Here is a 237,018-nt window from a genome sequence, read left to right as displayed (position 1 = left end):
GTCTCCCTCTCATCCTCCTTTACTTTTCTGCCCACACTAGTACCAGCTTAAATATTTATTTTCAAATACAGAACTCAAGCTCCCTGAAGGCAGGAATTTATAGTGGTTTGTCCATTGTTATGTCCTTAACAAGATTTGTGGAAGAAATATCGTCAACCTCAGATATATGGATAACACCACTCTAATAGTAGAAATTGAAGAGGAACTGAAGAACCTCTTGATGAGGGTAAAAGAGGGGAGTGAAAAGGCTGGCTTGAAACTCAATATTAAAAAAACTAAGCTTATGGCATCCACTCCCATCACTTCATGGCAAGTAAGTATAAGGGGGAAAAGTGGAAGCAGAGATAGATTTTATTTTCTTGGGCTCTGAAATAACTGTGGATGACGACTGCAGCCATGAATTTAAAAGATGCTTGCTACTTGGAAGGAAAGCTATGACAAACCTAGACAGCTATTAAAAAGCAGAGATATCACTTTGCCAACAGAGTTTTTTAAGGTCATAGCTATGGTTTTTCCAGTAGTCATGTACAGATGTGAGAATTGGACCATAAAGAAGGCTGAGTGCCAAAGAATGGATGCTTTTGAATTGTGGTGCTGGAGAAGACTCTTGAGAGTCTCTTGGACAGCAAGAAGATCCAACCAGTCAACCCTAAAGAAAATCAACCCTGAATATTCTTTGAAAGGACTGATGCCGAAACTGAAGGTCCAATACTTTGGCCTGATAGGAAGAGCCAACTCATTGGAAAAGACCCTGATTCTGGGAAAGATGGAGGGCATGAGGAGAAGGGGAGGACAGAGGATGAGATGGTTGGATGGCATCACTGACTTGATGGACATCAGTTTGAGCAAACTCTGGGAAATAGGGAAGGACAGGGAGACCTGTCATGCTGCAGTCCATGGGGTCTCAAAGAGTCAGACATGCCTGAGCGACTGAACAACAGCAAAGCCAGAACGTCCCATTGGCAGAATAAATGAAAATGTACATGGTACCAACAGATGATTCCTGGCCAAAGGCTCCAAAAAGTAGTTTTTTCACAACGTAGCCTTCTTGAACTATCTTTCCAATGATCCCTGGATAGTCCCAAACTAATCTGCTGAACCCCATTATTCTCAAATAATAAAGGAACATTCTTCAATGATTAAAACTTTTCTGTGATTCTAAGATGGCAGATGGGGAAGAAACTCACCTGCTATCTTCCTTTGATAGGATCAGCTGTGCCTGATGAGGTTTTGTAATGAAAGGCTCTGGGTTTATTTGAGCAGGACAAGTCTAGAGGCCAAGTTCATTGCTAGCATTAATTATTAATATAATAAAGAAAACTAACAATTTTACTCTAGAGGCATGAGGCAGTTAGTGCTTTCTATGGGAGGGTCATTATCCCTGTGAGAAATAGCTTGGGAAAATAAAAAATGTTATTTTGTGTCAGACAGTTCAGTTCAGTTCAGTAACTCAGTCATGTCCAACTCTCTGCAACCCCATAGACTGCAGCATACCAGGCTTCCCTGTCCATCACCAACTCCTGGAGCTTGCTCAAACTCATGTCCATCAAGTCGGTGATGCCATCCAACCATTTCATCCTCTGTCGTCCCCTTCTCCTCCCACCTTCAATCTTTCCCAGCATCAGGGTCTCTTCTAAAATGAGTCAGTTCTTTGCATCAGGTGGCCAAAGTATTGGAGTTTCAGCTTCAGCATCAGTCCTTCCAATGAATATTCAGGACTGATTTCCTTTAGGATGGACTGGTTGGATCTCCTTGCAGTCCAAGTGACTCAAGAGTCTTCTCCAACACCACAGTTCAAGAGCATCAATTCTTCAGTGCTCCGCTTTCTTCATAGTCCAACTCTCACATCCAAACATGACTACTGGAAAATGTAAATTTATTTATTTGACTTTAAAGTTAATTGCTTTTAAAGCTATTTAAGTGATAAAAGGGCTCATCTTTAAAGTTTCTTCCTGCTTTGGTGAAACATTATCAAATAAATCTGGAAGACATAGTAGGCATGGTATAAAAGGAGGCAGAATTAAGATGTGAAAAGATGATTGTATCATGTGTGGTACATTTGCAACATTTAAAAATTGGTTTCTTAATATGGTCTCAGACATACTAATGTTTATGTGCTTATGATATTATTTCTCCAGAAAATGGGCTGAGTGTGGAGTTGTGGAGGCATGGGTAAGGAGACAATATAGTCCACACTCTCCTCTTAGTGGGGAGTCTCTCTGTCACCTGAAATCTCATGTGCAAATATAAAGATATAAAGAGCATGACAATTGTAGTCCGAACAATCCCCACAGTGATGTGTGCTTTCTGTGGTGTTTGGCTTCATTTTAGTTACTATTTAACATTTTCTTAATCTGTACTGCCTTTTATCTGACATCCTGGAACATTTCCCTGTTTCTTCTTTATTATTTCCTTCCCTACTAATGATGTTTCTGGAACTGAAGTATCCTCTTGATATGGGTTCTCTTCATTAACAGAGGGAGCACTGGGTTTGATTTATCTGTAAAAACCCTTGGGATGACTTTTGTGCTTAGATGTCAAAGAAATTCTCCATCTCCTTCTCAACCATTAATTTTATCATTATGGAAATAGCTTCCATAATTGATAAAACATTGTCAACTGAGTTTGACAGACTATTAAAACACTTCTGAAGATTTGTAATCTCCAGCTCCTGTCTCTTGGGGCTTGTTTAAAACGTTCACACCCATATTTATATTCTCTCTTAAATGTCAATGGAAAAAAATCTTTGTGATAAGGTCATTGTAATGCACACAGACAGTGATCAAGAATCATTTTCCCCCAGTCTCAGCCAAGTCATGTTATTATTAATAAAACAGGGTAAGTCATTCATCTTTTCCCACTAACTGAGAAAGTTGAAGCTTGGCCATGAAGAGGAAGAGGACCACCCTGTAAAAGGCATAGTCTGTTGTGAAGTCTGGGGTATCTATTTTTTTTAATTAAACATTTTAATTTGAAGTAACTGTAGATTCACATGAAGTTGTAAGAAATAACAGAGCTCCCATACACCCTGTACCTAGTTGCCCCTAAAAATAACATCTTGCAAAAACTATAGAACAATATTTCAATAAGATTATTGACACTGATATTATTCAGATTTATCAATTCACTTGTACTCATGTGTGTATGCATATTAAGTTCCATGCAATGTTATTGCATGTGCATTTATTTGTGTATCTGTCACCACAGTCAAGTTACAGAATGGTTTCAACACTAGTAGGATCCCCTGTGTTACTCTTTAATCTACTCTTTCCTTCTCCCTTCCCTGTAGGGAATCTATTTTTCTTCGAGCTTTTATGCATAATAAGGAGAAATCAAATTATGAAAATTAGTTTCCTTCAATGAAAGCATTTGAGCTTTTAGAAAAAGGTGTCTCCTTGTGGTGGATACAGCCAGAGCTTGATATCTAAAAACCTGGTTTCAGCCCCCACTCACCTACTTGGATGGGTAGATTTGTAAAGGGCCTACACAAATGTGTGTGTGCTTTGCATTCAAAGCAACAACAGTGATAAGAAATGAGGCGTTATGTATTAGTAAGCTTCATTTTTTGTTGTTGTTGCAAATGCCACTGATAATATTCCACTGAAACGATGAATTTTTAGATAAATCAAGAAATTACTTCCAGTCTCAGAGGTTTCTTGGAAAGTTTTTAGCATCCAAGATGTACAATTAGCTTCTAATTAGGATGAGAATCATATGACATTCTGGAATTTTATACTTAGATGAACATGGGTCATGAGAATTTTCCAAAATTCTTTTTGAAAGGCATGTGGGAAGTCAGCTCCAATTTTTTTCCTTTGTTGTAAGTTGAGATTTTTTTAAAATATGAACTCCCAGGCAGACACTTTCCATCTGCTACTGTAGGCATTTTTGCCCATCTGATATAAAATACCAGCAAGTAAGTCCTCAAAGCTAGCTCAATGGCTCAATAAAATATGGTCTTCTTGTCACCCTTGGTGCTTAAATCATTTGTTGTCAAACTAGGTGGCTTTCAGAGTTGACATTTACTGCTGTTTGCTGCAAAAGAGATTGTAGCCCCAAGGAGAGGGCCAGAACTGTCATTAAGCACTGCCAGCTATGAGAACAAAGTCCTTGGTTAATTTTTTTGTGATTCTGTTGCTGTCCTATGGTTCTTAAGACAGATGGTTTTTCAATGATGAATTTTCAACAAGAGACACTCAAGAAGTGTTTACCCAGTGGTCCCAATGGCCTCATGCATATACAGACACTCAAACCCATACAAGGAAACATTAAAAGAGCCTTTATCTTCCTTCGCTCGACCCCCCACCTCTTGCTCTCTTTCACTCAGTTCTTTTTCCAAAATCTGCACATTAGATCCAACACGAATAGACCACATACATATAAGGAATTCATATTAGTGGTAGGAACGAATTTAAAGGAAGCTTTCAAAGGTTCATAAAAGATGTATCAAATGCCCTATATGTTTATGGCACTATAGTAATTGCTTTGGTGGAAACCAAAATGAGTTTCTTCCCTCAAAATGGAGGAAGCTAGTATTTATCAAGCACTCCTTTGAGCCAAGCATTTTGTCTTTGTCATTTCCTGCCATTTTCATGATGACTCTGTGATACTATGGGGTTATGATTTTTCCACATCAGGAAGCAGGAGCCCAGTCAGCTTCAGGAGTTGGCCCAGGGTCACAGATAGTAAGAGGCAGAAATGAGATTCAAGTCGGGTATATCTGAAGTTCACACTCTTTCCATAGGGTGTCCTTTAATTTGCAAAAAGGGGTATAATACAGGTTCGGAAATGCAAGTATACACAAAACTGTAAAACAGACCAGATTATAGTAAATCATGTAAGAAATATCAAATCAAAGAGTTACAGAGAAATTCAACACACGGTTGATGAGGTGGACATTGTCATGATTCTCTTTCAACAGCAGACTCATTGTCTCAGCTGTTGGGAGCATTGATGACATAAAATCTTCAGCTGTCAGTCCCTTCAGGGACTGTCTCATCTACAGAGAGATACCTTGTCCAAAGTTACATCTTTACTCAAGAAGACAGATCCATTGAATGTTTGATGTGGAAGCAAAAGCTTGGACATCTTGACTCAATTCGGGTAGTGCTTAAGGACAACTACGGCTCCAGAGCTCCCCATGTGTTGGCTGAATCTGTGATTGCACCTTCAAAATAGCTCCTTTCATCCCCTCCCTTCTACAAGGGTTGACCCCAAAGACACTCCTTAATAAAATCCTACATGTTAAGCTCTGGCTCAGAGATTACTTGCCAAAGAAGTCAACCCTGGGCAGTTGGGTAGATTTGAACATTCCTCACAGAAAAATGACCCATGAAATAGGTCTTGGGTGGCAAGTATGATTCCAATAGGACAATGATGTAGTTATTGTTGGAAAGGCAACTGTGACTCTGCTATAGAAAGTCTTGAAAACTAGACAAGGAATTTGCACCCAGTTGAGAAATGGAATGCCATTGAAGGCTTTAGGAGAGATGCGACATGGAGTAGGCTGTAACTTATAAAGTGGTGTGGTCACTTATAAGGACAAATGCTGAAGACAATCACGGAAGTTTGGGGGTTCACAGAGGAGCTGGTGGTCCAGATAACTCTCATCAGCAGAGCATTAGATTGTTTGGCAGAAAACTTAGGTTTGAATCTTGGTTCTACCACTTACTATCTCTGGGACTTTGAGTTTGGAGTCATGTAATCCCTCCAAATTCAATATTTTCTTCTGCCAACTAAGATAATATTTGCAGTGTGGATTGACTGTGAATTTGCAAAGCATTACACACACACACACACACACACACACACACACACACACAAAGCAATCTATAAATCCCTAAACAAATGCAGGTTTTAGCTATGAAGAAAAAGAAAGTTAGCCAGAGCAGGAGCTAGCAAGCTACAACCCACTATATTTAATCAGCACTTTTTTTTTTTTGCAAATCAAGTGTTATTGGAACACAGCCCATGCATTTAGATATTGCTTATGGCTGTGTTCAGGCTACAATGGCAGAGATGAGAGGTTGCTATAGAAACCATATGACCCTGCAAAACCTAAAATATCTACTATCTGTCCCTTTACATTTAAAGTTTGCTACCCCTGATGCTCTGATGACCCACAGCATCAGAAAGAAAAAGGAAGTGACTGATGTAAAAGACAGGACAGAGGTCATATCTGTAAGACCACAGTAAATGCTTGGGCTTAGGGAAATAGAGAAAGAGAAGGCACCAATAACCTCAAGGTTCCTAGGCCGAGTCCCAGCAAGATGATATCATCATGAACTACACTGAAGAAATCAGAACAGTTTCACTTAATTGTTGGTTTCATTCTGGACCTTCTGAGTTTCAAGTGCTGGTAAGAATGTCCAGCAGAAGGATGAAAATGTGGATCTGGTACTCTGGCAAAGGCTCAGAGATGAGGTTTTGGCTTTTGGAACAGTGTGCTTTGACATGAAAAAAAAAATGAAGGAAAATTGGGGATTCTGTAGGCAGTATAATTTTGACTTTAATCTTCCACAGTTCTGTCTTATATTTTAAAAGTTATCCAAAGACCGAGTCCTTAAATTAGATGGTTAAAGCAAGGCTTTGCTGATTATTATCATATTAAGCAGAAAATGAGAAAAGGACAGAAAAGTTTTACTGTTGCTAGAAAGGAAATATTTTAGAACCAGGCAAACATTCCCCTGTGTGGAGGGCATTTGACCCTGTTACTGGCCATTAAGCAACACTTGAAAACCAGTTCTCGTGTCCCAAGTGGTATGGGTTCTGAGAAATATTAAATGGTTTTCTGAAAATAAAAGGATTTCACGGTTAAAAAACTTTGGATAAAACCAGACTAAAGAAAGTTAAAGCTTTCTTTATTAAAGAACTTCTCAGAAACTTTATTGTGTTAAGGAGCATTGGAATCCCCAAGAGGTAGACAAAATAAGTAGATAAGAAAACTGGGGGTTTAAAGCAGTAACTTGCCCAGGATTACAGCACTATTAAGAAGCAGAACTAGGAATCAAACTCGGAAATTACTTCATGCTCATAGCAATTACTCTTTCCTAATAATGATGATGATAAAGGGATGGTGGTGGTGGTGATGGTGGTGAAGAATGTGCCAAGGAGTGCCTGCAGTACTTGCTCTCCCTTGGAAAGCTATGGTAATCCTTAGAACCAGTTTATCAGTCACCCGGTGACAAGGCAATGCTGTATTAACCACTCAAAATTCAGTGACATACAATAGTAAGCATGTATTCTATCACATGCATCTGCAGGTTGACTGGGCAGCTTTGCTGATCTCATTTAGGCTTGGCTCCAGCCTGTGGTTTCAGAACAGGTCCTCCACCGGGAGCTTTCCTCTGTTTGAGATGAGCAGGCTGCCACCAGCAGAATCCTCTCATGGTGGAGGCAGAATGTTTCCCTGTGCATCACCAAGTTACATGCCTGCCCCCTACTCAAGAGGTGGGGATTCTCCCTCCATCTCTAGTGAGAACTGCAAAGTCAAATGGCAAAAATTTGGTTGATATCAGAAAGAATGAAGAAATGGAACCAATTAGTCACTATCCCGTGAGCCATGTGTAAAATTCAGGATTGGACCATACAATAAAAATTTTAATCTGTCTGTTCAAATAATTCACAGACCCCTGGCACCATGAATTCAGTTTCAGTCAATGCAGGATTGTGACAATAAAATTTTATTACTCTTAGCCCTGCTTATTCAGAATCTGCCCAAGTCTGGGCTAAATAAAGGTTACACTCTTGAAACAGCTCTAAGGATTTACTAAATATATTAGCAAATGGTCTAAGAGTCCCCTTGTGCTCCTTTGCCCAGGGCATTAGGACTGTTCAGTTGGACTGTCGGCTGATGCTTCTCTGAGTCTTGCCATACCTGGGGCCTGCTGTCCAACTATTTCTCCTGGGCCAATGAGACTAGAGCCTCAAGCTGAGGCAGAGTTTTGAGAGGAACTGGGTATGTCCAGCTTGAATACTTATCAGTATCACTGAGCCTGAAAGGATTGCCTGGGCCAAGAGTCCCCAGAGGCAGTCAGAGAGAAGGGTGAAGGAAATCACTCTTGGAATGTCATATTGATAATTCTCTGGCTTTGAAAAAAAATGTCATACCCTGAACTCCTGAATATGCAGGAGAAAATATTTAGTTTTCCTGGTATTTGAGTTTTATAAATATGGCATCACATTACTTGTAATCTCCTGTACCTTGTCATTATTATGTCCCTGAAACTCTTCATGGTTTGGAGTCACTAAGATTTATTCAATATTAAGTATATAATATACTTTATTAGAAATATACCACAGTTTGTTTATTCATTCTCCTGTTAATAAACATTTTTGAACTGTTTCATTTTGCTATTATGGACAATTCTGTAATTTGGATGTGTCTCCAGATACACGTGTCCAAGAGTTTCTCTGGGATATGTAATTCAGAGTGGAAATTCTGGTTTAAAAGCTTTTAAACCGTTGTTTGCAATTTTATTCCAAAGTATTTCTTTTAGTTTATAGGCCACTAGCAGGTTATGAGAGTTCTTGTAGAATCATGTTTTCACCAACACTGTGTATTGTCAGATTTCTAAATTTTTGCCAATCGAGCAGGTACAAAACAAATCCCACTGTAGTTTAAATTTGTATTTCTTGATTACTGGTGGAGCATTTATTCATGGTTTAATTTACCATACATGTTTTCCCTTCAGAGAGATTTTTATTTATTTCATTTGCTTATCTTCTTGTTTTATTGATTTATTGTAGTTCATCATAAATACTAGATACTAATCTCTTGCCAATTATACCTAGTGCAAATATATTTTCCCATTGTGTGGCTTGTCTTTCCATTTGTTTTATGGCGTCTTTTGGCAAACAGGTATTTTAAGATATTTGGATATTTAATTATTTGGATATAAACAGGTATTTGAGATAGTCAAACTACCTCAAACTTTTCATTTTGTTTTCTTAAAGAGATACATCCCTGCCCCTAGCTCATAAAGATCTACTCTTCATTTGTCTCCTAAAAGTCTTAAAGTTTTGCTTTGAAAACCTAAGTTTTTGATCTATTTGGGATTTGGGAATGGGGGTGGGGTTAAGCTATGGTGTGAGGTAGGGACCTGAAAGAATTTCTTTAATGTGCATAACCCATTATCTCAACATATTTAATAATAGTGACTCTCCCACCCATCCACCTCTTTAGTCATTTGCAAAGCCACCTCTTCCAAGTAACAAGGCTGCCTCATGTACAGGGGATGTTGCATTGATCAATCAATATGTCTTTTCCTGTATCCAAATTATCACATCTCCATTACTGTGGCTTTATAATAAATCTTGTTATCTGGTGGGCTGTTTTTCAGTTGCTCAGTCATGTCTGACTCTTTGCAACCCCATGGACTGGAACATGCCAGGCTTCCCTGTCCTTCACCATCTCCCAGAGCTTGCTCAAACTCATGTCCATTGAGTCAGTGATGCCATTCAACCATCTCATTCTCTGTCATCCCCTTCTCCTCCTGCCTTCAATCTTTCCCAGCATCAGGGTCTTTTCTAATGAGTCAGCTCTTCGCATCAGGTGGTCAAAGTATTGGAACCTCAGCTTCAGCATCAGTCCTTCTAATGAATATTCAGGATTGATTTCCTTCAGTATTGATTGGTTGGATCTCCTTGCAGTCCAAGGGAGTCTCAAGAGTCTTCTCCAACACCACAGCTCAAAAGCATCAATTCTTCACCATTCAACCTTCTTTATGGTCCAACTCTCACATCCATACATGACTACTGGACCTCCTGGTAATTAGGTAGGGCCTCCTGGTAATTAGGTTACAACTTGGCTTTGGAGCGAAGAATGAGTTTCAAAATTTTAATTAGGAGAATAAGAGAAAAGATGTTAAAGATCTTAGCCCATTGTTTACTTAAAAATAATATCTGTTATTAGCTACTGTTTCTTAAGGCTATACTAAGATTGCTGTCATTAGAAATGGATGTTAGTGATTCTAGCTGATGTACAAAAGTAATTCAGACTTCCCAGTGATTCAGATGAAGATGGTGAAATTTGACTTTAATTTCCTGTTTTTGCTTCAAGGCCTCAGCTGAGATATGTTGCAAAAATGATTAGCCCTTTATGCCCCTTAGAAAATGAGGCCACAGGAAAATGTTACTTTTGTGTTTATTCTCAAGTATCTCTAATGCTGTGGCATGTCTTTGCATTTCTTCAGGGTTATTTATACAGGGCTTCATGTTTATAGAGCTAAGACAAGGTGATTGGATGAACTTGAAATTTCCTCAGCAGGGAGGGGGTCTTAGGGACTCTGCTATAAACTCTCTGCTCTCTATGGACCACACATTTTATAACTCATTCTGTATAAACAGCTCACATCTTTTGAGCATTTTCCATCCAGTGAATGTTGAATAAATTCCTTTTAGTGGTGACATTCTCTTTAGACTGTTTATTTGGACTTCCTCATTGGAGATACAGTCATACAAATTAAAGAATTGTTTAAACATGATGCCCAGGATGTACTGTAAGTCATGTTTATAAATGGGGTTTTATATTCTCTGTGAATGTGCAGAAAGAAAGGCAATATCATGGACACAGTGCTCATGATTCAGTCCAGTACCTGGTAGAGCACATAAAAAGCAGCCCTGGACATGTTAAGTGTGCACCTATATAAATGTGCAGTTTAAAGAAATTTGAAAATTGGTTTACAAAGTAATATAAGAATTGCAAAGAATTGGCAATATACATTTAAGAATCATCTACTAGAGAACCTACTCATGGTTGAAGAGCAGCAATCAATAGCTTAGAAAGAAGAAAGTGGATAAAAATAAGAAAATGAAATAGAGGAAAGAAATACATCTGGGCAAGAAGATAATGTAATGAAAAAAAAGCATAATTGCAATCGGTAATCAAGAAGCCTCTTCCACAACAAATGTAAGTGCTTGAATGATAGGAAGATGATTTTTTCAGTAATTTTGGCTTTGGCAGGTCAAGAGTGTGTCTTCTGTAGAACAACACTTTTAGTGTCCACTGAGGTGGAAAAATAGTCACAAATTAATGAGCTTCAGCTGGAAGAAAGGCAGTAAGAGAAAATTTGGTTTTGCTGTAGTTTCATATTATGAGTAGCCCAAAAACCATTCCCCAAAGTTTGTGTTGGGTGTTGTCTCCCACCATCTCTTTCTACCACTCGGATTCCCAAAGCTCCTATAAACTTGCCTCCCTCCCCTCATGCAAAACTTCCTTTACAACAGTTTTCTCATTGCCCTACAACCCAGGACAATCTCTTCACCCAGCAGCGTATTAGTCACACGGATTGTGCATTTAGAAGCACACTGGCCACAGTAAATTAGAAGGAAATTTAATCGAGAGAGAAATAAGTATTATTTTTAGAAGGTCTATATCTTATTTACATATACTAAAGTGCATGTGAGCACCGCAAGGAATAAATGATGGTGATGCTATGATAGTCTTCCATGGCATTTATAATTCTTATATTAATAGGATTGTAAGATTTAGCAAATAAATATAAAAGATTCCTGGTTAAATAAATTGCATATAAACAACTACTTTTAGTAGGTCTTGTTAAATTAAAATTAAACAAGGAGACCATCAGACAGATATAGCTCTAATGCTATGGTGACCTCTGTAAGGAAACCAAAATCTAAGCCTATAAAAGCCTCAAGGTTGCAAAATTGAAATGCTAAAGGCAACCAATCACAAACAGTCAACTAAATATTAAGTCAAAGTTAGTCAATAGTTTCCTTGCTTTGCTTCTGTCTTTTTCCCATAAAACTCTTTCCCCAACTCCTGGTGGTGAAACACTCCCAGCCAATTTCAGTTCCTCGCTACCCAATTCCAATTGATTTTTTTTCAAAGAAACTCTTAATATTTTTAACATGCCTCACTTTATCCTCTAATGGTCCCATGCAATGTTTAAGATATAATAACCCTAAAAAAGTATTTTTGTTTATGTAAAATTCAAATTTAACTGGGCATCCTATAATTTATTTGACAGCCCTAAATAGAGTACCGTCTGTGGATAGCTGGAATAAAACTGGGCATTTTTGCCCTCCTTCCAAAAAACACTTTTCAGTGTCTTGAAAGGTAAAGTAAAAGAGGTCTTCACTTGAGCTCTCTTTCTAAAACCCCCTTTTATCCCATCTTTCTGCTGCAGATTCCACTCACCTCAGCTGGCTTTCCAAGGTTTCCTTCTCTGTCCTGATGCCAAAGAAAGCCAGCCTTCTGGATTCACTTTTATTGTCCCCTGTACACTCTCTTACTCTCCACTCTCTTACTCTCTTCCAACCACTTGTAACCCTTGTATTCCCTTCACCCACCCGCAGGTCGCAGCATGATTTTTCTTACACATGTTCATTGAGCCCTTTCTGTCTCTTTCAGTTCTCCTCTCATGTTCCATATCAGGCCTGATCTTCCATTGCTCTTCCATTGCAAAGATCTGTCAATATCCTGGTCCACCTCCTGCTTTCCTTGACAGACAAAGAAGCAAACTTCCTGTGGGAGTTCTTAGCTCTTCCAAGGTTTAACGACCATGAACATAAATGGTAACATGGCTGGTGTACCATTGAAAAACATAAAATCCCCAAAGAAGTTAGACCTTGAAGCAGAGATGCTTCTCTGTTGCCTCTGGCTCTTTTTCCTACTTGTACAAGGGAGGTGCCTGCCTAAGAAATGAAACTCTGCCTAAGCATAAAGTTCACAAAAAGCCTTGCCAGAAACTGGAAGGGTTGTGAGATGAGGTGTGATTCTGTGTCATTGAACTCCCACACTGGACTTCCTTTGGGCGTGTCACACATCTGCAGAGGGAGGCCCCACAGGAAAGTTTTATGACCTCTAAGGGAGGAACATGAACTAACCTATCTATACAGTTTGTGAAGTTTATTTTTTTTACTTTTCTCCATATATTCCCTTTCCTTTGTGTTTTTCCCTCCGTTCCTTCCTTCTTTTCTTCCTTCCTATCTTTTTTTCTTGCTCTCATCCTTTCATTTTCAACCCACTCCCCCCCATCCTTGACTTAAATCTCTTTAGTCTTTCAAATCAGTCCCCACCTTGGCTCATGGCATATATAGGATAAACACAATTTTTCCCTTGGACAGTTTTCATATTCTGACACTTCAGAATTTGAACAATCCTCTGGAGTCTATACTCCCTTCTCCAGGCTGGTGTGGTTCTCATTATCTTCTGGCCAGGTGTCTTCCCCCTTTTATTCCTTCTGGGGCAGTTTTCTTCTCCCCTTTGTGTATTCAGAGAACCAAGAAGAATATATTTAGTGTCACCCAGCTGTTTATTTCATTAAGTTCTCACGACTTGCTCCATATTACCTGAAGAAAAACACTTTCTGTGACTAAACTGCAAGCTAATATAAATTAAGAGTATATTGTTTGTAGAAATGAAGTTTACAATGTGAAGAGATTCTAATTGGGGTTTAGAGAGTGATGGAAAATATTTCAACTGTGTCATTGGTATTGTAATTTATTCACTGATCCTTGGTTTGTTACTGATGCATTCATAAGTACCTGCCTGGTCCATAACCATCCCCTCCACTGAGAATCTCATGACAAGAAACTTCAAATTGTCCTCAGAAAAGCACGCACAGCATCAGTTTGAAATAGATGTTCTGCTCAGATTCATTGAGGGATTCATTTTCATTTCATCTTGCTGCTGTGCTCCTTAAAATGCTATCTTTGTTTAAATGATCGAATCTGGGTTATGGGTTTGCCTAACTCTTGGGAAAGGGAAAGAGAGGAAATAGAAGCCTGACAATTTTCTTTCAGATAAGTGAGGTGGAAGTTGTTCACATCACTGAAGCTTAAATTTCTTTGGTGAAAAATAGCCACAGAGCTATTCTGAACTGCAAAGGAGTCTGGGAAATTTAATCTCCAGCTGGGAAGCCATGTTCCCAAGAAGAAAAGGAGGAGGAATTTAATGAGACAAACAGTGATCTGTAATAGGTACTCTGAGGTATCAACTTTGGAACTAGTTCCAATTACCATCAGTTCTTCAAGGCAGCATAGTCTTATGACCAGATGTTCTTGGTCTGGAGGCAGGAAGCCATATGTTCTAGTTTGGGTTCTCCCACTCACTAGTTGTGTGGCCATAAGCAGGTTATTTAATTTCCTTAAAACCTCAGATTCCTCAACTATGAAATGGGAAATATAATAGAACCTGTGTCAAAGATTATACGAAATACACAAGTGTTTACATGATAAAGTGTTGGTCACGCAATCATGTCTGACTCCTTGTGACCCCACGGACTACAGCCCACCAGGCTCCTCTGTCCATGAAATTCTCCAGGCAAGAATACTGGAGTGGGTAGCTGTTCCCTTGTCCACAGGGTTGTCCTGACCCAGGGATCGAACCTAGGTCTTCTGCATTGCAGGCAGATTCTTTATTGTCTGAGCTATCATAAGTGGTCAGTAAATGCTTCCTTGATATAGTTTCTTGAAGGGAGGAATTGACCTCTTGTTCATAAAACTTCCAGGCCAACAAGAGGTCATCCAAAAATATCCTTGTTTCAGCAAAATTTATTTAGTAAGAGTCTACTTTATATAGGGCACTGGGATAGTAGTTATTAATTTATCAGCTACGTACCTGAGTACGTAGCTTGTACCTCAAGCAACGTGGATATAGCAATAGTCCTTTTCTCACTGAATTTAGAGGGATAAACAAGATATGTTTTTTAAGAGCACAACTACCTCTCTGGCATACAGTAAGTAAGCACTGAATATATGTTAACTCTTAATATTACATAAGGTAGATGCTAAATATTGTTACAAGCAGTGCTGTGGGAAAACAATTCTGACTTGGAGGAATAGGGAAAGTTTCAAAAAGGTAATGGCACTTAAGCTGGGTTATTCAGGATGAGTAATATTTCAAGAACTTGAGATTTTAAAGGAATGGTTTCATCAGAGAAAACTACAGGAATGAAGTATGAAGGTGAGCTATTGTGTGGCATGTTCAAGGACAGAATGTCTAGACCACAGATGCATGAAATAAGAATGGGAGAAGTAGAAGGCAATACAATGTGAGATCAGATAGTGAATGCCACACTTGTGAATTTAGACTTCACTCATTAAGCAGTGAAGAGGTTTCTGAGGAGATTTTCATACTCTGAGCTGTGTATGAGGTCGCCCATTTCTGGTAGCAGAAAATAGGGTAGATTAAAGGAGAGACTTGTGTGAAATGAGAGGCTGGGAATCCAGATGGGTGACCACTGCCATAGTTCAGGAAAAGAATGATAGGGTCTGAATCTGGGCATTATCACTGATAATGGAAAGTAAAGGATGCAAGGGTCACTGCAGGAATAGAGATGCAGATTGGCGAGAACAAACTTTTGAACACACGACGTGGGGGAAGGAGAAGGTGGGACAAATTGAGGGGTAGCACTGATATAGATATACTACCATGTGCAAAATAGATAGCTAGTGGGAAGCTGCTGGACCACACAGGGAACTCAGCTTGGTACTCTGTGACAACCTAGAGGGGTGGGATGGGGGTGGGGGTGGGAAGGAGGCTCAGGAGGGAGTGAATACATGTATACTTATGGCTGGTGCATGTTGTTCTACAGCAGAAACTAACAGAACATTGTAAAACAGTTATACTCCCATTAAAAATTTTTAAATAAACAACAAAAAAGTCATTGAAGTGTAGAATCAATCATTGAAAAGGTAGAATCAATAAATCTTTAAGACTGACTAAATAAGACAGGTGAAGAAGTGGAGGTTTCTAATTTGAGTATTATAACCCAGAGAATGTATGATAACTTCAAATAGATCTGCTGAAACTAAAATCTACTTGAACATAGCTATTAAGATTTTCAATATAAATGACCTGAGGCAATGGTATTTCTTGCATGACAGTGTGGTAATAAGAGTTAAAAAAAATGCATAAATCCCCAATGTTGACTACTCAATTGTATTCAAAATTTAGACTAACAGGGTCTTCCAATGTCACCAGAGAATAAGATTCACTTTAAAAAAGATGATATGAAGATGACTTCTGCTTCCAGCTTAATAACACACCTGGTACCAAACTATCCCTCCTGCTGGAAACAACTGTCAAGTTGGATAAGAAACAAAGAAAAAAAAAATAGCTATTTGAAGCTATCAGAGAGTATCCAAAGAAAAGAGGACTTGAGGTGCTCAGATCCTGGAGAAGGAAAATAGGCACTGAGGAGAGCCCAGTACTTTGTACTGGTTGTCCCCCAAGGTGTTTACCAATTCCTAAGATGTATATAAGCAGGGTGAAATTTGTGAAACTAAACCCGAGGTACTTGCTAGGTAGAGACTTTGACAGTTTCACAGTACTAGGGAGACAAAACTAGAGCTTTGAGCCCATAAAAAGAGTCTCCAATGATTTTTTAGTTCAAAGGCCTAAAAGTGCTGCACCTTAACGTAAGAGCTACACAGTCCCCAACTGGATCAAGGTGATTTTTTAATATGCTATATGCTTGCCATAAGAAAGTGAATGTCCAAGTTCAGAAAGATAACTCAACCCAGATTTTCTACACTTTTTCATATTCGGTGTCCATGATCTTTCATAAAAGATCAATAGGCATTTTCATTAAACAGGGAATAAAGCAAGGATGACCACTCTCTTTTCTATTCAACATTGTACCAGAATTATTAGCCAGTGCAATCAGACAAGAGAAATCAACTGTATAAGAAGGAGTAAAATGATTTCTATCTGGAGATGATATAAAGTTATACTAGCAAAGCTGCAAGGAATCAATGATGAAACTAACCTAAACAATAAAACCATTCAGGAATGTAGCAGGATGTAAAATCAACATTAAAAATCAATAACTTTCATATATACAAACAATCTAAAGTTAGAAACTACTGAAAGACTAAACAGTAGATTTGAACAAATGGAAGGATAGCTTCTTTTCTCAGACAGGATAGCTTAACATTACAAAGATGTGAGTTTTCCCTAAGTTACTTTACATGTGCAGTGTAATCTCAATAAAAATACCAACAAGCTATTTTATGAAGTTAAGTTGATACCAAAGTTTATATGGAAAAACAAACATGCATGAATAGCCAGGAAACATCAAAAATAAGTATTTATGAGGGGAAACTAGCAGACACTGAAACATACTATAAAGTCTCTATAATTAAAACAGTGTGGTACTGGCACAAGGCCAGTAGAATAGAATAGAAAATCAAGAAATAAACTCAAAAATGTATCAAAATTTAATATATGATAACAGGGGCATTTGAAATCACTTGAGTAAAGATGGATTTTTAAATAAATGATGCTGGACAACTGAGCAGTCACTTTGGAAAAAGATAAAATTAAACCATATCTCATATCCTATATGAGATTAAATTCCAAATGGTCTGGGGACATAAAGAAAAATAAATGAAACTATAAAGTACTACAAGTTTATATGGGTCAATTCTTCTTTAGCCTTAATGTAGAAAAGTCTTCCTAACTATGACTCAAAATCCAAAGGTATTATGATACAAAAAATAAATTTGACTAATAATAATTAAAAGGTTTTGCATGACAAAAACAAAATACAATTTTAAAAAAGCCAAAAGACAACTGACAAACTGGCAGAAAGTGTTTCTTCAATCTGTAAAAAAGAAAAAAAAACTTAAAATTTATAAAGGTATTGATATTTCACAGTGCAATACAGATTGAATTAATTAATTCTCACAATGTTTTTAAGGTGGGAGGCCAGTATTATATGTGATACTTTCAGATGGAGGAAAAAAAGGGGCAGAAATATTAGAAAATCAGCTTAACTCACACAAAAGACAGAAGTACTTTCTATCAGCAGCCCTACTCCCCAACTAACACTTCCTCTGTGTGCGTATCACTCTCAATGGGCACACACACTCAAACCCCAAGTCTTTGTTTCTCTTTTCCTTATACCAGGAACAACCTCCTTTTTTCTGATTATTTCACTTCAACTCCTGGTCGTTCAACCATGTTCCAGAAATCGCAGCTCAAATCCCACCTCCTTTGGACAGCTCCACAATCTGACTACTTAATCCACCATGGCACATTTTTTAAATGTTGGTTGCAAATTTTGTCTCCTGAGAATCTTCATGTTATGTGGACATGAAGTTTTCATGGCTTTCTTTCGCACCCATGCTCCTCCCTGTGGCAGTTTCTGTGGGGAGAAATCTGTTTGGAATTAAAAAAAACATACATCTTAGTTGAATAAGCAGTGGCCTTAAAAGCCATACTTGATTGAACAAACCAATCATTTATTTTTGCTCGTATTTAAACTATGGCAAGTCAGATAATGACTGAATGCTATACTGCTATCTAAGTTTCTTTTGAGGGCAACCGCACATATTCAGGCTGTGGGGGATAGGGATTGAAGCTTTGCCAGGCTGGGGTTCCCAGATCACCAGCTTCATTTCCTGCCAAGCCCTGCCAGTTCAGAGCTTCCGGACAAGTGGGGTTTAATTTAACTCTCAGGGCCAGCTGCTGCCCCAGTCTCCTCACTGACAGCTCCTGGGATCATAGAACAGGGGTAGGTGGAGAGTAACCAGAAAGACAGCAAGTCCTCCATTAATGATATCTCCTTAGAAAAAGCTGGGAGTTGCTTTCTCTAGTTACTCCTTTTAATTTTACATCACTCTGCCAATTGATCAGAGCATCAATTCACATTCCCTGTGAAAGCAAACAGCAGAGAGAAAAGACATTGAATTAATGCAGCTTTGGATTCTGTTAGATGGTAGAATTTCGAAAACACCCAATAGTGTTAAATAGCTATAAATTCTGTTCTGTTCAACTCAAAATGTCCTTTTGTGTATGTGTTTGTGTCAATTTATTAAGTATTAATAATTTAGTAATTTATTAAGTTAAGTAATTTAAAAATTAATTTCCATTATAAAAATATTTAGGGACTTCCCTGGTGCCACTGGCTGAGACTCTGCATTCCCAATGCAGGGGGGCCAGGTTCGATCCCTGATCGGGGAACTAGATGTCACATGACCCAACTGAGTTAGCGTGCCAAAACTAAAGATCCCGCATGTCACAACAAAGATCAAAGATCCTGCATGCCGCAACTAGACCCAGAGCAGCCAAAATAAATAAATAAATATTTTAAAAAAATATTCTAGCAAATAGAAAAACGTATACAAAGTAACACAAAAAGTTCATCCTACTAACCTTTATAAAAACAGCTTGATGGAAATTTCATAGGAATTAAATTGAATTTTTAGACTTATTTCAGGACAAGATTGCTATTTTTACAAATTATTTTTTCCTGTTCAAGAACATGGTGCATTTTTGTTTATTTAAGTTTTTTTAATGTCTCTGAGTAGAATTTTATTGTATTTTTGTTTTTAAAGTCTTGCATATTTTTGGTTGCACTTGTAGGCACATGGAAGAGAGATTGGGAGTGACTGTAGGTCTTTTTCAATCTCACTATGTTTTTCAGTTTTATCCTCAACAAATAATTATGTTTGTGAATGACATAGACTATATTCCAAAGATGTATTTTACAAATGCATTTTACACAACCTGAAAGGTAGACAATAGCACTGCAAAATGTAATAATTAGACCTCAAATATTCTTTAAACCATGAAATTGAAAACATTCCTGTATACTTTCTGCCTAAATCTTCACCATGCCCCGCATTTGGGCTTCTCTAAAAGACAAATAGAAAGTGTTATAGCCAATATAAGGTTATCTTTTCACATGGAAGTAAGAAAGCCCAAAAAGAAAACTATACTGTTCAACCCTTTAGCAGTCATTACTGAGTACACAGTGATAATACTAAGAATTTCCACTCACTGAGTGTCTCTCAGTTCCAATGTTTTTCAGAGTGTCAGGGAACCAGCCATGAGCAAGACACAAAGGGCTTATAGTCCAGTTTTGGAATCAATCTGCTAATGCAGGTTTGTTGTATTTTTCCTTAGATTCCATTTAATTTATTGGCAGTGCTTGGGTAAGGCCAGATAGCATTTAATTGCAAATAATTCTGGAACTTCTTGGCAATGTAGGACTAATTGAAATGAGAGAAAAGCAAGTATACTTATATGATGAATAATATTAGGATCCAGGGGGTGTTTAGAAGATGGAAAAAAGGAGTGGGTTAATTTTGAACCATTTTCAATTTCCATACCAGTCATTACCCACATTAGTGGATTTATTATGTTCTTTTTCTTTCCCTAATAAGAGCCTTGTAAAATTCAGTACATCATCAGGCAACCTAATAATTACTGTATTTAGGGGCAGATGTGAGACCTTAGTCAGAGACTATTTATTATGCCCCATTCCCTAAAGTTTGACTGAATGGTCATTTTTCTGCTTCCTCATTAATAATCATAATAAGTAAACTGCAAGAAAGAGAAGGAAAGAACTCAGCAAATCAAAACTTCGAAAACTGGAAAGGTCAGAGCAATAAAGCATCTTGCCATTACTCACAGACTGTGTGAGATATGAGAGTTATGATTCTTAATTTTCATGACCAAAATTCTAGAGGGAACAAAAATGGCACCAAATGAATCCATTCAATTAATGTGGAAGCCCAGATTGGAAAAAAAAAAAAAAAGAGCAAAATAAATAATTCCCTGAATCTGCCTTTTATCAACTCCAGTCCAAAATTGTAGGCCTCCCTGGAGCCTAAGAATCACAAAACAAAAGCTTAATGTGACTGGTAATTTAAGTGTTTGCTAACCTTTTGTCCTTTAAGCTCTGTGGAACAACCAGAAAAACATTACGTGATGAAGTTGCGCTGGTTGAATGTGCACTGGGTAATGGCATCAATCTTCCAATAACCCCAGTCCAGGATTTGAAAAGCAGAAACAACTCCACCCCAAAGATTTTTTTTTTTTTTTTTTTTTTTAGAAAGCTCTTTTGTTTCTTTGGATTACACTCAAAGATTTTCTTGCTGATTTTCCAAGAGCACATTATTCATTTAGTGAGCTTACCCCTTGTTTCATCACAAAAGATGTTATAGATACCTAAACTCTAACGCAATGCAATTACACGTCAAGGAAATATTTTGGAGCTACCACATAATTTTTTGGTTACCCGTTCTTTGGCTTTCAATTTAAAAATGCCTTTTGCAACAGACAAACAGAAAAGTCTGTTCTGAAAGATTTTGCATTTTACCCCCTCTTGCCTTTCTGTTTCCTTATCCAAATGTGAAACCAATAGCTTTGTTCCCATTATAGTTTTCTTTCCTCCTCCTAAAATCTGGGCATTTTGAGTGGGTGTTTAAAGACACCTTCTTCAAATATTCCCTAAAGCTAAAGCAACAAGAACTCACTCTCTGTTTTTGAAAAGTTAGAACAGTTGGAAACTTTTGAACAACCACTTAGTGCCAACACTGCCCTTGATCTTCTTTTTACAGTACATGGGGTTTACACTTCATGAGCCAGATTCAATCCCAGTGGACCTCTGCTGGATTTCACAGGAAGAAATCTCCCCGTTTGTCTGCAGGGAGCATTTTCCGGCCAGAATGCATAAACCATTGAGAATATCTCCCATGGAGTCTGCTGAGAGGAAGATAATCCATTACCCTCCAGGCATTTGGCTGGGGGAAGAGGAAAAGAGGGGGGAGCCCCGCCTCCAGTGATACTAATGGGAGTTACATTTGAAAATCTCGCAAAATCCAGATCCTGGAATCCAGTTCTTTCTCCCCACAGGTTTTGCATTTCTCAGAAGGCAACATTAGGAGAGATAGCAAAACAGAATGTAAATCATAATCTTTAAGAAAATATATAAATCAAAAGAACGGATAAATATATTCTATTTGCATAGCCACTCTGAAGAGGTGCATTAGCCAGATCAAGACAAACCTCCGTGCCCCAGTTTCAAAAAGCTTGTTTGACCACATTGGTCAAACAAAACCGGTCTCTCCTAGTGACCCTCAACTTTAACACTTCAAAGTGACGCACTGAATTATTTTTATTGTTACTATGGTATTTGACAGCAATCCAGAGAAGGCCAATGAAAACCAGGACCAGAGAGAGTTAAATGCTTTCATAGAACAAATGCCCTTTGCTGACGCCGAGCACATCATTAAGGGAAAGATAGGAGTGAGGCCTTCTTAAGAGCTGACATTAAAAATTGAAATCCATTCTGCAAAAGACAGGCCTTGTGTATTTTTTAAAGCCCAAAACCATAGCAGCTAAAGGGTAATAAAAACCTCACATAAGAACATTACGGTGGTCAGACCGTTCCCAGGAAATCTTGATCCAGGATTCAGTATGTATTGTATAAATTTGGAGTATATCTATATGAAAACTCCACCCAAAGCTAGTGGGACTTTTCAAATTTCAGACTGGGGAAAACCACCAATCTGACAGAAAAATGGGCGAGTAATCTGAAAGCATGCTCTTCACAGAAAATGAAGTATAAAGTAGAATACAAATAATTGAAAAGATACTTGACCATAATCGTAATGAAAGAAAATCAAATTTTTTTAAAAAGTATGTTTTTCACCAATGAGATAAGCAATGATGAACACAAGTTAAAGATGTAGGGGAATGGCATGTTTATTCTCTGTGAGTTGGCTGTGTATTTGGAGATAGTCTGAGTGGAAATAGACTTAATCAGTTTGGCAATATTTAGCAGAATAAAAATGTATATATCCTTGGCTTAAGCAGCTCTACTTCTAAGAGTTTACAAATAGATAGGCAGCAAGTTTTTAATAATAGGAAACAACCTAAATGTTTAGGCCTGGCTACATTAAATACGATGCATCCATTTGTGAGATACTTACAACATTGCTAGATGTGATGAGCCAGATCAACAAATAAATACTGACTTGGAAAGAACTTCAAAGTACAGTGTAAAGTTTGAATTTGTTTTTTCAAGTGTGATAATTCTCTCCCTCTTGTGTAAAAAAAAAGAAAGAAAAAAAAAGAAACATACATGCAAATGTTTATATACTTGTATATACATAGAAAAATCTGGAAGGATAAACAAGAAATCATTGACAGCATATTAAAAAGCAAAGACATTACTTTGCTGATAAAGGTCCACACAGTCAAGAAGAAAGAAAAAGAAAGAAAGTGAAGTTGCTCAGTCATGTCCGACTCTTTGTGACCTCATGGACTGTAGCCTATCAAGCTCCTCCATTCATGGAATTTTCCAGGCAAGAATACTGGAGTGGGTTGCCATTTTCTTCTCCAGGGGATCTTCCCGACCCAGGGAATGAACCCGGGTCTTCCACATTGCAGGCAGACGCTTTACCATCTGAGCCACCAGGGAAGCCCCATACAGTCAAAGCTATGGTTTTTCCAGTAGCCATGTATGGATGTGAGAGTTGGACCATAAAGAAGACTGAAGGCTGAAGAACTGAAGCTTTGAACCGGAGTGTTGGAGAAAACTCTTGAGAGTCCGTTGGGCAGCAAGAAAATCAAACCAGTCAATCCTAAAGGAAATCAACCCTCGATATACATTAGAAGGACTTAAGCTTAAAGTTCCAATACTTTGGCCACCTGATGCAAAGAGCCAACTCATTGGAAAAGACCCTGATGTTGGGAAAGATTGATGGCAGGAGGAGAAGGGGCAATGGAGCATGAGATGCTTGGATGGCATCCCCGACTCAATGGACATGACTTTGAGCAAACTTCAGGAGATAGTGAAGGACAGAGAAGCCTGGTATGCTGCAGTTCATGGGGTCGCAAAGAGTTGGACACAACTTAGTGACTGAATAACAACAAAATTATGGTTGTTCTAAGAAATCAGATTGTAATATGTGTTTGAGTGTATGTTATATATATTATATATATATATATTTTTTTTTTCAGGAAAAAAATGCAGAGATGCTCAGCTTGGGATGAAGGTGGAATTGTGAACATCGCCCTGGTTCTCTTGTTTATGTGACTGAAAAACAATACAGGACCCCTGATGGACAGCTTAGGTATGGAGGGAGTGCGGTCCTCTAAGAAGTCACCAGAGGGCAAGTTCAATCATGCATATATTGTACTCCTGGGATTCTTTCATAGGAGAAATTGTCCTAAACCTCATTAAAAACATACACTATATCGCCATGCTGTACATTATATCCCCAGGACTTAATTATCTTATAACTGGAAGTTTGCCTCTTTGACTACCTTCACCCGTTTTACCCACCCCCAACCCCTACCTCTGGCAAAACCAATCTTTTCTCTGTATCTATGAGCATGATTTTTTTAATTCCACCTATAAGTGAGATCATATATTTGTCTTTCTGTCTGACCTCAGTTTTAATTGATGCCCTGAGTATAAAGAAATGATTTCCATGTTTAGAACTCTGTTTAAAGTAATAATACATTGATTCAAAGTAAATGTCTTATAGCTTTTGTCTCTCAATGAAAGTATTCATTTCAACAGATATTGTTTTACCAAAAATATGCTTGCTTTATAGGCAGAATATCCATGAGTTTCAACAAATATTTGCAAAGGCTTGCTGTCTTCAATTAATCAACTTAAGTTCTATAAATTTAATGTAAAAGTATAAGATGTAAGTGTTAAAACAGAAAGAGGAATTGAAGACAATTGTGTTACAGATTTTCATTTTTAAGTAAACATTTGATGAAACACTGTACTATCATTTTCTATTGAGAATCTATCATCAGTGTTATTTCAAGTAATAACCTGCTCATCCAAACACCAGTCATCAGCAAACCTGGCCATTTGTCATGCATTAGCTGCATCTGGAATACCATAAAGGAAATAAAAGAGCTGAAAACAGCAGAGCTATCACAAAACTAGGAAAAGGCAAGGTATATCTCATATTTGTTCATAAAATTAATGGAGAAAGGAATGAGAAGTGACAATGAGGGGAAGCGATAGAAGAGCACCAAGAATCTCTTGTAGGGACTTCCCTGGTGGTCCAGTGGTTATGAATCTGCCTTTCAATGCAGGGGACGTGGGTTTGATCCACGGCCAAGGAACTAAGATCCCACGAGCCTCAGGCCAACCAAGCCTATCCATCACAATTCCTGAGCCCATACTCTCTGGAGCCTGTGCACCAGAACTAGGGAGCTCACGCAGCCCGATGAAGAACCCACATGGGTGATCAAGGTTGATTCCACGTCTGTCTTTCCTTCCTCTGAGCTCCCAAATTGGAGGAGGATTATTCTTCCATTGAGGATATAGGTAAGGTGACTCCATGGTCAGGTTTATCAGAGATGGCCTCGGTTCACTCCTGTAGTTTCTAATATCATACTGTCCCCTTTCTCTATCAAAACCATCCTAGTTCAAATGACAAATTATATAGTTACCCTCCTTTATATAGGTGGATTAAAGGGGGGAATGAGAAACAGGGTCCCTTGGATTATGACTACTATGCTGAAAATATTTTTGACCACCTCCTCAAAATCTAGGTAATTGATAGGCAATGAAAAACATTCTTTGGAATTCAACGGGATGCAGATACTACTCGACATGGCTCAAAAAAGAAAAAACAGTTCTTCTCTGTTATTTGCCCAAACTATGTTGTCCATAGGGAGAAAAACACATCGTAGCCTCTTTTATGTCTTACCATTTACTCTGTGGTGTAGGTAACATCTAAGATAGTCTGCAATGTTCCCCACCTCCTGGAATTATACCCTATATAATCCCCATCCCTTGAGCATTTTCATAAATCCTCTCTCTTTGGCTGGACCAAGTGACTTGCTTCTAATCAATTGAATATGAGAAAGGTTATGATAGGCTGGGCTGGCGGGGGGTTGACAGCGGGGGAGGGTCGGGACTTTGTGATTAGGTTACAAAAGGTATGACTTCCTTTTTTTTAGTAGACACACTGTTTTGCTGATTTTGATGAAGAAAACTGCACCTTGAAGAGGCTCATGTGGCAAGAGATTAGGGAAGCTTCCAGCCAACAACCAGTGAGAAACTGAGGTCCTAGTCCAACAACCTCAAGGATCTGGATTCTGCCAACAACTATACAAATGAGCTTGGAAAGGGGACTCTTCCCCACGCAAACTTTCAGATGAGACCCCCACCCTGCTGATACCTTGACTGCAGCCTTCTGAGGAGTCCTTGAAGCAGAGGGTCCAGCTAAACTATGCTAGATGCTAGATGCTAGATGCACAGAAACTTCAAGATAGTAAGCTATTTTAGGCTGCTAAATTTGGGAGTAATTTGTAACCTACTTAGATAACTAATAGATTCTGTGTGATACTGGTAAAACCACTTAATACCTCTATATCTCAGTTTTCTCTTCTTCCTGGTGCAGAGAAGGCTGAATATATAAATATTTGTGGCCTAAATAAACATGACAGAGGTTAATCTCTAAAATTCTCCCTAATGCAAACATTTGACAATGTTTTGTTTAGAAAGGGACAATTCTTGCTGACAGATTTTTAAAATATGTGTACTACTTTTCCTTTGATGCTACATTTTTGGGTATTTTTATATCACCTTAAATTTTATTTTGTTTTTTAAAAAAAACCTCAAAACAGAAGCCTCTGGCTTGAAAGGTTGCATCAACGTTTTTGTTTTAAAAATATTCCAACCTGTGTGTGTCTGCACAGCCTGGCTGAGGATCGCTGCAAAACTTTGATGTAAATGGTCATGTGCCCTGCAACTTTTGAACAGATACGTGTGTTTTATGATCACTGTCTCACCTGGCTCCAGAGCAGCACCTGCCTCTCATTTAGGATGCAGGGCGACTGCAGCCTGGCCAGAGTGTTAGACACATTTCATTTCACCTTCCTCTGAATTCACGGTAGAGCCTTTTTATAAATCTTCCAGATCATTTCCAAGAACCTCTGGTCCTAAAATACCACAGGTCTGTGCTAACCCTGCTTTTCAGAAGATTAAACTTTGCTTCATTGTGGGTAAAAATGGTGTTTTACAGGCTGGAAACAATGTCTTTGATGTTAAAAATCATTCCCATGGTGAACTCCAAAAATCTTTTTGGAGGCAACACTTGAAAATCTTTTCCAATGTCTTTGAACATTTTAAAAAATTATTTTATTTTTTTAGGAAGTTATTTAAACAGCAAAAGAAAAGCGCTACTATCCCAGTGCCATCTTGCACATGGAGTTATATTCAGCAGTAAGAATGTGCTTTCTCCCTGCCACCATATGACTGGATATCAGAAGTGTAACGATGAATGAGAGTCAAACACGAAACAGTACAACTATATGATTTCATTTATAAAAGTACAAAAACAGGCAAAGCTGATCTTTGGAGTTTTGCTGTTGGTCAGTCAGTAAGTCGTGTCCAACTCCTTGTGACCCCATGAACTGTAGCATGCCAGCCTTCTCTGTCCATCACTATCTTTCTAACTCTTTGGAGTTAGGAGTCAGATTAATGTTTATCTTTGGCATGGGGTTGTGACAGGGAGAAGCTTGAGAGAACCTTTTGGGATGCTGGTGATATTCCATTTCTTGACCTGGGAACTGCTTACACCAGGCAGTTCACTCTTTTAAATCCATCAAGTTTTTATATTCTCATTTCTATATACATGTTATATGTCAATATAAATTTTTAAATGTTAAAAGCAAATTATAGGCAGGTTTTTCCAGCAAATACAAACTAAAAGTAAGCAGAGGAAGCAATCATAACATCAGAAAAGGCTATTTCAGGGCATGCAGTATTACATGAATCGAAGAATGTCATTTTATACTGACAACAGATCAGTCCACCATCAAGGTAATCAGTTGCAAACCTCTGTGCATCAAATGAACTAAAATCAAGTTATATTAAGTAAAATCTTCAAAAAATAAATTTACCAGAACAATATTGTTAGGTATATCATATAGATTTCCACTTATAAACACGTACATGATAATTAACAGTGGCAGAGGAGGGTTTACAACTTGAATTTATGCTCACTAAGGCTAATTCCACCTCTTTCATCAAAAAACTTGCAACCTAATACATCTCTTTTTCTCATGAGGACCAACCTGTTACTTGATGACGGCAGGTTCAATGTGTACGGACCTGCTCTAGAGGAGGGTGGGCAATTGGTTCTCACTGTACACTGTACACGTCGGACAGGAGTGACACAGCACGGAGATGAGGCTGGAGGGCCTCCCCGATAGCTCAATGGGGAAAGAGTTTGCATGCAGTGCAGGAGACACGGGAGTTACAGGTTCAATCCCTATGTTGGGAAGATCTCCTGGAAGAGGAAACGGCAACCTACTCCAGCTGAAAAATCCCATGGACAGAGAAGCCTGGAAGAGGAAACGGCAACCTACTCCAGCTGAAAAATCCCATGGACAGAGAAGCCTGGTGGGCTATAGTCCAAAGGGTCACAAAGAGTCGGACATGACTAAGCGCGCGCGCACACACACACACACACACACACACACACACACACACGTGGGCCAGACAAGGACAAGAGGTTTTCAGGGCATCTGGCAGCTTTCATCTCTCCCCAAGGCCATCACTGATGTTTGGTCCATGTGTGCCCACTTTGTAAAACCTGTTGCTTTTAGACCTTGATCATGCACTCATGACCAAAAATAGCTAGAGGGAATGCTGATTTTCAAGAAACCGTCTGGTCTTTGAACTGGCCCATCCATTCCCTGGTGTATGAAACGTACTAGACTCACTACCGCTTTCCTGTCTCATGTACAGGGAAACTGTAGAAGCAGAGAGTGTCAGTGCCTACACTTCGGGCATTTGGCCTAATTTTCTTGTGCTCTCTGGGAAAGGAAATGTGGAGGGTTCCACCTACACCAACTCACAGCTTTGTTTATTTTCCTTTCAAGTCTCCTTCAGAGGCCAAGACGTTGGTGAGATGAATAGTCCATTTATTGCCCTGGGTTAGGACATCACAGTCTGTCATTGCGCCATGTGTTTTTATGTGTGAACTTGGATGCTATATGAACACTTAAAGTGGGGGAGGCAGTGCAGGGATGACAGCCTGTAGGAATGAATGGACTTATTTCAAGACTGATTTAAAAGATGATGGGGTCGTAGTAGACCCTATCCTGAATATCAGTGGGTGACGGCTGTAAGAAAATAAACAAGTCTAGAGTAAAATATGTGGAAGATAGCACTGGCATGCATTAAATAAAGCTAACATATTTAATCAGCCGGTGTTCACTTGTGATCTCCGTGGCCAAAGGAGAATTTGTAAATACTGCAAAAAGTCAGAGGAGATGCTAACAGAGTGAAAGGGAACAACTGTTATCAAAATGAGTAATGACACCCACCTGCCCAGCAGCCACTTTAAGAGAACAAAAAATACACGCAAATACACTAAGTGGGGAGGGGGTACGATTGTATTGTTGATCTCTAGGGCATCACCAACTCAATGGACATGAGTTTGAGCAAGCTCCAGGCGATGGTGAAGGACAGGGAAGCCTGGTGTGCTGCAGTCCATGGGGTCACAAAGAGCTGGACACAACTGAGCAACTGAACAACAAGAGTAGAAATATTAAAGTGCCTTATGGTAGCCGTTCCATTGAGCACAGACTGGCCAGAAAGAAATGGAATACCTGTCAGGGCCCCAGAAGCAGAGAATAAGGTTGAGGTCCAGATCTGGGCAGACAGGAAATCGAGACAACTAAAAACAGACAATGAAAACTTCCGGAGGATTAATTAACAGTAGATGCCTCCTCTGAAGCCCAGGATAATGGAGTATTTCAGCACTTGTATTCTGTCTTCCTCTGGGACGGATGAATAAGATCCTAAATTCATCTAGAAGCCAATCAAGCAGGGGCCATTTGTTTCTTGTCTTAACAGCCCAGAACCTGTTGTTTCCCCTTCACTCCTGATTATTTGTGTCCCAAGGACCAGGGACTCCTGGAACTTACCGTGTTTCTCCTTTGTCTCAGTTGGTAGTAAACTCCAAACTAAACCTATGATTCACCAAACGTTTCACAGAACTTCGTTTTTCTTCGTAAGCTTTGCGGGTTGTCTGCAGTCTGGACATCTGTTTCACGTCCCTTTCCTCCTCTCCTTCCTCAGGCCTTGTGCCTATTTTAAGTTTCTGTTATTTTGTATTCTATATAGATTTCAAAAGTCGTCTTAAACATTTTCACCCAGAGGCCTGGTATAAATAAATGGCACCAAAGTGACTTTTCATAATTGTAGTCTATAAAATATTATTTGCCTTAAAAAGGACATTTTAAAACAAGATCAACAAATATGGAAATAGTGACATTGGAACTTAGAAAAAGGAATCCAAATTTCTTGCTTGCACTGCTGGGTCACACTCCTCCACAGGGAATGAAAATATTTTAGACTTGTGGTCAAGGAAGCTTCTGTTTCACCTTAAAGAGCAAGGAAAATACCGGGGAATTAATACAAATTCTGCCAAAACCAATGTATATATTTTGAAGTTCTAAATAATAAAATAAATTACAACATTTCCCTAACCTGCCTATTGTACTTTTCAGGGTATGCTATATTTCACATGGGCATATGTTTTGTTCTTCATTTTTAATCTGTATATTTTATTTAAAATTGTATTATTATGAAAGATATACAAGTTTGTATTAATATATGAATGAATGATAAAGTAGAAGTCTTTATTCTGTTGCCCTCATCTTCATTCCCAGAGGTTAGGATTATTGAGCATTTCATGTCTGTTATTCTGAAATTTCCTCTGTGTCCACACACACAAATGCCAACAACAGGCATCCTGGGTGCTAGCATTCGTTACTGCCTTATAACTTGTGTTAAATTGGTAAATTCCCACAGTCGCCACCAGAGGGCACCAACCACCCAGAGCATTCAAAGTCATAGACCACCGCCCCCGCCCCCCACTCCCCGCGCCGCCAGCTCTGCAGGAACCTAGCTTGAAGATTTGCTTCTGCTCACAATGCCTAGCTGTTTTTGTTTTTGCTTTTTTAATTGTCTTATAAAGTTTTAAAGAGACTTGTTTGACCACACCCCCAATTACTGACTGCAACAATGCAGGTAAAGTGCTTTACATAATGCATTGCTAAATAAACACTTGTTATTATTTCCATTCTTGTGCTGTGCTATGCTAAGTCGCTTCAGTCATGTCCAACTCTGCAACCCTGCAACTCTGAGTAGTTCACCAGACTCCTCTGTCGATGGGCTTCTCCAGGCAAGAATACAGGAGTGGGTTGCCATGCCCTTCTCCAGGGGATCCTTCCGACCCAGAGATTTAACCTGCACCACTAAAGTCTCCTGCATTGGCTTATTCCATGGTTAAAAAAAAAAAAAAAAAAAAAAAACCAGAACCATCCCTTGCTCTGATATCCTCCCTAATAAATATATCCCTGCCATGATCCTATATTTAATATTGATCCAATGTAGTGTTATTGCACCATTCCCAAAAGTGCTTCTGCCTTGAACTGATTAATTCAAGGATAGATGAGTGAATCTAGCTGAGTCTCATTTCTTGTTAAAGCTGTATTATCTTAAAATTTTGCTTTGAGTCTCATTTCTTGTTAAAGATTTTTACCTTATGTATTTCCAGCCAATTAAAATTTATTTTGTGGAATATACATATCATATATACTCTAGGGCTTCCCCAATGTCCCGGGGGTAAAAGAATCCACCTGCAATGCAGGAGACACAGGAGACTCAGGTTTGATCCCTGGCTCTGGAAAATCCCCAGAAGGAGGAAACGACTACCCACTCCAGTATTTTTACCTGAAAAATCCCATGGACAGAGGAGCCTGGTAGACTACAGTCCAAAGTGTCTCAGACGCAGACACGACTGAGCTTAGCACAGCACAGCATCCTTTTAAAAGTACATTTCTTAGATACCACCATCACAGAAGCAGAATTGTGGCTGAGATGGAGCTTGTTTTCAGTCACAAACATTATTCAACCACTTTCACGCTAAGAACGAATGGAAACTTTCTTTCACTGACAAGTAATTCACAAATGTAGCTATTAATAAATGGAGAAGAGAGTTTCCACTGAATTTTATAAAAATTTCCATTATGTCCATATACCTTATAGGTAAACACAGGCAAATGTGTTTCAATTTAAGCATAAACTAGACTTTTGATACTTATCTGCAAATATTGTGCTAGTGCTAACTCCCCAAGTCATGCCGACTCCTTGAGACCCCATGGCCTGTAGCCCTCCAGGCTCCTCTGTCCATGGGATTTTCCAGGCAAGAATACTGGAGTGGGTAGCCATCTCCTTCTCCAGGGGATCTTCCCGACCCAGGGATTGAACCCAAGTCTGCATCTCTGCATTGGCAGGTGGATTCTTCACCACTCGAGCCACCTGAGAAGCCCTATCTGCCCGTATTTACAATTAAAAATTCAGAAGTTTAAATAGGAGATGGACAGTAAGTTGTGTGGCCACATGGTGGCACTATTTCACTGACTTGAGAAATGCTAGAACCAACTCTGGTGGAAACAGAAGATCATGAGGTATGTGAATGAATCACCTTCATAGTATTATCCCATTTTGAAGGAAAGAATCCAGTAGAATTTGCTTAAAATTAATTTCTATAACCTATGTAAACAAAAACTAGCACCAAAATGCAAATATAAGAAGTATGAGGAAATCGCATTGCTGAAAAAGGAGTTAGAAATTAAAAGGCTCCATAATGCTAACTTACACTATTGTGTTTAATAGTACTATTTTATTTTATAGCTCTCTCTACATATACAAGGAATTTCCACTAACACTGTTATATTTTGTTCTTCCAGGGAGGCGGGCAAGGGAGATTTTATTCCCATTTCCAAGTAAGGAACAGAAACCTTAAGAAATGATGGCTCCTGGCATTCAAGACTGCAAAACCTTCTGCAGCACTGAGGAGTGTTTGCGGTCTTGACGTCTTACTGATGTCTGTGAGAAGTGTTAGTCGCTCAGTCATGTCCAGCTGTTTGCAAGCCCATGGACTGTAGCCCGCCAGGCTCCTCAGTCCATGGAATTCTCCAAGCAAAGAACACTGGACTGGGTTGCCATTTCATTCTCTAGGACACTGATGTCTGTGAGGTAGTGTAAATTCCACAGGCATTTCACCTAAGCCACTGGGTACTCTGGCTCTGGAGTGTTCCCTGAAACCCACCCCGGCAGAACGCGTTGTATTCTAAGTTTTGCATTCATTCCCCATTGGCCAGCACAGGCTACATACACAGTGTTGATCACTGAAGAAGACCACAGCTTCAACAATTACAGAATCCCCAAAGGAACCCATCTTGCATCCCAGAAACGTGAAATGATTTATTATCTGCACCGTCCCTTCAGCCATGGAACTGAAATCTGCATCCTGCATGTAGTCTCATGATAGGGGGCTGCAGAAAACAGAATATCATCCCCTCATTTCTTATTCATAGAGGAGGCAATGTATAATATGATTACATACATGATGGATTGAATCTGACAGACAGTATAAAAGGAAAGCTGGAGAACATTAACTAGGGAATGGATTTTTCACTGATATTCAACATCTCTTGTAGTCAACAGTGAAGGGAGGTGGGGGTGAGACAAATGCAAAGAGACACACAAATAACTTTCCGTATCAAACTTTCAAATAAATCTTTCCATCAGGCAAAGGCTATTTGCTCCACGCCAGGCACTTGGCTGCGTGCTTTATATACTTCATCTCTTTTAATCACGCTAGTTTTACAGACATAAAAAAAAAGGTTCTGAGAAGTGAAGTTCAGACAAATAGGACTTGGAACCCATCTTGCCAAGCCCACCCAGACCGCTATCCTTGACCATGAACTACACTCCCTCCCGGTGGGCTTCTGGGACAGACACTCTGATGCTGCTCAGGATCTTTGTCGCTAGTCAGAGGCTGCTTTCAGCTGCTGACTACTCTTGAGTGATGGCTCCTGAGACAAGATGTGGAATTCAAAGAAGTAAATGAGGCTGAAGCCTCCAGCCCTCTTTAGCTCAGGCCACTGTGAGCTCTAGGAGTCCCGGGAGGCTCCATGGCAGCAGAGGAAGCCAGGTTGCCATCAGAAAGCAATTCTAGTGAAGCATCTTTGGTGTCCTGACTAAACAGATCTTTAAGAGGAAGGACCAAAGCTTCTAAATTTCTAATAATTTGTTGTGATTTATTTTTGCATTCTCAGTAAATATTCTCTATTGTGTCTAATTTTGTATTTATCTTTGTATAGCTTTCTTTAAAAAAAGAGATTTCCCCAAATTGTATAAACTTCAAGCTCCACAGAGTCAGGATCTGCCCCTGCTTGTGCTTTTGATGTTAAATATTTTGCTGCTCATCTCCTAAAAGGCTGAAACAATTTCTCACAAATATTCAGGTTGTTATGGCTTGGCTGAGTGCTCGAAACATGAGTTGTCCTAGAAAAATAGAGAGAAGGAAAGAAGAAAGGAATAGAGAGAAGGAAATGGACAGGCTCGGTTTGTTCCATGGAGGGAGCATCAGTACTAAGAGCGTCTATTTTTTTAAGCTACCTTCTAAGTAAACTGGATCTCTGCTCTTCTGATACTTCTAACATGCTTCCAACAGTCTGAATAGATATCCAACAATCAGCCAAAATGCTCACTTTATCAGGGCCTCTGTATGGCTAGAGACAAGATTAGACTCTTTTCCTGTGATTTGTTGGACATTTTGTTAATAAGAATCACCTTTATATTAACTGAATTATTTTGTGTGATTTTTAGTCATGTATTATTTTGCCCTCATCCAGCTGGAGGGTCTTGAAATTCCTTAAGCAATTCAGCCACTTGCTTTGGAAGTTTGCAGCAGGCCCCTGACTCCTTTGTCATGCAGTAACTGCCCCTACTCAGCTTGGGGGCTGTGTTTACAGAGCTATAAGTGTCATTTAGTTCCTTGGATCTGCTGCCGCTGCTAAGTCGCTTCAGTCATGTCTGACTCTGTGCGACCCCATAGACGGCAGCCCACCAGGCTCCGCCGTCCCTGGGATTCTCCAGGCAAGAACACTGGAGTGGGTTGCCATTTCCTTCTCCAATGCATGAAAGTGAAAAGTGAAAGTGAAGTCGCTCAGTCCTGTCCAACTCTTTGAGACCCCATGGACTGCAGCCCACCAGGCTCCTCTGTCCATGTGAGATTCCAGGCAAGAGTACTGGAGTGGGTTGCCATTGCCTTCTCCTTGGATCTAAGGATGGGTAATTCAATTGCTGTACCTATTTCATTGGCCCAATCTACCTGGGTTCACCATCTCTGCTCGTCAATTGACAAGTTCATTGATGATAATCCTTCTCTTACACCTCCATAGATGTCTTCTTTTTTTTTTAAGTAGTATTGATCACCAGAGTACGAGGCTCAGGCTCATGTCAACTTGGGGTATCATACATGAAAGGAAAAAAGCTTTAAAAAGCTTCAGAAATATAAACATACATATAAAAATGCCTATTCTTCCCATTTTTTTAAGTAAAACATCTATGTATGTTTTACAGCCTTAAAACACAACCAGCTGCTTAATTAAGTCATTCATATTAAGAGACAAGAAAAAACAAGGAGAGGTGTTTTCCAAATGTGGGGCATTTAAAGGGAGGAGTAGAGTGTCTTCATCTGGTATATACTCATGTAAACTAGAAACAAGCAAACACAAGCTTATTCTATTAAGCCTGTAAATCTTAAGGAAACCCAGCTGCTGCCCATTCCCTGGGCTTCTGCAAATTCCCTGTTCACTATATCTGACCTTCCAAACTCTATTACCTGTTGTTCTTTGTTAGTATGGCCTAAACTCAGAAGAGCAGTAGCAGTCCCAGTGTACAATTAAATTCTCTGGTCATCTGTTTTACCTAATTGTTAAGATAAATTTTGGCTCCCATAGTCTTACATAAAATTTTATTTTATGGAAATAGAAACCACCCTTTGCAAAAAAAAAAAAAAAAGGAGAAGAAGAAGAAGTAAATATCCATCATGGATTTACCATCCAAGCTCGGGTAAGTTGATGTTTGAGCATTATATTTTGACATACATAAATATATAATTGAAGCCCACATGTAGATGTACAATTACTTTAAAAAATATCCTCCCTGAAGATGAGGTTTAAGTCTGCAGAGTAGCTTTCTTTGTCTCCATTCTCTTGATTTTCATCGTTTGTTTTTTTTTTTTTTCAATAAAGCTACCCTCAAAAGCTTTATAGGATTACTAATTACCCAATGTCACCTATTGACAAAAGAAAGCCATTAGTATGGTCTCTAGTTATCTGAAATTCAAGTTGGCTTGCCAAGCTCTTAAGATGACAAATACACGCATTTGTAGAGCTGCTCCTGTCCCAGGGGGTTAACTAAATGATCTGGAGGAGGGTGCGGGGGGGTTCAGGGGTCCTAGCAAAGCAGCGCTCTCCGCTGGGGAGGGAAGACATCCTGGTTCGTGAGGTCCAGGTTAGAAACAACAGACAACAAATTATATTTTCCCAGCTGAATCATAAGCATTTTTCACGTAGCCACTCTCTTCGGGGCATTCACAAAACGCTTCTCGTCGGATATTTCTAGCCACGGGATGCTCTTTTTACTTAAAATGGAAGCAGCTTTGAATTCTCCGCGCAGGGAATATACCCAGAACACCGGCAGGAAAGAGGAAGAGGTCACGGGTGCTGGGACGCGTCGGAGTAGGATCGCAGGAAGACCTAGTGGGGCGCCAGGAGAAGAGGGAGCGGCTGGAAGGAGACTTCCGCGGGTGACAAGGAGGCTGAGCCAGAAGCTATTGAGTGTTCTTTGCACCCGCCCACTTCCCCTTCTTGGCTTCATTCTTAAAAGCATTTTCTTGAGCGCCTCTCTTCTGTACGCTACAAAACGTGGTGGCCGCTAGAGGGCAGTATGGTGCAAGCCAAGAGCTTGATCTCACAAAGAGGTGAATAGCCACAGAGATAAATAAAAGTTATCATGAAGAAATGTGCTGCCTATGCTTTCCAATCCTTCTTCTCTATACACTCACCAAAATATCAGAAATCAACTGTGTAATAAGGTACTTGTAGATGCTAATCCATCTCTTCTTTTCCCCCCCTCTCAGGTTCTGAGAATTAGAACGAATTTTAGAGAAAATCTCCACTCCTCAACCTCAAAACAGGCTAATTTCTGGAAGCATTCTCTGCCCTTAAGTCCAAATTACACAATCAGAGAAGTGGAGCTCAACCAGCAGGGTTTTTCTCCTTAAAACGTCGACAGCACCAGGCTGAGGAACCATGGTCCAAGGTGACAGCACAGCTTGCCTTTAAATGCATTCCTTCCCAACAGAGATATAATCCAGTCCTGCAGCATTTTAAACCAGGCACACTCTTCTTGTTGTCTGCATGTATCTCCTATGCGCTGCACATCTTTCCCCTAAGTAGACCTGTCAGTCTGATTGAAATGCAATGTTCAGAGAAGCTGGTTTTTCAGACTCCTGCCAGTCCCACGAGACCTCTCTGCTGCACTTCACTCTTTCACTCCATCGCAGGAGTGGTGAAGCGCTGGGGGTAGCCTCCAAGTCCCCACAAGAGCTGTCACCAACTGCCCCCTCACCACACCTGGGAATATACGCAGAAGTATATACCCTGGACTCCTGGGTCCTGGACTGACAGCGGTGGATCCCCTGACCCCTTGCCCTCTAGGTGGCCAGGCCGTGAGCAGGGGACCAACTCTGCCCCAAGGCACCTGGCTTCCCCACTTAACAGCTGTGTGGCCTTAAACAAGTCGCTTAGCCTTATCTGTAAAATGGGGATGATAACTGCACCAGCCCCGTAAGGGTGTTGTGAGGAGCCGATGAGCTCATATCCGTCAATCCCAGTAGATCTGCAACCACGCAAGGCATTTTCCCCTTCTGGTTCTCAGGATCCACTCTTGGTTTCTCCTCTCACAGGATTTCACCCAAGTGCAACCTCTGTCATTGCCTCAACATTTAATTGTTTTAAAAAATACTTATTTGGTATGTCATTACTGTATGTTTTGCCTTATAATTAGCACTTTCAACTATTTTGCCCACGGACAGTGCAGAGCAGTGATTGCAAACTCTAGCCCAAGACTGACTGCCTGAGACTGAATATCTCTCTGCCCCTCTCCAGATCTTTGCTCTCGAACAAGTTACTTAACCTCCCTGGGCCCCAGTTTTCCCCCTCTAAAATGGTTATGATAGCCCATTGTTATAAGATTAAGTTAATATTTGTTGAAGTACATGGGGCAATGCCTGGCACATAGCAAGTACTAAGTAAGATATACATAAATGAAAGCAACAGTGATGTGGTTAATACTATTTCCCCAATATCAAACCAGAAGCCAAATGTGCCAGGGTGATGGAATGGCTGAGGCTACACTTAGAGGGCAAGAACTCCAAGGTCATCCCTTCTCCATGGAGGGGAAAGCTTCTCTTCCAACCATGAACATTTCTGTGCAAGGCATGCATGTTTGGTCCAATCCACTAATTTGACCAAGAAGACAACTTGAGCACAGCGGAGTCAGGGTTGCGGAGGCGGAGCAGGACCCGGACTAGACCCACAGCTGGCAGTCCTTCTCCCTCCATTTAGTGAATTCAGTAACTGCAGTATTGATCTCACATTGTTACTAGCCTTCTCCATGACTTGCAACCCATTTTTCTACATCCTGAAGCAGCATTACGTTTATAATCACGAGGCCCTCTGAGGATGTTTGATGCCTCAAGGGACACAAAATTCAAAGTATCAAGAAAATATTAGCTGAAATTTTTTCTTCTACCCACAGGTTTTGGCTTGAATTTGCTGTTGTTGTTGTTCATTTGGTAAGGTGTGGTAAGATTCTCTGCGACCCCTGGACTGTAGCACCCCAGGCTCCTCTGTCCTCCACTGTCTCCCAAAGTTTGCTCAAATTCATGTCCATTGAGCTGGTGATGCTATCTAACCACCTCATCTTCTGCTGCCCACTTCTTCTTATGTCTTCAGTCTTTCCCAGCATCAGGGTCTTTTCAAATGAGTCAGTTCTTCACATCAGGTGGCCAAGGTATTGGAGTTTCAGCTTCAGCATCAGTCTTTCCAATGAATATTCAGGACTGATTTCCTTTAGGATGGACTGGTTTGATCTCCTTGCAGTCCAAGAGACTCTCAAGAGTCTTCTCCAACACCACAGTTCAAAAGCATCAATTCTTCTGCGCTCAGCTTTCTTTATAGTCCAACTCTCACATCCATATATTGCTACTGGGAAAAGCCATAGCTTTGACTAGATGGACTTTTGTCAACTAAGTGATGTCTTTGCTTTTTAATACACTGTCTAGGTTTGTCATAGCTTTTCTTGCAAAGAGCAAGCATCTTTTAATTTCATGGCTGCAGTCACTGTCTGCAATGATTTTGAAGCCTAAGAAAATGAAACCTGACACTGTTTCCACTTTTCCCCCATCTATTGCCATGAATTAATGGGACCAGAAATCATGATCTTAGTTTTTTTTATGTTGAGTCTCAAGTCAGTTTTTTCACTTTCCTCTTTCACCTTCACCAATAGGCTCTTTGAGAATACCATAAATACCACCGAAAGAAAAATTAAAAGGAAACAAAATCAGTAAAAACAGTAAATACAACACAAGAAGGACATTTTGGAATTGATTAAAATTCTACTATCCTTCAAAGGTTCCTCCAATCACAACTTGTACTTCCCAAATGCATTTCCTACACTGCTGGTTTATTTCTCTGTCTGTCCGTTCTATGGAATCTAAGGCAGGGGTGGTCACTATGAACTCGGTGCACATAGCAGCCAGAGCACAGTGCCAGGCACATGGCAACTCTTACAAACACTGGCTGCTGCCTTGGACGGCGATGTGGACCCCGGCCCACGAGGACAATGTTTCCCAGAATGTGACATGTCCACCACTGCTGTCCCTTTAGATTTTAAGTAGAAACAGAGATGATTTTAGCTAGGACATGGACAAGGTATTGAACAACACTGGATTACATAATGGGGCTTCCCTGGTGGCTCAGATGGTAAGGAATCTGCCAGCAATGAAGGAGATCTGGGTTCCATCCCTGGGTCAGGAAGATCCCCTGGAGTAGGAAATGGCAACCCACTCCAATATTCTTTCCTGGAGAATTCCATGGACAGAAGAGCCTGGTGGGCTACAGTCTGTCCATGGGGTTACAAAGAGTGGGACATAAATAAGCAACTCAGACACACACATACCATCTTGATAGGGGAAAGGGCATGTTGACTCAGAGGAGAATAAATGAGTTTGGGGAAAGATGAATGAGCCCTTAGAAGGATGGACGGGGGGTACGATCATTTGTGACACTGTGTCTGCATGTGGCATTCACCTCTGCTCTCCCTTCCTTTCCTCCTCAATCTTCCCTGGTTGACCGAAAACTCTGGGGGAGGAGATTCACGACAATAGAGTTCGTTTCTGAGGATCTGTCTTTAGGCAGATAAGGGAAGTTCAGAGAAAGTCTCTCCCTGCATTTTCTGCTTTGTTTTTTTAATATATATTTCTGTATTTGGCGGCATCAGGTCTTAGTTGTGGCAGGATCTGGAGTGCTTGGGCACAGTAGTTGCTGTGTAAGGGCTTAGCTACCCCGAGGCATGTGGGATCACAGCTCTCTGACCAGGGATCAAACCTATGTCCCTGCATTTGGAGGCGGATTCTTCACCACTGGACGACCAGGAAAATCCTGCAGTTGCTGTTTTTTAAGTGCTTTCAGTTCAAAATACTCAGTACATCAAAGTGGCACATTTGGGGGCAGCATGTCCATGAGAAGGTAGCATTACAGATAGAGGGAGCCTAGAAGTAAGAATCACTGTCTGAGTCATTTTCAAAATAGCTGCCCTAGAAAGTCATCTGACTCATACTGGATTTTATATAAGTGAAAACAAACCCTTTTCTGTGTTAAGCCATTTAGATACCAGGGTTTATTTTATTACTGCAACAAAACCCTTTGTATACTGACTAATCCAGTAAGTTAAAAAAGAATTTAAGTATGAAGGCATAAATTGGAAGAAAATATTAACTAAATAAGGGTTCAATACCTGACAAAGATTTTGAAAGTGGTACTCAAATGTCACTTAGTGTTGTAGAGTCTTAGAACTGAACCTCCAAAATAGTTGAGAGCAGGACCCACCTGCCCTCACTGGATCTCCCCTGAATGACCAGGACCAGGATGAGGTCACATGCAGCCTGGGGCTACAAAACAGAAAGGGGTGGGTGGGGGGAGATAGGCATTTGGGGCACTAAGTCTGAACCTCTACCTCCTTGGAAACCAGCTGAATTAACAACTGTAAACATTAGAAGCAGTATAATTAGAATCATTAGGAGGCTGGAAGAAGAGAAAAAATTATCTACTTTTCCTTGGGTAGCATAGTGCACTCTTACTACTTTTTCTTTCATAAAACTCTGCTTTTTTATAGCCCTGTCATGCCTATGGACTGCATATATGCCTCAATACCACAACTTCAAGGCTAATTTTTCATTTTTCTGTCTTCATGTCCTGATTTGGATTGAAGTCCAAACTATTTGTTCACTCTCAATACAAAAGACATGGGAATAGACACACAGTTTCATCTCGGGGATGATTTCATATTAATCAAAAATCATATTTTTCAAAGTCGGAAACAAGGCCCAAGGAGTCACCTGCTTCTACATAAGTTCTCTAAAGAAGGGCTGGAAGGATTGATCTTGAGACTTAGATAACTTTGGGGCCCCGTGACAAAGTAGGAAGAACACAAAACAAGTCTGATTCCAGTGTGAGTATAGCTGTTTGTCTTTGGGAAAGTTGTGTCACTTCTCTGTGCCTGTGTTTCCCATCCCCCTAAATGGAAGGATTAACTCCAACCAGGCAACTAATACTGTTGTGAAAGCAGATGATAGCTATGGAAGTACAAATTGTATCACTACTGGCTAACGTACCTTGAATTCTTCCTACATAGCAGATACGCTACTGCATGGTCTGTGCATGTGAAGTCATTTAATCCTCAGAGCAGACAAATGCAGTAACCATGATATTATCATCCCCTTACACAGATGAAAAAGACCAAGACTTAGCTGGAAAGAACTTCCTAGAAGTTGGTAAATCAATTGGTTACTAAGAGGTGGGGCCAGAGTTCAAAGTCAAGTGCATGTGGCCTCAGAGACCGCAGCCACCGCGTTCCCTTGCCTCCCAGAAAGGACAGGCTGCCAGGGAAAGCGAAGCGTGGGTTGCTGTTGACTCCTCCGTGTGGTTCTTTGGATGTCACAGAGCCCCGGGTTTTTAAGCTATGTCCGGCTTCACAGGGTTAATCTGAATAATCTGAAACAGGCAGGGGTGGTTGGGCAGGCGACAGCCAGCACTGCCTGAGTGCACAAGGCTGCTTAGCAACGGGGTAAACAAGTGGCTCTCCAGAAGGAAGCGAAATGAGCCTCAAGGTGGGTGGAGGAAGGAGGGCAGGCGGGCGAGGGGTCGGGTCCTGGCAAGTCTGGGAGTGTGTCAGCGGGGTGGGCAGTGCGGGCTTTGACCCCTGCAGGCACGCTCTTGGAGAGGATCTCGTGGGGAGGACACGCCACCACTAAGTGCTTTCTTGTCAAGCAAGAAAGACCACAGGATGTTTGGACACCCAGATTCTGTGTCTCTTTGGTGCTCTCTCCCCGGCACCATATGGATGGTGTAGGTGATGCTGGGCTTTTGAAAATTTAAACTTGAATGCTATTCACTTAACTAATCTAATAGTAGTGTTAGTTGTTCAGTCATATCCTATTTTTTTCAACCGTATAGACTGTAGTCTTTCAGGCTCCTCTGTCCATGGGATTCTCCAGGAAAGAATACTGGAGTGGGTGGCCATTTCCTTCTCCAGGAGATCTTCCCGACCCAGGGATTGAACCCAGGTCTCCCTCACTGCAGGCGGATTCTTTACCACGGAGCCAACTGGTCACTATGATTATGATGTGCCAGAGCCCACAAAGAAAGCAGAAAATGGAAATCCCTGGTCATCTGAGTCCAACATAACCTTGGCATATAGGCAGCCTGCAGATGGTGAGCAGAGGTGCCAACCCTCAAAGGGACTAAATTGTGGAAGCACAACCTGAGGATGGGCTGGAGGGACAATGAGACTCCCCAGAGCCAACGTCTACTAAGACACTTGAGAGGAGAAAATTCCAGATCAATAATAAGAAAGCCCCAATACTTTGGCTACCTGATGTGAAAACCTGACTCATTGGAAAAGACCCTGATGCTGGAAAAGATTGAAGGCAACGGGAGAAGGGGGTAGCAGAGGATGAGATAGTTGGATAGCGTCACCGATTCAATGGACGTGAACTTAAGCAAACTCTGGGAGATAGAGAAGGACAGAGGAACATGGCATGCTGCAGCCCATGGGGTGGCAAAGCGTCAGAGACAACTTAGCGACTGAACAACAACAATAAAGACCCAAAGAAGCCCCATTCATCCAGATGAGGAAGCATGGGCCATTTCAAACTTCCATCTAAGAAGCATGAGGAGGGAAAATGGATACTCCTGTCCTTCCTTAGTGTGGGTTATTTCTGTTCTGCTACACAATTAGAGAGGAATAGGGAAGCTGCACCTCAAATACGTCCATGAAAATTATATCTCCAAAGAATTATTTTTAATTTTGTTGAGGGTGCTGTGTTTATCTTTTTCTTTTTAAAGAGGTATTTTGAAGTGGGATAAGATGATGTGGTGTCCGGAATAAGCTTTAAAATAATTCAACAAAGAATAAAAAAGAAAAAGGAAATGTTTCAAATCACTGATAACTTTGTAAAGTTTGTAAATCTTTCTTAAATTTGTTAAAATATTTCTTCTGCTTTATGGTTTGGCTCTTTGGCCTCAAGGCATGTGAGACCTTATCTCCCTGACTAAGAATTGAACCTTCACCCCCCCCCCACATTGGAAGGAGAAGTCTTTATCACTGGACTGCCTTGGAAGTTCACTGATTACTGTTTATTTGAGTGATGAATCGTTAAGGCTTGTACTATTCCTACTGCTTTTATGTGTGTTCGAAATTTTTCATGAAAAATAAAATGTATTCCTAGAATAGACACCAAAAAGAAACAAATGAACAGAAAACAAAAGCGTGCAAATGTGCCCAGTTCTTTGACTTGAGTAACTTCAAAATGTCTGCAAATCTCAACAAAATCTTCATACCTAAACTCTCTCTCTCCTTAACAGCCACTTTGTGAAAATTAATCAGACGACATCATTATTAGCGTGGGGAATTAGGAGAATGACAAATTAAGAAAAAATTTGTTTCTGGAAAAAAAAAATAGAGACTGGGTACCAGGAAGCTGGAGGATGTAAAGTGCAGAAATTGTCCTGTGTCTTTCAGGAAGTTGGCAGAATGTCTTCTCACAGGAGTTCTTTGATGGAAATAAAGTACCATGGGGGGAAGACCAGAATATCTGGGCACTACTCTGGTCCTTGGGGCTTCCCAGGCGACACTAGTGGTAAAGAACTTGCCTGTCAATGCAGGAGACGTAAGAGATGCAGATTCCATCCCTGGGTAGGGAAGAGTCCCTGGAGGAGGGCATGGCAACCCACTCCAGTATTCTTCCCTGGAGAATCTCAGGGACAGAGAAGCTTGGTGGGCTAGTGTCCATAGGGTTGCAAAGAGTTGAATAGCTGAAGCTTAGCAGGCATGCATGCACTCTGGTCCTTGCCACTAAGTTGTTGTCTGTCTTTGAGCATCTCATTTGTGTGTTTATTCATCAAACGACTGAAGCACCAGGGTGGGGAGAGAGATCCAAATGGCACCATCTGGCCCTGGGGTTGCTGAGCATCTCTGGGAGAAGATGCTGACTAACCAAGTCTCACTTAGCGTGGTCCAGCACTGTGCTATGGGAGGCATGATGGGGTTGTTGAGGCTCCAGGGGAATGCAGAAGGATGAAGAAGAGAGTAGCATTTGTAGAAAGGGGAGATAAGTATTGCAAGGGGAAGAAACTGCATGAACAAATTTACGGAGGCGGGATATCGAGTTTCAGGGATCTAACTTGTTGCTGGAGTGAGGGGGAAGGGGGAAGGTTAGGGATGTGACAGGGAACACATCCTTCTCGCCTGGAGAAGCAGACGAGTCTCAGATCCATTTGATAATTCTCTCAACAAATAACTATGAGCTCCTATTATGTAGCAGATGATGTGCCACAGACGGGATACATCAGCAAACAAAATAGAGAAAAATATCTGACTTGGCAGAAATTACATCGGTGCAGGTAAAGAAAAAGACCGTAAAGAAGACAAATGAAGATTGAGTCTATCAGCCAACTGAGGAGCTGACAAGTACAGTAGCAAAACACTCCAGTGGGGAGGGGTATAGCGACTGGGCGGCAGGGATAAGAAGTGTCAAGGGCATTCAGTTTCAGTTTGAGTATTTGAAACATAATCTGAAGGAAGAAAGGAATGAGCCTTGCTGGTAGTTGGAGGAAGAATATTCTGGAAAGTGATTTTAGGACCTTGCATACCAAGAGGAAAACCTTTATTCTCACAACTATGAAAACAGTGGATTTTAATCCGAGGATCCAAACCATCAAACCCCAGGTTTGCAAAGGACCATTTTCATGTGACGGCTCTCCGATGCTGATTCCCACAGAAGGGAAGGTTATAGGGCATGTTTGAGTTGGCCACCTAGTCAGCCACCAAGCCAGCCAACCTTGCCTGATCCTTGGTCACATACCTTACCACTGGGGACACAAGTCTCTCACCAGGAAAGAAGGGCCAGTCCATACCCAGGGCTGCCAGCAGCCACCTTAGCACAGGGAAGATTCCTCCTACTGCTCATCATCTCTCCACACGTGACATATCATGGCCTCACTCTCAGGGGAAGGATGCACCTACACCACCAGCTGGAAATTGTGCTTATTTTAAAAGGAACACCCTACCCAAAAAGGCACATTGCAATGAACATTTCCGAGTAGAGGAGAACGCCACTGTGTCTGTTAATTACCAGAGCCATGTTGTGTGTTCGATGGGACAAGCTGCTACACAGTCATTTGTATCCGTTCTGCTCCATTAGGCTAATTTGTTCTCAGATATAAATTAAAGCAGCTATTCCGAGCCCACTGAGCTGCCCCTTCACACAAACTCCTTGTTCCGTGGTGAATGAGTTAGCAAGCTGTGTATGTAGGTGTAGAAGATATTTCTTTGATTTAATATTGAAGTAAAACAAGAAAAGCTGCCCACTGGAGTACAGAAATCATGCATTACAATAGAGTGGTCCTGCAAAAGCTCCATGCCTGGGGCAGGTCGAGGGTGTAACTGCTTCCTGATGTGGCATCTGCTGTTACACTTTCTGCATCGCAAAGCGCTTGGCCACTGAGAAGATGCCACAGGAATCCCCCTGCCCTTGGGCCAAAGTAGGAATGCTCAAATAACAGGAATCATCTGGAGGAGCCCGTAGCCATCTGGGCAGGCAGGGCTGCTTAACATAGGAGAATAAGCCCCCTCCAGGGCTATCATCGCCTAGAATGGCAGAGAGTTCTCTGCCCCGGATATCTTTCCACGCATCTGCCTGGGTGCCACCATTGGTGGCTTCATTAGGTTAAGACAGAGGTTCTCGACTAGGGCTCAACAGCACTGGCTGTTTCGTCTCACCCAGTGAGTGCAAAGTGAAAATGTGGGGCCCTTTGTCCGAAGAGTAGGAAAAATGTGCGGTCGAGCTAAAATATAAAATTTTTTCCTTCTTCTCCAGTCTCTACTTCAACTTGCTACAGTGTTTTTAACTCGCTATTTAATGTTACGGTGAGTAAAGAAAACTTAAAAATCTTAACTGTTAGTTTGAATTTCACTGTTTATCTTTACACAATGCAATGCTAGTTTTAAAGGTAAACAAGACCCTGATGTTGGGAAAGATTGAAGGCAACAGGAGAAGGGGGGCAACAGAGGATGAGACGGTTAGATAGCATCGCTGACTCAATGGACATGAATTTGAGCAAACTCAGGGAGACAGTGGACAGAGGAGCCTGGTGTGCAGCAGTCCATGGGGTCGCAAAGAGTTGGACATAACTTAACCTCTGAACAACAACAATGTGTACGTTTAACTTATATACATGAGACCACCAAAATTAATAGTTTCCATTTGGTAGTTCATACATGATTTGTATTTCATCCTTACCAGAATGGTGGAAGTATTTCACCATGAACTCATATTGCTTCTTAGTCAGAGGCCTTCTACCAACACTCTCTACCTTTGGCTTGCTGAGGAATAAGGAAAGAAATAGGAACAATGGACTGTCCAGCTTTTCCCTTTTCTTCTCTGTCGTTGCTTCCAGGATAAGTGGTGAGCTCACACAGTTCTTACTAACTGATCAGTGTTAGTTTCTTTGTTTTGACAGATGTAATGTGGTTGTGTAAGATCTCAACATCTGAGGAAAATAGTTTAGAAAAGGTATATGGGACTTCTCTGTATTGCCTTTGCAAGTTATATGTAAATCTAAAATTATTACAAAATAAAAAGTCTATTTAAAAAGAGAAAGCCTTTCTTAACTCCCATCTTGCCAAGAATCACTGAGTTATTAAGCGGGGAGAGAGCCTTTAAGGCATGACACCAGCACTTATCTAGCTTGCCTGAAAACCTTCACCTGGGATGAATTCCTATACCCATCTAGAAGATTCTGATTTATTCAATCTGTAGTGGGTCCCAGGATGGGATTTTGAATAAGCACTCACCCTGAGAAGTCTTATCAGACAAATTTGGTAAATAATATATTCGAGTGAGTGGAACTAGTATAAAGAATCAGGTAAACCTGAGGCTGGGTTTTCCAGGTGATTCAGTGGTAAAGAATTCGCCTGCCAGTGCAGGAGTTGCAGGGGATGTGGGTTCGATCTCCACGTCAGCAAGATCTCTTAGAGGAGGAAACGACAGTCCATGCCAGTCTCCTTGCCTGGACAATCCCATGGGCAGGGGAGCCTGGCAGGCTATCGTCTGTGGGGTCTCACAGAGCTGAACGGGACAGAGCCACCGAGCACTCAACAACACACAGACGTGGGGCCTTCCTCCAGGTGTGGGAGTTTCTTACTAACTAGATTTTTTTTTTTTTTTACTTACCAACTATGTGACCTTTCAGACACTGACTTAACTCCCTAAAAAATCAGTAGTAATATGGCCCAATTGTAGTAACATTTAAATGAAGCACATACCAAATCACCTTAGCACAGGGCTTGACAGCCCACATGTTATAATTAGCACAAATACCATGTATTCTAATTTTTCCTTGAAAGGAGAATGTGAGGTTAATGAACTAAGACTACAGTTCTTTAAGCCAGTTATATCAAGACCCAGGCTTCCCAGGTGGTCTTCCCAGGCTTCTTCAGTGGTAAAGAACCCTCCTGCCAGGGTAGGTGATACAGGAGACTTGGGTTCAATCCCTGGGTCAGAAAGATCCCCAGGAGGAGGAAATGGCAACCACCCCAGTTTTCTTTCTGGGAGAATCCCATGGACAGAGAAGCCTGTTGGGCTACAATCCATGGGGTCACAAAGAATTGGATGGGACTGAGCACACACACACACACCATGACCCAGGCCTTCTTTCCCAGAAGATAACTAACACCAAGAAAACAAAAAATATCATCTCTTTAGCGTCCCTTTATTTAGAAATTGTGCTTGATGGTTCATCTTCTGATAGACAAATGGAGACAATTGCTCCTCACTGTGCCAAAAGTCTAGATAGACTGGACACTTCCACAGGCTTTTTCCCTGAGGGAAGATTACTTAATTGTCTGCACAGAGGCCCCAAACACAGTTGTGGTCAGAGTCAAACCCTTCTGGATGTCCCCCTTCCCTGCTAGCCACTCCAGCACAGGCCAAAAAAACCCTGGGGCGTCGGTGCAAACCCCTCTTCGGCAGAGGCCAGGAAGCAGTTTGGGTAAGATCTGAACACTGCTAAGCATTCTATTTCATAAGAAATAAAAAGACAGTAAAATCCTTTGTCTGCTTTTTGCCTCTGGATGTCTGAAACTTCTGTCTTAGAGTCACCCCTAATTTAGACAAGTCCTAAGACAGTGTGCCACAAACTGCTGGTTCCCTCACCCCTGAGGAAGTCATACATTTACATTTTTATCATCTCTAAGCATCTTAGAAAGAAACTTTCAAGGTGCTGAGAAGAGGGACATGTCGCAGGAATTGCCAAAAGGCAAATGAGATGAAGAAGTGATGAAGATACAAGGCTAAAGAGGCGGCACCCACCACAGGGTCTTACAGAGAGGACACATGCAAGATTTGGGGGGAAGACTAAAATGAAGTGAAGGCTTCCACTTCTACAGTAAGACCGCCTTGCTGCCGGGGCTATTTTACATTCTTTCAATATATATGTCATGTGGACAACCTGTTGTATTCCACATCTCATGCTGGACAGCCATTCATGACACTGTCCTCAAATGTCATCCAAGCCCAAGGACATGTTAGATGGTAATGTTGTAGTTTAAACATGCATGTGAGCACACACAACCCCCAAAATATGGAGATAACCAAAGAAAAAAGGAGACTACTGGGAGATTGTTAGGGTCCCCGGTGAGATGCAGTCAGGCTCCACAAGGGTCTGAAAGTGGACAATGGACAGTCACTCCGACCAAGGAAGTGACTTTCCCATCCCTCCAGGGATGGAGTCTCTCGTATCTTCTTCCCTCAACTCCTCTGAGTCATGGCAAGTTTCCCCACCCTCTAACTTTCGACCTCTCTGGACATATGGCTGAACATGGTGGCCCCAAACTCCAGATCTCTGCCTTCTCCAAGATCTATCCCAACCTAACAATCCACTCACTTTCCAGTTCTTTTGAGCAAGAGTCTACTGTGCCCAGCTTGGGTTGTAAGTTGACCAGCCTTGTGGGGTCGCATAAAGTAAGCATGATCTAAACTTACAGTCCTGCAGTGGTGTGAGGGGTCAGGACCAATTCTGCAAGAAAGGGGCTTGATCTCAATAGATATCTCAAAAAGATATTTAGTGCAAGTGAAAATACTGTGCTGCTAGGTCAGAATTTTGGGGGCAACTTTGCCATCTTTCCATACCTCCTGTTCATCAGTTCTGTAGTCTACACTTGGATGTTGGGATCTGGTTGAAAAAGGAAATAAGGTGAAGGAAGACAGCAATGACAAACCATTTTAACTTTAAGATTGAGGCTTCCTTGGTGGTCCAGTGGTTGAGAGTCTACCTTGTAACACAGGTTCACTAGTTTGATCCTTGGTCCAGGAAGATCCCACATGCTGTGGAGCAACTAAGCCTGTGCATCACAACGAATAAGCCTGCACTCTAGAACCTGCAAGCCACAACTACTAAGCCTGTGTGCCTAGAGCCTGTGCTCTGCAAGAAGAGACGCTACCGCAACAAGAAGCCCAGACTCTGCAATTAGAGAGTAGCCCTTGTTCACCATAACTAGAGAAAAGCCCACACACAGCAACGAAAACCCAGTGGGGCCAAATAATTTTTTTTTTTTTTAAGTTTTAAGATTATCTGCAAAACAGAGTCTGCAGAGACATCCAGATTGCCTTAAATGTTCTTTCACGCACTTGAGACTCATTCTGGGGAAGAAACGTCAATCAATTCTGCAAGTTCCACTTATGGCATAGAAGAGGGAAAAGCGTGCCTTTTCCCTGAGATTGGCCTTCCAGGGCACAACTCACAGGCATAGGGCATAAACAAGAGAGGCCATAAACTTCTCACAAAGGAAGAAAGACAGAGTGGAAAGGTTAGGAATGAAAAAGGATCTGATGGCAGGAAAACTGGTTCAAATTAATGAGACAATGCGAGCCTTGACATTCTTGATGGATGTCAGTGGTTAAGTGCTAGCTGGACCTTCTGAGGTTACAACCTCCATTCAAACCTCATCCCCGGATGGCAACCTGAAACCCAAGGCCATGGGCGGCGAGCATCTGTGAGCCCAGCAGGGATTAGTGCTGTGGCCTTGGGGGGCCCCTCCAGGCGCTGCTCCCTCCCTGTACCAGTTACCCCGAAACCAGGTGTGCTCTGGGGTGACAAGAATACCGAGTAATTAAGACAAAATGTTCTTGGCTGTGTCTCGGGCATATTCTTTCATGACAAGAACAAAGGGTTAGTTGATGAACTAATTTTTGGTGGGGAGAGCAGCAGCGTCTATTATTAAATGAATGCTTAGGATTTTTGTTTGTTTGTTTTTCAATAGCCCCATTATAATTTCAGCTCAGATACTCCAAAGCTCATGTTTCCTAATTTATTATCGCTCACTACAGTCCTCTGGGATCCAGTAATTGAATTTTACTGGCGTCATTACCATATCCACAAACAAGCAAGTCTTCCTGAACTCAATCAGTCAAAGCATGTTGGTTGGCTCACAGGAGATGTGCCCATAGTGGGAGCTGATCTCAGTACAGAAGGGCGCACATGTTTCCCTGGCCAAGGAGACCAGCTACCGCTGGGTTAGGGAGGCTGAATGTGGCTGAATGTGGTCAGCTCTGAACATCTGTGGGAGCAGTAGGAGCACAGAGGAAGAAGAGAAGAAAAGAAAACCATAAGGCTTCAAAGACCAGACCCCCTAAATAACCAGATTATTATCCTACTGCTGTCCAAAATAGACAAGCTTCTGAGAGGCGGGATCTACATATTTGGTTGAGAACCAGGAAATTCCACAAGGAGAAGCTGAAATTCCATCTTAAAAAAAAAAAAAAAAGCAGATTGACAGCCTACATCCTCTCCTTTTTTAATCCAAATAGGAAAACTAAATCATAATATTAGATGCATTTTAGGGCTACGTGTACCCATCATGATCATCTGAATAAATCCAGTCTCCTCATTTGATACTGGAGGCTCAAAGGAAGAAAAAAAATAGTGAAGTCTTATCTCAGTGTGGTATTTAAGATTTGTTTTTTTAAAAATCCACATCTTTCGGAGATTTACCTTCAAAAACTTAGGACAGCATGGAGGAAGAGTGAAAGGAATACAGATAGAAATTGACTGTCACTTGATGCCTTTGAGCTCCTGGACAAGCCTTAATTGCTTCATCTGGAAAATGGGAATAATACTATTATGGGTTTCTCTAATGACTAGCATAATGCATACAAAATATCTCACAAAGTATCCAGTGCCTGGTCTTAGCTACAAACCATCCCACCTTGGCATTTGTTAAGGAAATAGATCATTTATGATCATTTATTTTGAAAACAAAATCAGTTCAATTCAGTTCAGTCACTCAGTCATGTCTGACTTTTTGCAACCCCATGGAGTGCAGCATGCCAGGCTTCACTGTCTATCGCAAACTCCCAGAGCTTGCTCAAACTTATGTCCATCGAGTCAGTGATGCCATAAACACTATACTACTATGAAAACACTATACTACTAAGAAGACAAGTGGCTGAAAGGTCAGGACTTCTCCAAAGGACCTGCTCTTCAGATGGTTCCCACCATATTCCAGAGCCCAGGAAAAGAGAAATGCTCCTCAGGAGAGCACCCCAAAACTTCTGAAGGCATCACACAAAAACTCGGTAATTTTGCCTGGGTGGCTGAAACTCACACATCACTGGTGAGTTTGGAAAAGTTATGGGGACTTAGGTGCTCTGACTCACAGATCATACTTCAACTCAGATACTGTCTGTGTCTTCAAAAATATGACTATCCTGAAGCGCAGTGAAGGAATCCTATCACTTCTCCCTGCAGGATTCAATCTCCCAGGTACTGATTCTTTGTCAGGAAAAAAAAAAAAAAAAAATCAACTGCTCCACCATTTTCTCCTCTGTTCCCATGTCCCTTCTCTATTGCCTTTTTTTTTTTTTTTCCCGCTGTTGCCTTTAATAATCAAGAAAATACTCCCAACTGAATCAACCATCAACAGGATGAATTCTGTTAGGGGTGGGGTTGTGTACCCCCCCCAACTCCAAAATTCAGATGTTGGGGTCCTAACCCCCAGTACCTCACAATGTGACATTATTTGGGAACTAGGTCATTGCAGTCGTAACTACAATTAGAATGAGGTCATATCCAAGTAGGGTGGGCTTTTCCTTCAATATGACTGGTGTCCTTATAAAAGGAAGAAATTTAGACACACACAGGGAGAGCATCCCATGAAGATGAAAGCAGAGGTTGAGTTGATGCATTTACAAGCCAAGGAAAGCCCAAGATTGTCAGAAAACCACCAGCAGCTGGGAGAGGGATGTGGCGTTTGTTCTTTCCCATAGCCTTGAGAAGGAACCAGCCGGGCTGATACCTTGAACTTGGACTTCCGGCCTCCAGAACTATGTAGCAATACACCTCTGTTGTTTAAGCCAGCCAGTCCATGGTACTTTGTTACAGCAGCCCTAGCAAACTAAAACATAGGGCCATTGCTTCCTTCAGGAAATAAAGCCTCTTTTATGTCCTTCACCTTGTCCCAGGACTGGTGTGGCCTGAGCACCTAGAGCCCTACCACCCACACCCCCTTCTCCCCAACAGCTTCCTGGCAGGCTTGGAGCTGTCTTTGGACTCATGTCCGGAAGCCTGCCTCCAAACTCCAGGCCAGGAAGCAGTTAGTACCATGCTGGGGTAGGGGGTTGGGGGAGACAGTATCTGCATCATCCAAGGTCACATCCCTCACCCCTGGCCTCCCTAATCGGATGGCAATCATAGCCTGTGAGATGATAACACAGATTATCCATGTTTTGCAGCCTTATTCAGCTCCCTTATAAGGAAAAACTATGCCCCTAGAAGTCTTGCAGACTGAAGTATCTATTATAAATTCAAGCTTGCAGATGAGAGACTGATGTCATCTTCTCTTTTCAGTAAAAATAGGAAAAAGTTAAGAGGAAAGAAAATGTAAGCAACCATTTTTCACTCCCCACCCCACCACGCTTTTATCAACACACACACACACGCACACAACACCTATATACACAAATTCTTTTCAACTAGCCGTGTCTCCTTTTATGGATGTATATTCATGAGAATAGAGATATTGGTTTCTGTCCCCTGGGGTAATGATGATAAATATGCCAAGGTCAGCAGCTTCATCAGCCATGGAAGCTGCTCACTCTGGCAACTGCAGATAATCATTAACCTGGTGGAACTGGTGGCTTACACTTCAATTCATGCTTCACCATGTCGCTGAAACATTCCTTACCTCACAAAAACACTTGTCTTATTGTGTCTTTCTGGTGTACAAAGAAATTCATACATGATTGTTTTGCCTTGGATTTTTTTAGTCTCAGTCAACATTTTGTGGTGGAAGAAGTTACTGAAAAACAGGGACCAGGTGGAAAACAACATCAGTGTGTTGACAACAATATCCTGTTCCACATCCTAGAAAGCCCAAACTTAGGCTTCAAATTCCTCCTATCCTATTCCCTTCCTAATAGGACTAATGCTTAAAATTAAAAAAAAAAAATCCACTGGCATATATTGAGAACCTACTACATGAAATGCACTGTGCAGGAATACCCTATGATGGGAATACCAACATAAATAAGACACAATTCCAGATTTATTCCCAGCAACATGAAATCTCTACATAGCACACAAAGGGAACAAACGTGTGTTAAATTTCCCAGATGTTCATTTTTTGAGAACTATTTTCCTATATTAAAGGTAGGAAAATTAGAATCATATTGTACCCCCAATCAAACATACCATCTTACAGCACCCAAATCAGCTTTCAACTGTTCTTACATAAATGTACATTTGGTGGAATTACAGCTATTTAATGACTTGCCTCACCACAGGAGTGCATATGGCTTATGTGAACAGTCTGGCATGTGTGTCTCAGAAGGAAAGGTTGATCAGCTGCCTTGTACACTCATCAATAAGCAGGTAGCCAGGAACTCTGAGCTAGTCAGGCTCTGGAGAAACAGAAATGCAAGATGGGATTTTTGTCCTAAGGGAGCTCACACATTAGTGGAAATAACTAACCTCACAGCTCAAGATAGTGACCCATCCATGTCAAGATAGAAGGAAGCAATTGTGGCTGTGAAATGGACTGCATGTCAATCATCAAATATTTACAGAAGAATAATGTAACTCTGGGCATTGCCCTTGACATATGACACATAATAAGAGAAACAGGCAACACATAAAGGCCAAATAGCTTAGAGATGATTTTTAAAGTACTGTTTTGGGGAAAAAACACATGTTTGAAGTAATCTTAAGAACAATTTGCTGGTGTTTTATCAGTTATTGCGTGTGCATGCAATACCCCAGAGCGTAAGAATTGACAGCTAGTTCTGGAGCCAGCTTGAATTCCAGTCAAGACTCAAACCCCTCCCCACTCAGGGATCTTGGTCTGAGTACATGACTTCTTTGTGTCTCAATCCCCTCATCTCTAATGTGAGGATAATAATGGTACCTTTCTCAGAGAGTCACTGTGAAGACTGAATGAATCTTAAAATAGTGCTGGAAATAAAGCTAAATGCCTTCTGCCCCTGAATAGTCAATACTTATGGGTTATGCATTCACTTTACGCAACACTTACTTTAAACTTTTCCATACGTGAAATAATAGGTATAAAAACAAGATAGGTATAGGTACCTAGGCATCTCAAATACAGCATCTCCCTCTATAAGATGTCCCACGTTGTCAGTTAATAATAATACCTTGGATATAGTCAATCTTAAAACTAAGTATTTTAATTTTCTCTGTGACAATGAGCTATTTTTTGTCTATCTAAAATGTTGAGATCTGGTGATTATTACAGTATCAGGTTTGCACAATCCTTGCCAGGAGTGGGGCGTCTGTGGGTTATTCCACTAAACAAAAATCCTACTGCATCTAATTCTTTTTGTACCTCCTCCACCAGTTTGGCTATGCTGAGTATTTGTTTAGAGTTCAGTGAGAACGATGGAAAGCCATTGCCTTTTACAAGACAGGGCTTCTTCCTCAGCAATTGCAGTGTACAGTAAAATGTCTAACTGAGAATTCATGATACCATGATTGATTGTGTTCTCAAGTTTACACTAAAAGCCCCAAACATAGGGCTTTAAAAAGTACACAATTCTTCACTCTCCTTCACATGAATTGTTTCAAATATTACCTAAATATAATCCAATTCGTAGAGTTGTTCATTACAAAAGAACACTCATGTTAATTTTATTTGGAAAGGAGTCTCCATATTTTATATAATGTTGCGGGTTAAACGAAAAATAAAACATATCCCTGGGTGCTAATTTGCATGTATATTAGCATAAATCATTACACAAACCTAAGAAGATCTGTCCGTGTATGTAAAATCTTTTTTTTCATTTATTTTTATTAGTTGGAGGCTAATTACTTTACAATATTGTAGTGGTTTTTGTCATACATTGACATGAATCAGCCATGGATTTACAAGTGTTCCCCATCCCGATTCCCCCTCCCACCTCCCTCCCCACACCATCCCTCTGGGTCCTCCCAGTGCACCAGGCCCGAGCACTTGTCTCATGCATCCAACCTGGGCTGGTGATCTGATTCACCCTAGATAATATACATGTGTCGATGCTGTTCTTAAAAAACACAGTCTGTCAAATCAAAAAATATTCTTATTAACTACACATAATAAATGCTTCTGAAAATAAACAACTTTAAAAATAAAGGTTAAACAGGCTATTTGACAAATAAATCTGCATATGACTAAATAAAAATTTGAAGTCTGTGGTACACTAATAGCAACAAGAAAATCTGAACTCAGTTCAAATACTGCCTTAGTTGATTCAACTCCTCACAAGTATAGCCTGACAGAAGAGTTGTCTCTTCTTCTGGGCATAAGGAATATTTGTCTAGGTCTTGAGTATTCTTCTGACATAAAGTCTAGCATTCAAATAAAACTTATAAGATTTATGATGCTTAGAATAAAAAAGCATGAAAAATAGCCTGTTGTTTAAATAAAAAGCAATCAATAAAACTAGATTCAGAGATGTCTAGATGCTGAAACTATTAGACAGAAACTTTACTATAACTAAGAATTAATATATTAAAAGATCTACTGGAAAATTACACAGTATGCATGAACAGATATGGAATTTCAACAAACAGAAACATTTTTTAAAACAAACCCCCCCCCCAAAAAAAAAAAAAAGCCAGCTAGTGAAAAAAGGTATCAGAGATGAATAATTTCTTAAAGGGCTAATTAGCAGACTGCAACCAGTTGGAAAATGGTTAATAAACTTAAAGTTAGGCCAATAGAGATGATCTAAGCAGAATTACAAAGATTTTAAATGTGTAAAAGAAAAAAAATGTACAGAATATCCAAGAAGACAAAATCAAGCAGTCTAACATATGTGTAATTAAATTTCCAGATAAGAAAGAGAGAGGGAAAAAAAAGCAGGACAGAAGAAATATTTAAAGAACTATTTCGAATGACTCAATTTCCTAAAACTACTGAAAGACAACCACAGATGCAAGAAGCTCAAAGAGACGTAAGTAGTTAGAACAATGTTTTAAACACATGGACATATCACAAGCAAACTGCTGAAAGACAACCTAAAGAGAAAATCTTGAATGGAGCCAGAACAAAGAGAGGCATTATATAGAGAATCCAGTGTAATTAGAGCAGACCCCTTGCCAAAAGCTAAGCAAGCTAGATAACAATGGGGAAACAATTCTAATGTACTGAAAGAAAAGCAAAAGTCAATAAAGAAATCTCTAACCCCCACAAAAAAAACTCTTGTAAAATAAAAACATTTTCTGAAAAAGATGAGATAATTCATTGCCAACAGAACTTCACTACAAGAAAAGTTAAAGGAAGTTCTTTAGACAGGAGTACAATATCATATAGAAACTGGGACTTACCACCCAAATTACAGGGCACCAGAAATTATTTTTTAAAGAGAACATATACATATTACAATATGTTACATATGTAAGTATATATATTATTTTATATTTATATGTGTGTACATATACATACATATATATGTACACATATATATATGTGTGTGTGTGTGTGTATATATACATATATAAAATTTCCCTAAAAAAAACTGAACTGGTTATATTTTTAGCAGGGATGGAGACATTATATAATACAAAGGGACTATTATATAAAAGAATATAACAATCCAAAACAGGAAACTTCAAAATACACACAAAAAATTTGAGATAATTGAAAAGAGATATAGACAAATCCATATTTCTTTCTCGTTATCTTAATTGAGCAGGTACACAAAAGAATCAGTAACAAAACAGAAGAGCTGAACAATACTATCAACCAGCTATGTTTACTTAACATTTGCAAGATACTTTACATGAAAATAGCAGAATATATAAATTCTTTTCATGTGCACATGGAACATTTATCAATACAGAAAGTATTCTGGGTCATAAAACAAAATTTAACAAGTTTTAAAGAACTGAAATCTCTGACCACAAAGGAATCAAGCTAGAAATCAACAACAGAATGATGTCTGGAAAATCTCCAAATATTTGGAAATGAAACAACACACTTCCCCCTGATGCGAAGAGCTGACTCATTTGAAAAGACCCTGATGCTGCGAAAGATTGAGGGCAGGAGAAGAAGGGGACAACAGAGGATGAGATGGTTGGATAGCATCACCGACTTAATGGACATGTGTTTGGGTGGACTCCAGGAGTTGGTGATGGACAGGGAGGCCTGGCGTGCTGAGGTTCATGGGGTCACAAAGATTGGACACGACTGAGTGACTGAACTGAACTTCTAAATAATTCAGGGGTCACAGGAGAAACCATCTGAAAATCAGAAAATATTTTAAGTTGAGTAAAAATTGAAATGCAACATAACAAAATCTGTAGGGAACTTGATGACCTTTACAGTATCAAATGACTATATTAGTAGAAAAAAATGGCCACAATAATCTAAAGATTTTACATTAAGAAACTAGAAAAAGAAGAGATCAAAAGCCAGGAAAAGTTGAGAATGATGAAGATAAGAAAATAAATTAATAAAATTGAATGAACTGGAAAAGGGGATAGAGCAAATGGGATCAAGGATGCACTTAACCCCAGGATGTACTCAGGCCTGGGATATACTTAGCCCTGGGATGCGCTTAGCCTTTTCTTCTTTTTGTGGCACACTGCCTGAAAATTGGTGAAGTAGTAAATGTGCAAAGGTAAGAAAAGATACATAAGTAGGTACATTTTTAATGTATGATAAATAGCACCAAAGAAGAAATAGAGACTGTGCACATGTAGCAAAAGAGCAAAGCACTTCAGAGACAATAGCTAGAAAATATCAAACTAAAATTGTCTAAAAAGAAAAAGAAAGCAACCCTTCCATTTCCATCCTCAACACACACACCCAAAGCCACCATCGTCAACAATACAACCACACCTTTGTGGTTACCATGCAAAAGAGAAAATGCTAAAAATAAAACTACTATATTATCCAGCTACCCGCTTCTGGATATTTATTTATTCAATGAAAACAGAAAACACTAACTTAAAAAGAAAAGTGCAGCCCTATGTTCACTGCAGCGTTATTTACAACAGCCAAAATATGGAAACCACCTAGTGACTATCAACAGATGAATGGATAGAGAAGATATGACATACATGTACTGTGGAATATTGCTTGGCCATAAAAAGAAAGGAATCTTGCCGTTTTTCATAACATGGATGGAATTTGAGAATATCATGCTAAGTGAAATAAATCAGACAGAACTCTGAGATACAGAGAACAGACTGATGGGTATCTGGGGGGAAGGGGGTTGGAAGGTGGGTGACATGGGTGAAGGCAGTCAGTTGCATGGTGACACATAAGTAACTGGACTTATTGTGGTGACTACTTTGTAGTGTAACTTGTATACAAAGACCCAAGGATTATGTTGTACGCTTGAAACTAATATTACGTACCAATTTTACTTTAAAAAAAAAGATTGCTCAAAGGATAGAAGAGTTAATTTATGGCATTGAGGAAAGGGGTAGTGGGTACAGGAGAAGGATTGGGGAGATAAAACGTATGGCTGATCTTCATTACTCACAGGTTAGGTGTTTGTAAGCTCCCCTGCTCCCCTGAATCTATCTGTAACCCCAGAATCACTGCTCTGCGGCACTTTCACAGTCACTGGCCAACACGCACAGAGTAGAGGGAAATGAGTGGCCCTGTGTGTTCCCAGCTGGTGCTGAACAAAACTGTTTTGCTCTTGTTTCGTATCTCATACTCTAAACAAGTGTCCTTTTCACAGTCTATTTAGTGCTACTTTTGGGTTTTTTTTGGTTTTTTTTTTTTGCATTTTTGTGCTTTTTGTTGGTGATTTTGTGGTTTGAAAGGGCTCCCAAGCATAGTGCAGAAGGGCTGGCTAGTGCCCCTAAGGAAGGCCTGAAAGGCTGTGATGAGTCTTGGGGAGAAAATATATATGTTAGATACACTTCCTTCAGGCATGGGTTATAGTGCGGTGAGCCATGAGTTCAAGGTAAATGAGTCAATGATATGTACTAAGTATGATATCTTTAAACAGAAGCACACATAAAATAAGGTTATATATTGATGAGCTGATGAAAATGTTGTGGCCACTGGAGTTCGTAGGGCGGGTGGTAGCACGGAGCTGGGAGGTGGCTCCGAGAACTTCAGCTTTGTGCCCAGCGGCAGCTTCTACAGAAATAGACCAAGATGAACACAGAGCCCAGGAGGAAGTTTGGGGTGGTGGTGGTCGGCGTCGGCAGAGCCGGCTCCGTACGGATCTGGGACCTGCGGAATCCACATGCTTCCTCGGCATTCCTGAACCTGATTGGCTTCGTGTCCAGACAAGAGCTGGGGAGCGTTGATGAGGTGCCGCAAGTTTCTCTGGAAGATGCTCTTTCCAGTCAAGAGATCGAGGTTGCTTTTATCTGCAGTGAGAGCTCCAGCCACGAGGACTACATCAGGCAATTCCTGAATGCTGGAAAGCATGTCCTTGTGGAATACCCCATGACACTGTCTTGGGTGGCAGCTAAGGACCTGTGGGAGTTGGCCGAGCAGAAAGGGAAAGTCTTGCATGAGGAGCATGTTGAACTCTTGATGGAGGAGTTTGCATTCTTGAAGAAAGAAGTGGTGGGGAAGGACCTGCTGAAAGGGTCTCTCCTCTTCACAGCTGCCCCATTGGAAGAAGAGCGGTTTGGCTTCCCTGCATTCAGTGGTATTCTCGCCTGACCTGGCTGGTCTCCCTCTTCGGGGAGCTTTCTCTCGTGTCTGCCACTTTGGAAGAGCGAAAGGAAGACCAATATATGAAGATGACCGTGTGCTTGGAGACAGAGAACAAAAGCCCGCTGACCTGGATTGAAGAGAAAGCACCCGGCCTAAAGTGAAACAGACGTTTAAGCTTCCATTTCAGGTCTGGGTCCCTGGAGAATATGCCCAATGTAGGCATCAATAAGAATATTTTCCTGAAAGATCAGAATATATTTGTCCAGAAACTCCTGGGCCAGTTCTCAGAAGAGGAGCTGGCTGCTGAGAAGAAACGCATCCTGCACTGCCTGTGACTTGCAGGAGAGATCCAGAAACACTGCTGCTCAAAGTAGTGAGGCGAAGGGGCAGTGCTGCTCTGCTCAGCAAAACCGGAGCCTGATCTTTACCGAGAGTTGGCCTTTATCTCTATTCTTACCATTAAACGTGTCTTGGGTAAAAAAAAAAAAAAAAGAAAGAAAGAAAGAAAATGTTGTGACCAGAGACTCACAAGAACCTAACCCTGAATTTCCCCTGGGAGCAACAGTTCAGTGTATGCTAATTTAATGTCTGCTGTGACCTTACACAACATAACTTCTGTGAAAAAGGAGAGCTGACTATCAGAAGGACACACATCAATCTCACAATGGTAGCTGGGAAAGAAAATCAGGGGCTTTGTCAATAAAGACATTTATTAAGGCTGAAAACAAACACTGCAAAATGTGAACTGTTATTGAGTGGTGCTATATGGGTGTTTGTTGTGACCCACACAGTAAAAGACTTTGGCATAGTCAATAAAGCAAAAGTAGATGTTTTCCTTGAACTCTCTTGCTTTTGCGATGATCCAATGGATGTTGGCAACTTGATCTCTGGTTCCTCTTTTTCTAAATTCAGCTTGATTATCTGGAAGTTCACGGTTCACATATTGCTGAAGCCTGGCTTGGAGAATTTTGAGCATTGCTTTGCTAGCGTGTGAGATGAGTGCAATTGTGCAGTAGTTTGAACATTCTTTGGCATTGCCTTTCTTTGGGACTGGAATGAAAACTGACCTTTTCCAGTCGTGTGGCCACTACCGAGTTTTCCAAATTTGCTGGCATATTGAGGGCAGCACTTTCACAGCATCATCTTTTAGGATTTGAAATAGCTCATCTGGAATTCCATCACTTCCACTAGCTTTGTTCGTAGTGATGCTTCCTAAGGCCCACTTGACTTCACATTCCAGGATGTCTGGCTCTAGGTGAGTGATCACACCATCATGGTTATCTGGGTCTTTAAGATCTTTTTTTGTATAGTTTCCCAACAAACTGTGGAAAATTCTTAAAGAGATGGGAATACCAGACCACCTTACCTGCCTCCTGAGAAATCTGTATGCAGGTCAAGAAGCAACAGTTAGAACTGGACATCGAACAACAGACTGGTTCCAAACTGGGAAAGGAGTATATCGAAACTGTATATTGTCACCCTGCTTATTTAACTTATGTGCAGAGTACATCATGAGAAATGCCAGGCTGGATGATGCATAAGCTGGAATCAAGATTGCCGGGAGAATATCAATAATCTCAGATACGCAGATGACACCACCCTTATGGCAGAAAGTGAAGAGGAACTGAAGAGCCTCTTGATGAAAGTAAAAAAGGAGAGTGAAAAAACTGGCTTAAAACTCAACATTCAAAAAACTAAGATCATGGCATCCGGTTCCACTACTTCATGGCAAATAGACGGGGAAACAATGGAAACAGTGAGAGACTTTATTTTGAGGGGCTCCAAAAAATCACTGCAGATGGTGACTATAGCCATGAAATTAAAAGATGCTTGCTCCTTGGAAGAAAAGCTATGACCAACCTAGACAGCATATTAAAAAGCAGAGACATTACTTTGCCAACAAAGTCCATCTATATTCATTGGAAGGATTGATGCTGAAGCTGAAGCTTCAATACTTTGACCACTTGATGCGAAGAACTGACTCATTGGAAAAGGCCCTGATGCTGGGCAAGATTGAAGGCAGGAGGAGAAGGGGATGACAGGATGAGTTGGTTGGATGGCATCACCAACTTGATGGACATGAGTTTGAGCAAGCTCTGGGAGTTGGTGATGAACAAAGAAGCCTGGCATGCTGCAGTCCACTAGGCCCCAAAGAGTCAGACATGACTGAGCAACTGAACTGAACCGATACGAGTATTTGTTATTATTTGCACTCATTTTCATTTCCTAGAGTAAAAATCCTTAGGAAGACAACACAACTGAGAAAAAAGGGATAAAAGCGTGGTCACCATTAATAGTGTGTACCTATCCTAAGAGTGAAGTATACAGTTAACTGCATCAGTTCATCAAAACCTTTAACTTGGAAAAGTGAGTAATTGCTACTTGGCTATAGCTGGTCTTAACCTAAAACACTGCAGCTGTCTCAGCATTAACTATGCTCAGGACTAGCATTTATGAAAATCTGGTGAATTTGAAACAAATTTTTATGAAGTTACAGGTTGAGGAGATGCTGTTACTTACAGTGTTAGTGGGTGACAATTTGTCTGTCTGATGCTAGTTCACAGTCACATTACAAAGCCCCATTTCTGTGCCATAAGGAATCACGATGCCTGTAGCTTAAAAACTCTCAAAGAGATGCAGTGGGATATTTTGGTATTCTGCCCCAAGATAAAGCAACCAGGTATCAGGAAGCTACTTTTTCCCTAATTATTTCAGTAGTCAATATAAGTATAATCTCTGAAGGATAAAGTGACCTTAAATCCCTAAGAAAAAGCACTTGTGAATGTAAAGTATCCTTTTAAGTAAACTAAGTGTAAAAGGACACTTGGAGATGCTATCACTAAGTTAATGGGAAGTAGGGGGACACTGTATAAGCAAGACCATTTACACGTCTTAGTTCTGATCTAAAAGATGAATTAATTTATGTCGAGTTTAATAAACATAGGACATGTTGCTCAAATGTTAGTATATTCACTTCTTTTTTAAATAATGAGAAAATATTTCAAATATTTTCTAAACCACAGAAGAGCTTCAGTTAACCAAACCAAGGAGAGGGAAGAGTCACTGTAGTATTATTATCTGAATTTTCTGATTGGTTAAGGGCTTAAGCAGATCACTTGCCCATGAAATTTCTAAAATGTATCATATAACTTCTAAATGTGTTACCCTGCCAATAGGGTCATACTGCTACCAATAATGTATTATTGGTACATTGAAGAACAGCTTATTGAAAGATTTGCCTTGTAACTGGTGTTGTCTAATGCTTTTTACTTATTTATTCCTTAAAATAGTGCTATGCAGTCAGGACCCAGGATCGTCATTTTCACTGCTGTAGAAGCTCAAACACAAAGTGATTAAGTAAACAGAAAGAAAGCAATCCCAGATGACTTAAAATTCTTTCATCACTTCCTTAAAATCATTCTGAATTTTAGTGATGCTATAATTCTCTGAGATGGTGAAGATAGGAGGCCTATAAGAACATTTTGATCCTGGGTCATGGTCTGGAATTTTGAATACATTTGTGGCATTAGAATGCTTCATAGTCACTTATCTCCAAGTCTCAGAAGCAGAGCAGGGGGTGGTTAAGCACAAATACCCAGTAACCCAGGGTCTACTGTAATAGTTTCTTAATATGCAGTAGCTGCCCATGTTACTATACTTCTGGGGAAAACCAGGTGTTTGGCAAATTAGTGAAGGTGTTATGAACACATGCTAATTATTACCTGGCAGCATCATAAAATGATCTGCCTTATGAAAGCAATAATCTTACTGGCTGAGCTGAGGACCCCAACACATTCCAGACTGCATCAATGACTCTTTAACTGAATATGCCTAATTCTCACAAAGTTTTTTTTTTTTCTTTAGGAATTTTATTTTTCATGTGCTCTTTAGACAAAGATGGCCTCTAGGTCAAGAAAATTTCTTCTTATTTTTGACCATGAGAGTCAAAGAGCTTGACTTTTAATTCAGTGTTTTTTAAACAGCTGGAACCTGCTGAGACCCATTATTTTGCTGTCACTGGTGTTTTGACAGCATTTTCACATCATGGCGGACCATCTGCTTCTAAAGCCATCTCATTATTTCTTTGGGAAGAAAGTCACAAGCATTTCTTAAAAAGGAAGCCCACACTCTGCTTGGAAATGGAAACTAAAAGACAGTGAAAGAGGACAGAAATACTTCCAGTTTGTTTCATCTTCATTGATGAAAATTGCTGTATAAAAATTCAGTGTACCATTATGAAAGGCTGTAAAATATTTGGAAACTCCAACAAGAAAACATCTCCATTAGTAAGTGGGTTTATTGACATAACTGAACATAACAATGTATAACATTTATTCATTTCCCACTGAAAGACCTTCCAGTGAAAGTGTTTTTACATGGATTCAGGCATTAACCATTTTCAGTGATTTTTGCAGTTAAAAGGGTAGTTGGTGGGAAGAACCAGAGGTCTGTTTCAGACTTTCAAAGGGACTCACTTTATTACACTGCTGGGTAAAAAAAGCAAGAGCTGAGAAATCCAATTGCTCTCTGAATGAAAAAGCTAGGAGCACAAAAGGTGCAAGATAACCACGAGGTTGCAAATAAGAGCAAATTCCACTTCTCCTAAGGCTCAGAATCTGAAGCAAGCCCTGGTCGCAAACTAAGACTGACAGTCTATTTCCTGTGGTTTATTAAGTTTGGGCCCCACAGATAAGACTGCCAGAAAAGCAGCTGTACTTTAAGTGGTCTGGACATTTACTCATCTGAACATAAACAAAGATCAGTTCATTTAAATCCCTGTGTCCCTACTCAGCTGTTGGGGCAAGGCAGGCCTGGTTCAGTGGAGACGAAACGGAAAAGCGGTGAAGCGGGGTTGAAGGATCTCTGGAATATGACAGATTCCCTGAGTCTTCAGGACCCTCGGGGGCTTAAGGCCCTAAACAGAAAATTCACTGTTAGCCTTAGCACCTTTGCAGTGGCTTCCCCAGCACCCTGCTGCCAATGAATCTGTAACCACTATGAATATAACCATCTTGTACATCTTCTAAGTGACTGTGTTTTTAGACCACACACAAAATTATTCATGTAAACCAAAGCACTACATTTAGTGATAAACATCTACTTCATAAATATCAAGGAATGAAAGTATCCCAAAGAGTCGAAAACAACTGAACAAATAAAGACTAACCTAAGTTTAAAACAAAAACATTAAAAAAAAAAAATACTGCAATTATTAACTAAAAGGTAAGTTTTAATAACATGGGGGAAAAACCACTGGGTAGTGGAGGGATTAATTTGCAAAATATATAATTATTTCACAGTGAGGTTTAAGTATTCCTAACAATCTTCTGGTTTTAGTAGAAACATACAACCACTGATGTACATTTTTTTCACATCCCCCCCACTCTTTCATATAAGACAATAACGTGATCAAACATTACACTATCAATTGCAAGTCACCTTTTGCTCACCTCCTATCAGGAAATTACCTTGATCACTTAACCGTGCAGTTCAAGAGAAGTATGGCACAGTCAACTGCGTGTTACTGATAAAAATATGAGAAGTACCACATCACATTTATTCCAACCTGGACAGGTCATCAGAGATGTGGTAAAGTGAACTAGAACGATGGCATTCTCTATGGGGTCATCAGTTAGTTATGTACACCTTACATTCTTTTATGGAATCTGGCATTGAAATTTCCTTTTCCACATGTAAGTTTAAAAAATAAAATTAAAAAAGCCACAGGAGCAACCCCGAAAGAGAAGTCTTGCATGCAGCCTCCTCCTGAGAAACTTTGTAATCTTAGTTAACCCGAAGGTCAGCAAATGTTTTCGTGGTGTTAATGTTAAAAGGGAAATACTTGAACTGCCCTGCTCAACTAAAACGGTCCTTGAGTTTACTGGTCAGTTTGTTAAATGTCAGAAATCTTCACATTTTTGAAAAAAAAAAAAAAAAAAGTAGCATCTCTAATTATTTAAACATTAAGTTATCCTGAACGTTCTATCAGTCAACAAAAGAGTTCCTCCACGAGTGTGTTAAACTTCACCACCTGTTCACAACATCACCCTTCTTGGCAGAGACCACCAGACCAGTGGGGTCAGTTGCCAAGCTACCTTTGTAATGGTAATACGTTCTTTTTTTCCTTAAATAGAAACAAAACTCCAAAAAACAAAAACACATGCATCCAATTCTTTCATGGCCACGTAGGAGGCAACGAGCACCCTTTTCTACCCCAGAGGCCAGGCTACTGCATTAAAAAAGTCCATTCTCACAGCTGCACCAGCGTAGTAAAGAAGGCTTCCAGTCTCTCGACCCCACCATCCATTTGTCCCTTATTCTTGGTCTTGACCAATACCAACCATTTACTCCACGAGCGAGCCTCGGGATTTGGGGGGTGGTGCGGAATTAGCTGCTATCTGTCTTCTTTGGCCCTTCTGGCAAATGCACAAAAGGGAGAAAAGAGAAGGTCTGATAAAAGGAGATCTTCCCCTGAGGTGGGTTGCTGAGGCCCGCGGATAGGCGGCTCCCCAGGGCCAAGGAGATGGTCTCCACACCCCCTGATGGCCCTGGATCTACCTAGTCGGCAAATCGCTGCAGGAGATGATCCTCCCGCCGGAGGCTGCCGCCTGCGCCGCCACCCCCGCTGTCCATGAAGCGGTCGCACGGGAACTCGATGAGGTCCGCTTCGCTGAGCGCGCACACGGTGGTGCGCGGCCGGTGCGACTGGAAGCCAGAGAAGTCGGCGGACACGCCAGTGCCCATGGAGCGCAGCGGCCGTCGGGTAGAGTACATGTGGCGAACGTGGACGGGCGCCCCGCCCTTGCGCCTGGCCCGCAGCTTCCTCCGCAGCCAGCGCGACGCCCAGGCCGCCAAGGCCAGGAGCACCAGCAGCGCGTTGACGGCCAGCAGGGCCAAGGTCAGCAGTTGGTAGTCAACGCCGCCCTGGCTCCCAGGCTCCGGCAGGGTGACCAGCCCCGCGCAGTGGTCGCGGGGAGCCACCGGGCAGACCCGACCACCGAGCACGCCCTCCACGCACACCAGGTAGGGAGTGTCTCCGCGCAGTTCGCGCAGCGTGGCCGAGTCGCTGCGCTCGGGCAGGTAGACGAAGCGGTGGAATTTGGGCTGCTGGCCAAAGCGGTCGAAGAGCAGGCGGAAGCGCGCGCCGCCCAGCGGCCTGGGGCTGCGGTGCTCGCGCACAGCCCAGCGTACCGAGGCGCTGTCGGCGCCCACTGCCTCCACCGTCAGGTTGCACAGGATGAACTTGTTGAAGTCACACGGGTCGGATACCAGAGGCGGTAGGCCGACCCCGCCGTCGGACTGGGCGGCGCTTTCCTGCTGCTGCGCCGCCAGGCGCTGTTTCGCCGCGCGCTGCCAGGGGTCGCCGGCTGGCGCAGAGGAGAGCGTGGCCGTCGGGGTGGGTTCCGCGGAGCCAGGATCCGACGGAGTCGGACGTGCCCGCTCAGGCTTCTCGAGGAGGTCCAGCGGGTGTGGCGCCGTGCCCGCGGCAGCAGCGGCGTTGGAACCTGGCTGCTGGAGGCCCGGGCCCCGCCGACTCAGCCTTAGGGCGCTGCGGTTACCCAAAAGCTCCCTGGCCGCCCCATCCCAGGCCATCCCTGGCAGAAATCGACTCCTCTGCTGTGGCTGTGGCTGCGGCAGCAGCTCCTCCGCGAGGGCACCTGCAGGGGGCGCCACCTCCTCCCCTGGAGCTGTGGGTAGGGGCCGCCGCTTGTCGTCGGCAATCGGGGGAACCGAGGACGCGGGATCTGTGCAAGACCCGTTCTGCAGTTGCTGGTCATCCAGGTAATCCAGGTACTTGCCCCGCAGGGCCGGAGGGTGGCGACACTGCACGAAAACGGTGAGGAGCCGGCCCTGTGAGTGCCAGTCGCCCATCCAGCGCTTCAGACCCCGCAGCCGGCAGTCACAGGTCCAGCCATTGCCGTCTAGATCCAGCCGGTAGAGGGCCGGGCTGGCCGCGAAGATGTCCCCGGAGAGGGCGCTGAGCGCGTTGTCGCGCAAGCTGAGCTCGCGCAGCCGGCCCAGGCGGCCAAAGACAGTGGGGTGCAGAGCGGACAGCTCATTGCCACTCAGGTCCAGCGCCTCCAGGCTATGCAGAGGTTCCAGCAGTGCCACCGGCAGTTGGCTCAGCCGATTGCCCTCCAGGCGCAGCTCGCGTAAGGCCTCTAACCCCCAAAAAGCCTCAGGAGCGAGGTGCGTGAGCTGGTTGCCCCTGAGTGAGAGTAGGCCGAGGCGCGACAGGTGCTGAAAGACGCGCGGCCCGAGGTGCTGCAGGCTGTTGGCCGAGAGGATGAGGGTGGAGAGGGAGCGCAGCGGTGCGAAGGTGGCTGCATGGCGTAGGGAGGGCTGCAGCTCGTTGGCAGAGAGGTTGAGAAAGCGCAGCTTCCCCAGTTGGGCGAAGGCGTTCTTGCCCAGAAAGCGGATCCGGTTGGACTCCAGATGTAGGTAGAGCAAGTTGCCCAAGGGGGCAAAGACGGCGTCCGGCAGCGCCCCCAGGGCGTTCCCGTCCAGTCGCAGCTTGACCAGGCTCTCCAGGCCCTCGAAGGAACCGCGGCTGAGGCGACCGATCTCGTTCCCGTTGGCGTAGAGGATGCGCAGCTTGCGCAGCGGGGCCAGGGTGCCCGGGGCGAACGCCTGCAAGAGATTGTTGCCCAGGTAGAGCTCCTCCAACCGCGAGAGCTTCTCGAAGGTCTTGGGGTGCAGCGAGCGGATCTGGTTGTACTGCAGGTCCAGCCGTCTGAGCTGCCCCAGGCGGTGGAAGTCGAAGGCCGTGATGTTGGTTATGAAGTTGCCGCCGAGGCTGTAGGTGAGCACGTCTTGTGGGCTCGGGAGCGAGCTGGTCTTGGGCACGGCGCGGAGCCCTCTGTTGGTGCACAGGAGGTGCTGGGGGTGCTGACAGTCGCAGCGCTCCGGACACACCGGCTGGGCCCACGGCGGGAGCGCAAGGCAGCCGCACACCACGAGCAGGAAGCGCACGGCGCGGGCAGCCTCCATCGCCGCCCGCCCTGCGTGCTGCGGCCGGATCGTCCTCTTGGCCCGCCGGCTTTGTGTCTCCTCTGCATTCCCTTTGGCCTGGCCAGAGTCGCTAAATGGCCTCTTTCGGACTTCGCAGCGCTGTCCAGCCCCTCCTCCGCCCTTTGTCCGGTGGCTGGCCCGGGTCTCTGCAGGCGGGCTTTGCCGGGCCAAGTCAGGCGGCGCAGGGCGCTCTGCGAGCTCCGGGTGCTACTTGTTGCATTTCTGCGGAAAACTCTTTCTCCGGGTGCGCGTCGGGGTGGGGGTGGGGTGGGGTGGGGGGGCGGAGGGAGGGAGCAAGACCTGAGCTTTTTGTTTGCAGCTTGAGTCCGGAGAGCTGGATTCCCTGGCACGGATTCTCCCTGCCGAGCGGATTCCCCAGCTGCAGGCGGGAGCCCTTCCAAGAGCTCCTCCGGGCGCGGCTTGGCTGCTGCGCCCCGGCGGCTTAGCCCCAGCAGCCCGCGCCTCCTCGCTCCGGGTGCGGGAGCGGGAGCGCAACCTCGGTGGAACAGCCCCGGGAGGAGCCGGGGGTGTGCAGGCTGCGTCCGGAAGGGACCCAAGTCGGCGAGTGGAGAGCAAACAGGGCGGAAATTCGTTCTTCCCACACTCTGCCCCCGGGGATGCAGGCGGAGAAAAAGGAGACGGCGGAGGGAGGACAGACCCGGGCAGGGGGAGGAGGAAACGCTAAGTGGCTCCGCGTCTGGTCAACGCTAGCCGGGGACGCCAAGTGAGAAAAGTAGGGATTAAAAACAGCTGTACGGGTCGGACACGCCGGACTGGGGGCGGGGATGGATTACCGGGGGAGCAAACGGGATTTGCAGACAGAAAACTTTTTATTTTAGACTAGCACACCAGTCGCTTCGAAGCAGTGGGAGCGCAGCTTGTCTTATTCATTTTTAAGACACTTGCTCTTCCAGGTGGCCCCCTGCAAGAAGTTCGGGCAGCAGGGAATCCGCCAGCGATCTCCGGGAAGTTTGGGGAGCACAGGGCTGTCTGCCAAGCGCAGCCGGTGAGCCACTGTCGGAAGTGGCTAGGTTGCGTGTTTGGGTTTTTGACGTTGTACTGGTGGCCGACTGTCCAGGAGAGGCACCGCTCACCTTTTAGGGATCTGAACAGAGTAGCTGCTTTGCCTTGCTGTAGGCAAGAACGTGAAGAAACCTCAGAACTGGTTCTACCACCGTGAAAGTGTCTGTCACATTTTGGTGATTTAGTCCCATTAATTCTTCTGTAGTCTTAGAGCCCTTGGGGCAAGGCCTGCACGTGTGTGTGTGTGTGTGTGTGTGTGTGTGTGTGTGTGTGTGTGTGTGTACTAACCTTCACAGACCCTCTGGTTACTCCTCCAGGTGGGCCCTCCCCATTTATGCCTGGGCTTGCAGCGATCTTCAAAGTTTTTTGGCCCCCCAGTTTTTCAGACCTGATTTGGTTGGGGAAGTCTGAACATTTATTATCCATGGGGAGTGGAGTATTTATTAATGGTTCCATTCAGGGCAGCCCCCACTGGGAATGAAGGGCAAGGAAGAGCTGGTAATTACTGTTTGTTCCTGAAAGCTATCCCTTACCTTCATCCCTGAGTGTTCAGAATAAAACGATTTTAAGGACCTACTGTACGGAAAATTAAAGCAGACATATCTTCACCTAAAGAGGCTGACAATCTAGTAGGGGGGACAAGATAGGAAAGATTAAATAAGAAACTGAGGCTGTAGAATGAGAAAGCTGCTGAGATACAGGTGATTTTGAATAATTCCAGTGTTGATGGTGATTAATTGCCTCATTTAGCAACTCATGCAGGCAAGTGAATTTATAGAAAGATGAGACCATTGGCAGCGTAGTTAGTGAGGAGTTATGGATGAGCAGGGACCAGGGAGATGGCATTGGAAAATGGAAGGCAGGTGGGTAGTAAAATGTCCATTCAGGGCACAGTGAGCAGAGAAAGTTTGCTTGTATTTGTTGTGAGATTTCTGGTAAAAGATGAACTTGAGGAAGTAAGAAGTGTCTTTCTGAACAAGATAAAAGATGAAGTTGGCCAGGTGGTTTGGTAGTTGGGGTTTTAGTTCTCGTTGTGAGAAACCTCTGAAATCTTTTAGTTCTTCACTCCAGTCCTCCTTATGAAGGTCTGGTGCACTAGAGGGTAAGGCCCAAGCTTGCACCATGTAGAACAAGTTCTCCAAATCTGGGCCCCAGAAGCTTCTGGGAGGGCCTCAATCCTTGCTGGCAACAGAGTTCACTCGACTTTTCAGAGGAAAAAAAACTAAGAAGCTGCTAGCTTCCCAGTTGAGCCACTACCTGGGATGAAGCTGTAGCAGCATCTACTTTTAAGTCCCCAGCCTGGGGATGACAGCTTTCTGAGCAGGAAAGAGGTCAGAGACTGAGAGGTGTGATGTGGAAGAAGAAGCAGCAGAAATCAGACCCTTCTTTTCTTCTCCTGACTCTTCCAGGAAAATATCCAGAGTGAAGTTTATTCATTCCAGTATTCTTGGACTTCCCTGGTGGCTCAGATGAAAAAGAGTCCTCCTGCAATACAGGGGACCTGGGTTCGAGCCTGGGTTGGGAAGATCCCTTGGAGGAAGGCATAGCAACCCACTCCAGTAATCTTGCCTGGAGAATCCCATGGACGGAGGAGCCTGGCGGGCCACAGTCCGTGGGGTCACAAAGAGTCGGACGCACAGCCCAGCACAGCAAAGGAGGACGGCAGGTCGCTCCCAGAGGCCACTGCACTTTGAACTCATCACTTACTCAGTTGAGAATGGCTTTCCTTTATATTTAGATGCCTCTGAGTGAGTTGTGCAAAGTTATCAGAGTCTTGCTGTGAGGTGCCATGCTAAGTCACTTCATCATGTCTGACTCTTTGCAACTCTGTGGACTGTAGCCCACCAGGCCTCTCTGTCCATGGGATCCTCCAGGCCAGAGTACTGGAGTGGGTTGCTGTCAGACCCCTGCAGATGTTCAGTATTTTTTAATGTCTTGGGTATTATTGCCCAGTGCTTAGTATGTCTACCAGTAGTCCTGGATTACAGATAGAAATAATATCATCTGTGGTTTCATGTCAAAGGACAACTGGTTTTCCATAGCGTTCTGTTTTCTTGAAGTATCTGCCCCGTGTAATTAACATTTTTTAAATAGATATAGTGTGCCAAATTTCAAGTGACTAGAAACAGTTTCTGATAGGTGTCCCTAGCACCCTCAAGCTAATTTCAGTAAGGGTAAAATTTTGAAATCTGCAGATGAAGTGTATGTGTGTATGTGTGTATGGGTACGTATACGTTCTTTCTGAAGAAGCATGATTGCCAACTTTTTAAGAAATGCTTCCTTTTTTAAGGCATGTAACCTGAGATCAGCTTAAGAAATGAATGAGATTAAAAACTGGAAAGCACACATATGTGATATCTGTACATGCCCCCAATGGCCTTCATGTCTGCGATGCTACATGTTCAAGTGTTTGATTTATTTTCAGACCATCTGTCTCTTCCAGGAGTTAAAATTTTACTTGAATTCTTTGGTTCTTAGAGCCCCTGGTAGTGAAGGGCTATAAAAGCAACTCCATATTGCTGTTGGTGTTCAGGCAAGAAGTATTTAATGAGAACTTAGCATGTGTCAAATCCCAGGATGAGCCATGGGAATGCAGTGCTGATAAGACACGGGGCCAGACCTCAGGGTGCAGCAATTTAGGAGGGTGGGGAGGCTGCTGGGCGGGGAGCAATTGCAGTGCCAGGTGCTAAGAGCTGTGGGAGCCCTGAGCAGGAGCACTTGGCTGGACTTGAGAAGCCTTTCAGAGGAGGTAAGTGCTGAGTACTACCTACATGATGGCGAGCGGGGAAGGAGGAGGCGAAGCCTGGGGACAAGTGCCAGAGAGTGACTTAGAAACCTCCAAATCTTCTGTCTGAATCTTTGTTGGTGAAATTCCTTTGACATCTGTGTTGTTGGTGTTTTTTTTTTTTTTTTTTTTTGGTTTGTTTGTTTTTTTTTAAAACCTTTTATTTATTTTTATTTTTTAAATACATTTTTGATGTGGACCAGTTTTAAAGTCTTTACTGAATTTGTTGCAGTATTGCTTCTGTTTTATGTTTTAGTTTTTTGGCTGGGAGGCATGTGGGATCCTAGCTCCCTGCCCAGGAATTGAACCTCTACCCCCCTGCATTGGAAAGCAGTATCTCAACCACTGGACAACCAGAGAAGCCCCCGACACCTGTGTTTTTTAAATAGTAACAAAGAAACCTTGCTCATACAATGACTTCCAAATAAATAGAGCCTTATTCCCCTTTAAGGTTTTCAGCTGGGAGTTGACATAATCACATTTGCAAGGCAACATCAAGAGATACCTCTCCTAGTGCTCCACAAAGAAAATGTTTTCTGTCTAGTTCTTGACTTTGGAATCTGACAGGTTTCTCCGGGGCATATGTTGATGGAACATCTAGACTAAGGTATTCACTTATGTAACACACTTGCAAGCATTGTATAGATAACCGTATATATGGTACCACATCTGGACCTGCACTTGACCCTGGACTTTAGAGGGCTGTGTCCAGTCCTTCTCTGGTTGTATCCCTCCCCATAAGAGCAGGATGTCGATTTCAGGCTTCCAGAGATATGTACCCACCCACTGCCTATATCCCCACTCCTGTTCAGGGTTCCTGAGACCCTGGAATTCCTTCCTTAATTGCCTATGTCTGTGCAGGCCTTTTTGTCCTCTTGGAGACCAGTCATGCCACAAGTGAATATATCCCTAGGGCCAAGAGGAGGCTAAAGGGCAGCTGTCAAAAGAATATGGAGGTGTGGGCTAGAATTTCCACTCTAATGCCTGGGAGGCCTCCAGGAAACTCCTGGTGACACAGAAGCCAGAGCTAAGAGGAGGAACCATGGACCAGTGCTCTAACCTCAAGCTTTTCAAACATCGGAGACAGGTCTGTTCCTCTGTAGCATTTTAGGAGAAGAAAGTATGTGTACTTGGATTAAAGAACAAGGAGAAAAATTACAGAAGTTGAAAGCATTTTTTAAAATGTAAATTCTATTTTATTATAACATAGCCTATACCTAATTTTCTATAAAAAGCAATAATTTTTAGCCAGAGCAAGGACAGAGTTGTCTCCATTTAAATGCCTATCTCTTAAGTATGTAGTGTCTCTGTTTATGGATGGATCCCAGCTTGATCAGGTTCCAGGAGAGTCAAGTATTGATTATGCTTAAGTGTATAATTTGCATAATCACAAGAAGAGAAATCCAGGAAGGAAAGCTGTAAGAGAAACAAGAGCACTGTCATTTCACTTTTGGAAAATTTTGCCTTTTAAATCTCAGGCACACTGGGGGGAATTTGCAGAGGTCAGAAGCAAAAGCAAGTCTGGGCTGATTCCATGACACATATATGTGGCATGAGGGGTTTCGGCTCTTCTTGCCCAGACTTGGAATCTTGGGCTTGCCAGGGATGTACACACTTTCTTCCCAAGCAACTGTGGCTCGCTTGAACTTCAGTTTTAGAGGCGGGAAGGATTCCAGGCCCTGTCTTCAGCAGCCCCTGGAGCTGGCGTGAGTTGGCCTACGCTGTTCTGGGGCAGGACAGTTTGGGGGAGGAGAGCTCAGGCCTTGCTCCGCGCTGCAGGGAGAGGTGGATCTGCCAAGCCCTGCTGGAGCAGCATCCCCAGTGTACACAGGGAAGGCAGCTGTCCCCTCACCCCTCGTGAGCCAATACCAGCAGGCAGTGTGGCCCCTGACACAGATGAAGTAAACCGAGAGTCCCAGTGGTCCCTCGGCATGCTATCAGATGAACCCCACCCTGAAAAAAGCTCTCTTTATCTGAACTGAGCCCCCTCTTAGCCCCAGTTGGAGAGGCAAGTTTCTTTGCCTTGAGGGTTAGGAATGTGAATAAGAGAACTACTGGTTTACAGTTTATCTGCTGATTCTCTATTTTCCCTTATATAGGGAATATAGGAATGCAGATTCCTGGCTAGGTATTAGCCTTATTAAGTCAGAATCTCAGGGGGCAAGGCCCCAGCACCTGCATTGATAAGCCATCGGCTGATGTTCATGCACACTTAAATTTGAGAAAATTAATAGACACTATTTCCTGAGCACCTGTTCATGATGGACTGATCGTATCCTAATAACAACAGTAGTTAACATGGGCACCGGTGTGCTAAGGGCCAGGCAGTGGTCTGAACACTCTGCATGAAACAACTCATTCATTTCCACAACTACCTTGTGAGGTAGGGGCTACTTTTATCCCCAATTTACAAGGAGGAAATCAAGGAGCTTATTAAAAATACAGGACCCAAGGCCCACCATCAGACAATCTGATTCAGAACCTCCAGAATAGGGCCTAGGGATCGTTATTTAGCACATTCCCAGATATCATCTTAGGTATTGTGACTGAACAAGAATTCTTATGGGCTTATTCAAACATTTCAGTGTCTCCTTTGCTAGGAGCCTGGGGATGGACAGAGTAGACAAGGCCCATGCCTTCTGGGAGCTCAGGATGTTCAGGGAGTTAAATGTATATAAGAAGATAATTTAGGAGGATGGCATCATCATAAATAAACACATGAGTGCCATATGCTATGCTCATAGCAGTTATCTTTTGGGAAGAAAGTAATAGAGAAGTAAAGTCTTTTGTAGAAAGTATCAATCCACATAGTACTGTCAGTGTCTAAGGCCATTTACAAGGTGCTTCTAACAGTTCAAGAAAATTATGTCTTTGGGAAAAGTCCAAGGATTTTATGTCCGAGGAACATCCTTATCCATCAGTTGAAACCAACATGTAAAAACAGATTGCGTATCTATAAAATTACAGTGAAATTTGGGCCCTCTAGCAAGCCAAAAAGGAGAGATGGTTATTCGCTGAGCATAATAACTTAGGAAATAAGTCAAATTCACATATTGTTGGGGCTTCCCACGTGGCTCAGTGGTAAAGAATCTGCCTGTCAATGCAGGTTCGATCCCTGGGTTGGGAAAATCTCCTGGAGGGGAAAAAACGGTAACCCATTCCAGGATTCTTGCCTGGGAAAGCCCATGGATAGAGGAGCCTAGTCGGCTACTAAGAGTTGGACACAACTGAGTGACTGAACACACACACACATATTGTTTAGGGTTACAGCATAAAGTATTTTTGTGTACCTAAAATTTTATAACAGTAATTTAATGATGTTCTCCCTAAAATACAATCAAGTCAGTAGCATAAGGAAATGATTGAGGTATAAAAGTGTTCCTTTTTCCTAAGACAAGAGGAGAAGGGGATCACAGAGGATGAGATGCTTGGATGGCATTACCAACTCAATGGACATTAGTTTGAGCAAGCTCCGGGAGATGGTGAAGGACAGGGAAGCCTGGTGTGCTGTAGTCCATGGGGTCGCAAAGAGTCGGACATGACTGAGCGACTGAACAACAAATTCCTAAATACTGAAATATTTGTCATCTCCAGGAATCAGACCTGCAATTGCATGATATGGGACAGCTTTTCACTATTCTTTCATTTGGATTTCTTGGACTATAAAGAAAGCTGAGCACTGAAGAATTGATGCTTTTGAACTGTGGTGTTGGAGAAGACTCTTGAGACTCCCTTGGACTGCAAGGAGATCTAACCAGTCCATCCTAAAGATCAATCCTGAATATTCATTTGAAGGACTGATGCTGAAGCTGAAGCTCCAATACTTTGGCCACCTGATGTGAAGAACAGACTCATTGGAAAAGACCCTGATTCTGGGAAAGATTGCAGGTAGAAGGAGAAGGGGATGACAGAGGATGATATGGTTGGATGGCATCACCGACTCGATGGACATGAGTTTGAGCAAGCTCCAGGAGTTGGTGATGGACAGGGAAGCCTGGTGTGCTGCAGTCCATTGGGTCGCAAAGTCAGACACAACTGTGCAACTGAACTGAACTGAACTAAATACTACAGTAATAATATTTAACCATTTGATATTCCCACCCAGCTGGAAGACATCAGCCTTGTTTTATTTCATTTTTGTGGTACCAGCAACTATTGTTGAATTGTCAAACGGTTTTTATAAAAAGCTAGAAGAAACTTTTTGAAATGCTCACAGTTGTTCTTTACATGGTGAGAAAATAAATGTTCACATCCTATGCTTTGGCATTTTCCAAATGATGTACAATTACTACAGATTTCTTTGAATTAATAAAAAAGTTTAAAAATGAATGCTTTCATATCTAATATCTGGTTTCAACCTCAACCTAAGTCTCATAAGACAACTAAGTGAGGATTAGTCATATCCCCAGGAAGCCCCAGTGTGCTCAGTGGTAGAGAGTCTGCCTGCCAGTGCAGGAGATGCAGGAGACATGGGTTCAATCCCTGGGTCAGGAAGATCTCCTGCAGAAGAAAATTGCAACCCACTCCAGTATTCTTGCCTGAAGAATCCCATGGACAGAGGAACCTGGCAGGCTACAGTCCATGGGATTGCAAAAAGTTGGACATGACTGAGCAAGTAAGCACCCGGCAGCATTCATATCCCTAATTTGGAGCCACGGATGCTAAGAATTAAAGACGTTGGCTAACTTCTGGGATGATCCACCTCTGTAATGACAGAGATCACAATCTAAACCTTTGACTTCTGACCCCAGGATTTTATAGTTGGACCTTGCTGGGTGCCATGTTGATACATGCCTATATGTACAACTAATGAGGCCAGTTTGAAGTGATAGTCAAAATACTTGCAGCTGGTCCAATAAGAGCACCAACCAACCAGGATTGGCACTGCCCAGTCAGGGCAGACAGAGGCCAGCCCAGGGCCCGCTAGCTTAGAGTGGACTTGCCTGCACGTGACTAAACTTTTTGAATGGTGCTTTAGTCTTTTTTCCTTAGTAACTACATTATTAAAAACAATTTGAGTGAAGCTGGGGCACAATAATCAGTCACCATGAGAAACAACATGAGAGTCATCCTGGGCCCATGTTCTTCCAAACTGCAGACTTGCCTGAGGCCTGTCTGTCTGAATCCAGGTGCACCACAGTCACTCAGACTGAGCATCGTGATGTAGGTGAGGGGGCAAAGACAATTCACCTTGACAGAATATGAGTTTTGTTTACAAATTTTAATTCAGGAATTGCCTCCCACTCTCTTTAGTGGGCTGAGAGATATATCTGAAGAGGATTTCATAAAAAATACTATTTTTTCACAACTTCATGTGAATTGTTGTCAGTAGTGGCTTAAAAATATTAGCAGGGGGACAGCTCTTTTGAAGAGTATTGTCTTCAAGAGTTAGCAACTCATCCTGTAAATGTTCAAAGACTTCTTGGCAGAATCTGGATGTACACAGGTCAAGTACCCCTTCCAAAAAAAGAAGTCCTTCAGAACTATAGATATCTCCTTATTTTCATGTCACTATATAGGGCCAAAATAAGAGAAGCAGTTTCGAAAACTGGGACTCGATTTTCCTGGCGTGAAACATTGTCAATCTCAGTAATGGAAATCATCTTGTGCAGTCAAGTAGTTGACTATATACAGTGTAAAATACCCTCAAACTATTTACAGATTTCATCAAAAGACCAAATGTTTTTTATTTAAGACCAGGGACATGGCAGAAAAGGAAATTAGAGGAAGGAAGCTTCTCTCCTCTTTTTAGTCTCTGTAATTTCTATAAAGATTTGCACTTTGATTATGTTTAGTAGCACCATATGCTGGAGTGGGACTCAAGATCAAAGGTTTCAGCTCCAGCATTGTAAGTAGGATCAAACATTTCTGTTGGTAGAATGCTAATGGATCTGTAAGGACACTCCTCCAGCTTCTATGCATCCTTATTTAATTTCCAAAATACAATCGATATACCTCAAACTTGAATGCTTTTTTCATGGTCTGCTATGCAGATGACACCACCCTTATGGCAGAAAGTGAAGAGGAACTAAAAAGCCTCCTGATGAAAGTGAAGGAGGAGAGTGAAAAAGTTGGCTTAAAGCTCAACATTCAGAAAACTAAGGTCATGGCATCCGGTCCCATCACTTCATGGGAACCAGTGGAAACAGTGTCAGACTTTATTTTTTTGGGCTCCAAAATCACTGCAGATGGTGATTGCAGCCATGAAATTAAAAGACACTCCTTGGAAGGAAAGTTATGATAGCATATTTAAAAGCAGAGACATTACTTTGCCAACAAAGGTCTGTCTAGTCAAGGCTATGGTTTTTCCAGTAGTCATGTATGGATGTGAGAGTTGGACAGTGAAGAAAGCTGAGCACCGAAGACTTGATGCTTTTGAACTGTGGTGTTGGAGAAGACTCTTGAGAGTCCCTTGCACTGCAAGGAGATCCAACCAGTCCCTCCTAAAGGAGATCAGTCGTGGGCGTTCATTGGAAGGACTAATGTTGAAGCTGAAACTCCAATACTTTGGCCACCTCATGCAAAGAGTTGACTAATTGGAAAAGACCCTAATGCTGGGAAGGATTGGGGGCAGGAGGAGAAGGGGACGACAGAGGATTAGATGGCTGGATGGCATCACTGACTCGATGGACAGGAGTTTGAGTAGACTCCGGGAGTTGGTGATGGACCGGGAGACCTGGCGTGCTATGATTCATGGGGTCGCAAAGAGTCGGACACGACTGAGCGACTGAACTGAACTGAACTGATGATACCTTGTAGATTGCAAAAAGAAAAGTGGTTGTTACCACTTAAAGATATTTAGAACTAAAATATCTTCAAAATCCTTATGTGAATTGTCAGTTTTATAGTATGTATAACTTTAAAAATTAGGGGAGTGAGGAATGGCTGAACACTGCTTTGCTTTAGTTGAGAGAGGACAGTTTTTTTTTTTTTTATTCTACTTTCCTCTGCAACCAAAATTTTCTATGATAACTGTGTGTTTTTCAATTTAAAAATCTTTGGTAAAAAAAGTACATCATACCATATTCACTGGTGTTTTGTCCATTGCCCTGCCCTGTCTTCATTCTCTTATTGCAAATGGTTTTTCTTACAAGCCTTTAAAAAATCAGTCTTAATGATGTAAAAAATCTTGGATATAGTCAGACAGTTTACTCTATGCAATGTAAGAAATATAACACCCAAAACATCTTCAGGTTTCATCAAAATCCAAAGATTTGTCCTGAAACACCCATATGATCAGTATGGGGTGATCAGAAGATGGAGTCTGCTTGCTAGGACTCTGACCTTGAACCATGTCACAGTCTGTTTGATCTGCAGTTCATTTTCTCATGTATAAAAAGGGACAAATCATACTTGCCCAAAGTACACATTTTGGGAAATAGATTTGAAAGTGCTTACAGACTCTTTAAGTGTTAGGAAAATTAGAAAAATAGGATTGTTGCTAGCATTTCAACTTCATGTGTGCCTTCTCAGTGAGAATCCAAGGTCCTCCAGGGAAGACTAAATCTTATCTGCAGCTTTTTGGCATCCTCTGTGATACCCAGCAGCATCTTTCTTCATGTAGGCCTGTGATAGTGTTAGGCTGAGCAGAAGGGTGAAGAGGAGGAAGGCACATTTTCAGGTGACTGTCTCTTCTCCCTTTCCCTGTAGGTTGTTTCTATCTTTTCATTGTTCCCTTGCTCTATTCCAGGCTGCCCAGGCCCAGGGCCCAAGGTCTACAGGACACAGGTTCTCTCCAGCCAGCTCTACAAACAGGCCTAGATTCTGAGCTAGCCCTGTGATCATTTAGTTTACCCACAAATCATTTGGCTGCTCTGAGTGTCAAGCTTGATGAAGTGTGGTCATAATGCATCAGTGTTTACCCAGAGAGTTTTTATCATCAGTAGTGGCCCTTGTGAAGTTAAAAAGTTATAAGGGCTAAAGGGAGTTTCTGTGGTCGAGATGGGTCATACACCAGGTCTTGGTCTTCAAGAGTCACAGTGTACAAGAACATGTTAAAGGCTTGGGAAAAAAATCCTGCAGAACACAACAAGAGAAATGAGAGGTAGCAAAGAGGAACATGAATCTAGTCTGAGACACATTGGATTAAAATGATCATTAAGATTCCTTCCAGCTTTTGACGTTAAGGAAACTGTTGCATTTCTTCCATGGAGCATTATTCAATATCACTAGGATTTGTTAATGATAAAGTTCTTCAAATGTGGTGTTTTATTTGTGCTTGACTGGTCTCAAGAACTCACAGTATCCTATTGGTTTAATACTAATTCACAGTAAGCAGAATAATATATACTGAAGTTGTCTCCAGCCTCTCATCCTCCTGGAAAACTTCTTGTCTTTCCCTTCAAATTGTCAAAACTAGCAAATTATTAGACTTTTCTGTCTAACAAGATGCAGGTGTTAGAATCCCATAGTTGTAAGTGTCATTTGTCGTATTGATAATTCTGGGCTAAGTAGCTGTTGATGCTTCACAATTATTATCTAGCCACTGTACTAGCACTGATGGGATATTTCCTGGGAACTCAGTCATTTGGGAAAAACTCCAGTAAGTGAAACCCTCAGAGTAATTACTCTAGTATCCTGGGGTGTAAGAACCCCATTGATAATCAGTGCATGGCTCTCATGATTTTTAGAGGTGATAGACCATAAGTACCAGCATAACTAAAATTCCAGAGTGATTTTCCATTCAAGACAGGTGGCTACAAACACCTGCCAGAATAATAAGCAAAAATGACTAGCATTTACAGAGTATTTGTTATGTGCCAGGCATAGTTCTAGGCCCTGTACAGGTTTTAAATTATTTAATCCTTCAATAATCCCATGAGGAAAGTACAGTTATTAGCTTCATTTTATAGGTAATGAAGTGGAAGCAAGAAGAGGTTAAATGACTGGCACAAGGCCGCACAGCTGGTGAGTGACAGAGCTGGGATTGAACTCATGCTTTGTGGGAATTGTCATTCATGCTTTTCACATGAGTCTTTGTCATCACTTGAGTCATTTTTCAGATCCACAGCATTTTCTAGAATATGTCATCTGCCATTTCATAGACATTGTTTGAGCCGTAGCATTTTTAAGTATGATTGCATCAGTGGAAAATTTCCAAGTCATGAATACTTATTCACATATAATTAGGTCACATTTTTTTTTGTATTCCTACTATAGGTGTATAACCATGATCTTCATGATATTACTGCTTATGGTATTATTTCTTCCCCATCACTGTACTTATTTTTCAATGAAGAACAGACTTTTGTCATTACAGGAATATATATGCATTGTGGAAAGCCAGACATACAGATAAACAACAATAAGAAAATAAACCCCATGTTCTAACTGTGGTAGGCTAGTAATGGTCCTTCAAAGACATCTATGTCTGATCCCCAGAACTTGTGAACATGTTAAATTACGTGGGAAAGGGGAAATATAGTTGCAGATGAAATTAAGGTTGCTAATCAACTGACATTGAGATGGGTGGGTATCCTGGGTTATATTGATGGGCCTGATTACCACAAAGGTCCTAAGAAGTGGAGGAGGGATGCAGAAGAAGAGAAGTTGAGGGTGATGCAGTGTGAGAAAGACTCAGGCTGATGCAGTTGGCTCTGAAGATGAAGGAAGGACCATGAGCCAGGGGATGTGGACAGTTTTTAGAAGCTGGAAAAAGCAGGGAAATGGATTACCCTTAGAGTCTCCAGAAAGCATGCAGCCTTACCAACACCTTGGGTTTTAGTCCAGTGAGATGAGACCATGTTGGACTTCTGACTGACAGCACTGTGAGCTAGTAAACTTTTATTGTTTTAATCCACCAAATTTTGGTAATTTGTGTGGCAACAATAGAAAACTAATATACCACTAATCAGAAACTGTTTTATGTTAATCTTTTATTATATATATTTTTTATATCTTTTTATACACACATAAGTATTTTTTATACTAAAACAGTATCATATTGTAAACAGCTTGTTTTCCTTTAATAATTTGTCTCTTTTCCTATCAATAAATTTTCATAGCAGATAATACTGCAGTCATATTGAAATTACCCTAATTGTTTCCCAGCTATTTCCCCAAAGCTGGTTTTTCCAACTCAGGATTTAGTTCTGGGCCATGCATTTTTAATGGTTTGTATGTCCCTTAGGTATTTTAAATCTAAAATAGTCCTTTTTTCCAACTACTAATTTTCCTTCTCAGTGTTTTTCTGATTGCTTCCTCATGTGGTCACTTAGCTTGCTCCTCTCTTCCCTGTATTTCCTGTAAGTCGGAAGTTCCATCAAAGAGCTTGGTCAATTCCCATGAATCAATGTTGTCTAGAGTTCATTTTGGATGCTGTCGTGTGTTTCATGTGGCACTTCATCGGGAGGTGTACACCATCTGGCTTCTACCATTAGATACTGAAATTCAGACTTCTGGTTATGGGTTGGCAGCCTGAGCTTACTGCTATAGAGGGAGGTTATTCCTCTGTAACCAGAAAGTATTCTGCATGTTTTTACTTTAATACCATACAGACGTGCAGGAGCTTGCCCCATGGCTCAGTGGGTAAAGAATCTGCATGCAATGCAGGAAACACAGGAGACTCGGGTTCAATCCCTGGGTCGGGAAGATCCCCTGGAGGAGGAAATGGCAACCCACTCCACTATTCTTGCCTGAAAAATCCCTTGGACAGAGGAACCTGGCAGGCTACTGAAGTGGCTGAGCAAGCACACATGTGTAGCTTAAACAAGAGAGACTTATTTTCTCACAGTTTCTGGAAGCTGAAAGTCCAGGATCAGAATACCAGCATAGTCAGGTTCTGGCGAGGCCTCTCCTGGCTTTCAGATGGCTGTCTTCTCACTGTGTCTCACATGGCCGAGAAGATGAGCAAGCTTTCACGTACATCTTATAAGGACACAAATGCCACCACAAAGTCCTCACCTCATCACTTCATCCAAACCTAGTTACCTCCCAAAGGCCACATCTCCAAATACTATCAAATTGGGGGTTATAGCTTCAACATGTGCATTTCAGCGGCCCATATTCAGTGCATAGCACTTGAGAATGTTAAATTAGCAGTACTTGAATCTCATGCCCAGATATCCTGATTCTCTTGATCTGAAGTGGAACCTGGACTCTATTTCTTCTAGGTTCTCCCATGGCATGCAGCCAGGGTTGAGGACCTCTACTGTGTACCTTCCTGTTCAAGGTGAGGTCTGTGGACCAACGGCATCAGCTTGTTAGAAATGCAGAATCTCTGGTCCCATCCTAGACTGATGATTGATGAATCCAGATTTGCACGTTAACAAAATCGCCTGCTGATTCCTTTACACCATAAAGTTTGAAAAATGCTCGTCTGCAGCATCTTGCATGGACTCGTATGTAAGTATTAAAATGTTCCATCAATCAATTCCTGTTTAAGTTCAAATAGTTGAACATTTTATCAGCACATCAAATTTCAGCTTTTTTGTTTTCATCTTGGAAGCCTGACAACGTGCAGATCTTGCCTACAAATAATTGCACCTTAGTGTGAAGATTTTATGTATTGCCTATATATCATTGTCTATTAACAAACAAAAAAGCAGCAAATAGATCCAATGTTAAAAACAAAATTCCAGTGTTTTTGAAAATATACTACCATCCCAGAAGTTCCATCACAGTAAATGCTGCTTAGCTTCAGATGAGTTTTAAAATTGATAATGAAACAGAATAAGATAATTGTCCTCCAACTGCAAAAGAGAAGTGGCACTTAGCACAGAGCATGAATACTGTGTGACTAATAAAGCAGTAAACTGGGGAAAGAAAAAACATGCAAGTTTAAACAAACAGCAGAGAATTCCTAATGCTTAGAATACCCTTAAGGCTGGGAAATGAGAAGATTATTACATGTATGGCATAGAGTGGTAGGTTTCAAAATATTTTATTACTGTAAGTATGCTTAATACTAAAAATATAGAAAGGAATGCAGTCTTACCTGCTATTTCAGAAGGCAGTTCAAGGTCTTGTCAGTGTGGTCTTCAATATAAATGCGGCTCATGAAAGGACTAAATAAGAGATTCCAGACTGACACGCTAAAAATGATGAATTCGGCAGCCTTTGATAGGATTGATCCGTCCATTTTTCCTGGACCACTGTCTTCTCTTGGCTTCAGTGTTGCCACCCTCTCCTCTAGTCACATAAGCAGCTCCTTCTCAGTTTCCTTTGTTGGTTTCTTCCCATCTCCATGGGATCTTGATGTTGGAGTGCCTCAGGTCCCAGTCTTTGGATCCCCACTTGTGTGCCTCTCCTGTGGCAATCCAATATAATCACATGGCACTAAATACTGTGTCTGTCCCAAAGACTGCAAGTTGTCTGGTTGATCCTTGACCTGGATCTCTCTCCTAAACACAAACTTGTGTGTTGAACTACCTACTTGAAATCTCTACTTGAGTATCTGGGAGATGTCAAATTAGACATGTCTAAAATAGTGTTGTTCCCCTGAAACTTCTTCCTTCTACACTCTATTACATTTCAGGTTATAGTCATTCCATCCTTCTGGTTACTCAGACCAAAAAAACTTCAGAATTATTATTGACCTCATGCTTGTGTTCCCACTTCATATCCAGCCCACTAGGACATCTTATTGGCTCTACCTTCAGAACAGATTCAGATTCTGACCACATCTCAGCACTTCCACCTCCAAGACCCTAGTCCAGGCAGCTGTCATCTCTCACCTGAATTGTTTCAATAACTTCCCACTTCCATTCTTGCCCTCCACCATCTGTTCTCCATAGAACAACACAGCAGTTGGAGTGATCTTGTTATTACCTATCAAATCACATCACCCGCTGCTCAAAACCCTTCCATGGCTCACAAAGCTTAAAGGCAGAATGTAACTCTCCCCCTGACCCCCTGAGAAGATTCCTGTCTGATCTCGTCTCCTGTTACTGTGCTCCTCTCTCTCTTTTCTAGTCCCCTTAGCCTTTTTACTGTTCTTCTTGTGCCACTGCAGGCATAAAGCTAAGGGATCTAACGGAAACAAAGAACAGGATCCAGAAATGGACTCATCTGTATATTTAAATGCTTTATTTTAAATGCTTGTTTTAGTGTTTAATGAAGAGAGGGCAAATGATGTATTTTCCAAGAAATGGTTTTGAGACATTCACGAATGAAACACAGGCAGATCTAAAGTCTGAGCCTCCTGGATAATATTCTGTGACATTGTGTTTCATTTCATCCAGTCTCCTAGTTAACACTCAACCACATGGGGGGTGTTTTGCACCCCATGAGTGTGTAGGCACATAAGCAAAGTCTCTGAAACAAAAGGGTGGAGGGAGGGCCAGGAGGGTATAAAAGTCAAGAGTGTGATTCTAGGCTACAATGGAACCCTTAGTGCTTCAGATAGTACCTTCCACAGCTGCCTGTCTCTTTTGGGGATCTGGGAAGCTGTGACTGTGTCTGGTAGCATAATGGCTTATCTCCTGCCTTCTCCATAGAGATGTAATCATCTCCATGTGTTTCCACACCATTTGCCATTATAACTGGTACATTTAACAAACAGGTCTTAGAAGCTTCAATTGCCAAGCAACATTATTTGTATTTCTCAGTATCTTTTATAATCTACTCCACGGGATTTTCTTTACCATCACCTGGATGGAAATTCAGGCAGACCTCTGAGTTCTCTGGTAACTCTTAAATAATACAAATGGGCCTCCAGTTAGTCACTTTAAACCACAAAAACCCACTCATTTGAGTAATTAAGTTAAAAAGTGTGAAAGTGTTAGTTGATCAGTTATGTCTGACTTTTTGCAACCCTGTGGACTGTAGCCTGCCAGGCTTCTCTGTCCATTCTCCAGGCAAGAATACTGGATTGTGTTGCCATTCCCTCCTCCAGAGGATCTTCCTGACCCAGGGATCAAACCCAGGCCTCCTGGCATTGCAGGCAGATTCTTTACTCTCTGAGCCACCTTAAATTCCATGTAATAATCAGAACCCTGCTTAATCTTCTCATCTTCTAAGCATGTTATAGTGGTGAAGTTGTGATCAGCTTTTTTCCCTTTTGCCCAAGCAAGGTGTCTATTCTTATCACTTCATCATGCTAACCACAGTTTCTAGCTTCTCCAAGATAGAGATTTGGGGAGACAGCTTGTTGAGAAGAGTGGAAAATGTCTTTCCTGATTGGTATTATTGTGGTCGATTTTCTCTAGACTCAGCAGAGATTTACAGTCTCTTGTTTGGGGGTTCTTAAGAATCTCATCAATGAAAGAAGACACTTCCATTAAAATAGACTGCTTGATATCCATCAGTGACAGGCTTCTGGAGGGGCAGAGCCAAGTGGCAGCTCTTACCAGCTGGCAGCAAGGTGGGTGCAGTTACTATCATGGGCAGAATGTCTAGGGCAGTAATCAGAGTATTTTAGGACATAAGAATCTTTGATGTTTGTTTATTTTTCATGGTAGCTTGAGGATCAAAACAGATGGGAGGTCTACTAAGAATTATTTGACTTATGTAACTGGGAAATCTCTAGGTCCAGTGAATAGAAACCTTAGTTGTTCAATGTAGAGTAATAGCTCATCACCCAAGTCTCAGATCTGAATCAGTTCAAAGACATAGAAATCCCCAGATGATTGATTTTTCAGCTGTGTCCAAGTAGTAACAGTAGCAACAGCACCTGGGAATTCGTTAGAAATGCAGGTTTTCAGACCCTCCGCTAGCCCAGGGACATGAACACTCAGGGGGCGGGGGGGCCAGCAGTCTTTGTTTTAGCTGGCACTTCAGCTGATTCCTATGCATGCTAAGGTTTGAGAGCTCTGCTATTAAGTGAGGACGAGGCTGGGAAGCCTTGAGAAGGGACGCTGTAACATTGCTATAAGTATCTAGCATGCCTGTGTGCTAAGTCCCTTCAGTCGTGTCTGACTCTTTGTGACCCTGTGGACTGTAGCCTGCCAGGCTCCTTGGTTCAAAGGATTCTCCAGGCAAGAATACTGGAGTAGGTTGCCATACCCTCATCCAGGATATCTTCCTGACCCAGGGATCAAACCCACATCTCCTGCAGCTTCTGCATTGCAAATGGATTCTTTTACCACTGCACCACCATGAAAGCTCAACTATCTAGCGTAAATCTTCCTTTAAGTCTTCCCCAAAGTGCACTGAGGAAGGGGGACTATCTAGGCCTTTGGGATTTTCTGGACATTAGTTCTGAGTCAAAGCCCCAACATACTTCTGGGGCATGAAGGGTGTAGAGGTCACTTGATCAGGTGATAAATGAAACTCTGGCCTGTGGCTGCCTCTCAGCGTGTCCACGTACTCCACTATAGTTATTTTCCCATCCCTGAATAGAGTTGTGATAGGTGTCCTCAATAATGAAAATATTATTGATTCCCATGTATTGATTCCCTGACCTGTGTGGTGAGCTTTATTATGGTAGGCAGGACCTTGCAGAAGCTTCCTGGAATTTCCTCTTCTTACATAAGAGTAAGAGTAAGCTGGAAGCAATACCACATTCTTGGGGGGTTGCAGAGATTATTATTTCCATGTAATACTTGAATAATGCAGGGGTTGTCCTGCCACATCTTCATTTAACTTACCTATTTGGCGTGGCAGAAGGAAGATGGTTGGTGGAGAATGTTGGGATTCTTGAGAAGTTATTCAGGTACTGGACCAGATGTCGTCTCTTTGCTGGATAACAGAGCAGAGCTTCTGGCACTTTGAAGGCAACTATTGATCTGGCAGATGCTTTTTTTTTTTTTTTTTTTTTTGGTACCAAATTAACTACACCGGATGGAGTTTGTTCTCAATTAACAGGATCAGCAAACCACCCTCCTTGGCTTCTCTCTGGCCCATGTGACTCTCCTGTCTGACAAGATCTAGTCTGCAGGGACCTTGATCGTCTTGATATTCCCCAGAACACAATGCTGATCTATCGCATTATTGACATGATGAGCAGGAAGCAGCACATCCCCTCAATGCCTTGATGAGACACATGTATGCCAGAGGGTGGGAGAGAGACTCCAAGAACAGTCAAAGGCCTGCTACCTCAGTGAAGTTTCTAGGGGTCCAGTGGTCTGGGAAATGGTGGCATTTCCTCTCCAAACTGAAAGGGAAATTGTATGCTTTGTACCCACCTATCTCTGAGAAAGAGCAACAGTGTTCTCTACCTCTTGATTTTTGAGACAGCATACGCTCTTTTTGAGTGTATTGATCAAAGCCACATCTGAGTAACGCATAAAGCTGCCAAGTTTTGTGCGGGGACCAGAGCAGAGCAAGGCTCCCTAGCAGAGTGTCTCAACCTTAGCAGTGTGGACATCCGGGGACAAACTTCTTTGATGTGGGAGGCTATCTGAGAATTGTCGCATGTCTAGCAGCATCCTTGGCCTTAGATTCCTTGCCATTAGATTCCAGCAGCAGCTCTTCCCCCATTTCTACTCCCAAATTGCCCCCTCATTTGAGAACCACTGGCCTATAGCGTGTCTAGGTAAACCTCAAGGAAAGGACGGCTGGCACTTGACTGCAATCTTGTGAAGAAACCCCGAGCCAGATCTTTTTAATTAACTTGGATTCCTGAATCCCAGAAACCATGACAGATAATAAATGCTCATTGCTCAGTTTCAGGATAATTTGTTCTGCAGCAGTACAGTGATCCACCAGCCATATGGTTGGCGTGCACAGCAGCAATCCTCATCCAGTGTAAATAGCCAGACTGGAGCTGAGCAGGTCCTGAACATACAAGTGAGTTCCTACTCCCGGAGCACCCCCCTCTTGTCCTTTTGGGATTGACAGATGATGGAGGATGAAAATGTTTGGATCAGGTTCACAGATGACCCCTTACAATTTGAAGGCACCAGAAGGATGTGGACTGCAGAGACATTACAGTCGGGAGCAGGAGTGGGGTAAAGCAGTTGTCCACTTTGGATGGAGAGATGGCCAGAGGGAGGGCTGTACACCAATTCACGGGTGACTAGTGGTTTGGTTGGTATATTGGTGGCACAGGAGTCTATTAAGAGGTTTGCAGGTGAATCTCTCCGTATGGGTGACATCATACGTGAATGCTCACCATAGGACACGTGCCATGAGGCTCTCAGTAACCAGTTGGACAGGATACCCATTCTGTGGACCAGTCAACCCCTTTCCCAGCCACCCTGAGGTGTGGTCAGTAGGCCCATGTAAAATGTGGCCATTGTGGAGGAATAGAAGTCGTGCACGGGCTCAACAATATGGACTTCCCCTTGCCAAGGCTGCTCTGGCTACTGTCACTGCTGGGTGCCTAACCTGCTGGACAGCAGAGGCCCGAAGTGACATCATTCCCCAGGGGACCAGTCAGCCCCCAGTCAGTTACTACGCTGAACTCTTTCCATTGTGGAAAAACAATTATTGGAATAGTATTGCAACCTGCAAGACTACTAAAAACTCAGACCCTTTAGAAAGAAAGGTTTATATTATCTTGCCAGGAAGGAACCCCACACAACAGAGGTGTCAATTTAAGGCAGATGGAACATGGGCTAGACAATGGAAGAAGCTCATTAACAGTTATGATTCAGCTCTTACCATTATCATTCAATTATTTTTGTAACCAGTTACTAAAACAAGAACTATAGCAGCTCTGTGTACTTTTTGCTTTGTTAAGTGTTAACACTGAGTGTCATTGGTGGTTAAGTTTACAGTTTAGTCTTTAGGTTACAGAATATCCAAGGTGCTGCCGCTGCTAAGTCACTTCAGTCGTGTCCGACTCTGTGCGATCCCACAGACAGCAGCCCACGAGGGTCCTCTGTCCCTGGAATCCTCCAGGCAAGAGCACTGGAGTGGGTTGCCATTTCCTTCTCCAATGCATGCTTGCATGCCGAGTTGCTTCAGTTGTGTCCGACTCTGTGTGACCCCAAAGACAGCAGCCCACCAGGCTCCTCTGTCCACAGGATTCTTCAGGTAAGAATACTGGAGTGGGTTGCCATTTCCTTCTCAAATCCAAGGTGCTATGGTGATTAAAATAGAAGAGGAAATGACATCACCCAGAGGTGAATACAGCGGTCTCACTTTGTGTTCCCCCCTTTTGGAGACAGAGTAAGCCTGAATTCATTTATATGGTCAGTATCTTTGCTTTCTGTTAGGTAGAAGTATGATGTTGAATGGATACAATGGAACATGAGCAGCAAAAGAGTAGATGTAACAGATTGTGTCTCTTGGCTGTTAGGTCCAAATTCATCCTTCTGGATAATCTCCAGCCCCTTTTCCAGATTCACTTATTTAACCGATTTCATGTTAGCTTCTTTCAATGGAAGGCATAGATGATAGGTTTCAGTGTAGGGGAAAGAGATTAATTATTTCCCATGTAATGCAGGAGACCCCAGTTTGATTCCTGGGTCAGGAAGATCCGCTGGAAAAGAGATAAGCTACCCACTCCCGTATTCTTGGGCTTCCCTGGTGGCTCAGCTGGTAAAGAATCTATCTGCAGTGTGGGGTACCTGGGTTTGATCCCTGGGTTGGAAAGATCTCCTGGAAAAGGGAAAGGCTACCCACTCCAGTATTCTGGCCTGGAGAATTCCATGGACTGTATAGTCCATGGGGTCACAAAGAGTCAGACACGACTGAACTACTTTCACTTTCACTTTCTTTCATGCTACTGGCAGCAGCAGGGACATGCAACTGGGCTTGACTGCTTGTGGTACAAACTCCACCAGCCTGGGGGTGGTTTCGGCAACATTGGCAGCCAGTATCCACTCATAGGACCCAGCCAAGAGGCAGTGGCAGCTTCCAGTCTTTAGGTTACAGCTGCCTTCTTTCTTTGCTCCTCAGCCCTTCCAGCAGTTTTTAACCAGTTCCCTGCATTGCATCCTTCTCTACTTGAAATGTATATGGTGGCTTCTACTTCCTTGTTTGGATGCCAAATGCTACAGATTTTTCTGTATTAGAACAAAGTGAACTTTCTCATTCTCTAATTTAGAAAAAAAAAGAGGAATACGTCATATTTATATAAGAAGACCCAGATAATGGATATTTAAGTTGCTCTCAATTTTGTCTTTTAATCTGTAAGGGCAGTGGAGACATTTCCATTTTAGGAACGCATTGTCAAGGCATGTATTTGGCAACAGCCATCTCTTGCTCCATCTGGAGTGATGCCTGCTAAAGTTCTGATGCAGGGATCTAAATGGCTGAAATGGGATTAAACTAGAGTTGAATCTAGAGTGTCCACCTGTAGCAGTTATATAAGCTTAATAGGTGGTCTAAAGTATTGTCCATGTATACCCTAGTCTTGTCCCTTCCAAATAAATTTCAATCACCTTGAGGCTTGATCTTATATCACCTTTTGAATATGTAAATATGATGTGGGGGTGGGACGGGAGAGACGTTAGTAGTGCCTCTTCCCTTATGATTAATGTCATCCGAATGTGTCAGCTGATTGACAGTCTGGGGAAAGCCCTGTATTCCTTCATGTAACATAGGGTTCAGGTTTTTTCTTGAGGTTGAAGCTGATGACACAGCCAACACTGCCACATCATGCAGTGGCTCAAATCGAAGTCCAGCTAATTTTGTTATTGGTCTTATTCCAGATCCCTTTCATGGAGGCAGTGCTCCTTAGAAACCATTTCCCCTCAATTATGAAATATTTTAATTGATTTGTGGGCACTGCTCTAATTCAGCCTGTGCACCCTGTCCCCTTGGTCCACCTCGGGGCTGGAAGGCTGCCCAGCTCAGCACAATGCCCTCATCTCCACGGGGCTGCCTCACTCCCATCTCAGCCATCTGATATTCTGCTTCCGCTTAGACTAAAGAATGAAAGCCTCTTTAGCTCTTTGCTAACACCATCCTTCTACTGTTTTCTGATTGTATCTTCTTTAATTAAACAGCACTTTTGTTATCTTCTCATCTTTTAGGTATTCTGATCATTCTGGCATTCTCCTTCCAGCTCTTTTAAGGTTTGTTTGAATTTTCTAAAATGGGAAGGTTGGGTCCTGTTTACAGTTGCCATGCCAACTCCCAATCAGCCTTTTCCTTGGGAGGATTTTTCTAGTTGCTCTACACTTTCACAGCAACTTAAAGTGTGACAGGAATCCTCAAACATTCATAAGCAGCTTGGCCAATAGGGTATGGGACTGCCGTTCCTAAGACAGATATCCAGGCTCTTTTCACAGGGGTTCTACTTTTATAATCTTCAACATAATCCCTTTAAAGCACGAATCCCTGACAAATCCGAGCGACTATGGTATGAAAATTCTAATTAAAGGCAAAAATCAAAGCTGCTTTTGGTGGTAATACTGTTATACTGTCAACCTCATTGTCAGTCAAATTAACAAATACATTTCCAATAACCCAGGTAATGCCTTAAGAAATCAATAGCCAAGCCCATTTAGCTCTCAAAAGCTAGTGTGCGTGCCTGCTAAGTTGTTCAATCATGTCCGACTCTTTGCGACCCCATAGACTATAGCCCACCAGGCTCCTCTGTCCATAGAATTCTACAGGCAAGAATACAGGAGTGGTTTGCCACGCTCACCTCCAGGAGATCTTTCCAACCCAGAAATTGAACCCACGTCTCTTACGTCTCCTGCATTGGTAGGTCCTTTACCACAAGGGCCACCTGGAAGCAAGCTTAAATGCTGTAAATCACATTTCCTGTTTATGGGGCTGAAACTAGGAAGATATGCATAAAGTATATTTCCAAACAGTACCCCAAAGTGAGAAGGCATGAAAAGGAAAAATTTTAATGTTTTACATTTCAGTAATAGTCACAAATAACAATGATTTATGATCACTTATACTACAGTTAACAAAACAGTTTCTACTGAACATTTAATAGATGAGACAGCTGTTATCTAAGATAAATGGTCCACTGATTTCCTCACTTTCTTGATAACCACACCCACAGGCTAAGTCCAAAACTGGATCATATCCATATTTCATGGTAATTTGTTTTAAAACTGTCAAAACAGGAGGTACATGGAAATGCCATCCCCAAATCCTTAATGGCACATGGAGATTTCTTAATGCATGTGCTTTCCTTTTCTTGGGAATTCCACATGCAATCTGTGAGGCACTCTCGGAAGCTCCAGGTCTGACATCATCATGAATGGTTTTACCTCTTGCTGGTACATATTCCCTTTGCTCAGCTTCAAAGAAAACCCAGAAAACTCTTAGATCTCCATCTGAATTTCATAGGATTCAGTTCTGCCTCTTTCATCCCAGCCCACTTTTCCTGTTGGGAGCACCACTGGTTTTCTCTCTAGCTGACAGCACGTTTGAAACAGACTATTGTTCTCTGGAAAAGATTCTACAGCAGCCTGGATTTTAGTTTATCATTTCATTATAAATAAGAGAGAAGTTTTAAAGTCAATTCCTAATCACTGCACAGCCTCATTTGGAATTTGGCCAATAGTTGTTAGAGTTCTATGAAATCAGGTTTTTTTCTAACAGTGAAAAGCAGAGGTGGAAATTTTGTATTTTCTCAAATCCTCAGCCTCTAGATCAAATAGCTAAGAATGATTAAAAATAAGACAATATGGAGTATTTTCGGAATGTATAAATTCTTTTTGTTTTGTTTCCCCAAAGATGGAGAGAATTGAGAAAATGTCATCTTAGCATATGTATCTTGAATTCTGTCCTTCTCCTGGAGTTCAGAATCTTCTTGGTAGGCATAACATAAGGTGAGCAATCTGTTGTTATTGCAAGCAGGGCTTAGCGTGTAGCTGACAGTGGGTACTGCTCTGACACAAGATGGAATTTTTATTTGTAATGGAAGAAAGGATCAACTTTCTAAATACCTAATGGTAGTTTGCACATTTAAAATAAGCTAGATAGAAGTTTATTTTAAGAGTCTTGTTGCTTCCTAAGAGTGAAAATAGGTCAGAATTTTCCTTCTTACCCCTAAGATAGATAAACACTTCTGTTTCACACAGAACACCACGAATCAAAAGATGGCCAGACTTTCAGTTTCCCAATGGAAAATACCTTGGTTCATTAAGCATTAAATATTAATGAATATTTTTGAAGTGCCAGCTACCATATTAGAAGCTGTGAGTACAGAGTTGAACACAATAGACCAAAGTCCCTGTCTTTGTAGAGCTCGTGCAGTTTCTCGTAAGGGTTTCTGGAGTGAATTGAAACACAAAAAATTGTTGATAAGATGAACAAACTAGTGTTCTTCACTAAATGGGTGAAGTCACAAATGTGATAAGAGCCATAAATTTAAAAATACTACATAGAACTTCTGCAACTTTCTTGTCCTTACTGAGGCATCAAGATCCCTGAATTTCTTCACGATTGTGCTGATTATCATGAACAGAACTTCTATATTCATTTGTCCTGTGGAAAGGGTTGTTTTCCGGAAACCATCTCGCCAAAGAAAAAAAGTCTGTTTTCTGGGGAGATTCAGACACAGAGCTGTAAATGATTCTGGCAGGATGAGTGCTGAAGGGAGAGGATATTAGCAATTGGAAAATGGCTTTGTTGCCAGAGGCTACATATGAAGGCATTAGAAGCCACATGATAGAATTAGAGAGAGGATGTGCACAGGTCTGGTTAAGCTCAAAGCGTCTAACAGCCCACCAGAAATTGTAGGACAGGCTTAGAACAGCTGAATGTACCTTTTATTACCCTTGGATGAGAGTCTTATTTTGAAATCCAGAGTTTTGGGAGAATGATCATAACTAAAGTCTAGATGCTTTGCTCTATTCCGTCCACCCCTGCACCTCAGTTTTGGTACCCAGCCCCATCTCACTATGCCTTCTTGTTTAGAAGAGCGCCAACTTGGAACATCCCCATTGCTATAGGGAAAGGGGAAAGAGGTAGAAAAGTGGAAGGAAGAGAAAGAGGAAAAAAGGAAACATTCTTTTCTACTCCAAGTGATTTGAAGGTTTGGGACTCTGCTGGCTAATGCACAGCCGTTTCTGTCCTTAGATGCATCCTAACCATCTGGTTACCTGGGCTCCCTCCTCCATCTGGCTCTAATTATCTCAGCCAAACTGAGGGTTGTTTGTTGGTGGTTGTGATTTTCTTAAGTTTCCCATTAATTTTGTCCTGCCTCAGTTTTGTTTTCCTTTCAGTAATGCAGGTCTTGAATAAATTAATTTGTTGCTCATGGGCAAAAAAGTAGCTGCAGCAACCAGCCTAAATCATCCTCAAGCTATAGCAATGTTGATTCATTTGTAAGAATCTGCATTTACTCCAAGAACACATAATGGGGTCTTCCTTTTTGGCCATGAACACGCCTGTTATATTCCTCTGGGGGCTAAGAGGATACCCTAGCACAGGCCTTACAGTTTTTCCAGCAAGAGCCATTCCCGAAGCAGACAGAAGGAAAGGAAGCTGCATCAGAGAAGAGCTTAGGTTTGATTTCTATTAAGTCCTTTGATTTTTTTTTTAAACCCAGGCACATGTTTTATTTTCTTAGTTGAAGAATTTATAATCCTGGACACTGAAAATAAATACGTTTTATATTTTCTAATGTATGGTTATTATCTTAGGAGTTTGAGCTACATTTCCTTGTGTTACAACATGGTCTGGCTCTTTTAGAATGCCACAGGTTATAGACACTGAATCAAGCTGAATGTTTCCTCCAGAGAGAACATTAGGAACAGGTGGGGGCAGTTACTAGAGTAAAACAGAGACCCAAGAGGAACAAAATGACTCTTTTAGGAACTGTTTCAATGCCTTAAACCCAGAAGGACAGGGGAAAATTCACAAGCACCATCTTGCTAATGGTGACCATGCCCTGTGTGTAGGGAAGCCGGGACGTTCCCTCTGTTAGCAGCGGGCATCCTGGAGCCAGGATATCCAGGCTGTTACGCTTTTTCTGTCTATAAGTTTGGTTGCCCATGAATCCCCCTCCTCATAAAATTCAGTGGCTTCTGAGCACCCCTTGTGGCCCTTAAGAAGTCAGTCGCCTTGTTACCACTTTGTCCAAGGTACTGAAACCAGCTAGCGATGCACGTCAGTGTCACTTCAGTGAATTAATGGATGATATTACAAATTACAATAGGATTAAGTGAAGAAAACAGGACATATGTTGTCTCAAATGTGGAAAACTCAGGATCTACAAATAATAAAAGACTAGTAGGACTAGTATTTAAGTTTTAAAATTGATTATATCTGGCTGTGAGCTTATGGATCATTTTTGTGTCATATGCATTAGCTATAACTTCTCATTGTGGTTTAAATAGTGATGCCTGATGCTTGGCTACCCCTTCATTCAGTTAAATACTTCCTGAGCACACATTCTGAGTGTGGCACCCTGCAGAGGGAGCAAAGCTGAGAGAATTCCAGGTCTTCACCTTGATCCACTGCCTCTCATGTCTTTGACAGCAGTGGCCCCTCTCTTGGTTCAGAGCCTGAGCTTTTTGTTCTCTTCACAGGGCCGGGCCTCCTGGCTGGTCCTGCAGTGTTGGTAGTATACTCGCTCAGATATGGATGGGCTCCCTTCTGCCCTTCCTTCAGACCCAGCTTGAATGGCAGCATGTCAGGAGGGCTTTTTCCACCACCTATGTAATCCTGCCCTCACTTCCCACCACGCTGGATTCCCTGTAGTGCTTTGATTTTTTTTTGTGTGTGTGTGTGTGTCGCTCATGTCAATAGGTATCCTAGGCATGTGTGCACTTGAACACTGACCTCCCACCAAAATGTAATGCCTTGGAGGAGGGGTCTTCAGGCTGGTTCATTGCTATATCTCTGTCCATCTAGAAGGGTGCCTGTCACATAATGGGCACTCAGTAAATATGGTTGAATTGAATTTTCCTCAAGGGAGAAGTTGTGATATGTGTATTGAAACAAATCAAGGATGAATATCAGTCCATAAATTCAGGTGATAAAAAGATGGTATCTCTATTTTTTACAATAATTTAAAAACTCTGCACCTCTACCCTGCTGGGTTGGTGGGAAATTTCATCTTATTTTTTGCCCTGCTCCTTTCCCCTCATCACCAGAGATGGGGGTGGTGTGGGGGAGTTGATTTAAGTTTTCCAGAATCTTATGCAATAATAAGGGCTTTGGGAAAGGCCCTCTGCTGAGCAGCCCATCCCATTGTGTCTCTCACCAAGGTGCCTGCACACCGGGTGGCTATCTGCTGCTTCTGGGCAAGGCTGAGAATGTTGCTGCCTGTGGCCCTAGCTCCCCATATGCTTCGTCCAAAAGCTCTTCCTCTCAGGGTCTTTCCCCACCGTGGCCCCTGCTGAGAAGCAGAATCTGCAGAAGTTGCTTCCACCCCTAATTGGAAGAATTTCCTTTTAGTCTGATGTTTTTCTCCTGTTTTTCCAAGCCACTAACCTTCTCTAAAACTCTATCCTCCCCTTGGGCCTCTGGCTTTTAAAAAGAAAGAGCCAGAAGTCATTCTGTTTCTTATTCTGCCCCTGACCTCCCTGAAGCAAGGGATGTGGAGTCTGCTACCTGTTCAAATGGGGAACGAACAAGAACAACTTCAGACAACTCTGACACAAGACAGAATGTATGTTAGAGGAGTGAAGCGGAAAGTGCAGGGAAGAAGGTGATTCCTTTCAGACAGGAGTGGGAAGAGAGAAACCGAGCCAGGAGGAAGGCTGAAGGCATCCTGTACTTCGGAATGAGCCTTGAAGGCTTGGAGTATTTCATTTCACAGAGTGTGATGGATAGAAAAGAGAGGCATGAGCAAAGAGAAAATGGAGACGGCATATACCTGAGGGCAAATAGCCTGATAAGACTGTTGTATTTGAGCAGTGGGAAAAGATCCCCCTCCCCAAAATAGGTGGAATCAGCTTGTGACAAGGCTTGAAAGTCAGGTTGTTTTGATATTAACTTGACAGTATTTGGCAGCCATTGGGTCAGTAGATAGATTAGAGTTGTGCATTAGGTAATGAAATAGCAACACCGTCTAGGATGGATTAATAGCTGGAACTGGTGATGGGAAGGCTAAAAGTAGAGAGAACCCTTAGCAGACTGAGAAGTAGTTTAGAAACAGAAAAGAAAAAGAGGATAGAGATGCAAAAAAAAGTAGAGTGAACAGGATTTGACCACTGGTTGAATAGGAGAGGGTCTTCCATGGTGGCTCAGCGGTAAAGAATCTGCCTGCAATGCAGGAGACCCGGTTTCAATCCCTGGGTCGGGAAGATCCCTTGGAGGAGGGCATGGCAACCCACTTGAGTACCCTTGCCTAGAGAATCCCACGGCCAGAGGAGCCTGGCAGGCTGCAGGCCATAGCATTGCAGAGTCAGACACAACTGAATCAGCTAAGCAGCAGCATTAACAGCTGAATAGAAGAGAAAGGCAAGAGAAGGATGGTGATTACAAGAATGGGGGTGTTCTCAGCAGAGAAATGAGAAATAGGGGAGATAGGGGTAGCATGAGAAAACCAAGAGGAGCTTCTCATTTGGGGGAAAAGAGGACCAGTCTGAGCTTCCATCAGGACAGTTGGAGCTGTGCATGAGGGGCTCAGAAGAGAGGTCATGACTTTCCCAAGGTAGAAGGAGAATATGGGTAATAATGCTGCAGCAGTGTTTTGGGGTGAAGGAGCAAAATTAAGCGATCCACTGTCGGATTCTTTTGATCATCTCAGTAGAGTAGGAGGCAAGGCCACTTGCTGAGAATAAGGGAAACAGCCCGTGTGTCATTTGGACTTTGATCACGGGAACAGTTTGTAACAGAGGCTCTGGTGAATATACCGTCAATTCCTGAAGAACAGTAGGGCAGACCCATGCAGTGTCAAGTTTTCTCTCCAGTAAATACAGAATCCTTTTATGGTAGTTTTATGAAATCTATCCAGGCAGATGTGAGAAGAAATAGCTTTCACATTGTATATCTTGTTTAAGGCATGGTTGTTGTCTTTCATTCGCTAAGTTGTGTCCTGATTCTTTGCGACCCCATGGACTGGAGCATGCCAGGCTTCCCTGTCCTTCACCATCTCCTGGGGTTTGCTCAAACTCATGTCCATTGAGTCAGTGATGCCATCCAACCATCTTGTCCTCTGTTGTCCCCTTCTCTTCCTGCCCTTAATCTTTCCCAGCATCAGGGTCTTTTCTAAGGAGTTACTCTCTCTGCTAGACTATTGTTATGCCATTCATTGGAAATTTGTTTTGGGGGGAACTTCATAAGATGCCAGAATACCTCAACATCATAAACATGGAAAAGTAGCTACTATCCATTGCCCACATTTCCAACTCTGTGCTGCTTTCCCTGTGTTGTATGTCTGTCCCCAGGGTAGCCCATCATCACCTGCCCTCCAGTCCTAAGGCCAAGTTTTTTTCTATACTGATGGTGTGGGGCAGAAGGGAAGAAAGAGCTCAACATGAAGACCAGCAGTACTTGGGGTTTCCAGGCAGCTGTTGCATGTACATGGGGAGCAGGGGAGAATGGGGGACCGTGAAATCCATTTCACTCCCTGGGGTAGCCACCACATGCTGCCCTTGGTGGTTCAGGACCCATCTCTATCGACCTCCTTTTGTGGTCTTTTCCAAGCATGCTACCCCATCTCTCTAAATCTGGTCTTTTTTTTTTTTTTTTTTATCTGATGGTACCGCTATTGGGAATTTAGGGATTTGTGTGGAGTAAGAAGTAAGGAATAGTAATAGGAAGCTGTCTGCAGTCTTAGTCTTACCAGTATTGTCTTCACCAAAAGACAAAATCCATGGGAATTATTGGCCCTAGTGTTTTTAAATCACCCAATTCCAGTTCATAGTATCTCCAGCTTATTGAAATTTTTTCTTGTCCTTGTAATGTTTCAAATTAAATATGTGACTGTCAACTCATATATGTGACTCTTGACTCTATTCAAGCCCAGGGACCAAAAAAATTTCACTAAAGAGTTGAAAATCCCAGAAAATTTGGAATTGGGGTTGAAAATCACATGCTTCTCGGACTGGTACATCTTTTTAACTCTCTGACCACCCAAAAGGGAAGAATATGATGTAGAGGCAAAGCTGCATAGAGTTTGATTTATTTACTTAAGAGGCCAAAAGAGAATTACATTTCTCAATGCATAAGAAACTACAACTCTTGAAGACCTTAGAACTAGAACTGTTAAAGACTCTTAGAACCTCTTAGGCTCTAGGCTAATGAATGTTAAGATTTTTCAGGGGCAGAAGGAGTTCATTTGAGGGAGCCATGTCTTATTAGAGATTCCTTTCCCTCTGTCCTTCATAGCCCTACCCAGAAAAGTATATGCTGGTGAAATTGAACCCTCAACAAGCTACCCAATATCTAATTTACTAAACAAAATCCCTTTCCACTATACCCTCCATTCTGCCCAAGATCAGCTTCAATTTGCCAGTGTAGCACCACTCCCCGCTGTTTTTTTTTTTTTTTTAATAGAATGGACATATTTTTTCACTTTTGTTTATTTTTGCCCCAAAGCTTTTGGCATTTCCCTCCAGTGAGTCACACTGTGGGACCATCTCAAGATGACCTCCTTACAGGATGTTTCTCTTCCCAGAGGAGATGGGAAATTGGTATAAGACAGCCTGTCCCAAAATGTTACTGAATAGCATGTGGGGATTTTAATAAATGTTATTTCATCTGTCACCAAAGCCACTTGATGGATGGACTTACAGGGAGACAGCAGTCTAGATCTTTCCCTCACTCTAGACAAGGTGGAAGAACGAAAACCAGGTTGTTAGGGATTTACTCAAATCAGTTGAATACAGGAATCAGCCCTTCTACTATTTCCATTACAGAAAATTAGAACAATCCTTTGAGAATTCAGATTTTGCAACAAAATAATTGTACTAAGAGGTGAGAGAATAAAAACAAGAGGAAAGAAGGCAGGGAGTGCTGGAGTCTCTCGTTTCCCCAGCACACTGACACTCATGCCTTAAGCCAGGTCAGTGATATTCCTGACTTCTGGACCTCCAGCCTTCCTTCTGTCCCTCAGTTTGGAAAAATCCTCTTCCCCAGGAATAATTCTTCACTCCATGTTCATCGCTTCCTCTTCTCTGCTCTCAGAGCACTTTCTACCTTCCTCTACCAAAGCACTTAGCAATCTGGGACTGTGGTTAATTGTGCAGTGGTCACCCACCTTTCCCATGCTCCTCTCCCCCATTTACAGGGTCTCAGGGGCAGGGGAGTGGGCCAAAATTGTCTCTGTATCTTTGTCATCCAGAAGAGGTCCTGTCACCAGGAGGTTTACTATGACACATCCTAGTGCAACCACCATGGCAGCTGTAAGGGGCTCAGGGATCCCGGTGAACTTCTATTCATAATGTGGAGGTGAGTGTCTGGATTTTCCTGTTCTCTTCACACTGGGTCAGGAAGATCCGCTGGAGAAGGGATAGGCTACCCACTCCAGTATTCTTCAGCTTCCCCTGTGGCTCAGCTGGCAAAGAATCCACCTGCAACATGGGAAACCTGGGTTCGATCCCTGGGTTGGAAAGATCCCCTGGAGAAGGGAAAGGCTACCCACTCCAGTATTCTGACCTGGAGAATTCCATGCACTGTAGAGTCCGTGGGGTTGCAAAGAGTCAGACACAACTGAGCAACTTGCACCTTTCACACAATGCTTCCCTCCCCCACTCCTCAATTCTGTCAGCTACTTATTTCTTTTCTCCCCTTGGAGTCATGTAAGAAAAATTTTAAGTATCAGCAAAAATTATAAGATATATGTGAGTTTTTATTATAAATATTCATTGGGAAATTAGGAAAATTACCAATGTGTATCCCTACTGCACTTGCCTGAAGAATCCCATGGACAGAGGAGCCTGTCAGGCTATGGTCCATGGAGTGGCAAGGAATCAGACATGACTGAAGCAACTTAGCATGCATACATTCTTACTGCATGTCAAAATGTTGAGGCTGGCTTTACTCTTTCTGTTGAGCTTGACTTCTATATATGGCAGACAATTTTTGGCTCTTGACTGCCTGGCATTCAAGCTTCCTTTCTTCTAGTAACAACACCTTGTTTTGTTTTTCTTGAAGTGGGGAGGTAGTTGTCTTCCCCCATTGGGTGCAGTCTTGGTGATACTGAGTTCAAGGTAGCCCACCCTCCCTTAGCCTGGGATGCATTATCAGTGGTCACTACTGGTACAGTGTGGGGTTGGGGAAGGGATGTTTTTTACTTAACTTTTACAATGAATAGTTTTCAAATTAAAGATTTAAGAAAAAGAGTAACGTTGACATAGAAGATCTGGCTGGATGCAATGAATTTTCCTGTTAAATCTTTGAACAGCAACCAGAGGCCTGGCCTCTTCTACTCAACTTCAGAGTCCCGAGGGAATGCAGACAGCCCACGTCACACTCCTGAAGTTGCCAAAAATCCCTTTAAAATTATCGAACAGATGTCTTTCCTTGGGGTTGAGATGATATATAAATCACAGCGAACTGCTTTCAATTCCTGACTCCGTGCCTTGGGGCAACGGAATCAATCACTCTCAGGTTTGTTTTCTGGATGTTTTTTAAATCTCCTGAATCATAGTAGCAATAACCATTACCGTATGCAAGAAAAGTAAACACATCTGTACTGGTAGCTGTATTTCATCCCAGGATACAAACTTCCTGTGTGATGATGGAGTTGAATGGGTCCCCATCACTCATCTTTGCAGCTAGTCCCATGGACGAGGGAGTGACCCTGAAAGGGTTCAGCATGAAGAATGAAATGGTTTCTGAGCTTAGAACCGGGAGCTTACACGGCATAAAGATCGACACAGCCGTGGCCCATATATCATCAGCAGTAAGAGGAGGGGTCTTGTCCAAGTTCACAAGAAGAAAGAAAGGGAATGCCAGAAATTTTCCAAAACAAATCAAGGCTCAAGTCAAGCAGTCTGTCTCAGTGTCTGTCTTTGGTTTCTGGCCTTATCTACCATGTTTTGTGTAGCATGAGAAAAGATGGCTGAAGAACTTCACACAAATATGTAATTATATGAAAGCTCTTAATACTTTCCAGAGAAGCAGGATTCAGATTTAAACCAGTTCCTCTTGGGTGGAGCAGATACTGCATCTAGTTTCCAATAACTGGTGTATGTAATATTTAAAATGAAGCACATTTTTAATGCTAGTAGATACCGTAACCCCCAGTGGGGTCACCTGATACTTACCCATCAATGTCATCAGATGAGAAAGAACTTCAAGATCAGGAGACAGGGTGCCTTCTTCATGGAGAGAGGATGGAGTTTAAGGAGAGACATCTGAGTTTGAATCTGGATCGGCTCTGCCACTCGATGTAGAACTCAGGCGAATCTCTTTGTAACAATGAAGTTCCATGACCTCCTCTGTGAAACGGGAAAACCATCTACCTGGTGATGTCTTGGTGAACATCCAGTACATGTTAGAGGCTTAAAAAGGGTACCTGTTATTGTTACTTCTGATTTCGGAGAATTGGGTATCTACAGCTTAAGTGAACCTCCAAGGAAGCCCTATTTCGCCATGTGGTAACAATGTCAGAGGTTGAGGCTGGGCCTTCCCGACCTACTTATGGGCCTCCCAATAGACTCTTTTTCAACAGAAGTGCTTTTCTGCCTCTTTATGATTGCAACTCAAAGATCAAATCAAGTCACTCCCCACCCCAACCCACCAGCACAATGCAACTATCGCTAAGCAAACCTCCCATACTGTCTGTGTTGTGGGAGTGGGGAGGGCGGAGCTAACATTGCTTCGGGTTCCAGATTCTGCAGACTTCTGAATTTCTCTGATCTCAGCCAACATGTGGCCAGAGTCTCCCTTTTTTTACCTCCTCGAGCCCCCCTCCTTTTTTTGAATTTTTGGCACCATTTCCTCTCTACCGTCAGGCTGCCCAGGGAACCCAAACACTCCCTCTGGCCTTCTGCTGAGCAGGTTTAGTCCACAGGGCCTATCCTCTGGGTTCTGCTAACACAGAAGTTATTTCTCTAAGACTCCTGGGGCCAGATTTTTAATATTTACATAAGTAACATAAGCATAAAATGGTATAAAACTCAAAGTATACCTAAAAAAAATCATCTCCCTCCCACCCATGCCCAGCAACACATAGTCCTTCCTTGCCTACTGTTATTGGTTTCTTAAATCTTTCCCATTGTTGTTGTTTAGTCACTAAGTCGTGTCTGACTCTGTGACCCCATGGACTGTAGCCCGCCAGGCTCCTCTGTCCATGGAACTTCCCAGGCAAGAATACTGAAGTGGGTAGCCATGTCCTTCTCCAGGGGATCTTCGCGACCCAGGGATCGAGCCCGCTTGTCCTGCTTTGGCAGGTGGGTTCTTGACGGCACTGAGGGAAGCCAAAGGTGCTCTGTTCCTTTCGAAACCTCTGCATGTGTATCTCTCTCCCTCCCTCCCTTGTTTGTTTGTTTGATTTTATTTCCTTTCTTCCTTTCTTCCTTTCTTGTAAATGAAACCTACTATATTACTAGGTAACTTGTTATTTTTTTAACTTAACAAAATCAGTGCATAGTTTAAGGCCACTGTTAAATTTAGACTTTTTCTGTCCTCTCAGTGTTCTCCAAACCTTTATGCTTTGTCACCCCTATCATTAAAAAATTTCCTAAGGCACACAAAGAATATGTAACTATTCACTCATTTATAAAGTATAGCCATGTCACTAGTAACAATTATATTATGAAATATTAATTTACTAATTACTAGTAACATTTATATTATGAAATATTAATTAAAATAGAAACTTTAAAATGATAAAGGATGAAAATTTAAATACTTGATTTTTTAAAATTGTATTTGATTAGTACAAAATATTTGTGCTATCTAAAATATTACTATTAGTATTTTTAATAGGATCAATGTGTTGAATATGCTTTGTCATGTCTGAAAATCTTGGGTGATCCCTTTGTGAGATAACAGTCAACTGTCTGGTTGTATGTTCAGTATATTTTGATACTTGGTTTCAAAGCCCATCAGAGCTGAAAAAGACACACTACAGAGATGTAGATCCAAATGGAAATAATACCTCATTAGATAAGTTTTATTAACTCCCAACATGCATTTTTCAATACCATCTTTTATGTAAAGACATTTGTTGAAAATTTTTCCTGAGTTAAAAGTTTTTTTTTTTTCTTTTTTGGTAATACACGCAGAGTAAATGGGAATATTTCCAAACATCTGTTTTCAAAATGCTCTTGCCATAGATTAAATTTCTTTTGGAAAGAAATTACTTTCTCACTAAGTGTTAAAGTATCACTTCTACTTAGAAAGAGTAAACTATTAATACTTTACTTAAAAAAAAAAATATCTGCTAGATGACATATTGGGGCTTCCCTGATAGGTCAGTTGGTAAAGAATCCACCTGCAATGCAGGAGACCTTGGTTCGATTCCTTGGTCTGGAAGATCCCCTGGAGAAGGGAAAAGCTACCCACTTCAGTATTCTTGGGCTTCCCTTTTGGCTCAGCTGGTAAAGAATCTGCCAGCAATGCAGGACACCTGGGTTTGATTTCTGGGTTGAGAAGATCCCCTGGAGAAGGGAAAGGCTACCCACTCCAGTATTCTGGCCTGGAGAATTTCATGGGCTGTGTAGTCCATGGGGTCGCAAAGAGTCGGACACAACTGAACGACTTTCACTTAGATGACACATTAACAATAGCCACTTGCTCATATGCAACTCTTGTCTTCTTGTCAAAGAAAGAAAAAAATGCCAGACCCATTCTCAGGTTCAGTTCTGCAGCTTCTTTAAATATACTGCCCTGAGATAGCTTGTGAGTACATGGCCACTCCCCATCGCATGGTGAAGAGTTATAAAGATCCTCCTACTTGAAGACTTTGTTTTTATGAAATGAACCACATTGATAACATCCCACAGGCATGTAAACATTGGCGTGGTTAGCATCCTACAGGCAATCCCTGGCAGTATGCTGGACCCAGAAGCGTGAGAAGATGCCTCACTTGTCCTCACTGCAACTCTCTCTCTTTCTGTTAGTGGTCTGCTTGCAGTATCTGCAGTCATGTGAGCCCCTCTGCCTGTCTCTTGTCTGGACTAGGGGAGGGCACCTTAATGAATTGCTGCATCCCACGGAGGATACGTACCCCACTTGGAGATTCTCTCCACAAAGGACTCTCTCCTATTAAATTCAAAAAGTTTTATTTTGTTCTTTAGTCTGTGAACTAGCCCTCTCTTCCTTCTTTCTTTTTTGCCACACCACATGGTATATGGGATCTTAGTTCCTGGACTAAAGATGGAACCTGTACCCGCTGCAATGGAAGCGCAGATTCCTAACCACTGGACCACCAGGGAAGTCCTCCCTTCCTTCTTTTAATGAAAATACCTCCCAGACTCAGTCTCCACAGCACTGTATCCTCAAGGGACTCCACTAGGGTTGTTTCGGGAAGGTCTGGCAAGTTGTCCTCGGCAGTCCCCACTGGCCCAGTGCCTGAGGCAGGTAGATGGTCAAAATGACAATGTCTGGCCACTTCCATTTATTAAGCAATGATTTTGTGTTGATCCCTACTCTAAGTGTCCCATAAAAACGGTCCATTCTCTCTGTTCACTGTAGGTATTTTCTATAACGTCTCCCTAAACACCGAATTAGTTCTCAAACACCTCTGCCAGGGAAATGCAGGATTTGGTTCTTACTAGATTCTGATCTAGTAATATCCAATAATATTAAATTCATGGCCAACAGCATACAACACATGCCTAAACAAAATCTAACTCACACTTTTCTCCATAAGGCACATCATAGCCTTCTTGTGCTCAAGAACACTAGACGGCACTTCAGCACTATGCATGGGAGCCCTTTGAAACAGCAAAATCACCAAGAAAAAGCACAAAGATGCAGAAAATGTGGCACTGAATAGACTGCCAAAAGGACATGTGTTTACATTAGGAGAGCTGAAACAAGAAGGCAGCGTTGCCTCATTTGCCCTCAGCTGAGAATGTGCAGATTGGGTAACTCAAATTTTTCATCACTCTGCGCATACTCATGCATGACCACAAAGTGAGCAAGTATTGATTTGAGGATTACAGATGAATTTTAATTAGTAGGTGATGCAAATATGGAACCCACTAATAATGTGGCTTCCTTGGTGAAAGAGTCACTTTGATGATGACACCTGAGCTGGGAGGAGCCTCGGAAATCTCTTCTGGCTACTTTCTTTGAGACTTTGGGAGGCTAGTATAGTGAGATAACTTATCCAAAAACATCCATTGCATGTGTGACACACCTGGGACGAGATTCTAGGTCTCTCATACCCAGTTGGTGCCCTTTCCATCACATGTTATTGGGACCAAATGCAACAATTTTAACTTGCTGGTGGCGCTATATGCAAAACTTTGTGCACACTTCCTCCAGATTATTCTCTGCAATAATAAAAATTTGCTTTTGATGAGAATGTTCCGTTTGAGGTCTTATAGTATGTGGGCACAACGAACAACATGTATATTTAAAAAAGGAAAATCTCAATTCTGAATGAAATGAGATATTAAAAGAACTCAATAAAATATTTGCAGCTATAACAGACTTTGACTTTTTAAAATTTAAGTTCCCCAGTGAGCCAATTCATAGATGGCTAATATGAGGGGGAAATGATGTGGAAAAAGCAAATGTGCTGTGGAATTAGAGATGTGAGCATGTGATGTATAAATACATGTAAATAGGAAAGATGTGCCGAGATGGTAGTATTTTAGTTGGAAAGTTACTAACATATGCATATTTATAAATGTATTTTGATGCAAGAGGATCTCTTTTTTTTTTTATATTCCAACAATTATACAAAATTAGGTTATTCCTTATTTGGCTAAAGAAGAACAGAATTTAAAACTCAAAGTAAAAACAGCTCATAACTAATATGGCCTGCAGGCTGTTTGATAAATGTGCATACTTAAAATGAACCTATGAACTTAAAAAAAAAAACAGAACAAAGAAAGAATAGGCAAAGATTTAGTATGTTCTCTGAATAAGATTCTTTGCTTATCATCAATAAGTAGATAGAGATACATTATTTCTTTTACATATAAGATTTTTAGCTCAAAGAATTGCACACCACCTTTCTTGCTAAGACATTCTACATTCTGAAGTCTCTTCCTCACCACTATTATAAGTACATCTTATATTTGGAATGATAATTCAGATGTCCTTATCTAATGTTTATGCAATACCTTCAGATACATGGAATGATAAACTTTTCTGTTATTTACAGAACAAGATAGTTACAACTCTATTCATTTATTGCACTTTTCACATCATTAGAGAAGGAATTTAAAATTCTTATTCAAGGCCCCAACATCCCATTTATTTATCCATTTCTATCTGAATTGGTGTCTCAGAATCCATTCTTTGTACCCATTAAGATAAATGACGTAATTCTCACTCATGCACAACATTTTCTTACAGTTAATTTTGTAATGAACCATCTCTCCCCCAAAACAGAGCCTCATTTGTTTTAAGGATAATTTTTATTGATGAGGAACATTTTGCAGTTTTAAAAAGATAATTTTCTTATTTATGTAACATTTTCTGTCTTGAAAATTTTCTTTTCAAAGATTAAAAGTCATGATGGTCTCCTTTAGGAAAGCAGCTTATCCATCAATAAGGATTCCATCCTCTTCCAAAAATGAATCGATTAATCATGTCAAAAGCTCGCAGAGGCTGGTCATAGGGCAAAATGTGGCCTCCACCTCGAACAATTACCTTAAAGAAGAAAAACAGAAGAAAAACTGAAATTTAGAAAACTGGATATTCTAAATACATGGAAACTTTTAATTTGGATTAAAATGTTCTTAAAGCTTACATTAAATAAAGAACATAGTGTATCAGTTCATGCTTTTGGATATGCTGATTGTCTGCTTTTGATAGCATTAATAATAGATACCTTAAGGTAAGAAAGTTTTTAAATTGTGTAGTTATTTGATTTTATACCAAATTGCATCCATATTTCATGTGTATGAAACTGGAAAATTCTTCCTTGTCTCTTTCTTCTTAGGAGGGAGCTGTCTGCTTCTCCATGCTGTGCTATAATTCTTACCTTGTTAGGGCCCTGAAGTTGGGAGACCTACCCCAGACCAGCTCTGGTTGCAACTAGGTAGAGAAATGTACCTGATTCTGCTGTTCAGTGAGCTGGTGGTCCATTGGCCTTCACACTAAGTTACACCTTCTACCTTAACTACACCTTCTACCTTAGTCTTTACCAGTAATAAAGGAGATATTTTGAGTCTCAAAAAAAATTAAAACAACAACAAAAGAGAACTCCTTGACATCTGAAATTTTTAAAGGCCTAAAAATTTTGAGTAGCAAAAAGTTAGAACATTCTATTTTTTCCAAGATTTTATTATGAAACATTTTCAAACATATAGCAGATTTGAAAGAATTTCATATACACACCATTTAGATACTCTTATTAACACTTTACTCATTTTCTTATAGCTGAATCTCACTGCCCATCTATGAACCCATGTTATCTTTTTGACACATTTCAGAGTAAGATGGGGATGTCAGTATACTTCTCCCCAAATTTTGTGTAAAATTGACATACAATGGGATTCTCTGGTGGCTCAGACAGTAAAGAATCTGCCTGCAATGCAGGAGATGCGGGTTTGATCCCTGGGTTGGGAAGATCCCCTGGAGAAGGAAATGGCAACCCACTCCAGTATTCTTGCCTGGAGAATCCCATGGACAGAGGAGCCTGGCGGGCTACAGTCCATGGGGTCGCAGAGTCGGACACGACTTAGTGAGTGACTCAACAACAACAACCAGGTCATACATTGTTAAGTAGGGGAAGTAGCTAGAACCCTGGCTTCTGACGTAAACGCTAGTGTTTTAAATCAAATTCCAGTACTCTCACAATAATTTCTTAATGTGAAGGGAACTTCACGGCTTGGTCACAGAATGTTTCACCCACCTCTCCACATACTTTTGAGATAGTTAAGGACCATGAGACTGGACTTACCCCTCATTGGCCTTTGGAGCCAACTGCTGCATGCTGCGCCCCCCCCCCCCCCCCCCCGAGCAGTCAGCTGTGCCTTGCTGCTATGACAGCAACGCCCATCTACATTTGTGTTTCAGCTTGCATTTGGAAATCCAGCATGTCCCCCTCTGTCACAGACCGAAAGTGAGCACATCTGTGACAGGAGCCCATGCACGTGACCTTGGAGGAAGACTTCTGCTGCCCCCCACGACCCCAGGCTAGAATTCTCCTCCTGTGGCTTCGCATCCAGTCCTCCAGCCTTGGCAGGAATCAGATGAGCAACTTTCATGCAACTTCAGCTCAGCTGAGGACACTTAATGAAGTCCTGTTTATGACAAAACCCAGCTGCTTCAGCTGGAAATGAGTTTGGCAGCAATTGTCCAGAACAGTAAGAACTGAATACTCCAGAGCTAAAGGTCATCCTGCCTCCCTCCCTGTCCAGGGCTACTGCTCGTGGGGGGCTAGCACAGTGCTTCACGGCCTGGGCTTGGGAGTCGGGGCACAGGAGCGTGACCAGAGGCACAGCAAGCTGTGTGACCTTGGGCAAGCAGCTAGCGTCTCTGTGTTTCAGTTTTCTTAACGGTACAATAGAGAATGAAATATTATGTCCTGGGATAGTTGTAAAAGGAATTAAAGGAATGATATCCATGGAACACAGACAGTGCCTGGCCTGGGATGGTTCTTGAGAAATATTAGCTGTTGTAATTATTCTTCCAATAATTATCTCTATTCAAAATGTAAGATCAAAATTCATGTAACCAACATAACTAACCTAGAACATCGTGTTCCTGCATTAGCATAAAAATCTTGGTCTAAGGGAGTTGTTTAAAACAGTCATTCTCAAACCTAAAGCTTGTTAAAGTAAATTGCTAGGTTCTCACCCCTAGACCTCCCAGTTCTGAAGGTCCCAGCCAGGGTCTAAGAATTTGCACTTCTAACAATTGCAAAATAATGCTGGTGCTGTTGGTCCAAAGACTACTCTTTGAGGACCTCTATTTAAAAGAACTTCCTATTTTGTGACAGGTTGTTCTGTTTTTACGTCAAGGGAAAACACAAAAATCTGTTTAACATCTACTAATGACCTCACCTTAGTGTATTTTTTTCTAATCATCTGCTCTTCTGGTGTTTATACACACACACACACACACACACACACACACACACACACACGCCCCTTCTACAGTCATGATAATCAAGTGGCGAAGAAGAGATGACAGGGGTTAGGTGTTACAATTCTTATTCTCAGTGACTTGCCTGATCCTTGATCCAATTCTGAGCTGCCATATGTAATGACCAAATGACATCATAAATGGTGTCATTAAGATTGGAAAGAAAAGCTCATTTAAGAACAAAGTCTTTTTCACATGCCACAAAATTCTCAAAGTATGTTCTCTAGCAGATTCCCATGTAGCATTTTCCTGAAGTTAACCTCAAAAATGAATTTATGAGTGCTGAAAAAATAAATCACTCTGTTGTAATAGCCAAGCCACTCACCACTCACAAATCAAGGACACAAACCACTCCAGAGTTTTTAGAGGTGTGTAAAAAAATGTGACAGGGCCATGATTATATATTTAAATGTGACAAGACTAATCTTGAGGCTTCCTGGATAGAAATGGTCTCATCACCAGAAACTGGATATTTTGGGTGCTTTCACGTTAGAACTGAAACGGCTAAATTCATGTGTTCCAGATGTCATGAATTTTAAAAGGGTTATACAAAAAAACACTTTAAAGCTTCACTCCACTTTATGTTTTAGAAAAGAATATGATTCTCCATGGAACTAGAAACATGGACCTGGCAATAAAGATTTCTCAGTTGTGCCTTTTGAGATGAAATATAAGGGGAAATTCACAATGGGTGTGTTGACACATATGTGTCATGGGAGACTTCAAGGGGGTCAAGGAGGAGCAGATCACTGGACAGACAATGGTGGGTGGGGAGGGGGAAAGAGATGCAGTAAAGACAGGAAACTTGAGTTCAAAAGCAGGGGGCATGAAACTGTACTGCACATGCAATAATCTGAAAGGAGTTCCAGTTATGAAGAATTAGAAGGAAAGCAGAAGGAACAGTTGAACAGGTAAACCCCATGTGACATGCTGCTGGGATCCACCAACCTCTTCATACAGAATTTGTGTGTGTGTGTTAAAATACACATAACATAAAATTATCATTCTAACCATTTTACTGTGAACAATTCAGTAGTGTTTAATATATTCACAATGTTGAGCAACCATCACCACTATCCAGTTGCAGAATATTTTCATCACTGCAAAGGAAAGCTGTACCCATTAGCAATCAGTTTCCATTCCTGTCTCCCTGCCAGCCTCTGACAATCACTAACCTACTTTTGGTTTCTATGTTTTTGTTGCCTATTCTGGGGATATCCTTGAGAGTTTTAAGCAGAATAGTGATATGCTCAGATCTGCATTAAAGGAAGATGACTTCATAGCCACTGAGGGGGCTGGTTTGAAGGAAATGATACTGGGGCAAGGAGGCAAGTTAGGAGACTAGCATGAGAAATGATGTAAAGGAGAGTTGGTAAGAAGGCGAGAGAAGAGGGATGTTGGGGCTGAATCTGAAAAATTAGTGATTAATCAGGTATAAAGTTAAGTGAAAAACCCTCCCCCCACTCCCTAACACATAAACATCCTTCCCATTCCAGGCTTCTGAAATATGCAGCTTTGCAAGAAGTGATGTTATCAACCAAGAGGCACACAGCCAAAGCAGGTCCGGAGGCAGGTAAAAGAGGACAGATTTCTTTATTTCTTTTTTTTTTGGTGACTGTGGCTGTGTGCCAATAAAACTTTATTTATGGACACTGAAATTAGAACTCCATACAACTGTTATGTGAAACAAAATCATATTTTTTTCCAAACATTAAAAGATATAAAAACCAAATTTGGCTTGTGTGCCATAGAAAAACAGGCAGAGTTGGCCAACCCTGACTTTAGAACACATCTTCCTGACATCACCATGAGGCAAGTGGCTAACACCACCCTCATCACTTCATACAGTAGAGCATGAGAACCTGAGAGTTCATCCAGGTGAGTGTCCCTCTCGCCCTCCAATTCTCAGAGGAGGTTTTGGTGCCTGACTTCAGGCCACACAGCTTGTGAGTAACAGCGTCAGGCTGCAGCTTCGGTGTCTTGATTTAAGTCTTACCTACCTTCCCCCACTTGGTTCCAAAAATCAAAATTTAAGATTTCATCCACAGCTACAAAGTCCTTCTGCCATTTCTCATCAGCAGTTCATCATTTTTTTTTTCACTTTAAAGGAATTTATTCTAATAAATACCTTAAAATTAAGGATTCAGTAAGCTCAAGTTATACAGAGAATTATTTTTTTTAGAATTTTATTTGTTTATTTTAAAGAGGACAGATTTCTAGTCCTTGTTTTCTACTACAGATTAATGGAGACACTCAAGATCATCTTGTTTGTTTCTGACTTACATTAAAGTTCTTTTATTACTTTTATTCCATTCCACATTTACAAATGCTTACCTTTTCACTTTCAGACATTAACTCTGAGTATAAATTAAATAAATAGGCATTGAAATAAAATGTATACTAAAAAGAAAAGGTACTTGGGAATAAGAATAAAAAAATAAGCTAAAACTTGCTAGCAGCCACCTCATAATAAAAGAGTGAGGCAAGTCACTTTCATTAAAAGAAAAAAAGCCAAGATCAAGGCTCAGTGTTGATCCCACAACACTCTGGGAAGACTCCTTCACATTTACCACTGTAAGTTCTACAGTAGCAAATGATTATTGGGGCGAAAAGGTGCTTTAGCTGACCTAAATGTAGCCATAGCAGTGGCATCATTTCTAGAGTAGTCAGTACATAACTTTGGTGCTACCTACAGTTCCAAGGTGCTTTTCAGGTGCACCATCTAACTTAATCATTTGAAACAAAATCATAATTTAGGATTTCCACTTTTCATTATGACACATTAATAGCATGTGCCAAACCAATGTCACTATTAAGAACAACAATAAAAACTTAAGGTCAAGGAATCGTGAGTCAGCAGATCTAGGTTTGAGCCAGCTCTGTGACTTGGGCACAATGACTTAACTATCCCTATTTTCTCATCTGTAAAATGGAGATAGGAATTAAGGCAACCAGTTGTCTCAGTTTACCCAGGACTGAGAAGTTATTAGGAGCATAGAACCTTTAGTGCTAATGCTGAAATCTGGAATGGTTAGTCACCTTAAGAAAACTAAACTTGCTGTGAGAATTCAGAGAAACAATGCATATAAAATATCCCATGGCATTCAGTCCACAGATGCATATTAAGCTCGTACCACATAGCATATAGGCAAATAATAAGCTCTCAACCAAAGGTTATCATAGTATCATTATCTGAATTTTTATAGTCAAAGGAGTATGTTTTCCTTTTAAGAGCAGAGAAAGATTAGAAGTTACTAGGAACTGTAAACTTCATTACTATACTTTTTCAGAAAGATACATCACAGTATTTTCTTTAGGAAAGGATATATTTCTCTTCTAGGCTTCTTTTATTTCCATGCTATGAATCCTTCCTTCCATGGAAAAGACAGTCCCAATTAAAGTAAGAAAGCATTTGTCAATATGAAATCAAACATTTGTCAATAAGCTTACCTGTCTACAGACCTTTGTCAATATGCTTACCTGTCTAGAGCAAACTGTATCCCTTAAGCCTGCCAACACCAGGATCCATCCCATTCTTTCCCTCCACCCCCTTTCACCACATGCGATGCCAAACACCCTTTTCTCTCCACACAGAAATGTCAAGCAAGCAAGACCTTACTTGTCTTAGCAGAATGGCAAAAAGCCACTGTCTTTTTTTCCCTTTTATGAACACACTTTATAACAGAGGATTTGATGCAATTAAAAAGTAATCAAAACTTCACTTCCTTCATGTCCAGTTTTTATATTTGATATCCACAAGGGAATAAAAAGCACAATCCAGTTCATTAATTACCTTATTCAATATCTACCTTTATGAGCTACAGTTTGTAGTTTTCTTTTGGAGGAGAGACTGAGTGTAGAGGAGAGGGCAGAGGTTAGAGCAGCAAATGCTCTCTGTCAGGAGTGGTGTGAGGACTTAGATCCTGACTCACTCACTGTCTGCTGGGTAACGTAGAAACAAGGGCCAGCCAACTTGCCAAAATCTGGCTTCCTGCAAACAGCAGGGCAGGTTGGCTCCAGCAGCAGTGCACTGAAGTTCTTTTCCACTGGCTCAGGAGACTGGATTGATAAGCACATTGCTGATCTCCTCCACATTCAGTGACATCATGTTGGTACCCTGAAATCAGCCATGGTGGGACAACTTACACCATGGAAATCAGCAAGCACTAGAGATCAGCAACTCCCTTCCTCTCCAAGCTAGTTAACCTCAGACCACTGGTTCTCTGACACTTAGACTCAGAGGGGCTGGGTTTCAAATATTTTACAAGAAGGTAAGAATATTAGTGGACTTCCCTGGTGGCCCAGTGGTAAAGAATCTGTCTACTAATGCAGGAGACGTGGGTTCTATCCCTGGGTTGGGAAGATCCTCTGGAAAAGCAAATGGCAACCCACAGAGGAACCTGGTGGGTCACAGTCTATGAGGTTGCAAAAAGAATCGGACACGACATAGCAACTGAACAACAACAAGAATATTAATATTTGGCTGCTTCCAATCTACACCGTCTTTACTGATAAACCAAAGGGTGCAAGGCAAAAAGAGTACCGTTAGTCCAGCTGACAACGCAGCAATATCGCAACACAACCTTATTTTGTTCCTTCATTTCTCTACCCAACTCCACATTGTACCATGTTGGCTCCATTTAATATTCCCATAAGCAACTTGGTTCCTATAAGCAACCAGATAAGTAAATCTGGTTACACTTCAAATTAGAACAACAAAAAGTTACTGTTTTAAAAGCAAACCCCAATTCCCTCTTTGTTCCTCAAATATCATTAATTTTTAAAAGCCATTCTCCATGTGTGGATAATACTTTAAATGTTAGCCTTCTTAGTATTTATTCACTTTCCATAATGAAATGGTTCTCTGTTAAATTTCAATAGGTTATTAAAAAAAAAACAACTCAGCAGCTAAGAGAAAATTATGCATCATAGCTTAGCTGTTATACCTCAGCAAATAGCTCTGCTATCCAATTTATATTTTAAATAATACAACAAATTAGCTCCCTGAGTATTAACTAAGTGCATATTTGGGTAGCTTAATTTAGAGACATTCTTTTTATGCTAATCAGTCCTCTCTAATGAAATAGAATCACATGAACTAAACTGACTCTTGGCAAATAATCAGAGTAAAATTGGGAGTTGCTATTGTTTATTATTTCCTTTGTTTTCAGGAAGCAAGCTCTGTGTGTGTGTGTGTGTGTGTGTGTGTGTTTAAGAAAAGGGAAAAAAAATCATCAAATACCGAGAATTCAGTTTTTTTGGAGAGGACACACTAGGCAGCCACGGAGATAATGAAACTTCTACAACTCTTTCCATACATTTTTGTTTCCCAGAATATTTCTCCCTTTTTCTTTTATGTAACACAGAAAGGAAATAGTCTTCGGCGGACATAAACAATGCATCCTTTCGCTTGATGGGAATTGTTTTGCACTATTCATTATCTCAGCATGTCTAGTCTGTTTCCTAGAAGGAATTCTGGTGTGTACAATGGTGAGCTACTATTGCATTCCTTGAGAACTGTAGTGTTTGAACACACACAGTAGTGAGAGGGGTGTGGGCATAAGGTAGGGGCCAACTTGATTTTAATTCCTAATTCACTGAAATTTACTGGGTGCTAGGAACTGTGCTAAGGGGCTTGCTACAAACATAAATCAGATACTACTCCCGTCCTCTTGGAGCGCCATGTCAAATAGGGGAGAAAGGCAAATGAAACCCCAGTGGGGTCACTGCAACCGGAGCTGCCTACATAGAGATGCAGAGGAGGAGGATTCTGGGAGAAGCGCTTCCTAGAGGTGACACTGGCCTTTAGCTCTGAAAGGCAAATGGGGGTTTTCCAGGCGGTTGGAGGAGGAAGAAGGGCCTGATATGAAAAGCAGAGGGAATCTCATGGGAATTACTGGCTGACAAAATAGTAAGGTGTGTTTGGGGAACTATAACGTGTTTCGCTTTGTTTTTCCGGATTCTAATTAAGAAACAGGGAGAGGGAGAGTCCAGGTTGGGGAAGGAAGCAGAGGCCAGATCAAGTAGCTTTACTTTTGTGTGTATAGGGTTGGGACTTCATTCTTCAGGGAGTTAGTGAGAGATTTTAGACAAGGATAAAACTGGATCGGACTTGCATTTTGGAAAAAGCACAAAGAGAAGGGTAGGTTGGAGAGGAAGAAGACTAGTTAAGACCAGCTAAGGAGGCTATTTTAAAACGAAAAAGTTTAAACAACAAGTTAAAACACATATTCAGAGTGTTCCTGAATTTTGTGCCTTTTCTTAAAATACCACAAAGCAAAAACTGTTTTATTTAAGAAATCATAATGTAATGTAGCCATTTTTTTATGTCCTCCAAAATGCTGTAGGTTTTCTAATTGTTTTGTATAAAATCAGTGTTTTTCAAGTAGTTCTTTGTGGTTTCTGTGTCAAGCACTAGGAAGTCAGTAAAATCAAGTCAGCAAGAAGGGTACTATAAACCAAATGCGAGAAAGGCCAGCTAAAGAATGGGGTGAGTTGTATTTGCCAATCACTATTCTTAATTTTCTGGTAAGAGTCACAGTAAAGCAACTGGCTAAACCATTTCCTTGTTCTTTCAGTGGAAAAGTGATGGAAGTGTTAGAAAAAGATTCAGATTTTTCTCCCTGTAGTCCAGCACTTGCCTGCAAATCCAGACATACGTTGAAATGTCTCCTTTATTAGTTGCTTCTTATACTAAGTCACTGTTGGTAAGCTGAGGCGAAAAGGTGCTGAAGGACTAAATTTCTAATTGTTTTAAGCTGGGTATTTTGATAGTCAACATTAACCTACGTCATTGAAAACGAAAATTGCATCTCCCAACTAGAGGAGCACCAAGACTTAGACATGACACGTCCATTCCATCATTTTACTGGGTGTGGATGCTACAGTCTTTTAATTGGCGATAGCCAGAGAAGAATATGGGAAAGAGAGCAAGAGAAGAGGAAGCTAGACTATGAATGTTAGACATGGAAAGGGACATAAAGGCCCCTTTCCACTTCACAAGCTCAGGTGAAAGATGCCCAGAGACAAGTCTAGGAGTTGGTGACACAGTGGAATAATCAGAACTCTTGTATATTACTGGCAAGAATACAATCAACTGGGAAAACAGTTTGGTGTTATCTAAGGAAGCTAAAGAGGTTCAAACCCTGTTAAATCATCTGTTCTACCTCTACACGTTATTCTTAAGAGAAACTCTAGCATGCAGGCCCAAGGAGATACGTGCAGCAATACTGCTCATAGTAGCAATATTTATAGTAACAGAAAGCTGGAAACAACCCAAGTGCCCACCAACAGTGGCATGGATGGATGATGTAATCATACAACAGAATACTACACAGCAGTGAAAAGGAATAAAGCACAATCCTGAACATATCAACATGGGTGAATCTCAAAATTCTGAAGAGCAAAAGTACAGTGTTGCAAAATACATACAGAAGAATTCTTTTTATGTAAAACTAAACATGAAAAGTAAAATATTGTTTATGGAGATGTTTATCTGTAGTAAAACTATAAATTTTTTTATTTTTTTTTAATTAAAAAAATTTTTTTTATTAGTTGGAGGCTAATTACTTCACAATATTTCAGTGGGTTTTGTCATACATTGACATGAATCAGCCATAGAGTTACACATATTCCCCATCCTGATACCCCCTCCCCTATAAATTTTTTTTTAAAAGGATGGTAGAAACAAAACGCAGGGCAGTGGTTTACCTCCAGGTAAACCTCACTTCCAGTGAGGGAAGAGAATGGGATTGGGAGGGTGGGCTGCTGGTGATGCTACATTTCCTAAATGACTGGTAAGCACAGGGCTAGTCATTTATCATTGTTTGATCTTATACAAGTATAATGCATATTTTTGGTGATCCTTCAACTTTTAATTAAAAAAGAAAAGAAAAAACCCACCTACTGATACTGCCAAACTCATAACAATGAATCTATAAGAAATTTAACATGTTATCTGTTGTGCTTTTTCCTTCCGCCCAACACAGAGATAATGAAATGGACCATGTGTCTAAACACAGTAAATGGGGAGAATATGGAGAAGCAATTGAACAAAACAAATCCAAAAGTGGGAAGTCCCCTTCTGGCAAGCGGCTGCAAGAAGACAGAACTGGTACCAGAATGGAAACCTTGGGACTCCAGTTGCTGCATAAAAAAAATAATAATAATAATCAGAGGAACAAAAATAAACACCCACATCTCCATGCCGGAGAGCAGAAGAGCAAGAAGTTGCCAAACATTTTTTGTTTTGTTTTGCTAGATTATTTTTATTCTCTAAATCTAAGCTCCTATCTTCCCTGTTTCTGTATGTTAGAAACTCAGTATAAGTGGGGGGGAAAAAAAAAACAAAGGCTGGATGCTTCATTTACTGTCAACAGGGATGTTTCAGATCACTGTTAAACTAGAAGGGACTCAAATGCTTTAGAAACATCTCATCACTCAATTTAGCAACTTTCATATACTGTTGTTAGACTGCCATGAACAAAATGTGCAGGCCCCTCCACTTCTTCCATCTCTCATCAAGACTGTTTCCATGTTACGATAAAGTGAACACTAGATACAGTGGAAATATTTCTAGGTCTGTCTGATGAATAATACCCCATTTCATCATCTGAGCCTTTAAGACATAGTATTTCGTAAGGACTGTATTAGATGGGGCTGGGGGAGCTTCTTGTCCTGTGAAAATAGATTCATGCTAGGAGAGGCCAATAAAGACAATAAAATTAATATTTATTACATGCTTACTAGGTGCCAGAGTGTCAAGGAATACATAAGCATTATCTTAATTAATCCTGATAATGAATGCTTCTGCAAGAGAATTAGGTATTAATATTATGATGAGGAACTTCTTAGAGAGGTTAAGTAATTTGCCCAAGGTCACACAGTTAATAAGTGGTGGAGCTAGGAGCTAATCCAGGTCTAACACAGTATCCACTCTCTTAATCCATATACTTCAGGGTCACTTGAAAAACCATAGCCTTGACTAGACGGACCTTTGTTGACAAAGTAATGTCTCTGCTTTTCAATACACTGTCTAGGTTGGTCATAACTTTCCTTCCAAGGAGTAAGCGTCTTTTAATTTCATGGCTGCAATCACCATCTGCAGTGATTTTGGAGCCCAAAAAAATAAAATATGACACTGTTTCCACTGTTCCCCCATCTGTTTCCCATGAAGTGATGGGACCAGATGCCATACGTATTATAGATTACAAATTAAAATTATAGATTGATATTATCAAAACAGTTAAACATGGGACTTCACTGGTGGTTCAGTGGTTAAAACTCTGCGCTCCCAGTGCAGGAGTTCTGGGTTTGATCCCTGGTTAGGGAACTAGATCCCACATGCCACAACTAAGACCCAGTGCAGCCAAATAAATAAAATGAATACAAGTAAATATTAAAAACCACAAAACAAAATAACAGTTAAACATGAATTTGTGACACATCAACATATGTCTTTCTATATGAACACATAACAGAAGAGCAACTTGTGGGTCTGATAACTTCTATAAAGAAGTTATCTTCTATAACTTTAGGCATAAGCATTGTTTCTAGCTATTTGCAACAGCATCTGTACTTGATATGAAACTATCTCTGCTTTCTATGGTGACAAAGTCAAAGGCACTGCTAATACTGCTGTGGTTTGTTGCCTACATTCATAATGGAAGGAAATGCTAAATTTCATAATTCATAATAGGAGGAAATGATGTTCCAGTTAGAGGTTAGTGAAAATAAAGATGCAATTTTTCCCCTTTATAAGTTCACTGACCTCTTAAATCCTAACCAAAAAGCCTCACCCCAGGTTGGCAATCTATTAAATAACCTAACTAGGAAGCATTAAGTTTACTCCTGATAAGGCTTCAGTCTAAATCATTGCAATTTTATTTTTGCTTTGGCACAGAACATATCTATCTAATATATTATTGGATCAATAATTAATATCCAGAAACAAACTGTGACTGGTGGACATCCTTGCTGAGAACTCTCTGGATGATGTTTACAGGAGACCCTGCTTGACTTAGTTGTAACCTTGCTGGAAAGTAATAAGAACGCACTGCTATCTGAAGACACCGCACGTGAGGACCACATCGTTTCGGTCTAGGACAGAATGCTGCTGGGAAAAGGAAGCTAATGTTTTGAGTAAATAAAAGAGTTTTTCTATGAGTCTAAATTACCAATAGTCTATCCGTGTTTTGAGAGAACAAAGACCACTTGTCAACCTACAATACGTGGCAGGGAACTGAGGTTTAAAATTTAGTTTAAGGTTTTGGCTGAGGATTTCAGAGAATCAGAGCCACATCCGTAAATACTGTTGACTAGAGGACACTTTTCTAAATGTGATGCTTCAGATCAATGACTGGTTTGTTAAGAGTGAAACTATGTTCTCAGGTTTCTGGTTGGCTGGTAAGTAAGTAAAGTAGGTCAGGATTTAGAGCACCAAGGAACTGGCAACCCACTCCAGTATTCTTGCCTGGAGAATCCCATGGACAGAGAAGCCTGGTGGGCTACAGTCCACGGGGTCGCAAAGAGTCAGACACGACTGAGCGACTTCACTTTCCTTTCTTTCTTTTAGGTATCAGAACAGAAGTTTATCCAAACATAAGCCACACAGGATTCCTGTGAGATAGATGGAAGCCATTTCAGTATCAATAAAGGAAAAAAAGACATAACAGTTTTTGTCCCCAAACCAGCTGCATATTAAATTCCCTAAGAAGCTTAAATATAAATAAGCTCAATAAGCTTAAATAAGCTCAGGTCTTAACCCTAGACCAATAAAGTCAGAATATCTGGAAACAGGCCTTGGGAATCTATATTTGCAAGGGTTGAGACACATTGGATTAGGAAAATGTAATGGAAAGGGATGATCCCAAGTTCTTTGCCATTCTTGTTAGCAAGAGGAATCTCGCCTTGTTCTGTGATTTGCTTTGACCAAGATGATGCAATGGAAATAACAGTCTGGGATTTTTGAGCCCTGGCCTTAAAAGGATGGGCATCTCTTGCTTCTCAATTTAGGAGGCCTGCCGCCGTGCTGTGAAGTCTAGGCCACGACACTGCATGGTTAGAGGTCATATGGAGAGAACGCTAGAGGAGAGGAGACTCACTTGGATGTTCCAGCTTTAGCCAAACTCTCAGCTGAAAGCAGCTGCAGGTGTGAACTATCCCAATCAGAAAAACCTCCTTGCTGAGCCCATTCCACCCACATAATTGTGAGAAATAATAAATTGTTGTTGGGTTAAGCCAGTACGTTTTGGAGTGATTCCTTGTTCTGTAACAAATAACTGTAAGAAGGAAATATATACTAACAACTCTTTATTTTTTTTCCTCTGAAAGATCTGCTTTCCTATCTTGGAATCTTGATGTAAATTGAAAAACAAGACTGGATTCATCTTGCTAATGAAGAGAGAAGACATAATGACATGACAGCTTAACTTAAAGTGTACATTATGCAAACAAAGGAAGACTAATATCCTATGTGGTCTTAGGCAAACCACCAGCTCCTACTGCTGTCTACCACCCCCACCTATGCCCCCTGCAAATCCTGAGAGCTTGCAACTGCACCATCTGGGTGGTCTTTGTGGTAGACAGAGAGATGCATCATCAGATCCTCCTTCAAGGATAGACTTGTGGTCCAGCTGTGGTCCAGCCTCCAGCTGTCAGCTCCTTCAGGGTCTGCCTCAGCTGCATAGCACAGCCTCTCCCAAAATGATGCCCTTCCTGGGGCATCCCACATTTGGTGACTAAGCGAGGTGGGGGTGTATAAAGGCCAATGATTTTCATCTGATGTAAGATACTCTGATGCTAACTACTCTCTTTGGACCTCTCTCCCAGGTTGGCCAAGGTTTGTCAGGCCTGCATCATAGTCTGATTTCCTCCTCTGCTAATGCTGCTTCCTACTCCTTCCTTTCTCGGGTATTAATGCCTAATGAACATCTTGTACCCTAACGTCTGCCTCAGTACCTGCTTCTGGAGAACCTAACTTGTAATAGCCATGAAACTCTCTAATAATGGCAAATCTTATTAGTGAGGGCAGGGGATGGTTTGATTGATATATTCTGATTGTCTTCCCACAGTTTGATTCCCATAAATGGACAGAAGAGCCTTCCCCAGGTCTGGAAGATGGAGACAAAGAACCCATGGATAAGGCCATCCCTTTTTGTAGAAGTCAACACAGCTGGGATAGAGATGAAGATTCTGTTTAACAATTTCTGTAACATAGCCAAAACATTCTCCCTGGAATTAGTTGCATTTGGTAATCATTGTCTCAAATCTGTTTAACAGTTACTTTCCTCCATTAAATATTGTTTTAACTTCTCATCCCCTATCAACTAGTCGAATGCAAAAGTGACATTTATTGTTGTTTGCTTACTCTGATCGTTGTCAGTGCAACCAAGGACTTGCTGAAGACCTTTCTGAAGGAAACTTTGGTTTATGCTAATGCTCCCTAAGCTGTTTAAAATTCTAAATTAAAAAAAAAAAAAAAAGAATTGTTAGCAGGAAGGTCAAGAGAGGCGAGTGGCCGACTCTCTATCATTCCCTCTGAGGATTATCTGTGGACATGTTGAAATCCTAGCCTGACCTTCCCTTCCACTCAGAGGACTATGGTTATTCTTTTCTCCATTTTTCAGTTGCATGTAGTCAAAGGAACAAAACGGTTAATGTTCGTTTTAGAAAAGAACAATGAAGAAGCTGTGGTTGTTATTGCTGTCTGCACACCAGGCTTTTCTCATCCTCCTCCTCCTTGTAAGCACTCTGCTTTCCTTTAGAAAACACTCTTCTGTGTGGACTGGATGTGCTGCCAAATACACTGGCCACCACCAACACTCCACCCACATTTGTCACCACCACCACATACACACCCTGAGGGGAGACTTGTAGCTGAGGTCTGGCGGGCAACTGGAGTATTCCATCCTTCCCGCGCCATAGCCGTCACAGGTATTTAAGCACGGTGGTGCAGAGGAAAGAGCAAGATGCGGACTGTTAAATCCCTGGTACTACTGCTACTTGAAACCTTAAGCAAGTTTCCCAGGTGAAACTTCTGTTTCTTTGTTTATAAATTAGTAAATACAATCACATAATTTATAGGGAAGCTACAAATATTCTATAAAATTGTGGCTAAGAAAGTGTGTGGTAGACCAGTGGCTTGAGGGCTTACAAATGCTGGAGGGTCGGGAGCCATCCTTGATGTCTCTTTTGGCCTTCCTGACACCCCCATGAACCAACAACCACACCTAGTAAGTGGCAAAACTGAAATTCACACAGGTTGGTCTAACTCCACAGTCCACCCTCCTCTCATTACCCCAAACCATCTCCCATCGATCTTGACTCTCCAAAACAGTCAAGCTTCAAGGGTGGTGGGCTCCTCCCCTTTGTATTCTCTGCACGTGTCCCCCAGCAGAAAGCCTTACTCCTTTTGGAAACTCAGGGAGAAACCCCTGAGAAGAGTGTGGCAGACCACAGGCTGAGAACTTTGTAAGGCCAAACATGAGTCAAGGTCAAAATATAAGTCGTGGCTCAGGGCTTGTGCTTTTGGAGACTGGGGGGCTTGCTGTGAGCCTGAGGAGGGCACTGGGATGCCACCAGCATGCCAGGCAGTCCTTGTGGGTATTTAGCTTTCAAGTTCATTTAACTGCATAGCAAACACTATCTCTCAAATAGGAATCGGTCCTCACAGCTTGGACATTATAAACTTTATCGCTTCTATTTTGGGACCTCAGGATCAAGCACCAAGAAGGTGGTCTCAGGAAGCAGATGAAGAACTTCCTTCCAGTACAGCTCCTAACATGACTCTCATATTTTCTGGGGCTTCCCTTGTGGCTCAACTGGTAAAGAATCCGCCTGCAATGCGGGGGACCTGGGTTCGATTCCTGGGTTGGGAAGATCCCCTGGAGAAGGGAGAGGCTACCCACTCCAGTGTTCTGGCCTGGAAAATTCCAGGGACTTTTCACTTTCACTTCACTTTCCTTCTTCTCTGACCTATTTCTGCCCTGAATTTATCCTACTGCTGCCAATTTAAACTTTCCAAAGCTTTGAAAATGTGCTTAATTATCTTCCACGGCAACAAACACTGTATGCTTTCACTTACATGAGATCTCAAATTCATAGAGATGGGGTAGAATGGTGATTGCCAAGGATTGGGGAAGGAGGAATGGGGGGCTGGTGTTGATAATTACAGAGTTTCAGCTTTACAATCGGAGAAGGAAATGGCAACGCACTCCAGTGTTCTTGCCTGGAGAATCCCAGGGACGGGGGAGCCTAGTGGGCTGCCGTCTATGGGGTCACACAGAGTCGGACACGACTGAAGCGACTTAGCAGCAGCAGCAGCTTTACAAGAAGAAAAGAACTGTAGAGATGGATGGTACATAATCATATGTATGCACTTAATACCACTCAACTGTATATTTAAAAATGGTTATGATGGCAAGTTTTCAATATATATTTTATCACAATGAAAAAAAAATTGGAAAAAAAATTCTTCAATTCCCACCCCTCCTACTGCTTAAAACAATGGAACACTCACCCCTTTGCCCACTATCGCGGCTCCATGATCCCTTTCCAGTGTCTCTCCCAGCTTTCACCCTCCAGGCACCAGAATAAAAACCAGGCTGTGCACTCCACCTGTGCCCTGCTCTGTATGCCCCCATTCTGAGGCTCTGCCCACCATGCTTCTCCTCTGGTCATTTTAGCCAATTTCAGGGTTGATTCTTTTACTAACATACAAACTCCCCAGGTAAATCTATAACCCTTCTTAACACTGGATGAGCCTTGCCTCACCACCTACTAAGCACCACCTACCTTTTAAAAAAATCCCTGATACTCTGTCTATAGAAAGGCACATGTATGTAACTCAAGAACTAACACTAGAGGTAAAATACATTCTTTCTCAGGCCTGCTTTAATTATGGCAGATGTGTGTGCAGGCTCCAGTTTCAAGCGTACTAGCTTACTGCTGCCAGTCCATCATTCCAGAGGTGGGTGCCCTTGTGAAGTAGAAAACTACTGAGCTGGAAGCCAGGGGACCTGAAATCGAATCTAATTTCAGAAATGAAATGGGTATGGGACTTTGGGACAGTCATTTAACCTCCAGGCTTTAGTTTCTCCACCTGGAAAGTGAGATCTAAAATTTGCTCCAGCTGGAAAATGCTTCCTACAGGATACAGAAAATTATTTATTGAATAACCTAAGCTGATACTGATAATGAAAACAAAAATTATGACATCTCAAGTTGCAATCAGGAAAAAGAGACTTGTTGGAAATAATGCAAAATTCATGGTAGAAGAAACTACGCTCACTATGATTGCACAGGAATAAAAACTGACTCATGTCTTCCTTTTAATTTCTACATGAAAAATAATTATTCTCCATAAAAATATTTTCAGTGAAATAAAGATATAAAAAAACACTTTTTTCCCCCAGAAAATGTAGCTTCATCAAGTTTTTTCTAGAAAGCTCTTTTTAAAGAATTCATCAGTGTTACTATTCTGATGAAAATTTTATATTTATAAATGTGGCATTTTGGCATGTTTGGAGTTGATGATTCAATGATGTAAGAACAAAAACATCCTGCATTTCAAAAGCAGTGATTACATCAAAACAGATCATGACCAGCAGCTGGGACATCTGGAGAAAGGCAGAGAAAGATCCCCAAAGGTGCAGTAGGGTGGTCTGACAGTGATGGACATGGATTGTCACCAGCCAAGCAGAGAGAGGATTATACCTTTGATCTACGCTGTAATGCTATTGAGTCACACACACACACACACACACATACACACACTCTCTCTCTCTCCAAAGGCCACTATCTACTCTATAATGCTTGCAAACTGAGCCTCTCTGGACATTAATGAAAAATCTATTTCAGATCTTTCTTTAAAGATATCTTCCCTGTGACTCAGATGGTGAAGAATCTGCCTGCAGTGCAGGAGACCCAAGTTTGATCCCTGGGGTGGGAAGATCCTCTGGAGAAGGAAATGGCAACCCACTCCAGTATTCTTGCCTGGAGAATCCCCTGGACAGAGAAGCCTGGCAGGCTACAGCCCATGGGGTTGCAAAGAGTTGGACATGACTGAATGACTAACACTTTCACTTTAGAAATAACTCAGTTCAAACCTTGTAATTCACAGCTGAACAAACTGAGGCTGAAAAAGCCCATTACTTCGCAGATGATGTAACAAGAGAGTCTGATTCTTAGAACAGTTCAGACAGAAGCAACTAGAACAGCAAAAAGCAACCTGAAGACTTGTTTTTCATCTGATCTCTGAGGGGTGGAAGGAGCTGGTTGGTTTCCCTAGGTATCCCTTGATGGAGAAATGCTCCCTCATCTCAGTACCTTGCCGCTCTCCTGGGAGAGCCGTCATTCCTCTAAGTGGACATTTTAAGGAACCATTTAGAGACAAGTCTACTTTGGTTTCAATTTTTAAATGAAGAGCTGTGGAGTTTGGCAGAGAGTGAGGTTTCTCTCTTGGCAGACACAGACACATGCTTCTGTTTTGTGTGTCAAATGCTAAAAAGCTGCGTCCATGGCTGACGCCCGTTTTTTTCATTATCAGACGCCTGACATTTGAACGGTATCCCTAATCCACAGAGAATGCCTTTGTGAACATCGGAGCTCTTTTCCACCCTTCTTGCCCACCCTCCCCTACCTCCACAAGCCACCCCCAATCCTACGTGGAGGCATTAGGGGAGAGGAGCGCTGCCAGCCTTGTAAAATCACCTACATAAAATGCAGCTCCCTCGCCATGCGGTAAAACACTTCTATCACAAACATATGTGGGCCTTGCTTCTTTTGTTACCCAGTTTTTGGCAGTCAGAGGAGTGCCATTTCATCTCTCAATGTGTTTTGCATTCACCAGAAGAGTCAGCAGGCTCAGTGTGATATTTGCCACAAGTTTCTGAGTGAAGGTGAACATCCCTCTTCCCACCTCTGAGGCCCAGGCCGCCCTGCAGCCCCAGTCTCACCCCCCTAAGCTGGGCATTCTATGCACGGTGCTGAGCAAGACACGTGTGTGATGCCAGGCACTGGAGGCATTCATAATGCTGTCTGGGGGGACATAAGATAGCAGGTGGCTGAGGCGGCCACCAGAGGTTGTGGAGGACATGCTGAGTGTGCCTGGTGGGATTCTCATCATAAAGCAGTGCAGCAGATGGGGGCAAAGACATGCCCAGCATTATGCCCTGGCCACTGGGCATGTGTGTTTGCCTTTAATAATCTGAACAATAATATCCCAACTTTCCTCTAAGGGTTGATTTCCTCTAAGGGAAAATATCAAACATTTTCTCTGATCTTGATTTTTACTATTTATGATTTCCCTTTTGTTATATACATCCTTATAAGTGATCCACGGTAATAATAATACTAGCAAATATTTCTTGTGAGTCAGGGGCTGCTTTAAGTTGCTTAGCTTATTAAGTCCCCTCAATAATCCTATGAGACTACTGTAGACTGAGTGGCTTAAACCACAGAAATTTCTCACAGTTCTGATGTCTGGGAAGTCCAAGATCAAGGTGCTAGTCGATTGGGTTTCTGGAGAGGGTTCTCTTCCCTGCTTGCAGATAGCTGCAAGCTAACTAAGATGCTGCCAGGGTTCCCTTGCTTCTGGATACTCTAGGGGAGAATCTGTTTCTTTGTGTTTTCTAGTTTTCCAGAGGCGGCCTGCATGCCTTAGACCATGGTACTTCCTTCAAATACAGCAGTGCAGCACCTTCAAAACTCTGACTCACCTCTCCCCTCATTCCCTTATCAGGATCTTTGTGATTGTATTGGGCTGATCTGGATAATCCAGAATAATCTCCCCATCTCCAGGTCAGATGATTAGCAACCTTATTTCCATATATAGCCTTAATTCCTTCTTTTCACACGATACAACATATTGACAGGTTCCAGAGACTAAAGGAAAGCTTTCTTTGTGCACATGTGCGCAACAAGCAGAGTGTGACATTCTCTGACCCTGTCTGCATCAAAGCAATGGCTGATTCAGAGGCCAAGAGGTGACAAAACCAAGCATAAAGTGGTAGTTAAGAGACTGGAAACTTGAAAGGAGCTTTGGGAAACAAATATTGGTGTTCCTGCTCTGCCAAAGGGTAGAGCCCCTGGTTAATACCACAAATGTCAATTTAGGGCCATGGAAATAGGCCAGCTAAAATACAGTTTTAAATACACTCAATTCCAGACTTGATAAAGGTACTTGTCTGTATTCTAATTGCCTGACAGAAGCAAAGCAAAATCTCTTTGAAGGTAAATATCATCAGCCAAAAACTCAAACTCTCCATAACTTGACCTGTTTAATGTCTGACATTCAAACTCCTAGGCATATCAGGAAAAAGGATCAAATTGCCATAAAAAAGAGTATAAATAAATCTCATGCACATAAAGCTGAGCAAAAATACCACACAGGAAAGAGTACAAACTGAATGTGTCCATTTATAAAAATTCAAAAACTTGCAAAAATAATCTAGGCCACAAGTCAGGACAGTGGTTACCTTGGAGAGGAGGGGGTAGTGACTGTGGGGCAACAGGCATTGGTTCTATTTTATTTCTTTATCTGGGTGACTGTCACATATATATGCTCACTTTGTGAAATTTCACTTACCTGTTTTGTGACTTGTTAACTTTTCTATATTATAACTCAATAAGATTTTTTAAAGTACCAAAGCAGAATCAATCTCACATTTCACTGTTAAACTTATGTACAAAATTTTACCTGTGTACAAAGGCATCAGTTAAAATGCAATTTCAGGTGTTGAAATTGTTGATTTTTTCTTTTAAAAAATTTTTTGAATTCAATTCAAAAAACTTAAAAAATTTTTAGGGACAAACAGACAAGAAAAATTAAGTCCAGATTATTTTCTGCAACCGAAGAGCATCCACTTGTCCAATATTTCGGAATCTGACTTTAGAGTTAACTATTTATGAAAATGTGTGTTAGTCACTCAGTTGTACCCAACTCTTTGTGACCCAATGGACTGTAGCCCACCAGAATCCTCCTGCAACATGGGAGACCTGGGTTCGATCCCTGGGTTGGGAAGATCCCCTGGAGGAGGGCATGACAACCTACTCCAGTATTCTTACCTGGAGAATCCCCATGACAAAGGAGACTGGGGGGCTACACTCCATGGGGTCGCAAAGAGTCAGACATGACTGAGCAACTTAGCACACAGACTTTATATTTTTCGTTGTCACCTTCTCTCTTAAATAATACCTACACCTGTGTCTGTCAACTTTTGTCTTAACATGGAGTATTTGTATTTTAATATGAACTGAGACCATCCTTCTCTGAGGAGAGGAGGGACATGTATTTTGGCTGTTGTACGTCTTTGCTTAAGGTTGACCATGCCTTAATGGGTTTTCAGGCTTTCTTCCCCATAAGTCTAATTCCTCTCATATATACCCTCTGTTTTATTGCTTGATTTTTTGGCCATGCCAAGCTGCATGTAGGATCTTAGTTCCCCAAACAAGGATCAAACCTGTGCTCCCTGCAGTGGAAGCATGGAGTCTTAACCACTGGATCACTGAGGAGATCTCTCGGGCTTCAGTTTCAATCCCACCATCCCATTTCCACAATCTGCATGCCCAGAAGCATTTTCATACCTGACAGAAGTTATCCACTTGCCGTACATAACCAGCCACTTCAGGATCAGATTTAAGAATCCTCCAAACTTTTTTTTCTGCCTTCTTGTATTTCTGAGATCCTTTCCAGTCCATGGCCATCAAGGAGCGCTCTGTTAGGGAAGCTGCCACAATGACGTCCAGTTGGCCATTGTAGATTAGAACCTGAAACGAAATCCAACCATGGGCAAATGCAGGATTCAGCAGGGGAAGCCAGTCGTGTGTCTAGGTACTGATAATGCACATGAGACACAAAAGGGGATGTAAGCTCCTCTAATGTACTGCTCAGAGAGGCCAACCCAGGAACTCAGTAGGGTCATTTTCTTCCAGTTGGTTACAAATACCAACAACCTGAAATAAACTCAACCTTGTCTCAACCATTTCATTCTTCCAAAAGTTTGGTTCTTCATAGGAATCTTCATGTATACCTCTACAAATGCAAAAGCATTTGTGCTATATTACCCAGTGCTATAGGTTTTACTTGTGGCCATGTGAAGGAAGAAACCCACTCCAGTGTTCTTGCCTGGAGAATCCCAGGGACGGGACGGGGGAGCCTGGTGGGCTGCCGCCTATGGGGTCGCACAGGGTCAGACACGACTGAAGTGACTTAGCAGTAACATGTGAAGGAAGAAGACTGTGATTACATTTCAGTGGAACTAAGGAATACTACACTCTAGGACTTTCATGAAACCTGCATTTCATTATCCTCACTTTCAGGCCCTGCAGCAGCTGGCAAGCTGGGAATTCTGTCAGCTGATGCTAATCCATATTCCTTTCCCCTCCTACATTTCAGTGGCAACTATAATTTTCTGAGGCAGACAGATAGACGCAGGTGCCTCAAGTCTCTTATTTGTTGGAGGCAGCAATGTCTGCCATGTCCTTCCAAAGGCCTCCATTCTTAAATATGATAGCCATTTGTCAACAATGAGGAATGTCCTTCAAAATGCCTAGAATACATTTTTAAGCCAAGTTGATGGGTACTGTAGGGGAAACTCTGAGGCAACTCTTTTCTTCCCAAACGTTTTAGTTGCTTGAACAAGAATTCAGATAATACCCAATGCTGTGAAGCTACTGGGGACAGTGTACAATGGTACTACTCTTCAGGAAAGCAACGGTCACTGTTTAATGCAAAGACTTTAAAATGTTGAGACTCTTTGTCCCAGTTAATCCCGGTTTGTGGAATAAGTTCTATGAAAATAAACCCAAAGAAATAAAAAAAAATTAACTATATTCATTGAATTTTTATAAAGACAAATTTGAACACAGTCTAAGAGTTCCATATTAGTGAGTAGTTAAATAACCATGGTACAGATGTTATATGGGATATTGCAAAGCCACTTCAACTGTCTGACTAAACCATGAAGAAGTGTGGAAAATACTTATCATATAATATTAAGTATGAAACCTGAATGCTGGGCTTCCCTGGTGGCCCAGTGGTAAAGAATCCACCTGCCAGTGCAGGACACATGGGTTCAATCCTTGACCCAGGAAGATCCCACAGGCTGTGGAGCAGCCGAGCCCGTCGGCTACAACTATTGAGCCTGTGCTCTAGAGCCCAGGAGCCACAGCTACTGAAGCTATCAGGCCCCAGAGCCCGTGTTCCCAGACAAGAGAAGCCATCACAGAGAGAAATCTGAGCACTGTAACTCGAAGTAGCCCCCACTTTCCTCAACTAGAGAAAAGCCCAAGCAGCAATAAAGACCCAGCACAGCAAAATAAATACTAAAACAAACACACAAATAGTTTTAAAAGTTAAATGAAAAAAGAAAGCTGAATGCCAAACATATGTCACAATTATTATATATATATATAATTGATACATTTATTTACAAATATGGAACAAAACTTTTAAAAAAGGAATCGAGTTGATTAATTTCTCCGGTGGAGATCTGAATAATTTCCCCTTTTGTTTTCTATTCTTCTTAGGCTATTTTTTTTGCAATCGTTGATTCTCATGAGGTATTGTCACTCCACCACCAACAAAGAGATTTTCTTCAACTCCATGCTGCCTTTCATCCATGTGGAAGCTCTGGTTTGACTCAAGTCAGGACCTCTGGTCGAATCCTCAAATTGGATATAAAATGTTACACTGCATATGTTTCCATCTGTGCTCTCCTGGTACAGGCGTCTTAAAAGGCTTACACATAATTAAAAAGCCCAGGACTTTTACACACTCCAAATCCTTAAGCAGCAGTGGGCCAGGATTCAGCCTGAGATGAAAGGGCCCTGGGCCTCCCCTATAAGAACACAGGGTCTTTCATGTTATTCAGTCACCATCACCACCTCCACTCTCCTATGAAGAACCCCTCCCCTCAAAAAAAAAAAAAAAAAAAAAAACCTGATGGATTTAAAGCCTATTTAAAAAATTCAACTATAGCAATAAAAATTTGCATTGTTTATACAAAGAAATTGCCTCAAAGACCTTGAGTACTTATGGCCCATGCAAAACTCCCACAGCTGCTTTACCAACAATATGGAAACAATTACATATGATCTGTACCAGCAAACAAGGTTTAAATACTTCACCATTCTAGGAAGGGCTGATTATAGCTGATTAATGAATACAATCTTTTATAAAGTAATTCTTTGCTAGAAATAAATGAAAAGATGCTGATTAGCACACACACGTGTACCTAGCCATTTTTGCTCTTTGTCACCGTTCTGTGAAGCCTGTACCGTGAGTGTCACTTGCTACTTTACTTTATCAGGGCATTTATTGAAACAGATTTGAATCTTCAGTTTTGAGGGATGATAGCAAAATCCACAGGCTACAGCAAAAACATAGTGATACGTACACATTTGTTGAACTGAACAGAAACAAAGCCCATCCCTGAGCCATTTCTGTTGTTCTCCAGACTCATCTTAAATAAGAGTACAAACTCTCCAGAATAAGGAAGTAAAGAGCCAGACTGCATAATTTTGTGCATGCATATGATGTGCAGAAGGCCTACTTTGCGGGGCAAATGGAAATTCTTCCTTTGCAGAAAAGCAAGGAAAACATTTTTAACTTCTACAGTGCACATAAGTCAAATATAACAACAACAACAAAAAGAAATCAGACTAATAACAATCAGGCGAAGTGATTTCAGAGCTGACATTTAAGGCTGCCTTAAATATAAGAATTTCAGAGCTGCCATTTTTATCTAAATGTCATATTTACTCTCTTCAGCCCCCACAGGGTTGGGTTCCTCCAGGGCTGGGTGAGTGGGCGAGAGATCCCCAGATCCGGTGACAGTGATCTGAGAAGCCAGGTGGGTGTAGCACAGGGGTGGGTGGTCCTGAAGTCAGAGGGCACGTGTTGGCCACCCACATCCTGAGAGCCAGAGAAGTGCTAGGACAAGGCTTAAGCCCCAGCGGGTTGGCCACTGATGAAGGATGTGCACACATTCGCCCACTTCTTCCTGGCGGGTGATCTGCTGTCCCAGTTTGCCCAGGATGGAGGAGTTTCCCAGGATGCAGGGTTTGCAGGCTAAAACTGGGACAGTCTGGGGTAAACCTTCCCCTGAGGCTTGCTGGTATTTTAAGCAACAGGGTCTAAAGACTGAGAGGAGGAGACAGAAATGAATGCAGCTTTTAGCTACACTTCCCTAGTCAGGAGTGACTCACAAAACAAGGGGCAGGGAAAGCGCTGGTGGAGTAGGTCTCCAGGGACACAGCAGGCAGCACCCCTGAATAGCCAGTGTCCTTACTTTTCTTTCTGGTCAGCTGTGAGGCCCCAGTGAAAGAGCAGAGCCACTCCTTTTAGAGAATTTTCTTCTCTTTTACTACATGTCTTACTGTTAGTTTGTTGAAATTGACGGTGATGTAAAGACATGAAAAAATACTTCTTATTAAAAAACCAATGAAAAACTATGATCCTACTGTTGCTGCTCTATAATTGTGTGTGTATTCTTAGTCGCTCAGTCATGTCCAACTCTTTGCAACCCCATGGGCTGTAGCCCACCAGGCTCCTTTTGTCCATGGGATTCTCCAGGCAAGAATACTGGAATAGGTTGTCATGTCCTCCTCCAAGGGATCTTCCCAACCCAGTGATCGAACCCAGGTCTCCCACATTGCAGGCAGATTCTTTACTATCTGAGCCACCGGGGAAGCCCATAATTACTCTATGCAGAAGCTCTATAATTACTACATTTTAAAAAGATGCTTCAAACTTGGAAAAAGAATACAAAAAAAAAAAAAACAAAAAACAAAACACCAGTTAAGGTAATCAAAGTATGAGTGATTTAACTTGACTCTTTTCTAGGTATGGAGGGTATATGTGGTTAGGATGCTTCCATAATGAAAAAATTAAAAACCAAAAAACAGTAACACTGAGAGTTTGGGTACCTCAGTTTGGCAAAAAGATGTGTTTTATTGAGGAATAATTTCTGCTGACTCAAGTGTTACCAGATATCAGTTTATTTTTTTCATGACAACTAGGTAAACAGCATAACTTTAGTTCAATCATAAAGTGAAAGTGAAAGTGTTCTTTGCTCAGCCGTGTCCGACTCTTTGTGACCGCATGGATTGTAGCCCACCAGGCCCCTCTGTCCATGGGATTCTCCAGGCCAGAATACTGGAGTGGCTTGCCATTCCCTTCTCCAGGGGATCTTCCCAACCCAGGGATTGAACCTGGGTCTTCTGCATTGCAGGCAGATTTTTTATCATCTGAGCCACCAATCAAGAGATGATCTTAAAAACTCATTGCAGATGGTGAAAAATTGAAAGCATTTCCTCTGAAATTAGGAACAAGACAAGGATGCCCACTCTCACCACTGCTATTCAACATAGTGCTGGAAGTTTTGGCCACAGCAATCAGAGCAGAAAAAGAAGTAAAAGGAATCCAGATAGGAAAAGAAGAAGTGAAACTCTCGCTGTTTGCAAATGACATGATCCTCTACATAGAAAACCCTAAAGACTCTTCCAGAAAATTACTAGAGTTAGTCAATGAATATAGTAAAGTTGCAGGATATAAAATTAACACACAGAAATCCCTTGCATTCCTATATACTAACAATGAAAAAACAGAAAGAGAAATTAAGGAAACAATACCATTCACCATTGCAACAAAAAGAATAAAATACTTAGGAGTATATCTACCTAAAGAAACAAAAGACCTATACACAGAAAACTATAAAACACTGATGAAAGAAATCAAAGAGGACACAAACAGATGGAGAAACATACTGTGTTCATGGATTGGAAGAATCAATGTTGTCAAAATGGCTATTCTACCCAAAGCAATCTATAGATTCAATGCAATCCCTATCAAGCTACCAACGGTATTTTTCACAGAACTAGAACAAATAATTTCACAATTTGTATGGAAATACAAAAAACCTCGAATAGCCAAAGTAATCTTGAGAAAGAAGAATGGAACTGGAGGAATCAACCTGCCTGACTTCAGACTCTACTACAAAGCCACAGTCATCAAGACAGTATGGTACTGGCACAAAGACAGAAATATAGATCAATGGAACAGAATAGAAAGCCCAGAGATAAATCCACGAACCTATGGACACCTTATCTTTGACAAAGGAGGCAAGGATATACAATGGAAAAAAGACAACCTCTTTAACAAGTGGTGCTGGGAAAACTAGTCAGCCACTTGTAAAAGAATGAAACTAGAACACTTTCTAACACCATACACAAAAATAAACTCAAAATGGATTAAAGATCTAAATGTAAGACCAGAAACTATAAAACTCCTAGAGGAGAACATAGGCAAAACACTCTCCGACAAAAATCTCAGCAAGATCCTCTATGACCCACCTCCCAGAATATTGGAAATAAAAGCAAAAATAAACAAATGGGACCTAATGAAACTTAAAAGCTTTTGCAAAACAAAGGAAACTATAAGCAAGGTGAAAAGACAGCCCTCAGATTGGGAGAAAATAATAGCAAATGAAGAAACAGACAAAGGATTAATCTCAAAAATATACAAGCAACTCCTGAAGCTCAATTCCAGAAAAATAAATGACCCAATCAAAAAATGGGCCAAAGAACTAAACAGACATTTCTCCAAAGAAGACATACAGATGGCTAACAAACACATGAAAAGATGTTCAACATCACTCATTATCAGAGAAATGCAAATCAAAACCACAATGAGGTACCATTACACGCCAGTCAGGATGGCTGCTATCCAAAAGTCTACAAGCAATAAATACTGGAGAGGGTGTGGAGAAAAGGGAATCCTCTTACACTGCTGGTGGGAATGCAAACTAGTACAGCCACTATGGGAAACAGTGTGGAGATTTCTTAAAAAACTGGAAATAGAACTGCCATATGACCCAGCAATATCACTTCTGGGCATAGGAAACCAGATCTGAAAGAGACACATGCACCCCAATGTTCATCGCAGCACTGTTTATAATAGCCAGGACATGGAAGCAACCTAGATGCCCATCAGCAGACGAATGGATAAGGAAGCTGTGGTACATATACACCATGGAATATTACTCAGCCATTAAAAAGAATTCATTTGAATCAGTTTTAATGAGATGGATGAAACTGGAGCCCATTATACAGAGTGAAGTAAGCCAGAAAGACAAAGAACATTACAATATACTAACACATATATATGGAATTTAGAAAGATGGTAATGATAACCCTATATGCAAAACAGAAAAAGAGACACAGAAGTACAGAACAGACTTTTGAACTCTGTGGGAGAAGGTGAGGGTGGGATGTTTCGAAAGGACAGCATGTATATTATCTAGGGTGAAACAGATCACCAGCCCAGGTGGGATGCATGAGACAAGTGCTCGAGCCTGGTGCACTGGGAAGACCCAGAGGAATCGGGTGGAGAGGGAGGTGGGAGGGGGGATCGGGATGGTGAATAAGTGTAACTCTATGGCTGATTCATACCAATGTATGACAAAACCCACTGAAAAAAAAATTAAATTAAAAAAAAAAAAAAAAACCTCATTGCAGGATTCAAGCATTTACAAGAGATAGCAGTAGGTGACCTGGGTGACAAGCATCTCTCTCTTTTTTTTAATAGGAATAGATGATAAAATCATTTTCATTATGTTCATTACTTTTCAAAGTGCTTCCATGTGTATAATGGCTTTATTCTTATCCAGCTTCACAAGGTGGGGATGAGAAGTATTACAAAGCCCACCTCCACTTTACCATAAAGTGGAGGTCTCACTTTACTGCGACACAGCGAGGTGCCAGAAAGCATCCTAGATCCCCTTCTTCCAAATTTCTTTCTCGAACACCGTAACACAGGAACTAAATTCCTACAAACCGACAAGCATTTACTGACTCCCCACAGATCTGTGTCTAGTGCTACTCAAGCTGTAGAAAAGTCAGTGGGGAAGGAGACACAGTTCACATGTCCAGCTTAGGAACAATCTCAAGCCTGTTTGTCCAACACCTCTCTGTAACTTTGGCTCTATGAACCAGGATGTGTGCAAGGACATTACTCAGCTGCTGACAGACACTTCACTTCTGTTGCAGGGAGTGGCCGTGATTAAGCAGCTATGGAAGAGCCTCAGCTTGTGGAGAATGGAGCGCTCCTAGTCACTGGTCCACCCACAGCTCTTACATAGTGCCAATACCCCATAGGACGTACCAGCACTTACAGGGTATAGTCAACTGCACTCTTTAAAGGATTCTCTGATGCTGTATAGTGACTTTCTGCCATTTTGGCTTCCTTAGGTCCACTCGCCTGTCTCCTGGTAACTGTACTGCCTTTCCCTCAAGGGAGGCTAGTCAAGGCTGTCAATCAGCGTCCTTCCTCCTCCACGCAAGGGACGAGCATGTGCCCTAAGCTAGGACCCTCAAATGCTCTTTCCCTAGACTTTGGATTGTCAGTAGTGACACAAGGGTCCCTGATGAGCCTGTCCATTAATTTTGCTACCCTGATTCCCAGAATTTTCCCTGGCCCCTATCTTTCCTCATGCCAGTTCTTTGGTTTGTCCATGAATTCTATGAGGATGTCCTGTCTTCTGATCAGTTCCTTTTGTGCTTCAAGTAACCAGAGTTGCTGCTGTTGCTAAAAGCATGAAATCCAAACTCACACATCACTGAACCCGTGCCTCACACGCCACAGCATGAAGTGGCTGGGAGTCCCTGGACACATGGCTCACCCTCAGCGAGTCATGGTTCCCTTTTCTGGACGTGCAGATGTAAGACATAACATCTTACTGCAGTGAGAATTAGTGAGAAAACGTGAGCAGGGTTCTAAGCACAGCACAGGACACAAATTAGGGGAGTTAGGTAAATAGAGTCTTCCTCCTTTGCAGCTAGGTTGATAATGTGATAATGACTTGGAAGACTGACTCAAAAAAACACTTCTTCTAAAACAAACCTTCAGAGTATTCAGATGGTCTTTCTGTGTCGAATACTTGGTTGCCAATTTCACTCTTTCTGACAAAGGCCGACAGTAGGAGGGAACCCAGCCAGGGTAAACCTGAACTCTACGAACTCAAATACATGAAATAACATGCCTTTCAGGACTAATTTTACACACATTGGGTATGGTGTCTCAGCAGTCTTTTCTTGATAGTCAGAGCCATAAGTCTATAAATTACCCTTTGAAAAGAATCCTTAATTTTGTAGCATGGGATTCAAGATCCCAAGGAATTCCCCCATACTTAAAAATGCTAGAAAAGTATGGTTAAGGATATAGCTTTTAATGGGATATTTTGGCATAATATTAATAGTAGAATGCTCTCATTCTTCTCATGAGGCTGCAGGAACTGTGCTAAGCATTTTACATCCGTGATTTCACAATATCCCTCAAAGGCAGGTCTTATTTTTTCATTTTAGGAACAAAGGGACAGAGGTGTAGGGAAGTGAGCCAACTGGTGACATGGATTCAAGTTCAGATCTGCCTAAATCCAAATTGTGTGCTCCTAACCCTTCTTCCACACTGCCGTAGTCACTACCACCACCCCCTGCTCAGAGGACATGGAACAGGTAGTCTGTTATTTATTTGTAATTACACATGCAAGGAGCACACTTAAATGTGAGCATGACTCTTTGGAATGAAGGATACACGTTTAGAATTATGAGCACAGGCCCTGTGGCTGGGTATGAACTGAACTCTGCCACTTACTAGCAAGATTATCTTGATATTAAGTTACTTAGCCTGTCTAGAGCTCAGTTTCCTCATTTGTAAAATGGATAGAAGAGAGACATCTATGAGGGAAGGTCGTTGGGAGAATGACATAACATAATGCATGTAAAGCTCTCCATATCCCAAGCAGATAGTAAGTGTTCAGTTAATGCTGGCTATTATTATTATCATCACATTAGAAAAATTCAACATAGCTATTCCAATAGCTTCATTATTTCCAAGTGAGATGTTGCCTGTGAATTATAATTGTGATTTAGGATGTAAGTAAGAGTTAGAATAACTCTTAGGATGTGGGAGTTCTAACATAATTGCACGAAATCATCAATTTGATGAAACAAACATCAGGGGCTTATAAAAGTTATTAGGACACCTGCAGAAAGGAGCCTTGAGCTCCAGACCTGGCTCAGCTTCCCAAAGCCTGGGCTACTGATGTCATCTATCCATTCTGAGCCTTAGTTTTTGTCTTCTGTGAAATGGAATATCCTAGTTCTTGGGAGGACCAAATGGGATACAAGTTGTAAAAATATTCTGTAACCTGAAAAGCAAGGCTTCATTCATGTTTTTACTTTATATCAAGAATAATCTGAAAAATAAACTTTCATAGTGGAGTGCAAAAGTTTTAAATTAGCTGCCAGGGGCCTACGTTTAGCTTGCATATATATTCATCTAGTCCCCAGGGTAGTGGTGTTGTTTTTGTAATTAGATGCTGGCATTTAAATACTAGGAGACCGGACCAGAATGGTCTATATTTCCACCTGGCTACTAGGGGCAAAGGTTGGGCAGTAGTTGTCCCCCTAAGACACAGTCCTCCCCCTTCCAGAGTGTCTTCCTCCACCCCCAACAGAGGCACAAGGAGCAGCTGGCATTTATTCAATGCTTATGTTATTGTTGTTCTTAGAAGAGAAAAAAAATATTCCTCTGTATCCATGTCTCTGTCATGGATAGAAAAGAAAGATCAGTATATCTCAGTCCAACACTACTCATTTATTTTATTTCTTTCCTGGATCCATAGGCAGCTAAGTTTCATTTCCACCTGAAATGGAAGAGAAGTGGTCTTTTGTCTGAGTTAGAGAAAGGAGGATGTGCTCACTTATACATGGCAAGTATTTGCTTAATCTGCTCTCATGAAATTTCTATTTAGCCTGGTGGCTCAACTGGCAAAGAATCCGCCTGCAATGTGAGAGACCTGGGTTCGATCCCTGGGTTGAGAAGATCCCCTGGAGGAGGGAAAAGCTACCCACTCCAGTATTCTCGCCTGGAGAATTCCATGGGCTGTGTAGTCCAAGGGGTAGTAAAGAATCAGACACGACTGAGCGCTTGACTTTCACTTTCACTTTCATATGGAGAGCCAAAGGATTGGGCACCAAAGAATAGACATGAAAAGATGTGCCCTCTGTCCTCCTAATAACCCTAGATTTTAAAAAACTTTTCAAAAGAGTGAATAATCAGAGGAAGAAAAGCAAGTTTACTCTTTCATTCTCTAAGCTTTCCTTAAAAAGAGGGGTTAAAAAAAGTCAATTTCACTTTACTCTTTCTCAAATCTACTCGTTTTAACATTCCAAAGCATAAACTTTTCAGGTTCTGCATGTACATAAGTCAGTAGTTTCTTTATAATTTAACTTCTCTTAGCGAGAAAACCTCCCTCTAGGAAAAATCCAGTGAACACAATCAGATGACGATTAATCCTTATTTTACATGGTAAATGCTTCTGAAGGATAAATATTTTCCAGGCAGATATAAAACAACCAACTGTGTCAACTATGGATATCTACAGACCAGTTTACTTGCTGATTCATCTAAAAACTCAGCCTCTAAACTCAGATTTTGACTTTGAGTTACGTTGGCGGGTGGGGCACATGAAACTCAAAGGAGAAAAAAGATACCTGTGCTTGTAATGGTTCCTACACAACCAAACCTGGAGGAGGCAATGGCAACCCACTGCAGGACTCTTGCCGGGAGAATCCCTTGGACAGAGGAGCCCGGCGGGCTACAGTCCATGGGGTCGCACAGAGTCGGACACGACTGAAGCAACTTAGCACGCATATAACCGAACACTTGAAAGAAGGGGTTTGGAGCAGAAATGTATATAAATATGCATTTTGTTATATTTTCACTGTCACTTATATTAAAGCTGAAGATTGAAAATAAATCACACAAGGGCCAATTTCTGATCTAAACTTTAACTGTTTTTAAAAATCCAAACTGAAACACACGTATTGATGACAGACCATACAAAGCATTTCTCTTTATTTCCCCAATTACTCCTCTACTTATTAGGAAAATTACAGAAATGCCACAGGAGGAGACTTCAGTCTCTTGGTACAACAGGAAAGCAAACTGAGCTTTTGCAAGAAGGCTGGATTTTTGTTGTTGCATTTTTAGACGAAAGATTTATGCTTATATTTTGGCCCATTTACAATCCACCATAATACTTTGCAGACAAAGTTATACTCTTTTCCCAATGATCCAGTGACCTTAATCTCTAACATTTTGTGGTTTCCTGTTTGGGGAAATGATTGAACAGCAGCCTAAGCTATTCCAAACTGCACAGCATTCCCAGTTGGCTGCTATCTGTCTTAGTTTTGAATGTTCTCCTGTTCACTAATATAAAAAAAAGAAAAATTAAAAAAAAAAAAAAAACTTTCCTTACAGATGCTAAATCAATGAAACTCCTACAAAGCAGCCCTCCACACTTCCTCTTCTGGCTGCTTTACTTATCATTCTTCTATTACAAATCCCAACATAGCCAGGAGTTCTTTCTGCCTGGAGCAATTAGCATGACCCACCTACAGTAACTTTCTCCTGAATAGCTGAGAATTAATTTCACTAATATCCAACTCAACCCAGGGCAATTCCCAAGGGTTTCTCAAAAGCTCAGCTGCAAAAGAAAAACAATCTCAGCTATGGAGTATAATGTTTAGCAATGTTCCCCACTGGAGGCCGACTTGTTATCCTTCCAGGGACAACGCCTGGGCTCCAGTCGCCCATTGTTCGAAGTTTTGGGCCTCTTAGTTCCTGGTGACTTTGCAGAGATATAGTGCTGTAATACTCAGGAAGCCAGAGTCTCCAGGGCCCGCCTGGAGGAGACTTGACAGAAAAATAATGCAGCCATTGAATGAAACAGTAGTCACTCCTGCAACCATGTCGTTCTTCAAGTGAGACAAATTTGGCTTCCAAGTTTAAGAAAGACAAAGAAAGACAGAGAGAGAGAAAACGAACTTGGAATAAACACCCTTAGAGTGTTCCTGCCATTCTCCTATTAGTTGGTTTTGCCAAGATGAGTGAAGAATAATGAAAGTGGGGCAGGGAGCTTGAGTGAGTGTCCAGTGATAACACAAATAAAATGTCTTTCTGTCAAAGAAAGTTATTTCTGCTTTCTTGCAACTTTTGGTGTTGTTGTTTAGTTGCTAAGTTGTGTCAGGCTTTGTGACCCCATGGACTGCAGCCCATCAGGCTTCCCAGTCCTTCACTATCTCCCAAAGTTTGCTCAAACTCATGTTCATTGAGTCAGTGATACATTCCAACCATCTCATCCTCTGTCACCCCCTTCTCCTCCTGCCCTCAATCATGCCCAGCATCACGGTCTTTTCTAGTGAGTTGGCTCTTCACATTAGGTGGCCAAAGTATTGGAGTTTTAGCTTCAGCATCAGCTCCTTGGATGAATATTCAGGATTTATTTCCTTTAGGATTGACAGGTTTGATCTCCTTGCAGTCCAAGGGATTCTCAGCAGTCTTCTCCAGCATCACAATTCAAAAGCATCAATTCTCTGGTGCTCAGCCTTCTTTATGGTCCAATTCTCACATCCGTACACGACTACTGGAAAAACCAGTAGTTTTGACTATATGGACTTTTGTTGGCAAAGTGATGTCTCTGCTTTTTAACGTGCTTTCTAGATTGTCATAGCTTGCCTTCCAAGGAGCAAAGTATCTTTTAATTTCATGTAACTTAACTTGAAATGAAATTAACTTGCAACTTCACTCTAAATAATTTAGTTGCTTTTAGAATGGAACATAAGTAAAGCCAACTTGAAAATAATCCACTAAGCCATCACTCCAATCCCAGGATCTGAGAAAAGTGTTTAATTACCCAGAACATCACACTTAAAATGACCTTTAATGATGTCCAGAATATTTTTGTCTCATTTGAAGAGTCCTGGGGGCCCACTCTAGGGGGCCCTTTGCTCAGCTTCTTGTTTCAGGGTCTGTCCTCATACCCCTTTCAGATCCCCTCACCTCTGACATCACCTCTCACTTATTGTTATTGGTTGTGTGTGCTCAGTCGTGTCCCATTCTGTGTGACCCCATGGACTGTAGCCCACCAGGCTCCTCTGTCCATGGAATTTTCCTGGCAAGAACACTGGAGTGGGTTGCCATTTCCTCTTCCAGGGGATCTTCCTGACCCAGGGATTGAATCTGTGTCTCCGGCATTGGCAAGCGGAAGCACTTTTAGTTCCAGCAGAAATAGACAGGAGCTGCAGGAAAACCTCTTGCCATCAGTCCCCCTGCCAGCTCCCTGTTCCCTGACATTATCATTATCACTCAGTGTGGACTGCTGAGATGCTGAAGAAACAGATGTGAACATGCAGAGTGAACAGAGCACAAGGTGAGGAAAATCAAGACAGAGGCAGTCAAGGGCTCCTGCTCAGAGCGATTCTTTTGAAAGCGTGGTTGAAGGTTCTTCTGGCTTTCATTCAGTCATTCATTCCGCAGAGGAATGCTGTGCTGAAGCACTGTTTACCTGTGACAACATTAGAAGCTGCTCACACTCACAATAAGCAAGCAGATGGCATAGGCTGCCCCACGGCCAGGGCATGGTTAGATCACTTCTATGATGCAGGCCAGGCAAATTCAGTGGTGAAAAGCCCGTGGGAAAAGCCCTAGAGGCTGTGATTGCAGCTTCCTCAGGTGGTGGGAAGTATGCAAATGCTGCTTTCCCTACTGGACCAAAAGGCCAAGGCCAACAGCCACTGAATTAAGTTACTCACATTTACAGGGAAGGAGAGGAAACAGCAGTCAAAGAGTACTGCACCTGGGGTCAGATTTTGTGGCAAATGGACTTAAATGATGATGACTATTGATTAGAAAAACCAAATCCCAAACCCAAATCCTGGCTTTGCACTCTGGCTCTATCACATCTAATGCTGAGTATCACAGAGATAAATAAGTGCCCTCGTGCCAATCCATCTACTAAACATAAACAATGTTTACTTTTAAATTTCCTTAAAGAATATTAATGTACACCTTTCCCTCCCATGACCCAGGCTATGGTGGTGGGCACACACTGCTTTGAAGACCACTGGTGTCCAGCGGTCCAGTCGTTTAGAATGTGTTATCACTATGCATCTTCTGTTTTACTAAGACACAAGGAATAAAGACTGAGAAGCTACTGCAGCATGGTGACATCTATTGCATAAGGAGTACTCTCTGTATCCAGAAAGCAATACTCCTCTCACTCTTTCCATATTCATCTTTTCAAAGTAAAATCAACTGATGTAATTGCTTGTGTTTCATAACAACTGAACTTCACAGCAACTGGATTTAAATGTGCATTTCTAAACTTGCTGATTTTTAGGTCCTTGGAATCTACATAACAAATGGTATCAGTATTTAATATCTTTCTTCTTTTACCACCCTCACTCTGCTGTATTTAGATGACTCAAGATTAAATTCCACTTTTATGTTGCCATAAATCACAAATGTACCTTCTAATGTTTTCAGCATGAGGTGCCTTTGAATGACAACAAAATAAAACCTTGGCAAAATTATGAGTGTATTAAAAAGCAGAGACATCGCTTTGCTGACAAAGATCCATAGAGTCAAAGTGATGGTTTTTCCAGTAGTCATGTACGGATGTGACCATAAAGAAGTTGGACCATAAAGAAGGCTGAGCACTGAAGAACTGATGCCTTTGAATTATGTGCAGGACAACTCTTGAGAGCCCCTTGGACTGCAGAGAGATCAAACCAGTCAATCCTAAAGGAAATCATCCAGGAATATTCATTGGAGGATATTCTGGCCACCTGATGCAAAGAGCTGACTCATTGGAAAATACCTTGATGCTGGGAAAGATTGAGGGCAGGAGGAGAAGGGGGCGACAGAGGATGAGACAGTTGGATGGCATCACTGATTCAATGGACATGAGTTTGAGGAAACTCTGGGAGATGGTGAAGGACAGGGAAACTTGGCATGCTACAGTCCATGGGGTTACAAAGAGTCAGACATGACTCAGTGAATGAACAACAACAAAATGATGACATGCTCACCAAGCAAATCAATTTAAAATATGCCAATTCACACAGTAGAATATATTGTCAAATGTCTTAAAAAATAAGAGTAAATAAAAATATATGCTGGTTGTCATTTGCATATTTCATCCCAACGTTAATTTAAAGGACAAACAAGAAAAGGTGTTTGGCACTAGCATGGCAATTTGGGATGAAATCAAACTCTGTTTAATCATTTATGGGTAATAAAAGAAAAAATAATTTATGGGTATTCTTTTCCCCTTTATTCACTGAAATGCTTAAAAATCAAAGAGGCCTAGAAGAAGCATGCCTCATTAAATAAAAAAAGTTAATGCTACTCTTGACTTGAATTATAACTAAAACAGGTGAAAGTAATTTGCAAGGAACTCTGCAGTAAAACTGATTTTCAAATGCACACTTTTTATTTGCCTGCCAAGTGATCACTCCTTATCGATAGTATGAATACATAAAGCAAATGTCTCAGGATTAGCTTCCCTATCCTCTGCTATGCTTCTCTAAGAATTATTCCCTCCTCACTGAAGTCTTTCACAGAATGGTACTGGCATTCTCCTAAGGTCTTCAAAGGGTTTGGAAGAAAAGTGATCACATCAGATTATGGTCATCATAGTTTGACAAAAGCTCAGTGTCCAATAGCTGCTGAAGAATCAGGCCCATTTAAGTGTTAAATTTTTATTGGTATGCTAGACATTTATCAAATCTAGTTTCCTGGCAATATTACCATAGACATTTTGCCATCAGAAAATGTTATTAAGGAAAATACCACAAGCAATTAGAATGACTGCTAAAATGAGTTAGATTACTAGGAATATTTTCCTTTTAAAGTCCTGAGTCATATCCATTAACCAGGAATTGCCCATTTCTAAACGAAGATCTTTTGATAGCCTAGGATAAGTAAATACAACTCTAACGACCTGGGTGTTAAGATTTCAGTCTGGTGGTAAAGCTGAGAAACACTAAGATTCTGAATTCTGAAGATGCAATTAGTTGAAACTTAATGAGCTGCAGAATGATAAGTGACAGGGAAATGTAACTTTATATTTACAATTTCCTGACTAGATGAACTTTTAAACACAGCAAACTAAGCCCTACCCAAGGGCAATTTAATCTTTAAAAGCAAAAGCATATGGAGGTATTGGCCTTTGGAGATGGTCCTTCTTAAAACTGCAGTGGCCTTGCAGACAATTAAGCAACAACGGCAACCTCAATCCAAGGGAAATGTTTTGCTTCGTATACAAATGACCTCTATGCATATAGCTGTAGCTCCAGTTTTTTTGAAATAATAGTTTCATACAGGAAAAATACCACACACTCTCACACACAATCACATTCTCCCTCTCTCTCTCATGTACTCTTTAGTCTTTGAAAGTAAAGCCCATATATCTTTATGCAGTCAAGAACTGTAGCCAAACAGAAAAAAAGGAGGTTGAAAACATATTCAGAATCTTTAGCAAGAATCTCCATAAGAAAAATGTGTAACCTCTTTACCAGAAAGTAATAAGGAGGACCAGGGGACTTCTACAAAGAGCAAGGGAGTTAAAAACAATAGCTTTTATACGATATGGACTATATTTCCTAGATGTGAGAGATGCCCTAATCTATCTATCTATCCACCTAGCTATCCATTCCCCATTGCATTTGATTACTTTGAAAATCAGGATACAACTTACTTACAATCAATGTATAAATTCCCAAAGCATAAGGAATTTGGGGGGAATGTGGCAAAAATGTTCTAAAATTAAATAGTGATGGTGGGTGCAAAAATTTGTGGATATTTAAAAAACTACAGATTTGAATTCTGTAGTATGTGAAATATATTTTAAATAAAGTTAAAGAAATAGTATAAAGAAGTCCTGCAGATTCTTTATGTAGCCTTCAAAATATTAACATTTTAAATAACCATCATATAATAATTAAAACTAGAAAATTAACACTGATAGAATACTATTTTCTTGCTACAAATCTTATTTTAAAAATTTTCAGTTGTTCCTTAATATACTTTTTTCTGGTCCTGGATGCAACAAAAAGCACATGTTATATATATACAATTGTAAAGTCTCCTTCATCCCTCAGTCTTTGTGTGTGTATGTTTCTTTCATAACCTTTTGACAAGCACTAGCCAGTTATTTTGTGGCTAAATTTGTTCCCTGATTTGAGTCTGTTTGCTGTTGTCTCATGATGAAATTCACGCTATGCATTCTTTTTAAAAATGTTTATTTATCTATTTATGGTTGTGCTGGGTCTTTGTTGCTGTGAGCAGCCTTTGTCTCGTTGAGGTGAGAGGAGGCTACTCGCCGATCGTGGTGCTCGCGCTTCTCACTGGAGTGGCTTCTCTTGTTGTGGAGCACATGCTTTAGGCAAACGGGCTTCAGAAGCTGTGGCAGGTGAGCTTAGTAGTTGTAGCCACCAGGGTTTATCACGTGGCCTCAGTAGTTGTGGTACACAGGCTTAGTTTCTCCACGGCATGTGGAATCTTCCCTGACCGGGAATCGAACCCGTGTCTCCTGCATTGACAGGTGGATTCTTAACCACTGGACCACCAGGTAACTCTCCTGCTATAAGCTTCTGGCAACACACATTAGCATTGTTGTGTCCTCAGTACAACACATCAGGAGACGCATAATGTAGATTTGTCCCATTACGAGGAATTCCCAGGTGGCTCAGTAGTAAAGGATCTGCCTGCCAATGCAGAAGACTCAGGTTCAACCCCTGGGTCAAGAAGATACCTGGAGTATGAAATGGTAATCCACTCCAGTATTCTTGCCTGAAAAGTCCCATGGACAGAGGAGCCTGGTGGGCTACAGTCCATGGGGTTGCAAAGAACTGGACACAACTGAGCAACAGCACGTATACATTCATGTGCCAGGTTTCTCCATGAAAAAGTTACTATTTTCCCCTTCATCATAAACATTTTGAAAGGGGATACTTTGAGATCAGGTAAATATTCTGATTCTCATCATACTTTCACTAACTGATGTTAGTATCCACTGATGATTCTTTCCTGAAACAATTATTACTTTACTATTTGTCAAATAATAATTTTATTCCATTATTTCTTATACAGTTATTAATTGGATTTCCCTCCTTTTAATTTTTTGTTTGCATCACTATAACCCTGATTTTAAAGAGAATGTATATTAAGTTTTATAGACCAGAATAATGCTTATTAGTAGGCTTTTTCTTTAAATTGGAGGAGTTGTGTTGTATTGGTTTCTGCTGGACAACAGGTGAATCAGCCACAAGTGTGCCTACATTCCCCCCGTCTTGAGCCTCCCTTCCAGTCCTCCATCCCACCACCCTAGTCGTCACACAGGCTGAGGTCCTTGTGTTACACAGCAACTTATCACTAGCTATCTGTTTCACACATGCAGGTTTTTATTAGGTCAAGAAAGTCTCATAGTATGGTAGGCTAAATACTGCTCTGCAAAAACATATCTAGTCCTAATCTCTGGAACCAGTGAATGTCACCTTTTACAGTGTTAATTAATTAATTAAAAAATAAGTATTTCGCAGATTTGATTAACTTAAGCATCTTAAGATGGGGAGATAATCCACGAGGTCCCTAAATGGAACCTCATGAGTATTTCTAAGAGGAAGGCAATAGGATGTTTAATCACAGAAGAGAAGGAGATGTGAGCACAGAGGGAGATGTTGGAATCATATGCTCACAAGCCAAGGAACACCAACAGCCACCAGAAGCCAGAATGGATTGTCCCATTAGAGTCATCCTACTGACACCTTGGTTTCAGCCCAGTGAGAGTAGCTTCGGATTTCTAACCTCTAGATTGTGAGAAAATAAATTTCTGTAGATTACACTATCAAAATTGTGGTAATTCATTACAGCAAGCATAGGAATCTAATACAGATACTACTATTCCTAGTTGGCTAAAAACTTTTATCCTGGGACTTTCCTAGTGGCCAGTGGCTAAGACTTCATGCTCCCAATATAGGGGTCCCGAGTTCCATCACTGGTTCAGTTCAGTTCAGTTCAGTTCAGTTGCTCAGTCGTGTTCAAGTCTTTGCGACCCCATGGGCTACAGCACACCAGGCTTCCTCATCCACTGCCAACTCCCGGAGTTTACTCAAACTCATGTACATTGATGAGTGATGCCATCCAACCATCTCACCCTCTGTCATCCCCTTCTCCTCCCACCTTCAATCTTCCCCAGCATCAGAGTCTTTTCAGATGAGTCAGTTCTTTGCATCAGGTGGCCAAAGTATTGGAGTTTCAGCTACAGCATCAGTCCCTGGTTAGGGAACTAAGATCCCACATGCAGCAACTAAGACACGGTACATCCAAATAAATAAATGAATAAATAAAAAAATATTTAAACTTTTATCCTAAATGAGTTTTGATTTTGTCAAATCCAGTTTTTGCATCTATTAAGATGAATGTTTTTTATTTTTCAATGTTTTAGGTGATACATTACATGATGGAACTTCTAAAGCAAAAATGTTCTTGCATTTATGAGATCAACTCAACCTGATCTTTATTATTCACTGGTGGATTAGGTTGTGTTACTCCTAATAAGATTTATATTTAACCATGATCTGATTTAATCATCAGTAACTCCAATAGTCCAACAGATTATTTCTCATTTTAGTTGTCTTGGAAACTGCTAATTTGATATTTCAAATTTACCATACAAATATCTAAAATTACTGAAAAGAGAATGACTTTAAGTACACATCCCAAGTAGGTCATCACAAGAAAAGGGTTATGTCTTCACATAGTCTACACTAGAAACTGATGTGCTGCAAAGAGTTCTATAAGTTTCCAGAAACCGATGAAGGTCTTCCTCAGCCCATCAGAGAATTCTCCACATTGGCTAAACTGAATCTAGTACTAGAAAAAGACTTCCATGTTCTTATGAATAGAAACATGTGCACTATTTTCTATGACAAATTAGTACTGAGTCTTACATAAATATATCCTCGAGGGTACTAATGTTTTAAGCCAGCCTAGGTTGTTCTGATTCCACTGTATATACACTGAGGTTCACCACCATGAACAGACAAGCCAAAGATAATTGCTACCCTGCGGCCTACGCCAGCTCTAGCCATGAATATGCAGTCTGTTCTAGCAGCAGCCACTTTCTGGTCTGCACTCAGACTGACTGCATACTTTGTTCTCTTTCTTTCTGGAAATATGGTTTATCTGCACCACAAATCTATTCTCTTTTTCTGCAACTGAGAGTTTGAAAGTTTAGAAAATATTCTGATTTCATTGGGATTCCTATTGGCAGGCTTAGGATCATGGGAAACAGAGACAGATATGTTTAAATATCAAAAGGCAGGCTCATCTTTAATCAAGATATTCTTCATCAACAATCAAGTGGACACTGTATGGTGATAAGCCAGAATCAAAAGAGTTTTACATCATCAAGTGAACTACATATCCCAGGCAATTCTCACTTGGTTGAGAAAGAAATCATATTCTAGTTAAATTTACAGAGCAAGAAAATCTGTCTTCCAAGGGCACAAAATATATACATGGGAACTTCTTTTTCCACTTTCTACTCAAGAAAATCATTGTGCATTCCTTAATGTTATAGCCAGTTGTTTTCATCTTGAAGACATAAATGCTAAGTAGTCTATACAGAAACTGATGTGGGTTTCTTTTTGGTTTAATAAATTTGTGGGTAATAAATATATGATGAATTATGAACAAGTTTAATAGATATATTTTCGATATAGCACTAATTTATAGAACTGACTTTTCTTTCATCCATTTATTCATTTATGCATTATTGATGTCTGCTTGAGGCTGGTGCTACAACTGACAGCCCATAATGGCAGTACAGGGTGCTAAGTGTGCTCCCAACAGTAGAGGCCACATGGTCAGAGAGTTCAGAGAAGAGGACAACCAGCAGAACACTAGGAAGTTGCTCAGAGAAGGCTCCAAGCAGGCAGGCACTAAGGACCACTCACTACATTTCCCTAACAGAACCAAAGGTAAGAGTGGTTGAAAGTCTGACCTCATCTAGTTAGACTCTTTCTTGCCTAGAAAGTATTTCATCAAGTTCTCCAGATTTATAATGGGTTTGTACAGTCTGCATATCATTGACCTTAGATTATTTGGAATAAAAGTTGTATGTCCAGGGACTGGACTGAAACTCTTTGTACTACAGGCAGGACCAGAAAATAGGCCTTTTAGGTTGGGCATACTCTGGAATACAATCTAGTAAGGTTGCATTAGGCCAAGGACTTCCCGGACAGTACTAAGGGTTGTACACTGAACAGTCCCAACATAGACATTGCTGAAATGTCTTGTGTCATAAAATGACAGGAAAGAGTCTGGTTCAAATAAAAGCAGTATATCAGGACAATTTTTTAGATAGATAGAAATAAAGTACTTGAGTACTTTACTGAATTAGTATATTGTCTAATTCACTTGTTGGTTACTGGCTGCCATGTTTTTTTCTTTTTTTTTTTTTTTCATCCCAATCATTACTCTTGCCACTCCCAGGAAACAGAGAAAAAGTAGATCACCTCTGGTGGTGATCTTCTCTGTCATTAGCACACTTTCCCTACCGGGCTGTTCCCAAACCATGCCTAGGACCAATGCTAACAGTCCTAGAAGATCAGAGGAAGAGGTGAGAAGAGAAGGAAAAGGCAAAGAAATGCACAACGTAACTTTCCCTCTGTCACCTGCTCGTGGAGTCCTTCCCTCACGGTGAGAGTTCTAGGGGTCATAGCTCCTTTGCTTAAACCTCTGGTACCTTCAGCATTGAATCAGGCAGAACATCTCAGTCAGATACTACAGTGCTTGACTCTACATGCCTCAAAACAGGGACCTTGTCTCATTCATCACTTCAACCTGACAGCCTAGCACAACATTTGGCTTGAAGAAACTATGGCTGAATAATCTGAATGAATGTAATTATCAAGCAAAAAGCATTTTTGGAATAACCAGTTGATTTCATTTATCCCTGACTTCATTGGGATTAACAATATAAAGCAAATAATAGGGGAAAATCAGCTTACACAAAGCGAGTCATCTTCCCGGCTCTGTTATCCCTCTTTTCTCAAGAAATGATGAGAGGTGGCATGTGCCAAAGAGAATTTCATTTTTAGAAACTAGTAGGGCAAAGTGATTTAATTAAAAGGAAAAAAAAAGAACTTTTAATTCAAAGAAATTAAACAATGCAGTGGTTGTTATTTACATTTGTAAGATATCAGAAGAATAAAAAATGGTAGGAGCTGAATTACGAGTAAAAGAAGATCATGCCTACTCTGGGTAATCTGAAAAGTTCCTAAAATAGCAACTCAAGTAGCCCTCTTACCTTGTAATTATTCATGATTTCAACTAGCCATGGTTTCACTGACTTGACTGTATCTTCTCGCAAGTACTTTTCAACTTTGGCTCCATCACTAAAAGTCTGGTTTCCCACATGGATGGCTTGTCTCACGTGGGGGAGGGACAAAAATTTCCCGTAGTAACTTTGGTCATCAGGCTCCTGGCAGAAGGGGCATCAAAAAGACATTAGGAAATATGACTGGGTGGGCACCCCATGCTGGGGAACGCTTCAGATTTTTCCTAACATATGCCAAAATGAAGGTTCCCTGGTGGCTCAGGTGGTAGAGAATCCACCTGCAATGCAGGAGACCCAGGTTTGATCACTGGGTCAGGAAGATTCCCTGGAAAAGGGAATGGCTATACACTCCAGTATTCTTACCTGGAGCATTCCATGGAAAGAGGAACTTAATGGGCTACAATCTATGGGGTCACAAAAAGTCAAACACAATGGAGCAACCGAGTGACTAACATCTTCTTTTCCATACCACAATGAACAAGATGTGACATGACTATTAACTGGTCTCCATCCTGAACATTTTGACTTGGGGGTTTTGAGGAGATTTAGCTCAGAGGTTAAAGCGTCTGCCTGCAATGAGTGAGACCTGGGTTCGATCCCTGGGTCGGAAAGATCCCCTAGAGAAGGAAATGGCAACCTACTCCAGTATTATTGCCTGGAGAATCCCATGGACAGAGGAGCCTGGTGGTCTACAGTCCACGGGACCACAAAGAGTCAGACACAACTGAGCGACTTCACTTCACTTCAAATTTTATCCAAAAAATCTGGATGATCTGATACTCTCAGAGCCAATATCCAATTCGCAAATGCTGGATTTTCCTTTTTGTAACTAATATTTGGCCATCTGTGACTCCAATTAAAAACCTCCTTCACGACAAAGATAGATAGGGAAGATGAAGAGTGAGATTATCAAAGACAATTTGCTCCTTGTTGGAGGCTCTTGGGAAAGAAAGTGAAATGGACCAAAAGGAGCCAGAGAGGTGATGTGGTACATTAAAAGATGAGGATTTCTTTTTTGTGTTCTGCTCTTTATTAAAAACACATACACAAAATACTCTGCTGCTGCTGCTAAGTCACGTTAGTCGTGTTCGACTCTGTGCGACCCCACAGACGGCAGCCCATCAGGCTCCTCTGTCCCTGGGATTCCATAACTTAAGAGGAAAAATATATCAAGTGTAAAAAATAGATGATACTTTATGAAGGACATAAATCAAAAGAAAACTTGTCCATGAGCCTTATTTTTTAAAAACATTCCATAAAAGTCTCTGTAACATTCATTAAGCTAAAAGGAAAAAAAATGACTAAATGCTGTTTTTTTCAAAAAGTTATGAAATAATTAAAAAACTGTTAAAGTTTGAAATCAACAATTTTGTGAATCATCAATATTTTTTGCTAACTGTAAATACATTACTTTGTGAAGAAAAAAATAGTTATAAATTTTGCTTCTTTCTTGCCTAGCAAATGTTTTTCTCTTGGTCAAATCTAAGTCCCAAACCCCAGCACTGGCAAATTCCATTGAAGTTAATTTTATATATTATATACGAAATAGTTCATAAATAAGGCAATTTTAAAAACAGAATGCATAGTCATATACCCTAGACTTGGATTATACAATTTCAAATCCCCACTCTGGCTCCCTTTGTCTTATTTGATTAAAGCTACACAGTAGACATCAACTTTGGCATACTTTTATGAAAGAAACTACTTGAATACTTGGAGAATATTCCAAAGGGCTTAAAGTGAGGGCCATACTAAATGCATTAAAAATCTTAAGTTAAAAGTAAGACAAAGCAAATATTTTCATAAAGGCTTTGGAAGTTTGGGTTATCCAAGCTGTCTTAAGTACAGAACAAATAATGTGGGCATTTTCAAGAAACTCACTACAAGCCTGGAGCTCTGGGGCCTGATACCCAGAGTTGCAATCCTGACCTTTCTCCTTCACAAAAGAACTTCTGTATAACAAGCTCTACTGGGGGGAAATTGTGTTAATCATATATTTTTCTTTTTGAGTTATCCGGAGTATCACACATTCTCAATGGTCAGATTATACAGTATACAACATTGGCAAGGTAAAAGATCCTATAGATTAGTAGACCAAATAATGCAATATAGTTTAGACATGTTTTTCTAGTGTAAAGTCAACTATAATACTTCCCAAATCTGAGGAAGTTTGGTTTTGCCAAAAGTTTTAAGCAAACACTATTATGGTTTTTTAAATGTTGTCATTACCGTGCACAGTAAAAGGTTGTAGTAATTAGAACATCCTGTAACATTCTGGAAGTAAGAAGGTTCGCTTATTAAGCCACCGTCTAGTAGTCGGTCCAGTAACTAGGTTGGGAGAGAGGAGATAAAGAAATGAGGAAAACATCAGGGTAGATAAATAAGTACAAGCACTTGTTTTTCATTTATTCAATAACTGTGTCATTCCCACATTGCTTCATTCAACAATCATTCACCACACATTTTCTCTGTGCTATAGACACTGTCCAAGGCATTGGGGAAACAGTGGTGAACAAGACAGATCAAAAATGCTTATATTCTAGAGAGAACATTAAACAAGCATTAATAGGTAAAACATGCAGCATATTAGAGAGTGGTGAGGGCAAAGGAGAAAACTAACAAGGAGAAGGGGAAGAGGAAGTGTCATGGGTGTGTGGGCATGTGTGTACCCAGTGGTGGGTGGAGGGGACATTGCAGAGAGGAGGAAACAGGTCTCACTTAAGAGGTGGCATTCAAGTAAAGACCTGTTGGAGGGAAGAAGCAAGGCATGCAGATATTTAGGAAAAGAACACTCCAAGGAGAGAAAACAGCAGGCCCAAAAGCCCCAACTGCAAGAGTGGGGAAGGGTTATCATAATATGACCACTGACCACTCACCCAGGTCCGAGGGGGCAGGAGACATACCCCCAGGTGCTTGAAACTGGTGGAAGTAAGCTTTGGACTGCTGGCATTGAAAACCCAGTCAGCAACCAAGAGTGAGAGCAACTGGCACATGATGTGTTTTCCTCAGGTCATGTTGAGCTGCACAATGGCAGGCATGACGCGGTGGAGAGGGGCATTTAGCCAGGACTGTGGTTTGGCCAAAGGCGGTGGAGGACGTGCAAAGGGGGCACAGGTTGAGAATATGTGTGACTGAGCTTGGGCTTACATTAGGTTAAGACTTGCAGGAGTTGGGGGTCGTTAAGGAGCAGTAGGATCCATGGATCGAAAGATAATGCAGTTTGTAGGGCAATAGTTCACATTGGTATGTTTGGAGAAGTGAGCTGGGAGGACCAGAGGTGGCAGGTGGGGGAAGAGTTTGACTCTGTTGCATCTGAGATTGTGGAGTGATTGCTGGCTTTTTTTTTTTTTCTTTTTTTTTTTGCAGGTGGAAAAGGGAATGAACAGCTAAGGTAAAGAGAACAAGATAACTACTGAGAAGAGAAAAAGACTGAGGGAGTGAGTGCGTGAGTTCAGTCGCTCAGTCGCTCAGTCTGACTCTTTATGACCCCGTGGACTGCAGCACACCAGGCCTTCCTATTCATCACCAACTCCCAGAGTTTACTCAAATTCACGTCCATTGATGCAGTCTATCCTCTGTCGTCCCCTTTACCTCCCGCCTTCAATCTTTCCCAGCATCAGGGTCTTTTCTAATCAGCTCTTCACATCAGGTGGCCAAAGTATTGGAGTCTCAGCCTCAACATCAGTCCTTCCAATGAACACACAGGACTTATCTCCTTTAGGATGGACTGGTTGGATCTCCTTGCAGTTCAAGGAACTCTCAAGAGTCTTCTCCAACACCACAGTTCAGAAGCATCAATTCTTTGGTGCTCAGATTTGTTTATGGTCCAACTCTCACATCCAAATACGTGACTACTGGAAAAACCATAGCCTTGACTAGATGGACCTTCATTGGCAAAGTAATGATAGATAAGCAAAGATGGAGAAGCTCTATACAGTCAGCAAAAACAAGACCAGGAACTGACTGTGGCTCAGATCATGAACTCCTTATTGCCAAATTCAGACTTAAATTGAAGAAAGTAGGGAAAACCACTAGACATCTCACTAAATCAAATCCCTTATGACTATACAATGAAAGTGAGAAATAGATTCAAGGGATTAGATCTGATAGACAGACTGCTTGAAGAACTATGGATGGAGGTTCATGACACTGTACAGGAGACAGGGATCAAGACCACCCCCAAGAAAAAGAAATGCAAAAAGGCAGAATGGTTGTCTGAGGAGGCCTTATAAATAGCTGTGAAAAGAAGAGAAGAAAAAGGCAAAGGAGAAAAGGAAAGATATACCCATTCAAATGCAGAGTTCCAAAGAATAGCAAGGAAAGATAAGAAAGCTTTCCTCTGTGATCAGTGCAAAGAAATAGAAGAAAACAATAGAATGGGAAAGACTAGAGATTTCTTCAAGGAAAGTAGAGATACCAAGGGAACATTTCACGAAAAGACGGGCACAATAAAGGACAGAAATGGTAGGGACCTAACAGAAGCAAAAGATACTAAGAAGAGGTGGCAAGAATACACAGAAGAACTATACAAAAAAGATCTTCATGGCCCAGATAATCATGATGGCGTGAGCACTCACCTAGAGTCAGACATCCTGGAACATGAAGTCAAGTGGGCCTTAGGAAGCATCACTACAAACAAAGCTAGTGGAGGTGATGGAATTCCAGCTGAGCTATTTCAAATCCTAAAAGATGATGCTGTGAAAGTGCTGCACTCAATATGCCAGCAAATTTGGAAAACTCAGCACTGGCCACAGGACTGGAAAAAGTCAGTTTTCATTCCAGTCCCAAAGAAAGGCAATGCCAAACAATACTCAAACTACCACACAACTGCACTCATCTCACACACTAGCAAGGTAATGCTCAAAATTCTTCAAGCCAGGTTTCAACAGTACATGAACCACAAATTTCCAGATGTTCAAGCTGGATTTAGAAAAGGCAAAAGAACCAGAGATAAAATTGCCAACATCCGCTGGATCATTGAAAAAGCAAGAGAGTTCCAGAAAAACATCTATTTCTGCTGTTTTGACTATGTCAAAGCCTTTGACTATGTGGATCACAAGAAACTGTGGAAAATCCTTCAAGAGATGGGAATACCAGACCACCTGACCTGTCTCCTGAGAAATCTGTATGCAGGTCAAGAAGCAACAGTTAGAACTGGACATGGAACAACAGACTGGTTACAAATCGGGAAAGGACTAAGTCAAGGCTGTATACTGTCACCCTGCTTATTTAACTGATATGCAGAGTACATCATGAGAAACGCTGGACTGGATAAAGCACAAGCTGGAATCAAGACTGCCAGGAGAAATATCAATAACTCAGATATGCAGATGACACCACCCTTATAGCAGAAAGTGAAGAAGAACTAAAGAGCCTTTTGATGAAAGAGAAAGAGGAGAGTGAAAAAGTTGGCTTAAAACTCAACATTCAGAAAACTAAGATCATGGCTTCTGGTCCCATCACTTCATAGCAAATAGATGAGGAAACAGTGAGAGACATTATTTTGGGGGGCTCCAAAATCACTGCAGATGGTGATTGCAGCCATGAAATTAAGACCAACCTAGATAGCATATTAAAAAGCAGAGACATTACTTTGTCAACAAAGGTCCATTTAGTCAAAGCTATGGTTTTTTCAGTAGTCATGTATGGATGTGAGAGTTGGACTATAAGCAAATCTGAGTGTCAAAAAATGAATGCTTTTGAATTGTGGTGTTGGAGAAGACTCTTGAGAGTCCCTTGGACTGCAGGGAGGACAAACCAGTCCATCCTAAAGGAGATCAGTCCTGAATATTCATTGGAAGGACTGATGCTGAAGCTGAAGCTCCAATACTTTGGCCACCTACGCAAAGAACAGAGTCATTGGAAAAGACCCTGATTCTGGGAAAGATTGAAGGTAGGAGGAGAAGGGGATGACAGAGGATGATATGGTTGGATGGCACCACCGACTTGATGGACATGAGTTTGAGCAAGCTCCGGGAGTTGGTGATGGGACAGGGAAGCCTGGTGTGCTGCAGTCCATCGGGTCGCAAAGTCAGACACAACTGTGTGACTGAACTGAACTGAACTAAATACTACAGTAATAACATTTATTTAACCATTTGATATCCCCACCCAGCTGGAAGACATCAGCCTTGTTTTATTTCATTTTTGTGGTACCAGCAACTATTGTTGAATGTCAAACGGTTTTTATAAAAAGCTAGAAGAAACTTTTTGAAATGTTCACAGTTGTTCTTTACATGGTGAGAAAATAAATAATTGTTCACATCCTATGCTTTTCGCATTTTTTGACAGAGGATGAGATGGTTAGATGGCATCACCGACTCGATGGACATGAGTTAGAGTCAGCTCTGGGAGTTGATGACTGACACGGAAGCCTGGCATGCTGCAGTCCATGGTGTCGCAAAGAGTTCGACACGACTGAGTGACTGAACTGAACTGCACTGATTGCATAAGTTGAAACACATTTTCCCACTACTTGCTGACTCACTGAAGTATCATTTTATTTCCCTTGAAAAAGCAAAAGTGTTTTCATTTATCACTCAAGATTTTGGATCAGTGATCCACAGAGACATTGCATACCTTCAGGGTATTTTTGTGGGGGGTGGGTGGTTCTCTTTTTTCTGGTGAGTCTGGTTTGGGAGAGACCTCATATGCCATTTTCTCATTGTCTTGGAATATACAAAGCACCTGAACTTCTCAGCAGTTTCACTAATTCCGTGGGTGCTTAGGCTGCTGCAGCATGCACCACAGACATCTATCTGCTTTATTTATCCCCCAACATTAAAAAAAAAAAAAATTTGTGGACCATTTTTCAAGTCTTTATTGAATCTGTTACAATATTGCTTCTGTTTCATGTTTTGATATTTTGGCCGTGAGGCATGTGGGATCTTAGCTCCCCCACCATGGATCTCACACCCACCCCCTGCATTGGAAGGCAAAGTCTTAACCACTGGGCTGCCAGGGAAAGTGAAAGTTGTTCAGTCATGTCCAACTCTTTGTGATCCCATGGACCATACAATCCATGGAATTCTCCAGGACAGAATACTGGAGTGGGTAGCCTTTCCCTTCTCCAGGGAATCTTCCCAACCCAGGGATCAAACCCAGGTTCCCCCCATTGCAGGCACATTCTTTACCAGCTGAGTCACAAGGGAAGCCCAAGAATACTGGAGTGGGTAGCCTATCCCTTCTTCCTTGGATCTTCCTGACCCAGGAATCCAACCATGGTCTCCTACATTACAGGTGGATTCTTTACCAACTGAGCTCTCAGGGAAGCCCCAGGACTGCCAGAGAAGTCCCTCTTTATTCCTTTGAATCTATCAAATGTTCTTGCTCTTGATATTGCTTAATCCCTGTATGCTTCTTCAAAAACACATTGCATGTCCCATGTGCAGATGGGCCTCATCTAATGTTATAGTACATATTAATTCTAAATTCTGAACGTTTAGTCCTTTTTACCCTTCCTGCCTACCACAGTAAATAGCCTAAAACCAGTCTTGAAAATACTGTGATTGCGAGTTGAAGAATGACCCGACATGTCTCCGAGAAGATCCTTCTTCTGTCGCATTCACAATTGCATAAGAAATCCTATATGCACACTGCAGTCATATCAAGGGTCCTGGAATAGAAAGGGGAGCCCACCAGCGTCCTGCAGGGTGACCCAGGACTTCCTGAGCTCCCGCACTCACACAGCTTGCTGCTGTCAGAATTCACAGCATCACTTCCTGGGCACCCTATTTGTAAAATGGAGCATCATTTTGTTACCTTACTCTTCTCCATAAATTTGTATGTCTCCTGTTTTGATCTGAACCAGCTGACCTGCAGTGCCTTAAGGACTATTAATATCAGGCCTCAGCTTTAATAATAACAGTGCTGTTAGGTTAACGGTGACAGGCTGTGCTTGCAATAACAAGATTAAAGGGCTCAAAATTCAGTCACACCACATTTACTGGGTCAAACATCATGGCTCTATGGCAAAGGTGGCATAACCCCCAAGGAAGACTGCTTACACATGATCTTCGTTTGCACAGGCCAGCAAACAAAGTCCCCCCACCACACCATATCCTAATATTTAGTAGAGTCTTAGGTTTTAAACAATCAAAAAAAATGGTTCAAGAACATAATCATATTACTGGATCCTCAAATTCAATTTTAGGAGAGTGATGTGATGATATTTACAAAAGCTAACAGCTCTTTGCAAAAGTTGCAAACGACCACACCACCATTTATACTCTTTGTTCCAGACACACAAGCACATGTGACATTTGTTAAACTGTGGCCACTTCCCCAGCTGGAGCCCCCTGTGCGGATATTCCTCTGAAGGGCTTAGAGCACATGTGGACGCATATGCATCCACTTTCCAGGTTGCCTTTCTTCTGATTTCCCTATAGTAGGGATGCCTCGAGGGCGACACAGCATGTACAGAAATCAAAACAGTTAATGAAAGACACAGTTATATAAACACCCCGAGGTGATCTCAGGTTTAAAATATTGCCAAAGTAAATTCAAAGAAACCCAGATGGTCCTTTTCTTCCTTATAAGCCCGCTCGTCTCGCCTCCTGACCTGTGACAGCACCCCGGATACAGCTTCTCTAACAATAAAACACCAGGCCAGGCACCTCGTGCTTCCAGGACCTTCTCAGATGGTGCTTATTGCTCTAGGGAAGCGTGGGACCCAGAACTCACTTCAAAGGCTTGAAGCCACTTCTCCTGGAGGATGAATTTCACACAGTCATTGCACTGCTTCTGGAAGTACTTTTTCTCCTGCTCATCCAACAAGCCAATTTGGAACAGGAATGATGGGTAGCCCTCTATGATCTGAGGAGAAAAGAGGCAAACACAGACATGACAGGGAGAGAAAGGGATGTGAGGGGAGCCCGTCTGCTTGAGAAATAGCCCTCTGTAACTTGTTAATTAGTGGAGCAGGACAACACACACACATACACACAACCCACACACAACACACACAATGCACATACAATACACCACACCCACACAGACATAAAACATACAAACACACAAACATACGTCACAGGCATCACCTACCACACAACATATGCAAATACACCACACAAACACGCATGTACCACATAACCACAACACACACACACACCCATACACCACATACATACACAAAATACACACAAACACACCACGCACAGGCACACACACACACTGACACTTGCACTCACTGCCAAAATAGGCTGACACAGTAAGTTGACACCATAGAACATTTGGTAAAAATTAGAAGGTTTATATCACTAGAAAGTCATTCGAGCAACAGTATTTCCCGTTATGAAATTAGGTCTCTAGGGTTAAGAGGAGCCTCTGTCTGATTAAAGGGGATTACATTTCCTTGAGGAACAGAATGGAAAGGAAAGAAGAGCCACCTACCGACTTGGGATCAGAATATGCGTCTCCGAGAGCAATTCCCTTCAGGTTGATCTTCATGGTCGTCACAGGGTTGAGTATGTGGATGTAGTGGGCGATGGCAGGCACATACTTCCCAGCATAAGACTAAGAAGGGCAGACATGGAAACAAACCATCACATATCGGCGCTACTAAAACGGCACGTTTAGGTGAATTAAAATCACAATCAAACAAGCAGGATTTGCACAAGACTTGCACCGTGTATTTTATTCTTAACCTCACATTGCAAATTTCACAAGAGCACTGAGCGCAGTCCCTTCCTTCTTTTGTCATCCCAAACAGTACCAAGTGACATGCAAGGTACAGGTTAGAAGCACAAAAAATACTAAGTGAACATGCCCTAAGTGAACATTCTAATTTCTTTCCAAAAGAAAATAACATGGACACCAGTGAACACAATTCTGCCATCCTTAGGGTTTCTCTTACCAGAAAGTTCCATTGCAAGCTTTATTTAAAAAAAAAAAAAAATCTAAAAGCCAAAGTTAAGATTTCAATATCTGTATAATGATGCCAAAATTTGAAATCAACATGTATTAAAGGAAGAGGAAAAGGAAAAATAATATTTATTGGCCACTAAAATGGTCACTTGAACTTACCTCTGTTTTCAGCCTTTTACAGTAAAAGGCTTTTTTAAAATTTTGAAATATTTTGTGGACATAAACACAATAATAATTCTTCTTTTAGATTATGCTAAAAAGAGCTATTATTGGTTGTGGTATTTTAAAATAGTTCTGTATTCCTTCCATGAAAAAGCTGCCTTCCTCCACTTGTGTGTCTAGTATTAAGCTTCCTATGTTCAAAACGAAGCTCCAACCCTCCAATCCTCCCTGCAGCCTCCCTTTCCATTAATGTTAACTTTGTTCTTCTAACTGCCCAGGCCAACACACTTGGTGCTATTCTTTTCCTCTTTCACTCAGACCTCACAAAAGTCCATCAGTGAATCTCATCAACTCTACCTATTCTATCAAGACAAATGCAGAATCCAGTGTCTTTCCACATCCATACTTTATTACCTTGCCTCAGGTCACCATCATCTCTCACCTAGATTCTTGCAGTAGCCTCCTCAATGGGCCTCTGTTTTTGCTCTTCCAGTTTAATTTCAAGACAGTGGTCTGTCAAATAAGATCAAGCAACTCCTCTGCTCAAACCCGCTAATGATTTCCCATCTCTCTAAAAGCAAAAGCCAAGCCCTTTTTCTGAGGCATAAGGGCTGACATGATTTGGTCACTTCCCTCACATTATCCTCTACTATCCTCTTGCTCATCCTCTCCAGCCCCTCTCAGACCAAATCTTAACTGTGATCTGCATTAGCTGTTCCTGTCGCTGGAATGCTCTTTCCCAGATATCCATCTGGTTAACTCCCTCACTTCCTTACGTGAGGCTTTCACAGAGTTGCCCTCCCTGGTCACCCTATCTAAAATTGTAACACTACTTTTTGATATTTTATACTCCCTTTCTCTTCTTTTTCATCTTAACCTTTATCATTCTCCAACAGACTTTTATTATCTTGTGTATTGTTATCCTCTATCCACACTAGAAAAGAAGATCCATGAACACAGAGATATGTCTATTTTGTTTATGAATGTTTTCCCTGTGCCTGGTGCTGTGTTTTTGTGAGTGCTCACTAAACAGCTGCTGAATGAATGAATTTTGAATTAACTTACATGCCTTTGAGAATCAGCAATGCACATATGTTCTAGATAGACTAGAGGCATTAGGTGGCTACATATGGACCTGTAGAACTTTCACAGTATTTTCCAAGGCTTTCCAGGGTTCCGAAGTTCACAATCTGAGAATTCTGGAAAGTTTTCATTTTTATTCCATGCCACAATCATATGTCAACGTAAGGACATTGGGGCTCAAAGAAGTTAAGTGGTAGAGCCAGAATTAAACCTCGTCTGAGTGTAGGAGTGAGTGAAAGTCACTCAGTCGTGTCCGACTCTTTGCGACCCTGTAGTCCATGGAATTATCCAGGCCAGAATACTGGAGTGGGTAGCCTTTCCCTTCTCCAGGGGATCTTCCCAACCCAGGGATCGATCCCAGGTCTCCTGCATTGCAGACGGATTCTTTACCAGCTGAGCCACAAGGAAAGCCCAAGAATACTGAAGTAGGTAGCCTATCCCTTCTCCAGTGGCTCTTCCTGACCCATGGATCAAACCCACACCTCCTGCGTCTTCTGCCATTGCATACGAATTCTTTACCACTGAGCCAGCAGGGAAGCCGAACTTAAAAAGTGAAACTGAAAGTCGCTCAGTCGTGTCTGACTCTTTGAGACTCCATGGACTACACAGTCCATGAAATTCTCTAGACCAGAATACTGGAGTGGGTAGCCTTACCCTTCTCCAGGGGATGTTCCCAACCCAAGGATCGAACCCAGGTCTCCTGCATTGCAGGCAGATTCTTTACCAACTGATATATCAGGGAAGCCCCAAACCTGGTCTGACCTATTCTGAATCCTAAACCACCTCCAAATTATGAAAGAAGAATATAACTTCCATAATTTATATAAAATCATCTCACTAATGAACTCCTCTTGTAATAATAATTATTTAGGCAAAGTATTGAATCAAAGTGTACTCATGAGTGGGCTTCCCAGGTAGCGCTAGTGGTAAAGAACCCACCTGCCAATGCAGGAGATGTAAGAGACTCAGGTTCAATTCCTGGGTTGGGAAGATCCCCTGGAGGAGGACACGGCAACCCACTCCAATATTCTTGCCTGAAGAATCCCCAGGACAGAAGAGCCTGGGGGGCTACAGTCCAAAGAGTCTCAGAGCCGGACATGACGAAAGCGACTTGCCCAGCACAGCACATACTCACCAGTACACTTTAACTTCCCTGTGTGGTGTTATCAAGACGTGTTTACATGTCTGAAATTTGGCTGTATAATTTTGCTATATTCTCTTTTTAGGGACAGTAAGTGAATCAAGTAATATTTCTGTAAATTGACCCCAAAAAGCAAACATTTTTGAATAATCATTTCACTGATAAAGATGTATTATACACTCTTCATTCAGTGGTGGTTTATCTGGCAACTTTTCTGTCAAAGGTACCATGATAGATACTTGAGTAGACACAAAAATAAATAAATCACAAAACAATTTCTTTTAAAAATACATTATGGAAAACTTGACTCAAATGTGAGTAAGGCTAAGTTTACCATTTTCATGGTTTATTATTTCCACCATGTGTACATTGCCCAGCACATAGTAGGTACATAAAAAGACATCTGATAAATGAATGACTCATCTAACATTTCTAACATTTTTTTTCTCTATTGGAAGTTAGTACAAATGCTAAAAAAGTATACCTTCCAGTGATATTATCACTCAAGTTGTCTTATTATAAGACCTGGCAATAAAATCCCTCACTTGCCTTTTTCAGAGATAGAAGAGTGTGTATTTTATAGGTAGGGATGACAAATCTAGACTAAAACAGTCACATTTTTATGGCACCTTCCCCCTTGCGATCATCATGTGTCTCTGAGATATATTCAGGCAGGAGATTAAGAAGGAACACCCCCTCAGTTTCTGAGCATCTACTATAAACAGGTTATTTCACTTACTCTAATTCGAGCCAATGTAAAGTTAACATTATCTTCCTATACTTTAAAATCATGAAAACAAAGGTCTGTGCATTTCAGTCATGTGCCCACTTGGAATTCTATCCGGGCTTGGCTGCCTCCACTCTTCCCATTTCTCACATCAAATCACATTTCAGTCAACGGTCCTGAAATAACTGCGAATCTCTGGTCCCCAAAACTGGGACCCACTCTTGGATTTAGCCACTGCACACTTGCCAAGCGGATCACTTACAGAAAATAAGAAAGTGAAATGGGTAATTTTATTTTGTTTTATTGGGCTTCCTGGGTGGCTCAGTAGTAATATATATATATATATATATATATATATATATATACACACACACACACACACACACACATATATATACACATATATAAATCCGTCTGCCAATGCCAGAGACTCAAGAAATGCAGGTTCAATTCCTGGGTCGAAAAGATCCCCTGGAGTAGGAAATGGCAACCCGCTCCAGTATTCTTGCCTGGAAAATTCCATAGACAGTGGCACCTGGCAGGCTACAATCCAAGGGGTTGCAAAGAATCAGACATATATCTACAGTCATCAAGACAGTATGGTACTGGCACAAAGAGAGAAATAGAGATCAATGGAACAAAACAGAAAGCCCAGAGATAAATTCACACACTTATGGACACCTTATCTTTGACAAAGGAGGCAAAAATATACAATGGAGAAAAGACAATCCCTTTAACAAGTGGTGCTTGAAAAACTGGTCAACCATCTGTAAAAGAATGAAACTAGAATACTTTCTAACACCATACACAAAAAGAAAATCAAAATGGATTAAAGATCTAAATGTAAGACCAGAAACTATAAAACTCTTCGAGGAAAACAAAGGAAGAACACACTCTGACATAAATCACAGCAAGATCCTCTATGACCCACCTCCAGGGTAATGGAAATAAAAACAAAAATAAACAAATGGGACCTAATTAAACTTGAAAGCTTTTGCACAATGAAGGAAACTATAAGCAAGATGAAAAGACAGCCTTCAGATAGGGAGAAAATAATAGCAAATGAAACAACTGACAAAGAATTAATCTCCAAAATATACAAGCAGCCCATGCAGCTCAAAACCAGAAAAATAAACGACCCAATCAAAAAGTGAGCCAAAGAATTAAACAGACATTTCTCCAAAGAAGACATACAGATGGCTAATAAACACATGAAAAAAATGCTCAACCTCATTCATTATCAGAGAAATGCAAATCAAAACCACAATGAGGTACCATCTCACACACTGTCATCAAAAAGTCTACAAGCAATAAATGCTGGAGAGGGTGTGGAGAAAAGGAAACCCTCTTACACTGTTGGTGGGAATGCAAACTAGTACAGCCACTATGGAGAACAGTGTGGAGATTCCTTAAAAAACTGGAAGTAGAACTGCCATATGACCCAGCAATCCCACTGCTGGGCATACACACTGAGGAAACCAGAATTGAAAGAGACACGTGTACCCCAGTGTTCATCGCAGCACTGTTTACAATAGCCAGGACATGGAAGCAACCTAGATGCCCATCAGCAGACAAATAGATAAGAAAGTTATGGTATATATACACCATGGAATATTACTCAGCTATAAAAAAGAATGCATTTGAATCAGTTCTAATGAGGTAGATGGAACAAGTCTAGTATACAGAGTGAAGTATGTCAGAAAGAGACACTCAATACAGTATATTAACGCATATATATATATGGAATTTAGAAAGACAGTAACAACAACCCTATATGCAAGACAGCAAAAGAGACACAGATGTAAAGAACAGACTTTTGGACTATGTGGGAGAAGGCGAAGGTGGGATGATTTGAGAGAATAACATAGAAACATGTATATTACCATATGTAAAATAGATGATCAGTGCAAGTTTGATGCATGAAGCAGGGCACTCAAAGCCAGTGCTCTGGGACAAGCCAGAGGGATGGGGTGGGGAGGGAGGGGGGATGGGGCTTTAGGATGGAGGGACACATGTGCACCCTTGGCTGATTCACGTCGATGTGTGGCAAAAACCACCACAATGTTGTAAAGCAATTAGCCTCCAATTAAAATAAAAAAAAAAAAGAATCAGACACAACTGAGCACACACGCACTCTGCAATAACTATACGTGTGTGTGTGTGTACATATATATATATATATGTATATATGTATATACATATAGGTAGTTCATGTAAGTGGCTTCCCAGGTGGTGCTAGTAGTAAAGAACCCACCTGCCAATGCAGGAGACCTAAGAGATGTGGGTTTGATCTCTGGGTTGGGAGGATTGCCTAGAGAAGGGCATGGCAACCCACTCCAGTATTCTTGCCTGCAGAATCCCATGGAGCGAGGAGCCTAGCTGGTTACAGTCCATAGGGTTGCAGAGTCGGACACGACTGAGGCAACTTAGCAGGCAGGCATGGGTAGTACTACAACCACGTCCAAAACAGATTCCTCAATGTTCAGTCCATATCTGCTAACCTAGCAGTGACGATGTTTACCTCGGTTTTTGCTTCCTAATGACTTTCACACACTTCCTTGCCCTGTGTCAGTGTGACAAATCCTTCACTATTGTTTTCATTAATCATTCCACTGGTTGAGTGACTCAGATTGTTGAAACAGTAGACAATTATAGGATTATTTTATGGAAAATGGACAGCGAAACATTATAATGAAATTTCAATTATTTTCATTCTCCTTGCTGAGACACATTTCTTTATTTTTCAAGATCAGATTTGTTTATTCTTTCTGAACCATTATTTCTCGATTTAACAATTCTGTGACCACTGTGAGCACTTTAAAAGACAACCAGACAATAAATCAAGCGAAAAGACCCTGATGCTGGGAAAGATTGAGGTCAGGAAGAGAAGGGGACGAGAGAGGATGAGATGGTTGGATGGCATCACTGACTCAATGGACATGGGTTTGGGTGTACTCCGGGAGTTGGTGATGGACAGAGAGGCCTGGCGTGCTGCGGTTCATGGGGTTGCAAAGAGTCGGACATGACTGAGCGATTGAACTGAACTGATTTGATTTTACCCAGTTTTCCCTTTTCCAGATATGATTTTAAATAGAATAGAAGTCCAGACTCTGCGGGGAGAAATTAGGTGTGGTTGTCCTATGGATCAGAAATGGACTATACGGCCCCTTAGGACTTATAGTTATGATCCTGTAATTTTATGAACTCTTGCCTCTTTTGTTCTGAGTTCTACCCATAGCAACAAATAAAGCAATGACAACCACAATTATCAGCCCTGTGGTTTCTCTGATCTCTGGCTGGGGTTCACCAATGTGGGCAGCAGCTGGCCAAGGAAGTTCCTAAAGTCTATGAATTAATACTAACCTTCTACTTTCGGATCAGACCCTGGCCTCATAAAAGCTCGGAACAGCATCAAAGCAATTATAAAAGGAAAGAGGAAAAGTGTGGCCGGAAACTATCTGAACACATACTATTTTAGAATTCAGCAGTGACCTTCAAATGAGGAACTCAGTCAGATAAATATATTTAACCATCATAATAACTCAAACTCGATTAGCAAAATCAACATGTCAGGATTTTAGTCTGCCCCTAGTAATTACTCCTTTCCAATATTTAAAGAAGTTTCGATTTCCAGCACTATCCTGATATGGTTCCTTTGCTCCACAGTGATCATATTTTGAGCTCACACCTGGCGAGAAGGGCCGGAGATATTAGTGTATGTTTGTTTGTGCTTGTATTTGTTGGAGCTTAAAGAAGCAACAAACCTAGACTTTTCCTCTGACATCAGAAGGATCTCAGAATTCAGCTCTCAATCTTTTATTTCTCCCATGAGAGAAAAAGGTCTCAACATTACAGTTGAACAGTGGTTTTGAATCTTGGTCTGCAATCTTTCTGAGTTCTTAAATGATGTTTGGAACAGCCTAATGGAAATCATGTTAGGAGCATACTGTACTCATAAAAATAGTCTAGAGGGAATGTAATGCTTGGTTAATTATCCAGATGTGTAAAAGCACAATGCAATTGGACTTAAAGAAACTTGTAATTGTGTATTCCGTCTGAATCTCTCCCTTCTTACATGTTTCAACAACACACAGCAGACTCACTGCACCCCTGCCACCCGGTTACTTTTAAGGAAGGAAAAAAAATTATATCTAAAAATCAAGTTTCAATCAGCTCCTCCAGAAGAAAAAAAAAAAACATGTCAGAGAATAATACTTTAATGGAAACAATGTCCTCTGACAGAAACTTCACATATGTTAGCAGTTACTATTGTGTAAGCTACTCTCAGTCGTCTACATTTCCTACTAAAGTAGACGCCATTATATTCATCTCTGATTATTTTCTAAGTATACCTTTTATGGTAAAACTTACAGAAACTTTATCAGTGATAATGAGCAATGGCTTTTAAATCTGGTTACCAAGTGTGACTATTTACTGGCCCTAGCCCCTCACCTCTGCTTGGAAGTGGAAAAGGGCAGTTGTCAGCTTCAGCAATGACCCAGTGAGGATGGTCAGGGTCATCAACGCCCTTTTCCCTGCTCTGTCGCCAGGTCCCCAGCCACTCCAGGTGGGATGAACGTACCTAAAGAATTCACCTCACGGCTGGTGAGAACTGTTCCATGCTCAGGAGAAAAACAGGTGAGCTCTCCTTGTGGACAGAGACACACCAGTTTCATGTCCTCTAGCTGTCCCCAAGCACAGACTGTGGTGCAGCTACTCCCATGTATGAGGGCAATCAAAGTGAACATGATTTAAGAGGGGGACATGCCTTGAAGAGACTTTTACCACAAAAATTGGTGAGAGGCCTAAGCTGAATGGAGTCACGCAGGACACAACAGTCAAGAGGACTGGATTAAGCTAGGACAACCTTGACTTCATCTAGCCTTGGCATAGAATCTTACTTCACTCAGCACCATTATTTCTACTGAAGAGAGAAGAGGGGTAGCCTTAACGTAGCTAGTTCAGAAATTTAATGAATGGGGAAAGGCAGAACTTCAGTTTCTACACAACAGATTGTGGTAATCTCTACAACTTCCTAGACATTGCTAGACCATGCATCATCTAATTTCAAGACCACAGTGCTGTGATTAAACAAGGGGAGGGGTTTCTAATGAGAATATGATTTTATCTAAATAGCTCTTTCTCTTGACTATGGACTTAAAAAGAAATGCAGAATTTATAGGAATAGACATATAAGAAAAACATTTTGATCTGTATCCAATTTTTAGTCACATAAATTTATGAAAAAGTATCTACTGCCTTTCAACTGATATGTGTCTATTTTGTTTTGAGATGATGCTTCTTTAAAAAATAATTCCATCAGTGACTAAAATAGGTGAAAAAGATGCCCCTTACCTCCACCTAACTCTGACCTCAGTGCCGATTTTAGAGAAATCCATACCTAGCTTGAAACCAGGTGATTCGATCAGAGAAGTAAACACTTCTGTTTAGAGACTAGTTAATTCGACTTTTAAACAAAGAGCATGAACATACTGGACCACAGTCAACAAACTGAATCCTTCATTTGCTCACTGTAGATAGAACGCAGAAGGCTGAAGCTGTGCATAATAGATTTACTTTAGTATTTCCGGTCCTCAGCCTCCAATCAGGTATTATTTGTGTCGCCATGCTGTCTGGTCCAGCATGGTAGCTCACTTCAGACAAAGTTTATAATTACTTCTGATTTACTCGTATTCTTTTCCATGTAACTAAAGAATCAGTAAATATGTGCTGATTTGACTTAGATAGGCTATCCAAAAGCCTGAGGCCCAATTTGCAAACATTTCCATATGCCCCCATTCAATTCTTCAGGTTGCAGCTTAAACCTTGACTTTTCTAATATTAAACTCATTAAATACTCAAAATCCGTTTTCAATTCTAAAAGAAAATATTGGCAAGTCAGAAGAACATAACTGAAAATAGACATCTGTCATGAGCTCAAGAGTTAAAGCAGCTCAAATGTTATCTAATAAAATTCAACAAGTTCCAAGCTTTGAGAAATAATTACATTCCAAGGACTTCAAGCCTTTAGATCACTTGAAACCTCCATTTACTCCATAAAACTTTATGATCAAAGCCAAGCCTTTATGATTAAAATGAAGTCTTGGCCAGAAAAACAGAAATATCTAAGAAGTTGGGAACTTCTTTACTGTTTGTATAAGGTTAGTAACCCTTAGAGACTGCACAAAATACAGAAAGGATGTTTGACTCCCTTGTACAGACAGATCTGTTCTGTGGGAAGAGGTGGGTTCCGGAGACAGTGCAGTTTGTGAGGAGAGAGCAGCCAGGCTCCAGAAAGCATCTTCATGAATGGGGTTACAATCCTTAGCTTGTCCCTTGACCACAGTCCTTGGGTTCTCGAGTCCAGCTGCTTAGGTTCTAATTCTGGGCTGGATGAGCTTGCAACCTCTCCAAGCCTCATTTATCTCAGCTGTAAAATGGGTATGATAATAACAGCGCTAGCTTCTTTAGACAGTTGTGAGGATTAAATAAGCAAATGCATGAAACTGTGCTTGGCATCATGCCTGTCATATGATCCACTCTCAATCAGCTCAGTTCAGTCGCTCAGTCGTGTCCGACTCTTTGCGACCCGATGAATCGCAGCATGCCAGGCCTCCCTGTCCATCACCAACTCCCGGAGTTTACCCAAACCCATGTCCATCGAGTCGGTGATGCCATCCAACCATCTCATCCTCTGATGTCCCTTTCTCCTCCTGCCCCCAATCCCTCCCAGCATCAGGGTCTTTTCCAATGAATCAACCCTTCACATGAGGTGGCCAAAGTATTGGAGTTTCAGCTTCAGCATCAATCCTTCCAATGAACACCCAGGTCACCCTGGTCTCCTTTAGGATGGACTGGTTGGATCTCCTTGCAGTCCAAGGGACTCTCAAGCGTCTTCTCCAACACCACAGTTCAAAAGCATCAATTCTTCGGCCCTCAGCTTTCTTCACAATCTAACTCACATCCATACATGACCACTGGAAAAACCATAGCCTTGACTAGATGGACCTTTGTTGACAAAGTAATATCTCTGCTTTTTATTTTTTATTTTATTTATTTATTTATTTTTTATCTCTGCTTTTTAATATGCTATCTAGGTTGGTCATAACTTTCCTTCCAAGGAGTAAGCGTCTTTTAATTTCATGGCTGCAATCACCATCTGCAGTGATTTTGGAGCCCAAAAAAATAAAGTCTGACACTGTTTCCACTGTTTCCCCATTTAGTTGCCATGAAGTGATGGGATCAGATGCCATGATCTTAGTTTTCTGAATGTTGAGCTTTAAGCCAACTTTTTCACTCTCCTCTTTCACTTTCATTAAGAGGTTTTTTCGTTCCTCTTCACTCTCTGCCATAAGGGTGGTGCCATCTGCATATCTGAGGTTATTGATATTTCTCCTGGCAATCTTGATTCCAGTTTGTGCTTCTTCCAGCCCAGCGTTTCTCATGATGTACTCTGCATATAAGTTAAATAAGCAGGGTGACAGTATACAGCCTTGACGTACTCCTTTTCCTATTGGGAACCAGTCTGTTGTTCCATGTCCAGTTCTAACTGTTGCTTCCTGACCTGCATATATGTTTCTCAAGAGGCAGGTCAGGTGGTCTGGTATTCCCATCTCTTTCAGAATTTTCCATAGTTTATTGTGATCCACACAGTCAAAGGCTTTGGCATAGTCAATAAAGCAGAAATAGATGTTTTTCTGGAAGTCTCTTGCTTTTTCTATGATCCAGCGGATGTTGGCAGTTTGATCTCTGGCTCCTCTGCCTTTTCTAAAACCAGCTTGAATATCTGGAAGTTCACTCTCAATAAATATTCTCAAATAAGATCTATAAATAAAACAAAGGGACTAAACACTCTAGAAGGTCCCCTTTGTTGCTGTTTAGTCACTCAGTTGTGTCCAGCTCTTCTGTGTGCCCACCAGACTCCTCTATCCTTGGGATTTCCCACAAGAATACTAGAGTGGATTGAAATTTCCTTCTCCAGGAGGTCCCCTTCTAACCACCAAATTCAAGGATCATAAGGCTGGGCTAAGACAAAGGTGCAGCCTTCATAAACAAGTATAAACCTGTCACTGGGGTAGTTCTCCCAGACTGCCCCTTTACAGGTGTGTCAGCGCTTGAAATCCCCCTATTACAAGTATGTTTCTATGGCTTAGGCTCTATCCTCTATTCAAAGACAAGTACATTGGGAAGAGGCTTCCCTGGTGGCTCTGTGATACAGAATCTGCCAACAATGCAGGAGACGTGAGTTCGATCCCTGGGTCAGGAAGATCCCCTGGAGAAGGGCATGGCAATCCACTTCAGTACTCTTGCCTAGAGAATCCCACGGACAGAGGAGCCTGGTGAACTGCAGTCTACAGCATCACACAGAGTCGGACACAACTGAAGCTACTTAGCAGCAGCAGCAGCATGCTGGGAGTGTGCTTAATCGACTTTTCTCTAACGGACAGTGAGCTGGTAACAAGTCAGAACTGGGGAGAGAAACAGAATAATCATGATGGGGATGGAGGAAGCCTGGGAGAACTAGGACCACACGCCATACAGCCAAGGAAAGGAAGGCTGAGAGTGGGAGTTAGGGCACTGGAAAATAAGAGAATAGAAAGGAGGTTCCCGGGGCCTGGGGTACAGTACAGGGAGAGAAGAACCATGAAAGGGAGACCAAAAAAAGTCAGAGAGATGTGTCAGCGATATTTTTATTTTATCTGGCAAATGCCTTGCTCGAAGCCACTCTATAACATCCATTAAACACTGTGCCTAGTATTGTATGAAACAAATTAAGCAAACCTGGCTCTTGACTCCTGGGATCCTGCCCCTCTGAACCCATTGGACCATGATGATTTCAATGAAGAAATCAGACTCTGTGAACCCAGCAGGATTTTGCTCATGTGAATGAAGATAAAGTATCCTATTAAGCTCGCTAATTTTTAAATAGCTTCAAAGTTTTGCCTCAAATAAACCCTGGTTGCAAACTGCTTCTAAGGAAAGCAGCCCCCCTCCTGCTGATCAAAGAGAGATGCTCAGTTTTTTCAGATGCCATTCACAAGCAATCCCACCCATTGGCACAACCGCCCCTAAGCACTGGTTCCCATGAGTGGACTGAAAACCACAGGCGCAGAGGACAGTGGACAGACCCCTCCCTCCTGCCACCTCCCTGCCTTCATGCACCAGGGCTGTTTTGCTTTAATTTCTAGCTGGGCCCACGTACATTTGAGCGGATTCTAAAGAGTGTCTGAACCTCATGAAAAAGAGCAATCTCACTAATAGTTACTGGCTCAGAAAGGATAACACTTATGAAGAAAGTTAATTATGTGAATTAAATGCAGCTTGTTTCCCTTTTTGAAGTACATTTTTTTCATGCCTCGAGGAGGGTGATTTACAGACACATTTGTCTCTCTTTAGAGAAAATTAATTCCAGTTGGTGTTCCGGGCAGAAGTGGAGAGAAGGGACGGAGACAAAGCAATTCTTCCTGCTCCACTCCTTCAAATGCAGGTCCATATCCTTTGTTGTGGCCTCGCCATGGTCCACACGGCAGGGGTGAGGGCCCTTGGTTGGTCCACACACATTTTGCTACTATCCAAAGCTGCTAAGCTCCACCATCATCTTCTGATGAAGCAAACAACTTCTTTTACAGATGATTTCAAAATAAGAGGGGAGACAACACCACACCCCAAAAACAAGTGAGCAGAGCTCTTTAAACATCTCAGCCCCTGCTTATATGCATTAGGCCATATGCTTTGAAGCAATAATATATTAATCCAACTTTTCAACATGAATGGTAGTAATAGTCATCATGTGTTGGGTACTTTCTACAGCCAGTCACTCTGTTAAATATTTGAGGAGGATTATCTAATTAAATGCTCAAAACAACCCTATACAGAAGATACTGTTATTACTTCCAGACTCCTTTACAACAAATTCAGGGCGTTGAACAGCTGCTCAAGTTGCTTAGAGCAGCAGGCTACTCTCATTCACAGCACACAAAAGTGGAAGACATTTAGGTCCAGTACATTTGCAATAGGCTTCCCTGGTGGCTCAGATGGTAAAGAATCCACCTGTGGGAGACCCAGGTTTGATCCCTGGGTTGAGAAGATCCCCTGGAGAAGGGAATGGATATCTACTCCAGTATTCTTGCCTGGAGAATTTCATGGACAGAGGAGCCTGATGGGCTACAGTCCAAAGAGTCACAGAGTCTGACATGACTGAGCAACTAACACTTTCACATTTGCAATGAGAAGCAGAAAACCATTTCTGAGTTTATGCATTTCTTTTCCAAGAACAGTTTTACAAATCTAGCAGCATCATTTTCAACCTCTCCCAAAAGTATGAAGAAATTAAGAGTTCATAAGAGAAAAGATTTCCCTTTCTTGAAAAATCTATTACAACATTTTTTTTTTTGACGGTGGCAACAGGGAGGGTGGGGTTGGTATTATGTTAAAGTTGCATTTATATACAGATGCTTTAAGGGTATGTCTAGGTAACTAGGGTTTAACATCCAGTAAAGCAAAATATCCCTGAAAGTGATCTAATTTAAAAACCAACCCTTCTGATTGTAAGATGAAATTCAGAGGCCCAGAGAAGTTAAAGAAATTGTCTGGAATCATTCAGAGAGAGACAAAGCCAGCAATGAACCTCAGGTCTCCTAATAATTAATGCAGAATTCCTTCCACTTCTCCATTCTTCCTCCTAGCCTTAACAGAAGGCCAGATGGAACAAACTAAAGACAAACACCACATTCTGCAAATAATAAACCATCAGGCACTACTGAGTGCTCTTCCTTCTAGAAAAAGGTGTGCCCCTGATTTAACATCTCCTGCATGGTTCTTACAGAGATGCTGCTGCCTGGCAGTGCGTCTCCACCCTAGCCCCTGCCCGCCCTCATCCCCATCTTCCTTCATCACTTTGAAGGCACAGGTTTCCTTAAAAGTATTCATCCTGGCAGCAGAGAATGTAAAAAGAAAACTGTCCTTTCCTGCACACATTCAGAAATCACATGCATGAAACCACCAGACTGACATGAAGTAGACAAGTCAAGTTTTTCATTGAAAATTTGGCAGCTTTGCTGAAAAGTTCAACATCACGGTTAACAACATTGTCACATTATTCACAAGACAAGGAATTACACTCTAAGCAGATTGTTCTTCTGACTATTTTCCAAGGTTGCTACCAAAATGACAGGGGTGTCACTTCCTTCCCCCTTTCCCATGCTGCCTCTGAAATGGGTTAAAAGGGAAGGAACAGCAGGAAATTACTGGTAGAGGTCCTAAAACATCCTAACTAGGTAACAGTCTTTTAAAAAGACTTAAGTGTAAGAAGCTAAACAGTCAGGATATCCTTTCTAGACAGTTTAGAAAAAGGAGAAAGAAGGTGAAGAGAGGGAAGATCCTAGCTCCATTAACTTGCCATTCCCTTGCAGAAGCTGAGACCGTTTTCCACTTTGACACCCTTACAATGGACACCTGTGGTCCGTGCTTGCATCCTTCCAGCCCTCCCTCTGGTATCATCACTCAGATCTTCCTCTGGAGACCACTCATCTCCCATTCTCAAGCTTGTGGCTCAGGGGTAAAGGCTTCAAGATTCGCTGCTTCCTGGGCATTGCAGTGGGCCTCAGGCACCATTCTGGCCAATCTGTATACTCCATCCTCCTGACCCCTAGAATGGGCATGGGCTCCAAATGGACAATGAGGTTTAGAAATGTGGTGGAATTCTGACAAGGGAGAAGTTTAGCCTGTAGGCTATCTCTAGAGCTCTGGAGTGGACTGGACAGGCGAGAGCACAGGTGAAAAGAACTTACCTGAGAATGAAACCAGTCACGTGCAAAGCCAAATGACTAGATCAAGAGAATGTGACACAAAATCCTGATGATAACGTTTGAGCACCCAGATCCAACCATACCTGATGCCAACAAGTCAATCCCCTGTTTTACTTAAGCCACTTTGAATACAGTTTTTGTCACTTGTAAGCAGAAGAGCCTTGACTAATATACCCATATTCATCCTTCAAAATCTAGTTTAATTCTTGCCTCCTCTGTCTGACCTTTCCTGTGGATCACATCTTGAGAGGTAGCTATTTGCTCACCTTAAGCTACTTGTCTTTACAGCTATTTTTCTAAGTATACTTTTCATTCTGTGTTGTATTTATCATGAGACTCTCAGATTTATGGCAGAATTAATGTCTTATTCCTCACTGAATTTTTAATACTTGTCCAAAGCCTCAGACATAGTAGGGAATGATTTGATAATTTTTTATATGGATTGAATTAATATTAATGTGTGTGTACACACTAAATGAATAAACCACAGGTGTCATAATATATTCCAGTCCTGATGATGTTGGAAGCACACAAGAAAACATGATTTCAACTTACCTCCCCAGTGGCATAAAAGTCATTGTCTCTATAGTCAGAAAACAACTCAAAAAACTGAACCAATGCACTGCAAAAAGAAAAGCAACAATAAAAATTAAATGGAATCATACTACACTACCCAGTTTCACCCTTAGACAAGAGGTGTTGCATTGAATTAAGATACCATTATGCTATAAGCTTCTGGAGGTATTGTTTTCAAAGTATCATGAGTGTATGGCACTCCATACGCTGTGGATGGTTAGGAAAATACTTGTAGGCTTGCTCCGTGATACTCAGAAGTTCATATAAGTGAACATCAACACTCTGGAAAGGTTTCCAAATCCCTGGGTTACCAATTTGAATCACTTGCCTGTTGAGGGGACCCTTGGGCAAAGTGCCACAGGTTTTCACCTATCATTTAGCAATTTGTGGAGTTAGTTTTACAAACATTATAGTCCCACTAACCTCAGTTTGTGGTGAGGTAATGGGAACCTCAGTTGCTTACCAACCTCTCTCTGTGGGGTACACTGAACATTTCTATATTCTAATGGGTCCCCTAGAATTTCAGTGTTTTAATAACCAAAGAGCAGAAAAACTGTAAACTGACTAGGTGTGTATGTATTCAGTCACTCAGGTGTGTTTGACTCTTTGCAGCCCCATGGACTATAGCCTGTCAGGCTCCTCTGTCCATGAAGTTTTCCAGGCAAGAATACTGGAGTGGGTTTCTATTTCCTACTCCAGGGGATCTTCCTGGCCCAGGGATCGAACCCATATCTCTTGTGTCTCCTACAATCACAGGTGGATTCTTTACTGCTAAGCCACCTGGGAAGCCCCCTACAATGACTACAGTCTAAAGGAAAATCACCAAATGCCCACAGTTATGGAAGTAAATGCAAAGTGGCCTCTGGGCTCAAAATATCCACATTTACTAAAGATTGCCAACAGCCACTTTGGTATGCTGAAATAGATTTAAACAGACTCAAGAAATTATTTCATAACAAGCAAGAAAAGGGTGGATTATTGAACGATTCTCTACTTGAACAGAATCTTTCATAAAGGAGACAATAACTTGTGAAACTCTGAAGCCTTATGAATGTCTTGACCTAGATTGCAATGCCTGAGAAGCTGGGTAGGGTTTTTGTTCCAGTATCCTGCTGAGGGACTAAAAGCCGTGAACTAGCCAATGAAGATGAAAGGCAAGGAGGCCCTGAAAAACCAGGAGCAGAAAGTTCAAGGGTTACACAGAGGCAAAATTGGGTCATTACAATCACCACAATCCTGGCGATAACTTAATTTTCAAAGTCTCCATTAAGATCCCAGCATTGGAACCTCTCTGGTGGTCCAGTGGTTAGGACTTCTCCTTCCAATGCAAGGGGTGAAGGTTTGATCCCTGGTCAGGGACCTAGGATCCCACATGACTTACAGCCAAAAAACCAAAACATAAAACAGAAGCAGTATTGTAACAAATTCATAAAAACTTTAAAAATGGTCCACATAAAAAATCTTAAAAAAAAAAAGACAACATTAAACTCTACTGTCGAATTTCAGTGTACTTATTTATTATTTATAGTAACTGAAATCTTTGTAGCAACTAAATCTGGAAAGTGCATTACATAGCCTCCATGTTTGTGCTGGCAATACGCTGCCTTTAGAGCTGAGACAAAAATAGGAGTTTATTCTCCACCCTTGCCTCTTTAACCTTCAGGCTAAAAATTACTTCTCTTTCTCTCTTCCTGCTAGTTGGAATGGCAATAGACAATTTAATATAGTAAATCTCAATTAAGCCTTGTGCTTTAGCTTAAAACTTATTTCCTTCAAGAATTTGTTGGAAAGTTGTTGGGGTTGCCAGATTTAGCAAATAAAATACCAGATGTCTAACTAAATTTGAATTTCAGATAAACAACAAATAATATTTTAGTATAAGTCTGTCCCCAAAATTGCACAGGACATACTTAGATTAAACAATTATTCACTGTTTATCTGAAATTCAAATTTAACTGGCATTCTATATTTTATCTGGCAATCTTATTTGAAGGAGATAATCTCCCAGCTTACTTCTAGCTTGAAGAAAACGGATTCTCTAGTTGAAGTTTCCAAGGCAAGGTCCCAATTGAGGAAGTTATCACGGAATTTTAATTTTACAGTAGGATCTGAACAAAAATTTGGCTAATCATAGAAATGCCTTAGTAGGTCTTTCTTAAATGGGAATGAAAAAGGTAAATTTGGTAAGTTAGAGGTACATAAGCCATTTGTTCATTGAATTGTGTTTTCATCAAGGATTAGACCATTACATGGTAAAGGGTTGTTCAAAAGTAAAATCTAGAATCATCCTCACATTAAACCGCAAACTTTAGAAGTGCAACTGCTAAAGCATATAATATCAGATTGACCAAAAAGTTCATTTGAGTTTGTCTGTAAGATGTTATGGAAAAACCCCAACAAATTTTTGATCAACCTAATACATAGTATACGTGTGTGTCTGTGTGTGAGTGTGTGTGTGCGCACTCAATGCATTTATTCAGGCACAAGTGCTATACGGCACACAAAGCATATCTCTCTTCCATGTCTTTCCATTTGGAGCCTTGCTGGCATTGTGTCAAGGCCTTGTCAAATAAGTAGAATTTTAGTCAAAGGCTACTCAGTGGCAGAAAGGTACATTAAGGGACAACAGGATGAAACACAGAAGGTAAGGTTGAATGATGAGGAGAAACCACCCCTCAGATAATTTTATTAAGAGAAGATGGATCAGGACAGGGATAGTGTAGTCACTCAGTCTCGTCCGACTCTTTGTGACCCCATGGACTGTAGCCTACTACATTCCTCCACCCACGCGATTTTCCAGGCAAGCGTACTGGAGTGGGTTTCCATTTCCTTCTCCCAGGGCAGAGAAGGTAGATGCAAATGATAACACATTACAGATCCAAGGACAGCTCTGGACTCTGGTCAGCTCTAGTGAAGTCAGGGTCATAGAAATACAAGACATTCAGGATAACTGAGGTGAAAATAATCTCAGCAGAAGCTCCATACCAACAAAAGCCAGACAAGATATACCTTTAGTCACTGATAGCCTGGCTGAAAGAAGCATAGCAACAGGGATCCCAGTGGTTTTGTTCTCTTGCACGAGATGAGGAGCTATCCTCAGTATTCATTCATTCCACATCTAGTATGGTTGGGCCATGATCTCACCTGCACCCTTCATTCAATGCTGTTCTCAATTTAATATATAAAACTGTTTCATAGTAACATTGTTATGAAGTTTTTTTTTTTTATTTAGCAATGGGCTTCCCTGGTGGCTCCGATGGAAAAAATCTTCTTGTAATGCAGGAGACGCAAGCTCAATCCCTGGGTTGGTAAGATTCCCCTGGAGAAGGGAATGGCTACTCACTCCAGTATTCTTATATGGAGAATTCCATGGACAGAGGAGCCTGGTGGCTACAGTCCATTGGGTCGCAAAGAGTCAGACATGACTGAGTAACTAACACAGCAAAAAAAGAGAAAGCCTAAACATCTTGTTTGTGGGAAAAGTTTCATTTCCAAACACACAGAAAACCAGCCTAAATGTAAATGTCAAATGTCTTTTTAGGAATCTACTTCTCTCAGCTGTGCACTAATAATAGTGAAATGGAATGGGATTTTCAGAAAAAAAGAAAGATGGTTTTTAAAGGGAGAAAAAGAAAGTTCTACTCTTTAAACCTGTAGTAGCCTGTTTTTAGGTTTCAAAGCGACCTTCTTATTCCAAACACCCATCTGGACAGCTGGGGAGAAGAGTACAGTCACAAAGAGAAACAAATAGTATAAACCATAAAGGAAACAGCTGAAATCAGTTTTCTGCGCTACTCTTGATTAGCTATTTTCCAGTTCTAAGAGCCTGAAGCAAAAAGAACTAAAACAGCTATAAACAATGGATGCTTTGAAATAGGTTCTCTTTACATGTCTTGCAAGAGGAGATGAACCACATGTCAGCAGTAAATATCCACTCGGAGGGTCAACTGGAAGCTGACCATCCCTGGGGGAGGGGCCGGAGAGCCAGAAGAGGAAGGGCAGGGGTGCGAGGCTCTGGCTTAGAGGGTCTGATGTATTTCTTTAATGCAGACCCTCCGCCCTCAGGGTGTTTGCTAGTTAAACAACTGAGGTTCTTTGGAGTTAAGCCAAAAGAGGGTTGGAGGAGGAGGGTATGGGGGATGCAGGTTTCCGACCTGAAAAATGAGAGCTCACAGTCAGTACTAAATGAGGAAGACGTGGCCCTTGAGTTAACTTGTAAGGACCGCCATCAGGATTATGTCTGTGGCGGGGAAAAGGAGGTGTTTGAGCTGGTGGCAGCGGAGGGACCCCTGCCAGGATCTGGCTAAGGACCCACAGGATCTGGAAGCAGAAGTGTGGGTCCTAGTCAGCTCATCTGGAGATTGAGTGACCGTGTTAAAACAATGGGACATGTGGCGAATGAAAGTGTGCAAGACAGACACCAGCCATGTCGTTTTCTGGGGCAGCAGAGAAGAAACATCTCTGGGAGAGAGGTTGAAAAGTTCCTCTTTCCTCTTCCCTGCCCCCACCCCTCCCAACCGTTGCCTTGGGGAGAAAGAAGAATAAAACGGAAAGCTTTTGTCAGAGATCAAAAAACACTGACTCCTATTAGATTCACTTTCACTTTGGGGACTGCTCACCAATTAGCAGACCGGGTGTTTGGTGAAAATAGAGGATAACCAGCATAGAGGAGCTGGTTAACTCTTTTTGGTGACTAGGATTCTTTCAGCAAATTATTACAAGGCGTAGGGTTGGGGGTGGGGTGGGGGAGGGCCCTAGTGATCGGAAAGAATCCAGGACCTGGGCTCTAGTAATAATTTACAGACTGTGAAACAAAATGACCAAATAAGAAAGGTCACTTTAAGAAAATGTACTAAAAATAGCTATAATGAATGTAAGAAAAGAGAAAGGAAGGTATTATATGTATACTGTTTGATCAGGTTTACAACTTCACATCTTCCTTAATATTTTATGTAAAAGAATAACTGTAATCTGAAAGGAAAAGTAAGAGACTAGCTAGCAAGCTGAGCTTTCAGCTTGGAAAAGGCATGAAGGAGAAACACAGGAGTGAAAAACTGTATTTTGTGGTGGCCACAAAAGGACTCCTGGGAAAGAAAACAAACAAACATCTGAGATGTTGTTTCTTGGCAAATTCAAAGTTCAATATATAAATAATGTTGGAAGCAAGCAGAAACCTCTCAGGCAGCTAGTTGAAAGGTTGGAAAAGTATATTTGGTTGAATAATTCTGCTGTTTCTATTGTTATTCAAAGGATATTTTTTACAAAATTACACCTTAAGATATAAGTTCTTCTTGCTACTTTCTCTGCTGGCCACTTCACAGTTATCAATTATAACATAACCAAATGGAAAACAGGCCATGTATGTATGTGTGTGTGTGTGTGTGTGTGTGCGTATGCACGTGCACGCACTCCTCACGTAGAAGTATTCTTACAAGATCTTCAGGAACTGGACTATGATGACCAATCAATAATACTTCTACTACTGGAGTAATTTTCATATTGAAATAGAAAATCATTTGGTTTGAAGATGGCCAAAAGAAAGCCAGGGCCTTTTACCTGTATAAGTTTCGAGCCACGTCATCCTCATCTATCGCATATCCATGGACATGGTCAGTAAAACTGAAACCTGTGCCCACCTGAAGATGAAATAAATAAGCAGATATAAACAGAGAGAAATGCACATCTTGCTGAGAGACGCCACACGGGAAGGAAATCAACAGTGTCCCCAAGGTCATGCCTTTGGCCTCAGCTTTTCGGCATCACCCCTGTGCACTCATCCACGCTCACAGAAGGACACTGCATGTCACCATGTCCCCCGTCCCTCTGCTGAGCCCAAATAAACTGGCAGTGCAAAGCTCTTCTCTGATCCTGCAGTGGGGACCCTGCCAGATGACTATTTAAGGATGAGAAACTCCTTTCCCGGCCCCTGCTACAGTATCAAAAGACTCAAAGTCTCTGAAACCTGGAAGGTGCACTGCTCTGTCCTGCTAAGAAGGAACTCTCTATTGGCTGAAGATAAAAGTTAGTTGTGTGTGTGTGCACAGTTTTTTCCCCCATTTCTTTACTTGTTATAAATATGGCCACTAAGCCCTTTCACCTTCAGCAGATAAGGGGTTTTAAAATAAAGATTAGCTTTAAACTAATAGTTCCTTATTCCTGGAAGTTCATAGACAACTGAGTAAATCAACAGAAAAAGCTACTACTTATTTTGGGTCAACAACATGTACAAGGAATGCACCCCCACCATATACATCAGTTGGAAATATTTTTTATTTTTTATTTTTTTCCAAACAGCCAAGGAAACAGGATATTTAATTAGACTTTAATGTAAACATGAAATTATAGACTAGGAAAGAAGATGGTTGACAAAACATGATGGGGGGCAAGAATGTTGGATTTTTTCCTTCCTATTTTTCTGTTTTCTCTTTGAACCATCTGGGAAGTGAAAGAAGTTAGATTAGAGGACAGATACTCCCAATCTGCAGGAGTTGACCCTAAAGTTAACTCTCCTATATTGCAGTTTATTTGATTTGATTTCATAAAAACTTCCCAAGGAGAATTGTACCTTTTGCGCTCCCTGAGATGAGGCATTCAGCTCACTGTGATAAGTGAAAGGGGCTAGTTTTGACTTTTTATATCAGAGCTCTATTTGAAAGATTAGGTGTTCCCATGCTATTAAAAAAAACCCAAGTTATAGAGAGAAACCCATATTATCAGGAGAAAGAAAGTCATCCCTTCCTGGATGGTATAACTCAGTGAAGAGGACATTTCATAAGACCAGAAATGAAGGAAGAAGAGAAAACAGCAAGGAAAACTCCCAAACTTGGATATAATGGTACATATTAGAAAAATTAAATCTCAATTTTTAAAAAATTTTTAATTGGACGGTAATTGCTTTATTGTGTTGGCTTCTGCCATACGACAATATGAATCGGCCATAGGTATACATAAGTCCCCCGCCTTGGGCCTCCCCCTCAGCCTGTATCCCATCCCACCCTCTAGGATGTCACAGGGCACCACTGAGCTCCTTGTGTTACACAGCAGCTTCCCATTATTGAGCTATTTTACATGTGGCAATGTATGTGTTTCAGTGCTGAAGGAAGGGTGGGACAAATCAAATCAAATGTGTTTTTAAAATAGACAATTATAGGGGCTTCCTTGGTGCTCCAAGGGTTAAGACTTAGTGCTCCCAATGCAGGGAAACCAAGTGGGAACCCTGGTCAGGGAATGAGATCCTGCACGCCGCAACTAAGACCCCATTTAGGCCGTAACTAAGACCTGGAGCAGCCCAATAAAATTTTTAAAAATTATTTAAAAAATAAAATAGACAATTATATTTTAAAAAGAAAAAATCTGGAGTTTTTCTACTTAATAAATGTACTTAATGAAAGAGAAAAAGACTAGAGAGGCCAACACTGCCATTTCACAGGACCCCAGGTACTCACGGGATTATCAACGTAGAGCATGGAAAATGTAGTGGTCCAAGGAAAGTCTCTGGCACCCACTAGGAAAGCAGAGAAGAGGCTTGAGACTGAGTCCTTAATAAAACATTCCACCTAACGTCTAGCTCTGGTTTGGAGCCCAACACTCCCACTGTCCCCTCCAGTTTGGGGAACTCTTGGTGTCCCTCTGACCCTGCATCACTCTGACCCTGCATCACAGTCCTGCAGCAGGAACAGACACCAGCTGTTTTTCCTCCTCCCCTCCTCTCCTCTACTTTTCTCGGAACCAGAGAGTGTCTACATCTAAGATGAACGTTGGAAACAAAACCCCATGCAACTGCCCCATGCAGAAACACCCATCACCCCCAGATGCAATAAACCTATCTGCCCAATTGAGTGAATCCTCTTTAACCTCTGATTCTCCAGAATCTTCCCTCCCATCCAACACTGAAGAGACCCACAACTTCAGAATTGCATATATAAGTATACCAAGTCACAAACTGGTTTACCCTCCAAATTCTGACTTGGGGAAAGTAAACAATCTCCTCTCCCCTAAAACTGAGGTGGAGATAAACCTGGGCTAGAGCTGGATGTAGCTCCTTCTCCATTCCTTCCCGTGGCCCTCAGCACCTTGTTTCCAAGATATCTGATCATTTGTGTGGCTGAACTGTACGCCATTCAGGTTATATGAATAATTAGGGATATAATTCCACCCACTTGTCCCATGCAAAAGGTCTCACCCAGACAGTAATAAATGCCAAATGTTTTCATAAGTCTGGATTGCTTGAGTCAGCAGTAGACTAGGAGAACAAAGCGTGGAACCTTTCACCCAAATTTCAAGGCAGAAAGCAGCCCCGTCAGGACACTCACCCTGTTGGCTCCTCCTTCCTTCAGACACTGCCAGAAAATTACGTTTTCATAATCTGAAACTGTAAAGCTATTTCTAGGGGTTCATTGTTCACACTAAGTTATTTCTAAAGCAGATATAAGGTTCAAAGGAAGAACTCTCCATGGGAAACCAGAGTCCAAGCAATACTTACAAGTCATATTTTCTCTGACAATGTAAGGTCCATGTTCCACAAAGAGACCAAACATGGATGAGCCTCCTGGCCCCCCTTGCAGCCAAAGGACGACAGGCGCTTTCTGTGGCTCTATCTAGAAAGGACAAAGAACCCAGTGAATGCACAGAGTGCTAAGGCTGCAGGAAATACCCAAGCAAACCCACCTAAATCCTCTGTCTTTCACAGCCTTGAGCAAGTCTCATCAAACCTTCCCCATGACCGCTCTCTACAGAAGTAAAGCACTGCCATTTCTCGTTTAGAATTAGTATTTATTTCACATGCTGGTATCTATCTTGTGTAGTTAAGTCTTTTCTCGCCAATAGCCAGAATACCCAGGAAAAATAAAAGATTTGCCTTTGTATATCCTCAGGAGCGGTGGCCATGAGGAGCTACCCCATGTCCAAGGGCAGGAGCGGTGGCCATGAGGAGATACCCCATGTCCAAGGTAAGGAGCAGCAGCTGCGCTTTGCTGGAGCAGCTGTGAAGAGATACCCCATTTCCAAGGTAAGAGAAACCCAAGTAAGAGGGTAGACGCTGAAAGAGGGCATCAGAGGGCAGACAGACTGAAACCACAATCACAGACAACTAGCCAATCTGATCACAGGACCACAGCCTTGTCTAACTCAATGAAACTAAGCCTTGCCATGTGGGACCACCCAAGACAGACAGGTCATGGTGGAGAGGTCTGACAGAATGTGGTCCACTGGATAAGGGAATGGCAAACCACTTCAGTATTCTTGCCTTGAGAACCCCATGAACAGTATGAAAAGGGAAAAAGATAGGATACTGAAAGATGAACTCCCCAGGTTGGTAGGTGCCCAATATGCTACTGGAAATCAGTGGAGAAATAACTCCAGAAAGAATGAAGAGATGGAGCCAAAGTAAAAACAACACCCAGTTGTGGATGTGACTAGTGATAGAAGCAAGGTCCAATGCTGTAAACAGCAATATCACATAGGAACCTGGAATGTTAGGTCCATGAATCAAGGCAAATTGGAAGTGGTCAAACAGGAGATGGCAAGAGTGAACATCGACTGTTACTCTTTTAGAAATCAGCAAACTAAAATGAACTGGAATGGGTGAATTTAACTCATATGACCATTATATCTACTACTGTGGGCAGGAATCCCTTAGAAGAAATGGAGTAGTCATCATAGTCAACACAACAGTCAGAAATGCAGTACTTGGATGCAATCTCAAAAACAATAGAATGATCTCTGTTCGTTTCCAAGGCAAACCATTCAATATCACGGTAATCCAAGTCTATGCCGCGACCAGTAACGCTGAAGAAACTGAAGTTGAATGGTTCTATGAAGACCTACAAGACCTTTTAGAACTAATACCCCAAAAAAGATGTCCCTTTCATTATAGGGGACTGGAATGCAAAAGTAGGAAGTCAAGAAACACCTGGAGTAACAGGCAAATCTGGCCTTGGAGTACAGAATGAAGCAGTGCAAAGGCTAATAGAGTTTTGCCAAGAGAACACACTGGTCATAGCAAACACTCTCTTCCAACAACACAAGAGAAGACTCTACACATGGACATCACTAGATGGTCAACACCGAAATCAGACTGATTATATTCTTTGCAGCCAAAGATAAAGAAGCTCTATACAGTCAGCAAAAACAAGACTGGGAGCTGACTGTGGCTCAGACCATGAACTCCTTACTGCCAAATTCAGACTTAAATTGAAGAAAGTGGGGAAAACCACTAACCCATTCAGGTATGACCTAAATCAAATCCCTTATGATTATACAGTGGAAGTGACAAATAGATTTAAGGGACTAGATTTGACAGACTGCCTGATGAACTCTAGACAGAGGTTCATGACATTGTACAGGAGACAGGGATCAAGACCATCCCCAAGAAAAAGAAATGCAAAAAAGCAAAATGACTGTCTGAGGAGGCCTTACAAATAACTTTGAAAAGAAGGGAAGTGCAAAGCAAAGGAGAAAAGAAAAGATATACTCATTTGAATGCAGAGTTCCACAGAATATCAAGGAGAGATAAGAAAGTCTTCCTCAGCAATCAATGCAAAGAAATAGAGGATAACAATAGAATGGGAAAGACTAGAGATCTTTTCAAGAAAATTAGAGATACCAAGGGAACATTCCATGCAAAGTTGGGCTCAATAAAGAATATAAATGGTATGGACCTAACAGAAGCAGAAGATATTAAGAAGAGGTTGCAAGAATATACAGAACTGTACAAAAAAGATCTTCACAACCCCAGATAATCACGATAGTGTGATTACTCATCTAGAACCAGACATCCTGGAATGTGAAGTCAAGTGGGCCTTAGGAAACATCACTATGAACAAAGCTAGTGGAGGTGATGGAATTCCAGTTGAGCTATTTCAAATCCTAAAAGATGATGCTGTGAAAGTGCTGCACTCAATATGTCAGCAAATTTGGAAAACTCAGTAGTGGCCACAGGACTGGAAAAGGTCAACTTTCATTCCAATCTCCCAAACAGGAAATATGAAAGAATGCTCAAACTACTGCACAATTGCACTCATCTTACATGCTAGTAAAGTAATGCTCAAAATCCTCCAAGCCAGGCTTCAGCAATATGTGAATCGTGAACTTCCAGATGTACAAGCTGGTTTTAGAAAAGGCAGAGGAACCAGAGATAAAATTGCCAAATCCGCTGGATCATAGAAAAAGCAAGAGACTTCCAGAAAAACATCTATTTCTGCTTTATTGACTATGCCAAAGTCTTTGACTGTGTGGATCACAATAAACTATGGAAAACTCTGAAACAGATGGGAATACCAGACCACCTGACTTGCTTTTTGAGAAACCTGTATGCAGGTCAGGAAGCAACAGTTAGAACTGGACATGGAACAACAGACTGGTTCCAAATAGGAAAAGGAGTGTGTCAAGGCTGTATATTGTCACCCTGCTTATTTAACTTATATGCAGAGTACATCATGAGAAACACTGGGCTGGATGAAGCACAAGCTGGAATCAAGATTGGCAGGAGAAATATCAATAACCTCAGATATGCCATAAGATGACACCACCCTTATGGCAGAAAGTGAAGAAAAACTAAAGCGGCCTCTTGATTAAAGTGAAAGAGGAGAGTGAAAAAGTTGGCTTAAAGCTCAACATTCAGAAAACTAAGATCATGGCATCCAGTCCCATCACTTCATGGCAATTAGATGGGGAAACAAACAGTGGAAACAGTGGCTGAATTTATTTTTGAGGGCTCCAAAATCACTGCAGATGGTGATTGCAGCCAAGAAATTAAAAGATGCTTACTCCTTGGAAGGAAAGTTATGACCAATCTAGACAGCATATGAAAAAACAAAGACATTACTTTGTCAACAAAGGTCCATCTAGTCAAGACTATGGTTTTTCCAGTAGTCATGCATGGATGTGAGAGTTGGACGACAAAGAAGGCTGAGCGCCAAAGAATTGTTGCTTTTGAACTGTGGTGTTGGAGAAGACTCTTGAGAGTCCCTTGCACTGCAAGGAGATCCAACCAGTCCATACTAAAGGAGATTAGTCCTGGGTGTTCATTGGAAGGACTGATGTTGAAGCTGAAACTCCAATACTTTGGCCACCTGATGTGAAGGGCTGACTCATTTGAAAAGACCCTGATGCTGGGAAAGATTGAGGGCAGGAGGAGAAGGGGATGACAGAGGATGAGATGGTTGGATAGCATCACTGACTCAATGGACAAGAGTTTGGGTGGACTCTGGGAGTTGGTGATGGACAGGGAGGCCTGGCGTACTGCAGTCCATGGGGTTGCAAAGAGTCAGACATGACCGAGTGACTAAACTGAACTGAACTGAACTGATTCCCAGCATACTGCCTAGGGTGCTGGTGGTGGTGGTTTAGTCACTAAGTCATGTCTAACTCTTTCTGACCCTATGGACTGTAGGCTGCCATGTTCCTCTGTCAAGGGGGATTCTCCAGCCAAGAATAATGTAGTGGGTTGCCATTTCCTTCTCCAGGGAATCTCCCCGACCCAGGCATCAAATCTGCATCTCTTGCCTTTCCTGGCTTGGCAGGCAGATTCTTTACCACTGAGCCACCTGACTCAGTTTTATATATATATTTAGGGCTTCCCTCATGGCTCAGATAGTAAAGAGTCTGCCTGCAATGCGGGAGACCTGGGTTGGGAAGATCTCCTGGAAGAGGAAATGGCAACCTACTCCAGTATTCTTCTCTAGAGAATCCCCATGGACAGAGGAGCCTGGCAAACTATAGTCTATAGGGTCACAAAGAGTCAACATAGCACAGCACAGTAGACATATATTTAAGCTCTTTAAGCCTTCCGGGCACTCTTCCAGTCGACCAACATATTCCCAAAGAGACATAACAAGGAATCCACCCTCCTCAGTGACAATCTGCTCCCTTCACCGAGAGTCCAAACTGACTTTCTAATTTTATTTACAGAGATGGTGTTCACTAATTTCATTCAACTCAATGAATTGAGAAGCAGCAGGCAGGACCTGAGTCATATAGTCCATGCAAATGATAGCAACAAAACCCCGGAGAAGGTGCAGATTTATTTAAGAGATATGGCCAATGTAAATAAGGAAAGGCCACTGGCAGGGTGGGATGCTGGAAATGAGTTACAACACCACCACCCTCAGTGACAGAGGTGTCTTTACTTCTTTCACTCAGCACGTCGTAGGGGTCGGCACCATGCTACGAGAAGATCCTGGCAGAGCAGTGAGTGAAAAAGACAACTCCTTGCCCTCCTCAAGCTTACATTTCATGAAAAATACAGACAGTAAGTAAATGAATAAACACGATGATTAGAGTGTGGAGATGAAATAGTGTTAGGATTAGCCACTCGGTTGTGTCTCACTCTTTGTGACTGCATGGATTATAGCCTCCCAGGCTCCTCTGTTCATGGAATTCTCCAAACGAGAATACTGGAGGAGGTTGCCATTCCCTTCTCCAGGGGATCTTCCTGACCCATGGATCGAAACCGGTTCTCCTGCATTGCAGGTAGATTCTTTACTATCTAAATCATTAAGGAGAGGAAATAAGGGTGATATCAAGAGAGAGAGTGAGGGCTGACAAAGAGGTACTTCTTTTGAACACACAATCTGGGAAGTTCTCAGTGAGATCCTGAGAGTACAGCTGAGACTTGGAAGCCAGGAAGGATTCAGCCACAAGGAGAGCCAGAAAATGGTGCTGTAGATGGAAGAAAATGATAGAGAAGTCCTCAAGCCAAACAAGAACTGAGTGTGAAAGCAGCAAGTATAGGTGGCTTGGCCCTACGTGAATCCTTGGGAGCAGTCTGAAAGAAGGCCCACTTGGTCTCCACAAGGCCAAGGCAGGATGTGACTGTGAGCCCTCACATGATGTCATGGCTCATTTGATGTGTAATCAGTCATGTTTGACCAGAAAGGATCCTACTGCTTTGGCCCAGAATGAAATCCTGCAGCCCCTCCCTTAGCCGAGTCACATGGAGACACGTCACTTCTGCATTAGAAAGGTGGAGCGGACCGGCACATCCACCTGGATGATGTGAGAAGGTGGTGGGCAGAAGGCAAGAGAAATGCAAGGGGAGGGGGATCTGTGACCTGTAGCTAAGAACCTGAAAGAAGAGCTGAGCTTGTAGGGTTCTAACCATGAGGAGAACGGGGACAAAGAAATTTCAAAATCTACAGGGTCTTTGGCAGCTTTGGGAAGAGGCCAAGGGAGCGTGCCAAGAGAGCAGGGATGGTCAGAACAACCACGGGCTGGAGAGGAGCCTCCCTCGGAGAGGCTACCCGGGACCCAGTCTCCAGTGTTAAGGAATTAAATGAGATAATATTTACCAAGCCCTTGCAGCAAAACCTAACGCATGATAAAAGGACATTAAGCACAAATGATTAGTAAGGAAACAGGTAGAAAAGGTAGGAGCCCAGAGGCAAACTGGGAACTCAGGTCAGCAGGGCTGTAGTTCTAAGAGTGAGCAGAGCATAACAGATAAAGTCTGTGAGCTCTTGTCTCAAACTGGATTCCAATCTGAGCGTTACTATCCACTAGCTGGGTGATGTTAGGTAAGCTGGCTAAGCTCTTTGGACCTCAGTTTCCCCATCTGTAAAACGGGATCAATCATAGTACCTATGCCACGTAGTGGTTGGGAGGACTAAATATATTAATTTTCATAACGCCTAGTAAGTGGCATATAGTGCATGTTCTTAAATGCTAACTATTGCTGTAAGAAAGAAATACCAGGAATTTATATGACAGTTTTCATGTAAACCATTTATTAGTGGGAGAATAAGAAAAGTGGATTGTTTGCTGTTCTTTGCTCCTTTGGCCATCTTACCTGGTCAGTTTTTCACTAGTTAGTTCTCTTGACTAAAGTGTTGAAAATGTTCATAGAGAATTCAAGACAAGCAGGAACTTATAAGCTGAAGCAAAAACAAATTAAAATCAAAGCCAGCCTTGTAAAACCATGTGGGAGAGCTGTGTGGCCCAGGAACGGGCTGGTTCTACCTGGCCACGTAATAGCTGTGTGATCCTGCCCTCAGATTCCTCCAGCCCTCTGCTTCCTCATCCATCAGAAGGCGATAACGCCCACCTCACAGGCTTGCCTGAGGACCCTGATGAGAAGATGTATCACGAAATGATATTGTCAACTATGCTGAATAAATGTAACTAGCTCCGCCCTAGCCTGCCTGGCCCCAACTATGTGTGTTTTGTTAGAATAAGTGATTTTTTTTTTTTAATCTCCCTTCCAGTCCTCTCCATAGAGGAGAGGCTAGTGGCTCAGATGGTAAAGAATCTGCCTGCAGTGCAGGAGGCCCTGGCTCCATCCCTGGGTCAGGAAGATCCCCTGGAGAAGGGAATGGCAACCCACTCCAGTATTCTTACCTGGAGAATACCATGGACAGAGGAGCCTGGTGGGCTACAGTCCATGGGGGTCACAAAACACGACTTCTGATCCTCTAACTTGCTACTCAATACTACTCCCCAGGACCATCTTCAGCTTGTATTGATTCAGCAGCAGGAGAGTATAAGAGTGGAGAGAGGATGGAATCTACATGAAAGTGGTTCCAGCCTCCAGTGTGTAAAATACTATGAGTTCACCCATTCTCATGGGCCTCCAGTCCCCCACTTCCTTCCTAATATGCATGCGTTTCCAGAAGCCCTGAAGAGCTACATGCGAGCCAGTGGTTCTCAATCTTGACCACTCATTAAAAAAAAAAGAAACAACATGGAAAGGTGTTTTTTTTTTAAAAAAACTACTGCTTAGGCTCAATACCTAAAGATTCCAATTCAACTGGTCTGGAGTGAGACCAGCATATGTCTGTTTTAAAAGCTCCCAGGTAGCTAAATGTGCAGGCAGGGCTGAGAAGCTGTGAGGGTGATAGAGAGTTTTGCCCTCTCGGATGCCCTGGGCCCTCTGCTCTCCACTCCATCCTCCCCCGCTTTTCATGTCTCTTCCTGTGACCTGGCACAATAATGGGACCTCCAGGCTCTCAGAAAAATAGTCTGACCCTGAGAGGCCACACTACAAAGTCAAGTCTAGTACCTCGGTGCCAAACATCTTTATTATGTAACTCTGAAGCACAGGACACTGCATTCTTGGAATGCTTAAATAATAAGAGATCTGCATACACACCTCCAACCTCAGCTGACCCTGCTCCTCAAATTTACTTTCCTGAAGGAGGTGAATGACCTCAACAATCTTTGAAGAAATTCATAAAGAAAATTCCACGCAAACATCGTCTTACTCTGATGCGCCAACCAAACTGTGAAGTAAATACTGCCAACCAAACTGTGAAGTAAATATTGCCCTTATCTGGAATGAAATGCAAAAATCAGATGCCAGAAAAGAAAGGTTCATGTGTTCAATGCAAAAAGTCCAAGAGTCAGTTATCCCACAGCTTTCAGACTTTTTTAATATGATATGACATCACAAGGCTTCCCAGGTGGCTCAGTGGTAAAAAAAAAATCCACCTGCAATGCAGGAGATGCCAGAGATCTGGGTTCAATCCCTGGGTCAGGAAGATCCCTTGGAGGAGGGCATGGCAACTCACTCCAGTATTCTTGCCTGGAGAATCCTATGGACAGAGGAGCCTGGTGGGCTACAGTCCATGTGGTTGCAAAGAGTCAGATACGACTGAAGTGACTGAACATGCACACACACATGCATGACATCAAAATGTCATGACAAACACAGTAATTATGCCAATAATAATAGCATAAAGCTATGCCATAGACATTATTATTATTCTTATGTTCAAGCAGAAAGAGTGAGACACAGAGAAGTTAAGTAACTTGCCCAAGGTCACACAGCTATAAAATAGCATAATTAGAATTCAGACCCTGGCAGTCTAACTCCTTGGGTGATATATTTAGCTCTCAGTTGTCGGAATGAAGCCCTTCTCCCACCCCCTACCCCCATTTAGGAAAGAATAAAAGTAAATGAAGCCACCCTGAACAAAACTGCAAAACTCAGACTCAAATAAAGTAAGAAGCAACTGTTTTACTTCATTTATAGATTTAGGAAATGAAGGACTTTTAAAGTACTTATTATTCTGAAACTATAATTCAAGAATGTATGAAATAAGAGTGTGTTTATTTTTGTCAAAAATTCAAAATTTTTACTTAAAGTTTTTCATATCATAAAGAAAATACTTATTCTTACTTTTTTTCAAAGAGAGGGTATAAAAAATCCCCCTTGCCCCACCAATCCTATTCCCTGAAGATGATCATTGGAGTATTTAGTCTTTCAGATTTTTTTCTATACCCTACCCCACCTCCTCACATGTACATATACACATATCTCATAGATGTTACATGTTATGTACATAAATACCTTTTTTTCCCCCAAACTAGTCTTACATGACTTAGCAACTGAACAAAAACAACAATATATAATATTCTATATTTTCTGCATTCACTTAACAACATGTTGTGGAAATCTCTTCATATATCAGTACATATCATCATCTGGCTGAAGAGTCTGACACTCTGAATCTACCATGAAGGATTAATTCATTTAACATAGAACATCAACAGGCATTATTCTAGGGCTGGGGATGCAGGCCAGCTCCCACTCATGGACAGAAAGGATAGATAATGAAGAAGAACATGGACCGTGGCACCAGACTGCCAGGGTCTAAATTCTAATTATGCTATTTCATAGCTGTGTGACCTTGGGCAAGTTACTTAACTTCTCTGTGTCTCAGGGTCTTCTGCTTGAACATAAGAATAATAATAATGTCTATTGTACAGGACTGTTATGCAGATTCAGAGTTAATACATGCCCAGCACTTGAATAGTGCCTAGAGTATCTACTTAAGTGTTAGCTCTGGCTACTTTTCAGGTAAACTGGTAAGACAGGTAATAAATAAGTGATTAAAGAAATGGGTAATATAAAAGAACAATGGGAAGATGTTAGACTGAATACTTAAAGGCAGCCTCCGGTGATGGGCTAACATTTGAAATGTGAATAATTCCTTACAAATAAGCATTTATATATTTAATTAAAAAGAAAAATATCTACCAATGACATATAGGTCAGAGTAGTGTAGCAAGAACTGACGATCAAAAATAAGGGACAAGGAAATTTTAAATATAAAAGAAGGGACAAAGAATCCTAAATATTTAAGTGAGAAGTCTCTAACAACAGAATCACAAATCGCCCTCTTCCCCGTGAACTATGGCTTTGCCTCAGAAGTCCTTTCAGTTCTTCTGGTGACCCCTGGTGGACAGTTCATGAACTTGGACACTCCTTCCTCAGGGTTTGTTGCTAAAGGAAGGGCCCAGAAGGAGGTAGTTTATCAATTAATTTTTAGATCTCTACTGAAGAAAATTTCACAGTCTCTCACATTAACGCATTCCATTATTCATTCTCTGTGATGGTGAAAAAATACCCTAGGTCTTAACAGACTGTCATTTGAAGTATTAAAATCCATTTATTTGGTTTAACATTCTGTACATAAAGAGATTCTTCAAAAACGCCCAGCTTCTTCCTCCTTGCTTCCAAGGGAGCATAGAGGACTCTATATGAAAACACTAATGAAATGAAACCCTCCTGCCCTACTGCTTCCCACATGAGTAGCATCCTCTTATACTTTGAGTCTTCCTTTTCACCCTGTTCCCCATCAAACCATACCCATCTTTCACTCCATCCTCCCAGGCCCTCCTCTACATCACGCAGTAGAGATAACCTTCTAACTTTACATAATCATTGAAGCAGTACGTTCCTACACTGGGGCCAGGGATGCAGTAAACACTTAGAGATTTCAGTACTCTTAGGTAATAAGACTACAGTGTAGACAGAGGACTTATTGGAGTAACCCTAAGGAATCTTAGATACCCAGTAAGTATTGGAGCAATATTTTCTGCCAATGCCTAGGCCTGGGGACATACTCTAGGCACTCCCTTTCTCCAGCCCCACAAAGGAACACCACACTCTGTAAGAGAAAACAGCAACCTAACCACTATAGACCCAAACCAATGGTACCGCTTAAAATAAGCAGTGCAATTAGTAAATTAATTAAGGCTCCCTTCACACTTCTATATGCAGAGGCTGATCATTTGCTTGGTTTAAGTTAAGTAATATGTTCTGTTGTAATTGAAGTCATTAGTACCCCATGAAACTGTCTTGAAAATTCCAAGTATGTTTGAATGGACTCCCATTTTGCCACACAGGTCCCAGTTCAGCTGATATTTCAGCTGCAATACTAATGATACTAATGAAGGCAGAGGATTTTTATTTAAAGCAATTGGTTTTGTGACTATAACTGTTAACTAGATACTTAATAACATTTTAATTATACACACATATTCCCAACACATAAAAACAACTTACTTAAGACATTCAGTGCTTTTCAGGGGAATTTTACTCATAGTGGTTCATTTCAAACACTTTCTAAAAACTTCCTATACTATGATAGTTGCCACTGTACCATCATATGGACAATTAACTTTTAAAAACTTTTTTTCTGTTCTGAAGCCTCCTCATATCACTTCCAAGTTCCCACTGACTCTCATCAAGCTTTGAATTGTCTCATTCATTTGAGCCAACTCACACCCCACTAGAATCTTCTTTACTTTTCTCCTTCCTAACCTTTCTATCTGGCTGTTATTTCTTCATGAGGAAGTTCTGGCTTCTCTGTTCATGCCTTCTTCCAAAACGCTGGACATTAGAAGAATGGGGGAAGGGTGCTGGAGAAAAGGACTGACTTTCCTTTCTTGATGCACAGAAAGAAATGGCTGAAAATGTTTACTTGTTTATCCTTATTAAAATTTCATTTCTCAAAGGCAATGAGGCATATCAAGGTTTCTGCAGAGTCTGAGCATACTTATGGATGGGATGATCCATAATTTATCATTTTTAGCTACTTTTTTTAAAATTTGTCTCACTCCTCTACCTTCTATTTTCCCAAATCCCTGATGTTATCAGTACACAGTCAAGAGAAGATAAACAGTGAATGTTTAAAGAAGACAAATGTCTGTGACCTCCACATCTTTACTGTATTATTGGTGAATTTGTAGCCATCAGTGGTAGACATATTTTAAGAGATTTGTCCGAATCACATCCCCTTCTCTAAGTCCATGCACCAATGGAAAGAGCCCATTAGCCATGTTAATTACCACATGACCCAGCACCCTCAGTCTTAGCTCATAGGACCAAGAAAGAACACCTGATCCAAACTGGGCCAATCACACTCTGCCCCCAGGAGAAGTGCTAGTTAATCTCTGTTTACTGCATGGTCCACGGACAGATAAGCTAGGAAACTGTAGGGTAGCCATCTTCTCTTAAATGTCTGTAGAAGCAAAGCAAGTTGATCTGCAATGAAGCACAAATGAGTAATTCACTGGTCTTAGCAGAATAAGATTGAGACAGAAAAACCAGCTGCCGTGGATCCTGAAAATTTCCCCATAACCACACAGTAAATTTTAACTCTTAAATTTTTCTGTTTTTCAAATTTTTTTTTAACTTGAAAACACTGATCTTCAATACCGTTATAAGTCCTAGTGTTTGCTCTGGTCTCCATAAGCCATGTTCATCCAGCCCAGGACAAGAGAGGGGATGGAATACCAGAGATCGTCTTCCTCACTGAGCCACTTCCTTGGTGTTGGCCAAATGCCAGCATGCTGGGTAGGCTTCCTGTGTCCATATTTTAATGTAAATGATATTCATTATAATGGAAGGATAACCATAAATATGTAAAGAGAACTCTAAAGGGTATCTGGGCTGAGGGAGAATGTCCAGGGATGAACGAACTCATAAGGTGGGGTGTGGCCCTTGCCAAGGCCTCGGTCCGGATCTCGTTGGAGAAGCTATGGTTCCAGCCCATTGAGGGGCTGAGAAATTCATTGAGGTGCCCAGGCAAAGTGGGCCAAAAACCCCTGGGCAAATAGGAAAGGCGTGCATGACAGCAGGCTGTGGCTGGCAGGGGCCAGGAATGCAGAGGAAGTCAGGATGTTGGGAGCCTGCTTGCCTGAAGAGCACAGTCAACGAGAAGTCCAAGGTGTCCATGCCAGGAAGGCTGCTGGAAGTGACCCCCTGGGAGGCAGGTGGTCCAGGCTGATGAGAGCGTGCCAGAGAAAGTAGGAAGCCTAGGCTGTAGGAAGCCTGCTCACTGGTGAGACCTGTCTGTGAAGGCCACAGACAGGTGGGCACTGGGATGGAGTCCAGTCTATAAACTTGCTGAAGGTCTTTGTGGCCTGGGTGCCCAGCAAAAGCAGAGCATCACTGACTGTCCCTCCACACACACTGCTGATGGACTGGGCAGCAGGGCCAAGAGAAAGCAAAACGCCGAACAAGGGACCAAGAAGAGAAGTCAACTTCCTCCTGCAATGTCCCTCCAGCACCCTCTACTGACAAAGCTAAATATCATGTTCGCTGAAAATTCAAAACTTGTTAAGTTGGTCAGATATCATTTGAACACAGGGAGTATGAGAAAATATGTCTGGAGATTACACTAGAGAAAGTACCCTGACCTTTAGTTCTCTCTTTTCAAAATCAAGTGAACTGACTAGCTGCACTGGAATCACTGCGGAACTTTATAGAAACACTGATCCCTGGGCCCCCTCCAGACCAAACAAATCAGATCTTTGCTGGGAGGCGTCGCATACTGACCTCAGAATCTGTCTTATTTGTAAAGCTCCCAAGTTGTGTCTGACAAGCAGTCACAAGTTTGGCAGCTGCTGTTCTGTGCCACTTTGTTACTGAAGCAGTCTAAACATCCAGAGGAGGAAGTGAACTGAGGGTGTGCGAAGGCCCTGTGTCTGCACTCCCCGAGTCGGCTGTCTGCTGGCTTCCAGGGACCCTTGGGGACCTGCTCTCCTGCTCTCAGAGAGAATGCCTTTTGCTTTGGCCACAAGCATCAGAGTGGCTCATTGCCTCTGCACTGCACTGTGGATGCGTGGCCCGTGTTCACCTAATCCCCTGCACTCGTGCTTTTCCTGGCATCTGGCTAGGCAGGGTGAGCACCTGCAGGACCCTGAGAGGGAGGGAGCCTCTCAAATGTTGCCTCCAGTCAGGATGGCTGCTATCCAAAAGTCCACAAGCAATAAATGCTGGAGAGGGTGTGGAGAAAAGGGAACCCTCTTACACTGTTGGTGGGAATGCAAACTAGTACAGCCACTATGGAAAACAGTGTGGAGATTTCTTAAAAAACTGGAAATAGAACTGCCATATGACCCAGCAATCCCACTTCTGGGCATACACACTGAGGAAACCAGATCTGAAAGAGGCACGTGCACCCCAATGTTCATCGCAGCACTGTTTATAATAGCCAGGACATGGAAGCAACCTAGATGCCCATCAGCAGACGAATGGATAAGGAAGCTGTGGTACATATACACCATGGAATATTACTCAGCCATTAAAAAGAATTCATTTGAATCAGTTCTAATGAAATGGATGAAACTGCAGCCCATTATACAGAATGAAGTGAGCCAGAAAGATAAAGACCAATACAGTATACTAACGCATATATATGGAATTTAGAAAGATGGTAATGATAATCCTATATGCAAAACAGAAAAAGAGACACAGATGTACAGAACAGACTTTTAGACTCTGTGGGAGAAGGCGAGGGTGGGATGTTTCAAGAGAACAGCATCGAAACATGTATATTATCTAGGGTGAAACAGATCACCAGCCCAGGTTGGATGTATGAGATAAGTGCTCGGGCCTGGTGCACTGGGAAGACCCAGAGGAATCGGGTGGAGAGGGAGGTGGGAGGGGGGATCGGGATGGGGAATACATGTAAATCCATGGCTGATTCATGTCAATGTATGACAAAAACCATTACAATATTGTAAAGTAATTAGCCTCCAACTAATAAAAATAAATGAAAAAAAAAGTAAGACTGGCAAAAAGAAAAAAACAATGTTGCCTCCAGGCACCTACCATGCCTCACCCTATCCCAGCCTTGCTGACTCAATACAATACTGACCTTTCTCCATCACCAGATCGTCAGATTCCAGGAACCCCAGTTATTCTTCTTGGCCTGAGGAATGAGGTAGGGAACTGAGTAAAGGGTGCTTAGCGTGTATGTGTGCTCAGTCACTAATTCATGTCTGACTCTGCAACCCCATGGACTACAGGCCTCTGTCCATGGGATTCTCTAGGCAAGAATACTAGAGTAGGTTTCCATTTCCTACTCCAGGGGATCTTCCCAACCCAAGGATTGAACCCGTGTCCTACCTTTCCTGCAATGCAAGTGGATTCTTCACTGCTGAGCCACTGGGGCAGTCCAAAAGGGGCTTAGACCCAACTCTAGACATCTCAGATTTTGACTCTATGGCAGTTGAATAATCTACAGGTTTTAGATAAATGCATCCAACAAATTGCTCCTATATCTATAAGAAAAACTTAAATGTTGGATACTTTTTCTAATGAAAAGGATGCTAATTTCAAAAAAATAATATATGATTTTTTACCTTCTTAAACATGAAAAATCCCAACTTTACTTTGTAATTTCCTTTCCCAGTAACAATTAATCCACATTCTTGGCTGGCATCCAACTCCTTCCAATTTGGAATTGCTCCTTATCTCCTGCCTTCTTTAACCTCCCAAATTATGTCTGGTTTTGTTCTGTAAAGTATTTGTGTTAACAGTAGGAAAACTAGTAATGACAGATGATACTGATAATGAAATAATAATAGCATCTCTACTTATTAGATATCAAACACCATTCTGAGACTTTATCATATTATCTCATTTTCTCAAAACCACTGTTCAGTAGGTATTTTGAGCCTCATTTTAAAATAAGGAAACCAATGTTCAGAGAAGTTAAGAATGTGCCCAAGGTCACATTTGGCATAAGGAGTGGAGCCAAGGTTTTATCCAAGCCTGACTCAAGAGCCATATTTTTAACAATTGTAATTTATTGCCTTCCATAATTTGTTTTCTCACAATCAACCTGGGATGATCAAGAGCAAATATTTCTCCAACAGAGATTTTGTTTTAAAGTCTAATTCTGCCCAATTCTAGTTGGGAAACTTGGAGCTAATTATCTAATCTCTGCAATTCTCTTCCAACTGTAAAATGAAGATAGTAATTCCTTCCTCATGTGGTTTTCGTAAGGATTAAAGAAAAATGCACAGTACTTATTAGCACATAGTCAACGCTCAATTAAGAGCAGCTATTATAATTGTTACATTTTTATTGGTTTCATTGTACTTTTTATTCTATGAAAAATGACTATTCATTTCTCATGTTGATTGTGTCCCCCAGCTGCACACCAATTTCAAGTTCTGGAACCCATTATTCACTGATTTGTATATAATAAGAGGGGAGCCTCACAGAAATAACAGGAAACACAATTAATTTGAGAAAGAGCAGTCCAAAAAATTACCCAGGGGCTATTAGAAGTGTGGCATCCTTCCTGGGTCTCTTATTTTCTCTACCTTCAATTTTTGTAAGGGGTCATTTCTCTCCTGATGATCGTATCAGCTGTTCCCCTGTGACAGGCAACAAACTATTATTTCTGCCAAATGAAAGGAACTCTCTGCCATCTCAGTGACCACTGCTTCTCCTTGTCGCATGCTTTATCTCCTTCACCCAAAATGGCCTGGTCCATAATTTATAGCCTGACTGCCTCGGCAGGAAAGGTTGCTTTGGGGCCTTGAAGACCTGGCTACGTGTGTGGGCTCCCCTGAAGGAGGCCTTGGAACTATCTATCCCAGCTGCCATGTGGTGATAACCTGTCAACAGAACCGTCTTTTCATCCCTCTGGGCCTCTCTCCTGAACCACAGTCTATCACTTTCAATAGAACACTATGTTCTTAAGCATCTTTCATGCCGCAGTGGCCTCAGGTTCAAGTCTTCTGGGATCACCTTAGAATGTGTTTAGGGCTACAATTCTGGGCCCCCAGAGAACATAATCTGGGGGTGCATAGGCAGGTCTTCTTTAACTAAAGGGGGGCCCCAACAATCCAGTTATTTTACTGCAAGGGGTTTCAGTCCAGCAACTAGGAGTGAGTGTAAACTCTCAGCCCTTTTCCCTGACCAGCTTTACAGTCCCAGAGCATCACCAGTCTCCTTGATAAAGCTGTCCACCTGCTTAGAGGCAACCTAAAAAGGAGAAGACTGAGTCTGCGTTTTGCTTTTGTTTGATCACTTCCCTGTTTTCACAAATCTGGATCATTACCAAAAAAAAAAAAAAAACAAAAACATCATGCAGAAATCAATGAGGAGCTCACTGGTATCGTAACCAGCCACCAAAGCAGAAGAGAGAGTAAGGAATCGGGTTTGGCAGGGCTAGGGTGAGGGTGGAGAGGTAGAGTGCATTGGAGTTGGAGACCCAGCAGTGGCAGGATTAGGAGAGCTGACCCCAAAGGCTGCATTCACCTCTTCAGTCCCTCAATCTAGCCTGCATCCTAGGTAAGTGCATGGGATAACACAACCATCTCCATTGGGGTTTGCCTGCTCTGGCTGTTTCTTTCTGGCAAAAGTGTGAGTCACTTTGGGATCAGGAACACTGAATCCAGAATAGTAGCCTGTAGGCTGAAGCGATGATTTCTGAAGCATGGTTCACCTGCTAATACTACAATTTGCTAGCCTCTCCTAGTTTATGAGTCAGAATCTCTGGGGAATTTGAAGATCATTCCTAAGCACAATAAAATAAAACAACATATTGTGAATCACTAATCTGGGTAAATTCAAGTATCCATTTTGCACAGAGTAAAGGCCTTCAAAGATGTACATATCCGAATCCCCAGAACATGTGAATATGTTAATTATTAAGAAGAATAAGATTGTAGATGGAATTAAGGTTGCTATTCAACTGACACTAAAATAGGGAGATTTACCCTGGATTATCCAGGTAGGTCCAAAGTTATCCCAGGGACCTTATATGAAGAGAGAGGCAAAATACAAGAGTAGGGAAGGTGATGAATAAGGAGTTGGCCAAAGTGATGCAATGTGCAAAGTATTCAGCTCACTGATATGGGCTGTGAAGACAGGAAAGGGAGCCATTGAGCCAACGTGTGCCAACAGCTCTAGAAACTGCAAAAGACAAGGATACCGATTCTCCCCAGAAGCCTTCAGGACCACAGCCCTGCCAGCAACTTGACTTTAGGCCAGTGAGCCCTGTATTGGACTTCTGATCTCTAGAACTGTGAAATAATAAATCTGTGTTGTTTAAGTGACTAAATTTGTACAATGGCAATTGAAAACTCATACAACTGCAATTCATGATAAATGCCTGCATTTGCATATTATATAGATAGATGTGATACCACAAACCATACAGTACGGTTTCTGAAAGGCATAAAGTTTAAGAGACTTCTAAGAACACAAGGAAATTTCCCACCTATCAAAAATAGGTCATCTTTCTAGGCTTAATTTATACCAACTGTCCTCAACATCGTTGTGCTGGATATTCGGATATTTTCTTGACCGCTTCTGAAAATCCAGTCTCCACTTGGCTTTGTGCCCTGGTAGGCAGACCTCAATGGACCAGACTCCCTTGCCCTCTAGTTTCTAGTTGGGTTCCCCCAAGAGGGGTTCCAGCAGGAGTCTAGAGGACACTCAGGTGCCAACCTTGCCACTTGTACCCCCATGAGTTCAGTTCAGTTCAGGCTCTCAGGTGTGTCCAACTCTTTGCAACCCCAAGGACTGCAGCATGCCAGTTATCCCTCTCCATCACCAACTCCTGGAGCTTGCTCAAACTTATGTCCATCAAGTCAGTGATGCCATCCAACCATCTCATCCTCTGCCATCCCCTTCTCCTCCTGCCTTCAATCTTTCCCAGCTTCAGGGTCTTTTCCAGTGAGTCAGTTCTTCACATCAGGTGGCCAAAGTATTGGAGCTTCAGCTTCAGCATCAGTCCTTCCAATGAATATTCAGGACTGATTTCCTTTACGATGGACTGGTTTGATCTCCTTGCAGTCCAAGGGACTCTCAAGAGTCTTTTCCAGCACCACAATTCAAAAGCATCAATTCTTAGGTGCTCACCCATGAAAGTGAGTGCTTAAATTTTGTGCTCTAGGAACCTTACTTGCCTCACTCGAGTACAATGAGGAAGAAATAAGGGGTCCCGGAGAGGCCTCCCAGAGTGGTGACAGCCTGAAAACTACTTTGAGCCCCAGCCACTAAGAACCTGGAATCCCTCACCATTTCTTACAGGCCTTCTCCGCTCCCCCACACAACCACCTGATGAACAATCAGAGGCCACGGCTGAGAAAGCAGAAATGAAAAGTCAAGAAAACACAGCCCCACAATACCAAGGGAAGAAACTTCATTTAAGCAATTTATGCAGTCATTACATATACAGTGCTGTTAAATGCAAATTGTATGCAAAAATAAACACTACCCTCCACAGGGATAACTTTTTCTTTGTTTTCTCTGGCTTCTGAAGCAAACTCAATTTGGAAAATAAAAATAGAAAATTACCCAGTGGTGGGATAAGATTTATCTATGCATCTCAGTACCTCTTACAATAACCCCCAATAGTATCCATAAGCCTAGAGGGATCTGTCTGTGCTGAAGCACCGTGTGACCTTGAATTGAGCTAAACACAGCTGGTAAAGTACAAGGATAAATGAACCTATGTCTGTATGGATGTGAGGTGAAGAGACCCCTCCTAGGAAGCCATCCCGGGTCACCAGTCCTTCCCAGCCCTCCCCTAATGGCCCACAGAGTGAGTTCAGTTCTCTTACCTTTTGTGTCCCCACAGAGTTCTACACAGTACGTGGGTATTGGATGCACAAAGGAGTGAGTATAGCAACAATAATTGGTACAGTAAAATCCATAAACAGAGCAGTCCATGCCTGACTAAACGTAGACAGGCTTAGACATGCATGACCTTTGAACTTCAGGGGTCTCCCCTTCCATGTCCTTCCTTGCTCCCCACCACCCATCCCTGCCCCCAGATATTTTTAGAATAAAGCAACAAAAAGATAGGAAGAAGATCATGGCAGGAAGAGGATAACAGCACTAATACTCTGAATAAGGTTGCAAGGAATTTAAAAGTTGGACCTCCCCCTCTAACATTTGTTTCCTGCACATAAACAGGAACACTACATGGAATCACTGGCACTTATTTTTAGAAAAAAAAAAAATCTAAAAGATTAAAAAAAAAAACAAAAAAACACCCTTGGGTTGACTGTAGACTGATGTTTCCACCTGGATCAACACAGTCAGCTCTTGAGCACCAGGGTCCTGTGCGGGCACTGCTGCAGGCCTACCTTTGCAGGAAAGAACCAGAAGAAAATGTTGCTGTTGTAAGTCTTATTCACGGTGATGTAGCCGGAATAGCTTGTCAAATTCCATCCTGGGAAAGGAGGTACCAAACTCAACCGTCTCCCTAGTGGGGGAAAAGATGTATAAGGATTAGACAAAAAATAAATGCAGCACTGGCCATCTCCATCTTAGCCAGACTTCTCCCAGGGGCCAGGTCTGGAATGGAGTGATCAAAAGGCTACAGGGGGATTGCCATAAAGGTGTTTACTGCCCTAGCCAGGTCCACATATTCAGCATTCACCTTTTAGCCAAGAAGAAAATCAGCTATCCTCAACTCCACTCTAAAGTTAAATCAAGGTGTTCACACTGGGCCACCTGGAAGGCCAGGGCAGGATAAAGTCACCTAATTCCAAAAGGTGGGGGTGAGGGGTGCAAGAGAAATAACACAGCGAACAAACTCTCAGCCTAGGGAAGGCCTGTGTTCGTCACATCCTTCTGTTGGTGGGAGCAAAGGGCCTGACACTTCCACTAAGGGAAATGAAGTGAGGCGTGTGGGGCGTGGGGATGACTAGGGATGGCTAAGGAGGGTGGGGAGAGGCAGGCAGTGGGACTGGGGGTGATCATGTGGCCACCCAGAGGAAGCCAAACAGGACATGGGACAGTTGTGAAACGCACAGGTCCTGGTTTTCTTAGGGCAGCAAAAGGACAGGGAGCGAGTAAGAGATAACACTCAGATAGCTGAGGCCGCCCAGGAGTAAACAAAACCGATAGAACTAAGATTTCCAAGGCCGATATAACAAGGGTTTTATATCATGTGGTATAATTATTGCCTCCACTTTACAGATGAGAAAGTTAAAAGCACAGAGGGGCTAAGGAACTTGCCCAAGGTCACACAGCCAGTAAAAGAAGGCTGGAATTTAAACCCAGCAGTCAGGCTGCAGAGAGAGCTCCTGCCCCCACCCTGCAACAAGGCATCTCAGCTAGAGAGTCAGTCAGAAGGTGTAGGCAGCAGGGAGTGGAGGGGGAAGCAGTGAATAAGAAAGGATTGGAGAAGGGACAGTAAACAGGTAGGAAGCAGGGGGTGGTGGCGAAGCCTGGGTGATGAGGAGAACTTTAGGGGGAACAAAGCAACTGTCCCTGCTAAAAATCGATCGTTCAAGAATAGCTACTTAAGTCTGAGACTTACTAAGTTGGAGACTGGTTAGTAGAGAGTAGTTAAGGAAGTTCGGTCCTATACATGTGCTACCAACTAGAGATGCCTTCAGTGGGTTGCCGGAGCCCACGGGCCCTGGAATGACGATTGACAGCGTCTCTTCCCAACTTGGTATTCAGTGACATCACTGATAGCGCGTGGTAAGCCATGGTGTAAATGTGGATATTGATCTGTCCACCCTGGACTTTGTGTGAGGATCAAATGCAAGCATGCATATGACCCCTGAGCACAGAGATGCACGTAAAATAAGAGCTCGGGCAAAGAAAGGGGTGATTCTCATAAGCCCGTGGGCCACCCCAAGAATAGTCTAGAAGACTTTGCCTTTTTGGGGTCAAGTGCAGATCCGCCAGGAAACATTAATTCAACTTCTCTACCTCTTCACCATTTTCTTCCCCATGAGACCTATCCCTCCCATTCAAAAAGAAAAAAAAAAAAGGCAAAGACGATAGAAAGATTTTACAGAAAAGGGAGATGTTCAGGGGAAAATAGTGTGTACCTGCCTATTCCCATTCCCCACCATTCCCTCTTCCCGTCTTTGCTTCCACTCTCAGTTGGCCCAAAGAAAAACCAACTCCAGGGCTGGGCAGTCTTTAAAAGAATTCTTTTGGCCATTTTTTTTGAGATTTAATTGACATACAACATGATACTGGTTTCAGATGTACAACATGATTGAATATTCATACACTATATGTTGTGAAAAGATTACCACAGTGAGCCTAGTTAACATACATCACCCTCTACAGCTACAATTTTTATTCTTGCACTGAGGACTTTCAAGACTTACTCTCTTAGCAACTTTCAAATACGCAAGACAATTTATTAACTCACAGCCCTGGGACTCCTACCTTTTGGAGTTGGAAGTTTGTACCTAAAACACTTTTGAAATAATTTTCACAAAACTATTAACCTTCTCGAAATCTAACAGAGACCCCCCTAAAAAGGGGGAGCAGAGAACTGAAGACTGAGGGGTTGGGAATGTGTGAGAAGTGAATCCCAGAGGAGTAAACGGGCATTCAAGAAAGACGAGAAAAATGAGAAAGGTCAGAGTAGAATGAGAAGAAGAGAAAACATAATAGAAAGGAGCAGGAGGGAATGGACTTTGGGAGACAGGTGATTGAATCAATTTCTCTCTCTGAGACCAGCACAACACGAGGTCCGCTGGCCTGCTCTGAAGATGACTCAGATGCTTACCTGGTCCTCTCTTTCTGACCCTTTCCGAGAATCTCAAAGTTCTGTCTCTGTTGCCTTGAACTGACTGGGGTATATTTTCTACCTTCCTTTCTAGATCAGGGGCTATTGGAAAGCAGGGAATTTGTCTTGCTTACCTTTGTACCCCCAGGGACACAGCATGCTGATTCAAACACTTAAGACATTTGATACATACTTGTTAATGAATAAATGTGAATTAACGAACTAAAACATGACGCACTGGCAATGCACTCAGACTAGCTCATTTCTACAAAAACCTCCTAAGGTAGGCAGGCCTTATTAAGATCTTAGGAAATTCAGAAAAAATTTTCTCTGGCCTTCAAAGAAGTGTTTAGCCTTGTTTTGAATTTTAAATTTCCTCTAATTATACCACAGTAAAATGATTAAAAGTTCTCTCAAATAAATTGATTTTTTTTTTTTTTTTGGCATTTTCAAATGTCCCATTCATCCTTTCAGAATCTGTTAATGGAATGTGGAAAATAAACTCCCAAGATGTAGGAGTTTCTTTCTTCCTGGAACCATGACTCATAATACAAATGTTTGAAACAGTTGAAAAAAGGAAAAAGGTTTTCTTTGAAGCAGCTTCACTTCCTACTTCTGGCAGTGACTGGTGCTTGTGATAGTAACACTTCCAATCCAAAAAGATTGGAGCATGACCAAAGAAGGGCCTGAATCATCTAATCAGGTACTACATATTTGCAAAGACTTGCAACATCATCTGGATGGACAGGACACTACCAGGCCATAAGTTTTAATAAATGAAGACCCAATAGCAAAATATTCTTTAAAGTTTATGAAAAGGCAGCATTTGGAAATACACTAAAATTGCCTCCCCCCCATATTAATTTTATTCATTTTGTTTCAGAGAGTGACAGTTTATTCTAGTTGCAGAGAAAGCAAATACACAATTACAACTACGTAAAACTAAGCTAGTTAACTGGGAATTTAAAAGGAATTAAAATTTTCTGTGTCTTTTTGTGAACTACTGTTTATCTCAGAAATGTTTTGTTGTGATATTGAGACTCACGTCCCTAAGATTTCAACAGACTTGATGCACAAAAGGGATTCAGAGCAGTGAGCTGATCATCTGTCCAAAGCTTCCTGAACTTTCAGTAAAGCGAATGAATAAAATTATCCTTAAGTATGTTGTCAGGGCTACATTTGAATACCCAGATGTACCAGATTTTGGATCAGCCATTTAAAATTCCATTCAAAGATTTCTGACTATATAACAGAAATTTAGAAAGTAATGTTACACCAGATTTAATATTTTAAATGTTGTCACTTATCAGATGGTGATCTAACAGGGTTGGCACAAAAGGATAGAAAATAAAACTATCTCCCTTGAAATCTTTCTTTACTACCATTAACATCCATAAGAGAGAAATGCTCATAGGCAAGAAATCCAGGAATGGGTGGGATGTGGATAATCTCAGGCAGATTTCTCTATATTCTCTGCACTTGGTTCTACCTGATGTACAATTCAAAGACACTTTCCCTTAATGCTGTTTAAGCTGTCTTCCTCACTCAGGATGTACAGGCTCTTACCCTATATCTTCAAGTCTGGCCACATAGCACAGTGGTTCCTACCTTGAGCTGTGAGTCAGGTGTGTGTGTGTGTGTGTGTGTGTGTGTGTGTGTGTGTGTGTGTGTGTGTGTGTGTGTGTGTGTGTGTTCAGTTGTGTGTGTGTGTGTGTGTGTGTGTGTTCAGTTGTGTCTGACTTTTTGTGACCCCATGGGCTATAGCTTGCCAGGCTCCTCTGCCCACGGAATTTTCCAGGCAAGAATATTGAAGTAGATTACCATTTCCTATTCCAGGGGATCTTCCTGACCCAGGAATCATGACTCAGCAGAGATAGGTTTTAAAGTCAGACCTGTCACTTACTAGCTTTACATAGCCCTGGGCAAGATACTTAATTTCTCTAGGCCTCAGTTTTCTCATCTATAAAATGAAAGCAATAACTATTCATTCTTCATTAGGGTTGTTCTAAGGATTAAAAGAGATAACGTGTAAAGCATAATTCCTGGAACATAGGTCTCAAATTCAAATTCTATAAATATTTATTGAGTGCCTATTACATACAGGCACTGTGACAGGAACAGGGGATATAATTACAACTAAATGTTAGCTATTTATTTCTTACTACTACTATTACTACAAGTACTACTATTTCCTAACTGGATTATGCCAACCAACAGGGATAGCTTCCTTCTAAAAATTTACAGTGTATCTACCTCAAATGTAATCCTTTAGCCCTTTAGGGTCCATTGCCTGATTCCTTGTTTCATGTGTGTGCATCTGGTTACTTCAGAAGAGGACAAGTTTTTTAAACAAAGGAAAATAAATTATAGTAGGCAAATTACAGAGCAGAAGGCAGAAAATCTGGATCTTGATCCCATCTCCGGTATAATTACCTGTGTCCTCTTGGGCAAATCATAGAAAATATTTGAGTCTCAAGCTCCTCATCTGTGGATTGGTAGGGTTTGGTAATGAGTATTTAACTCTGCTATGTGAATGAACATAATCTCAGTCATCAGCACCCACTTATTAAAGAAGCTAAAAGCAATGCATATCACTCAACTGGATAGATTTAGATTAATAATTTGCCTCTTCATTTATGTCAAGTGACATCAGCCTATACCATTGGGCTGCCATATTTTCATGACTTTTCTGCACTAAGCAAAATTGAATCTTTTAAAAAAAAGACTGCATTGCCTCATTATATTATCATTGACTATATTATCAAAGTTTTTCATCTTTTCTTACCAAAAAACATGATGAAACATGGAATCAATGCATATTTCAGGCAAAGATATATGAACAGAACTCAAATGCACCCATAAGAAGGGAAAATGTTTTGGCTTTAAATTAAAAAAAAAATGATGACAGTCTATTGACTATGAGATCTCTTCAAATGAAGAAAAGTCGCTTTATTTTAAACTTCCATACAGAATATATGCATTTATTTTTTATCTTTAAAATGATCATTTCCCTAAAATTTCTAGTTTCAGTTCCACATGCCCATGAAACCTACCAGCATATCAGCTTCAGAAGGATTAAGTCTGCCTTCCTACATGTGACTAGGTATAAAATCCAAAGCAAACAGCAAGACTTCCATCTATGGATGCTCATCTCCAAGATATGCTCCACCAAAAGATATCCCATCCCATCACCTTTCCCCTCTCTACTGGACCACTTTTGTCATTATCTCATACCCTCTTAATGACCCTTCCTGACTCCATAACTCTCCTCAGCCACCACCCCATTTCTCTGCTTCCTTTTACAAACAGCTCTGCAGGACAGCTGTCTATATACTATTTTATAGTTTAGGAGCATCGTGAGGTCCAGAAAGGTTACATCATTTATCTTATACAGTGATTTCCCTAAGCATGAAGAAGCATCAAGAGTAGAGGCAGGTCATAAATTTTAGACTCTGATGACACAAAATGACACTTTTTGTACTAGTATTAGGACAATCTCTAAATAAAAGCCATCAGCAAATACAGGTATTTAGAGAGCAACTTACAGGTTACAAAGAGTTTTCATGTACATTTTTTAATCTGATATTTTTAACATCTCTGCGACTTGGGTGAATTGTTTTATCTCCATCTAACCAATGAGGAAAATGAATCCTAAGACTCAGATAACTTCTCAGGCAAGGGGGCCAAGCACAGTGGCTGTGAGCTTAGACTCTGGAATGAAGCTGTCTGGATGTGACCCTTGCATCTACCAGCTGGTGTCTGCATGACTGGCAAGTAACTTCATCTCTTTCTGCTTTAGTTATCTTCTGTGTAAAGAAGCTTAAATAGGTTGGTTGAGATGCTTAAATGATTTTATATCAAATGCTTGGAAGCAATAACTGACACAGAGTAAATTCTAAGGTTATTATTAGCCCTATTAAATGACCATTTGTAGACAGGCAATATACTAGTTTTATAAACAGATATGTGGAGACTCAACTACTAGTTAATCTGACCCTGATGAACTTTCCTTTTAGCTCAAAACTCTGATACTATATGATATCAAATTGTTAACATTTGAAATAAAACAATTGAGTAAAATATCATATTGTCTTTTGGATCCTGTGAGACATCTGCTAAAACAACAACTGTTGAAAGTATACAGTTTCAGTGGTTTCAGATTTAAGCTTACCTTCTGCGAGTTTCCCACTTTCAATATAAGGAGTCAGAAATAACGGCTGTCCTGGGTTTCCTTTACGTGGTCTGGAAACATGGGCTTTTCTGTACAAGGAGCGAAACAGCCCATCAGCACCAGGGCTGAGCGCCAACAAGACCAGCAAAAAAAGTGCCTTCCACATGACACCGACTGTTCCCTCTGGGCCTAGAATGAAAACAATAACTTTCCACAAATGAATCTAAAGAGTAAATATTTATCAAACCCCTTTATATGCAAAACACTCATTAAGTCACTCAAAAAATACATATAAAGCTCTTTGCTAAGTACCTTAGATACAGCCTAAATAAGATCAACCCAGTCCTTGCTCATCCTGAAATTAACAATCTAATGAAGGCTATTTAAGTGATTGGCAATATAACTAGAGCAACAACTTCTATTTATAAAACTGTGGTCTGGAAAATAAATTCTATGAAGGATTACAGGAAGCATGAAGACAACAGGGACTCTAAACAAATCACAAAGTGAGTGGCAGGGACAGTCATCCACTCCAGGCAGAGGACTCAGAACATATTTCAGGACAGGAGAACCTAGGAAGGAAGGCCTTACCAAGGTAGAAGGTGAGTAAAAAGTGCGTGGAACTGTTAGGCAGGAGAAATGGGGAAGCCATCACTGGTGGAAGGCAAAGCTTGAGAAAAGGTGAGACCTGACTTGTCCATGGGTGTTTTGCAGGGAAATTTAAAATAATCAGAACAGATTTCTGGCCAGCTTTTTATCTCTTACAAATCACTAAACTTTGCGTTCAAGAACAAAAAAGAAAGAAAGAAGAGAGGGAAGATCCTACAACCATTTATAGGCCCTTACCCCTATAGCAAGTGACCAGTGAACTCAAAAGATAGACCTCACACTTTATTAACACAAAGCTTTTCAAGGATCTTCTAACCTGATGTTTGCTTGATAATAACAGCATAAAAATGTATGGTGAATTCCCTAAACTTGTAAACATGTAAACTGTATTTACAATGGGTTTTTCCAATGTATTTTTAGCTGATCTGAACATCCTGATAACTCAACCAGGAAAACAAGGGTTATGATCATCAATCTTAGACATGGAAAATTTGACTCAAAGGAGTACCTTATCTACAGACATCAAAGCAGAGAAATCAGAACTAGTATGCAGTCAGGGCTGGGCTGAGGGTAAGGTGAGTCTGATGTAGATGTAAAAAGGGACCTTATCTTTTTTCTTAATTTTGAAATTTTGTCTATCATGGACTTTTTTTTTAGCTAATTTTGATTTTTTTTCAAGTATTGCATTAAATATTGTTTATCTTGATTACTGAGTTTTTTGGCACTCTTAGATTTTACATCCAAGGCAGGTGCCTCAATTGCTTCTGTTAATCCTGACTCTATTAAGTAATATGATTCTTGCACCAGTGCTATTAAATGAGTCTGTACTACTGCTAGTTAAATACCCTGCTCACTCAGATTCTGGATGCAAAGAGAAATATACAATATAGGCAAATACAATGCTTGCCCTGATTGTTCAGAGCCTTAATATACCAAGTCATTAATATACCTTAAAAACATACAAGGTATTGTAACCTATTAACCATATGCTAATCACAACCCAATTTAGCATAATAGGAAAATATTGGTTCTAGCAAATTTAGAAAGGTTTTCAGCCACATTTCTCCAACAAGATAAAAATTTATAATTATAATTTGATTGAATACATAACCTTTGTCAAGTCTTTCATGGTTAACTTAATAGAATTCCCCAGACTTAATGTAAACAAGCCCAACCAAACAGACCATGTACTTAAGAGTGGTTTTGTCTACTTACTATAATAAGGAACAAAATGACTTTAGAAACTGAAATTAGGTTCCCAAGAAGCTCAAGTATTATGACCACTATGGCACTGATAAAAGATTTTTTTTAAATTATAAGAACTTGTTATGCTAATGTTTTAATAACAGCTACTTTCAAGGAATGCTTGAATTCAACAATCTTACTCTCTAACTGGTTCACAGGGAAAAAAAAAATCTGTGGTATTAAAAACATATTGGAAGAAGCTCTTCCATTAAGAGGTTTTTTTCCTGCAGGCAGAAACAAGGAACTAATCATACCATCTAATTTCTCAATCATTCTGCTGTAAACATCCAGCCCCCTTTAATGGAAGTCATTAATATTTAAATAACCAGAGTAGTTACAACTTCTTTTGTCAGCAAATGTTGACTCAAAGATGTTAAAGAAAGAAAGGTGAAATTGGTCTTGTTTTAACTGACAAATCTAACACACAAAGGCAAGAGTTGGGTCAACTTAAGAGTCCCCGTTAACATTTAATCAAATAACTATTAGAGTCATGGTTTCCCATGTAGGTGAATTAAAAAAACAACATACTTTATTTCACTGTTTCATTTAATGGTCAGAGTTCCTGGACTGTGCTTAGCTGTCATCTCTCTTGATGAAAATGAAAGTCATATCATGAATGGAGTATTTTTTTTCCTTCACTTCTTTCACTAACGTATTTTGCCTATCCTAAATTAGCCAAAGTCTTTTCATTTATTGAACATTTATTGAGTCCTTTCTAAACTAATAAACTCTGTATTGGAAGTTATTGCCCGAAGAGAGTGAAAATATTATTAACCCTACACTGTATTATATATCTACTTGAAGTGATATGAAAACATTGGTGCTATTTCCAGTTCAAATACATCTTACTGAAGGATACAGGCAAACTGCTCCTCTTAATAAATGTTCAGAAACAGAATAAAATATATGCAAGTACAAAACAATATTGGCAGAATCAAATATGCTAAAGGTCAAAATCTGTGATTCATTATAACTGTCTTACTGCGTGTATGTGCTAAGTCACTTCAGCTATGTTCGACTCATTGTGACCCTATGGACTACAGCCTGCCAGGCTCCTCTGTCCACGGGGATTCTCTAGGCAAGAATCCTGAAGTGGGTTGCCATGCCCTCCTCCAGAGGATCTTCCCGACCCAGGGATTGAACCCACATCTCTTATGTTTCCTGCATTAGTAGGCAAGTTCTTTACCACTAGCGCCACCTGGGAAGCCCCAAACCTCTTACTAAAAACCTTAACTATTACAATTGGAAATCATGTGTACAAGATACAATTTTTTTATATCAACAAAGGTATTTATCACAGTGATAAACTGTCAACAATGTAAACAATTTAAGATAAGTTACTGTACATCAGAAAAATGGAATCATATACAGCAATTAAAATGACTCTACTGAGAATGTTTTATAAAATATACTAAAATTTTAGGTGAAGGAAAGCAAGCTATTAAATTGAGTGTATAGTATATTGTCCTTATTTAATATTCATTAATAATTTCTAAATTTTCTACAATAATTAATCTTATAATTAGAAGAAAGTCATTTTTGATTTTGCTTTCTTATCAGTGAAGCAACTGGTAGGCATGGCTTGTTCCTTATTCCTTATTACTACCTGGTTATGACCTCTTGCGTTTCCTAGGAGTAAGAGTTCTGTTTGTCCTTTTAGAATAGATTCTGCTCTCACTAACATTCTGTGAAGATGTGTCCCGATCTCATACTGTCATAGAACCTCGGAGACTCAAAGGAAAGTTTCTCTTTGTTGAATTAAAAGGCTCTGCATTAACATGAGATGCTGTTCTAATAATAATTACTCTGATTGCCTTTATATCCAGTTCTGCCTGGAGTAGAGTCCATAACAAATGTGAATATAATTGGTTCTAAGCAAATAGCTGTTGAACTGATGGGTCTAAATAATGAATCATGATATGTTAGACATACAGGAGGTAGTATATGTTCATATGGTCCAATTCCTTCATCTCACAGTCTAGACAACTGGAACTAGAGAATAAAATATGTTGTAAGCTGTTGAGCAGCAAAACCAAGACTCAAAACCAGGATTCATTTATGGCCCTAAATCTAATCGGCTTTCCACTCACCCATCTGTGGTTGTAATTACATATATTCAAATATTTTGACTCTTATTGTCTCAGTAGATAGTAATGGTCTGCTACAGTCTAAATTCATTAAATCTTTAAAGCATGTATTACAAATAAATAAATAAACAAATGAATAAACAGATACATCAATAAGTAAGTCTTTCCAGAGAAATTTGGGTTTTAGAAATGACTTGTACTAATCCTGGTTCTAACATGACTCATTCACTGAACCTTGGGTAGGACAATGACTTTTCCGGGTCCCAGTCAATATGTTAAAACCAATAGTTAGATCTCCAGGAACTCAGAGTCAGCTGTTCAATGCAGCTATTGTTCAAAATTAGAGTATAAAAGCCTACCATTAAATATGTGATATTAAAAAATAAGTGATAAATACTCAAAACTCATCACTACTTAACTAATTTACCATGTTTACTATGTTTTCTATCATATATGCTCTGGAATTATATTTTTCATATTTATCTAATTGAAAGGTTATATAATGGTTTGCTACTGTGCATTTCTTTCCAACTAGGTGTTGAGTAACATCTCATAGCTTGAAATCAGCCATGATGGGAGTATTTATACCATAGAAATCAGCAAACACCATAAATCAAGGCTTCCCTGGCCACCCTACCCCAGAGAACTCTGATATTCAACATTTATTACCTGCTCATGTGAGTCTCATGATTCTTACTTGAAAACTGAGCTGGAACTACTTTCCATCAACTCACATCCCAGTTCCAATGGAAATGATCAGAAGAGACAAAAAGGGAAAATCCTGCCAAGCTGTCATCTGTGTGTAGAAGCAACCAGTTAATACGCTCAGATAGGCAAGGCTTTGAGAAAAGAAATCCGAGAAAGCCACCAGAAAGTGTGTGTTCTACCAGTGAAAAGAATTAGAAACAAAAACTCCAGAATGATACAAAGAGCAAGCATGTTAAGTAGCCCTATGTTTTCTTCTCCCCTTCCCACTTCTGCAGTTTACATTATAGGTTATTCCAAAGGATAAAAGTCGTTCATGTAATAAATGTCATAGCTGCAATTAAAATATTTAGGAGTCCTCTCACGTATTTAACTGCCTTGAGTACTCCCAAAACAAGAAAAACATTCCCCCGGACAAACGAACAAAAAACAGGTCAACTAGAAACAGACATTTCCATGACATTTGCAATTAAAGAAAGGTACATAAAAGTGGTCCCCCTATTTAAAAAGGATTCAGTCACCTCTCAAGATTATTCAGGCATATCCAAAGCATGTGAATCTTGAAGGGCTATTGTGTAACCCTGAATTAAATACCAACCCAAATCCCAAATCTAGCTATATTTTGCTAAGGATTTCCACGAAAACAAATGGCAAAAGAAAACCTTCTATTCAAGGGATCCAGTATTCGTTTTCCTTAAGGCATCATTTTAATTTCTAAAATTGATATTTGAAGCACTCTTTCCCCAGAGAGGACATAGTACATGACACACAAGGCGATGGGCAAGCTTTTGCTGAAGGGGCCCTGAGGCTTACATGCCTATCTCCTTTCCACAGGCTCCCCCTCTGGCATCAGACAGCGGTGTCTAATCTTGCTAATTGAATTAGTCATCCCTATCTCTGCCACCATATCCTTGGGCTCACAGGAAAAGGAGACAAACTCAAGTTATGTGGCAGGTAGTGAATGAAAAGAATCAGGAAGAGGAGGAAATAAAACTCTCTGACACTACAGTAGGGAGCTTTACTTTGAAATCTCATGCCAACCAGAAGGAAAATCTGGATGGAGGTAGGAAGGGAAAGTAGCCAATGTCCCAAAACATTAATAGTAGTTTTGAAACAGGAAGCCTGCCCCCATGATCCAAGGCATCCTCATGATAATGATATCAGTAAAGTCCCCAGTCATTAAATTCACTCCATGTATCAGAACTGTGCTTACTAGTTCATATTTTTATTTCTAATCTTTATCAGGTAAGTACTATTATCCCATTTTACAGATGAGAAATTGATCCTCAGAGAATTTAAGTTATTTGCCAGAATCTCACAGGTAGTACAGCAAAGAATTGAGGCCAATACCAATCAATTTTCAAAGACCATTCAATAATTCCAATATTACTAATGTTGTGTTGTGTTAATTTCTTAGTTGTGTCTGACTCTGTGACCCCATGGACTATAGCCCGTCAGGCTCCTCTGTCCACAGAATTCTCCAGGCAAGAATACTGGAGTGGGTTGCCATTGCCTCCTCCAGAGGATCTTCCTGACCCAGGGATCAAATCTGGGTCTCCTTCATTGCAGGCAGATTCTTTACCATCTGAGCCACAAGGGAAGCCCATAATACTATTAATAGCATCTCCAAAATGAGCAATGTGCACCAGGATCTTATCTCCCTACTCAGGTGAGTTTGGAAATAACATAAGAAAGTAAAATTTTTGCCAGAAGGTAAATGAGGACGAGGGAACATTCTTCCCTAAAGGTTTCAGAGGGAACAAGGCCCCACCAACACAATGATTTTGGACTTCCAGGCTGCAGAAGTCTAAAACAATAAATCTGTGATGAGTTAAGCCACCCAATTTGTGGTACTTTGCTATAGCACTGCTATAAAACTAATACACGGATAGTTGGGACGACTGTGGAAAAAACCAAGGTGGAGGGGGTAAAGGAGCAAAGAGTAGAACTTAAACAGTTCTACTGTAAGTTAGTATTAAACATCTGGGTGAAAATTCTGAGAGGTCAACAATAAAATGGGAAAGGGAAGATAAATGGATTTTACATTTAAGATATGTCTGGCATTCTGGCAAGCCAGGATTTCCCATAGAATCCTCTATAGAATACTGATTCAGCAAGATATTATTAGGTTTTATAAGGATAAAAGTTTAGGACTATCTGGGCCAAACAAATTAAAATGGGTTTCCTGGTTATATAATGACCGTTTCAGAGCCTCTCACTTGCTCATGGACAGCATGTGTTTTATTTATTTCATTTATATCTGTGTCACTCTTCTTAGAAAGGCCTTAAGTCTCAAGGTTTATATAAGACAAACTCGGATGAGGAAACTTAATCTTAGGTTGACTAGTTTCTCAAGCACGAGGTTAATTTTTTCAAGCCCTCAACTCAACCATTAAACAGTAAAAGCTCAAATTTGAAGCCAGATCTGCTGCTGCTGCTGCAGCTGCTAAGTCACCTCAGTCGTGTCCGACTCTGTGCGACCCCATAGACGGCAGCCCACCAGGCTCCACCATCCCTGGGATTCTCCAGGCAAGAACACTGGTGTGGGCTGCCATTTGCTTCTCCAATGCATGAAAGTGAAAAGTGAAAGTGAAAAGTGAAAGTGAAGTCGCTCAGTCACGTGCAACCCCATGGACTGTAGCCCACCAGGCTCCTCTGTCCATGGGATTTTCCAGGCAAGAGTACTGGAATGGGGTGCCATTGCCTCCTCCGAAGCCAGATCTAGATGAATCCAAAGTCCATATACTTTTCATATTGTTGTTGTTCAGTTGCTATGTCGTGTCCAACTCTTTGCAATCCCATGGACTACAGCATGCCAGGCTTCCCTGTCCTTCACTGTCTCCCAGTTTGCTGAAATTCATGTCCATTGATTTGGTGATGCCATTCAACCATCTCATCCTCTATCACTCCCTTCTCCCCCTGCCCTTAATCTTTCCCAGCGTCAGGATCTTTTCCAATGAATCGTCTCTTTGCATCAGGTGGCCAAAGTATTGGAGCTTCAGCTTCAGCAACACTCTTTCCAATGAATATTCAGGGTTGATTTCATATATATCATTATGAAATGACATAGTACAACAAAATCTGCCTCCATGCAACTTTTGACAAAAAAGCAGAATTCTGGGTTAACTGGATTATCTTGGCATGCCATTTGCAAGATTTATAGGTGCTAAAATTGTGAGTGATTTAAGGGTATGTTTATTTGCAAAAAAGTGAAAACTCACATGCCCAGAAATTGCTTCAAAATTAATTTCTACCTTCCTTACATTTGGAAAATAATTTTAGGGGGATGGCTGAAGCCCTCAATCCTTTAAGACTCATGGCAAAAGAAATGTTTTCTGCTGAGAAATTCTTTCTACTGAAGTTAATGTAGTCCTATTTTTTTTAGAATGAACCTCCTTTTTGCTATCTATTATGACTAATTTTTTCATAAAAATAATCAGGATACACAATGTGGCAAATACAAGGATAAAACTGGGTATAATGGATAAGAGTATTTTGTTTGAGGATGGTCCTAGGAAATCTTTCAATGTTAACTCCTTAAGCCATCACTTGTCACTAAAGTGACAAGAAACTCACTCCTCCTTGATTCTAAAAGAGACAGTGTTGTCATTGGGGGCAATCCCCACGCAAGCACTCAGATCATCTCAGTGCTTCCCTCATCTCTTCTGCACACATTATCTCATTGGATCCTCACCATCACTCTTGAAAGGAGTTAATGCAGCTCTTCAACAGAGACTCAGGTGGATGGAGCAAATTCCCAAGGAGTGATACCCTAGTCGGTAGCAGAGCTGGGACAAGACCCCAAGTTCACTGTACTGGTCATTCATTTGATAAACAAATATATGTTAGCTCCTATGGAGTTTAGCTCTACTATGCGCAGGACTCCAGTGCAGGCACAGAAAACAAAAGAGACAAAGTGTCTGCCTTCATGAACCTTCCCACATAAAGGAGACAAGAAAGAGGAAAGCTATTAAGAATATCAAAGCAGGGTAAAGGGTTAGTGAGGGATGGTGGGGGAGTGGTATTTTTAGATCAGGTGATCAGGGGAGGCCCCTCTGAGGAGGTGACATATGAGAAGATCTGAAGGTACTGGAGAGTTTCAAGTGACTATCTAGAGAGAAGAGAGTTCCAGGCTGAAGAATGCTGCTGCTGCATTCTTGTCCGACTCTGTGCAACCCCATAGATGACAGCCCACCAGGCTCCTACGTCCCTGGAACTCTCCAGGCAAGAACACTGGAGTGGGTTGCCATTTCCTTCTCCAATGCACGCACACACATGCTAAGTCACTTCAGTCGTGTCCGACTCTGTGCGACCCTATGGACGGCAGCCCACCAGGCTCCTCTGTCCACGGGATTCTCTAGGCAAGAACACTGGAGTGGGTTGCCATTTCCTTCTCCAAGGCTGGAGAATAGTGATTGCAAAGACCCCTTAACTAGAGAAATCAGGATGGGAGCCAGGATGGAAGCAGCGTGAGAGTGATGCGGAGGGTGGTACAAACGGGATCAGGTATCAGATCATGCAGGGTGTTGAAGGCCAACATGTATTTGGGGGGCTCACTTCTTCCCAGCTCTGATGGGAAGGCTGGCGTCTTGCCACCCTCTTGTTCATTCTGAGGAGGGTAGGTAGGATGAGAGGGAGAAAGATTTATCGGATAGATAAATGTGGATAAATTGGGCATGTTGGGCTCAGCTCTCCCGGTGTTTCCCCAGGAAATAGTGATTTCTGTCTCCACACGTGGGCTGTGCGTGTCTGTGCAAGTCTTCTCTAGTTTGGCCTTTAGTCCACTTGCCTAGAAGTAAGAGCACCAACCCAACCCAGTCAGTTTTAGTAAGAACGGTAATATTTTACCCTCCACCTGCCTTGCTCTTCTGTCATCTCAATTACCCCAGACCTCAGGCAACAGTAAAAAGTTTGCTATTTGGGAAGGCTCCTTCAGAAACTCCAACAGAATGGAATTTTGGCTTTATGCTAAGGGTAATGGGCTGGAATTTTTTCCCACTACACCCTCCTGTCTCTATTATTCTGCAAACATTTCATCATATATGTGATTGAAAAAAGAAGTGGTTACTAGTATCAGTTTCACTCACATATCCAGAATTTGAAGTACCCTACAGTCTGGTTTGCCCACACCAGCCTTGGAAAGTTATGAAAATGGATGGTGAAAAATTATTTCTAAAATCAAACCATCCAAAATATCTTCACACAGATAATAAAAGGGCAACAAAGTCACAATCAGACTATTCAGCAATAACAAAAGGATGCAGTTATGAATCATCTCATTAAATAACCTAAAATCAAGTGTGATAGCATCTTAAATGAAGACAACAGAAAAAGCCCACAGACTTGTTCATCTGGTTCTTGAGCCATGGAAACACCCTCTATTACTGCTTCTTCAGCAATTACTGAAAGCAAAACAAAACAAAACTATTTTCATTCTCTTACTTGCTGCATTCGGACTTGTCCACACCATCTTGCCAAAGTCATTAGTGATTTCCATGTTCCCCACTTCGCAAAAAAAAAGTTTTGGCCATTATCTAAATTGACTTCTTTGACACAGTGACATTATCCCTTTGGTAAATTCTAGAATGTTCTCCTTCATGGTTCCCTCTTCTTCTGTCTTCCTTTAAGTACTGGGTTTGTCAGGAATCTATTCTTGGTCCACAGTTTATCTCACTCCACACACTCTCTCCATGGTGGTCTCATCACTTTGAGTAGCACCTTCTATTGGCACCACTCAAAATAGTAGTTCCTCTTAAAAGCTGTGGGTTCAACTATTCAACTGCCTGCTGAACATTTTCACCTGATGTCCCTTGGGCATATTAAACTCAACTTGTCAAAATGGAGCCTAATTTGTCTGCTAAAACAGTGAACTGAACGCATTTGCTTCTGCTCCTTCATGAAACCCTACTAAAGTGAAAAAGATACTTTTAAAGGTATAAATCCCATGCTTGCCCAAATAGAAAAAACAAAAGCAAATACAGCAAATCAAATTTTGTTGCTGTTACATGGAGTGTGGGACTAACATGTACATGTGTGTGCATGCATGTGCTCAGTCATGTCCAACTCCTTGTGACCCCATGGACTGCAGCCCACCTGGCTCCTCTGTCCATGGGGTTCTCCAGGCAAGAGTACTGGAGTGGGTTGCCATTTCCTCCTCCAAAGGATCTCCCCGACCCAGGGATCAAACCCATGTCTCCTGTATCTCCTGCAATGCACACAGATTCTTTACTACTGACCCACTGGGAAAGCCCTCACACATACACATTGCTAAATTTAAAACAGATAAACAATAAGAACCTACTGTATAGCACAGGGAACTCTGCTCCCTGTAATATCCTAAATGGGAAAAGAATTCAAAAGAGAACAGACACGTTTACACATAACTGAATCACTCTGCTGTACATCCGAAACTGACACAATATTGTTAATCACCTATGCTCCAATATAAAATAAAAAATTTAAAAAGTGAACAAATCATTTGCAGATAATGAAACCAGAATACAAACGAGAAACAAACTAATTAATTCACATTACAAACACAGAAAGGTTCAAAAATAATACTGGAAACAAACAGGGTAAAAGTGAGGCATGGGGCCAAAAACAGAGGAAACTCTATAAGAGCAGGTAGAGCTTCAGATGCCCTTCCCCACTCCATCAGGGGAAAGAAGCGACTTAGTCTACAGAAAAATTATTCTTTGGGAAATTAAACTAGAGGAATTCTTGTATTGGAAATATGAAACAGAAAAAGTTGGGAATGAGGCACTCAATTGAAAACCAAGAGAAAGTCTACCTACTGACATACCCCAAACATGCCCCTTAATACTCAGCTCTAAGAAAACTGTCTCTGAAGCTCTCCATGTCTCCATCTCTCACCCTGTGCAGGGCACTGAAGGATTATTCTCTGGAATAAGTGAAGCATCTTAAAGAAAGGACCTATACATATGGACACGTGAGGTCCTCCAATGAAAATTCTTGGACCCACCAATCAATTTCAGGAAATTTCTGAAAAATCCCTTCAACACAATGGGACTTCCAACCACAAACTCAATTTCTCATACTTAATATAAACCAGACTGCAAAGAGCCACTGGACATTGGAAGAAAGCCTCTAATTTGAAAAAAAAAAGAAGAAGAAGAAGAAGAAGAAAGAAAGAAACTATTTGAAGAAAAAAACTCAAAAAAAACTGTAATGCATAAAACAGAACAGCTCTTCAAAAACAAAAACTATCTTTCAGGAGGTAAGAAAAGACATTGCATTCATTAAACAATAGAATGTTAAATGAAGAAGGAACAAAGAGCAAGAATGTGCTCCTGAAAATTAAAACTAGGTCATAGTAATTTTAAAATTTTGATAAAAGAGTAGAACAGTAAAGTCAAAGAAATCTTGTGGAAAATACATCTAAAAGAGAAAACAGGATTTTAAAAAATAGGAGGAAAAAACAATAAGAAAATTAAGAAGTCAGTTCTGGAAGACCAATCTCTGACTAATGGCAGCTCTAGAAAAAAAAGGCAGATAAAATTCAGGGTATGAAATTATTAAAGAAATAATACAAAAACATTTAGCAGAAGTATAGACATGATTTCCAGATTTAAAGGCATCATCAGGTTCTTGGATCAAGGAACAAAAAGACGTAGAACAAATTCCAAAAATAAAGAGACTACAGCAAACTTGAGAGAAAAAAGAGAGACGAGGAAAAAAGTAGTTTATAAAAAGAATCAAGAACAAAATGGCACTGGACTAAACAGCAGCAATGGCAGCTAAAAGACACTGTAGAAAAAATGCCTTTTTTGTGGGAGAAGGCGAGGGTGGGATGTTTAGAGAGAACAGCATCGAAACATGTATATTATCTAGGGTGAAACAGATCACCAGCCCAGGTTGGATGCATGAGACAAGTGCTCAGGGCTGGTGCACTGGGAAGACCCAGAGGGATGGGGTGGGGAGGGAGGTGGGAAGGGGGATCGGAATGGGAACACATGTAAATCCATGGCTGATTCATGTCAATGTATGGCAAAAACCATTACAATACTGTAAAGTAATTAGCCTCCAACTAATAAAAATAAATGGAAAAAAATGCTTAGAGGAAAATTATTTTCAAACTAGAATTGTATATTCAGCCAAATTATCAAATGAAAATGACTATAAATTAAAGAAATATTCAAGTACTCATAAAGCCTCAAAAAATTGACTCATATATCACTTCTCAGAAAGCTACCAACATATGTGTTCCCCCAACACAAGAAAGTGAACCCCAAAGGGGAAAAACATGGGATCCCACTAACAGGGGAACTAACAAAGGAGAGGCCCCAAGATGACAGCTATTCCTGAAGAAAAATCAGTGCAGACTGAAGCAGTGACACGGAAGAATCCAGGGAAGATCCTTAAGAAAAAAACAAAAATCAATAGATATTGATACGGTTCCATCCCTGGGTCAGGAAGATCCCCTGGAGAAGGAAGTGGCAACCCACTCTAGTATTCTTGCCTGGAGAATCCCATGGAGAGAGAAGCTGGTGGGCTACAGACCATGGAGTTGCAAAGAGTTGGACAGGACTGAACGACTAACACTTTCTCACACACAAATACACACACACACACACGTATATAAATGTATATATATGACTGGTTACTTCATGACTTTTGTGAAAAATCATATCTAAGGAAGCTAGAGTTCTCTCAGCGGGTTTGGACAGAAGTTCTGATAGTGGCATAGAAAACTAAACAATCTGAAAAGAGGCAATTATTAACTCAATGAAGAATATCAAATCATACAAGAAAGGCACTGCAATCAGTGTACACTACTTAGCTCAGTAGTGAGCAATACTTATACAATCAGTATAGTAAACAGAAGATATGGATTATAGCAGCAACAAAAAAAGCTGGGGTATAATGTATGTAAGAATACTAAATTCTGACTTTGCTTAGTAGGAGTTAATAGAAAATACCTCAGACTGATAAAAAGTGTACTTCTAAAACCAATAAATCAACAAACAGACTAAGCAGATTACTTAGAAATGTAAAGCTAAAGACAAGAAGAAACAGGTAAAAGAGTATGGAAGGAGATCTCAGAGATAAGGGAAGGTTGGGGAGTGGTCAGACAGGACTAAAATTTTTTGTTATGAAAATTTTAATAAGACTTGGATTTTTAACTTATGTAGGTGAATTATGCTGACAAACATCAAAATCAGAAAAAGGAAGAACAAATATTAGGGCAGAAATAAATGAAATAGAGACTTAGAAAAGATCAGTGAAACTAAGAGCTGGATTTTTGAAAAGATAAATAAAATTGACAGCCTTTTAGCCTGACTCATCAAAAAAAAAAAAAAAAAAAAGAGGGGAGGGGGTCCAAATAAACAACATTTAAAATGAGAGAGGAAGACATTACTGTCAATATCACAGAAATACAAATAATCATAAAAGAACACTCTGGATAATTATATACCAACATATTGGTCAATCTAGAAGAAATGGATTGATTCCTAGAAACATACAATCTTCCAAGACTGAGTCAGGAAGAAAGAGAAAATCTGGACAGACCAATTACTAGTGATGACATTGATCAGTAATCGAAAACCTCCCAATAAATAAAGGTCCGGGACAGATGACTTCACAGGGAAATTCTAACAAACATTTATAGAAGACTTTATACCTATCCTTCTCAAACTATTCCAAAAAGTTGAAGAGGAGAGAATATTTCCAAACTCATTCTATGAGGCTAGCATTACCCTGATACCAAAACCACTTTGTCAACAGGTACATCCTTGGGCAAATCAATTCACTTCTCTCTCTAGACCTCGCTTCCTTCATTTGCAAGTTATGGGGATTAGATGTACTAATCTAATGCCCTCCTGTCTTGGAATTTCTAGGATTCTAAAAAGTAGCCAAAGATAGGGACAAAACTGCTGCAGGTTCTGAGGCACAGTGATGGTTTCCTGCAGGCTACCTCAATGAAAGAACTTTCATGTCTCTTCTGGGTGAACTTAACATTTGAGTGTCTGCAAGGCTGGAAATCAGTGAAAGGCTATTTTTTGGTTTATGCTATAAGACGTTTACGTTTACTGAGCATAGCATTTTTTTAAAAACCTATCACCAAATTCCAAATCAGTGGCTTCCAGTAAGTTTATACTGAAACAAAAGTCTCAGACTTTCTAGATACTAACATTTAGGTGCTGGGTTACAGTGAACTGCAGAAAGAATCTTGATTTCACAGCAAGTGCTGCAGTCTCCCAGTTCTGAAAGTGCCTGTACAATAAATAGTACAAGGGGTTCACTCTCCTCCAAGCCAAGTTAATTCTACAAACATTCTGGTACTCAGAGGAGGAGAAAAAAAAACCAAAGTATTTCCAGTTGATTTCTTGATTGCTAATAACATTCTTTGAAGGAAATGGCAACCTACTCCAGTATTCTTGCCTGGGAAATCCCAAGGACAGAGAAGCCTGGAGGGTTACAGTGCATGGGGTCGCAAAAGAATAGGACATGATTTAGGACTAACAAAAACAATAACATTTTTCATCAAGAAACTTAGGCAGAAAATATTTCATTTTCAGAACTAGCTATTACTGCCTTCCCCGTGTGTCAAATATTAAACTCTACAAGGCTCCAGATGGGTTCATCTTTTTTTTTTTTAATTTTAATTTACTCTGTGTAGTTTAAAGTGAAAGTTAAACATCATACAGACAAACCACAGACACTTTACATATAGTGTTGGCCATTATTAGAACAGTAACAGTGAATAATCAATTTACACAGACTCTTCATCTCTAATTTTACGTGTCATTATACAAAGGTTAACTTTCTACATTTTTTGTGGCCCACCTTGGGAGATTACCAGCTTTACCCCAGTTAGGGTAACAATCACATTCCTGAATCCTGCAAATGTGGAGGCCTCTCCACATTCTTTCTCCATACAAAGAGTTTTTTCTTCTTTAACAGAACTCAATGCATTAGGGACTTTTCTGAGCATAAACTAAAGCAAAAATACTTTGCTCAAACTTGTGGAGGTGTCCAAGATTAAAAAGGTATAGAACTTACCTTCAGGAAAAGAAGGCAGGCATGCACAAAACCCAGTATCTGTAGGCAGACTGGAGGAGTTCTGCAATAAAGGACAAGAAACGTCATCCTCTAAGCCACTACTAATAAACACAAGGCTCACTCAAGTCCTCACTGGCTGATTACCTCACTCCCCACGCCAATCCTATTGCTCACTGTGCCACTGGCGACTTCCAATTTCAAGAACAAAGGATAAAGAGAACAGATAGACACATCAGAGTCAAATATGATAAATTACAGTCAATATAAATTCTGCTGTGAGCCCCATTACCTATCCCACTCTCTCTCCAAAGCCTCGGGATGGAAGGAAAGTAAGGAAAAAGGAGAACATGACTTTAGGTATGTAAGCAAGTGGGACAATGGGAAAGCAGAAGGCTGATAGAGTGAAACAAGCAGGTAAACAAAAAGAGATTTCTTTCTTAGCACTTCCCAGGTGGTGCTAATAGTAAAGAACCTGCCTGCCAATGCAGGAGACATAAGAGACACGGGTTTGAGCCATGGGTTGGGAAGATAATCTGGAGTAGGGTATGGCAACCCACTCCAGTATTCTTGTCTGGAGAATCCCATGCGCAGAGGAGCCTGGAAGCCTACAGTCCATAGGGTTGCAAAGCACCAGACAGGAACAAAGCAACTTAGCATAGCATAGAGGACTGAAGGTGTGATCTTCAGAAGAATTAGTAAAGTGATTGTTAAGCTCAACCTTAGCAGGTGGGATTTCTGAGATGGTTTGACTCTTCCTGCAGAGTTAAAGAAGTTGGGTGACACAGACAGCTAGTTGTTGAGAACAGACTGGTAGTTGCCAATAGAGAAGTGGGGTGGGGCTGGGATGGATTCAGAGTGTGGGATGCAAACTATTATATACAGGATGGATAAACAAGGTCCTACTGTATAGCACAGAGAACTATATTCAATATCCTAAGATAAACTAATGGAAAGAAGAATGTGAAAAAATGTGTATATATATAACTGGATCACTTTGCTATACAGCAGATATCTGCACAACAAGGTAAATCAACTATATTTCAAAGAAATACATTTTAAAAAAAGAAGTTAAGTGAAAATAAGACAGTGCCAGAGGGCAGATACCCCACTAAAAATAACCAATTTTGGTTTGAGCTTTATTCTGAATTACCTACTAAACCAAAGAAGTGATAGGAAGGAACTCACATGTTCAAACATGTGATATAATGCCTGGCACACAGTCAGTCAGCATTTGGGAAGGTCATACAGTCCAATGGGAGGAACACAAAGAATTTAGACACAACTTCAAATGTGGCTCTGGCACTTAAAAACTCTGTACCGTTAGACAAAGTACCTGCGTACTGAGTGGACCTACACTACCACTCACCGTTATGATGACAATGATACATGTGCATATATAAATTCATATGCAATACTGCAGAGAGACAAAAGACAGTCCTGGCCCTCGCTTTCTAACTGAGACCGAAAAGCAGCCCCTAACCACGGAATAGATGCTAGTTAAATCTAATTTCCCTTGCTTAGTCAGTAGTAAATTATAATAAGACGGGTTTACAGAGTTGAGCATTTATTCAGCACATGGAGCACATACAAAAGTACTAATATAAAAAGGGAGAGGGAAGGTTTGGTTGCTAAACATTTGGATAAAGGCTTGGTGACCAGGCATTGAGAATACATGTCCCACCTGAGGTTTCATCTGGAAAGTATGGCCACCATCATGACAGGTTGATATGGTTCCCAGATTAAGCAGGAGCTGCTTTGTGAAAAGATAGACAAATTCATTAGATTACCTAGATGCCTGGTATTCAGAAATGGCTTACATGGATAAAGCACTGTATACTCTAAAAGTCTTGGATAAAAAAGTATTTCATTTTCTCTCTTCCCTATCCTCTGTCACTTATTTCTCACCCTCTTTTCACAGCCTTTCTCCACACCGTGTCTCCTGCAGTGGGAATAGGAAAGACGTCACTCTACTTACATAGGTATGTTCTTTAGATTGACTGTTGTAAGCTGTCAAGGAGAACAGCGGTACAACAACACTATAGATAGAATCATCATTAAACTATTGGATACAAACTGATTATTGAATACCTGTTTTTCTGTTACAAGAATTCATATATAGTCAGATTTTCCTCAAGGTCTTGTCCTTTTTTTCCTCCATCTGTAAACTCTCATTCAACCACCCCTGGATCACTAACTGCTAATCCAGAATTTTATTTCATCCTGACCTTGCCCCTGGGTTCCCCACTCTCAGTAGAGGCTCCTCCACATGGGTACTGAATTGGTCCCTCAAACCCACAGTGTCTTATGGCAAAACATCAACATCCCTCTTGAACTCCCCCCCTCCTCTGACTTCCCGATTCTTAAAGACACCTAAGGCTCTAGAACCGAGTCCAAGTGTCAAGTCACAGGCAAAGTCCCGTCTTTCTTCCTCTTTTTCCCATCTGGCATACAAGTCAACTTTCACTTGCCCTGAGGACATGTGTCAAGCCTCCTAACTTGTCTGTAAGACTTCAGGTCCTCTCCACACCAATCCAACCTAACACTGATGCTTAAGGGAGCTTTCTAAAGCACAAGACATTTCTCTCCTCAAATGCCTTCAATGGTTCCCAAATGCAACCAGAATAAAGTATAAACTTCCTGCCATGAAATTCAATGTCTCCCACAATGTGATTCTGACATAACTTTGCAGGCCAAAGTGATATGACCCCTTCATAAACTGTAAACTGAAAGTGAAAGTGAAGTCGCTCAGTCGTGTCCGACTCTTTGCTAACCCATGGACTATAGCCTACGAGGCTCCTCCATCCATAGAATCTTCCAGGCAAGAGTATTGGAGTGGATTGCCATTTCCTTCTCCAGCCATATAGTCATAAACTGTATGTTCCCACCAAATCAAGCCCTTTTTTTTCCCCTAGCTTTACTTTGCCTTCTATGTCTTTACAGGTAAGCATTGCTACTGCTACTGCTAAGTCACTTCAGTCGTGTCCGACTCTGTGCGACCCCATCCCTGGGATTCTCCAGGCAAGAACACTGGAGTGGGTTGCCATTTCCTTCTCCAATGCATAAAAGTGAAAAGTGAAAGTGAAGTCAGGTACAGCATAGCTCTAGGCAAATAAGAGACATCAAATCAGTATCAGTTGAATGACAATAGAATCTAGGTGGAAGTATACAGTACACTGTAAAATTTCAACCTTTCTGAATGTTTGAAAAGTTTCATAATCAGACATTGGGAAAAATATTAGTCCATGTAAGATGAAGGAATGAATCTCTTGGGTGCTGGGTTCTCCTCTCCAGATAACCATACAGGTACAAGAAGATACGCCAAGGGGTCTTTCTGACAGATGAGTAACAAAATATGGAGTTCCAAGAGGGAAAGGAGGAAGAGCTAGCCCTGGGATGCCTAAATAACTGTTCTGGCCAGTAAGCAACCCCAGCAATTTAAAGACTGCCACCAACTAGAATCAGAACACAGAGAAAAAGTTAGAAGATAAGACCTAAGGGTACTGGAAAGATGTGATGCTAAGAATTTGCTTTTTCAGGTTAATGCATCTAATGACACAGTGAGTTATTCCTCCCAGCCCTGTCTTGCTCCCCAGATTCTAGGTTAAAGCAGTCAAAGTAGAGCATGTGGTTTCATTCAAGGCAGCACCTGCAACATTTCCAAGAGAGAGGAATCTCAGTACTCTGGTTTCAGTTCGGTTATACTCAGCAGCACAGGTTTTATGAAGAAAGCACCTGATCACTCTCCTGTGAACTCAGTCTGTTGCTTAAATCTTTGAACTTGCAACTGCACAGCATGAAAATTCAAACTCTATTACTGACTTTGACCAACAAAGTAGAGTTCTTAGCTCTCTTACAGCTTACCCCTCTCCCAAATCAATATAGATATTAATGATTTGTTCTTCTAGAGGCACCTTTCTAATTATGCATAACTTTATTCTTGCTTGGAGAACTCTATGGACAGAGGAGCCTGGGGAAGTATAGTTCATTTTAAAGAGCAAACATGATTATTTTTATTTAACATTCCCCGGAGTTTAATGATGTGGGATTTTCAGGGACTAAACTAAGAACATTTTAAAAGAACTTAAGTAGGGAAGTGTGTGAAAGTGTTGCGCCTGACTCTTTGAGACCCTATGCACTGTGGACCCTATGGACCCTATGGACTGTGCTGTCTCAATTCCATGCATACCAGGGTAATATTCAACACAATTTCCCCCTCTAACAAATCAAACATTTTCCAAAACAAAAAGTTATTAACAAAATACTATCATGGTGTTTGCATCTTGGTTTTTTTTTTTTTCAAGGGGCGTGAACTGATAAACCCAGGGGACTTCCCTTAACACACTTCTAAGTCATTTGAACTGCCTGTCAGTCAAAGCTCACTTATTTCTCAGGCTATAAATTAAGCCTAGTAGAACTCCACTGTAAATTAGTTTATAAATGGGATTCACATATATTGTGGAACCACTTATGCCCATCCCAAAGAACCAACTCCTGTAAAAGAAGAATAAGACTGCTTTTGTTAAGAACACTTGCATTACATTAAAAAGGATTTCCACTGGACTTAGATTAGCCTGGAGTACAAATCTAGAAAGCCTAATCAGCTAAAGGGTTTTGACAACTCTTCAGATTTATTCATATGCCAACAAAGCCAGTGCAGTTACTTTCCCAAAAGTGTTCCAATCCCTATTTTGAACAACTTTCTTAAAAGTACTTTTTCAAGTTAATCAAAGTCCCATTGGATTTTTTTTCCTCCTTAAATCTCTGTTCTTACTCATCCCACAACAACAACAAAAAAGAAAAAGTAAAAAGTTTTCATTGCACATTTAAGGGGATGTGGAAAGGACAGGTATCTTTCAAATGGGGAGACAGAAGCTTAGTAAGCATAAATAAATTGCTCAAGGTCACCACTTAGCCAAAGGCAGAGCTAGGATTCAAACCCATACACATGCCAAAGTATGGCTTTTTTTTTTTTTTCCAGGACATCAAGGGGACCTAAAAGGCACTGGATGCTTCCACTTCACACACATCTCTACATGTCCCCCCTGGCTCCTATAAATTCCCCTGCAAGGACCATATCCACTTGGCAGAGAGCTCTTTCCACCTGCCCCACGTCCCTGGTCTCCTCCTAGTTCTATGTTCCAGGAAAAATAGCCTTTTCGTGTGCCTTCCTTCCTTCGCTCAAGCCAAGCCTCCTTTTGTTGGACACGCACTAATCGAAGGCATTTTCCACTTTCTTCCATAAGATCCATGAAATCAAAAAATCCCACAGAGACTTGCTGAAGGAGGAGGGCGTGTCCCTCCCACCCTCTCACTGAGAATGACTGAGGACCCCATAGCCTTGAGCGTCCCTGAAACGCCCATGGCTTGGAAGAAGCCCAGGGGCGATGTCCTCAGATTGCATTAATATCAGGAGCCTTCGGGAGCGTGTTCCCAGCTGACAGCACGCAAAGAAGAATTATCCAACTTGGAAACTACGATCCAGCCAAGATCTCCCGACCCCATCTTACCCCACCGAGCTTTCTTCCTTTTCGGCGCCAAAGGCTGCTGAGACCGCCCTTCCTGCGCCCGTGAGTCGCGGGACCAGCGACCCCCGCGGAGGCGCGCACTTACGCAGCGCAGCCCGCGCTCCTCCCGGCTTAGGAGTGCACGCAGAACCCATCTCTCAGGGTTCCCGAGTCCGGAAAAAGTAAGCCGGCCTTCTCCCTCGCCCCTCGCAGTCCCGAATGTCCTGCAGACCGCGAGTTTTAGAGTGCCCCTCTCAGGAGGAGGAGACTCACGTGACCTAGACCTAAGGGGCCAGAGGCACGTCCCCACCCGTTTCGCCCCGCGACCTGGCCGCACCCCATCAGCGTTTTTCCATCCTGAAAGAAGCCAACAGTCTCACCGTGAGATACTAACAATGAACCGAGGAAGATTGACCGTGATTTGTTTGTGCGTGTTGATTTTCTCTCCCACTTTTTGAAGCTGCTATCTTAGAATTTACACAGTATTTTGAAATAATTTCCCCAAGCTGGTGCTTGCCAATCTGTTGTTTGCATCTGGAAGCAGAGTGGTATTTTACTCCCCTTGTTTAAATGCCCAACATACATTCCTGGATAGTTATTCCACGTGGTAGTAGCACTGAGGTTGGGGGCCCAGTGAGAACCAGCACTGTGTCAAGTACATTCTCTGCAGTACTGCATCTGAATATTAGAGCAACTCGATGTACTCTGTGTTATAACTGTCCCCACTTTGCACTCAGGAAACAGACTTGGAGAGGTTAAGTAGCCCATTCAGGGCCATCTCTTTTAAGGGGCCTACCTGAGTAGGTAGTTTTAACCACCATTAGGTTCAGGCCACTGAGCCAGACACTGGGGGAAAGACAGAGACTTGTTTAAGAAAAAGAAACAACAAGTCACTTGTGCTAAGCTTGTGTCACCAAACCAAGACTTAATACTTAACCTATTGCAAGTCCAACCTTCCCTCCCTTTTAACATAATCTCATCCAATCAGTCTGGAGTTCCCTGGTCAGTGCCAGTGAGATAATTCACCTGATAGACTCTTTTGTCCCTCCAAAGTAGGCGACCTTGCCTGAAATAATTCATTTTTTTCATTTGTGACTTCCTGTCCCTCCCTTCCTGTGCCTTTAGGAACCTTTGCTTTTCTGCAGCTTTTTGAGACTCCTTTCTGTTAGATAGGATGCTGCCCAGTTCATGAATCGTTTAGTATATGTGCT

At 41.4% G+C, this 237,018-nt stretch overlaps 2 protein-coding genes and 1 pseudogene across 5 annotated transcripts; 1 reads left to right on the top strand and 2 right to left on the bottom strand.

Annotated features, from left to right (window-relative positions):
* Positions 1-60,058: 60,058 nt before the first annotated feature.
* Positions 60,059-61,033, top strand: LOC136170754 (biliverdin reductase A pseudogene; annotated as a pseudogene).
* Positions 61,034-64,950: 3,917 nt separating this feature from the next.
* TRIL (TLR4 interactor with leucine rich repeats) lies at positions 64,951-69,769 on the bottom strand. Its single transcript, XM_065939780.1, has one exon. It carries the CDS (start codon positions 69,633-69,635, stop codon positions 67,203-67,205), a length of 2,433 nt encoding a protein of 810 aa, XP_065795852.1. The 5' UTR covers positions 69,636-69,769; the 3' UTR covers positions 64,951-67,202.
* A 39,886-nt stretch (positions 69,770-109,655) lies between these two features.
* Positions 109,656-236,027, bottom strand: CPVL (carboxypeptidase vitellogenic like). 4 transcript variants are annotated; one of them, XM_065939178.1, is made up of 15 exons: positions 235,914-236,027; positions 231,985-232,053; positions 230,304-230,364; positions 214,633-214,821; positions 208,063-208,181; positions 188,420-188,534; positions 187,383-187,441; positions 185,494-185,573; positions 179,917-179,983; positions 163,968-164,090; positions 163,260-163,391; positions 156,807-156,905; positions 154,548-154,721; positions 131,911-132,093; positions 109,656-109,884 (listed from the first exon to the last, which is right to left on the bottom strand). In XM_065939178.1, the coding sequence occupies exons 2-15, from the start codon at positions 231,994-231,996 to the stop codon at positions 109,780-109,782; spliced, it is 1,518 nt and encodes a 505-aa protein (XP_065795250.1). In that variant the 5' UTR covers positions 231,997-232,053; positions 235,914-236,027; the 3' UTR covers positions 109,656-109,779. The 4 variants fall into 4 exon arrangements, with proteins under 4 accessions (XP_065795250.1, XP_065795251.1, XP_065795253.1 ...); XM_065939179.1 differs by having other exon boundaries at positions 235,811-235,932; XM_065939181.1 differs by lacking the exon at positions 154,548-154,721.
* Between the last annotated feature and the right edge of the window lie 991 nt (positions 236,028-237,018).

The sequence above is a fragment of the Muntiacus reevesi genome, chromosome 6, assembly GCF_963930625.1.
Source record: "Muntiacus reevesi chromosome 6, mMunRee1.1, whole genome shotgun sequence".
Taxonomy (NCBI): domain Eukaryota; kingdom Metazoa; phylum Chordata; class Mammalia; order Artiodactyla; family Cervidae; genus Muntiacus; species Muntiacus reevesi.
Note: the sequence above shows the minus strand (reverse complement) of the source record. Positions and strands in the feature narration are given on the sequence as shown.

Bases quoted from the DNA above. Each gene is read 5' to 3' on its own strand.
- TRIL (XM_065939780.1), bottom strand. From the start codon at position 69,635: ATGGAGGCTGCCCGCGCCGTGCGCTTCCTGCTCGTGGTGTGCGGCTGC.
- CPVL (XM_065939178.1), bottom strand. The intron at 163,392-163,967 runs GTAGGTGGCTCT...TTTTCTCCTCAG, and splicing joins CATATTCTGATCCCAAGTCG to ATCATAGAGGGCTACCCATC. The intron at 156,906-163,259 runs GTGAGTTCTGGG...CTCCCAACCTAG, and splicing joins AGTGGCTTCAAGCCTTTGAA to TTACTGGACCGACTACTAGA.